The sequence below is a fragment of the Anolis carolinensis genome, chromosome 1 (genome assembly GCF_035594765.1).
Source record: "Anolis carolinensis isolate JA03-04 chromosome 1, rAnoCar3.1.pri, whole genome shotgun sequence".
NCBI classification, from domain to species: Eukaryota; Metazoa; Chordata; class Lepidosauria; order Squamata; family Dactyloidae; genus Anolis; species Anolis carolinensis.
The window spans coordinates 166,789,840-167,042,364 of NC_085841.1; the positions used below are offsets into that span (position 1 = coordinate 166,789,840).

General features: G+C 39.3%; 8 protein-coding genes and 1 long non-coding RNA gene across 28 annotated transcripts; 6 read left to right on the forward strand and 3 right to left on the reverse strand.

Annotated features, from left to right (window-relative positions):
• The first annotated feature begins 418 nt into the window (after window positions 1–418).
• Window positions 419–25,042, forward strand: LOC100552373 (fibrinogen-like protein 1). 6 transcript variants are annotated; one of them, XM_062958325.1, is made up of 9 exons: window positions 419–515; window positions 1,018–1,116; window positions 5,390–5,473; window positions 16,407–16,617; window positions 19,209–19,368; window positions 20,277–20,395; window positions 20,829–20,917; window positions 21,306–21,496; window positions 23,205–25,042. In XM_062958325.1, the coding sequence occupies exons 2-9, from the start codon at window positions 1,093–1,095 to the stop codon at window positions 23,383–23,385; spliced, it is 1,059 nt and encodes a 352-aa protein (XP_062814395.1). In that variant the 5' UTR covers window positions 419–515; window positions 1,018–1,092; the 3' UTR covers window positions 23,386–25,042. The 6 variants fall into 6 exon arrangements, with proteins under 6 accessions (XP_062814395.1, XP_062814398.1, XP_008113826.2 ...); XM_008115619.3 differs by having other exon boundaries at window positions 423–515; window positions 20,298–20,395; XM_062958328.1 differs by lacking the exon at window positions 5,390–5,473.
• Window positions 25,043–25,820: 778 nt separating this feature from the next.
• Window positions 25,821–44,354, reverse strand: thsd1 (thrombospondin type 1 domain containing 1). 2 transcript variants are annotated; one of them, XM_003215294.4, is made up of 5 exons: window positions 44,109–44,354; window positions 36,601–36,739; window positions 31,529–32,491; window positions 30,381–30,542; window positions 25,821–28,962 (listed from the first exon to the last, which is right to left on the reverse strand). In XM_003215294.4, the coding sequence occupies exons 2-5, from the start codon at window positions 36,656–36,658 to the stop codon at window positions 27,596–27,598; spliced, it is 2,550 nt and encodes an 849-aa protein (XP_003215342.2). In that variant the 5' UTR covers window positions 36,659–36,739; window positions 44,109–44,354; the 3' UTR covers window positions 25,821–27,595. The 2 variants fall into 2 exon arrangements, with proteins under 2 accessions (XP_003215342.2, XP_062814342.1); XM_062958272.1 differs by lacking the exon at window positions 44,109–44,354 and adding an exon at window positions 41,074–41,262.
• A 10,403-nt stretch (window positions 44,355–54,757) lies between these two features.
• On the reverse strand, window positions 54,758–79,830 carry vps36 (vacuolar protein sorting 36 homolog). 2 transcript variants are annotated; one of them, XM_062958322.1, is made up of 14 exons: window positions 79,566–79,830; window positions 77,575–77,643; window positions 69,901–69,971; window positions 68,635–68,749; window positions 67,940–68,029; window positions 67,563–67,649; window positions 64,923–64,955; window positions 64,585–64,662; window positions 63,622–63,756; window positions 61,234–61,299; window positions 58,914–58,978; window positions 58,095–58,179; window positions 55,708–55,784; window positions 54,758–55,624 (listed from the first exon to the last, which is right to left on the reverse strand). In XM_062958322.1, the coding sequence occupies exons 1-14, from the start codon at window positions 79,659–79,661 to the stop codon at window positions 55,531–55,533; spliced, it is 1,161 nt and encodes a 386-aa protein (XP_062814392.1). In that variant the 5' UTR covers window positions 79,662–79,830; the 3' UTR covers window positions 54,758–55,530. The 2 variants fall into 2 exon arrangements, with proteins under 2 accessions (XP_062814392.1, XP_062814393.1); XM_062958323.1 differs by lacking the exons at window positions 77,575–77,643; window positions 79,566–79,830 and adding an exon at window positions 76,241–76,401.
• Window positions 79,831–83,661: 3,831 nt separating this feature from the next.
• On the forward strand, window positions 83,662–105,787 carry ckap2 (cytoskeleton associated protein 2). Its single transcript, XM_008115653.3, has 8 exons — window positions 83,662–83,804; window positions 85,472–85,523; window positions 87,946–88,712; window positions 90,544–90,757; window positions 91,496–91,660; window positions 94,211–94,280; window positions 103,045–103,363; window positions 103,783–105,787. The coding sequence occupies exons 2-8, from the start codon at window positions 85,521–85,523 to the stop codon at window positions 104,036–104,038; spliced, it is 1,794 nt and encodes a 597-aa protein (XP_008113860.1). The 5' UTR covers window positions 83,662–83,804; window positions 85,472–85,520; the 3' UTR covers window positions 104,039–105,787.
• nek3 (NIMA related kinase 3) lies at window positions 105,730–129,085 on the forward strand. 5 transcript variants are annotated; one of them, XR_009999922.1, is made up of 15 exons: window positions 109,441–109,579; window positions 112,299–112,493; window positions 114,266–114,359; window positions 114,504–114,601; window positions 115,679–115,762; window positions 117,586–117,653; window positions 117,777–117,863; window positions 118,907–118,961; window positions 120,518–120,718; window positions 121,452–121,536; window positions 121,875–122,003; window positions 124,671–124,805; window positions 126,590–126,710; window positions 127,838–128,559; window positions 128,687–129,085. XR_009999922.1 is itself a non-coding variant. In XM_062958320.1 (14 exons), the coding sequence occupies exons 2-14, from the start codon at window positions 112,377–112,379 to the stop codon at window positions 127,902–127,904; spliced, it is 1,341 nt and encodes a 446-aa protein (XP_062814390.1). In that variant the 5' UTR covers window positions 105,730–105,868; window positions 112,299–112,376; the 3' UTR covers window positions 127,905–129,085. The 5 variants fall into 5 exon arrangements, 3 of the variants coding, with proteins under 3 accessions (XP_062814390.1, XP_016851467.2, XP_062814391.1); XR_009999924.1 differs by having other exon boundaries at window positions 127,838–128,540; XM_062958320.1 differs by lacking the exon at window positions 109,441–109,579 and adding an exon at window positions 105,730–105,868 and having other exon boundaries at window positions 127,838–129,085.
• A 2,222-nt stretch (window positions 129,086–131,307) lies between these two features.
• On the forward strand, window positions 131,308–157,147 carry nek5 (NIMA related kinase 5). 4 transcript variants are annotated; one of them, XM_008115671.3, is made up of 23 exons: window positions 131,308–131,463; window positions 133,928–134,067; window positions 135,210–135,306; window positions 135,688–135,785; window positions 136,433–136,516; window positions 136,602–136,672; window positions 138,386–138,472; window positions 140,769–140,823; window positions 141,504–141,704; window positions 142,226–142,292; window positions 143,773–143,906; window positions 145,232–145,428; window positions 145,924–145,990; window positions 146,540–146,659; window positions 147,631–147,714; window positions 148,756–148,860; window positions 150,471–150,551; window positions 151,379–151,450; window positions 152,518–152,641; window positions 153,020–153,142; window positions 153,467–153,604; window positions 155,137–155,248; window positions 156,266–157,147. In XM_008115671.3, the coding sequence occupies exons 2-23, from the start codon at window positions 133,951–133,953 to the stop codon at window positions 156,486–156,488; spliced, it is 2,457 nt and encodes an 818-aa protein (XP_008113878.2). In that variant the 5' UTR covers window positions 131,308–131,463; window positions 133,928–133,950; the 3' UTR covers window positions 156,489–157,147. The 4 variants fall into 4 exon arrangements, 3 of the variants coding, with proteins under 3 accessions (XP_008113878.2, XP_008113885.2, XP_062814400.1); XM_062958330.1 differs by lacking the exon at window positions 131,308–131,463 and adding an exon at window positions 131,552–131,679; XR_009999980.1 differs by lacking the exon at window positions 156,266–157,147 and having other exon boundaries at window positions 153,020–153,120.
• A 923-nt stretch (window positions 157,148–158,070) lies between these two features.
• Window positions 158,071–166,191, reverse strand: alg11 (ALG11 alpha-1,2-mannosyltransferase). The gene is made up of 4 exons (XM_003215270.3): window positions 166,083–166,191; window positions 161,477–161,710; window positions 159,783–160,708; window positions 158,071–158,450 (listed from the first exon to the last, which is right to left on the reverse strand). Exons 1-4 carry the CDS (start codon window positions 166,184–166,186, stop codon window positions 158,179–158,181), a joined length of 1,536 nt encoding a protein of 511 aa, XP_003215318.2. The 5' UTR covers window positions 166,187–166,191; the 3' UTR covers window positions 158,071–158,178.
• A 74-nt stretch (window positions 166,192–166,265) lies between these two features.
• Window positions 166,266–209,786, forward strand: atp7b (ATPase copper transporting beta). Of its 6 annotated transcripts, XM_008115716.2 has the most exons (22): window positions 166,266–166,524; window positions 167,248–167,416; window positions 184,321–185,503; window positions 187,848–188,099; window positions 188,691–188,854; window positions 189,807–189,968; window positions 191,697–191,773; window positions 192,511–192,685; window positions 192,779–193,012; window positions 193,313–193,404; window positions 194,272–194,399; window positions 196,746–196,900; window positions 198,981–199,115; window positions 199,653–199,847; window positions 201,403–201,588; window positions 203,434–203,590; window positions 204,557–204,703; window positions 205,194–205,336; window positions 206,395–206,598; window positions 206,719–206,836; window positions 208,112–208,214; window positions 209,363–209,786. In XM_008115716.2, exons 3-22 carry the CDS (start codon window positions 184,339–184,341, stop codon window positions 209,628–209,630), a joined length of 4,260 nt encoding a protein of 1,419 aa, XP_008113923.2. In that variant the 5' UTR covers window positions 166,266–166,524; window positions 167,248–167,416; window positions 184,321–184,338; the 3' UTR covers window positions 209,631–209,786. The 6 variants fall into 6 exon arrangements, with proteins under 6 accessions (XP_008113923.2, XP_008113931.2, XP_008113917.2 ...); XM_008115724.2 differs by lacking the exon at window positions 167,248–167,416; XM_008115710.3 differs by lacking the exons at window positions 166,266–166,524; window positions 167,248–167,416 and adding an exon at window positions 171,661–171,853.
• Window positions 209,787–213,499: 3,713 nt separating this feature from the next.
• On the forward strand, window positions 213,500–224,351 carry LOC134292868 (uncharacterized). Its single transcript, XR_009999983.1, has 3 exons — window positions 213,500–213,735; window positions 222,806–222,908; window positions 223,969–224,351. It is a non-coding gene; the product is annotated as an uncharacterized LOC134292868 (long non-coding RNA).
• The last annotated feature ends 28,174 nt before the right edge of the window (window positions 224,352–252,525 follow it).

Here is a 252,525-nt window from a genome sequence, read left to right on the forward strand (position 1 = left end):
ATTAGTTAAGAACTTAAAGAAACAAACCTTTTCTTTGGTTTTTTTTTTTAAATCATGTCAGAAGTGACTTGAGAACATACTGCAAGTTGCTTCTGGTGTGAGAGAATTGGCCGTTTACAGAGACGTTAAGGGATGCCCGGATGTGTTACCATCCTGCTGGAAGGCTTCTCTCATGTTTCTGCAAGCTAGAGCTGACAGACAAGATCTCACCCCGTCTTGCGGATTTGCACCAACAACTTTCAGGTCAGCAAACCAACCTTTAGGTCAGCAGTTCAGCTGGCTCAAGGGTTTAGCTCATTGCGCCACCGTGGCTCCTTCTCTGGGTTAGAATAATAGGAAAAGGGCTGAAACACCAGCTTCTGAGAAGCACTTAGTAATAAACATAACCTATTGTCAGACTTCACTTTGCATTTAAATTTAGCAGAGCCCTGCAGACAGAAGCAGCTGCAGACCTACTTCAGAAACTAAAATCATCTATATTTTAATCCTTGGAGAGAAACTGCATTATTCTATGGGTAAGTCAACCAGTTGCTTGTTTTTGGAAGAATTAGACTGAACTGTATGTAGCTCAGGAAATTCTGTCCACCATAATAATTATTCAACTGCTCCTATATGGTGTTGGATCAAAGATGTATCAGGCTGCAAGCCAGATGTCATATTTTCCAATTACAGCGGCAAGTGATCAAATCGGGGCAAATATCCTGCTGATATTTATCTTGGGCAGTTAGTTTCATGGTGAAGGCATATCTTCAGCTTTCTCCCTTTATCTCCGTATCTCCCATGTTCCATTTCAGAAGGAAAAATAACAAAAAGCAATTTCTGCAAGTCTTCAAAATATTTAAAACACTTTTTCCCATCACGTAAGAAAACACATTTCTAATTTTTCCCTACTCTTCTCCAAAGAGTTTCTTTTACATTACAATCACTAGAGGGAGCCCAAGGTATGCCTAATTTGGTCTTTTAGCCATTGAAAGTTTTGGTACAAATACTGTATATCTATGTTTATATTTTTTTTAGAACCACAGTCTATTCTCCACTAAGACTTAGGAAGGAAAACTCTTATGATGTGGATTCAGGGTCTCCACTGTTCACATGCACCAGGTGACAACACATGTGGTAAGTATTTATATATATTTTTTCTTTTAAATTTCTGTATTATATTTTGTAGAAGCTTTATAAACACAGCAAATTGACTCTAGTGTTTGTTAGACACTCATCTAAGGAAGTTCTGTCATTGCGTTTGAGTTATCAGACATTATTTTCCATTGGTGGGAAAAAGTCCAATTTAACAATGCATGGTGAAGGGAGAAAGAATCCCATACTTTAAGGAATACACACAAAACACATATACTGCAGTTGTTACTATTATGAAATAACATGTGCCATTGCTTCTGGTTACCCTAATCACTGATGCATGATAAACTGTACGTTCAACAATGACAAAGATCTGGAAATCTACTGAACGGGACATTATCCAGGAGTAGGCAAGAGACAGGTGTGTCCTACTTTACTCTTCTCTCACCTGCCATTTACCTTTTGGTAAATCACCTTTCCTCCCTTCACTTCTACCCCCAACAGTGTTCCTGTCCTTTTCTTTTAAGAGTTGTCTAAACCTATTTATTCAGTATTTCAATACTTTCTCCTACAACGTTTCTCAGTTGGTTGGAAAACATCGTTCTTGGAGAAATTTCCCAGAATTTGAGAAATTACATTTTAAGAATAACAAATAGGCAGTGCTAAGTAATTTGTATAAATTGTTAAAGAATTTGGGGGAGGTTTTTTTAAAAAAAACAACAGTCAAGCTAAGCAGGCAACACTTTAGTAAGATGAGTCTTTTGCCTATTTGAGATGGCTTTGGAAACATATGTCCTTGATTAGATTGTGATAGAATTTAAAACTTTTGTAAAATAACAGCGTAAATAATAGCTAACTTTGAGTGGATTGAATATGATTTACTCAAGTGTTATTGATGATCATTGGGGTTTGAGGGTAGCAAATTAATCACATATGGGCAATCCCTGAGTTACAAACATCTGACTTACAAATGACTTATAGTTAAGAATGGTGGAGAGACAACAGTGAGAGAAATCTACCTCTCAAAGGGCAAATCCACTCCTGAAAGAATTATCACAGGGTGTGGTGGGTATGTTTTCAATATTTGGATTGTTGTGGAAATAAGGATAAATTCTGGTTGTAAATAAAGCACTATCAGGCCTGTCTGATAAGAATTGGCTTTTGATGTCAGCAGACAATGCCAAGGTAGACTGAAAGTATTTAAGGCACTATGGATTATACGTATCTTCTCTTCTCAGCACAATACAAGACTCAGCTTGGCAGGAGCTCAGTAGAATCAATGCTGTGTTGCCATGGGTGTGACTCCACTTTCATTGCGCTAAGGCTTATAGAAGGGGTTAAGTCTTGAGAGATTTGCTCCAGGTCTGTAAGACAAATCTGAGGTTCCACAGTGGGGTTTCCTTACATTTTTGCATTATGTTGTAAGTTAATTATTACATGGGAATTAAAAAAGAAAGAAATAACATTGTAGTAGCATCGGAGGCAAAGTTGTAGAACCTAATAATTGGAAGTTCTGACCCCATGAGCCCATCTTTCCTTCTTCTCAATGATCTTGTCCAAGCTTTAAGTTTAAGTCAGGATAGTTTTCCAGATGATGCTGGATCATAGCTCCTATCATTCCTTATCATTGGCTATGCTGGCTAGAGCTGATGACAATTACGAATAATATCTAGATCAGGCATGGGCAAACTTTCGGCCCTTAAGTGGCTGAGGGTGAAAAGGAAAGAGCCTGAGGCTGTTAGGAATTATGGGAGTTGAAGTCCAAAACACCTGGAGGGCGGAAGTTTGTCCATGCCTGATCTAGAGAGAACCACTTCCTCATAACTGACTGAGAATATTTTTCCAAATGTTTACCTATCTTTGTATAACTTAAACATAATTTGCTTGGGGTTTTTTTCAAAAAAATTGAATGTTTTTTTCTAACCACATAACATGCAATCTTTTCTTATTATTATTCTTAATCTCCTCCAGTTCAGTTTTCAGACAAAACATAGAACTAGAATCCATTTTCTTTGCACCCAGATCCTATTGAGAAAACTGAAATATCTCTTTTCAGAAGCCTTTTAAAAACTTTATTAAGAATTTACTTTGACAAGATTGTTGTGTGCGTTGTGTAGAATTTTTTTATTTTAAAAATATGATCACATTTATGTAATTCTAATTGTTGCCAGAAGATTTAGTGTATAAAGTGTGAATGCAATAGTAGCAAATGATTTGCTATTGTAAAATATTTGGAAAGGAACAAACAATACATGGAGATTTGCCTATTCCGGGAAGAGGGAGGAATTTTGGCAAACTTTGGCTCTTTCAGAGGGTTCCAGAATCTCAAAGGGGCTATCTTTGCAGAGAACAAAATGTTCTGAGTTTGTTATGATGACTGCGTCTTTTTGGAGAGAGCTTATAACTGTTATCCACTTTTTTTGCTACACCGATAAGATTATTAGAGTTCACACTTATTAAAGTGAATAAGCCAAATGTGGATCTGCAAAAAAAAAAAGAGTCCTGAAACACAGGGAACCATAGATTATATTATATACTACAGTATTCAATTATGACAAAGTAGCATTCCACATTAACAGCTGTGCTTGGATCTTATGGCATCCTAATATTTGGACAATGGTCACGAGGGACGGCAACTGTTTGGCTGTGAATTTTAAACTCCTTCCTCTGAACTGCAAATCCCATTATTCTGTTGTTGGCATGGCAGTTAAAGTGGAATCATGGTGCTATACCTGTATCGTGATATAAGCTGCATAATTAGCTGTATCTCTCTATGATGCATATTGCTGCCCTACTCAACCAGATATGCCTTTGTACAATATTATTTGTAGTCTCTGTATTTATTTCATGGTTTAGAAAACATAGGTGTATTTATTAGGTAGCTGGGAAGCTTCCTTTCGTAGCACCATGAATTTTTAGGGTTTCTTAGACAACAGATATTCAGAGGGTTCCTGTGAGTTTTCCGGGCTGTATCATTCTTTTCTGACATTTCGCCCACATCTATGGCAGGCCTCAGAGGTTGTGAGATCTGTTGGAAACTAGGCATTTGGGGTTTATATATCTGTGAAAAGTCCAGGGTGGGAGAAACAACCCTTGTCTGTTGGAGGCAAGGGTGAAAGTTTCAACTGGCCAGCTTGATTAGCATTGAATAGCCTTTAAGCTTCAAGGTCTGGCTGCTTACTGCCTGGGGGAATCCTTTGTTGGGAGGTGTTTAGCTGGCCCAGATTGATTCATGTCTGGAATTCCTCTGTTTTCTGAGTGGTGTTCTTTTTTTACTGTCCTGATCTTAGAGTTTTTAAAATATTGGTAGCCAGATTTTGTTCATTTTCATGGTTTTCTCTTTTCTGATGAAATTGTCTGCATGCTTGTGGATTTCAGTGGCTTCTCTGTGTAGCCTGACATGGTGGTTGTTAGATGGCCCAACATTTCTGTGTTCTCAAATAATACACTGTATCCAGGTTAGTTTATCAAGTGCCCTGCTATAGCTGACTTTTCTGTGATTGAGATTATTTGATGAAATAATCTTGCCTGTAGCAGGTTCACTCGTGTGTGTCAACCGATGATCCCATCAATGGAAGCCAGGAAGTTAATGGAAGGGAGTTGTGGTTTACATAAACACAATAGATATCCCATCAGACTTGGGCACCTCCAGGCTTTTATACATTAGCAGGCTTAGCCCTTTTCCTGTCCAAAGACAAGGTATTAACCAAGGCAATTTTATACATTTGGAGTTCTAATTACACTTTAAGGGTTTATTTCATTTGATATAATTTATACAATTTCATAAACGTGGATGTCACATACAAGAGGAAATATATCTGGCCAGACTTTTTCATAGTTGAGGAGGAGTGTTATTTTGATATTGCAAAATTGGTAGAAAATAAATAAAATAAAATAAAATAATGTTTAATTAATTTCTGTCCATTTGTGTTCAATTATGAGGGAGTCCGTTTCTCAATAATAATTCTTCCAGTGCAGATTCTGCCAAAAAAAACCAAACTTTCCAGATAGACAGAGGACAAGGAAGAATTGTAGGACTGGGAGGGCAGAAAAGGACTTGCTAAAAAAGATCTTCTTCAATAGAGGCTTTCTTAACTTATATATAATATGTACTTGTACAGTCCATATCAATATTAGGAAATGGAGAGAAAATTGCTGATCCTTATAACTTTGTGTAATATTACAATAATATACTGTGTTAATATAGTAAACGTTTTGGGGATAGCTATTGTCTTGAAAGGTGACTAAGAAATTAATTCAATGCAGTACAAATATATATGTGTATCTAAAATGATATATTATTCTCCCCACATAGTTCAATAAAATGAACATCATAATGAGCCAGCTGTTAATTCTGCTGTTCTTTGGACCGTTTTGTTTGTCTGCACCTCGACTTTCGGTATGTAAAAGATGCACAAGACAAGCTACTAAGAATCCCTTTATAATTGGTTTTATTTACTATTATAGAGGTTAAATCTGTAGAACTGTAACTACTGAATATATAGTAATATTGTTAAGGAGTGCCACATTTCACACCTATGGGTACAGATGCATCTTGACTCCAAGTTTGTTTGTTTTTTTATTATGGCCCACAGTAGTTTCCTTTTTAAAAATTACAAAAGTAGGTTAATCACTCAACAGCCTCTGTTTAAAAGCCTCCAAGGAAGGAGCTTCCACCACACTCCAAGGCAGAGAGTTCCACTGCTGAATAGCTCTCAGATGCATTAAAAATGTTCCAGGTTCTCCCTTCTCCTCCCATGTTCCTCCTTGGTTCCTCACATTCCTTCAATGGCCATAAACTAGAGTCCAAAATGCAAGAGTAGCTTGCATTTAATCACCTTAGTAGAAGAGGAGTGTAGGGGAAGAAGCAGAATCTGGCCCTTGCCGGTTTGTTGTAATTCAAGTCATTTTTGGCTTGTAGCATCCCTATAATGCCCACTGCATACATCTCCCAAAAATCCCAGCCAGTTTAGCAGCTCTTGGGATTTCTGGGAGTTGAAGGCCAAAACATCTGGGGACCCACAGGTTGAGAACCACTGCTATAATGGGATTTTCATGACAAGACTTGCTCAGAGCGGGTTTGCCATTGCCTTCCTCTGAGGTTGAGAGAAAGACTGACTTGCCCAAGTTCACCAGGGGGTATCCATTGCTGAACAGGAATTCAAACCCTAGTTTCCAGAGTTATATAGCCCAATGCTCAGACCACTGTACTGTGCTGATCCTTCCTTGTAGGCTCAGGTAAAAGAAAATTCTGTAGCATCTCCCATCAGGACCTTTAGGGCTTGCCTACACAATCACTTGTAGGAATTAAAATGTAAATTATTGATAAAATAAACTTATATTTATTATTGGTACCCCCAACCAAATTGGTGCTTGCTTTCTCTCTCTTCTCTGCAGCTTGTTTCCTCTTATATGCTCCACTGAAAACATTGTTTCATTTCTGTTCTAAGGTTTATTTACAAATTTCACTAACACATGATAAGTCTAGAGTTTCTTTTAGTTGGGTTTCATCCCTGGACTGCAGAAGTGTTTATGTCATCAAGTTTCTAGTTCTCAGTGAGTAGCTAGACTACAGGACAGGGCTAAGCTGAGGGATTTTCTTTGGGGATTTGCCATTTGTCATTACTGCTAGCCACTGTCTCCTCCTTCTTTGATGGCATAATAATGAAATTTCTGTGAGGGAACTTCCTCTTAAATTTAAAACTGCCCCAGGTCGACCATGCAATCTCTACCATTTTAGGGTCTCTTCCTTTCTCCTTGTGATATGCATTGTGCCTCTCTGTAGGCAAAATGTAGCTGCATGGATATTTTTACCTTCTACTTTCCTTAGAAGATGAGGTTTAGTAAGCTCCAAGACCTTTTCTGTCGATAATGTGTTTCTTTTATCTCAATAAATATTTTTGAAACAAAGTTCTGACTCTACAATCCTGAGCCATCCTGAGGAATAGAAGCTTATTCTTTTGCCCCACACATAAGTTTCTGATGGTTATAGACTTTACTTCTGGTACTCTGCTATATTTTGGTGGAAATGCCCCAACTGAGAGTCAGATTCCCCAACATTTTTTCCTCACTTCACTTTCTTACACTTTCCTGGCCCTCACCACACAAACGGAATTCTTGGAACACAAGCAGCAGAGGCTCTGCGCCTGATAACGGAAATGCACACTGCCATCAGTTGTTGTCCCCAGTCATTAATTGCAGCCCATGAATCTGTTACACTATTCTGCTTCCAAAACACTGCAAGCAATAACAATGATGATTTTTTTTTTTGTGAATGCAGACATGACATCTCTCCACTACAAGTGGTAATTTTTCTCCTTCAATTGAATTAACAAGATATTTGGTTGTTAGGTGGGTGATTGGTTAAATTCTGGCCTGTGCATAGATTAGCATGAGGCCCCTATGTTTCCAGGGGCTCCGGGCAACTGCTCAGCATGCCCATGCATTAAGGTGGCACTGTCTCCCAGCTTGTGTGTTTTTCTTCATTAATTGTTTTAGCCATCTCGACTCCATTCTGATGTTGCTTGGTCACTCATATCCCAGATTTTGTCTATGAAATGTTGGAGGGGGTGTTACCAATGCAGAAGAAAGATTCAGCTGCCACTTCTGTCAGCATCTGTACATGGAATGGAAAGGGGTGCCATATTGGCATCAGGAAGCAAGCTGTCTTTTCCTTGTCCTATATGGCACTGTTCTGCCTCCATGCTTAATTAAATGAACTGGAAGGACTCATAGCACGAAGGACAGATTGGAGACTGTAGTTGTGAAACAAAATATTTTATTAATAGACAAAATTGATCTCTTTTCCTCTTGATGCCACTATGAAGTCTCTTGTGAGGAAAGAAATCTTTGAGTCTATGCAGTTCTGGATAGATATTGCCACAGAGTATAAAGTCTTGTTATGACTGGATTCTTTGTATCTTTGAGATGACTTCAATGCAGTGTTGTTGACATGGCTTTCTCTATTGCTGTAGTCTATGGCTTTTTAATCTAATCTGGGTACAGTTCCAACGTGACGTGAATTTCTGTGATCCTTTTACTTCCTACACTTCCTTCCAGTGCCTCACCAACTGACAAATTCTAACTGACAAAAATAACTGCCATTTCAGGCTGGCAGGAGCCAAGGCTAAGCTCCGCCCCTTTGGAACCTTAAAGAGACAGGGCAGCAGGTAATGTTTTGCCTCCTCGTGGCAGGACACTCCCCACCTAAAACTTATCAATAAGTTTTACCCCCTTATTAATAACAAATAACTAACACAAAATATCAACTATTAACTAATCTAATGCAGATTATGGTCACACTAGCTTATGGGTTCATTCCTGTGAAACATTAATACAAGGTCTGTGATCGGCCTCTCTAATATTCTGGATCCTGTTGTCTTTGTAGTCTTCACTCTTACCTTACGTACCTGATGGTCTCCACCTGGAATTACCTGGGTTATTACTGCCAATGGCCACTTTCTTCTAGGCGTGTCCTTTTCCTTCATCAAAACTATATCGCCTATGCGAAGGTTCTCTTGGACTTGCTCCCACTTGGATCTTCTTTGAAGTAGAGGCAGATATTCTCTTTTCCATCGTTTCCAAAATGTATTGGCTAATGATTGCACTTGCTGCCATTGTTTACGATGGATGTTCTTCAGCTCTGCTGCAATAGTAATGTCTTTCCATTCTGGTGTCTTGAAGGTCAACAAGGTCGCTGGTGTCAACACATTTGGATCCTCTGGATCTGTTGATATTGGTGTTAGAGGACGGCTGTTAATTATAGACATCACTTCTGCCATAAGGGTGATGAGAATCTCGTGAGTAAGAATGGTAACATTTAACAACATGGCATCAAGAATTCTTCTGACGATACCTATCATCCTTTCCCATGCTCCCCCCATGTGAGATGCATGTGGAGGATTGAATAGCCATTTGCAACCTTCTTGCTTGAGGAATACTTGAACATCTGGATCTAACACAGACCTCTCTGGACATTCTAGATCTTTACATGCGCCTTTAAAATTCGTACCACAGTCCGATCTCAGAAGTTTCACTGGACCTCTAATTGCGAAAAAACGTTGTAGAGCATAGATGAATGATGTTGAATCCATGGATTCTACAAGTTCGATATGAACAGCTCGTAAGGATAGACAAGTAAACATTACTGCCCACCTTTTGTTGTTTACTACTCCTCCTCTTGTTCTTCTAGTTACTATTTCCCATGGACCAAAAATGTCGACACCAACATTAGTGAATGGTGGTTGTATAGTGACACGGTCCCTTGGTAAGTCAGCCATGATTTGATGGGGATGTTCAGCCCTAAGTCTTTTACAAATAACACAGTCATTAACAACTTTAGTGACCAACCTTTTCATTCCCACTATCCAAATTCCAGCACTTCTCACTGCTCCTTCTGTAAAGTGTCTGCCTTGGTGATATATTTTAGCATGATAATGTCTTATGAGGAGTAGTGAGATATGATGTTTAGCCGGCAGTATGTAAGGATGTTTCTCTCCCAACTTAAGTTTGGCCTGGGCTAAGCGACCCCCAACCTTTATTAGACCGGAACTGTCCAAGAAGGGATTGAGATACCTTAAGGTACTTGACTTTGGTATAAGCCGGTGATGTCTAAGGCACTGTAGTTCACTTTTGTACACTTCTGACTGCACAATCTGGATAATCTTTGATTCTGCTTCTTTTCTATCCTCTACAGAAGTAGGTTCGTTGTTTTTATAGTTGACGAAGTGTAAGATCTTAGCTATACTTATAACTAGTCGTTTCCAGGATGAGAATTTAATGAATCTTCTTGAGAACAGATCTTCCTGAGACTTTGATATGTTGGTGCTAAGTGTTCTTATCTCTTTATCTTCTTCTGGGTTACAGAGTTTGAATACTTGGTCCTTTGGAGGCACATATTTTGGATCCTTTAAAAAGTCAGGACCTTTCAACCAATGCGAATTCATAAGCTCGTGAGCATAAATCTCTCTTGTGGCTTGGTCTGCTGGATTTGATTCTGAAGATATGTAGCACCACTGATTAGGTTTAGTTATCTGGAGTATTTGGTCTACTCTATTGCTAACGTATACATGGAATCTTCGTTGGGTATTATATATATAACCCAAAACAATTTTACTATCTGTATATAGTGTGATATCACTGAAAGATAAGTCTATTTCTCTTTTAATTATTTCTACAAGTTGTGTAGCTAACACTGCTGCACACAGTTCTAATCGTGGCATTGTATGACCATGTAATGGTGTCAACTTGGCTTTTCCCATTACAAACCCTAAATAGGGCTGGTCTCCTTGCAACACTCTAAGATAAGCTACAGCGGCAATTGCTTTGTTGGAAGCATCCGAAAATACATGAAGCTGTAACTGTTTTAAGTTGCCTGAGACAGGCACATATTTCCTAAAGACTCCAACTTGTTCTAAAGCTATAAGAGAAGACGTCCACTTTTCCCATATAGACCTCTCTTTTTCTGAAAGAGGTTGATCCCAATGTTTCACTGCATGGGTTAATTCTCTCATCAGGCATTTTCCTTTAATAACGACTGGTGCAGCAAAACCAAGTGGATCATAGATACTGTTTATAACAGATAATATACCTCTGCGTGTAAAGCTCTTTTGGGTGTTTGGTACTCGAAAGATGAATTTATCTTCCAGGATGTGCCAACATAAGCCTAGACTTCTTTGAACCGGCATAAACTCTTGTCCCAGTTCTAGTGTTTCCATCCCCTTTGCTCTATCTTCTTTGGGAAAGGCTAATAAAACTTCGAGGCAATTCGAAACTATTTTATGTAATTTTATGTTGGCTGTGGCTAACATTTGTTTGGCTTTCTTAAGAAGGTAGATTGCTTCTTGAGGAGTAGATGTTGACTTTAAAGCATCATCTACATAGAAATCTCTGCAAACAAACTCACATACTTCTGATCCATATTCATGTTCTAAGAGTTGTGCTGTTCTTTTTAGCGCATAGTTTGCTATGGCTGGTGATGGACTATTACCAAAGACATGAACACACATCCGGTATTCCTGTATTTCAGACATTTGCTGGGGGTCCTTGAACCACAGGAAACGAAGAAAGTCTCTATGGTCATTTCTGACCCAAAAGGAATAGAACATTTGTTGGATGTCTGCCATAATTGCAACTGCTTCTTTCCTAAAACGTAGAAGTACGCCAAGAAGATTGTTGATTAAATCCGGGCCTGTCAATAGAACTTTATTTAGAGATGTTCCTTTAAATAGGGCACTAGAGTCAAACACTACTCTGACTTGTTGGGGCTTTTGTGGATGGTACACCCCAAAGAACGGTAGGTACCAACATTCTTGCTGCTCTTTGAGGTTAGGAGCCCTCTCTGCATGACCTCTATCTATCATAGTGTTAATGAATGCAATAACATCTTTCTTTAATTGAGGTTTTTTCTCCATGTTCCTCTGGAGAGCATTGAGGCGTTGCATCGCCATGATGCGATTATTAGGCAGTCTGTTTCTATCCTCTTTGAAGGGTAAGGGTGCAACCCAGTTACCTTTTTTATCTTGAACACATTCTTTCTCCATTATGTCTAGGAAACGCCGGTTTTCTTTGGACAAAGCTATTAGGTTGTCATGAACTGTAGTCCTAAATACTGAAGATTCTGAATTCTCGGTGTTTTGGAAACGTATTTGGATGTGATTCGGACAATCTAACATCTGTGTAGGACGTCCATTTGGCATGAAGCCTGTGCAAAAGGTTCGAGCATGAGAAGGCAACCTTTTGCGGTTTAAACATACTGGACCTAGGATAGTCCAGCCTATCTCTAGTTCTTGAGCTATTGGTGCTCCTGGTCGACCTTTTATTTGCTTTTTAACTGAAAACAAGTCTGGACAGTCTATACCAATAAGCAAAAGAATCTTTGCGCCAGGGTCGAATCTTGGTAACTTATGTGCCATGGATCTTAGGTGTGCATGACTCATAGCTATTTCTCTTGTAGGGATTTGTCTTTCATCTTTAGGTATATTTTGGCATTCTATGAACGTTGGTAACCTAAATTGTTTCATGCCATCAATAGTCCGGAGGATGAATCCAGATGCTACTCTCCCCACCATGACCTGATCTCCACCACAAGTAGTCATAACGTATTCTACCTCTTTTGATTGAATTTGAAAGATGTTAAAGAATTCAGGTGTTGCTAGGGAGGTGTCACTTTGAGAATCTAAGGCAACGTACATGCGTTTAACTTGATCTGGAGAGTTTTCAGGGTAGACATCTACCAAGCAAATAGGATGACATGTTCGTTCTTTTCCTGCTTCTCCACACAAAGCTGTGCAAGTTGATGTTGCTATCTTAATCTCCTTAGGTTGTGGTGTTTCCACAAGAATACATTCTGACTTTTCAGAGTTCTTTCCTTTCTGATGAGGTGTTGTTTCGCGGTGTAGTGCAGAGCAATGTTTTTCACTAAAGCATTCTTGACATTTCACTTTTCTCCTGCACTCCTTGGCTATGTGGTTTCTGAAAGTACCACATTTAAAACAAAGTCTTTGATCTCTGGCAAAGGTTAAACGCTCTTCATAAGGTTTGCTCCTGAATTCTTTGCAGTTATTCAGATCATGTGCTATTTGGTGTACTGGACATATTACTCCTGCTGATGTCTTTGTGTGATGTTCAACTGATTTGACCTTGGTTTCAGTTTTTCTAACTGTGACTTGTGGTTTGCTTTTGGTTTCTATGAAATGTTTCCTATCCTTTTTATTACTTTGATATAAAAGAGGGAACCCCGTTTGCAAATCATTCTTCTCTCTAGCTGATCTTAAGAGAAACTTCACTAAATGTGTAAATGGTGGGTATTTCCGTTGATGAGTTTCTTTATAAGAGAAAACTTCCCGGCCCCATACCTCCTTCAGTGAGAAAGGCAGTTTATCAATAATCTCTTGTTGTGTTAAATATTGATCTAAACATGCAAGCCCTGGTAAATCTGGATTTCCCTTAGCTGCCTCCAATTCTTCAAGCAAATCTGCATAATCCCATAATTTCTCATATTCCCCTTTTGTAAATGCAGGAAACGATTTAAGCTTTTGCAGAAGCAACGTTTCTATCTGTGCAGATGATCCATAACGTTCATTGAGACGGTCCCACACTCGATTTAAGGCTGCATGTGGGTTATTTATGTTTGCTGCATAAATTCTCTTCACCTGTATGGAAGAAGCAGGTCCCAACCAAGCGATCAATAAATTTAACTCTTCCTCTACAGGCAATTTTAGTTGCTTGAGAGCTGACTGAAATGTATTCTTCCACAACATATAATCCTCTGGCTTATCAGAGAATTTCTGAATGCCTCTGTCTGCTAAGTCCCTTCTTGGGTTTCTGTAGGAGGTGTAATTTAAAATATCAAGTGGGACTGAGGACTGTTGCAAAGTTGGTTCAGAGTTAGTTTGGATCTGGGGGTTTTCTGGAACCCAACTAGCTGCTTTGGGATTGAGACTGAATGCAGTTGTTGGCATTGTGTAGTTTGACTGTATTGAGTCCTGTGTGTCTACTGGAAAACTGTGCTCTAACTTGGTTTGAGATATATCATGCAATGGAACTGCTGCTTGACTTGCTACTTCTGCATACGGCAAATAATGTTCTTTGGGTGCAGAAACCTCTATAATTTCTGGTTGTGATACAAAAGAATTATTTGCTACTGCACTTTCTCTTGTTAGCACAGGAGGGGCTGCAATATTGATAATTTGGGTATTTAAATAAGAATCCACTTTTGTGACAGGATCTTCTGTTGTAACATCTGGAGGGAATGTATTTCCTAAGAGACCTTGCTCTAGGACTGAGGCCTTTACTTGTAACACCTCAGCCTTTGCAACCTGTGCTAACGTTGCTAGAGCAGCTTCAGTTTTAACTTGACGGGCCTTATTTTCTGCATCCATACCTGCTTGCTTGGCGGCAGCTGCGGCATCCAGTTCTGCCTTCTCTGCAACAATTTGCTGTCTTTTCTTAAGAAACTCTATTTGTTTTACTGCGGCAGCTGCCTCGGCCCTAGCCTTTATGACCAGACTAAGGGATTGGCCAGAAGAACCACTATGAACAGAAGTCCCTCTTGTTCTTTCTGTTCTATGGGATGTGTGAGATGATCTTGATTTGCCTGCTAATGTACACACAGACCTGTTTGACTTTGTATCTGTGTCTTTACTAAATATGTGTTGCACTTGTTCTTCATCAACAGTTTCCATAAGGGAGGCAGGATCTTCTTCTGCCTGACCTTCTGATATTTTGTTAGATAAATCATTCATGATAGTATCAAATTCTAGTTCCCTTCTCTCTCTCTCTGACAACATTTCTTCCTTATTTATTAAAGATTCTGAAGTTTTCATATGCTCAAGCAAAGAGATTATATTATCTGAATATGTTATCCATTCACAGTATTGATGTTGTAATCTTTCCTTACAATCTAATATTTCTTTCTGCTGCCTGAAGCGATGGCTTGCTTGACTCATATCTAAAATTCTCTGCCATGACTTCTGATATTTAGGTTTCAAGGAATCTAGTTTATCTTGCCAGAAGGACAACATTTTTGAGGTAGGTTTAGATATCCTGCTCTTTTGTGAGGAAGAAGCAGACATCTTTAAGTCTTCTGAAGTTTGTGTCACTTTATATTAGACTGAATTGCTTTTGGACAGAAAGGACTGAATAGCCTATTCTCCGTTACTTTGGAATGTAGGTCTTTTATTCTCCTGTTGCTGTCCGTTACTAATAGTCCCTTAAATAAAGTGATCACTAACTTTTAAGATTCTCAGTCCTTTTACTGAGACTTAAAGCTTTTTAGACTTAAAAATAACTATTGTGGTCCTGAAAGCCACATTTTCCTCCGAAAGGGCTTCCCTCAGGTTCCTTCAAAATGGCGCTGCCCTCTATGACTGCACTCTCTCTACAGTCAAAATGGCTGCTTAACTCCTTCTTCTTCTGAGGTAGTTTTCACTTCTCCTCAGGAAGGTCAAAAGAAAGAAATCAACTGCTACTTGGGAAGCTTAAAGAAAATACACTTTTACTGGGGAAGCTCAAAGGAAAATAAATTCACTTTTATTCAGGAAGCTTGAAGGAAAGAAATTCACTTTTACTTGGGAAGGTCAAAGGAAAGAAATTCACTTTTACTTGGGAAGGTCAAAGGAAAGAAATTCACTTTTACTTGGGAAGGTCAAAGGAAAGAAATTCACTGTTCTGCCTCCATGCTTAATTAAATGAACTGGAAGGACTCATAGCACGAAGGACAGATTGGAGACTGTAGTTGTGAAACAAAATATTTTATTAATAGACAAAATTGATCTCTTTTCCTCTTGATGCCACTATGAAGTCTCTTGTGAGGAAAGAAATCTTTGAGTCTATGCAGTTCTGGATAGATATTGCCACAGAGTATAAAGTCTTGTTATGACTGGATTCTTTGTATCTTTGAGATGACTTCAATGCAGTGTTGTTGACATGGCTTTCTCTATTGCTGTAGTCTATGGCTTTTTAATCTAATCTGGGTACAGTTCCAACGTGACGTGAATTTCTGTGATCCTTTTACTTCCTACACTTCCTTCCAGTGCCTCACCAACTGACAAATTCTAACTGACAAAAATAACTGCCATTTCAGGCTGGCAGGAGCCAAGGCTAAGCTCCGCCCCTTTGGAACCTTAAAGAGACAGGGCAGCAGGTAATGTTTTGCCTCCTCGTGGCAGGACAGGCACTTAGTAATGTGTTTTTATTTCAGGCAAGATGCTGGCCAGTGAGCATGTGTTCCTCTAGACTTTATGGGACTGTCACTCCAAGTAATCCTAGCCAGCAGTCAGTGTCAAAGAACTATGGGAGGGAAATGTCCTCCCATACTCCAGCTACATCTGGTTGATGGTATGGCCCTCACCTGTGCTCTATATGACATATAAGAATACCTATCTGTGTGTGCACATAGACACATCAGGATCCAGTACGGTAGGCCCCCCACTTCTATGGGGTTTAGATGCACAGGAAGCCCAGTGAAAATGGAAGAGTCATGAATAGAAAAAAACATTATTTCCAGGCCCTGTTGTTTATAGGCAGGTGATTACAGAATTGTGCTGAAGGACCTAGAGATTTCTAGAGAACCGTTCTCTCTAGGAATCTCTAGGGCAAGCATCTCCAATGTGTGGCCCTTCAGCTGTTTGGGCCCCCAATTCCCGATGCCCTAGCCAGCTTATTCAATGGTCAGGAATTCTGGGAGTTGGAGGCCAAACAGCTGGAGGGCTGCAGTTTGGGCACAGCTCTATGGTCAACATCCAGCAGATGGTGTCCTGCCCAGTTATCTGCAAACATCCAGAGATGGGTCTATGCTTCCTGTGAATAAACATTTTCCTTTCCACTTGCAGGAAAGGGATGACTGTCTGTTGGAAAACAGCAGACTGCGAGAGACATTGAAAACACTCCAAGATTTATCCCAGCTCTATGAATTCCAGCTGAATGATCTCCTGGGGAACAATTACCACAGACAAATAAGCAACGTTTTCTCTGCCAGGGTGCCATCTCCACAAAACACATCTTTGCCCACAACCGGTGGGAGCCTCTTAGTCTATGATCAAGGTAGATTATCCCTGCAAGTGGGGCTTATTCATCAAAGAGCAGTATCTTGCTTTAATTTTACTTTTGTGAAATACGTTACTTTATTTTGGACTGCACTCATTAAACAGATGCTTGCCCTGTCCCTCTTGTAGCTTTGCAATGTGATAATTTTGCTACCAGTGTCATGGTTTTATGTTGACAGATTCTGGAAATCTGTCTTAATGCTTTTAAAAAATCAAATGTTGATGTAAAGAAAATGTATTGCAAAAATATTGAAGAACATTTTTTTCAATATACCATTTTTGCTACCCTAATATATTGCCCAGAAGGTTAGACAGGAATAGGTAATTGTGGTCCTGCAGATATTTTTTTGCTCATATTTCCCATCCGCTGTAGCAAGCAAAGCCAATGGTAGGGCACTATGGGAGATATAGTTTTAAAATATCTGGAGTGATACAGTTGTCAACTCCTGAGTTTGGGCATAGTAGACTTTGAAACTAATGTCCACCATGCCAAATTTTCTCATTTCCTCTGAGCAAATGTGATGTATCAAAGCTTCTCAAGGCAAATGTGGGTTACTGTACTTACCATGTTGCTTTAAATCAGATTCATAGTCATTTTATGTCTACAGCGAAATGGCTATCGCAAATGACGCATCTCAAAGAGCAGGACCTGCTGGCTTCTGCGACATGAAAAGAATAAGGCACTGAGAGCAGTTTATTCCTGTTTGTTTATAATTATTAGAAGGAGCCCCAGTGGCGCATTGAGTTAAACCCTTGTGCCGGCAGGACTGCTGACTGGAATGTCGGCGGTTTGAATCTGGGGAGCGGGGTGAGCTCCCGCCTGTCAGTTTCAGCTCCCCATGTGGTACATGAGAGAAACCTTCCACAGAATGGTAAAACATCAAAAATCTGGGCATCCCCTGGGCAACATCTTTGCAGACGGCCAGTTCACTCACACCAGAAGCAACATGCAGTTTCTCAAGTTACTCCTGACATGGAAAAAATTATTAGAAAGCCTTCCCTTGTTTCTGCTGAGAGTATCTTCTCCTGAGACAAACTCATCAACTCCAGTAATAGATGAGTGCAAGAGTTGTGTGGTGTAATTGTTTGAATGTCGGACTATGACTTAAGAGAACATGTGTAACAGTTCACCAATGTTAATATACTGCAAAATGTATAAAAGCTAACAGCATAATCATATAATGAAAGGGAGATATGAAATCATTTATAGAATGGGGCCATTTCATCAACCTGAGTTATTGCACAGATTCAGTTTCCCTGGTACATCACCCTTTGTTGGAATCACAGACACCTTAAAGGGCCAGACTTAAAAGTGTCTTCAAAACAGAGTTTATTGAAACAAAAGGAAAAGGATGCAGGGATACTTAAATGCAGTTCCACTGGTCAAAAACTCAAAAACCCAAATCAAACCTGGTCCAAAAGGTAAACAGAAATGTAATCCAGATCAACTGGATGCAAAAAGCAACAAGTCAAAAAAGTGCTCTAAGGCAAAACAAAAAAGCACAGTACACAAATGGTTAACAGAGGGAGTTGCAAGAAGAGAAGCGTAGTCAGCCAAAGTCCAAGGCTGAAGCAGGAGGAATCCAAAGCAGCGTTGCTCCAGTGTCTGCAGAAGCAGTGTCTCCAGCCAAACTGGTTCAGGTCCAAACTGTAGATCCAAGTTCAACACCGAACATGAAACAGGCAGCAGCAAGACTACAAGAAACTTTCCCAATACACAGCACCCAGCACACGAACGCACATCAACACCTTGCCTTCTGCAAAGACCCCTGAACCCACTTCTATCTACAAACCATCACCAGAAGATGAACTGACTACCACCCCATCACCATCCCCCACAGCTGCTCCCAGCTCTTCATGTGAATTCCCTTGACTCTCCTTCCAATTCCTCCATCTCTTATCAAGACTTATTTTATTTATTTATTTATTTATTTATTTCCAATATTTCTACCTTGTCCTTCTCCCCGAGGGGACTCAGGGCAGCTTACACAACTGGTAGGATCACTACCAGTACATCATAATACAATAAAATAAGAATAAAACAGTTAAAATAATTAAATAACATAGTAAAATACAATATATAAAAATTTAACACAAATGCAACACCAAATATATATACCAATCATCCATCAGACCTTGTGCAAAAGCCTAAATCCAACCCATGTCAGTGCTAACTGAGTTCATTCATTAAACGCTTGTGCGCATAGCCAGGGGGATTCTTAGATCCCCCTAAGAATCAGTTGGATCCCCTGATTGCCAGTCTTCACTCCCAGAGAACCCCATAAGAGATATCACTAGTTGTTGGTGCCTCACAAATAGCTTGCACTTCTCTTATCTTAGTCCAATCCATGGTGTCTCCTTCTTCTCCTTCACTCATTGACCCATCATCCCCAGAGAATCCCTCAAACGACTCTTCATCTGTAGGTGCTGTAAGTATGTCCCGAATCCTCTTTCTCTGCTGCTCATCATCAGATTCCTGCTCCCGAGTAGCCCTTTTCCCCCTTCTGACACCCATACTACTGTTTGTAACGTTACTCACAAGCTCTACTACAACACCCTTCTTTCTACTTTTAATATTGTTTTGTTTAGATTGTGCAATGGTGTTCAACCGTGGAAAAACTGAAAATGGATACTACCGAATTAGACCCAGAATGGATAAGGAACCCTTCCTTGTGTACTGTGATATGTCAGATGGTGGAGGATGGACAGTGATCCAACGGCGGAGCAATGGCAAGGAGAATTTCTTCAGGTATGCAGTTAATAGCTTATTTGGAATGGATATCTTATTGTTCTTTAGAGGGAGCATTTGTGTATTACCAGAAATGAATCAATGCATCAACATCCCACCCATCCCAAAATACAGGATGTTTTAAAAAGAACTCCCCAGCTTTAATGTATTTATACTTAAAACTAGGGAGTTCTTTTTCAAACACCCCATATATTTGAATAAAATGTGCATATGCTGAAGTCCACCTATAAGTAAAACATTCTAATATTTGAATAGAAATAACAAAGAAGTTCATTACTATATATCCTATGTGCTTGCTTGTTGTACTGTTGATGGACAACTTCAGGGCTTTATTTTCCTATGGTGCATCTATACCAGTGTTCCCAACTTTTGGGCCTCCAGGTGTTTTGGACTTCAGTTCCCAGTTCCCAACAGCTGGTAAGCTGGCTGGGATTTCTGGGAATTGAAGTCCAAAACATCTGGAGGCCCAAAGGTTGAAAACCACTGATCTATACTGTAGAATTACTGTAGTTTGATACTTTAACTGTCATGGCTGAATACTATAGAATCATAGGAATTGAAGTTTTATAAGGACTTTAGCCTTCTTTGCCAAAAAGTGTTGATACTTTATCAAAAGGCAACTCTCATAATTCCATAGCATTGAGCTTTGGTAGTTAAATTAATGTCAAATTGTATTCATTCTACAGTGTAGAAATGCCCCTAGCCTGGGCTGCACAGCCCTTCTGACATTGCTATATGATACGTTTTTAGAGGATGTCTGATACAGCACATTGCTGATGCCAAGGAGGCTAGGGTCTGGTTGGCTGAGAGCACTAGTTTAAGTTCTTTAATGGAAGGAGTTTGGCATGTAATATGAAAACAAGAAATCCTGCATTTTGTATCTGACCTTGGAGCATTGACACTGATAGGTGTGAGTTGCCTCATTGCAGACTGTGGGAAGAATACAAAGAAGGGTTTGGAGAATTCCAGAGCAAAGGCGATGAGTACTGGTTGGGTAATGATAAAATCTATGACCTGCTACTTCGAGGTAGGTAAATCTCTCTGATGTAATTAAAACAGACTAACTTCCATGTCAGTTCATGAGCATGTCAAGGCTTTCTTTTCCCAGTCACTTCTAATTCCAAATGAGCACATTTGCAGGCTAAGCCACATAGAATGGAGAAGAGCCCTGAAGAACTTTCTTGGTGTTGTTTTTTTCATTTGGTGCAACTGTATTGAGGACTCCAATATGATCAGAGCCATAGTCTAATCAGGGATTGGGGAGAGCATGACCCTTCTCTCTTACGCCCTTTTCCTGACCGTGGTGCAATATGCAGTCTGTTTATCCTCTGCATGCACCTTGGTTATGGCATGCTACAGACTTGCACTATCTTTCTATACTTTGAAATCTCTGCAGTGTACTTACATTTACATCTCCTTTTATATAAGAGCGTTTGGCATTATCCCATTTTATATTTTAGGAGAAAACTCGCTGAAAATAGACCTGATGGACTGGCATGGGGAAAAACGATACGCAATTTATGAAGACTTCCAGCTCAAGAATGAGACGGTGTGCGACCTATCTTATAAACCCATTAGCCTGGCAGAATAGCAGGCGGAGGAGGATTGATGGTGCTCTATCAGTATCCCATAGCATTATAATGGAGACAATAACACGTTTTTTTAAAAGTTAAGGCTCCCTGAGTACAGAAGTCTAAAGACTCTAAGCAGTTAATTAATTTTGGCTAAATAAAAAAGGAGTTTATAAACTGGCAAAGCAGTGAACTGTTGGAATAACCACTTGAGACTAGGAAATCTAACAAGTCCTCTTTTTAAAGGAGGACTGCCAGGCTGCCCTGATATTCTGAGGAGGCAAGGTGAAAGCTTCTCCTTACCTGATTTAATGAGTTCAGTTATATACCTGACTTTTAAGAAATGTTTCTGTCATTTTCCTTCAGGACCACTACAGAATATCCTTTGGTACCTTCTCTGGGACTGCTGGGGATGCTTTGTCTGGAGGGAGTAACTTTGATCAACAGTGGTCTGCATCACTCAATGGGATGCCTTTCTCGACTTCTGACAGGGACAATGACAGGTTCCTAGCTGGCAGCTGTGCACAGGAGAGCAGGAGTGGCTGGTGGTTCAATAGGTGAGTTGATGGGTAAGGCAACCTTTTGAAAATAACATCAAGAGCTGCTCAATAAATCAGCACCTGTGCCGTCATATTTGTGAATACAAGATTCTTCTTAAGACTGTCAGAGTCAAATGCAGGCTGTATTGCTGATTCTGGAGAGCCAGTATGATATAAAAAGTTAAGTTTTCTGCTAGGATGTAGAGCTTGGAGATGTGTTTGTTTAATGCAGTGCCTCTTACTAAATATTAATTAGTGCAGAGCAACAGAAATGAGCTACCAGACAGTTCTGGATTAGATTTTTTTTGTTCTAGTCTTTGTTGCCAGTTTGAATCCAGAGCTTCCTCTTCAGGTAACCTGGAAAATAAGTAGTAGATCAACATAACATTTTATTATGGTCCAAAGACTCTTATTGCTCCGTAAGTGTACAAAGTATGCAAAGTTAATAATATTAACAACAGCTGACTGATTTAACACACAATTGGATGAAATTAGCAACAGATAAAACTGATTAAAATATGATAGTTGATAGACACGGCTTCTATTTACAGAAGAGTAGTAAATAGGAAGAGCAAATATTATCTCTCTTCTTTAAAAAAAGGCATAACAAAAAACCCAGAAAACTGAAGACCAGTCAGTCTGACCTCAATCCCAGGAAAAATATTAGAACAGATTATACAAGAGTCTGTCTGCAAGTAGCTTGACAACAATATGGTGATTAGTAGGAGCCAGCTTGGGTTTATAAGGAATAAATTCTTTCCAATTAATCTTTTTTTCCAATCAGGTCACTAGTTAATAGATGGTAAGAATGTTGTGAGTCGTCTTTATCTAGATTTCAGCAGAACATTTGATAAGTTTTCTCATTATATTTTGAGTAGCAAACAAATCAAATCTGGAATTGCTGGGAACACTATCAGATGGATTCAAAGTTGGCTGGAAAACCAGGGTCATTATCAATAGCTCTGTTTCAAACTATAAAGAGCTCTCAAGTGGAGTCGCTCAGGATTTAGTTACTCATATTCATGATAGTGGAAGAAATCCTTAGCAAGTTTGCAGAAGTCACAAAACTGGGAGTGGTGGCTAACACGTTAGAAGAACAGAATGCTGAAGGACATGAGTAAACTAGAAAATTGTGCATAAATCAATAAAAGGAAATTTACTAGAAGCAAATGCAAATTGAGATCCTTTTTCGTACTCCTGACCATTGGGCTCCTGAACCTCGCCTGATAGAGTTTCAATCTACTGTGATTTATATATTTTTTATCTTTAATGTGTTTTATCGGTTTTTGTCTTATTTAATGTTTTGTTTTATTTCTATGTCTTTTTTATCTTTTAGTTTTTATTTTAATTGTCATCATTTTGTTTTATTAAATTACAATGTTTTGTGAGGACATGGGAGAAGGCCTTTTAATGGGTGCACTCGAGCTGGTTTCCCCACCGCCTCTCCTTTCACTAGCAAGCAATGTCCTCCTTATATAACCAAGCAATTGATTACTGAATAGTTGCAAGGAGTCTTTCTAGGATACATGTGAGCTGTACTTTTATCAATGTTATTTTTAACTTTGGTGTAAGTCACTTTGAGTCTTGTGTCAGGAGAAGGGAGGGATATAAATAAAGAAAAAAAATCCCCAAAAAACCCCAGATCTATGTGTTTAAGCTATTCCTTTCCTGTTGATTAATGTTTGCTTTCCATTTTTATTTATTTTTCCTCTCTCACTTCTACAAGATGCCATGCAGCAAATCTCAATGGATTATATTATAAGAAAGGGAAATACACTGCTTCCTCTGACAACGGAGTGGTTTGGTCGACGTGGCGAGGGCTGTGGTATTCCCTGAAATACACAGCCATGAAAATAAGGATCCCTTCTTTTGTGGATGGAGAGAGTGGAGATGGTGAAGCCAACTGAGACAGTTCATCCACTCATCTTTGAAAAAAGACAAGTGCCATGCCAAGAAAGAGAGAGCGAGAGCATTTGTCAGTCAGAATCAACTTAGTTATATGTTGCAGTACGCAAACTGCGGCAGTTGCTTCAAAATGCATGCAGTAAATAAAGTATGCACTAAGGTGCATATCCCATGTTATCTTTTCCTTTACATTTCCCATTACCATTTTATCCCTGTGCCTGACAATGGAAATTGGCTTCCCTGTTCTGCGCACATAACTGCCAAGGAGACATTTCTTCCTCGGGATGGGTTTTTTTGTTTTTTTTGGTTGTGTCAGGAGTGACTTGCGAAACTGCAAGTTGCTTCTGTTGTGAGAGAATTGGCCATATGCAAGGACATTGCCCAGGGGACGCATTTAAGTTTGATGTTTTACCATCTTGTGGAAGACTTCTATCATGTCCCCGCATGGGGAGACAGAGCTGAGAGATGGGAGCTCACCCTGCTCCCCGAATTCGAACTACTGACTTTTGGTTCAGCAGTCCTACCAGCACAAGGGTTTAACCCATTGCGCCACTGGGAGCTCTGGGATGGTAGTGAGGCAGAGCCACTGATCAGCCTCGCCTTGGAAGGCAGGCTTCACTCTCAACCAGGGATGAGCAGTTGTGACATTCCAGATGTTTTGTCTGATAACTCCTGTATCAGCTCTACCCGGCACTGCTAATAGTGACAGATTAAAACATCTGGAAAGCTATAATTGCTGTAGGCACAGGGCACAGTGCCAGCTTGTGGGTATCCTTTTCTGTAAACAACAAAACCAACAGGCTCATGATAACTCCAGTTAGGAAATAGACAGGTCAATATTATTCCCCTCATTTAGAATTTCTACAGTATTCCCAACACTAATTTGCTTTGCTAAAAAGAAAAATATGTTGAAAATGTTTTAAGGGAAGGATGAATTCTAGGCGTAACATCTGTAAATTTAACAAACCAGGTCTTGTTCAGGACCTCGCTAGGCCATTTCCAGCAAAAAAAGGGGGGGGGGGATAGTTTTTCAAAATGACGAAGTTGTCATGTCCCAAGGAAAAACCTTCTCAATACTCCCAGCAACCTGCTTCGGATATAATAAGCATGAGAACTGTGTGGCTCTCCAGATGTTGGACTGTGATTCCAGGCAACCCTAGCCAACATTGCTAATGAAGAGAGATGCTGGGAGATGTAGTCCAGCTTCATCCGCATGGCTGCATGAGCCCTACCCAGAACATGTGCTGATTCTATATTTGAGTCCTTCTCTTCATGCGCCTTTAAGTTTTTGTTGTATCTTCTCAAACTGAGAAAGAAAGAAAAACTGGGATGTCTTCAATGGATGCCTAATGAAACAGAAGCTATGCATTTTTGCAGAAAATTTCAAAAATTTGTATTCTATGTAAATAAGGTTATTTGTTTATATTTGAAACCACAATACTTAAAAAAATACCAAAAGCCTATGAGTCCAGTATGGGTGGAATAAATGCTGGATGTTTTCTTAGCCTTCTACCAAAAAATGAACAGTGATACTGATTTTGAATTCATGTAAAAATGATCAAGTGCCTCATCATAATCCACGCTGAATGAAATAGCATAAAGATGTTATCACAGGAAAATCATGATTACATATAATAAATACAAAACAGTGTGAAGTTATTTTATTTTCCATAAGTATCTACAATTTGTATATTAGAAAGTACAAGTAGAGTCTCACTTATCCAAGCTAAACGGGCTGGCAGAAGCTTGGATAAGCGAATATCTTGGATAATAAGGAGGGATTAAGAAAAAGCCTATTAAACATCAAATTAGATTATGATTTTACAAATTAAGCACCAAAACATCATGTTATACAACAAATTTGACAGAAAAAGTAGTTCAATACGCAGTAATGTTATGTTGTAATTACTGTATTTATGAATTTAGCACCAAAATATCTCGATATATTGAAAACATTGACTACAAAAATGGCTTGGATAATCCAGAGGCTTGGATAAGCGAGGCTTGGATAAGTGAGACTCTACTGTACTATTTTTTGTTTAGAGTATACCTTCATTCAGAGTTTCAGAAGTGGAAAATACCTAACACTATCTAGCCATTAATTAAGGGCTCGAAGGGTTAAGCCACAAAAAGGGAATGTTGTACTGCTACTGGACTATTATTAGTGAGCCAGAAGAAAGCAATGATCTGAGTATTGGACTAGGAGTTTGGGAAACCAGGGTTCAAATTCCCACTCAGCCATGGGAATTTAAATGTATAACTAATAACGGGGGCCATGTAACACATTCAGCCTAAAGGGAAGGCAAGGCAAACATTCTTAGGACAAATCTTGCCAAGCAAACTCTGTAAGAGGGTTTCCACAGAGTCAACTTGAAAGCATATAACTATTGCACCCCAAGCCTGGAAACCCCTATGACTACAGCACCATACAAGTATCCAGAGTATAAGCAAATGGTTTATTGTAAAAACACAGAATATAGGAGAAATCAGGAATAAGGGTATAAGATGTATAATCCAGGAAAGGGTCAGGAATAGGTGATAACCAGGCAGTAATCCAAATGTCTCATGAATTCCATGATAATATAGTCCAGAAATAGCCAGAAAGTCACAGGTCCACAAGCAAAGGTGTATGTAGTAAAACTTTAGCAAGAATACAAAACAAGAACATAGAAAACTTCCAGGATACTTCAATGTAAAAACAAGGCTTGACTTGAAACAAGAACCAGAGAACTCAGGCCTAGCTTCTCCCTTGAACACTACGTTGCCTAAACTAACTCTTTGGGAAACAACTTGCCAATTAACCCATGAAGTCATTTCGTTTCCCATGAAATCTCAATTTTCTCACGCAGACACTCTGACCGGAGCTGCATATTTTCTGCTCTAATCTGTAAATGAATACGTTTGTTGACCTTCATACCTCCAGTTGTCTTTCCCTACAACACCTGAAAGAACACATGTTCCCCAGCCTTAGTGAAGGTGAAACTTTCATCATTATGAGCAAGGGAAGCTCTGGACTACAGTTCATGCTAGCCCCTCCCAGGACCAGGTGAGCTAAAGGGTTGCCCAGAACATCTGGAAGCCACCTATTCTCTACCCATATTTTTCATGGTGAATATGTTTCTAGTCTATAACGCACTATGGGGAATTTTAAGATGGGCTAGATGTGGAAGGCTATAAAGTTGGTTGAGTTGCTGGTTTAGATTAATGCTCGATCCATTGGTTAGCAGTTGGGATGGAGTAATCCAGCTGCATTCCTTCCAACAGCTACATTAATGTTATGCTAAAATTCTAATACACAAACACTGTGCTCCCAGCTGCTCCAACAACCCTCAGATGCTGCCTGCTGGTGTTAGAAACAGGCCAGAAGTGGGTGACCGTGGCCCTGCAGATGGCGCTGGAACCATCATCATCATCATCATCATCATCATCATCATCATCATCGCATTTACCAGAAGTTGTAGTCCAACATTATCTGAGGAGCACAGCACTCTTGTCCATCCCTATCACAGACCCTTATCAGTCACTTGTAAAAAGAACTGGAGATAAGACAGGAAAAAAACACAATACCAGCTTCAACAATGAGCAACACTTCCATGATAAAAAGAGTTGGGTCAGACTACTGCTAGGATTCTGAAAACTGAATCCTATAAATTGCTATCCCACGGCAAAACTGAAGGATTAATTTCTAATACTTTGACTTTTCAGAAAGCTCAGAATCAAGTTCCTAAAATGAAATCCAATCTATGAATGGATTGTGGAAATTTCTGATATACTATATTAATTTGTTGTGTGTCTTCAAGTCATTTCCAACCTATAGCAACTCTGTCACAGGGTTTTCTTGGTAAAATTAGTTCAGTAGAGGTTTGCTATTACCCTCCTCTGAGGTTGAGAAAGTGTGACTTGCCTAAGGTCACCCACTGTGCTACCATGGCTGAAGAAGGATTCAAACCCTGGTCTCCAGAGCCTCAGTCCAGTGCTTAAACTGCTACACTACACTGTCTCATTTAGTGACAGTTTATTTCCATATAATCTGATTACTCCTCCCTAACAAAGTAGTTGGCATTGAAATGTGATATTCGGCACTACTTGGGCCACCTGCCCCTTTAAGATGGTGAAAATTGACTCCTTTTTTTAAAAGGAGAAATCCAAAGATCACATTTGCCATGTTTTAATTCAGTCCACAGGATCAGTCACAATGAGATCATAAGACCCTCAGATCACAAGATTCTCAATACTTAAAGTACTTATTTCACCTTCTTCACTTGAGCCAAAGTATCCAGGCATGTCCATCTTTGGCTGTCCTGATTCCATCAGCCCAAAAGTAGTGTTGTCGTAGAAGCTGTACTTGGGACCAGATGGGAAACTTTGGCACTTGCTCCTTCTGCAATGGGTGGGGCTCAGAACACCTCCTCTCAGGTGGCAATCCTTAGGCGCCAGCCTGGCAGGTTCTCTCTCCCACGTGTTGCTGTGGCTCAGAAAAGGGCTGCTCTTGTTTCTCTTCCACTCTGGTCTATCAGCTCCATGTTGCACCTGGCGGTTGCTGACAGGACCTGGCTTCTCCCCTGGAGCTTCCCACTTGGGGGGTTTCCGTGCCCCGCGCATCATCTCTTCAGATATTACATGGGTACCACCATACAACTCAAGTTCGATGGTGCTCTGCTTGACACCTCTGGATTTAGGCTTATGCTGTTCTTCAGGAACACACTCCCACATTCGAGTTCTGTAGTGGTAAAGTGGAGTCTGAGTTGGCGTAAGGGCGGACATGCTCCTTTTTCGGAATGGCTTGGCCTTTCTAGTTTCGTGAAAACTAGCTGTTCTTCTGAACTGTGCATTTCTTGGGTAGCTTCTCTCCCATGGCTCCCCTTGACTGTCCAGATATTTGGGGGCACCTCTTCTAATTAGGGACTGGCAGGGGCTCCAGGTCGGTTCCGTCGCTGATAGTTTAAAATCCACATTAGAGTAGGGTCTATTGGTGGATAATTTAGGACAACTGTGTGGTTGCTCCAAAAAAGGAGACTTGATCCTAAACTTGTTTGCAGCTGCAGCCTCTTGGTTTTCTGAGCTCACAGTTTCCGTCAAAGGATTCTGAGAAACGTGGTAGACTTTTGTTGTTTCTGTGAGGCCCTTCTTCTTCATTTCCTTTAGCTGCTGTTGTGCAAGGCGGTAGCTGAAAATGGGAGGAATAATTTTATGAGCATTGGGCTGAAAACTCTCACTCACAGAAGATCCGCTTCCTCCATCTTGAGCAACATGAAGGCTTCTCCTGAAATTCAAGGGTACATCAGGAGCCCCTCCAAGGGATGAAGAAGGGCCATCTGCCTCAGAAAAGCTGTCTCGCAGCTGTCTCTCCTGGCAGATATTCTCTTCATCTGAGTACTTCCAAAAGCCGGGGGAGTTAGAAGAGTCGCAGTGCATGGGAGTGCTGCACTTCTGGGTTCTGCAAAGCTTCCTCCATAACGTGATTAGGATGGTTGCAAAGATGATGGATAAACACAAGGATATGCCAGTGACCATGACCAAATTGTTGGCAGTTCTCTGGTCTTTAGGATGCCATGGTGTGATGGGAGCAGACAGGGTGGCTGAAACAAAGAGTGAATGTTTTGGTCAGCTGTTATGATGTACAAACTGTTTCTAAAAGAAATAACAACAGTGATTTTAACTTAGGTCGTCAAATGGAACATCAAACAGACCAATATTTCTGGAAGTTGTTCAGTAGACTATGCAGAAGATATGTCCAAAACTATCACTGGGATACATGATGTGTTCTTGCTGGACTCAAACAGTGGAGCATCCTGCTCAATGGGCATTATCAAGCACAGGGACATCCACTTGCAGCCTATGATGGCTAGTTATGCATGATCAAAATAGAGGAACGTGTTACCAAAAGGGAATATGCCACTGTGTAATGTTTATATGTGTCAATTTAGACCTGTTTTTGCAGACTCAGAAAGAATTACCACAGTTTAAATAGAAATGTAGTACCTCTCCCCATATGGAGACAGAATGTAAACAGATGACTCCTTATGCCTGCTTGATCTAATATTATGAAGGCAACACAACAGTCCTAGCTTGTTCTCCTTTCTGTGTCTTCAACTGGACATCCAAATTATTTACATTATTATTTACAGTATTTATACCCCGTCCTTCTCACCCCAAAGGGGACTCAGAGCGGCTTGCAGAACACACATATAGCAAACATTCAATGCCATTATACTATCAACAAGGACAGGCAACACAAACAGACGTAAAGGCATTTTCCCATCTTATTTCTGGCATCTTGGAGGCTGTGCTCAACTCTGGCCATAGGGGATGGCGCCCCTCCATCTTCCATGCTGAGGAGCTTTCCTCCCTATCAATGTCCTTAAGAGCGCCCTATTACCTCCCCGCTAAAAGCAGTACCTATTTATCTACTCGAATTTCTGCTTTCAACCTAGGCAGGTGAGCTGGGGCTGATGCCGGGTGCTCACCCTGACTCGGGTTCAAACTGCCGACCTTTCAATTGGTAGGAATTTTATGCAGCACAGTGGTTTAGCCTGCTGTGCTAAGCCTGACCCCTCCCAAAGCATCTGAAGAATTAAAAAATGGGGTGGGGGGAGATGTGAACTGATGCCCATTTTTGGTTTGGTGGGTTGTGCATGTCTTACAAAGCATAATCACAGTTCCTTGAGGGGGGGGGGGGGCACTTTTCTGCCGCGATGATTTGGGAAGCAAGGCAATCAGAAGGGCAGAGTGGGCCTTGGGGGACTTCATATAGCCCACTGGCCACATTCTGTCCATCCCTGATCACTTGAAGAGAGAAATACAATTGCAATTATACTGCTTAAGTGCACAACAGACATTTGATGCCCAAAACGTTATTGTATTTTGGTTCTCTTTCTTCATATTTGTCTGCCCAGATGTTCCTGCAGCAAGGCAGAATTCACAGAGTAGCACACGAAAAAGAAAGGGACAAAATCCAAGCAAATGCAAATGACTTCTTAACATCAAGCTTACATACTAGAGCACTCTTCCAATGAGCATGGAGACATTTCCCGCTGTTTCCCCACACAGGCAGGTTTCTTCGTTGCAAACGATGCTAAACACTCTCGGGTGCGCTCACGGATGCCAGCCCCACAAGTCACACTACATGGGCTCCAGCCCTGCCAAAGACTCCAGGACACTGTGGGTACATTATTAAAAAGTTACCATTACTGGTGAAGACATTCTATTAAAGGGAGAGGGAGGAAATGCTAGCCATGGAAAGAGATAGTAAAGGTTATGGTTTTCCCCTGACATTAAGTCTAGTCGTGTCCGACTCTGGGGGTTGGTGCTCATCTCCATTTCTAAGCCGAAGAGCCAGTGTTGTATATAGATACCTCCAAGGTCATGTGACCGGCATGACTACATGGAGCGCCGTTACTTTCCCGCCGGAGTGGTACCTATTGGTCTGCTCACATTTGCATGTTTTCAAACTGCTAAGTTGGCAGAAGCTGGGGCTAAGAGCAGGAGCTCTCCCTGCTCCCCGGATTTGAACCACCAATCTTTCAGTCAGCAAGTTCAGCAGCTCAACAGTTTAACCCACTGTGCTACCAGCACCCCATGGAAAAGGATACATGGAAAGGGATACAGCTGTTTAAATCAGACAACTGGTTTATTTTAGCATTTCTATAAACTTCTTATAATCATGCAATAATTTAATAAAACTGAGATGAAACAAGGTAAGAAAAAATAAAGTAGCAGAAAGGCAGGAGAAAGGGTTTGGGAAAGATGACTATTTAAAAAATAATAATAAAGCCAAGATTTTAATAACTGAGCTTCTCTCTCAGCACAATATTGACTATAAGTTCCCCATAATAGATTAGAGATCCATTTCCCCTCTTCGTCATATGTTGCTCCTTGGCTGACCATGATGATTGTCCAGCTAAGGACAGTAAAAGAGCTCCAGATAATGATGGACCTCCAAATAATATTGGACTACATCATCTATAATGCTTTACCACTGGCTCTGCTGACTAAGGCTGGCATGATCTGCAGTTCAACATGTTTCCCATCTCCATCTCATAGGGAAGCTACCACAGTGCAGACATATGTACAATACAAAATTGAGTAGACATAAAAAAATTATCAAGAATTTCAGATGAAGCATTTTTGAAAGGTAATACAAACCAACACTCCTATGGATTAGCCTGCATTCTTTTGCTCTTGGTTGGGAATCAACTTGGTTCAATTGCCAGAATTCAAAGCAGTATTTGTGTGTGCCTTTGTCGAACAGTGTGCAGTTGAAGTCTACCTGGTTGTCCTTTGGGTTCATGATGCTTTCATGCAGCTTTAGTGCCTTTTGACCAAAAGGCCCAAGGTGATATTTGAACACAGTAACGCGCCCACTGGAAGAAATGCATGGAGGAGGGATCACAGAAACAGTGACTGAAGTCTCACATATTTCTTCTGCTGTTGCCACAACCAACTTGTAGCCAAATTTGTGCAAAAGATCTATGGGTTCTGCTGAAGCAATGACTGAATTGGTCGCAGGCAATTTCAGTAAAATTGCAACGTATGCTTCTTGGGCAACCGAAAGGCAGTCAAATTTTACCCACTGGGATCTAAACAAAGAAAGTTTTTTGCGAGTTCTCAATCCTACTGTCTCATTCAAGATCAGTGTCCCTAATTTTTGTAAGCTGCTAGTCAGTATGATATCTAGCGACAGCACAGTATTATTCAAAGGACATAAATATTCGTTGGTAAATAGCTGGAGCTGAAGGGAACTCCTACGTCCTTCTGAAGTCCTCCTCAAATCAAAGTGAAATTCAGGCCACGTCACACTCAGCGAGATAGTCTTTCTGTTCCATTGAGAATCAGTGCCATTGATGATTTCAGATGCCATTTTGAGCCAATACTTCCCAGCACTCTGGAAATGGAAACACTCAAAGATAACAATATCTTGATACTGGCTATGAGGAAGATGTTTTTCTGCAACAGTTTGGTTGGTGCTTGCATCTATGAGCAGGATGGAGGTATTTCTCAGCGTTACATTCCCACTGTCGTGACTCTGGAAGCCAACTGACACGGTGCCATTGCTCAAAGCAACGTGAGTGGGTTGCTCCAAAAGAAGATATTCCACAGCTCCGAGGACTGAAAATGAGTTTGAAAAAACCATTAGTGAGCAGATATATATGGGCAAGGGAGGAGAAGAGAAAAGGAGCAAAGAGATAGAGATTTTTCAGGGGGGAAACAGATATCATTCTGATGTGTAGCTACAAAGGCAGAGGGGAGATTTATGGTATCTTCCTCCCAAATTTCTAACACTGAATATAGTTAGGTACAGAAAGCCATTCACAACTAGAACTTTTATATTTGTTATCCCCTTGATAATTTTGGCTCATTTTTATGAATGCCTACCATATATACTTGTGCAAAAGCTGACCTCGATTTTCCTTTGACCTGTGGATAAGTCAAGGGGAAACCTTTGGGGCATGTATCAAATAAATCTCTGTCCTCTTCCTTCCAGCCAATTTTAATCATGAATTTTAAATTCACTCTACAGTATTTTCATCTTTGTTCTGCGTATTTTAATATATGAATTTTGTAGAAATAGGTTTTAATATGTGTATTTTATATAGTGACTAGCTTTGGTACCCGGCATTGCCCAGGTTGTTTGAAAAAGTCAAATTTTAATTGTACAAAATGCATAAGGTTGTGGATTAAGAACAACTGACATCATGCCAGGTTGACTCCGAGATACACCATCAGTACTTCAAGTTTGCCAAGTTGGGCAAGTTTGCTCTGGATGCATCATGGGTGGGGTTCAGTGTGCTCTCTGGCTGCAGGGTAAACTACAACTCCCACTATGGTGAGTCAGTCCCCTCAAACCCCTCCAGTAGGTTGAGTGAGTCATGGGGGTTCTGTGTGCCAAGTTTGGTCCAGGTCCATCATGGGTGGAGGTCACAGTTTCTCAAGTTGTGGGTGAACTACAACTTCCAGAAAAGAAGGTCAGTTCCCCCAAAACCCCTCCAGTAACCAAATTCCAGTATATCAGGTATGTGTGCCAAGTTTGGTCAAGATCCATCCGTGTTTGGGTTCACAGTGCTCTGTGGATGTAAATGAATTACAGCTCCTCCATATGAAGATGAATTTTCCCCAAAGACCTCCAGTATTTTTTGCTGGTCATGGGGGCTCTGTGTGGTCCAATTCCATCTTGGGTGGAGTTCAGAGGGCTCAGTGATTTCAGGTGAACTATATGGCAAATATGGCAAGCCTAGGGGCTAATTCTGGGGCCACACAGACTGTTTTTGATCATGAACACACACAAGAATGCCCCTTAGCAATTACGAAGCCTATCAAAGACAAGGCTACTGAGAAAGATGAAAAGGCTTGTGACAGGGAATCCTGCTGGATAACCTTCTGTAATAATGCTCCCAATGTCTGTGTATGACGCATTGCCTCCTTCTGAAAAGATTCGGCAGCAAAGACAGCGCCAGCAGTAAGGGGCTACTAGAAAGCCCAAGAAACTATTGTGGGGTTGGCCTCACTTCATAAATCAGTCTTCAGTGTGACCCACTAATGCTTCATTTATACTGAATATTCGTTAAGAGGAAATGTAAAGAAAAGTGGGCAGGGTGGGCGGGTGGGTAGGAGAGTTTGCTACTGTTTGAAGTAGATGTCTATAAAAATATCACCCAAGTTGAGCAAACAAGATAAACATACCATGATGCTCTTTGATGGCTCCATTCATGGCAGGTCTTATGAATATTTCATTGAACATGTCTATCATAGAAAGGCAGAGGGAAGGGGAAAACGAAGGGGGATAAAGCAGACAACAGCTGGAACATAAAGATTCAGCTTCCAAACCCCCTTCTCGTTGCTGGCCCCTCCACACAAAAGAAAAGGACTCTCCAAAGATATCCCCTGCAGTGTCCCACTAAGATTTGTTCTCCCCTCTATGATTCAAGCTTTTGTAGTTGACTGGGAATAGGTATTTGTTTCCCCTAAGCCACATATTCTTTTGTTTGTGAGGTGAATGGGAACAAAGGAAGAGGAACAGATACTAGTTTATACACTGATGCTGTCTGGATGTTTACATGTTCTCCCATGCTCATGTATGTATCTATGGGATCTGCAACAAATTATCACAGTCAGAAGTGATTCTCGTTAGAGCTCTAACCATTCAGCCCTCTTCCAGGATATTCTGTCTTGGCTTTCCTTCCTCTGCACCTCCTGGTCTACCACCACTCCATGAACACTGTTCTCACTCAGGGTCCTTCCACACACCCATATAACCCAAAATATCAAGGCAGAAAATCCCACAATATCTGCTTTGGACAAGGTTATCTTGAGTCCAAGATAACCCGGGGGCTCAGTCTTCAATGGCCACGTTGAAGAAGTCATCTTCCCCTTAAACCAGACTATTTTTTCTCAAGATTGTTGTACTTCTTCAAACCTTGGAGATTCCCCCCCCCCCCTTACACAGCCAATGCTCTCAGGGTGCAATTTTGGCTTCATAAGGATTTCTACCTTGAGAATGAGTTCTGTTGTGAGTGTGTATGTAGTAGTAAATTTATTGATTAGCCCTTAGGCCATATCACGGTACCAAACCAAACAAAAAGGCTTGATAAAACATGATTACACTCTATATACAGTATAGTCTCACTTATCCAACATAAACGGGCCGACAGAACGTTGGATAAGCGAATATGTTGGATAATAAGGAGGGATTAAGGAAAGGCCTATTAAACATCAAATTAGGTTACGATTTTACAAATTAAGCACCAAAACATCATGTTATACAACAAATTTGACAGAAAAAGTAGTTCAATACACAGTAATGCTATGTAGTAATTACTGTATTTACAAATTTAGCACCAAAATATCATGATATATTGAAAACATTGACTACAAAAATGCGCTGGATAATCCAGAACGTTGGATAAGCGAGGCTTGGATAAGTGAGACTCTACTGTATATGTTATTTTTGAGTCTTGGCCACACATAAAATATGTTGCCCTGATGTGAGATTCCCAATAAATTGTCCGTTTGAGATATGAATCAAGGTACAAGTCTCTCACCTTCTGGTACAATTCACAATCAAATAATATGTGTGCTATATCCTCAATTTCAGGTGCTCTACAGATACAAATCATTATAAGGGATGCTGTTAAATCTCCCGTATCTGACCATTGTATCAAGCTGATCAAATCTAGCTCGAGTGAATACCTCCCTAAAATGTTTTGGCATTTGAATTTTTAGATAGTTGGCAAATTGAAAAGTATGTGCACATGCATTCTCTTCATGAAGAAAACCAGCTCTGTAATGCCTAAAAACTTATCACTTTGGAAAACGGGGAATCAGAAAAACCATATGTAAGGGAAAGGTGGGCTGTTGTCATTGTAGATCTCTACTGTTGCCATTGTACATTTCCACTTCTCTACAGAAGTCGCTGGTTGTTTTTAAAGTTTAATTGTTATTTTTAGCTGTTCAATAAGTACACCTTGATATTGTTTATTTTATTGTTCATTATTTGATCTGTTTGTTATGTTATGTCATGTTGGCATTGAATGTTTGCCAATTTTTTTGCTGTAAATCGTGGGATAAAAATAAGGGTTTATTATTATTATTTATTTGGTTTGAAAATAGGAGGAGTTTCTGTGAAAGCACCCCAAATTAAACATTAAAATACATGAAGTTCTTTGGAGGCTTTTAAACAGAGGCTGGATGACCATCTGTCGGGGTGCTTTGAATGCGATTTCCTGCTTCTTGGCAGGGGGTTGGACTGGATGGCCCATGAGGTCTCTTCCAACTCTAGGATTCTATGATTCTAAGTTTGAGTCACAGGCCTTTGCAGTATGTTCTCAAGTCGCTTCTAACACGATTAAAAAATTAGATAACAATACTATAATCTCAAGCACGCAACAAAAGCTGAATGGCTCGTTTCCTTAATGTTCCAAGAACTTCACATACATCATTTTAGTAACATGGGCAATGCTTTTCTAATTTAGAGAAGTCCTTTATTTGTGATTATACATATGCAGCTGGGAGATATGATTTCCAAGTACTAACAATGAGCTCACTGCCAACTGTCTTAATGGTCTAGTTTCATTAAACTAGATCATTAAACAGAGACTTGGTCATCTTGGTTATCAGTTTTTGGTTCACGCTCCCTTCAGGCACACATCAAGTCCTCAGCTAATATCTAATTTCAAAACAGTCTCATGAAATAACTCCATCTACTTCTACCACATACTCACCATAATCACAGAGTACAACTAGCAAGAGATTTGAAAAATCTCTCAATGTTTGTTTCATTCTGATCAGAAGGGCTCCCAATTCCTTCTATTCCTCATTTCCCATTCCAAGTCCAAAGGCGCTCTATTACTTCAAGAAATCCTAGAAATTAAGAGAAACAAGACATCTTTGAACTCTTTTTTTTAAAACCTATCTCACAATCAGGAAGCACAAATGTTAACAAATATTTTTCTCTCCTTTGCTGGACATTCATTATTTACGTGTGCCTTCAAGGAACAAAAACTTTTCTTGACAAAAAGTATTCAAGAGGGGATGTGTATTACCTTCCTATAATGCTGAGAGAGTGGGTTTCCAAGGCTGAGCAGGGATTTGGCTTTCCTGGATCCAGTCCAACCAAGTCCATAGCCAAGGGGGCAGTTTAGGGGTTCAAACAACCCCTGAAAAAAACCTGGTTTACCCATGAATTTTAACTGGTTACCCAAATCCCCATGCCAAGTCTATGAGGAACAAACATTAGAGTCCCCTCAGAACTGCAAGCACAATCTCAACTAATTTTTGATTATTCACATTATCATTACCTACCTTTCTACCAATTTACATTGCAATAGCAGCAATAGCTGACATAGTGGGAGCAACCAAGTTGGCAAAGCCTAAGGCGCAGGGCAGTGGCGGGGGGGGGGGGGGGGGGTTGATGTGGATTGCAGGTGGAAACTGAGGAAACCGTGGAAACTGAGGTGTCTACCACTGATTCATCTAATCCAAGTTCTGCCAAATAAACCATGAAACAGGAGCAAAGACAAGGAGCCCTGTCATTGTTAGATCAAGTGAAATTTTAAATAATGCAAAATCCACAGACACAGTTGCCAGAATGTGTATTTTCTGTGGATAAGAAGAGGCATCTAAGTTTTCAACTCAAATGGTTCAGCAGATTTCCCAAGTTAACTACTCGTGTCACGTATAAGGTACACTACTGTGTGGTGTTTGGAGGAGAAGTTGAGGGTAAAGGTGGTCAAGCTTGGTGCATTGCCAATTCACAGTGGAAAATGTCTTGATGTAACCCGTCGTCACGATGAAGGAAATAAGAAAAAAGCAGAAGAAAACAGAAAGAAACTTCTGCCAATTGTGGAAACAATTGTCTTTTGTGGCCGACAAGAAATGAGCAATGATTCAGGACCTATTACCTGTGAAGAACCTTTGCACAATGATGCTAATATCAGGGCCTTGTTGAGATTTCGTGTGAGATCAGGAGACACTGACCTGAAAAGTCATCTTAGAAAAAAAGTTTCAATCCCTCCCGATTATTATTTTTTTTCTAGCTACGGGCCTGAGTCCAACACTCAAACCAATACATCATGTTAGCACTTTTAAAACATATATATAGAAACAACTGTTAACACCTTTGATTTCATCACATTTTGAAAGTAGCTAGTTTCACATGATTTTATGGAAAATGTGTTTCTGTGAATGTGCATTTTGCAATCCTGCAATCTTGCTTCCTCACTTGTGCAAAACCATTATTTTATACTGTTTTAATTCTTTTGCTATAAGTTTATTGTTATTATTGTATATTACTTATGTATTAATATAAAGTTTTATATATATTATATGTTATATTACAAACAGGGATTCTGTTACAAATTACTAATTTCTATTTACATCACTGCTGGGAACCTCATAAGGAAGTATCTACTAAGCAACAGGTTAATTGTCAATTATTCAATCTATCTTACAAACATAGGAAGCTGCCTTCTACTGATCAGACCACTGGTCCATTTAGCTCAGTACTGGACACTCTTGACTGCCAGTAACTCTTCACAGTTTCAGGCAAGATTCTTGCATAAAGACCTCCAGGACTCCTTGGCTCCTTGGACTCCCACACAAAGACTAACAAAGCTTGATCCTACCTAACTGCAGGTCAAGATTGTTCTGAGTGGTATATAATGAAGATGTAAAAGATGTGAACTCTGTCCTGGAGTGATTGCTATCAGAGCAAGTAAAGCACTGACAGTTCAGGGTTGCAAATGCACTAATTAAATTATTTATTTATTTTTTACAGTATTTATATTCCATCCTTCTCACCCTGAAGGGGACTCAGGGCGGATTACAATGTACATATACATGGCAAACATTCAATGCCATACGACATACAAACAGAGACAAAGACACAGAGGCAATTTAACATTTTCCAGCTTCCGGTTTCATGCTCGATTCCAGCCACAGGGGAGCTGCAGCTTCATCATCCACTGTGACACCAATTTATTTATTTATTTATTTACATCACTTTTACCCTGCCTTTCACTCCGAGGAGACTCAAAGCGGCTTACAGTAAATAGGCAAAAATTCAATGCCTAAAAACAATTTAAAAACAACAATTCATATAAAACAATCTACAAAACAACAGTTCACATAAAACAGATACCATTACAAAATAAAGTCACATTATATAAAATTTTAAGACTGTCCAAGATTAAAATCCTTTCATCCAGAATCCTCAAGTCTTCGTACAGGTCCATGTTCTCATTCATTAAAAGCTTGCGTGCACAACCATGTCTTTAAGGCTTTCCTGAAGCCTAGGAGAGTTGGTATCTGCCTTATGTTGCTGGGGAGGGTGTTCCATAGTCGAGGAGCCACCACCGAGAAGGCCCTGTCCCTCGTTCCCACCAGCCTTGCCTGCGAGGCTGGTGGGACCGAGAGCAGGGCCTCCCCCGATGATCTAAGAGTTCTAGAAGGCTCATAGGGGGAGATACATTCGGACAGGTAAGATGGGCCAGAACCATTTAGGGCTTTGTAGGTCAAAACGAGCACCAAGCCCTTGATGGAGTACTTCCTCATTCTTCTGCATGCTGCTGGATGATTTTTATGGTGTCATAAATTACTTAAATTAGCCTCCCCACATAAGCGGTACCTAAATTTCCTACTTGATAGATGCAACTATCTTTTGGGTTGCTTAGATCAACAACGAGCTAGGCTATTTGAGGAAATAGGGTGATATATAAATAAATAAATAAATATTATTATTGTTATTATTATTATTATTATTAGCTGGTCTGAACTGATTTAGAATGAGTTCAAGAGTGTGTGACTCTGCAGGACATGTGCACGACAACAGCGCACGGTTATTTAGTTTATGAAAAAGAATAAAATGCCATGTACGAGTACATGGAAATGAGTGCCTCACTGATTGGCTATGGAAACTACTGGTGGAAAGATTCACCCTCCTGACTGCATTTCTCCAAATCTGCTCCTGAAGGTTGGGAACCCTCCAAAGATCTGTAAGTGGGGAGGGGGGGGGAAGAGTGACAATAAGTGTCACCCACCAATCGGATGCATTGGGTCTTGCTTATAAGCAAGTAAGCATCATACTGCCATATCGCTCACTGCTTCCTAACTGCTAATAGGAGTGTAATGTTGCACCATGAATTTAATACTGCATTGGGTGATGCAGGGCTGATGTTAAACTTGTGGCACACTGTGTTCTGGAACAGGAAGCTTTTGTTCAAGATATGAGAAATCTACACAGAGACAACCCTTTGCTGCTGTAAACACTCTCCTTGTATTGAACCGTATGTGTGAAAATAATTTTGTTACAGAACATTATCTGTGAGGTTTACAGGAAAGTGCTAGAGAAATGTGACAGTTGTATTTTTAGTATACTTTCAGGAATGCAGAGGCAATCATTTCAGCAGGGAACAAAGAAACAATGCACTGATCTTGGAGTAACTAAATAGGCCACAATCCTAAGTAAAAGGATTTTTTTCTTGCTATGTTACTAGAATAAACTTCCAGAAGTCAACAGAGACTTCCAGAGGAAGTGTGGCCTATTCATTGTCTCAAAAGGGAAGTACGCAACAGAGAAGAAAGGAAAATAAGTCACAAACTGCCTGCCTCTCTAATTGTGTTGGGGAAAATAAAATCTGGACCCATATAGGATGACATTATTCAGAAAATCAGAGCCATCCATAAGAGTACTGCCAAGTTTACAACACTTTCCATACAATGTGTTGTCGAAGGCTTTCATGGTCAAAATCACTGGGTTGCTGTAAGTTTTCTGGGCTATATGGCCATGTTCCAGAAGAGAACACAGAAATGCTGGACCACTCTGACAACCACCATGTCAGATTACACAGAGAAGCCATTGAAATCTACAAATATGTGGCCAATTTCAACAGAAAGGAGGAAACCATGAAAATGAACAAAATCTGGCTACCAGGATTAAAAAACTCCAAAATCAGGACAGTAAATAAAAAACGATACTCAGAAGACAGAATTCCAAACAATTGGGGCCAGTTAAAACCTCCCAACAAAGGATTCCCCCAGGCAGGAAGCAGCCAGGCTTTGAAGCTGCAAGCCTACTCAATACTAATAAAGCTGGCCAATTGCAACATTCACACTTGCTTCCAACAGACAAGAGTTCTTTCTCCCACCCTGGACCTTCCACAAATATATCAACCCCACTTGCTTAGTTTCCAACATACCTCACAACCTCTGACGATGCCTGCCATAGATGTGGGTGAAATGTCAGAAGAGAATGCTTCTGGAACATGGCCATACAGCCTGGAAAACTCACAGAAATCCATTGCACATACAGATCACCAGAGGGATACTAGCATGTACAAAGCATTGTACTGAATATGCAACCCAGCCCACAACAGTGTGTTCAAGGATATCAGTCTCAGCAACTGGCTCAGTGCTGTTGTGTATGACCTTGCAGGCCTTGGGCTGATAAAGGAGAGACTGAGTTTGGCTTTGGATCACAGAACTCATTTAATACTTAGTGGCTTTGTATATTTTGTCATTTTGTTTTCAGGGATGCTTCTATGTGGTGCAATGTTGTCAAACAACTTTTGGACAGAACGGTATTTTACCACACCTTAGAAAGGACAATCACACTGCAGCATGGATTTGGAACAGTCCAAAGCTGATTTTGTGGAGCAGTTCTAAACGAAACTTTCTCAGACTAAACCTGCATCTTTTGCTCAAATAAGGAACTGGAAATAAGTGAGTGGCAGCTATCTTGTTTCCCCTAAAATAAGACATCCCCAAAAAATAAGACCTAGTAGAGGTTTTGCTGAATTGCTAAATATAAGGCCTCCCCTGAAAGTAAGACCTAGCAAAGTTTTTGTTTGGAAGCATGCCCGCCAAACAAAACACCAGAGCATGCAGGATCGGCAAATGTATGTACCATAAAGTGTTGTACATGGAAATAATGGCAGTAACAAGAAATTCTTGATAGGATTCACAGTTTATCTGGTTATGCTGGTTTGTGATGGCAACTACTGTACAGTATATAATAAATGTTCATTTTTTGTTCAACAATAAATGTGAATTCTTCTTCATGGAAAAAGAGGTCAATGGAAAGTCATCTAAATTTTTTAATTACTTATTCATTTTTATGTTTATTACTTATTTTTCTTTTCTCTTTTTGTTTTATTTTCCTGCTCTTTATTTTTGTTTCTCTACTTTCACCCCACTTTCTCTACACTATTGTTTTCCTCGCTTTCACTGTAATTATAGATAAAAGCACAATAAAAACTATTAAAAAAAGAAATAAATGTGAATTCTTCTTCATGGAAAAATAAGACATCCTCTGAAAATAAGACCTAGCACATCTTTTGGAGCAAAAAATTAATATAAGACACTGTCTTATTTTCGAGGAAACACGGTAGGAACCAAGCTCCCCTTCACTTGCCGGGAAGAAAACAAAATACTAAAAATAGGTTGGATTGGCTTTCTTCCTGGCTCAGTATTTGATTCTGATGCGTCCTTAACAAATAATTCAGAAGGTCAACAGCAGCTACTGTAGTTGCCCGGAAGTCACATGGGGTGACAGATCTGCTGTGGGATTCAGTCTCAAACTTCAAAGAATATCTCTAAGGTGCTGAACCCTATTGACAAAGAAGTTCAGCCTCTTAGGTAATCTCCTTTGAAGTTCAGATTAAAACTCAGAGTTGCTTTACCGTCCCATAGACATAGCTAACCCCAGCCACCACTGTAAAAGGTAGAAGTGAATACTCCCATTCCATTCAAGCACAGAAGAAAACTACTGTATTGTAAATTGATACACTTCTAGTAGTCCTCAAGGAAGTCGAGATGAGTTTTCCGAATACTTGGGAAAGACCTGTAAATGAAATTCTTAACAGGCAGGAAAAGCTCTTAGAATTGTAGATGCATCATCATCATCATCATCATCATCATCATCATCATGAAACATGTTTTATTATGTGTATTTTGAGGAGTGTTTTTAAATGATTATGTGTTTTCATTATGTGTTTTAGCAATGTTGTAACCCGTCTTGAGCTGTGAGGAGAGGCAGATAAGAAATAAAACTATTACTATTATTATTATTACGGAGCCTGCCGTGGCGCAGTGGGGTAAAGATGGTGAACAGTGGTTAGAAACCATACAAACTACAAATTATAACCTAAAATAGAACTAAACCTAGAACTATCTAAAAATGAGTAAGAGATTCTGGCCCCTTCCACACAGCTGTCTAAAATCCACATTGAACTGGATTATATGGCAATGTGGATTCAAGATACTCCAGTTCAAAGCAGATATTGTGGAAGATCTGATTTATATGGCTGTGTGGAAGCCACTGAGTCAACAATCTTGATTTCATAGCTGGAATCACTGGGTTGCTGTGAGTTTTCCAGGTTGTATGGCCATGTTCCAGAAGGATTCTCTCCCGACGTTTCACCTGCATCTATGGCAGGTATCATCAGAAGTTATGAGGTCTGTTAGAATCTAGGCAAGAGGGGTTTATATATCTCTGCAATGTTCAGGGTGGGAGAAAGAACTATTGTCTGCTTGAGGCAAGTGTGAATGTTGCTATTGGCCACCCTGATTAGCATTGAATGGCCTTGCAGCTTCAATGCCTGGCTGATTCTTGACTGGGGGGGTTCCTTTGTTGGGAGTTGTTAGCTGGCCCTGATTGAGTCATGTCTGGAATTCCTGTTTTCTGACTGTACTGCTCTAAAAATCACCATGTCAGACTACACTGAGAAGCCATTGAAATCCACAAGCATGTGGACAATTTCAACAGAAAGGAGAAAAACATGAAAATGAACAAAATCTGACTACCAGTATTACAAAAACTCTCAAATCAGGACAGTAAATGAGGAACAACATTCTGAAAACAGGAGCAAGCAACAATCAGGGCCAACTAATACCTCCCCAAGAAAGGATTCCCTCAGGCAGGAAGCAGCCAGGTTTTGAAGCTGCACGGCCATTCAATGCTAATCAAGCTGGCTAATTGCAACATTTACACTTGTCTCAGACAGACAAGAGTTCTTTCTCCCACCCTGGACCTTCCACAGATATATAAACCCCACTTGCCTCGTTTCCAACAGACCTCACAACCTCTGAGGATGCCTGGCGAAACGTCGGGAAACAATGCTTCTGGATCATGGCCATACAGCCCGGAAAACTCACAGCAAACACTTTCACCAGAGCGGATACCGAGGTACAACTGGAACTGGGACTCATCCCTCCCAAGGCAGGCTGTACTTACTTAGTTCCAAACGATCTGGCCTCCCTTCGAGAGAACGCAGCGGGGAAGAGGAGCAGGAGGCTGAGCAGCTCTTCTCTCTCTCTCAAGACACTTTGTGCCGGGAAAGACCTCGAGGAAGAGGAGAGCGCCTCTCTTTCCAGCCGCCTTCCGAGGCGAGCGCCAAAAGCCAAGGAGAGGAGCAAGAGCCGGCCCTGATGCGCCTCTGGGGCGCATGTCTGGAGGGGCAGCCACACGGGAGCCCACTCTCTCCCGCAGTCAGACCCGCGACAAAGCATGCGACGCCTGTTTCCTGAGAGAGGCGGAGGAGAGGGCGCTCAGGCTCCGCCTGGAAGTGAGGCTGGGGAATGGAGGCAGTTTGACACCGCTTGGACTTGGTCCCTGGCGCATTGGTATGGGAGTTGTGGTTTTAGAAGGTCTTCAGCCTTCTCTTCCAAAGAGGAGAGCTAAATGTACACACCCCAAGATTCAATGGCCTTGAATCTGCATTGATTCTATAGCAAGGCATGGGAAAGTTTGGGCCCGCCAGGTGTTTTGGCTTTGAATCATAGAATCATAGAATAGTAGAGTTGGAAGAGACCTCATGGGCCATCCAGTCCAACCCCCTGCCAAGAAGCAGGAAATCGCATTCAAAGCACCCCTGACAGATGGCCATCCAGCCTCTGCTTAAAAGCCTCCAAGGAAGGAGCCTCCACCACAGTCCGGGGGAGAGAGTTCCACTGTCGAACAGCCCTCACAGTGAGGAAGTTCTTCCTGATGTTCAGGTGGAATCTCCTTTCCTGTAGTTTGAAGCCATTGTTCTGTGTCCTAGTCTGCAGGGCAGCAGAAAACAAGCTTGCTCCCTCCTCCCTATGACTTCCCTTCACGTATTTGTACATGGCTATCATGTCTCCTCTCAGCCTTCTCTTCTGCAGGCTAAACATGCCTAGTTCTTTAAGCCGCTCCTCATAGGGCTTGTTCTCCAGACCTTTGATCATTTTAGTCGCCCTCCTCTGGACGCTTTCCAGCTTGTCAACATCTCCCTTCAACTGTGGTGCCCAGAATTGGACACAGTATTCTAGGTCTGGTCTGACCAAGGCAGAATAGCCTAACAACCTGACCCAATGCCTAACAGCCTCAGGCCCCTTCCTTTCCCCCCTCAGCCGCTTAAGCGTTTTGGCCTACAACTCCCAAAAAACCCAGACACTTTACCAGTTAAGATTTATGGAAGTTGAAGGCCAAAACATCTGGGGACCCACAGGTTGAGAACCACTGGCCTAGGCTTTGTGGTAGTTGTTTTCTGTTCAGAGGTACTCCCTGGGATTTTCAAGAGTTGTTCCTGAATCATAGAGTTGGAAGAGTTCCCATGGGCCATCCAGTCCCTGGCAAGAAGCAAGAAATCACATTCAAAGCACCCCCGACAGATGGCCATCCAGCCTCTGCTTAAAAGCCTCCAAAGAATGTCTGAGTTGGCCAATATCTTCTCCTTTTCTTCCTACTGGGAGATATTACTTCCTCTGTTGAGTCTCTTTCTGGTGTTAATAAACCCTTTCCATGTTTTTATGATAGAACCAATTAGGAAATGACATTTATAACCCAGGAACAAAAATCGTGTCACATAGTGTAATTTCTCTCCCAAATGTAGGACCCATCTCACCCACTGACTGATACCTCTTCTCGCCATAGCTTTTTATTGGGCATATTTGACTTTAATTTTTTTTTTGAAATGTGTCATGAAATTATTATACTACGTAACATGATTTTTGTTCCTGGGTTATAAATGTCATTTCCTAATTGGTTCTATCATGAAAACATGGAAAAGGGTTTTTTTTCCCATAAGTAGTTATAATTTGATTGAATTATATTGTTTACATTTTTGGGAATAATCAAATTCACAATTGGCATAATCGGAACTGGGATATGTCAAAAAAAATTAAGATAGTCAAAATCATGGTTCTCCACAAATTTTTATTCTTGTTCCAAGTTCTTCTATATAGTCCTTCCCCAGCAAAATAATTAAGAAATGAGACAATTCAATAAAAACTTGGATAGCAAGAGGAAATAAAAATACACTTGCCAATTCAGTATTTTACTCCCCAAAACAAAACGGAGGATGGGGGGCACCTAATCTACAAGACTATTTTGAAGCCTGCCAATTAACAATATTGTTAGAATTAGATTTTGATGATTCACAAAGATGGGTCAGAATTGAAAAAACAATAAACAGATGGCATAATTGCCTGAGTTTAAAAGGATGGGTGGACAATAAAACTCTAAAAGAAATCAAAGGGGGACCAATGATCCCATCCATGAGGTCCTGGAAAAATGGCAAGGTAAATTGCCAATAAATAAAGTAGATATACTCCCAATAGGGTTTTTAGACAATAAAAAGGCACAGATATTCTGTAAAGTGATAACAAATTTAAAACCAAATGGAATGAAATTGATAAGAGATCTCCTAAATCCAGATGGGACAATTAAGGATTGGGAAATGATAAAAGACAATTGTGGTCAATGTAACTGGCTTCTTTGGAATGGACTGAAACAGAGGATTATGAATTGGAGGGGAAAGGAATGTCCAGAAACAGATTTTGACCCAATTTTATAGTGAAAATTAGAAAAGGAGAAAGGCCTGATGGGTTTTATATACAAGAAATTAGTTGAAAAACGATATAAATTGAAACAAACATTGACTGAGATATGGAAAGAGGACTTGAATATCAATGAGTCAGACACTGAATACTGGAACAATTCAATAAAAAAAATCAAGCACATAAGGATTAGAGAAACACAAAGGAAAATGCTGACTAAATGGTATAGAATCCCAATTCAATTAGCTCATATAACTAAATCAATCACAAAATTGTGTTGGCACTGATGTGGAAAAATTGGCTCATATATGCATATGTGGTGGGAATATGACAAAGTACAAAAATTGTATAACAAGGTAAAGAAGGAAATGGAAGATTTAATAGGACACAAATTAGTATTGAAAAATAAAGAATTCTTCACCTGGAAAGTAGACAAGAACGAAAACATCAAGGATTTGGGGGAAATTATAAAATACATGATAGTTGTCGCTCAAGCAACTGTTGCCTTGGGTTGGAAAGAGCAAAGAAAGTGGGAAGTTTAAAAATGGTATGAATACCTAGCTGACTTTATGCTCCAGGATTATATCCTTGAAAGGAGAGCCAAGTATACATCAGGCCGAAGAAAAAAGAACTGGGGTCTGAAATGGGGGGATTGATAGATAAAGTCAAAGGAAAAGGAAAATAGAAAGAATAGAACCATTATCTTTTTATGATTGATCAATCAAAATAATATCTGAATGAAGGAAAGTACTGTTTCCAGAGGGTGGGGTGTGTGTGTGTGTGAAATACCGACACACAAGTGGGAGATAAAGGTGGAATCAACAAGGTTAAGATTACTGTACTAAGAAAATAAGATTTGATATGTATATTGAAATGGTGATGGACTTTGATATTATTCTGTGTTTACAATAAAAACATTTAAAAAACATGGAAAAAGGTTTATTAAACTACAAAAACTTTGTTTTTGCAGCACATTTTCACAGTCTCAATCAATTCAACATAGTTTGTGACAGCCACAAAAATGAAGATTCTGGAGTATAACTACAGTACTTCCAAGTAAGTACCGCACAATTAAACAAGAAGTAACACTTTCAAACCAGGAATAGAGCATTGTTCAAATGTTGTTAGCTTTGTTATTATATTTATACCACACTTTTTCTTTCAACAAGGAGTTTTGAAGCAGCTTAGATTAAAACCATTTCAATGCAATCTACAAATATACAAACATTAAAACATACTTAAATATCAATGGTATAAAAAAATTAAGCTAAAATCCGTAAAAACATATTCAAAGCTAAAAACCACAACACTCCCTGACTTGATCTTTTTAAAAAACTTATTCTTCTTTAAAAGCCTGCTTAAATAAAAAGATTATAGCCTGAAAGGATTGTAATTGTTTTCAGACTGTAGAAGTTTTTAATTTTACTTTTTGTGGAAACTACCTTGGGTCGCACTCCAGGAGAAAGGCAGCATATAAATGTAACGGGGGGAGAAAAAAAACCAGGAGGTACATTCAAACACACAGGGGCAGTCTCGGGGGTAGTAGAGGGGTGAGGTTTTGGTGGCTATCTTCTAGCCAAGGTGTGCAGCAGCAGTAGAGGCTCTTGTTGTGTTTGCGAGTCTTCAAGTTGCTTGCGAACCATGCATTTCATAGCATTTTCTTAAGGAATATTCAGAGGTAGGTTTACCAATTCCTTCCTTTGTAGCCCTCCAGCACTTGATAGCCTTTGGCGGTATCTTGTCCAAGTACTAATAGGGCTGATCTTGCTTAGCTTCCAAGAACAGACTAGATCTGGTACCTTTTGAGTACATCGGTCTATGGTGGAGTCTGCTGCTCTGCAGGTTTTTAAGCAGAGGCTGGATGACCATCTGTTGGTAGTGCTTTGTGCATTCCTGGATGGCAGAATGGTCTTGGACTGGATGGCCCTTGGGAGGTCTCTTCCAACTCTATCAGTAAACATTGCGCTGTGGCTTCAAGGCTGGGCAATGGCTCTGGAGACCAAGGTCTGAATCCCATCTTGGCCATGAAAACCCACTGGGTGGCCTTAGTTTGGCAAGTCACACACTCAGCCTCAGAAAACCCTATGAAAGCATTGCATTGGGGCCACCATACGTCCGAAATGGCTTGGAGGAACACAACAAGCCAAACTGAACATACCAGAACCAGCATTTTCTTATCTGTGAGCAGAATTGTGTCAAGGCTAATAACTCCTTTTCCATTATAACAAATCCCACCCTTGCATTCCCTCACCAGTATGCCCAGAAAAAACAAAGCTGGGATCAATTACAAGTTCACATACCTTTACCCAATCCGCAAGGGAAGCTAAAAGTAGCCAACGTTTTGCTGTCCCACTTGCACTTCTATTCATATGCCAAGTTTTTTATTCACAAATTCTGTTTGAAATTCTATCTCTAGTTTTAAAATGATTGAAAATATCAGATTCCGCCGATATATGGAGAAAATCAAAATAATTCCTAAACTGTTTTAGGAGCTACTCCAGATAGTAAATTATAAAAGTAGCCAAACCTTAGTTAAAATGCAAACCGACAGATTTTTACAAATTGGGTGACTCGGAAAGCAAGGGTTACGAGTTGTTTATAAATTAACTGAACTTACAGTACAGATAGACATCACAATACATCCTCCACATTAATGTTTAAATACAAGTTCTGTCAGGATTCTAGAGCTCTCCCTATAGATCTTTTTGTATCTTCAAACTCAGAACTGCTATTTTCTTGAAGGAAACATTGACGCATACACACCCTTCACAAATATGTAAGAAAACTTCCAGGTTTGACAAGGAGTAAGGCGTGTGTGTTTCTAATGTGCCAAAACCTTCTTCCTTTTTGGAAAAGGGAAGCCTGTTTTCCCTTTGCAGTGAAGTTCATGGATTGTGCAGAGACTAGTAATGGGAATCTGGGAGGGCTGTCAAAAGATTCTAGCATAACCAAGCAACGGTTAGGGTGTGATATAATTTGCCTGTCATAAACAAGCAAAAAGGACAGAAGCAAGAAGGGACATCCAAGGGCTACAAATGAACTGAAGTCTTTGTAAATTTAACCTGACAGAAATAACAGCCTTAACCTAACAAAGTCTTCCAAAAGCTTCTCTAGGACCAGGGAGATTTGATCCAATAGACACAAGCTCACCTGATGTTGTCTCTTCTTTCCACCCTGTTAGTCATGTTCTCGATAGCTGGGAGTGAATGGTCCTCAAGCATCAGAGGGATACATATTTGTGCTCATTAACTTAGCATAACATTTAGTATTTTTATAGCTGCTGTTGTTTTTGTATTACGATTTGTTGATCAGTATTGTTTTGGTTGCTATTATACTATGCATATTGAATTTTTGGTTACATCACATTTAGACTACTGCAACGGGCTGTACATGGGGCTGCCCCTGAAGAGTGTCCGGAAACGTCAACTAGTTCAGAGATCTGCACCCAGGTTATTAAAGGTGCTGGACCCAGGGAGCATATCACCCCCCCCCCCCACACACACACACACACACACTAAAGCACCTGCACTGGCTGCCAATTCCTTTCCGGGCTCGATTCAAGGTGCTGGTTTGGACCTTTAAAGCCCTAAATGGTTCAGGTCCTACTTACCTATCTGGCAGCATCTCCTCATATCAACCTGCCCAAACATTATGAACTTCTAGCGAGGCCCTCCTCTTGTTGCCACCCTCATTGCAAATGCGGTTGGCGGTGACAAGAGAGAGGGCTTTCTTGGTGACCACTTCCAACTCTTTAGAACTCCCATCTTTGAGAAGTTAAAACAGTCCCCTCCCTGACATCTTTTTAAAAGCAGCTAAAGACCTTCCTGTCTGTGGAAGCTTTTGATGAAGACACTTAGCTGTAATGATAGGAAGGCTAACTTTTATTGAGCCACATTAGCCTTGCCATCTGTCTCGTTGAGTAGCTTGCAATAACTGTATTAATGTTTTAAAATAATGTATACTGATCTTGGGGCCTCCAGTAGTGCAGTGTGTTAAAGCGCTGAGCTGCTGAACTTGCGGACCAAAAGGTTGCAGGTTCGAATCCAGAGAGCGGAATGAGCGCCCGCTGTTAGCCCCAGCTTCTGCCAACCTAGTAGTTCGAAAACATGTAAATGTGAGTAGATCAATAGGTACATCTCCAGCGGGAAGGTAACGGTGCTCCATGCAGTCATGCCGGCCACATGACCTTGGAGGTGTCTATGGACAATGCCGGCTCTCGGCTTAGAAATGGAGATGAGCACCAACCCCCAGAGTCAGACATGACTGGACTTAACGTCAGGGGAAACCTTTACCTTTACCATATACTTATCTTATTGTAAAATTGTTTTATAGGTTGTGTTTTATATATGTACATTGTTTTATATTGTCTTTTACACAATGTTGTGAGCCGCTTTGGGTCCCGTTTTAGGGAGAAAAGCGGGATACAAATAAAGATTTATTGTTGTTGTTGTTGAAAGCTGCCCCAAGTCCCTTTTGGTAGAGGGGGCAGAATACATATAAAGTTGATTATGATTATAGCACAGACTAGAGATGCCGGAGCACGGTTACTTTAAAAAAACAATTTCTTATGCAAGAGACCCTATCCCTACCCCAGGAATTTATTGCTGAATCAATTTACCTTTTGTTGAAAAAAGTTTATAATTGCAAAAGAATGACACAAAATTTGAAAAATTATATTCAAATGTACAACAGACTTAGATATTTAATTAAGTCGCATTACTTAATTAAGTCGCATTACTTTCCTCTCAAAAACCAAAATATAACTTTTAAAGTAACTATCAGTAATAGTAATTAAGCGTATTGATTTTACATACACAATTGTTTCCATTGATAATGCTACTTATGAAATGTGACTTAGTTCTTAACAGAAAAAGGAACAGGTTAGAAATTACTGCTACTTGTACATTAAAGGCAAAGATGAAGTACTTCAGCCACATAATAAGATAGGAAAGCTTGGAGAAGAGAATGATGCTGGAGAAAATGGAAGGAAAAAGGAAGAGGGGCCAACCAAGGGCAAGATGGATGGATGGTATCCTTGAAGGGACTGGCTTGACCTTGAAGGAGCTGCAGGTGGCCACGACCGACAGGGAGCTCTGGTGTGGGCTGGTCCATGAGGTCACAGAGTCAGAAGCGACTGAATGAATAAACAAGCAGCACATAAAATATTACTACCGTGTTCCCCCGAAACTAAGACACTATCTTATATTTATTTTTCCGCAAGAAGACACCATGGCTTATTTTCAGGGAATATCTTATTTTTATTAAGTGTGGTACAACAATCTGCATTTATGGGATGATCTCTCTGGGCTCAGTAGCAGACTGCTTGCTGAATCATTTCTCCTATCTCCTGGTATTTGTGTGGGGCAAGAGAGACTCACTTTCTATGTCTCCCTCCATGTTTCAGCTTGAAGCACGCACAGAATGACGTGGATCTGACAGGAGGAGCCGACCTTGTACGCTGCATAGCCACGCCTTCACTATGTCTTATTTTCGGGGTATGGCTTATATTGCGCAAATGCTTAGAAATCCTCCTATGGCTCATTTTATGGGTATGTCTTATTTTCGAGGAAACAGGGTATGTAACTTGTTGCTTGTAATTTTTTACTTCCCATCCCGAGATGCACCAGAAGAAAAGATACTGCAATCTGTGGCCTACTGCTGTGACAGCTGTGTTTAGCTTCTTTCACATCTGTCCAACTGATTTTTTTCTTAAAAGAAAAATATAGCAGCAAGAGCACGAAAAGATTTGCTTGTGCAATTGGGCAAAGTCTCACAATATGTATTTTAACAGATCATTTATATAATTTCAATTAATAGTGATCGTCTTTAATTTATCTCCATAAATGGGGACTGCCACATTCCATATGAGCAAGAATATGTTCAGAACAAACTGTACACCAACATGCCACCTATAATAGAGCCAATTACTCCAAACATGTTTATACAGGTTCACAGGAATATTCTGAAGTAGTTTGAATAGCCAGAAAAGCGTATTCTGAATTCTTTGCTTAAGAATATGTCCAAGGGATACAAACACTTTAGAATGAAAAACTATGGAAACTTTAGGAAGGATGTTTAGCTGATGAATACAAACTGGAGCTACAATTGTGCCATGCAGTAGAAGACATACAATTAGTATTAGTATTATTAGTATTAGTATTACTAATAATACATTAGTATTATTTCCAAAGGAAGTAACCACTACTACCTTAATCTTCAAGGCTATATTATTCAATGCATTGAAAAATCTATTGTACTGGGTTGCTGAGTTTGCCGAGTTGTATGGCCATGTTCCAGAAGCATTCTCTCCTGACATTTGGCCCACATCTATGGGCCAAATGTCCCATATAAACAGTGGGGTTTATATATCTGTGGAATGCCCAGGGTGAGAGAATGAACTCTTGTCTGTTTTGAGGTAAGTGTGAATGTTGCAATTGACCACTGTGATTAGCATTCAATGGCTTTGCAGCTTCAAAGTCTGGCTGCTTCCTGCCTGAGGGAATCCTTTGTTGGGAGGTGTTAGCTGGCCCTTCTTTCTCCCACCCTGGGCATTCCAGATATATAAACCCCACTTGCCTAGTTTCCAACAGACCTCACAACCTTTGAGAATGCCTGCCACAGATGTGGGCGAAACGTCAGGAGAAAATGCTTCTGGAACATGGCGATACAGCCTGGAAAACTCAGAGCAATCCAGTGATTCCAGTCATGAAAGCCTTCAGCAGTCTACTGTACATTCAAATGTTTCATACAATGAACAAACACTGTGTTTGGATTTGATTTCGTTACATAAAACTTCTAAATTCTTAGAAGGGCTTTACACTGCTTGATTGTGCCATGTTTAACTTATTTTTAAATGTTATTTTAAGAACCAATTACTTACTCGGGGAGATTTATTTTAATACGATGAGGTTACAGAAAGATATATATACTTAATTTCTCTTTTTAATCAGGACAGGAAAAAAGTGTAAAAGTTATTTCGTTATAACTGAGATAGTTGACATGCTATGAGTACTCTTGTGTTGAAAATGTTGAGATTTTGAGTATTTAAATGTATTTAAAATGTTCAATCTCTGGGTTGCTGTGAGTTTTCCAGGCTGTATGGCCATGTTCCAGAAGCATTCTCTCCTGATGTTTTGCACACATCTATGGCAGGCATCCTCAGAGATTGTGAGGTCCATTAGAAACTAGGCAAGTGGGGTTTATATATCTGCGGAAGGCCCAGGGTGGAAGAATGAACTCTTCTGTTTGAGGAAAATGTGAATGTTGCAATTGGCTAGCTTGCTTAGCATTTAATGGTCTTGCAGCTTCAAAGCCTGGCTGCTTCCTGCCTGGGTGAATCCTTTCTCGGGAGGTTTTAGCTGGCCCCTGACTGCTTCCTGTCTGAAATTCCCCTGTTTTCTGAGTGTTATTTTTTTTATTTACTGTCCTGATTTTAGAGTTTTTTAATACTGGTAGCCAGATTTAGTTCATTTTCATGGTTTCCTCCTTTCTATTGAAATTGTCCACATGCTTGTGGATTTATTTCAATGGCTTCTCTGTGTAGTCTGACATGGTGGTTGTTAGAGCAGTCCAGCATTTCTGTGATCCCAGGTAATATGCTCAAACTTGCCCGGAAAACTCACAGCAACCCAGTACTACTGACTTCCCCCCTTTATTCCTATTACTATTCGTAATCTGGGGGGAGCATGGATCACACACAATACTCATCTTAAGTGTGTGCTATTTGTCATATTTTGAAACCCCCTCATCTTTTTATGGCCAAAATGCCTTTAAGTGTAGGGAACTCGTTGAAAATGTTTTTGTTCAATGGCCCCTCCTCCTTCTTAAATGGCAGGCTACAAGTCAAAAACAAAACCAGAGTTGACTTCTCATTGCTTCCTGTCTGACAGAATACACGCAAGATCTTCACTCGCAACTGCAGTGATTCCCTGATTCCCCCCCCCCCCCCCATGCAGTTAGTTGCCCCCTCTTATTTTGGAACACGGGGCGAACACATAATGCCACTCTGGTGCAATTGCTCATATCTGATAGTAGCTAGTTTTTGTTTCATATTTAAATATAGAAATCAGCACAGTAGTAAGGTTTACTTAAAACATGGTCAGATGAATGACTACTTTAATAGCATGATGAAAACAAGGCCATTGTACTATTTAATAGAGCAGATGGCAGAATGCCCTTCTTTATAGCTATGCAAAAGGGAAGACAAAAATAGCAACTACATGAGGCTCAGAATGAAAGAATGGAAGGAAGGAAATCTGAGTTCACAATCCTTCTTGTCTTAACATTCAGCACAAAGTCAATATATTTTTCATTATCCAGATTAATCCTCCCCTTTAAAGATGGTTTACAAGCAAATTGTGTACACTTTAATTTTGTTTCTGTAATACAGGCCTTTTCTGAAGGAATCATAACATGGGTAACTGGAAACAGCAGGCACAGTCTACATTTATTTTGAATTACATTGATACCAATGATTTGGTAAATCACTTATTTGGAGTTGCAAGTACAAAATCCATACTTAGAAAAAAGTGTTGAAAAAATATAGTGAGCAAATAGCATTGTACTCTATCTTTGCAATGGGTCATATTAACACCCTCACCTTTTATGGATCATTTCCCTTCCTACATAAGGAAAACAGGATTCAAGCAGCACATCATACAATGTTTCTAGATCCACTTCCCGTAACGTCTGACCATGATTTCCAGGTTAGGACACTTCCCACCACTGGGAATATTTCTGCATCATTATGGCTGACAAATGCCATTACATCCACTATGTAAGAGATGCATTACTGACATCCTTTCACCCAGGCTATACATGGCAAATATATTTGGAATGAAGGAACAAGTGTGCCATTAACTTTGTGTAAGAAATAGATTTGGATAGAATCGCAAGCCTTCTACAGAATCATCTCTGCATAGCTGGCCCATCTTTTCAGCTAGAAGAAGCCTAGAGAAAAAGGAAAACATACTTTTATTATTTTAGTCATGATCAGGGAATTAAGAATAGGAGCTGAATTTATTATTCCTTACCGTTCTTTGGCTAAAAGTACAGACATTCCTACAAGTTTTGCAAACTCTTCTGCTGTAAGGGATCCTTTCTCAGACACCTGGAAGACAAAGCAGTTTAGAAAATATCCTGCACAGCAACTCAATGCTGCTTTGTTAGTTCCTCACCCCCACATTAAATAAATAAATTAAATAAATAAACTTTATTTATATCCCGCCCCCCTCCAAACAGGACTTGGGGCATCTTACATGAAGTAAAACCACAATGCAAAACAATTTACAAAATTCCACCATGATACATAAACAATAAAACCTAAAAAATAAACCAAAACACAAAAAAGCAAAGATAAAACATAATACCTAATGACACTATAACAAACTTGACAGACTGACATAACAATAACACAATAAAATAACACAAATTTAAAATTTTGCTGGGTTTAAATATGTTATCCACTGAACATTAACAAATGTTCAGTTTCCTTACATCATTCTCAACATCAGCCATTAAGAGGGTCTTTTTAAATAAGATATTTAGTAATCAAAGAAATACAATTCATAATCTGTGTGAGCTTTCTACAGTATTTTTATTGCACTAACAATTTATCTGATGTAAAGTAAAAGAAGTCCTAAAACTAAATGTGGATAGCACACTGACCATATCTAGGCAGAAATTCTGTATATAGTTGCCTGAGCTCAATCCCTATTGAATAAAACAGGACTTATTTCTAGTGGAGCTATTCAGGCATGCATGTTACCTACAGAAACAAGTTTTCCCCTAAACCAGTGGTTTTCAACCTGGGGTCCCAGAATTCCCAGAAATCCCAGACAGTCTATCAGCTGTTAGGATTTCTGGGAGTTGAAGACCAAAAACATCTGGGGACCCCAGGTTGAGAACCACTGTCCTAAACAGTAATATTTCAGTTACATAATCCTTAGATTCAATATCAAAGAAGTACCTTTAGTTCATTAGTGGTACCAATGTAAATCCTTGTACATTTCTCCTTGTAAAATGCTTAATCAAGCTGAACAAACTTGTATATGTCTGCATCACATGCTTAGGTTTCTAACTTAGGCTCTGCTAGATAAATGAACAGCTGATTCATATACAGAAGTAATTTCCACTCAGTGCAATAGGATCTACTCCAGGTATATGATTCCAGGGACAGTTACTCTTCCTACATGTTTTTGTGTGTAGATGGGCCGTCATGTCACCTGTCACCTTTTGGTGTCCCCATGAATTTTGTGGGGTTTTATTTCACAAGGAATACTCAGATTCTGAGATGGTTTTGACAGTTCTTGCCTAGTATTCACCGGGACTCTCCCACCCAAGTACTAAGACAAGTTGATAAATATGGTTCTTAAAAACCTATAAAGGCAAGTACGGTTCTTATGTATTGTAAGTAACAATATAGACGGTTTTAAAATGTAGGATGTGGATCTGATAAAAGGACAGAAGGAATAGAATGCTGGGAATAGAATTAAAGAAGCCAATATTAAATGCTGGGAATTGAAGTAAAGAAGCCAATCCATGCTAGATCCTTCATAGCTCTCAGAATGACACTTTTGGTTTCTATCAACTTTATTTATTTTCTAGGTGTGTAGCAAGGTGAAAAAAATGGGATAATGTCACACACAACTTGAGCTCTTGGGAAAAAGACACTAATAGGATAATAAAGTAATCAGCCTTCATTACATGAGAAGAAGCTGCCACTTTTTTCAAATATACTTCCCATGAGTTTAGCTCCCCGCCTCCAAGTCCAGTAACAGGAAACCCTTTGAAGCAAGGCCCATGGCCCTAAGCTTTGGGTCACATACCAGGCTTTTCCTGCTTTGCAAGCATTTAATGAAAATTTGAGAAACAAGAACCATTCTAAAAACATTGTGCCTTTCAAAACAAAGAACAAAAAAACCTAATGTATAAGAACTGCTTAAGCATTTTTGAAATCAAGTTAAGAGGTTTTGGAAAGATGTCAAAAGCCCCCCCCCCCCCCCAAATCAATTGTCTAGATGGGGACAAGGAGCAAAAGTCCTAGCGAAATTACCACTCTTAGTTGTTCAAAAAGTTTCAATGTCATAAATGAAAATATTATGCTGGAAATCTCTATTGCTTGTAGCAGGATACACTGAGCACATAACTGGCAGATATTTATTCTTCTAGCACAGGGGTTCTGGGCCTCTTGCTGTATAGAACGACTTCAACTTCTAGAGTCTCTGACCACAGGCCATTCAGGCTGGGGTTTCTACTGTAATGACCCAAATTCAAAAGGTTTCTAGAGAAGCAAAATTTAAGAACCAGTGCTCTAGCCAGTTCAAATATCTGAGCCGCAAGGATCACACTATACTTCCAAGTCCACCAACAACCAAAAGCACTTTTTTTTCAGCTACTGCAGAAGAAAACAAAGGCTTACTGTCTCTAAAGCAGAAGCAACCATTTCCTCTTCATTGTGGGACTGGAGCTCCATCACCATAACTCCACTGTCAAATATACGCAGCCTTAACCCAAGAAAGGAAGGAAAAATACAATTCAGAATTAGAATGTTGCATTCAGAAAACTGTTTCGTTAAGTCAACCATAGAATTTCACACTATTTCTTTTTAAAGGAATCAGCCTAGGCCTGCTTTTCCTTTGCTCTTCCTTTTCTTCCTATCTCTACCATGCAGTTTATTCAGGTTCCTCTTTTTAGGGACTATCTACTCTGTAATACTTATTTTATTTATGTCTATTAGTCTGACTGCTAAAACCATAGCAACAGGACTAATAAACAATTTGTAACTTTAGCCTGATTTTGGTTTTTACTGCCTACAAGCACACAAGGGAGCAGTGTGGTGGTTTCTTCTTGCAGTGTCCTTCACAATCTTATTTAAGGGGAATCAAGTCCCCACTTTATGATGCTTGAGTAAGTGGTGGCCATATGATGCAAGAAGAAGAATGTGAAGTCATAACTTTCAGAAATGCAGGAATATTTGAAAGGAATTATATCTTCAGTATCGTTTTGAGAAAGCAGTTTTACAGACAGGGAACAGAAGAAATCCTTAGAGATTTACTACTGAACAGCATAAATACAATTGTGTCTGGTTGCTCTCTGTTATTTTCCAGCTCTAAATTCTTTTTTATAGATTTGATTCCCCAGATCTTAACAAAGCCCACCAGGTTGTTGAGTGTTTGAATTAAACCCACTGCTCATTTTGAGTTGTATTTTCAAGACTTAACGTTTGACGGATTCTCACCTTAGAGGTAACTTGAGTGCTTCCAACATCTTACAGGCATTTACGAGATCTTCAGGTGAGAGCAACTAATAGGAAAAAACACAGATTTACTTAATCACATTGCAAATATTATTCTCAAAGCTAGTGGACCTTTTTGTATCTGAATATGATGGTGTACAAAATATATGATTTCAAATATGCATGATGCTTATATGTGCTACAATTTCCAGTCCTCTTTAATTCAATTCAATAATAAAAATCCAGGAAACAGGCATATGTATTACCTGTGTGTTTTGCACATGGACATGGAATACAAAGAAATCCTTAAGGAACTATGTGTTGTTGAAGGCTTTCATGGCTGGAATCACTGGGTTGCTGTGAGTTTTCCGGGCTGTATGGCCATGTTCCAGAAGTATTCTTTCCTGACATTTTGCCTATGGCAGACACCCTCAGAAGTCCATGTTGGAAACTAATCAAGTGAGGCTTATGTATCTATGGAATATTCAGGGTGGGAGAAAGAACTCTTGTCTGAGGCAGGTGTAAATGTTTCAATCAGCCACCTTGATTAGCATTGACTAGTCTTTCAGCTTCAAGGTCTGGCTGCTTAATGAGAACCCTTTTTTTGGGAGGTGTTAGCTGGCCATGATTGATTCCTCTGTTTTCTGAGTGGTGATCTTTATTTATTGTCCTGATTTTAGAGTTTTTAAATATAGTACCCAGATTTTGTTCATTTTCATGTTTTTTTGCTTTCTGTTGAAAATTGTAGATTTCAATGGCTTCTCTGTGTAGTCTGACATGGTGGTTGTTAGAATTGTCCAGCATTTCTGTGTTCTCAAATAATATACTGTGTCCATATTGGTTCATCAAGTGCTCTTCTATGGCTGACTTCTCTGGTTGAGTTAATCTGCAATACCTTTCATGTTCCTTGATTCATGTCTTGTAAATGCAGAGTTTGGTGGCCCCTATGTAAACTTGTCCACAGCTGCATGGTATACGGTAGACTCCTGCAGAGGTTAGAGGATCCCTCTTGTCAAGAAAGAATGTTTCTGGAACATGGCCATATTGCCCGGAAAACTCACAGCAACCCTCAAGGAACTGACTCACAGTCAAAATATAATTAGGTACCATGAAGGGGATACAGCGGACACAAACGAAAGAAGCACATCTCTTTAAGTAGCAGGGGACAACCTGACCCTCTGCCCATTTGTGTAGCCCTGCTCTCTCCCCTCAGCATTTTTTGCCAAAGAAAGAAGAGAGAACTACCACTCCTGGAAGCTTACAAGAGTTGCTCCTGGCCCTTAAAACAAGGCACAGTTGTTCATTTTGTAGACAGAGCTTTTGGTGCATGGTTTTTTCTGTAGATATCATGGGAACATCATTTTTGGCTGTGAATAGCACATCTACACCGACCGCAGAAGTCAGTTTCAAACTGGTATTGAAGGAAGCGTTTTGCTATGCATTTGATTACATAAGAAATCCTGGAACCAGATTGAAGCCCAGATGACGATTACACAAACCACAGAACACTAATGCACATTAAGGGATTTCTTTCAGGCACTTTTGTGGGCGTTTGTTGATTAACTACAGAAGTGTAGATGAGGCCCAAAACAGACTAGCAATTCTGTTTGGGGCTCATGGTCTATATCTTACCCAACCTGGCCTAAACATCAACTATTCTGTTTAGAGTATATAATATCAAGGAAAAACAGATGAATAATTTGTTATGAAAAGTAAAGTATTGCTGAATAGACGAAAGAAAACAGTGCATGTCTTCTGTATCAAGTATGCGGTGGTTTTAAAGGCTTCAGTTTAAACTGCACAATAATTGGAAGCAACTGCTCTCTCTGGAGCATCTGACTGTTCCATACCAAAATTCTGGCAAGGTAATGTGCACATCTGTGCAATTCAAAATATATCACTTATGACACTTGTTGGCTTAGTTGCTGCGAAGTGACTAACAATTGTTTTTGCTTTGTTCATGAGAGAAGCAACAGGCCTATCTCATGAAGGGAGCACAATTTTTAAATCTGCTCTCAACAAGTTTCAATACTTGTAATATGTATACTCCTGTGTTCTCAGTGCAGAATTCTGTCATATACTTCAAGTGTGTATATTTGTTAAGCTAATCACTTGAAAACACTTTTACCCAACTCATTCTGAGATCTATCAATGCAGTCCTACTTTTATACCACCGATTTTAAAGGGAGAAGAAAACCTATGAAAAAACAAGGGGAAAAGATTTTTCATCTGTTTGCATTTCATCAAACAGAAAACAATTTGATGAAATGCAAATTTATAATGTGAGTCTCATCAGAGGTTCATCAAGACAATTAGTCCTCACCTCCAGGCCTCGAGCTCGATTCACCAAGCAATACACCTCTGTCAGAGACATTATTCCCCCACGTTCCTGTTGATAACAAGAATTAGGGAAACAGAACCAGATTAGAACATATAGCACACCACTTTGACAACATTTCCAGGCACAAATCTATACACACAATAAAAGTGAAAATATGTACGTATGTGTGTGGCTGGGGTGTCCACTTACATAGACAGGCTCCCACTTCCACAAATAGCTATAGCTTCTACTGCTCAGAAGAACCAATGGCCCTCCCTCCAAAGACATTGCAGGTTATAGCGAGAACCATGAACATGTCCAAGAACCCTGCCAATGTCCTCTACAAACACCATCCAGCCCACCACCAAAGTGAAGGCTTTCAAACGGAGACAATTGCTTCCTACATTTTCTGTTTTTCCTCCACCACAGACATCCTAGTGTTTCTGACTCTTTCCATTGGTGTGGAATTTGCATTATCCTGCCCCACTGCCTCTCTCATAATTAATTAGCAACTGAACATACTAGAGAGGTTTGGGGAGAATTCATGATGTATAGGAGTTGGGACTGGGATGTAGTTCACCTGCCATCTAAGAGCACTCTGAACTCCACCAAAGATGGAATTGGACCACACTTGGCACACAGAGACCCCTTGACCAGCAAAAAATATAGGAGGTCTTTGGGGAAAATTCATCTTCATATGGAGGAGCTGTAGTTCACCCACATCCAGAGAGCACTGTGAACCCAAACACTGATGGATCTGGGCCAAATTTGGCACACATACCTGATATGCCGAAATTTAATTACTGGAGGGGTTTGGGGGGAACTGACCTTTCTTTCTTGGAGTTGTAGTTCATCCACAACCAGAGAAACTGTGGCCTCCGTCAATGATGCACCTGGACCAAACTTGGCACAGAGAACCTACTGGAGGGGTTTGAGGGGACTGACTCACCACAGAGGGAGTAGTAATTTACCCTGCAGCCAGAGAGCACACTGAACCCCACCAATGATGCATCCAGAGTAACCTTGCCCAAACTTTAAGTACTGATGGAGTTTCTCGGGCATGATGTCAGTTGTAGTTCATCCACAACCGGATGCATTTTGTACAATTAAAAATTAACTTTTTCAAATTACCTGGGCAACGCCGGGTAACCAAGCTAGTCCTAAATAATAATGACACCAAATCTGAAATAATCAAGGATTTAACCAGTTCTGTACATTTGTTAGTGTCCTCTGAACTGCCATATTGGTCCATTCATGCACTTAAAGTATTATCAAAGCAAGAATGCAGTCTGGATCTTTGCAGGAAAGACATAAGCAAGGAGTAAATCTAACTTCTCAGCAGTTTCTTTTTTCTTCTTCTTCCTGTGCCTTTTATACATATACTTTTGTTATCTATCAATGTTACTTGGAGTCTTCTGACCATGAAGAAATTTAAAATTGTTTAAATAATTCTATACATTTTCCTCTCAAATTCTCATTCAACTTGTCTCACTGTCAATTTGCAATATTTTGGGAAGGGCTATATTCTTGTTTATTATCTCTTTTGGGGTGTCACTTCTATCTATTCAAAGGAACTTTCATTAACTTTTCACCTTCATGATACTTGTGGCAGAGCCAACTAATGCTAAGGAATCATGGAAGTTGCAGTTTTATGAGGTCTTCAGTCTCCTCTGCCAAAGAGTGCTGGTGCTTCACCAAACTATAGTTCCCAGGATTCCACAATTCAAGTGGTGTCAAACTGAATACATTCTACAGTGTTGGTGCGCCCTCAGAGCTCAGAATTCCTGCCCAGAATGCAGTCCCCATCTCTGATGCCTCTTCTGCCATGGCATTAGAAGGCCATAGCTTTTCATTGGACATGTTTGATTTCTCTTTTTAACTTTTGGCTTTTTAAATGTACTATGAAACAATGTAATTTTATGGCACATGTTTTTAATTTACTCCCATGATTCCATCACACTGAGCCATGTAACTTAAAGTGGTGTCAAACTGCATTAATACTTCAGTGTAGATATATTCTCTACTTCTCAAAACCCCCCCCCCCCACACACACACACACACTTTGTGCTTTCTTCTGTCTCCTCCTTCTCACTCTGTCATCTCTTTTCTCTTTCTTGCTTTTCTCCTTTGGGGCTGTGGAGAGGGTCAGCTCATACTGCCAGAACAGGGCACTGTCTCACTTCCTTCATATCCAGTGGTTTGATTTCTCTTGGCTCAGAGGCTCTTTTTTCAGTGGACATACCGGATGTCCAAGAGAGTAGGCAATGCAGGGAAAGAGCAATCCCCTTCATGCACTGCCAGCTTCCTACAGTTCTTCTCTGTGAACTGAAATAATGCATACACTTGCATTGCATAGAATTTTCTAAAAAGAGTGAATTGTGAATACTTTACCTCAAGAGGTGCTTGTAAAATTCCAGCTAATTGCTTTGCCAGTTGCATATGATAATGTGTACCAGATCCATGGGTTTCCCTGGTAACTGGGTTAGCTATACCCATGCTCAACAGATAGGATTTAAATCTGATCGTCTGGAAAAAAATAAGAGTATAAAAAGGACACAGGTAGTTATATGGTCCTTAACTAATAATGCAGAATAGATCATAATGTGTTCTAGGAAGAAACTAAAGTATTACTATACACAGTAAATTCAATCCCAGATCCTCATCTCGATTTCTAAGTTCCCAGATAAATAAAAATAAAATGTATAATAAAAACGATTAAAAGAGGGTTAAATGAGATGTCAATGATAAGAAGGGTCCCACAGTTTTGTCAGACTGATGACCAGGGCAAAAGTACAAACTTCCTTCATCAAGCTTACTGTTAAAACTCTCTCCCAAAAGATGCATATATGAACTAATAAAGAGCCAGTTCTATTTTTAGGATGTGGAGTGAGGAAAGAATGCATGTGAAAAAGAAGCCAGATTCAACACATAGAAGTAAAGGCACCAGCATCCCCCATCAACGGAACAAGATGTAGCAGGCTTTCCAAACAATTCTTTTTCTCTGCCAAGAGCTAGGATTGTTGTCTTGTAAGAAGCATTGTAAGGAAGCCACTTCATTCACTCACCCACACTGTACAGATTTTAAAGAAGGAAGTCTCTTTTGGGGGAAGCTGCCTATTGCTGCAGAGTGCACAGCAATGTATGCACATGAAAAAGTTGGCAAAAGCTTCCGAGAGCACGTTGCACATACAGATATGGCCAAAAGGTTGAAATGTAATTTTACAGGTTGACAGTTCTTATACCATATCATTAATCTAATGTTTAGCAGCATTACGGGGATTTCTCCACCCTATTAAGTTCATGCAACTTTTTTTGCAGGATTTTTAAATCAAGCATGTTGAAATATTAACCAACCTCATCTTCAGTGATGTCGCCTTGTTTATCTTTGATCTTGTTAGCGATTGATCTGGACAGTTCCACCATTTCTTTAGCCTGTTGAGAGGTAACAAAGCTCTTAAAGACATTATACAAAACCATCATAAGAACAGGCTTTAAGAGGGTGATGGTGGTTATGGGTAAAACAAACCAAAGTCCAGGGCCACCATACTGCCACTTTCTACTCACTTGAAAGTGGACCCTCAAGCCCCTCAAAACATGCAGTTTTTATGTTACCTCCATGATTCTCTAGGTTGGGGGGGGGAGGGGAGCTGATGTGAATTCAGAAAACAGAAGTCATGGAGGAATTACGTTACCTTGTCCATGAGTTTGCTGAGATCTTCAAAAGCCTGGAATAATAAAATAAAAGTTGTTTAACACACATCTACCTACAGAAGGCTAGTATAACTGAATCACTGCACAAATTCTTTACCAATTACTTTCCTCCTAATACCAAACATTTGAAATTACAATTTCCAGTGTTCTAAAACCATCTGTAATTATATGTGATCCCTCTGTTTGAGAAGTTAAACAGACTCTGCAGCTTCATAGAGTACATTTTTGCATGCTGAGAGGAGATATTTTCATCTCTTAGGCAGGAGGACAAATAATACTCATTCATGGGTTGGCAGGCAACTGAGCTGCTTCCCTAACTTACCTGAATAGTGTGATTTAAAAACTTTATACTTGATAATTCCACATTTCCTAAACTACAAACCTCCCTGACACAATCAGATATTAACTTGTTTCTTGCCTAAGCATGAAGTGTTGGTTGATGTATTTTAAAGCTCTACGTGTTTTGGGTTGTGGTTACCTAGGGGATCCTCCCCCTAGCTCCATATAATCTGCTCCATACCCTCGGGTCCTCTGGAAATCACATACTTCAGTCAGCCAAGACTAGACTCACATCTATTACTCTGAGGACATTTTCTTCACCTGCCCCCAAATTGTGGATGACCTGCCAGAGGAGCTTTGTCAGCTGGGCACACTGTCTGCATTTAAAACAGAAATAAATACCTGGTGCCCCCAGTGGCACAACAGGTTAAACCCTTGTACTGGCAGGACTGCTGACTGAAAGGTTGGCGGTTGGAATCCAGAGAGTGGGATGAGCTCTCTTCTGTTAGCTCTAGATCCCCCTGTGGGGACATGAGAGAAGCCTTCCACAAGATGGTAAAACATCTGGGCGTCCCCTGGGCAACATCTTTGCAGGCGGCCAATTCTCTTACACCAGAAACTACTTGCAGTTTCTCAAGTCGCTTCTGACATCAAAAAAAGCAATAAATATCAGTTTCTTCCAACAGGCCTATGCAAGAGTATTTTTTAAGTTGTGAATTTTAAGCATTTACTGACTGCATTTATCAGATATACTTTCTTTAATCTGTTGTTGTTCACCACATCTATCCATAAGGGAAAGGCAGATCTATCTATGTATCAGTCAAAATCTGGGATTATTTAACACAGCTTTATGGCATTCTTTTATTTCTGTTTATTTATTTGTTGGATTCATTATGTTAGCAATGATTAGATATTTGGCATCTTACACAGTGTTATCAATAACATGCACAAAAGCTCTCTATCCAAATGAGAAAAACAGAACGAGACAAATGGAGACCCTCTGGTAAACAATACTTCCTCTCTAATTGATTCAGGCTTGAGTACAAAGGAGAATGCAACACACCTAACAGGAACTTCCTCAGAAAAATAAAGACCAAAAGAATCAGTTTTTATCAGCAGCAACCAGCAGGTGCAGGAAGCCCATTCTGGAATTCAGGGCAACAGCTCTGAAAGCAATTGATTTATAATGAGCAGGGCTTCCATGTTTCCTCTGTCCAACATTCACAATGTGGTGTGTTTTATCCTCTGATAAAGAGAGTGGGAGCAACGCAGGGCGGAATTACACAAACTGATGGCTGTTGGAAAGAGCAGCCCACATACTTCCTCCTCTCCACGATGCTGTGTTCTTGTACTCTGAGCTTCCACTGTAGTTCAAAAGGATGCTTACTGTTCCACTTGTATAAAAACATGAAGAAAGGCTGGACATAGGCAGAACACAATTACTGAACAGGCTCTACTTTTATCTATACATTATTTGGGGGCTGGGGGATAACGACAACAAGATCAAGAAACATTGGACTTCTGTCATGGAGACCTGACTGTACAAGAAAAAAATGTTTTTTTCCAATCTTATGCAACATTTTGCAATATTTGACTGACTACGCAATGTGATAGCTTGCACAAAATTCTAGGCCACAATTTAACATTGGAGAAGAAATCAAGGAATCCACAGGCTGCTTGTGTCCCAAAAGTGACTTCTGTAGGTCCTAGGGGCCTCCCTCAGCCCTTCAAAAATCAAACCAAAGGAGAGAACTGTTGCTTCTGGAAACTTCCTGTCTCTCTCCATAAACTACTGTGGAGAGAGAAGGTAGGAAAGCTTGGTTAAAGCTCAGGAAATGCCGTGAAGGGAACAATAAGAACTGTTGGTCAATATAATCGAGAAGGGTTCTGCAAACCTGCTATAAAGAAGAAAACCTATTTAAATGTCACAAAATAAAGGGAATGGAGAATATACTCATTACTTATTTCTTGTTGGAGGAAGGAGCTTACTCTCCAAACAACCTCTTCCATTCCAGGATGTTAAAAAAAGAGTTAAAGGGGTGTTTCTACTGCTGGGGACCTCTAGGAATGACTTTTTAAATATATAAACAGGTGAAAGGGGGAATGCAACCTCCCTCCCAATTAAAATCAGAAATGAATGCATGTCTTGTGCTAACATGGAAAACATTAGAGCAGGCACATATCATACAATACTTCTGCTGCTAGAAGACACATCTTTTTCTGAAAACATGAGTACAAAATGTACAATTATATTATGTTCAAAGTTTAGTAGCTTTAGTAGGAACTGTAGCTATAGCTAGAGGAAAAAATCAAGAGGGCCTTCTGAAATGTCAATATCTTACTTCAGAAATGTTTTTATCCATCTCTTTTCTTCTTTCTTCTAATTTTCGCTCAATACCTACAATCCCCGCAGCTCGTATTCTTCCTGTCTAAAAGAAAGAGAGTGCTTCAGCATTCTTCTACCATTATTGCTATACAATAATAATAATCATAATTATACTTTATTTGTATTTATATATAGATCTTGTGAATTACTTCATTCCTGTATTGTTTTTGTTATTACGTGCAAGTTTATTTTTTGTAATTTAAAACATAGCATGACTGTACTTTTTATGTAGCTGCCAATGGCACAGTCTGCTCCTCCTCTTCCATATGGAATGCCAGATAAAGTCCATTTTGTTCAAAATAGAGATCTAATAATGAAAAATGTCACAAGTACCTGTGAACTTCTGTTAACTTCTATGGTTTGAGAAACAGGCATGCTCTCCCATCTTCGTTGTGTCATTTCTTCTGATAGTCTCCTGTAGAACTTTATGATGATTTCAAAAAGAAGACAATAATAAACATCAAATTTAATTTGTATTTAGTCTTTTTGTAAACATAAACAACTATTTGCATTCATATAGATATGTGTGTGTGTGTATATGTATGTATGTGTATGTATATGTGTGTTTTGATAATTAAAAATAAAATACACTACATGTCAGCCTGTGATACAGAAATAATTGCTAACATATAAAGTGGAAGAAAAAAATACTAAATTATTCAGAAACGGAAAAAAGGCACAAGATCCACTTTTAAAATTCATGTATATGTTTGCAGTTTAGACTTACATGTAAAATTAGAGATCCAGATTGTGTAGTTAACATATAACTGTTATTTATGTATGTCTCTGTATGTATGCATAAGTATTGTTGTTTTTCTTTGTGTTTTTTCCATTAAATTTTAATTTAGATATAGGATATAAATATAAATATTTCAATAAATAAAATAAAACCAGTGATAAGTTCAGTTTTGCCCATTCAAATTGCTAATGTATAATTATAGCAAAACCTCTCCAAACTGTACTTTTCAGGAAATTCAGAGAACATGCTTCAACATCATCTCACTGATCAGAATAACATACATACATACCTCGATCTGGCCATGTTCTTTGAAGGAAAGTTTGATATAGGAGTATTTACTACTCTGGAAAGGGCCAGGTTCCTTGCTGGAAGGTGCTGGGTGAAGATGAACCACTATTTTGGCGCTGAAGATATTGGAAAAGGAGGGAAAGGAAACGATATGTATCTAAAAAATCTGGATTTAAAATCAACGAACACATGTACCAGTATTTCATTTTCTATATAGGCCAAAATTAACCAAGGGAATGGGAGAACATGTTCAATAACTTTTTTAATATGTTTGTTTGGAAAGTATTTTTAAACAATAATAAATATTTCTCAGAATATTTTGTGTCAAAATACCTAGTGGGAAATATATGAAAGACAGGAGGAAATACTCCACTAGTGCATAGTTAGAACTATGAAATCTGCCGTTATAAGATCTGATTATGACTCCCATCTTTAAAAGATGAGACAAATTCACAAAGCTGTTAATGGCTACAAAAATCATGGCAGTTGTTCTCAACCTGTGGGTCCCCAGGCATTTTGGCCTACAACTCCCAGAAATCCCAGCTAGTTTACCAGCTGTTACAATTTCTGGGAGTTGAAGGCCAAAACATCTGGGAACCCACAGGTTGAGAACCACTGGATCGGAGGAAAGATTGGAGGCAGTGTACTACTCTAATACCACCTGCTGAGAAAAAGCATTAGGGTGTATAGGTTGAACATAAAGGCTTGCTTTAGAAGGTTCCTAACAAAATGTAAGAAAACTCAATAAAATAACAAGAAATTTGGCACTTCTCATTCCTCTCCATGGGTTATGCTGGCTAGAGCTGATAGAGATTTCAATCCATTGATATCTGGAAGGTCTTATGCGTCCCACTTTTGCTCTATGCACACTGCTTAACTTTGAAAATTGTATACACATGTGTTGAATGCATCTTAAACAGTTGTCTGGGAGCTTATGGGTAACTATTGATGGGAAGCAGTAAACAAGTAAACCACTCTCTAACCCTCAAAAAGAATTATGAATCAGTTTGTTCATTTGTTGGTTTGTGCCAGCTAACTGGAGTAGAACCAAGCCAAAGATGGTGTGGTGTGGTCCCGGGCTGAGCAGCTAGATGTGCAAGACAATACAGAAGGGAACTGCAATAACTGATTCAGAAATATAAGGGTGACTTTCACCATTTTGTAAGCCAAGAGGCCTAAGACAGGTAAGTAGGGTTGCAATGTGCATTCGATGCTTGTGAAGTATTGGATATCCCCAACTTAAAGGATTTTGCCATAGAATTGCTACCTTTTTCCTATTCCAGCTGCCTGTTCTTCAATGAAAATGATTTGAGAAAGAGGAATAGCCATACAACATTCCTAGAGGGGGAAAAACAGAGAACAAAATAAAGATTATTTTGATAACTCCTTATTTTTTAATAGATTGTAAAATATTTATGTCATCTTGGCAACAAATTCTGCCACGAAGCACTTCATATGCAAAATCCTTGAGTTTGATGTACAAATTATGCTTAAAGAAAAAGCATCGCAGCAGGGGGGATTCTTTGCATCTACAGTTTGTATCCTAACATAAAACTTTTTAATTGGTTCAGATCATGATCGTGAAATCTTTTAGCTGGACAAATAAATATATTTATTTGCATTTTTAGTGATTTTAACTAAACCCTTAGGCTCCATGTACACTTAGATTTCAATCTCACTTTATAGAGAATGATGTTAATGGGATTTATTTTTAAGTGGACATATATCCCCTTACTCTGGTATTCCTTGCCTAAGAAAACCCTGAAAAATTCTAGGGCACTTTAATTCCATTGGAACTCTGGCTAACTTATTTGTATTCCATTGTTGCTATGGTACATAAGAAAGAACAACCATGATAGTCATTTTTATGTATTTTACTAGTTTTCTCGGGGTTTATGTCTTAATTATTAATTATGTTATTTAGTATAATTATGCTTATTTGACTATTCATATTTTGTTTTTTTATTTTGATGTTAATCTCTTTTTTGCCATAAGTTTATGATTATTATTTTGTATAATTTTGTTTAATTTTTGAGTTGTTGTATTTGCACAAAGCATTGAATGTTTGTCTTTTTTATGTGTGTAAACTGCCCTGAGTCCCCTCTGGAAGAGAGGGCAGTCTATAAATAAAGTTGTTGTTGTTGTTGTTGTTATTAAATTCACTGACCGTCAACTTAAAGGCACATGCACATATGCGCTGACTATAAAGATCTGGCTATGAGACATATCATGAGTTCCACAGTTCTGATCCACACATATATAGACACACACACACACACAAACACCCCGTTATATTTAACTTGCATAAACATAGTATCCCCTGAAAGGCAAAAGGCTATTGACCTTCAGTTCACTAATCCACCTACTTAACATATAATAATTCACTGAAAGCAGCAGAGGGCAATGACACATTTATGCATTTTATGCTTAACAAATGGTTACAGAAGAATGAATGAGTGGGAGCAAGAAGACCACCTACAATGCTTCAGATAAACAGATGCATGCATAGAGCAATTACTCATTGTACAAAATATGTCTCAACAGTAAAGGCAGCAGAAGCTTGAAAATAATAATTATGTCTCACACCTGATGCTGATGTTTGGTGGTAGAAATTTGAATACAATTTCTCACTGATTATGTCCTCACCCTAAATTAATATCTTCACAGCCAAGTATGGCCCTCACAAATATAGTCCAACAATATTTGATCCCTCACTTAAGGCTATGAAGTCATTATTTGAAGCACAGTAGTCAGTTAAGAGATGTGGACACAGAACATTTTGCAATCCCATACTTTCCTATATGACTGGAGATGTGGATTTTAGTAATGACTTGTCTAAACTTTATAACTACAGTAACTTATAATGTAATTCCACGTCTACTGCTCTCACTATTGTTCTACAGAGGCTGGATGGCCATCTGTCGGGGGTGCTTTGAATGCGATTTCCTGCTTCTTAGCAGGGGGTTGGACTAGATGGCCCATGTGGTCTCTTCCAACTCTACTATTCTATGATTCTATACTCACAATTTCACAAACCCATCTACTCAGAAAGATTATATGTTCAAATTAAACAATGGAGACAACAAAAGGACAATAAATATCATCCAAGATAAAACAGCATTCCAACATGTATTTCCTACTGTCAGTTATGTCAAGAGTCAGACGCCAATTAGCGAACAAAAATAGAGTTTATTCAGCAGATAAGCCAAAAAGTAATGTAAACACAGAAAAAACCTTGAAACACTTCACTATCAGTGCTTCAAGAGCAGTTCAAACAAAAATATAATTCAGCAACACAAGCAGGTAAAAACAAAGCTAAACAAACTTAGTGCAAACTGCACTTTCTGAGTCCAAGCCCTGCCAGCCGGCTCTGTAGTTTTCAAAGGAACAGTTCCCAAAAGAAAACACCAAATTGGTCAGGAAACAAATAAACAAACTAAGAATGCAGTAGACTGCTTCCACAATGTGGATAAAGCCAAAGGCTCCAAAAGGATGGTGAAAAGACGTCGTCCGGGATTCCAAGGTCAGGTCAGGAGATAACAAAGAGCAAGCCAGGAGTCAAAAGCCGATAGTAGTCATCAATCACAGGGCGAAGGCAGTAGCAAGGACAAATTCCGATCCAAGGTCTGAAGAGGGTGCAGTCATCCAAAACAGGTCCACGATAAGACACAGCGAGAGCCAAGCTAGGTGATAACAGCAGATTCAAATCATAGTCCAAGTCCAGTCTTCATGGAAACACAGAGATCCCAATGGCGCCTCAGCAACACCTTGCCACACGCAAAGTGCAGTGGCCAAACATTCCCATTTTATTCCCCTTCCTCCTGGGTGACCAAACACTCACACCCAAACACCAGGTGTCCCAAATCTACTCAGAGTCTGAGCTCCACACAGCTAGAGCTCGTGGATCTGGAGTACCTAGCAATTCGTCAGAGTCCCAATCATCCTGCCCACACTTAGCCCCATGAACACTTAAAGAACCATCCTCCCTTCTCCAAGCATCCCAATTGGGATCAGCTCCTGCAGAAACCCCAGGTTCAGAAGTATCCATAGACCCCAAATCCCCAGACATCTCCGGTGGCTGTGCCCATTCAGTGCCCGCTTCCCCAGCCACCACCTGTTCCTCAGCATCCATCTCCCCATCTGAATCTTCCTCAGAAGATCCCCCATATAGCTCTCTAAGTCGCTTCCTGCGCAACTCCTCCAGTGAACCCTCATCACGAGGGTTTTTTCTTCCTCTTTGAATTCCATCCCCATCAACCATAATCCCCGAAGGCGCAGTCACAACAAGTTATGAGTGATTGCTTTTGCAATCAGTGTATGCCCAATTAGGAAATGTACTAATGCTTTGGAAGACAAGGATATATACCGTGTTTCCCCAAAAATAAGACAGTGTCTTATATTAATTTTTGCTCCCAAAGATGCGCTAGGTTTTATTTTCAGGGGATGTCTTATTTTTCCATGAAGAAGAATTCACTTTTATTGTTGAACAAAAAAATATGAACATTTATTATATACTGTACAGTAGTTGTCATCACAAACCAGCATAACCAGTCAAACTGTGAATCCTATCAAGAATTTCTTGTTACTACCATTATTTCCATGTACAACACTCTATGGTATGTACATTTACCAATCCTGTGTGCTGTGATGTTCTGTTCAGCAGGCATGCTTCCAAACAAAAACTTTGCTAGGTCTTACTTTTGGAGGAGGCCTTATATTTAGCAATTCAGCAAAACCTCTACTAGGTCTTATTTTCTGGGGGTGTCTTATTTTAGGGGAAACAGGGTATTATATTGTAACAATATGGTATGTAACCTGTTTAACTGCTATTTATCAATGTCAGTTTTTAATATAAAAGATAAAGGGCAAAATCCAGCTGTTACTGTCAAGTAGATCCACTGAATTAATGGGATGTACATAAGTTTGGACTTAACTCCCATATATTTAATTATTTTACAGCAGTTGGAAAAGAAATATGATTTAGTTCAGAAAGTTTAATATATTTCTTATGTTGACACAGTGAAACACAAACTTTGCAAACTAGACATACTACTGAAAAAATGTTAAAAAGTTAATGAAAGAGATCCAGTTAATTTTGATTTTTATACAGAGCCTCACTACAATTTGGGATCTGTACTCTTCTCCAGCCCATGGCTCAGCTAAAGTTTGTGGAATCACAAATCAACTTAGGACCCATTCAGGCCCCTTCTACACTGCCATATAAAATCCAATTATCTACTTTGAAATGGATTATATAGCAGTATAGACACATATAATCCAGTTAAAGCAGATAATCTGGATTATCAGCTTTGATAATCTGGATTATACGGCAGTGTAGAAGGGGGACTCAGTGTTCATCACTCAGCAATCAATGCTTTTTTACACAGCCCTGAGAAAGGCAGTCAAAGAACTGAGCTGAGCACTGGAATATGAAAGTCAGATCAGTACTTAGAACAGGGGTCCTCAAACATTTTAAGTGGAGGGCCGATTCATGCTCCCTCAGATTGTTGAGGGGCAGAATTATCATTTGAAAAAAAAATGAACAAATTCCTATGCTCACTGCACACGTGTTATTTGTAGTGCAAAAAACAAAACAAAACCCAGCAACAATTATTTATTTATTTACTACATTTATACCCCATATAGCATATTGTGCTATGCTAATAATATATTGTACATACAATAGATTATATTATTAGCATAGCAAAACATTAGCATTATATATTACTATATTGTACTATACAATTATACCGTAATATTATTAGTAATATTACATTTAATATGTAATATATAATTAATATTATATTTTCCAATATTATTATATTGTATGATTATTATTAGCCGCCCTGAGTCTCCTGTTGGGTGAGAAGGGCGGGGTAGAAATACTGTAATAAATAAATATATTGTATTACATTATAATATTATTATTAATATTATATGTATACACAATATATTATATTATTACCATATCATTCATTTCCAATATTTCATTTACAATATTGGTAAATGAAAGAACAATACAATATTTAAAAAATAAAAATAATTTTAACCAACATACTGTAAACGTATCAAGATTTCAGTGGGAAGTGTGGGCCTGATTCTGGCCAATGAGATAATCAAGTAGGATTGTTGTTATTGTGTGCCTTTGAGTCATTTCAGACTTTGGGCGAGCCTAAGTCTAAAACTGAGAGCGGGGGCCAGGTCAATGGCCTTGGAGGGCCGCATCCGGCCCCCGGGCCTTAGTTTGGGGACCCCTGACTTAGAAGTTTTTCTTTTGGAGGCTATAACATGACTGGCCATGCTGGCTGGGGAATTCTGGCATTTACTGTCCCAAAAATACCTTTCCTAAGCTTAGGTTGGGAAGCACTGAGTAATATAGACCTCAGCAAACAGACAAGTTCACCACTTTGGCAACGTCCAAAACTACAAGGAACAGCCAGAATAGGAAAAAGGGAAAACATTAATCCTGTTCCCTGTCAAATTGCATTTAACAAAGCAACTAGAGCTGCACTTCAATGCCCCCTTCAGCACACATTTGGTATCAACTATTAGAAGCGCTCTAATAGGCATTATTTGCTTATACAGTAGAGTCTCACTTATCCAAGTTTCTGGATTATCCAAGCCATTTTTGTAGTCAATGTTTTCAATATATCGTGATATTTTGGTGCTAAATTCGTAAATACAGTAATTACAACATAACATTACTGCGTATTGAACTGGTTTTTTCTGTCAAATTTGTTGTAAAACATAATGTTTTGGTGCTTCATTTGTAAAATCATAACCTAATTTGATGTTTAATAGGCTTTTCCTTAATCCCTCCTTATTATCCAAGATATTTGCTTATCCAAGCTTCTGCCAGCCCGTTTAACTTGGATAAGTGAGACTACTGTAACACACATTTCCAGTTGGCTTACGGTGCCCAATGATAGGAAGGTTGGTTTCAGGGTTGTATTTATGGAAGGATTTCAATTGATTTCTTTTTATATTTATTTAGTTTTCTAACAACGTATCACTACATTTGTTGGATTTCATAGCAATTTGCACAGTAGTTTGATTCTATTCTATAAGAAGAAAAGAGAAGCACTAAGATCTTTATCTTCTAACCCAGATTTCTTTAACACCTCCCACTTTTGATTTAATTATATATTCAGGCAGTCCCCAAGTTACAAACAAGGTTTTGTACTTTTGTTCTTAAGATGAATTTGTATGTAAGTTGGAACAGGTACGTTTTTAAACGTACCCCCAGCCAAATACATATATCTACTAGCTTGGGTACCCGGTATTGCCCAGATTATTTGAAAAAGGCAATGTTTAAATTGTACAAAACACATAAGGTTGTGGGTGAACTACACCTGACAGTGTCAGGTTAGCCCAGAGAAACCACATCAGTACTTAAGGTTTGTTATGTTGGGCAAGTTTACTCTAGATGCATCATGGGTGGGGTTCAGTGTGCTCTCTGGCTGCAGGGTAAACTACAACTCCTACTATGGTGAGTCAGTCCCCTCAAACCCCTCCAGTAGGTTGAGTTAGTCATGGGGGTTCATGGCAAGGAGCCTCCGGTGGCCTAGGGGATAAAAGCCTCGTGACTTGAAGGTTGGGTTGCTGACCTGAAAGCTGCCAGGTTCGAATCCCACCCGGGGAGAGTGCGGATGACCTCCCTCTATCAGCTCCAGCTCCATGCGGGGACATGAGAGAAGCCTCCCACAAGGATGGTAAAACATCAAAACATCCGGGCGTCCCCTGGGCAACATCCTTGCAGACGGCCAATTCTCTCACTCCAGAAGCAACTCCGATTGCTCCTGACACAAAAAAAAATGGCAAGGTTGTTGTATTTAGCTATTACATATTTTCAGTGTTAAACATCTTCAGTCTCTGTTAGAAAAATGTGTCTACGAAAACCAATAAATTTCAGCAACCAGGCACACAATCTTACTGAGAGGAAGAAGATGCAATCGATAGGAGCTCTTGGTTTGCTACACAGAGCTGACTAAACGTGACTCCCAATGCTTCTGTGGCTAAAAGGGAACTGACTACAGGGTTTCTTTTGTTTTGATAAAGTGGGATGTACACTTTACTAATACATAATGCAGTTTTATAATGCAATTTTAACTGCATTCTATGAATCCACACTGCCATTAAACCTCATTACCATGTAAGGGTCCACACTACCATATACCGCAGTTCAGTTTGTTGAAACTGCATTATAAAATTGCATTATATGGCAATGTAGATGAGGCGCAAGCCTCCTACAGTTGCTAGTCTTTAGGATGGTGGCTGATTTCCCCTATACAGTAGAGTTTCACTTATCCAACATAAACGGGCCGGCAGAACGCTGGATAAGTGAATATGTTGGATAATAAGGAGAGATTGAGAAAAAGCCTATTAAACATCAAAATAGGTTATGATTTTACAAATTAAGCACCAAAACATGTTATACAACAAATTTGACAGAAAAAGTAGTTCATTACACATTAATGCTATGTAGTAATTACTGTATTTACAAATTTAGCACCAAAATATCACAATGCATTGAAAATATTGACTACAAAAATGCATTGGATAATCCAGAACATTGGATAAGTGAGTGTTGGATAAGTGAGACTCTACTGTATTGGTAAAGGAATTAGTTTCAATATCTTTGAAGCCTTTAGATACTGAAGCTAGACACTGATTTCAGATTGTCCTTCGCAACTAGCAACTAACAACTACCTTGTGAATCGATAACAACACCTAAATGAAATGAAAAAGAAAGAATAAATTCTCCCAACTTATTTTGCAAATGCACTTGGGAGTTTAGTAAACTGAAAAGTGCTATAAAAGTGTGTATAGCGGCTGATTTTGCTTACACTGCAACCACAGACAAACTACCTGTACTATTCTATCACATAATGATAGAATATATTATATGGAAATATATGGACACAATAGAAATAGCACTTACGTGATTCTTCTGATCTCTCCAGATTAACCTGTGTGTACTCAGGAGCAATATCCCTGTATCAAACTTCAGCTAGAGAGATAAAGACATATTTTTAAGAGAATAGCTTCCCACGTATACAATATATAATGCACCTGAATTTCCACATATTATGCTGTATTTATAACCAAGCATTACACGGCTTATTTGGACACTTTTTATTTAGTTAGCAGAATTGTCAGAACAACCAAAAGTAAGACAACTCATTCCTCAACCCACCCCCAAAAGTTTTGTGAATGAGGCATGATAAAAGTTAATCTGGAAAAATCCTTAGTCAGTGAATGAGTGCATCTCCACTGCCAAATTAATGCATTTTGACACCTCTTTAACTGTCCTGGCTCAATGCTATGAAATCATGGGATGTGTCGTTTTTAAGGTCTTCATCCTTCTTGGCCAAATAGTGCTGGTGCCTCACCAAACTACAAACTCCATTATTCCATAGGATGGAGACATGGTAGTTAAAGTGGCATCAAACTGCATTAATTTGAAAGTGTAGGTGTACTCTAAGATGTCTTTAATACGGTAACACTAATTTTGGAAAGGAGTAGGAAAGCAAGCCTCAGGCACATCTGCTACTAACAGCCCCATTTCATTGTTGTGGTGGTAGTTGTTCTTTAATACACCATATTTTAATAGTTTTATGCATGCAGCAAAGGACCTTATAACACTAGGTAATACTCCATTTCTGAGACTGTTTGAGAATGATTTTGAATGGGTCCCATCACATGACATTTGCTTCATCTCAACAGGAATCTGTCTGCAAAGTGTTGCAAGAAACAGATTATTTGCAGACAGAATTCTAATCATATTTTTGAAATACTATGGATTCTTCAGTTGCTGAAGCTGTTTTTATGTGTGTGTTAGGAAAATCTGTATGCATCCCATCAGCAACAACACTTTTCAAAAGATCATAGAGTGATGAAGGGGGTGTTTTGAATGGATTGGGAGGAGCCAGGCTTCCATGGTGTGATGAATCAAAGTGCAGTATTTTCAAATTGTAAGAATTGTAATAATCAGGTGTGATCAGGAGAGTTTGCATCCGGTCTCAATACAGTATGCATCCAGTCCTAAAAAAAAATGGGATGCATACTGATATAAGCAGATTATATCCCAATGTGATAAGATCCTAAGTTTGTGTTCACTGAACCATTACAGAGCACAGGCACGGTGATTTCAGCCACCGAAGTAGACAATATTTTGAACTACTTCAGCTTCTGGAATGTTGGCTAAAATATGCTCACTCCATCACAGGGATAAAACACTAAAACACCCAAAAGTCAGGACCTACTGAATGATTCTGAAACACGGCCATACAGCCCGGAAAACTCACAGCAACCAGCCATAAAGGTCTTAGAAAACACAAAGTTTATTATTATTATTATTATTATTATTGTCGAAGACCTTACTGAAATCAAGATCTGCTCCATCCACAGCGTTCCCTGCATCTACAGTAGAGTCTCACATATCCAACATAAACGGGCCAGCAGAACGCTGGATAAGCGAATACATTGGATAACAAGGAGAGATTCAGGAGAAGCCTATTAAACATCAAATTAGGTTATGATTTTACAAATTAAGTACCAAAACATCATGTTATACAACAAATTTAGCAGAAAAAGTAGTTCAATATGCAGTAATGCTACGTAGTAATTACTGTATCACAATGTACTGAAAACATTGACTAGAAAAATGTGTTGAATAATCCAATGTTGGATAAGTGAGACTCTACTGTACTAAGCTTGTAACTATATCGAAAAAAGAGATCAGATTAGTCTGGCATGACGAAGGCCTTGTCAGACTACAACTCCCAGGACTCCCTTGCACTGAGCCATGGAAGTGAAAGTGATGTCACACGGCGGTCATTCCCTAACAGAGCACATCCACTGAGGAGCGGCACTGAGAACTAGATAGGCCTCTTTGGGCCACCCTCGCTCCCTCCCTCTGCCTCCGCTGACCTTCTCCTCGCCGTCGTAGAGGCGGACCCCACGCTGTTGCGTGACTAGGTTCTCGTGGATCTCCAGGAGGCCCGAGGCCCACGCGAAGCGGTCCATGGCTGCAGCAGCCCCGGGACTGTGCCCTCCCACACCTTCCCTTCCGGTCAGGGAACCCGAGAGACAGAGAGAGACCCGCCTCCGACGCCAGCGCCGCCTTCCTTTCAGCCCAACTCATCAGGGCGCCGCCATTTTGGAATCCTTGGTCTCGTGACTGGCATAAAGCCACGCACATCCAGAGCCCTCAGTGCGACGTCCGCCAATTACGGCCCTCCACTTTGGGCCTCCAACTCCCATAATTCCTGCCCGTTCAACAAGCTGGCAAAGGGTTCTGGGAATTGGAGGCCTAAACAGGGGAGGGTACCTACCGCCGACCCATGGTGACGTTCGGCGCTGATTGAGAGGAAAGAGATAAGAATGAAAAGCATGGAGTACAGTAGAGTCTCACTTATCCAACATAAACGGGCCGGCAGAATGTTGGATAAGTGAATATGTTGGATAATAAGGAGAGATTAAGAAAAAGCCTTAATATAGGTTATGATTTTACAAATTAAACACCCAAACATCATGTTATACAGCAAATTTGACAGAAAAAGTAGTTCATTACACATTAATGCTATGTAGTAATTACTGTAGTTACGAATTTAGCACCAAAATATGATCTATTGAAAACATTGACTACAAAAATGCCTTGGATAATCCAGAACGTTGGATAAGTGAGACTCTACTGTAAATCAAAATAAAGAGCAAAACAAGTTACAACAAACAATAAAATGGAGTAGCCAAACAAAATAAACGATAAAATGAAATAAATAAAAATAATATAGTAATGGAATGGGATAAATAGTAACAAATAATAAAATAAAATAAACAATAAAGCCAAATAAATAATTATGATACTAAATTTTCAAAAAATAACGCATTAAAAATATAACCAATACATCATTATAGAATAAATAAAAAGGTAAATGAATCAAGTAAAATAAATAATGAAATTCAACTTACTTAAGTGATCCTTCATTGTCGGAGTATGATGGCCCTCCAAGTGTAGTGCCTTGGCAATTTGCTGAGAATAAGTAGCTTACCATCTGAAATTAATAATGAAATTAATAATATTACATAGATTGTGGATTACAATTAAATGATTTAAAATTAATAATACTATTTTTTTAAATGACACAAAATAAAAAATCATAGAGTAAATAAAAAGGTAAATAAATAAATAATAGGGAGAAATAAATAATGCTAAAATTTAAAAAATGATGACACAAAATAAAAATAATAAATAAATCATGATAAAGTTGAAGAAATAAAAAGGTAAATGAATAAGTACAATGAATAATGAAGTAAATGATAATAGATAAATAGTAAACTACAATAAAATAAATAATAAGGTAATATAAATAATACTATTTTTAAACAACACCAAATTAAAAAAAATCATAAGTAAAATAAATAATGACATAGATAATACACAAATAGTCAATTAAAATAAAATAAATGATAAAGTGAAACAAATTTTACCAGTAATACATTTTAATGACTGCTGCTGCTGCTGCTGCTCAGTCGTTTAGTGGTCTCCGACTCTTCGTGACCTCATGGACCAGTCCACGCCAGAGCTCCCTGTCAGCCTTCGCCGCCCCCAGTTTCTTCAAGGTCAAATCAGTCACTTCAAGGATACCGTCCATCCATCTTGCCCTTGGTCGGCCTCTCTTCCTTTTTCCTTCCATTTTCTCCAGCATCATGATCTTCTCCAAGCTTTCCTGTCTCCTCATGATGTGGCCAAAATACTTCAACTTTGCCTCTAATATCCTTCCCTCCAGTGAGCAACCAGGCATTATTTCCTGGAGGATGGACTGGTTGGATCTTCTTGCGGTCCAAGGCACTCTCAGGATTTTCCTCCAGCACCAGAGTTCAAAAGCGTCTATCTTCCTTTGCTCAGCCTTCCTTATGGTCCAGCTCTCGCATCCATAGGTTACTATGGGGAATACCATTGCTTTGACTATGCGGACCTTCGTTGCCAGTGTGATGTCTCTGCTCTTCACTATTTTGTCAAGGTTGGCCATTGCTCTCCTCCCAAGAAGTAAACTTCTTCTGATTTCCTGGCTGCAGTCTGCATCTGCTGTGATCTTCGCACCTAGAAATATAAAGTCTGTCACTGCCTCCACGTTTTCTCCTATTTACCAGTTATCAATAGGTGTAGTTGCCATGATCTTGGTTTTAATGACACAAAATAAAAATAATAAATTAGAATAAAAGTAAAATAAAAAGGGAAATAAATAAATTAAAATAAATAATGAAATAATATCACATAAATAGTATTTATTTGGGACCCCCACCTCCCAATCTATATGCCTTTCACACTTCATAATTCTGGGTTTATGTGTGTGTGCAAAATAAATCAACCCAGCTTTATAAGATGTCAACAGTGTTTGGTGTGTGTGTACAATAAATAACCCCTGAATTGCTAGGTGCTAAAATAATGTACTGGGTATTCATTGAGGGTTTTTCCTTTTGCAGCCCACTCAGTGTATACATTCTTTGAGGGCCCTTCCCCACAGATATATAACCCAGTCTATCAAGACAGATAATCTACAGCAGGGGTCTCCAAACTTTTTTAACAGGGGGCCAGTTCACAATCCTTTGGACCATTGGAGGGCTGGACTATAGATGGCCACCGAGCAATAAATAATAATAATAATAATAATAATAATAATAATAATAATAATAATAATAAAGAGGGTTGGAAGAGACCCCTTGGACCATTGAGTCCAATCCCCTTCTGCCTTTGTGCACCGAAAGCACAAGCAAAGCACCTCTGACAGATGGCCTCCCAGTCTCAATGTCAATAATAATAATAATAATAATAATAATAATAATAATAGAGGGTTGGAAGAGACCCTTTGGGCCATTTAGTCCAATCCCCTTCTGCCTCTGTGCACCAAAAGCACAAGCAAAGCACCCCTGACAGATGGCCACCCAGCCTCAATGATGAAGATAATAATAATAATAATAATAATAATAATAATAATAATAATAATAAATTACGATCTGCCAACTGCAAAAGGCCACCCTACTGGGATCTGCACGCATCATCCGAAAATACATCACACAGTCCTAGACACTTGGGAAGTGTTCGACTTGTGATTTTGTGATATGAAATCCAGCATGTCTATCTTGTTTGCTGTGTCATACAATAAAATAATAATAATAATAATAATAATAATAATAATAATAATAATAATAATAAGGGTTGTAAGAGAAGAAGAGACCCCTTGGGTCATTTAGCCCAACCCCCTTCTGCCCTTGTGCCGTGAGGGCCGGATAAATTGCTTCGATGGGCCGCATCCGGCCCCCGGGCCTTAGTTTGGGGACCCCTGATCTACAGTATCTGTTTTGAACTGGGTTATCTGAGTCCACACTGCCATATATTCCAGTTCAAAGCAGATAATCTGGGATTGTGTGGACGGGGCCTGTGTGAGCAATGAATACATTGCTGAGTAGGGACTATTTGAACCCCTGGAATAAAATGGTTATCCAATATTAGAATTTGTAACCCTAAAGCCCCTTCCACACAGCTGTTTAAAATCCACATTGAACTGGGTTATATGGCAGTGTGGACCCAGATACCCCAGTTCAAAGCGGATATTATGGATTATATACATATATTCTTCGCTATAATTGTATGTTCTTAGCCTTCGAAAATCACCACAGGAGGGGTGCACCTTGGGCACTTCCATACAGCCCTATATCAAGGCAGAAAATCCCACAACATCTACTTTGAACTGGGTTATCTGAGTCCACACTGTCATATATCCCAGTTCAAAGCAGATAATGTGGGATTTTATTCAGTTGTGTGGAAGGAGCCCCTGTTACTTAAGGCTTGCGATGAGCAAGTGGGAGAAACCCCCCAGCCCCGCATGAGAACCGGAGGTCAATAGAGGAATCACTGTGGTTATCCTCTATGGTGCTTTTTCTCTCCCGCCTCTCCCGTCGGTTACAGTGATGCCTCTATTGACTCCGCTCTGATTGGTTGATTTCAAGCCTTGAGGCCTCGCCCCTTCCAGCCAATGGGATGTGTCCGGGCGGAGAGATTCAATTCAAACGGAGCGAGCGGCGAAGTGAGCTGGTGTCGGTTGGACAGTGTCTTTAGTGTGAGAACTGAGGCATCGAGAGTGGAGAAAGAAGGAGGAGGAGGAGGAGGTAATATTTATTTTGTAAATGTATACTTATAGATGTGTATGCATTAATATAGCGAGAGCGGCGAGGGGGACTACAGAAGGGCCCTTCCACACAGCCACATGACCCGGAATATCAAGGCAGATCATGCACAAGATGTGCTTTGAACTGAGTTATCTGAGGCAACTTCCACACAGCTGAATGAAATCCCACATTTTCTGTTTTGAATTGGAATACATGGCAGTATGGACTCAGATAACTCAGTTCAAAGCAGATATTGTGGGATTTTCTGCCTTGATATTCTGAGATATAGGGCTGTATGGAAGTGCCCAGGGTGCCCCTTGAAATCCTGGGTTAGATGGTTGTGTGGAAGGACCCGAGTCAACACTACCATATAATCCAGTTTAATGTGGATTTTATACAGCTGTGTGGAAGGGGCTGAAGTGAAGAGAAGGCTATAGATATCCTTGATACTAACAGTTGCCACTCAATGCCCTTCCACCCAGTCCTATATCCCAGAATATCAAGGCAGAAAATCCTACAATATCTGCTTTGAACTGGGTTATCTGAGTCCACACTCAGATAATGTGGGATTTTCTGTCTTGATATTCTGGGATCTAGGGCTGTGTGGAAGGGCTCCCAAACAGCCATATAAACCAGAAAATCAAAGCAGAAAATCCCACAATATCTACTATGAATTGGATTATCTGAGTCCACACTACCATATATTCCAGTTCAAAGCAGATAATGTGGGATTTTATTCAGCTGTGTGAAAGGGTCTTAGTATAGTTTAATTGCAACAGCTCAACGCAAATGGCATCATGAGAATTGCAGCTCAACAAGCCTTTGCAGCCAACAACAAATCCCAGAATTCCATAGCCTTGAACTAGGGCAGTTAAAGTGGTGTTGAATTGTATTAATTCCACAGTATTTCTATAGCCCTGAAACAGATGTATGGTCCTTTTGGATTTATTTTAATAACAATAATAATAATTTTATTTTTTTACTCTCCTCTCCACTTGGCTCAAGGCAAGTCATAACACAGTTGAAAACACAAATACCATAAAAATTCTACTAGCACAATGTGTTGTTGAAGGCTTTCATGGCCGGAATCACTGGGTTGCTGTGAGTTTGGCCATGTACCAGAAGCATTCTCTGCTGACTTTCCCCCCCGCATCTATAGCAGGCATCCTCAGGTTGTGAGGTCTGTTGAAAACTAGGCAAATGGGGTTTATGTATCTGTGAAATGTCCAGGGAGAGAGAAAGAACTCTGAGGCAAGTGTGAATGCTGCAATTGGCCACCTTGACTGGCATTTAATAGCTTTGCAGTTTCAAAGCCTGGCCGTTTCCTGCCTAGGGGAATCCTCTACAAGCACACACTAAAGTTCAGTTCCAAAGAAGATGCAAATCAATGCACTTCTGTAAAATACACGTTAATTGCACAGGATGGAGACCAAAATACCTGGCATGAGTTTAAAATTCAAGCTTAAAGACTGGCTGAAGCAAGTGCGAATGTTGCTGTTGCAAGTAATCTTGCAGCAGCACAGCTTGTCTGTTCTCTTTCATTTTTTATTCAGAATTGCTTCAAAAGTATTTTGCAAAAATGAGATGCATAATTACATAAAATACAGTGATGTGCAAATATACCCAAAACTGAGCTCTCTCTTCTGTATTTTTCATTTTCTCAACAGCGAGCCAGAATAAACTTTGCATCAAATAAGATTTATTTGTAAAGCAAAAATGGTAAGTAATAACATGTGTATTGTTTGCTATTCATCCACTTGCATTTTGAGATCAAAATTGATTAGATATCCCATCCTGATTATTCCCTAAAGGCAAAGTATCTTGTTTCCAGTTAAAAAGCCTGACGTTAAGTCCAGTCAGTCCGCAAGTTCAGCAGCTCAGCGCTTTAACACACTGTGCCACCAAGAGTATTATGGAAATTTTAATATGTAATCTTTCTCTCCAGAAAAATATGCAAGGTTCTATGGAAAATAGCAGGTGAAAAGATGCAAATATTGTTTTTAAGTACTCTTTAAAGGTTCAAAGTTGTTTTGTAAATTTAGAAGTATAAAGAATTTCATGCATAACTCAGATTTTTCACAATATTATAATGGATGTGCACCTTACTGTTTAAAAATCTATGCTGACTATGTCTTTTAGCAGTTAACTTTAGTTTCAACTAGCTTGTGTACCTGGCGTTGCCTGGGTTATTTGAAAAAGTCAAATTTTAATTGTACAAAATGCATAAGGTTGTGGATTAAGAACAACTGACATCATGCCAGGTTGATCCCGAGATACACCATCAGTACTTAAAGTTTGTTGTGTTGGGCAAGTTTGCTCTAGATGCATAATTACTAGGGTTCAGTGTGCTCTCTGGCTGTAGGGTAAACTACAACTCCCACTATAGTGAGTCAGTCCCCTCAAACCCATCCAGTGGGTTGAGTTAGTCACTGGGGTTCTGTGTGCCAAGTTTTGACTAGGAGCCCCGGTGGTGAAGTGTGTTAAAGCACTGAGCTGCTGAACTTGCAGACTGAAAGGTCACAGGTTCAAATCCCGGGAGCGAAGTGAGCACCCGCTGTTAGCTCTAGCTTCTGCCAACCTAGCAGTTCGAAAACATGCCAATGTGAGTAGATCAATAGGTACCGCTCCAGCAGGAAGGTAACGGCGCTCCATGCAGTCATGCCGGCCACATGACCTTGGAGGTGTCTACGGACAATGCCAGCTCTTCAGCTTAGAAATGGAGATGAGCACCAACCTGCAGTCAGACATGACTGGACTTAACGTCAGAGGAAACCTTTACCTTTTATCGGTGAAGACCACAGTTTCTCTGGTTGTGGGTGAACTATAACTCCCGAAAAGGAAGGTCAGTTCCGCCCAGTCAAACTTCGGCATATCGGGTATGTGTGCCAAGTTTGGTCCAGATCTGTCGGTGTTTGGGTTCACAGTGCTCTCTGGATGTAGGTGAATTACAACTCCCCCAAATTAAGGTCAATTTCCCCCAAAGGCCTCTAATTTTTTCTAGCCAAGGGGGCTCTGTGTGCCAAGTTTGGTCCAATTCCATCTTTGGTGGAGTTCAGCGTGCTCATTGATTGCTGGTGAATTATAAATCCCAGTAGCTACAACTCCAAAATGTCCTGGCCAATTCCCCTCAAAACCCACGAGTATTTAAATTTGGGTATATCAAGTATGCATGTCAAGTTTGGTCCAGATCCATCATTGTTTGGGTTCATAGTGCGCTTTGGATGTAGGTAAACTACAACTCCTATCAATCCCTCTAAAGACCTCCAGTACATTTTGTTGGTCAAGGGGGTTCTGGGTGCCAAGTTTGGACTAGGTCAATCATTGGTGGAGTTCAGAGTGCTTTTAGATTGCAGGTGAACTATACATCCCAGTACATACAACACTTATAAATCATGGTGAATTCTCTCCAAATTCTCTCCTCTCTAGCATGTTAAGTTGCTGATTAATTCCTCTGTTTGCTGTGTGACATAGAAAGAATAGGAAAGGGTTAAGGAAAAGCAATGGGTGGGGTAATGCAAATTCTACTCCGACTGAGAGAGTAAGAAACACTGGGATGTTTGGTGGAGGGAAAACAAAATTTAGAAGGAAATTGTATGAAAGCTTTCAGTTGGGTGGCGGGCAGTGTGGCATTTGTGGAGGACATTAGCAGGGCTTTTGGGCATGTTCATGGCGCTTTCTATAACCTGCAATGTCATTGGAGGGAAGGCCATTGGTATCTCCTGAGTATTGGGAGCTTGTCTGTGGAAGTGGATACCCCAGCCACATACACACATATTTTCTCTTTTATTATTTGTATAAATAGGTGTTTTCAATTTTTGTTGCAAATGGAATTTCAAAGTGCTGAACTCTTGGTATACCAGCTGAGAAGGAAATGCAGGAGAATAGATATGATGTGAATCAATTCTCACATCTTATTTTGCCTAGTTATCTAGCTTTTTTAGTTTCTTGCCATTTATATCCAGTATTTATAATATAGTAATCTTCAATTAATGTTTTAAAATATACGGAAATGATGGGATAATGCACGATACTCTTTGTGTATATGATATTTGAGAAATGTTTATAGCAATAATGTATATATGACATTGTGTTGGAAAACCTGTGAGTAAAATGTTATCTTGTGTTTTATTTAATTTTTCAGGAAGATAAAGAAAATGCTCCTGGAATATGTATTCTGGGGGAAAATACAGCTTCTCCAAAGGGCTTAAGGTCTCCCAATGCCCTGAAGCAAATTGATACAGCTTCTTCTAATTCTGTATTTGACTTTGCTGAAAATAAAATCAAGGGTGTCTCACTCAGTCAGGCATTTTTACACAAAAGAAATACAAAGGATACACAGCTAAAAACAACTACACCCAACCCTGGTGCATGCCTCTCTGAGAAGCGTGTGCCTGGCTCATATCGGGGTAAGATAGTGTCGTCTAAGATCAACTCCTTCAGAAATGTTCCAAGGAATGTGGGGAGCAGGAATTCCCTGGCTGCCCCCCCTAAGTCAGTGGTGAGAACAGGATCCACAGGCAATAGTAAATGTACTAAGGACACCCAAATCACCAGTACAGTAGGTGCTTCTAAGGCTGAGGCTGTAACCTCAGTTCAGACCAGGCCTCCTGTGAAAGTGTCTGTTAGCCAGCCCAAGGCCATTCTGAATCCTGAGAATCAATCTGCCAGAAGTACATCAGCACATAAAGGAGGAGCCCAAATAAACTTTGTCAGAAACTGGAAGCCAGTGTTAAAGTCTATTCCAGCCAGTGCTAATAGTTCTGTGCATGCAACAAAAAAACCTCCTGTACCTAAAACTGTAACAGGAAACTTAGCAGGACCTGCTTCTCAGGCTCGTAGGACTGTGTCAACTTCAAAATCGTTTGTCAGAAGGGAAACACTTCCGGCAACATCTTCACAAATGAGAAGGTAACGAAAATATTAAAAATATGCATGACACATATTTTGTCGTGTGTCTGGTATGCATGTGAACTCAAATGTTCCATAATGAAATTAACTGTTTGATTGTAGTCAGAAGACTCCTTGCAATGAGCACATTTTAGCTCTTTAGAGGTTAAAAACTTAGACAGCAAGAAGATTGAAAGCTAGTAAATAAAATAGCAAGTTGCGTTAAGAGCAGTTTGATGGGCTTTGCTTACTAAGACTGTATGACAAAGCAAAACCACTTTGCTTCAAAAAGATGTCAATTGGCCCAGTGTTGATCAGACATATGAAATTATAGCCCAGATGCCACATGCAGCTCCCCCCTCTTCTTGTCTGTACTGCCTTGAATTAAATAAGCAACTTTTGAATTGTTTAATCTAAAATCTTAGCATTATAAGGTAATTTGCTCAGGGTGTTTGCTCAGGGTGAGACTAATGAGAGTTTGAGCAGCTGCTATTCATATAAAACCAATGGTTATTTATTTTATTTGCATTTATTGAGGCAGTTTTCCGAGCTGTTCCCTTTTGCGCCTGTTCTCTTAATTCCAGAGTCATTTTTATTGAATCCACTATTCTCGTCACACTGGCCTAGTACAAACATAGTGTTATCCACAGAACTGTGGCTCAGAGATTATGAATGCACTGCAGTCTCATGCACACCCTAGCTCCATATCTAACCTGTGGAGCAATAATAAGAAATATTTATATCCCACATTTTTCCCTCATGGGACACAAAGTGGCTGACAACATATTAAAATCATGTAAACAATCCAATCCAAATACATCAGTAATAAGGATAAAACATAATAAAATAAACAGTTAAAATCAATAATACACATTCACATTCTTGAGGCATCATGATTCATTATGTCTGCAGTGGTATTTTTGCCAACCATCATTGTACATATAAGCAGTCCCCCGGTTACAGGCAGGATATGTTATCTTGGTTTGGGCTTAAGTTGAACTTGAGTGTAAGTGCCAAAACAAGTACATTGTCTATGAGTAAGTCCAGCCAATTTTTTGTTTTATTTTTGGAAAGCATAGGGGGGGGGGAGTGTTAACACCTCTGTAACATTTGTTTAGCTGTCTGTTTAGAAGATTTTACCTCACTTTTGGTCCCTGTGACAATTGGATTTTGAAAAAGATGGCTTATTGTAGAAACAAGGGTTGGTGATGAACCTTCAGTGGAGACATCTTTTCCAGGAGTGAATTTCCCTTCCTAGAGGTAGATTTTCTTTCCCTTTCTGTTGCCTCACCCCTTTTTGTAACTAGAAGTCACATGTAAGTTGGATGCCTGTAACTCAGGGACAGTCCATATTTTGAAATGAATTCCCTCACTTTATTTTTATTTCTAATTCTTAATGGAGGAGAGAAACACCATAGTTATTTCTGCTGTTGAAACAAGCACCTTAATGACAGGATTGGTGCAATATCTAAAATGTCTAATATGTTTTATGTCCATGTTTGATGTGTTTTTGTTTAGTTTTAAATGGTTTTAATTCATAATTATATTTATTGATTTAAATATGTTATGTATTGCTTTTAGGTATATGTTTGGCATTGAATTTTTGCCATTTATTATGTTGTACACCGCTTTGAGTCCCCCCAGGGGTGAGAAAAACAGTATCGAAATGCAATAAATAATAAATTAATTAAAAGAGGAGACAAAGTGTTTTTGAGTGCCTGCTTGCTCTTAACCCATGGCTGTGCATTTATTCACTGTTGGTGTGTGTCTGTCTGTGGTCTCTGTTACGTACTATCTTGTTATTGAGGAGCAATGAAAAGTGTTGATAACTATATTCATATGATCCTTCCAGAACTCAGCTGGCTGAGTGGCGGATGCTGAAAGGGATCAAGAAACCATCTGCTTCAATATCTGCAGATACTCAGCCTGAAACAGAAACAGCTGAGCAAATGGTAAAAGAGCCAACTAAGTCCTTTTGGGCTGCCATAGCCGAAGAAGATGAGCAAGGACTCATCACTGACAAAGCCAATAAGACACTTGCAGAATGTTTGTCCTTAATTGAGATGGTGAGTGGCTGGTTAAAACAGAGTTATTATTAATTTTATCTCTGTCTTAGGTGGCTAGCAGCCCACATGTCTCTGAGGGTAAAGAGGACTTAAGGAAAAATTTCCTGCCCATTAGAGAGGGGGATTTAAAAGATTTAAACAGGCACAAATACTAAAGAAAGCATGTTTCCCTTATTGGCGGATTAATAAGAGGACATCAACGTTTGTTAACTATAGATCAATACATTAGCTTTTGGAAGGATTGTGCAATCTATAGTATGAAAGTGATTCTCCCATACAGAAGGAGAGTTTGAGTAAGTCTCAGTCATAGTGGATTGTGCCTTGATGCCATCCTGAGAGTGAGAGAAGCAATTCATGCCCTCCTTGGGAAGAACAACTAAAACAATATAAGGACTAAGTGAAAAGTGTTCTGAGAATTTATCTGAGTTTATTTTAATTTAGGTGGTTAAGGCTTAATAATAAAGCTATTGTAGGAAAGGAGCTTAACATCTCAACTAAAAAAGAACATTACTTCTAGTTTGGGTGACATGCAGAGGCTAATATTAATTGTAGTGGATTGCTTCTCCTGCCATCCCAGGAGTAAGTCCAATTTCTTATGGTAAGTCCAATTTTTCATTCAACACAAAAATTGTGTTCACTGTGGTAGACTAGCATGTATGTCAAGAATTCATGTCAAATATAAACTTTGCAAAGTTGGGCATTTTGTTAATGTTGTATTTCTTTTGTATATCTTCTCAGGGTTCTCCTGGAACAGTGCATCACACTTTGGAAACACTCATACTGACTATTCCAGATGCAAAAAAGCTTGCAAAGTATTGGGTGTGTCAGATGCGTCTTGAACAATTTCACTCTACTGAAAAGGTCCTTTGCATTTATGAAAATGCAGTTCTGGCAGGAGCACAGGTAGGGACTTCTAAATGTATTTTGCTTTGACGAGAATACGAAGAGTTCATATTAAATTGTAAGTTTACAAGACATGGAATTTAACTAATGGTCAAGATGGTTGAATCCTGCAAGTGTAAAGTTGGTGGTTCCTGTGTTCAATGGTCAGAAGATTTCAGGAACATGAATTTTTTCAGACAAGCTTCAAGAAAATGTGTTTTGTTGTAAATAGGGCAATATATTAATGAGCTTATGCTCGTATCTTGCATACTTCTTTTTCTCCTTTCTTTGCTTCTAAAAACATTTTTTTTAAAAAAAATCACAAGGTTTATTAAGTAGACTATCTGTGAAGGAGGTGTTAGGTGGATCTGGCATCAGGGGAAGATAATACAGTAGAAGCTCGCTTATTCAACATAAACTGGCCGGCAGAACGTTGGATAAGTGAAAATGTTGGATAATAAGGAGGGATTAAGGAAAAGCCTATTAAATCAAATGACATGATTTTACAAATTAAGGATCAAAAATCAAGTTTTTACAACCGATAGACAGAAAAAGCAGTTCAATACACTAACGTTATGTAGTAATTACTGTATTTCTGAATTTACCACCAAAACATCACAATGTATTGAAAACATTGACTACTAAAATGCAGACTGCATTGGATAATACCAAACGCTGGATAAATGAAGGTTGTATGAGCGAAACTCGACTGTATATTGAAAGGTAGAGATTTGCCTCTATGAAATCCAGACAGAGATTTAAACTGGCACTGACAGGGTAAAGTTCAAACAGACAGGGCTTTTTGCTGACAGACAGGGATTGACGCAGAAGTCAAAAGGGTTTTGGGTCTGAGAAAGAGGGGAGATCCACACGTTTTGGGGTGCTTAAAGAATAGGTTGTTAAAGGCTATTACCATATTTATTCTAGTCTAATGTGCCATTGAATCTATTGTACATCTCAATTTTCAAAACCCTGAAACAGCAGCAAAAAGTGCAGTGTTTTTAATTTGGCCATTACAGTTGGTGTGTATGTTTACAATTCATTCTTCAAAAACAAACATGTTAGAATACCAAAGCTTTCAGCAATGGAAAAGAAAACCTTGGGATGCATCAATACTGTAGAATGAATCCACTTTAATTTCCTTGGTTCAATGTTGTGTGGGCTTTAGTTTTATAAGGTCCTGAGCTTTCTCTTTCAAAGAATGCTGATGCCTCATCAAACTATGAATCCCAACATTGCATAGCATTAAGTTGTGGCAATTTAATTAGAGATTCGGTCCTTCAGATAAGAATTCCAGCTGTGAAGCAGCTTTCCCTTTTGCTTTGACTTGGCACTAAGATTACCAAATCTGATGTACACCCTAATTTTTGCAAAGTAATTTAGTCAAAAAAGGTGAGCATTAGATTTGAAGAAATATATTATTTTGAACTGTGCTTAATAAACCTATCTGACTCTCTCACGTCTGAATGGGAGTCAGGCCATGGGTATTAAAATTAAAGAATACACACAACCACCAGTCCATATTTAAGGGATCACCCAGTAAGGTGAAGCCCAGTAACACATTCTAACAAGGGGATGATTTGGGGAACAAAGGCAGATTCCTGAAGCTGGAGTTATGAGGCCAGCCTCTGTAAAGGAATCTGTCGCGTCCCATAATGTTTTTTAAGAAACCAAAAGCTTGGAACTATTCTTATTATCTTTTACTCAAGCAGCTCAAGGCAATATATACATAATTTGTTTCCCCAACTCTAATCCTTGCAATAACCTTGTGGGATGGTGACTGTCTCAGAGTGAGCTTCATCGGTCCTAATCCAGTGCTCTGATCAATACACTGGCTAATTACAGTTAACCTTCCACGTTTACTGGAGCTTGGGGCACAAGACCCCTGCAAAAACAGGAAAAAATATGGTTTTCTCTAAGAATCTCTTGTCCAGTGGTTCCCAACCTTTGTGCCTCCAGGTGTTTTGGACTTCAGCTCTCACACTTCCTAACAGCTGGTAAGCTGGCTGGGATTTTTAGGAGTTGAAGTCCAAAACACCTGGAGGCCCAAAGGTTGAGAACAACTGCTCTAGGTTCTCTATTGCACTGCTTCTTAAACTATGGGTCCTGACCCCAAATGAGGCCCTCTAAGCTCAATGTGAGATCACAAAAACTTTGGCAACAGCAAAAGATTTGGGAATATCACCCATTTCCACAAATCTGTTAACATGCAATGGAGCCTGCAGAAAATGCTTTAGCTGTACTTCATAAAGAAGAAATTCAACCTATTTAGGAAGCCTTGCAAACGATTTATCAGTATAAATGTTTGATTTTTATACCTATTTTATATACTTGTCTGTCTGGAGTCATATACAGATTTCTCAGGTGGAAAGGATTCACGAGTGGAAATGATTATGAAGCTCTCCTCTAGTGCAACTTTGTGGTGGAAATTCACCATGGAATCATGTTGGAGAATCTAGAGATTACTATAGATAATATATTAACATAGTAATCAAATAAGCAGAAGTAAATCCCGCATATGCCAAGTACAGCTAATCTAATTGAATACTAACAAAAATATATTTTTTCCAGCCAACCGAAGAGCTACGTCATGTGTTAGTCGAAGTAATGAAGAGTACAGCTAATCTAAGGAAATCTGATGGTAAGAATTTAAAAAATCTACCTTAAATTAGATTCACCAAATAAGTCGGCAAGTGCTTCCTGCAAAACTTTTACTGTTGGACTTCCGGTGTGGGAATATGGCGATGAGACGGATCCTCTGAAGCTCTGCTAGAGGATCAGCCTTCCCGTTGGTTGGGTAGAGCGGACGCTCCCTCTCCCCTGGCGGACTGAAGCGGGGAGACTGCGCAACCCACGGGGAACCCGATGGCCCATAAAGGAACCCCTCCATCAAGGGGGGGATCCTAAAAGGGTCCGGGACAACCCCCATAGGGTACGGCGAACCTCCGGAGGAAGCAAACCGACTGCCGGACAGGCAGACGGAACACTCATTGCCACCACATCACCACAAGAAGAGAAATTTTTAAAAAAGGAAGAGGTATAAAAGGAAGAAAGAAAGAAGGTCACTTCGGTAGGAGGGTAAGAGTACTTCATTCATTCATACTACTATCAATTGAACTAATTGAATGATATAAGTATTCAGACGGAGAGAGACAACAGGGGACCTAATGACCTGGAAAAATAAAATAAAATAAAAGGAATAAAACACTTGCTTGCCAAAGAACCCAGGCGCAAGAGAACTGATGTAACATATAATTAGAGCAAAATCTGTTTTAATAGAATTGTACTAAAGTTGCATTGGATTCTTAAGACTGAAGATGGCGACTATAAAGGACTGACCTTGGAAATGCTGGCGATATTAAGGCAATAGTGAATCGGCAGGATCGAACAGAGGGAGAGGCGTGGACGAGCTCCAGAGGAGGAGAGACCTTGGAGGGGGAGAGGAAGAACTCTCGCGAGAGAGGGCACTGACGCGCCAACACGCAGACAAGGGGAAAAAAAAAAACCAAACAGAGAGGAGAAGAGGAAGGGGGGGAAAGCAACGTGAGAGGACACAGGAAGAAAAAAGAAGGAAGGCAACACACGAGAAGAGAAGGGAAGCCGGAAAACATCTCCATATAGGTGAGCTCCGGAAATTGGAGGGGAAAACAAAAAAAAAATAAAAAAAGAGAAAAAGTAAAGACAAAAGAAGGAAGAAGTGAAACTGTAAATAGTATATAAAAACTGCAAATAGTTCATTTATTCTGCAAACCTGGAACAGAATGTCCCTTAGCTCTGCTGCTATAATTCGAGTAGATTGCAGCATATTATAATCTCTTCAATTGTTCACCAGCATTTATTGCTTAAGTAAATAGTTTATAAAGTAGAATCTGTGAGACTTCATACAGAGGTATATTATATTATATAGATATACGGGGGGAAAATAAAAATAAAATCCCGTATCCGGGGAAATACCACAACGTTATAATATACCAAATATCAAATATTAGTCACCTTACACTGTTTCCTTACGCCTTAGATACGCGCAGACCTTAGTGGAACTAAAATAATTCTAAGAGTACACATTGTGGATATTATAAGGAAAATGGCTTATAAATTAAGAAGCGAGAAGGAAATAAAGGACCTGAGGGTCACGCAGAAAAGAGCATCATTCTCGGAAGAATCGCAAGTTAAAGAGATGACTGAGATGATTCTCAAAGAACTTCATAGGATGCAAGAGAAGCAAGATGCCTACCAAAAACTGGCTCAAGAGCAGATGTTAGACTTTAAGAAAGAAATCAAAAATGAATTGAAAGGAATGAAACAAGAAATAGGAAGTATAAGTCAAGAACTAAAAGAATTAAAAAGCGATAAAGCAGAACTCAGAAAATCACACGAAAAACTGCAAAGAGAGGTACAAATATTAGAAGGAAAAACTAATAAAATCGAAACAAAACAAGAACTGATGGAAATGAAAGAAATGGAATACCAACTGAGACTACGAAACATCTACGAAGAATCAAGGGAAAATATAAGAAGTGTGGTAGTAGAGATTATGACCAACCTTACCCAATGCCCAATAGAGGAGATAGAAAACAGAATAGACAAAGTTTACAGAATCAACACAAACTACGCAAAAAGAAACAAGACACCATGAGATGTAATAGTGAATTTCACAAAGAAAATCTATAGAGATGAAATATTGAAACTGAATAATGAAAATTACGTCAAATTTAAAGAGAAAAGGGTGGTAATACTGAGAGAATTCCCCCTGGACACCATAAACAGAAGAAGAAAATACTTCTTCCTAGTAGAGGAATTGAAAAGACATAATATTAGATTTCGGTGGGAAAAAACAGAGGGTTTGATGACTACATACAAAGGAGAGAAATATTGGATTACAACAGAGGAGAAGGCACAACATTTTTACAAACGGATTAAAAAGGAGATGGAGGAAGAGGAGGAGACAGATCAGGATGACAGAACGATGAGAGGAAAACCCGGACGGAAAAATTACAACAAAAAAAGACAGGAAATAGACGGGAAAAAACAACTAAGAAACGAACAGCCAATAGGAGAAGACAAATCAGAAGAAGAGGGAGAGGTAGAAGAAGTTACTGACGAGAACTCAATCAACCCCTCAGAGGAGGAAGGGAAGGATCTAAATGAAAAAGAAGAAGAATGAGTATGAGTAGAAAGTTAAAATTGTATAGCAACAACGTAAACGGACTGAACGCACCCCAGAAGCGGAATAAAATATTTAGTAGGCTCAATAAATTGGATTATAATATAATCTCTTTACAAGAAGTACATATAAAACAATCCCATGCTAAATTTTTATTACAACAAAAATTAGGACAAGAATTCTACTCCCTGGATGCGCAGAAAAAAAGAGGGGTGGTCACATACATTAAATCTAAAATTCCCGCTGAATTAAGTTTTAAGGATAACGAGGGTAGAATATTAGGGGTCGCAATAAAGTTAGAAAATTTAAAAATATTAGTGTGTAATATTTACGCACCAAATGAGTCAAAAACAACATTTGTGAAAAAACTTAAAGAATTATTAACAGATAAGGAATTCGATGGGATAATACTAATGGGAGACTTCAACGGAGTCTTAAATAATGAAATAGACAAAAACCCAGGAACAGACAAGGAAAAAAGGAAAAATAAGGGAACATTATCTAAAGAATTTAAGAAATTTAAGGAGGAATATAATCTGGTAGATATATGGAGGTTACAACACGAAAAGGAGAGGGATTATACTTTTTTCTCAGCAAGACATAAAAGTTGGTCCCAAATCGACATGTTTTGGATATCAAGATCACTAAGCCCTAAAGTAACGAAAACAAAGATTTTACCTATGATAGATACAGACCACAGCCCGATAGAATTGATATTAAACCAAAAAAGGGGGAAATGGAAATGGAGATTAGACGGAAATCTCCTAAAAAAGAAAGAGGATATTGAGCAAAATAAGAAGTTAATAGCAGAATATTTTACGATTAATAACAATCAGGAAACATCACCAATGATAGTATGGGAAGCGAGTAAGGCCACTATGAGGGGTTATTTTATACAACAAAGTGCCCAAAAAAAGAGAAAAAAACAGGAACAATTAAAACAGATATTGGAAGAAATAACGGAAATTGAGAACAAATTAAAAAAGAACCCTAAGAATAATAAACTTCTTCAAGAATTAATAATAAGACAAAAAAAATAGAGAACACTTAGAATTAGAACAGAGAGCAAAACAACTAAAGTATATAAAACAGGATTTCTTTGAAAATGCAAATAAGCCAGGCCGGTGGCTTTCAAGGAAACTGAGGAAAAAAAGGGAATCAACATATATAAATAGAATAAAAATTGGAGAGAAGTATTATTTTACAGAGAAAGAAATTGCAAATCAATTCTTTAAATTCTATAGTAAATTATACGAGAAGGATAAGATCCCAGAAGAAAACATTACAAGCTACTTGGGGAAACTAAAACTAGAAAGAATAACAACCGAGGAAAGGGAAGTATTAAATAAAGAAATTTCAAGAAAAGAAATAAAAGATGCGATTAAAAAATTAGATGGATCCAAAGCCCCAGGACCGGATGGACTATCTGCAATATACTATAAGACATTTGAAAATGAATTAATACCACATCTCCAAAACATAATGAATATAATAAGAAATGAAAGAAAAATGCCAGATTCTTGGAAGGAAGCCTCAATTACGGTAATACACAAAGAAAATACGGACCCAGAAGAGATTAAGAATTATAGGCCCATTTCCTTGCTAAACATAGATTATAAAATTTTCTCTAATATATTGGCTGAGAGATTAAAAAATTTCCTAGTTAACTGGATAAAAGAGGATCAAGTAGGATTTCTTCCTAACAGACACATCAAGGACAACATCCGCATAGTTTTAGACTTAATAGAATATTACGAAACAAATAGCCAAAGAGAAGTATTATTTTTAGCTATAGACGCTGAGACGGCATTCGATAGGGTGAATTGGAATTTTTTCAAATTTCTAGCTCAAGAATTAGACATGGGGTATTATTTTCAAAATTTATTAGAAGCAATTTATCAAAATCAGACAGCAAAAATTATAGTAAATGGAATAGAAACAGAACCAATCAAAATTCAAAAAGGGACAAGACAGGGCTGCCCGTTATCACCATTAATATTTATAATGTCATTAGAAATATTACTTAATAAAATTAGAGAAAATAAAGAATTACAGGGTGCAGAGATACAAGGTGTCAATTATAAAATAAGAGCCTATGCAGATGATCTGATTTGTTTTATAGAGGAACCGTTAAAGAAAGGAGGGAAATGGATTGAGACCATTAAAGAATATGGGGAAGTGGCTGGCTTCAAAATGAACATAAACAAAACTAAAGCTTTAGCGAAAAATATACAAAAGAAAAAACAAGACAGCATAATAGAGCAATTAGGTATACAGATAACTTCTAAAATCAAATACCTGGGGATAGACATCACACCAAAAAATATCCAACTACTGAAAAATAATTATGAGAAAATATGGAAGGGGATAAAAAAAATTAGAAACTTGGAGAAACCTAAAAATTTCACTATTGGGAAGAATTTCAACTGTCAAAATGAATATACTTCCAAAGATGTTATTCTTGTTTCAGTGTCTCCCAATCTTAAGGAATCAGAAAATTTTATCAATTGGAACAGAGACATAACTAAATTTATATGGAATGGGAAGAAGCCCCGCATTAAAATAAAAAATTTGACAGATGAGAAGAGTAGAGGAGGTCTTGCACTACCCAACCTGAAACTCTATTATGAAGCAACCAACCTGTTATGGATTAGAGATTGGATACAAATAAAAAATAGAAAAATATTGAATCTAGAAGGTTTTGACTTGAGGATTGGGTGGCATGCATACCTATGGTATGACAGAACCAAATTAGAGAAAAAAATTTGTAATCATATAATTAGATCAGCATTAATAAAAACCTGTCAAAATACAAAACCAGAATGTATAATAAAACCCCAGGATGGTTATCACCCTTAGAAGCATCACAAAGGAGGCTATTGGGATGGTCAAGTTGGCCAAAATATGAGGAACTAATAAAGAAACAGGATTCAGAGCATATATTAAAAACACAACAAGAGATAAAAATAAAGTATCCAAACATATCATGGCTACAGTATGGCCAACTTAAGGAACTCTTTAAAAAAGACAAAACTATGGGTTTTATGGAAAATAATAATAGATGGGATAGAATCTTTAATACAGAAAGAAAAACAATATCGAAAATATATAAAATACTACTGAAATGGGACACGGAAACTGAAATAATTAAAGATTGCATGATTAAATGGGCGAGAAATATTGGGAGATCGATACAATTGGAAGAATGGGAGGCATGCTGGGGTAGGAAATTAAAACTTACATATTCATATGACTTAAAGGAAAACTGGACGAAGATGTTCTACAGATGGCATATAACACCCAAAAGATTAGGACTAATAAACAAAAGTATGAGCTCAAAATGCTGGAAATGTAGAGAGGAAGAGGGTTCATACTTCCACATTTGGTGGACATGTAAAAGAGCAAAAGAATTCTGGACAAAAATCCATGAGAGTACACAAATCATTTTGGATAAAAAGTTTAACAAAACACCTGAAATATACCTATTAGGCATTTCAAACTTCCCCCCAGGTTCAAATGAAGAAAAGATAATAACATATTTAACAACGGCAGCTAGAATTATATATGGGAGATTTTGGAGACAAAAAGAAATTCCTAATAAAACAGATTGGCTAACTAAAATTTTAGAAATAAAAAATATGGACAGATTAACCTTTTTAATGTCTAAACAACAGGGAAAACCAAGAAAAGAAACAAATTGGCAACAAGTGGAGAACTACATAAATAAGGAGAAAGGAAAAACGAATAAAAAAGAGGTCATACATTTAGATATACACACACACAAAAGGAAAAAGATTGGATGAAGAAGGAGAAAGTATGAGCAGAAGACCAACCCCACCGGATGACCTGGAAGTCCTATTTTAATTAATTTTTTGTTTCTTTTTTATCTTTTATTTTTGTTTCTTCTTTTTCTTTTCCTCCATCCCTGTCTTCCCTCTATCTGCCCCCTCACTTTTACCCCTATTTTTCTCTTTTTATTCTTTATTTTCCCCAATGCTATTTTATCATATATATGGAAACTTCTAATAAAGATTTATATTTTTTTTAAAAAACTTTTACTGTTGTCCTTTGTCATCAAGACTTAGGATATGTTAATTATTATATATCACACCTTCGGTGTATGTCTATATACATTGTGTGTTAGTGCAAGCAGGCACAAGTACTATTTTAAAAGCATGTGTATATCTGTGGCTAAAGATATATCTATCCTGGGCCCGATCTACACTGACAGTGTAATGCATTATTGAAAAAAGTACAGATAATTACATACGAAATTCTGGAGCCAGTTTGAGGCCTGGTGGTGATGACATAAACTGATGCACTGGTACACATTTCATGCGCTTTTGTGGAGATTTATTTGGCTGCCACAGTTTGAAACTAGCTTCGATCTGCTCTTTGTCCTGTGTTAAAAAGGCATTGAATGTTTGCCTAATATGTGTAATGTGATCCGCCCTGAGTCCCCTTCGGGGTGAGAAGGGCGGAATATAAATGATGCAAATAAATAAATAAATAAATAATCTTTATTTGTATCCCGCCCCCTCTCCACAAAGGGACTTAGGGTGGCTTACAAGAACAAACTAATATAATAAATAAAATAACACAGACAATAATCACATATCACTTAATACAACAGAATAACACAATAGTATAAACATTCGTAAACAAGTTTAAAAACTATTTTGCCCTCTAAAAACAGTTGAAATACAAGTGTCATTTAAAACCAGCCAATTTCTATGATCAGGATATCCAGTATTGTGGGTTAAATGGTTAGTGTAGATGGGGCCCTAGTGACACATTAGTAACAGAGCAGAAAAATCCAAATCTTGGTATATTATAAGCATTGCATTGTAAGTTCTATTTCTCTTTAACCTGGGTTGCTTTATGTATCCTCTTCTCATAACTTTCCACTCTATTCTGTATCTTTCTGAGGCACAAGCAGGTAAGGAGGCTTGCAAAGGAGGAACAACTCAAAGTCATTCGCTTTTTTAAAAAAGCTTTTAAAAAAGAAATAGGGCAGTTTGTTTCTCTACTAATTCAATATGTTTTTGGTATTGCCTGCAAAGAAGCTCATAAGAATTGAGTATGTTGGGGAGACACAATGCTCTAATCCTCCTTTGCCATCCTGTTCAGTTTGCATACTGGCTGTTGTAGAAGTGAAGACAACAAAGAAATACACCAGGTTGGTGAAGCTGCCTCCTTCATCAGACTACTCTATTTTTGGTCACCATTTGGTGCATTTTTGTGTTGTCTTTTCTACTTCTAACAGTCAAAAAGAATGTTGCAAACCACGAGTTTTGGAAAGCTTGGTGTTTAACAAATAGCCACTAGAAAATATTTGGAAAATACCTTTACAATCTATTGCATGTACAGTATTGTCAGTTCATTGGCTATTATTCTCATAGTCTTTCCTGAGAAGACTAGAGTCCTCCTTATTGAACAAGGCATCTAATTTTGATTATTTCGCAGTCTCTATAGTTTGGAAATATAGATCATGCCCATTTATGGCCGGGTTGGAAAAGTATAGCCTTTAGAAGCTTCACAGATGTCAACTCAAAGCCCCCCAGTTTAAAAAAAATCCTGACTGTTTTTCAGGAATTTGTTTTGTCTGCAAATGTTGTGGTTTCATTTCCCTCCCCTAGCCCCCTCCTGAAAGAAAAAAAAAAAGCCAAAAATGACAAACATACATGACCTCCATGTCATTTCTAATGTGCTCAGAATGGCACCCACACAATTGCCCATCCTGGTTTATTCTGTACTTTTTTCAAAGTAAATAGCAACATTTGTTACTGAAAAACAATTCTACAATCAACACCAAATATTCTGCTTGTTCTTTGATTGTAATATAGCTATCAGGAAAGATGTGGAGCCTCCGGTGGAGTAGTGGATTAAAGCCTTGTGACTTGAAGGTTGGGTTGCTGATCTGCAAGCTGCCAGGTTTGAATCCCGCCCGGAGAGAGCGCAGATGAGCTCCCTCTATCAGCTCCAGCTCCATACGGGGACATGAGAGAAGCCTCCCACAAGGATGATAAAAACATCAAAACATCTGGGCGTCCCCTGGGCAACGTCCTTGCAGACAGCCAATTCTCTCACACCAGAAGCGACTTGCAGTTTCTGAAGTCGCTCCTGACACGGGGAAAAAAAATCAGGAAAGATGGTCTACAAAGTGTAATGTTACCCTTGAATATTATTTTTATTGGAAAAATGTCTTCTCATATAACTCCAATATTCCTTTTTTCCCCAGAGGAACTTGTGAGGGAACAAATCACTCAAAACGATGAGGCCAAAGAAGGAAATTTAGATAAAAATACATCAGAAAATATTTCCAAAGATGATCCTGCAAATGAAAATGAGGAATCTAGTAGTGAAGAAGATTCCCAAAAAGCAACAGATGCTTGTTTAAAGTCTGAACAAGAAAAAAATGAACAGAGCAGTAAGCCTCTATTACAGGAAAAAGATCAGAGTGAAAGCCACACAGATGAAATTTTGGAGTCAAAATCTGATGACAAAGTGGGCTCCTACTTAATTAAATATAATTTGTCAACTACTCCTTTTTTGGAAAGGTGAGCACTGATTTCTTTACAGTATACTTTCGCAGAGTATACTTACTTACAGAAACTATATAGTATACAGGGGTGACTAGTATATAGAATAAGTCCTATACTGAACCCAGTGGGACTTAACTTGGGTAGCCAGGTATAGATTCACATTATTAGAATATGTGCTTGCTATTTACCCCTACGAAAACCTACCAAAAATCTTCTCAGGATTTTCTTTTTTACAGCAATAGTTGTGCCAGAGACAACTATATCAACATTTTCTTGATAAATTGGATTTCATGTTTCCTGAGGTTATTTAACATATCTAATATAGTTATCTATTGGGAGGAGGATTTATCAGCAGTTATTTAAAGTTATAATTAATACAAAATTGATTCAGTATCTACTTTATGTAAATGGCCTTTTCTTTTTCTGTCCCCAAGCGCAAAGAAAAAGCTACAGTGTGAATCCAATGATTCTGCTATTAAGGACCTGAAATTTCTAACTCCTGTAAGACGCTCTCGCCGCATACATCAGAAGTTATCCAAGTTGCCAGACGGGTTGAAAGAGCAGAGCCCTTGTGTGTCTTCGCTTGAACAGCTTGAACAATGGGGAGATGCTAGCACTGGTTTCATCTACAGGCCAAACAGCGCCCTGAAAAAAGTTTCTATCAACCTACAAGAGCAGTACAAAGAATGAGTTTTAAATGTTTGAAGATTTTATTTGTGTACAGCTCCTGTAAATGAAAAGCCCTCTTTAACTTTGGTTAATAATAATAACAACAACAACTTTAATTAATTTTTCACTGTTGTAGTGCATTGTACAATTTTTATAAATGTGTTTTATTGTAAGCCGCCCTGAGTCCCCTGTTGGGTGAGAAGGGCAGGATATAAATATTGCAATAAATAATAAATAAACTTTATTTTTATACCCCGCCACCATCTCCCCAAAGGGACTCAAGGCGGCGGCTTAAATATGGGACAGAAAATCCAACAAACAAAAGAAAACAATCCATTAAAACAAAACCATTACTAAAATAAAATAAAAATATAGGTATATATTATCTGTCCCTTAGGGGAGATGATGGCGGGGTATAAATAAAGTTTATTATTATTATTATTGGTACTAAAATATCCAATAAGCCACAGGGGTGATGCATTCCCAGCTCTTGTGGCCTTGGCAATGGCTCATTGAGATGGGCTTTCACTAACCTATTTTTATTTTAACCATAAAACGGCTTTAACAGATGTGAGCTTTTAACTGTGTTTGTCTGTCGCCTATCTTCAGGCATGTAAAATATGTGGCTAGGATCCAACTGAGACCTTGAACTGATAGAGGGAGCTTTTCTGCCAACCTTGGTGCAGGGATTTTCTTCCTTTGCCTTACTTAAAACTTCCCAATCCATTAAAGCAGAAGTTGAAAGGTCCATACAGGTTGAATGGGAAAAACAGTACTCTTAACAAAATTTCTTGATAAAGAGTTCTTCCTTAGCCAGGACTCGCTTGGGCTTTGTCTAAAATTTCTTGTCTGTCTTAACTATATTTCTGAAACGTTTGTGCTTTAAGAAGAATAGTTGAAATAAATCTTATTGTTAGCAAAATACCATATTCTTTATTTGAGCAGATTAATAGCTTAAAGGATAAGAAGTAAACTTCTCAGTATTACATAGTGGTGCTAAGTGTCAGGAACTGCTCAGCTTTGCAGCCTAATGCACTACTGCCACCAGGTAGTAGTGCATTAGGCTGAGCTGTGGGCAGCTGGCTTCTACAGTGGCACTAACACTGCCATGCATTGTGGAGCTATAAGAAAAACAAACTCCATGTTGGCCATAATTCTAAATGGAATTGGAGATTGGGAAGTACCTATACCATACCGCCCATAGTATAACCATGTCTATAATACTGTAGATTTCTGGTCACTGCACTTACATAGTAGATCTAGGGAAAATATAAAAAAATCACCACGGCACTAGAGCCAGTTACCTGAGTGAAATGGTTTCCACATTCAGTGCTGTGAAACGGAAGTAACGTTTATAAAATAGCACTATCAGAAGAAGTGGAATGATGACCCTCAAGGCAGATACAGGGAAGTATGTCACGCAGTGCATTACTATAGCGTTTGGGGCATACAATGTAGTCAATTTGGACAGCATTAAAAAGGGAATTTGATAATTTGTGGGGTTTAGGGGATATGAAAGTATAATTGTGCCTTTGTTTGATGCCATGTTTTTGCCTTCCTGCTTGTTAGACTCATAGAGAGCCAGTAGAATCTGTATTAGCCAGCTTAGACCAATGAAATGATTTGATCTTTGTATACCAATGAGAACATGCTTTCAATTTTCTGTGAAAGTGAAAAAGCCTTGCCAACCCCATTTCAAGTTGCAACATAACAGTGGTCACTGCTGCCACCTTATTGGTAGGCCCGCAATAAATAGCCTTTGTAGAAGAATCCCACTTGTGGCCTCTTCCTTTCACCTCTACTCAGGCCTTTAAGGGACTCCTGAGCTCACACAGTTCATCTGGAGTGCTGGTGAGTCATAGCCCCTAGCAGCCCATTTTGGTATAGTTTTTCAATGAATATCAGATGGAGTCTCAACCAATTCAGCCTAGTTTGTGGCAGCCACAAAAACAAAGTTTCTGGAGTATAGATGAAATATCAAACTCCCTGTATTTCCTTGCTCGGCAACAGTTAAGAAATCTAGTATATTTAAGTCCAAATCGAAGACTGAGATCCAGGAGAAATCATAGATAGGATTTATTTGAGTCCCCTTCGGGGTGAGAAGGGCGGAATATAAATACTGTAAATAAATAAATAAATATTTAATCAAATAACCTGCGGGTAGCAGGCTCGCAAGGAAAGTGCCATATTGAGTGAGGGTCCCTTAATCTTTTTACAGACATATTCAGATTGCATGTCACACTCTTCTCTCCCAGGTAACTGAGCATGCGCTGAGGGGTATTGCTCTCTGCAGCTGGCTGTTATCTGTGTAAAGACATTTTCACCCTCTTTTCTTTCTCAACGCATTAGGCCTTTTCCACACTGCTGAACAAAATTCACATTGAACTGGTTGAACTGGCAGTGTGGACTCAGGTAATCCAGTTCAAAGCAGCTATTGTGGATTATCTGCCTTGATATTCTGGGTTATATGGCTGGGTGGAAGGGCCCTTAGAGGCAGTATCCCAACTCCCTTTTGTTCCCGGGGCCCTTGTAGAACATTCCCCCTTGTAATTTACAGCGTCTGTCTGTCCATGGGTCTCTTGACTTCTCTGAAGCCTCTTGACACTGTCATGTACTCCAGATTATCAAAGAAGAGAATTTACATTATCTGCTTTGAACTGGATTATCTGTGTCTACACTGCTATATATTCCAGTTCAAAGCAGATAATCTGGATTTTATAGGGCAATGTAGAAGGAGCCTGTGCCTCCCTTTGTCGTAACTTTTGGCTCTAAGAGAGTTGGCTCAAATTGCCAATTTCTCTCTGCCCCTCTGAAAGCTATTGCACTGCCAATGCAGTGGTTAACTTTGGCAAGGCAAATCAATACAGATTTCATTTTCTAGCAATCATCATCAAGCAATTATACATTTCAATTATTCTAACCTATGTCTGTTCATAACTTCTTTCAAAGTAAGGACTGCATAATTAAATGGGAATTAACACTTTCAAACCAGGAACAGATTATTTTTCAATTTTTGTTACATAGGGCCCTACTACAGCCATATAACCCATAATATCAAGGTAGATAATCCACAATATCTGCTTTGAACTGGATTATCTGAGTCCACACTGCCATATAATCCAATTCAATGTGGATTGAATTGGATTATACTGGGTGGAGGGGAGCCTAGTGTTATCCAACACCAACATTTACCCCCTAAACCTAGATCTTGACTCCTGGCAGTTCTATTATTATTATTATTATTATTATTATTATTTTGAAAATTCTTTTAGCAAATCATCTCAGAGGAGAAAACATGCTGCCCTATATCCCAGGATCTGCTCCTAGATTATTTTATCTCAGATTATCTCAAGGCTCATATAATCCAGTTTAAATCAGATAATCTGGGATCAGATCCTGGGATATAGGGCAGTGTAGAAGAGGCCTGAGGGTCCTTCTAAACAGTCATATACTCTAGAATATCAAGGCAGAAAATCCCACAATATAATAATAATAATACAGTAGAGTCTCACGTATCCAAGTTAAACGGGCCGGCAGAACCTTGGATAAGGGAATATCTTGAATAATAAGGAGGGATTAAGGAAAAGCCTATTGAACATCAAATTAGGTTATGATTTTACAAATTAAGCACCAAAACATCATGTTATACAACAAATTTGACAGAAAAAGTAGTTCAATATGCAGTAATGTTATATTGTAATTACTGTATTTACGAATTTAGCACCAAAATATCGCGATACATTGAAAACATTGACTACAAAAATGCATTGGATAATCCAGAACCTTGGATAAGCGAGTCTTGGATAAGTGGGACTCTACTGTAATAATAACTTTATTTTTGTATCCTGCTTCCATCTCCCCGAAGGGACTCGGGGCGGCTCACATGGGGACGAGCCCAGTATCAACGTAAGTTAAAAACACAATCCATAAATTAAAGAGTATAACAATATAAAATAAAGAAGATAAAGACATAAAACAACATAAAACATATCAGATACTTTAAAACCTGGGCATAAGTACAATATGTGTGGAGTGAGCTTATACAGGCTCAAGAATAGTATGGGGGCGATCAGGGGAAAGGCAGAAAATCTCATTAAAAACAGTTAACAAACCTACAAGTCTGAGGGGCAAAGATTAAGTGCAGTAATTATAAATAAGTTAACTGGCTTGACTTTTCACTCAAAAGCTCATCAGAACAGCCACGTTTTGAGGGCCAGCAAAGGTGCCAATCTGATCTCCCTGGGGAGGGAGTTCCAGAGCCGAGGGGCCACCACCGAGAAGACCCTCTCCCTCGTCCCCACCAACCGCGTTTGGGACGGAGGTGGGAGTGAGTGAAGGACCTCCCTGGAATATCTCAAGGCCGGCATGGGTTCATAGGGGAGGAGGCGATTGCAGAGATAAGCAGGACATGAACCATTTAGGGCTTTGTAATAACCTGCACCTTGAATTGGGCCCGGAGATTTATCGGTAGTCAGTGGAGCTGCTTAAACAGGAGGGTTGATTGCTCTCTGTAGCCTGATCTTGTCGCTGATCTTTGTACCAGCTGTAATTTCCGAGCCGTCTTCAAGGGAAGCCCCACGTAGAGCGCATTGCAGTAAAGGTAAAGGTTTCCCATGACGTTAAGTCCAGTCATGTCTGACTCTGCGGGTTGGTGAACTCATCTCTTGTTTTAACATTTTATTTTGTATGTTGACCTTTTATGACTGTTTTTATCAATGGTGATGTTTTATTGTTGAGTAATTTGTTTTATTGTTTTGCTTTTGCTTTTATATTGTTGTGTCTGGGCAAGGCCCCATGTAAGCCGCCCCGAGTCCCCTTTGGGGAGATGGGGCGGGGTATAAGAATAAAGTTGTTATTATTATTATTATTGGTGCTCATCTCCATTTCTAAGCCAAAGAGCCGGAGTTGTCCGTAGACACCTCCAATGTCATGTGGCCGGCATCACTACATGGAGCGCCGTTACCTTCCCGCCGGAGCGGTACCTATTGATCTACTCACATTGGCATGTTTTCAAACTGCTAGGTTGGCAGGAGCTGGAGCAACAGCGGGCGCTCACTCCGCTCCCGGGATTTGAACCTGCGACCTTTCGGTCTGCAAGTTCAGCAGCTCAGTGCTTTAACACACTTCGCCACCGGGGTTCCATTGTAGTAATGCAGTCTATATCTGCTTTGAGCTGGGTTATTTGAGTCCACACTGCCATATATTCCAGTTCAAAGCAGATACTGTGGGATTGTATTGGGCCTGAGTCCCAACCCACTGTAGTTGGCCAATTTTAGAGATGATCTGAGTATTGGGAGGATGGGTGCAACTTGACACCACTTTCACTGCCACGGTTCAATAGTCTGGAGTTTGTAGTTTGGTGGGGAGGCCCTTTCCCTCTTTGGCAAGGAAGGCGGAAGCCTTTGCAAGACGACAACTCCCAGGATCCCATGGCATTGAGGCAGCCATGCGGGCAGCCCCTCCTCCGGCCTTCCTCCTTCCCTCCTCCGCCGGCGCAGCTGCCAAGGAAGGCGGGGAAAGGGTTGCGGAAGAGCCCCGGGAGCTGAATGCGCGGCCATCCCGGCAAGTATCCTTCCTTACTGCTGTTTACACGCGAGCGAGAAGCGGAATAGGAAGAGAAGAGCGCCCTCGCCTCTTCTCCGCGGGAGCGAATGGGAGGCGCCCGCTGTGCGTGCTTTTGCCGGAGCCTTTGTTTGTCTCTTTGATCCCCCTCAACTCTTTGCCTTGGTGCTGGTTAGGATAGCCAATGAAAAGCGTCTCCTGATTCAAACTCAGTGTGCCATATTTCTTTGGCTCCTTCCACACAGTTGAATAAAGTCCCATATTTCCTGCCCAGTTCAATGCAGCTATTGTGGGATCTTTTGCCTTGAATCTTCTGGGTTATATGGCTGTGTGGAAGGGCCCTAAGTAACAACATTTGAAAAGTTCTGTTCTTCGTTTGAAAGTGTTATTCCTTGTGTTGTCGAAGGCGTTCATGGCCGGAATCACTGGATTGCTGTGAGTTTTCCAGGCTGTATGGGCATGTTCCAGAAGCATTCTCTCCTGACGTTTTGTCCACATCAGTCGCAGGCAAGTGGTGAAATACAGCAATGTAAATGAACTTGCGGACTGAAAGGTCCCAGGTTCAAATCCCGGCAGTGGAATTAGCGCCCGCTGTTAGCCCCAGCTCCTGCCAACCTAGCAGTTCCAAAACATGCCAATGTGAGTAGATCAATAGGTACCGCTCCAGCGGGAAGGTAACGACGCTCCATGCAGTCATGCCAGCCACATGACCTTGGAGGTGTCAATGGACAACGCCGGCTCTTTGGCTTAGAAATGGAGATGAGCACCAACCCACAGAGTCGGTCACGACTGGACTTAACGTCAGGGGAAAATCTTTACCTTTACTAAATGGCCATGGATAGTGAGATACTGGAACCTGAGCTACAGATACCAAACCTGTTAGGTGGCAAATGGCACCAGTGCCCAGCTGGCATGAGTTGTGCGCTTGGCGAGCAAAGAAGCCAAAGTTTCGAAATAAATCTTACCAAGTGGAAGATGAAATCACCAAGGTAGTTTATTCAATCAGCTGAAAGTGTTGTCAGCAAAGCGGTAATCTACAAAAGATAAGGTGAGATACATTACCAGGCTGTGGCGCAGGCTGGTGAGCAGCCAGCTGTAATAAATCACTTTGACCAAGAGGTCATGAGTTCAAGGCCAGCCCGTGGTGGGGGTGAGCACCCAACAATTAAAAATAAAAAATAGCCCCTGCTCGTTGCTGACCTAGCAACCGGAAAGATAGTTGCATCTTTCAAGTAGGAAATTAAGGTACCACTTATAAAGTGGGGAGGCTAATTTAGCGAATTTACGACTCCATAATAATCATCCAGCTGCTATTGGAATGAGGAAGTGCCATCGCAGTGGATGATGAAGCAGCTGCTCCCCCTGTGGCCGGAATCAAACATCCCCTCAGGAGAAGGTTAAATTGCCTCTGCATCTGTCTCTGTCTTTGTTCTATGTGGCTCGGGCTGTGGCGCAGACTGGAGAGCAGCTGCAATGAATCACTGCAATGTCATGAGTTCGAGGCCCGCTTGGAGCCTATGTTTGTTTGTCTTTGTTCTATGTTAAAAAGGCATTGAATGTTTGCCTATATGTGTAATGTGATCCGCCCTGAGTCCCCTTCGGGGTGAGAAGGGCGGAATATAAATGCTGTAAATAAATAAATAAATAAATATGGCATTGAATGTTTGCCTTATATGTATACAATATGATCCGCCCAGAGTCCCCTTTGAGGTGAGAAGGGCGGAATAGAAATACTGTAAATAAATAAATAAATTTACATCGAAAAAGAGGCATTTTTATACAGAGCACTTTCAAATTTCCTGCTCCTGCCCAGGTGTAATTGGCTGAGTCCAGTTGACATCAGAGGAGATTCCCGGTGAAGGCGGGAGCTCGGTCCCTGCCAGCCAGTGGTAGAGCGCGCCTTGCTCTTGATGCAGATTTTTCTCTGCCCAATGACAGGAGAGGGGGCCAGCAGTCCAGGAAACAAAGGTGCTGCAATGATCCTATGAATGGATTATGAGGGTCCCAGACTGGGATAACAAAAGACCTTAGAAGGCCTCAAAAATCCTGAGGAGATAGGGAGGTATATAAATAAAGTTTTATTATTATTATTGATATGGATATGTAGGTGATTGCTTTTCAATGCCTCCTGCGTTGTTTCCTGGTTTGTCCATGGCAGAGAAATATTGTCAATCTTGGAAGGATATGAATGAGTGTATGGCTGGGGACACGTTGAAGGGGAATGGTATTGTCTTTGGAAGTGGGACATAACTAACTGTTTGGAGGAACGGTGATTAGCTGGCCCTGATTGTTTCTTGTCTGGAATTCCCCTGTTTTTGAGTGTTCTTTATTTACTGTCCTGATTTTAGAGTTTTTTAATCCAACAAAGGATTCCCCCAGGCAGGAAGCAACCAAGATTCGCATCTGCAAGGCTATTCAATGCTAATCAAGGTGGTCAAATGCAACATTCACACTTGCCTCAAACAGACAAAAGTTCTTTCTCCCACCCTAGACCTTCCACAGATATATAAACCCGCACGTACCTAGTTTCCCACAGACCTCACAACTTCTGAGGTTGCCTGCTATAGATGTGGGTGAAACGTCAGGAGAGAATGCTTCTGGAACATGGCCATACAGCCCGGAAAACTCACAGCAACCCACTATGAGGGTTGTTTCAGAAGTTGACCAGTGTCGTGAGAATTGAGGCTAATGTTATTGCTCTTGTGCTACTTTGCATTAGGAAATTCTGAGAAGGGAGAAAGCCCAGCTTATCACGTTTTGGAGAGATCCCTGCAAGCATTAAAGCAGTTTGATAACCATGGAGCAATACAATGTGCTGAAGATACTTGGGGAAGGATCATACGGGAGAGTTCTTCTGGTTCAACATAGAAACAAAAACCAGAAATACGCAATGAAAGAAATAAGACTTCCAAAGGTAACTGTGAGTCATGCATATTTTGACAGCCTGAAACTCTAGTGCCATGTGCACAATGGAAAGCAGCTTCTTTGAAAATAAATAATACAATTCCATTGTTGTGTATGGCATGGCACAGCCTTATAACTCCACATGCTGAGCTATGTTGCAGGTGTCCACTCGATACTTCCCAGACTCATTGTTGAGCTATTGCAGTCTACATTTTTGTTGTGTAATGTTAATATCTGGGTGATTGAAAGCAATCAAGAGCAGTTCTCCTAAGTTTTTCTGGATCCAAGAGGGATGCAGTTGATCATAAAATATCTATATATCGCTCTTGATATATATATTTCTCATTTGCTGCCATAGCTCAATGCTATAGAATGCTGGAATTTAGGGCTCACATAAAATACTTTTTTCTAAATGGGACATGTCATAAATAGTATTTCTCAGTTATAATCATTCAATTGCCTACCAGATCAAGGTTTCTTGTTTGTGGCTTTATGCTTCACACATTTTTGAGATAATTTATTTAATTTTCCTCCCCATTATTTCATGGTTAAAGAACTCTCCATCTACCACCATGGCATGAAACAGTCTTTCTGGGGGCCCTTCTATATTGCTCTATAAAATCCAGATTATCTGCTTTGAACTGGATTATATGGCAGTGTAGACTCATATAACCCAGTTCAAAGCATATAATGTGGATTAACTGCTTAGATCAGTGGTTCCCAACCTTTTTTTGACCAGGGACAACTTGGCCGGGGTCCACTTTGACCAGGGACAACTTGGCCAGGAGCCACTCTCCAAAATTAGTACCAAAAGGGTTACACATTGGTTTTTGGTCAACTTTAGATTCGGTTTGGTTATTGGGTGCTGATTCAGAAAATTGCATTGGATAGACAACATCAGCTGTAGTTTCTGATACAGAACATATGCCATCCAGTAGTCGCCATCTGCTCACCCACAAAAAACCATATTTAATAATCTATAGCCCCTGGCACCAATTTTCCCTGCATGAGACCTTATTTAAGGTCTCGTGGCCCACAGGTTAGGCACCACTGACTTAGATAATCTGAATAATGTGGCAGCATAGAAGGGGTCTGAATTGTCTTTGCAGAATGTAATACTGCTAAAATAGTCAAATCAAGTCAACTTTATTTATACGCTGTCCTATTTCCCCTTGGGGAGTCTGAGTGGCTTACAACAGAAAGGGCAGCCATTCGATGCCATACAGTACACAGTAAAAACTCAAATACATAATAAATTAAATGTGAATAATTAAAACAGCAATTTATCGTAGCTAAACATGAAGACAAATCAATAAAACACACATGACAACAGCTATTAAAAGGAGATTAAAAACCCCTTTATTGGCTATATAAAGTACACTTTATTGGCTTGTAGTGATTTATTTCTCAACAAGAGATGCGTTTGTTCAGGTGTGCATTTAATAGTCCAGTGTCTAGGGTCATTTATTTAGAAACAAATCCCACTAATTTCAGTAGTTATTTATAAATTGAAATGTCTTAGGTTTGTCAGATTTATTCTTTCTAGGAACCCTTCCACACAGCCATATAACCAAGAATATCAAGACAGAAAAGAATATATGGCAGTGTGTACTCAGATATCCCAGCTCAAAACAGATATTGTGAAATTCTCTTCCTTGATATTCTGGGTTATATGGCTGTGTGAAAGGGGCCTAAAAGCTTGAAAAAAACAATTTTGTCTAATAAACCTGTATTATACTTCTGTTACAGTAATTTTTAAAATTATTAATAATATATTTCCAGTCTGTCCTTGATAAAGAGAAGTCCTGGAATGAATCCATTCTTTTGGCTAAGATGAAACACCCAAACATTGTCACTTTTTCAGAATCGTTTGAAGGTAAATATGAACTTTTTTTAAAAAAAAGCCTCCTTTATTTACATTATTGTTTATAGAATTCATTCGTTAAAAATTGTGCTGATGCCTACATTTTGCATAATAGTAATACTTCTAAGGAAATGTTCTTAAATTCTCTGAATATAGCTGATGGAAATCTGTATATTGTGATGGAATACTGTGATGATGGAGATCTGATGCAAAAGATTAAACTTCAGAAGGAGAAGTTGTTTCCGGAAAATACGGTAAGGACATAATGCCTAATGATTTTGTGAGGTTATTTTTGGTGGGGGGTGGGTGGGGGTGGGTATTTATTTGTAAGCCATTGATCAGCACATGATCTGTGTGGTATTTCCTGGATTCACCAGGGCTGATAGAGAGCCGTGGTGGTGCAGTGGGCCAAACCCTTGTGCTGGCTGGACTGTTGACCTGAAGGTTGGGTTACTGACCTAAAGGTTGCCGATTAAAATCTATGGGACGAGGTGAGCTCCTGTCTGTTAGCTCTAGCTTGTGGGGACATTAGATAAACCTTACAGGAGGATGGTAACACATCCGGGCGTCCCCTGGGCAATGTCTCTGTAGATGGCCAATTCTCTCACACCAGAAGCAACTTACAGTATGTTCTCAAGTTGCTTCTGACATGATTAAAAAAACCAAGGCTGATGCCTTCTGTGAATCCCCTTCCATCCCACCTACATCTACAGTTTCCCTGGTATTGCTTCTGCAACTGTTGCCCCAGTAGTTTACAGTTTTATTTCATCCTGTATAGACCAGGGTTCAAATCTCCACTCTGTCATGGAACCCACTGGGTGCCCTTGGACAAATCACACTCTCTCAGCCTCAGAGGAAGGCAAAGGCAAACTCCTTATGAATTGATCTTCCCAAGAAAACCCTGTGATAGGTTGGCCTTAGTATTGACATAAGATAGCAATGACTTGAGGGCACACAACTACAATTCAACCCACCTACTTCCCTTCTTGTCCTGCTATCGTTCCCAGCCCTACAAAATTTGTCCAATAGCGTCTTTTTACCATCCTACCCCACATTCACCCTCCAGTCATCCAGGCCAGCACAATTTGCTTTGCTGCTCTTCTTAGTCTCTTCCTCCACTAACACCTTACCAGACCTCTCAGGATTATTACACAGACTATTGCCCATCTTTCTTAGGCAATAGCATCAGGAATAGCCCGCTCCTCCATTTTTAGAAGCTTTGGCAGGCAGCTAGGCTTATCCAAAAGCAACAGTCTTTAGTTTGTGACTGCCTACTCTTTCAAAAATATAATTCCACGTGCCACATCTTTTTTTTTTCTTCTTCGCCCCAGATTCTAGATTGGTTTACACAGATCTGCCTGGGTGTCAAATACATTCACGACAAACGTGTGATGCATAGAGATATCAAATCAAAGGTGAGTGAAATAGGTATTTTCAGACATTATAGTCAGACCTCCACATTTGCTGGGGTTAGGTGTACAGGACGCCCATGAAAGTGAAAATATATTGCTTTTTAACCTGAGAGAACATATTTCTAGGAATCTCTATGGCCCCTTCTACACTGCCATATAAAATCCAGATTATCTGCTTTGAACTGGATTATCTGGCAGTATAGATTCAGGGCCCTTCCACACAGCCATATAATTCACAATATCTGTTTTGAACTGGGTTGTCTTTTGTCCACACTGCTAATAATCCAGTTCAGTGTGGATTTTATACAGCTGTTTAGAAGAGGCCTCATATAATATAGTTCAAAGCAGATAATCTGGATTATCTGCTTTGAAAATCTGGTTTATATCGCAGTGTGATTATATCGCCTATGTCATCCAGCAAAACTTTATGGCCAGTTTGTACCTGAGACTGAACATAGTCACACTGGAGGACCTAGGGCCCTTCTACACTGCCAGATAATCCAGAATGTCAAGGCAGATAATCCAAATTATTTGCTTTGAACTGGATTATCTGAGTCTACTCTGCCCGATAATCCACTTCAAAGCAGATAATCTGAATTTTATACAGATGTATAGAAAGGCCTTACAGATTCCTAGACAAAAGATATTAATAAATCTGTGAAAAATCAGATCTGCAACAATAAAACCACTACCACCCCAACAGTGGAGGGTTAACTGTGAAATCTTTATTCTTTGTATTTTAATATGTATTTTATAGATATATATTAAAGTGTATATTTTATAGAAATATATATATATTTATAGGATTTTTACAGTGTTTATGTGTTTTAATTATACTGTAACCTACCTCAAGCCACGAGGAGAGGCAGATGAGAAATAAAATTATTATTATTATTATTATTATTATTATTATTATTATTATTATTATTACAAGAGAGCTACTGATCCTTTCTTACTGAAAAATATCATGAAAACTTTAAGGGTACTTCTTTTGTAAAATTCTGCAGTTTTGTATTTTCTTTACATATCTCTTTGAACTGTTTATTGTTGTTGTTCTTTTTAAAAACAGGCATATATGATGGGTTTCCTTGAGTCTAAGGTTCTCTGATGATATTAGTTCCACTCTAGTGTCATTGTTTTATTTAAAATAGAGCATATCCCTGATTAACTGCAGTGATTTCTTGTTAGAGCAAAGGTGGGCAATCCACAACATGTATGTGGTATGCCAAGACTGTCTATGTAGCTTGCCATGGGCCCTTTGCCCCACTTCAGGTTCCACTTTTCACACTGCTGCCATTGACACCACACCAGAGAACTGGCAAATACTATTAAGCCTGTGTGTCCACGTTTCTCATGAGAATGGGCCCCAAACATCAGAAATAGAATTGCTGGGGATACAGGGAAAGGTTTTTAATCTCATCCATACCTCAGTAGTCTGGATCAAGATTGCTATAAAGGAAGAGGGGGCAAAGAACTTCCTCCTCCCAACAATCTGGAATCAGGATATGGATGGGGAACAAAGCATGTGGTTGTATGTCTATGTTGCCCTTGCTACCCAATCAAATATCATCTCAACTGGAAAATTTCCAGTGATGAGCATTGAGACATAATCTTTTTTGTGTAAGATTTAAAAAATAATAACTATATTAGAAAGCCTGCTACTTAGCAGCAATTGAATTCTGAGGACTAAAGTAGACTTAACATTGCAGACAATGTAGTAGCCGTCACCTTTAGTGGGACATAGAATGCTGCCTATACTGATTAAATGCAAAGACTAATATAAGGATTTAACTCCCTCCCTCCCTTTCTATTGCTACATAATCCAGAACGTATTTCTCACACAACATGGGAAAGTAAAGCTGGGAGACTTTGGATCAGCACTTCTTCTCACTAGGCAAGTAATTACCATTTGAGGTACTACATGCTCTTTATTGTTACATTTTAATGAACTTCATATCTACTTTAGATATTTTAAGTCTGTTGTTTCTAATGACACCTTTATTTGTTTTTGAGCAAGTCCAATGGCATATGCTTGTTCCTATGTGGGAACTCCATATTACGTGCCTCCAGAAATATGGGAGAACATGCCCTACAACAATAAAAGGTAAGGGACTTGAAAGAGCATTTGCTTTAGCCTTATGTAGCATGAGATTCTTCTTCTTTCTAAGCTGTTTTCCCAATGGAGGGGTTAGCACTGTGACTGTCATTTTCATAGGGTTGTTTTGGACATCCTCAGGTCTCGGGTTGGAAGCATGCATGTCTTTGTTGATAGTGTCCACCCATCTTGTCTTTGGCTGTCCATGTGGTCGTCATCTTGCAGTCTCCAAATATAGTGCTGTTTGTGCTACTGATGTTGGTTCTCTTCTCATGACATGGCTGTACCACCATAGTCTTACTTCCTGCATTTTCTTGCTGATCGCTTTTATTCCTAGTCTTTGACGAATGTCATCATTTGGCACATGGTCAAGAAGTGTCCAGTCAAGTGTCCATCTCAGCATTTTCATTTCCATTGTGTTAAGGGCTTGTACATGTTTCTTTGTTGCTGGCCAGCACTCTGCCCCATAGAGGGCTACTGGGCGAACAGTTGTAGTGTAGATCTTAGCCTTGAGTTGTTCAGGCATTTTTGAGTCACACAGAATGCCAGTAGTTTCAGTTCACTTCTATATGGGATTCATTGTACAAAGCAAACAGTTATCTAAATCTGCCTCCTATTGTTTTTCTGCCCTGACACCCACTTTCTCCAACTGGCTAGTTAAGACTTTAATGCAGGGATGGCAATTATATGATCCTTCAGATGTTGTTCAATTGCAGTTTCCACCATTTTCCACTATTGGATATTCTGGTTCCAGCTGCTAGGAGCCAAGCAGTGTCTGTACAACTTCACAGTTCCCACCCTGGTGTAGTGTATGGAAGGAGTATATACTTGGAGTAGCTCCCTTCCATTTTCCTAATGCATTTTAATATAATCAAATCCTTGTTTGTGATTCTTGTCATCAAACTCTGTAACCACACAATTCAGATCAGTAATAATGATTGGCCTTTAATATTGTCTGTATTTTCCAAATCAAAAAGTTTATTTATTTGTGACAAAAGGAAACAGTGTGTTTTTGTCTTAATCTAACTCACTTTTCAAACTTGTTGTTTCAGTGATATATGGTCTCTGGGTTGCATTTTATATGAGCTGTGTACTCTTAAGCATCCAGTAAGTACATTTAGTCCTTTTTTTAACTTCCAAAAATTTATTTAGGGGCAGTTTATTTATTTATTTATTTATTTTATATACCGCTCTTCTCCCCCAGGGGGGACCCAGAGTTTCTATACCCAGAGCTAATGCTTGGTATCCTGATATATTTGTCCATATGTAGTAGGGTGGAATACATTGGTCACAGTTGATGCAGCATATGCATCCATGTATGGCAGTGTTAAAATGCTTCTTTATTGCACATCTTCCTCTTCAAAATAGTGTACTGCTACCCCAAAAGTACAATATTATATGCACTCCTTCTACTCGCAGTACAGGTTGAGCATCCTTTATCCAGAATGCTGAAATCCAAAATACTCCATAGTGACACCTTTGCTTTCTGATGTACATAAACTTTGCACAAAATTATTAAAAATAATGTGCATAACATTAACTTCAGGCTGTATATACAGTGTATAGGAAACATCATTGAATTTCTTGTTTGGAATTGGGATCCATCTCCAAGATATTTCATTAGGTATATGCAAGTACTGTATTCCAAAAATCTAAAAAAATCCAAAATATGGAACTCTTCTGTTTCGAGGATTTTAAATAAGGGATACTCAACCTGTATTGCATTTTTGACCATTTCTAGATTGTTTAATTCATGCAGAACAGAGATGGGATGAATTCATACCAAAATTGCAACAGCAGGGTTTTTAAAATCTTCAATTAGATCGTATAAATCTTTTGCCTTAAACCCTTGTTCCAACTGAATTGCTGACCTGAAGGTTGGCGGTTTGAATCTGTGAGACGGCATGAGCTCCTGTCTGTCAGCCCTAGATTTTTTTAAAAACATTTTTATTAAAGGTTTTCACAAAGGTAAATAAAAAGGTATAAGGGGGGGGGGGGAGAAAGGGTAAGAGTAAAAATAAGGAGCTATCAGGATACACAGGAATGGAATGAATATTTTTTAAAAAGGGGAAGGAAAAGGGAAGGGAGGGGAAATTGTTACTTCTATTCTTCTACTTTGCATTTCACTTAATTCTTGTACTAGTTGTTTAATGGCTTAGTCTCTTCCCCCTTTCTTGTCTCACATTCAGGATCTTTCATTCTTTAGTTTCTAATCGTGGTTTGTTGAAATTGTCTCTTGCTGCTTTATTTTCAAGTATTCCTTAAAGGGTTGCCAGTCCGTAGGTGTAGATGGTCAGCCCTAGCTTACGGAGACATGAGAGACGCCTCCCAGCAGGATGGTAACAACATGCAGGCATCCCCTGGGCAATATCTTTGTAGACAGCCGATTCTCTCATACTAGAAGCAACTTGCAGTATGTTTGCTTCTGACACAATAAAATATTATTTTATATTATTATTATTATTATTATTATTATTATTATTATTATTATTATTATATAAATTAACAACAGGCTTTACTGATGAGAGGTGTCCTACATGCATTGGTATAAAGAAAAAATTAATTATTCTTTGTACACTATTGAGGTATTTTTGAAATTTTAAAAGTGATAAATATCTCTGCTAATAGAACATCTGCTTTCATTTTGTTTTTGTTCAACTTAGTTTCAGGCAAATAGCTGGAAACATCTTATACTGAAGATATGTAAAGGATACTACAATCCACTTCCATCACATTATACTTATGAATTTCACTATTTGATAAAGCAAATGTTCAAGAAGAATCCCAAGAACCGCCCATCAGCCAGCACAATTCTTACAAGAAGCTGTCTGGCAAAGCGTATAAGAAATACTTCTTCAGAGAAGGTATTTGTCTACTTCTGATCATTCCTTCACATTCTTGTCACAAAATTAAGTGGCTTAAAAATGGTGGGAAACCAGCATGTTTTACAGTAATTTGCACAATGAGAACACTATTTGTTCAAATGTTGAATTGCTATTAAATATTTGGAATATATTTTGACTAAACCACAACAAAATCAGTATAGATATAAATAGACAAGATTCTGAAATGTAACGGTATATAATTGGTTCATGCAATTGCATTATCCATTTCTATGTATGGTTGTGAAACCTGGACAGTGAAAAAGTGGATGAGAACTCATTTGAGATGTGATGTTGGAAAACAGTCCTGCAGATTCCCTAGACTGCCAAAAAGATGAATAAGTGGATTCTAGAACAACTCAATCTTGAACACTCTGGAAGCTAGTAAACTGAGACTGGATCTGCATTGCTGTATAATCCAGTTTCAGAATGCAGATTATCTGCATTGAACTGGGTTATATGACTCTACACTGTCATATAATCCAGTTCAATGTAGTTAATCTGCATTCTGAAACAGGATTATATAGCAGTGTAGGTCCCGCCCGAGGCTGTCATACTTTGGCTATATCATGAGAAGACATGACTCACTAGAAAAGATTACCGGATAGTTGTAACTTGGATATTTTTCAAAATAATTTGCTCCCTGATTAAAACAAAATCAGCTAGACTTTGTATTTTTTGTTCCATTACATTTCTGTTTCTAAACATTTTAAAGGAAGAAGGAAAATATACCAGCAACAAGAATTCAGAAGCTAGTTTCTGTGAAATGCAACGGGAGAAAAAAATTGTGGATAAAAAAGGTAAAATATATTTACAATTATGAAGTAATTTATTAATCGAGGCCACTTCTAATGAAGTCATTTTGGGACTTCCTTGAGTACAGGTGATCTTTGAGTTGATTCTCTAAAACTGCAATCCTATGCATACTGGGGAGAAGCCCTGTTAAACTCGGGTACCATCTACACTATCATATAAAATCTTGATTATCTGCTTTGAACTGGATTACATGGCAGTGTAGACTCATAATCCAGTTCAAAGCAGTTTTTTTTTTTACTTCCAAGTACATATCCATGGGATTGGGCTGTCTGATGGAGTACAGAAAGGCACAAGTCAATTTTTATAAAACATTTCTTTATAGTCTCCCCAGAAGCTGATTTACGAAACCCACAAAGACGACAGTGGGAAAAAGGAAGGTCCAGTACAGTGATGAATGTCCTAGAAAATGCATCTTTATTGTCTTCTAGTATTCCAATCCAGGAAGAAACAAGTAAGTTTATTTAAATTTGTATATGCATGTATGTTTAACACATATTTATGTACACATAAACACGGATTATTCATCATTAGAGTTACAGTCCTATTTAAAGTTGGTGGGTGATCTCTGTCTAGATTAGATGTAGAGGAATGCAAACTTTATTTGGTCTTCCTGCCATGAGAGGTGAAGCAGGTGGCTAAAGGAGAAGATTTTTAAATTTTGGAGAGCCTTCATTAGAGAGGCATACCTGGCCCCTATATTATCTTTTCACCATTAGGTGAAGCCAAGCATTTAAAGAACTTCACAACCTCTAAGGATGCCTGCCACAGATGTAGGCACAACATCAGAAGAGAATGCTTCTGGAACATAGCCATACAGAGCAGAAAACTCACAGCAACCAATTTAAAGAACAGGTTATTGCTTTTACAGTTTTGCAGTTTTGTCCCACAGCAGCTTCTTTTAATTTGATTGTATAATAGGCCAAATGTTTGGTTGCTGATTTTGCCTTTGTTTCGGTTTCTTTTTTTTTAATTTTTGACTTCATTAAATGGTGTCATTAAGTAAATAAATAGAAGTGTGATCCCGGGAAAACCCATCAGAAATATCAAGTGAAAACACAAAAGGACTGAAATAGGCACCTGAGAAAGTAGCCTAAAAAGCTCATGCTACAAACTCAAGAGTTTCTCTCAGATATGGTGTCCTGCAATACTCAGTTTAGTTGATATGATCTTTTTTCTGTTCCTCTTGTTGGTTTTCCTCTGTCATCTCTCTGCAAAGTAATTTTGTGAAAGGTCCAGGGAAAGGGAAACCAGTGGGCGAGAAAGGCTGCAGGCAGGGTATAGATGGTACCTGAATGACATTGGGTTTTTTTCCAGGTTCTTGAAAAACTGGGCTCATGCTGGATTGTGATGATTTGATTTTGCCCATTTGTAATAATTTTACTATATAGACATAGTAGAAGTAGTGCAGGCAATCCAGTGGGAGAAAGTTTCAGTATCTCATTAAACTTAGCACATGACTGCTTTGTTCAGGCACAGAATGAATGGAGTGTGAAGCTGGGGCCCCATCTACATTGCCATGTAAAATTCAGATTATCTGCTTTGAATTGGATTATATGGCAGTGTAGACTCATATAATCCAGTTCAAAGCAAATAATCTGGTTTTTATGTGGCAGTGTAGATGGGGCCTGGATCTACCCTGCCATATAATCCAGATTATTAAATCAAATAATCTAGATTGTCTGTTTTGAACTGGATTATAATCTCAGACAGGCCCCTACATTGGCAGTCTTCAGAAAGAACTTGAAGACCTGGCTGTTCCAATGTGCCTTCCCAGATTAATAGGAAATCTCCAACACCAAGTCCCATAAGCACTTTATTAGAACTAAGATCGTATATCGCACTCTGCACTTGCCCTATAAGCCTTATATATCACCTGTCACATCAGCACTTTTAATCTTGTACCCATTACTCTGGCCCGGCCCAGTTTTATTGTGTTTTAGCATATTGTTTATTGCTTGTTGTTTATACTGTTTTAATTGTTTTTAATTTGCCTTTTGTTTTGTATTGTTATATTGTGTGTTGAGGCCTTGGCCTTTGTAAGACGCATTGAGTCCTTCGGGAGATGCTAGCGGGGTACAAATAAAGTTTAATAATAATAATAATAATAATAATAATAATATGAGTCTACGCTGCCATATAATCCAATTCAGAGCAGATAATCTGGATTTTATATGACAGTGTAGATCCAGCCTCAGATTGCTGAGCTCTAGTACTTTGCGAGATTTGTCACAATTTCATTGGGTCTTAACAAAGGTTTAGGTTGACTATCTAACAAAGAACGAAACAGCAGACATCTTACAAATAGTTAGAAACCCGGAAAGGATGGATATCCATTAACATCAATAGATTTGTCAAATTGTGATTTAAAGACAATACAGATTAAATCGATGCTCAGTTTAATGAAATCTCTGTTTTTATACAGAAATGAATTGGCTTATTTTATTTTCATTGCCTTATGGGTTCAAAGCAGTTTGGGATGGCATACATAATCTCTACCCTTGTTATTCTCACAGTATCTGCATAAATCTAGGTGGAGTTTTAGCTGCTAAGAGGTAGTAACTGACCCACAACAGATCACTGAGCTTTATGGGTGAGCTGAGATGTGAACCTAGGTTTTTCCAGCTTATGTTCAACCTTTACGTACTGGTTCCATTTGGGAACTACTTCACCAAAAAGTCCTTAATTCCTCATGGCTCTATTATATTTGACATCTTAAATAATTGTAAACCGCAATTGCTGAATTAAAAGTGTGGTTTGTCCCAGCAGGTAAATACATTGTTTGCTTAGAGCTTAGTAGGCATTTACATAATTAAATGTTCCCAAGACACTGTGGCTGCAATTTCATACAGTGTGAACTGAGACTCTGATTATGCTTAACTCTTTAAAAATGTGGCCAATGCGTTCAGTACCTTAAAAACTTGTTATGACCCAAACACTCTTGGGAAGAAGTCTTATTTGCACATAATGAGCTGAGAAAATATTCCCCTTTTGCCTCGATCGCAATGTGTTTTGTCTGATCCCAGACACAATCTAGATATTTGTCGAAATCAGTTTTTTAATTATGCATTTGCATTGGTGCCTGCACTAGCCATTTAATGCTTGTTGTTTGTGTGCCTAGGTGGCTTCGTGAGAAAATACGATGAAAATATTGTGCGTAAGCAGTGGTCTAAGGAACCTCCTGAAACCTTGATGAATATTCTCCACAATGCTGATATTAGCTTAGCTTTTAAAACATACACAATCTACAAAGCAGGTAAATTACAATATATCAGCAATCCAACACTAAATATGCCTCAACACATAGGTCTTGGAATACTGTGATGGGAGCTTTCTGAAAGCTTGTTGCAAGAATCTGCCGGCATTCATTAACTGATGTGCTTTGTATTGGGGCAGCAGAAGTCACCATCTATTTGGCAAAAATAGATGACTGGGCAGTTGCCTAATCACACATTTGTTATTGTCTTTTGGACTACATCGTCAGAGTTCAGCTACTTCTGAAATTGAATTGAATTGATTTTATTAATAAGTTGTCTAACTTGGGATACTGGGACAGTGTAGTAGATCCTCCAAGAGCAACAAAGGCCCCTTCCACACCGTTGAATAATATCCCGCATTTTCTGCTTTGAACTGGAATATATGGCAGTGTGGACTCAGATAACCCAGTTCAAAGCAGATATTGTGGGATTTTCTGACATAATTTTCTGGGCTATATAGCTGTGTGGAAGGGGTCATAGACAGTTTATGCAACTTGGATAGTTGGACTACTTTGTCTAAATGCAGGCATTGAACAGGGAAGTGTAAAATGATTTTACAAAGTGAAAGCTATTAAATTAGATTCAGGCCCCTTCTACACTGCCATATAATTCAGATTATCAAAATTGATAATCCACATTATCTGCTTTAAACTGGATTATATGAGCCTACACTGTCATATAATCCAGTTCAAAGCAGATAATCTGGATTTTATATGGCACTGTAGAAGGGACCATATTCAGTGCACTCTTGGGTCACTTTCACACAGCTGAATAAAATCCCACATTTTCTGCTTTGAACTGGAATGCATGGCAGTGTGGACTCAGATAGCCCAGTTCAAAGCAAATATTGTGGGATTTTCTGCCTTGATATTCTGGGTTATATGGTTCTTTGGTTTCATTTCAGATTATTCATGAACATGTGCTGTGTTCAGGCATTTTCCACACATATTCACTTTGCTGTTGTACTTGTGGATATTTGTTTTATTGATTTCTATGAAAACTGAATTTGTATTGTTTGCAGACACATTCTAATTCAAGAAGCTTAAGTCAGAGATTGCTCTCCCCACTCCCCAACCTTGAAAATGCATTTTCCATAGTCTGCTATTGGACCCAGATGTGGCTCAAACAGCTATTGGCTGTTTTGGGGCATGCCAAGATGCCAGTGGTAGTTTGCTACACTTTGGACATAATGGCAGACTATAATGATAGCAAAAAGATAGAAGGTATAGAATAAACTGATGAAAAAACAGAGGTGAAAAGGAAGTCCATAAGCATGTGTCCTAGGGCCCTTCCACACAGTCATAGAACCCAGGATATCAAGGTGGAAAATCCCACCATATCTGCTTTGAATTGGGTTATCTGAGTCCACACTGCCATATATTCCAGTTCAAAGCAGAAAATGTGGGATTTTATTCAGCTGTGTAGAAGAGGCCCCAATCTCCAGTACCTAGAACCAGTTCTGGTTCAATGAGTTTTCGAAAATGTTGAACACCATAATAAACTGTATGCCCATTTAAATTAGCTAGCTAGTAATAAATGTTGATGGATATGATAGAACAAATTCAAAAGAGAAGATGGAAGTTATGTATATTCTAAGACTAAGAAAGTTCAGAGCCAGAGATTTCTAAATCAGTGACTGACATTGGATGAAGACCTTTACATGAGAAAATAGGAAGTGAGGAATGTGCAGTACTTTTTCCTTACCCTGAATTTTACACCAAATCTTAGTATACTTATCTTGGGAACAAGTAACCTGTTTTATTGCATTTTCTTAATATTAAAGGTTCAGATGACCCACTGAAAGGACCACTTACTGAAGACACAGAAGCATCTGACGAACCAGATGGGGATATAATTATGGAAGATACAGGGAGACTTGAACCTAGATCAGATGAGGAAGATACGTATGTTGGCGTCTAGTCTATTATTGGGGAATAATAATAATAATAATAATAATAATAATAATAATAATAATAATAATAGCAACAACTTTATTTTTATATCCCGCCTCCATCTCCCCGCAGGGACTCGGGGCGGCTAACATGGGGCGAAGCCCAAATATCAACAGTAAACAAAATAAAATACATTTATTAAACTAACATAATAAACAGATAACATTACATAGATTAAAGCAGTATTTTAACCAGGATTTATTTTGTTTATGTCTTTATATCAAACTTGACTAATAATGGTATTGTATTTCTAACAGAATCATTTATAAAGCTGCCGTAATATTTAAGGAGGGGCCTGTAGAAGAGTTAGTGCACATGGATTTTCAGATAGGCCTGAAACTTGGGAATAATAGGTTATTTAATAATTGCTTAAATTGATGCATAATATTAGAACAGCACCATGACCTGCATTTGAAAGTATATGGGCCGTGAAACACTAGTCAAATGCCTGGGGCTCAGTCAGTTGTGGAACTAGTGGAGAAAAGTATGAGCGATTTGTAGATTGTGCCCTGTGACCATAAACATCTATTACATTGATTAAGAAGGTTGTAATAAACATGATGTATAAGAGAATTTATATGAGAAGTCACTCACTTTTCATGAGAGCACAAGGATATTCCTTTCAGCTAACTATGGCCCCTTCTACAATGCCATACAAAATCCAGATTACCTGCTTTGAACTGAATTATATGGCAGTGTAGACTCATGCAATCCAGTTTAAAGCATTTAATGTGGATTATCTGATTTGATAATCTGGATTATATGGCAGTGTAGAAGGGCCTAAAACACTTCTCCCCAAAGGAAAATCATCCTTTACTTTCTCCAAATGCTTACTAACTTAACTGAGACAAGATGTATTGTATAGACAGTGAATTGAAAGAGATGTAGGCAGGCTATCTAGAAAGTCACTTTGATTTTCCAGAATGACTATAGAATCTATAGGACTGCTGGATACTGTAGGCAGTGCATGTTCATTGTGAGAAAATAGAAGCCCTTCTTGTTCTGTGGTTCTAGTTTTCTTCTTTCCTCTCTCTGAAATTATTATAATGAGATCTGACACTTTCACTATCTTTTTGCAGGGATTTTGAAGCAGAAGATGATCCAGACTGGGTTTCTGAACTGAAGAGTATGACCAAAATGAAATGATTTAATAACTTAATGATGGAACTTTAAAAAAATACTGATGGTTGATGCAAAAAAGAAGAAGAAGAAGAATGATGTACGGAATGATTGGAAATAATTTGTAATTTACAACAGAAATTCCAGACAAATTTGTCAAACAGCAAATACGTACTAATTAAGCTGATTTCAAGTGCTTCTTTGGTAAGAAAAAACAGCATTTCGGGAATAATTGTGAACTTTTCCCTTAAATGTTTTTTTCCTAAAAGTACCCCAAAGCATTATTCTTACAAGAAAGAAATACAGTATACATTAGTATACTGGAGGCAGAATAGCCAGGTATGGTTGGCACTGAAATAAATTAAACCCCTTCAGTTAGATACACATGGTACTATTGGAAATACAGAACTGCATTCCTTCAGACTCGGTAATGCTGCAGTCTCAGGCTGGATCTACACTGCCCTATATCCCAGGATCTGATCCCAGATTATCTTCTTTGAACTGGATTATATGAGTCTACACTGCCAGATAATTTGGAATAAGAAGGTAATCTGGGATCAGATCCTGGGATATAGGTGTAGATCCAGCCACTGTTGTCCTTTGCTTCTGCTGTCTCTGAAATACTTCATTTTGAACCAAAATCAATTGGTTTTCTATATCAAGGTTGGGAAAAGTGCAACCTGTAGGGTAGTGGTTCCCAACCTTTGGGCCTCCAGGTGTTTTGGACTTCAACTCCAAGAAATCCCAGCCAATTTACCAGCTGTTAGGAATTGTGGGAGCTGAAGTCCAAAACACCTAGAGGCCCAAAGGTTGGGAACCGAACCACTGCTGTAGGGTATGTAGAGGACATTTCGATCAAATGTGAGGTCCCATGGGCCACCTCTGCTCTATATGACTGTTCCTATATGTTTATTCTGAATTATTGTAATTCTTCTGCATAATGGTAATGTTGTTAATCTGCACTGAGCACATCAGTGGAAAAAATGGGATATAAATCTGGTATGAGAATCTTTTCAGCTCTTCTCTGTCATAATAAAAAACAAATAAGCCCCTTCAGTCACCATCCTTGCCTAATTTTGCAATTGTTTTTTTCTGATACTGTTCAGTCATAGCAGTGTTTTATGGATAACATACTGTCAGTTTTATACACTGTTTTATATTGTATGTTGTGCTTTTAATAAACCAGTTCTTGAGTATTCTTAAATACATATTCACAGCCAATCTCTTTATTGGTGTTAAAAGGAAGAGCAATTAGATTTGGAAGAGATCCCTAGCCAGATCTTCTGTTTTGGTGGGTGTCAAAAAATGTGAAATATCTTACGCGCCCTGCTTATCAATTTAAAGCCACTTCTTCCCAGATGGAGAGTTGTAGTTTGGGGATGCCTCATCTAGGGCACATACACTGTAAGGTTAATGCAGTTTAACACCACTTTAGCTGCTATGGCTCAATGCTATGGAGTCTTGGAGGTTGTAGTTTGGTAAGGCACAAGCACTCTAACAGAGAAGGCAAGAAAGAAATGGCTGACCATTTCATCTATACTACATCTATGCTGTAGAATTAATGCAGTTTGACACTACTTTTAACTGCCAGGGCGCAGTGCTATGGCATCATTGTTCTAGATGTACAAGGTCTTCAGCATTCTCTGCCAAAGAGTATTGGTACCTCACCAAACTACATATCCCAGAATGTCCATTTGACAATTGTATTCTTGGCAGCACAACAAAGAGTCTGGTGTTTTCTTTGAAGTGCCACATGTTTTCCTTGACACTTTTATTTGGCATAAAGAGGGACAGAGTGTTAGCTTTCAAACATCGTGGCCCACTTTTTTACCAAATATAATAAAAGTGAATGTTTGTGGGTATGAATGCGTGTATGTATGTGGGCGGCAATGTGGCCGATTTCCTATGGGCTCCCACATCCAGAAACGACTGCGCCCCCAACTGATGATGGATTTGGACCAAATTTGACACACAGAACCCGCATGACTAACATAATATACTGGAGGTGTTTGCGGGTAATTGCCTTTGGTTATGGGGAATTGTAGTCAACCTACATCCAGAGAGCTCTGTGAACCCAAATGATGACTGATTTGAACCAAAGTTGGCACACAGACCCAACTTGGCTAATTTTGCATACACGCAGGGTTTGGGAGTAATTGATCTTGACATTCATTGAGTTCTTGAGTTGTAGTTGGTGGGATTTATAGTTCACCTAAAATCAAAGAGCATACTGAACCACAATGATAGAATTGAACCAAACTTGGCACACAGAACTCCCATGACCAACAGAAAATACTGGATGGGTTTGGTGGGAATTGATCTTGATTTAGGGGAGTTGTGGCTCAATTACATCCAGAGAGCACTGTGAATTCAAAACAATGATGGATCTGGACCAAACATGGCATGCATGCCTGATACACCCAAATTTGAATACTGGTGGATTTTAGGGAAAATTGACCTTGACATTTGGGAATTGTAGTTGCTAGGATTTATAGTTCACCTAAAATCCAAGACTATTCTAAACCCCACTAAGGATGGGATTGGATCAAACTTGGCACATAGAACCCCCATGACCAAGAGAACATACTGGGTAAGTATGGTGGGAAATGACCTTGATTTATGGGAGTTGTAGTTCACTTATATCCAGGGAGCACTGTGAACCCAAACAATGACGGATCTAGACCAAACTTGGCATGCAGGCCTGTCATGGTCAACTTTGAATACTGACAGGCTGGGGTGGGGGGGGGGGGTGGTCCTGGAATCTGGGAATTGTAGTTCACCTGCATCCAGAAAGCACTGAACCCAGCCGACAATGGATCCGAAACAAATTTGGCGCACAGATCCACCATGGACAACTTTGAATACTGGCAGGGTTTGAGTTGACTGACCCACAATATTGGGAGTTGTTGTTCACTTATATCCAGAGAACACTGTGAACCCAAATGACGATGGATCTGCACCAAACTTGGCATACAGACCCAACATGATCAACTTTGTTGGGAGCTATAGTTCACCCACATCTTTATGCATTTTCTAATAGGAGTTTTCATAAAAAACAAACAAAAGAAAATACTTTTCCCTAATAAGTAGCGTTACAAATGACCTGAGAGCCCTTCCACACAGCCATATAACCCAGGATATCAAGGCAGATAATCCACAATATCTGCTTTGAACTGGGTTTCGTGAGTCCACACTGCCATATAATCCAGTTCAATGTGGATTTTATTCAGCTGTGTGGAAGGGTCCTGATATGACCGAACATCTGAAAACAAACAATGCCCTTTTCAAATAACCCGGGCATCGCTAGTACCAAATAATAAAACCTCAGACCAATGTCAGGTGCCTTGATTTTCAATGGATGGCGATGCTGGGTGTGGGACAGGGGCTCTGACGGGACTCAGTCAACGTAGCCTTGGCTCTATGGGGCGGAGCCTGAAGAAGGCCCAGCCCTGGTAGTGTCGATGGGAGAGGCTGCTGTCCCGGTGGCCTTTCCTTTGGGTGGGCCAGGCCTTTTCCCTTCCGGCCATTGCTCTTTAATGCCTCTTCGACCGCCTCCTGCAGAGACCCAGGGACCATCTAATGTGCTGTGAGTGAACGACGGAAGAGGGGAAGGGGAGGGAATATGAGTGTGTGCGCGCGCTCGCGTCTCCCGTTGCCATGGCAACGCCTCATGGCAAGGAAAGTTCAACAGAGTGCAGGTTTCTCTGTGTTAAAGCCAGCCTTGGAAGTAAGGCCAGGCAAGGCCATGAGAAAGTCCCCAACCCGCATACAACAAGGCCAGAAGCAGAGCCCTTCTGTAGGGGTAGGCAAACGTATCAAAGGCATCTCAGTAAGGCCAGAAGCCTCAGTCAGCTCAGGCCCCTTCCACACAGCTGAGTAAAATTCCACATTGAACTGGGTTAGATGGCAGTGTGGACTCAGATAACCCAGCTCAAAGCAGATATTGTGGGATTTTTTGCCTTGATATTCTGGGATATAGGGTTATGTGGCAGGGACCACAGTGTGCATCTGAGTGCAGTTTTGACTGCTGTAGGATCATAGGAGTTGCAGTTTCACATGTTCTTCAGCCTCCTCTTCTGCCAAAGAGTGCTAATGCTTCACCAAACCGAGGCCTTTTCCACACAGCTAGATAAAATCCCACATTTCCTGCTTTGAACTGGAATGTGGATTTAGGGCCCTTGCACACAGCCCTATACCCCAAAATATCAAGGCAGAAAATCCCACAATATTTGCTTTGAACTGGGTTATCTGAGTCCATGCTGCCATATATTCCAGTTCAAAGCAGATATTTTGCCTTGATATTCTGGATTATATATATGGCCGTGTGGAAAGATCCCAGCATGCCATAGCAATGAGCCCAGTGGTGTCAAACCATTCCTTCCACAGCAGATAGATCTTTAACCAACTGGCCGGAGTTATAGGAACTGGAGTCCAAAAACATGAGCCTGGAGGATCAAGGGTTGGGAACCACTTGTTTCAATGCATGTTTGCCAATCAATTTAAGACCCTTCTACACTGCCATATAATTCAGATTATCAAAGCAGATAATCCACATTACTTGCTTTGAAGTAAATTATATGAGTCTACACTGCCATACAATCCAGTTCAAAGAGGTTAATCTGGATTTTATATGGCAGTGTAGAAAGGCCCTGGTTTCATTTCTGAAGCCCCTTCTACACAGCTGTATAAAATTCAGATTATCTGCTCTGAACTGGATTATCTGGCAGTGTAGACTAGATAATCCAGGCCTCTTCCACATGGCTGAATGAAATCCCACATCATCTGCTTTGAACTGAAATATATGGCGGTGTGGACTCAGATATCCCAGTTCAAAGCAGGTACTATGGGATTTTCTGTCCTGATATTCGGGGTTATATGACTGTCTAGAAGGGCCATAGTAACTCAAAACGCAGATGTCTATAATCTACAGTGAAAAGTAAAAAGGAAAGTATGGTATATAATGTGTGAGTACTACGTTGGTAATGTAATATTATCTTCTATATAAGCAACTTTTAGTGGCACTTGTTATACAAACTGCAAAAGAAGGGGGTTATGGTGTCGTATTAACAACAATCTAAACTGTATGCATAGATGTTGGACAAGGCCGTGTGTGTCAAGGGGTCTTTCTCACACACACCGTTGGGATCTCAAAGCCAAGATCAAGACAATTCATTGGAAAAAATGGCAATTCATATTATCTCCAGTCATAACAATTGCTTCCAGGGCCCTTCCAGACAGGCCCTATATCCCAGGATCTGATCCCAGGTTTTCTGCGTTAAACTGGATTATGTGAGGTCACACTGCCAGATAATCTGGAATAAACAGAAAACTTGGGATCAGATCCTGGGATATAGGGCCTGTCTGGAAAAACCCATAGTGCTCTTCTACTTCTGAGTACATTTGGTAAATGCTCAGGGTGGTTACACAATGATGTTCTTCATTCTTTGTGGGATAGACTTCCATTAAATGTTACATTGGTTTATATGGCAGTGTAAGGATGGATCTACACTTCCATGTAATCCAGATGATCAAAACAGACAATCCAAATTATCTGCTTTGACCTGGATTATGTGAGTCTACACTGCCATATAAACCAGATAATCTGGATAATCTGATTATATATCACAATGTAGATGGGGCCATAGTTTTCTAAAATGAAGTCTGAAGAATGTACAGTATGTTTATACACAAATACTGTACAAAGATGTCACAGAGCCCTTCCACACAGCCATATAACTCAGAATATCAAGGCAAAATACCCCACTATATCTGCTTTGGAATATCTGAGGCCCCTTCCACACAGTTAAATAAAATCCCACATTTTCTACTTTGAACTGGAATGCATGGCAGTGTGGACTCGGATAACTCAGTTCAAAGCAGATATTGTGGGATTTTCTGCCTTGATATTCTGGGTTATATGGCTGTGTGGAAGGGCCCTGAGTCCACATTGCCATATAATTCAGTTCAATGTGGATTTTATACAGCTGTGTGGAAGGATCCATAGCTTTCTGTGTTAGTAATCAATGCTGTATAACCTTCTTAACTTTCAGACATTTTTCTCAACTAAAGTACCATGGACCAGTATGAGATAATTAAAATGATTGGCGAGGGATCCTTTGGCAAAGTTTTCTTAGCCCGTGGAAAGGGGGATATTCGACAATGTGTTATCAAGGAAATCTGTTTAATAAAGGTAAATTGACTTTTTTAAATCCAAATTTGCTTTTGTGTTGAGTGTTTGTTTGTCTAGCACCTATACTAGTGGCCTGTGGCTGGGTCTACACTGCAATATAATCCATATAATCAAAGCAGTTAAACCACATTATCTGCTTTGAACTGGATTATATGAGTCTACACTGCCAGATAATCCAGTTCAAAGCAATTAATCTGGATTTCATATGGCAGTATAGAAGGAGCCTAAGGGTCCTTTCACACAACCATATAACCCAAAATATCAAGGCAGATAATCCACAATATCTGCTTTGAACTGAATTATCTGAGTTCATACTGCCATATAATCCAGTTCAAAGTAGTTAATCTGGATTTTATATGGAAGTGTAGATGGGGCCTTAGTCTGCTTCACTCCCTCAGGTGTCATGTTGCTTTTTTAATTGTACAGCATGGCTCTTTCATTTTATTATATATATAACACACCCTCTTTATACCAAGTTTCTCAGGCAATGTATGTGTGTATGTGTGTGTATATATGTGTATGTATGTATATATATATATATACAGAGAGAGAGAGACATTACCTGAGAAACTTGGTATAAAGAGGGTGTGATTTATACATTTAATAAGTCAATAAATAGGATACTAAGAGCTGCATACAAAATACTCTAAAACTAGAGCAGGAAACTTTTGGCCTTTCAGATGTTGCTATACATCATCGCTGATGTCTAACAAGAGTAGTAGTGTGGCATCTGATGGTCAGATCACACATTTCTCTCTCTCCCTGTTAAATGTTTTACTATATTAGATAGATAGATAGATAGATAGATAGATAGATAGATAGATAGATATTTGTTGTCTTCAGGTAGTTTCCAACTTTTGGAGACTAGGCCCCAGGGTTTTCTGGAGCTGAGATTGTGCAATTCGGTCAAGGTCACCCCATGGACTTTTATAGCTGAGTAGGAGTTTGAACCCTGGACTCCAGAATTATAGTCCAACACTCACACCATTGTGCCACACAGTGAAATATTTGCATGAGTATGTGTATGGTCGTATATGTATAAATGAGATATTTTAAGTGATAGGGTCTTTTCATTCCTGCTGTGATATTCAGTAATGGAATCACTTGTTAAAAAAATAACGTTTCCTTCTAAATTGATATAGATGCCAAGGAAAGAGAAAGAATCGCCTCAGAAAGAGGTCACCCTCCTCGCCCGATTGAAGCATCCTAATATAGTTGCCTTCTTCGCCTCTCATCAAGGTCAAATTCTGTCTTTTAACTACAGGCAGTCCCTGAGTTATAAAAATCCAACTTACAAATGAAATGAAATGAAAGCATTGCAAATGCCGGTTTATTATCAGTAAATGTTTGGTTTTTATACCTGTTCTATATCCATATACTTGGGGTCATGTAAAAATTTCTCAGGTAGAAAGGGATCATGAGTGGAAAAATTTTGAAGAAGCCCTGTACTAAATGGCTGAGCACTTTAAATAGCAAGTTAGGCAATATGTTTTAAGAATCAGCCATTTATCCGATTATGGTTTTTGGTTACGTGTACTATTGCTGTACAAGCTAATGTCAATGCAATTAATTGTTGTATATATAAAATATTTATTTAAAACCAGATGTACTTTATTGTAGAGAAAAATAAGTTATACATTATTATGGAATATTGCGATGGAGGTGACCTAATGAAGAGGATTAATATGCAACATGGAGTGCTGTTTGAAGAGGACAAAGTAAGTTTGTGCTGTAAAGAATTTGCTTATTTTACTCATATCCATTCAATAATATATCACAGCAAGAAGACACTCAGGCCCCTTCTACACTGGCATATAAAATCCAGATTATCTGCTTTGGACTGGATTATATGGCAGTGTAGACTCATATAATCAAGTTCAAAGTAAATAATGTGGATTATCTGCTTTGATAACCTGGATTATATGTCAATGTAGAAGGGGCCTAGGATGGTGAGCTACATGCTGGCTTCCATTTTCTTTTATTAATTATTCTTGTTGCACTCTGTGATGTAAGTTTTAATAAACAAAATGATGACCATATATACATATATAATAATCCTTCTGCCATCTCCAACATGGTGTTACTTAATGCTTTAAAAGCTATTTAATATGGTGAATCTCTAGTTTCTTTTTTTCAAGGACTGGAACCATATTATTATATTTCCATAACATTTTGGAATCTTGCCACAGACCAGCAATCCATAGTTTGCATTGTAGCACTAGTCCCTGGACAACTACTTGGAGTAGCACTATGTTCAACTACTCTTACAATCTGCTGTTAGCAGCTGAAATAATAGTTGCTATGTAGCACTTAGCCATTCCTAAGTGTTTGTGTTTTACATGCTATTGATATTTTATCTTTGTAGATCTTGGGATGGTTTGTGCAAATCTCCTTAGGACTGAAACATATACATGACAGGAAGATTCTGCACAGAGATGTCAAAACACAGGTAGTACTTGGAGATGGGTTTTCACTGCTGAGTCTTAAAGCTTGCCTCCTTTGAAACATGGCATATGTGTTTTGTTTGATTGCAGAACATTTTTCTCAGCAATAATGGAATGACAGCAAAACTTGGTGACTTTGGGATTGCAAGGATGTTGAGCAAGTAAGCATGGTTTCTCTATATTAATCTCTTTAGTGCTAGGTCTACAGGGGAAAAGCCCCTTGTTCCAGATAATTTAGATATTGAAAGAAACAGAACATGGATAGATCTGATTAAGACATTAATGATAATTAAAGGCTTATTATCATGAGAATATGCAACAGCAAGAGATGGGCTTGTGTGCTTCCTTTTTTCTGTAAGGAAAGGATATACAGTATAATGTTTCCTTGTGAAGTTCTGAAATGTTTTCACTTGATGTTGTTGTTGTTTATTCATTCAGTTGCTTCCAACTTTTCATGACCTCATGGACCAGCCCACACCAGAGCTCCTTGTCGGCCGTTGCCACCCCCAGCTCCTTCAAGGTCAAGCCAGTCACTTCAAGGATACCATCCATCCATCTTATCCGTGGTCGGCCCCACTTCCTTTTTCCTTCCATTTCCACCAGCATCATTCTCTTCTCTAAGCTTTCCTGTCTTCTCATGATGTGGCCAAAGTACTTCATCTTTGCCTCTAATATCCTTCCCTTCAGTGAGCAGCCAGGCATTATTTTCTGGAGTATGGACTGGTTTAATTAGCCCTACCGTACTCCTTTCCCAATCTTGAACCAGTCTGTTGTTCTGTGGTCTGTTCTTACTGTGGCTACTTGATCATTATACAGATTCCTCAGGAGACAGACAAGGTGCCTTGGTATCCCCATACCACCAAGAACATGCCACAGTTTATTATGATCCACATAGTCAAAGGCTTTAGAATAGTCAATAAAACAGGAATAGATGTTTTTCTGAAACTCACTACCTTCCTCCATTATCCAGCGGATATTGGCAATTTGGTCTCTCATTCTTTTGCCTCTTTCACTTGATAGTTTCCCTTTAAGATTAAACTTCAGAGGGGTTGATTAGTTAACAAACTAGAATCTGAAATCAAGATTTGATCCTCATTGAACTGAACTTTATTACTTGAACATGGTGATCGAAACCAAGTTTGGAATAAAGGCAAAGATAAAGGTTTTCCCCTGACATTAAGTCTGGTCGGGTTCGACTCTGGGGGTTGGTGCTCATCTCCATTTCTAAGCCAAAGAGCCGGCGTTGTCCATTGACACCTCCAAGGTCATGTGGCCGGCATGACTTCATGGAGCGCCATTACCTTCCTGCTGAAACGGTACCTATTGATCTACTCACATTTGCATGTTTTCGAACTGCTAGGTTGGCAGAAGCTGGGGCCACCAGTGGGTACTCACTTTGCTCCCCGGATTCAAACCTGTGACCTTTCGGTCCGCAAGTTCAGCTGCTCAGCACTTTAACCCACTGCGCCACTGGGGGCTCCCAAGTTTGGAATAGACACCTCTTATTCAAGTTTAGGGGATGTATGTGTTTTAAGAGTTAATGGAATAAGTGCTGTTTTTCTCTATTAATATTTGAAGGCAACTAGGGGACCCAAAGGTCACAGCAATGTAAGTATTTTCCATCAAATACTAGAGTCCACAAGGAATAGTTTTATTTCAATGCAACAGGTTTGTGGTGGCAGGGCATTTCTATACCTCGATACATGTGGAGGGCACTATTTTAAGCAAGACTGCTTAATTTTGTTTCTGTGGTCTCTAATGAACTGAGCCATAAGAACGGATATTTTTCTTCTTATATAGTTCCTTCCTTCCCCCAGCCCAAATTCTTAATGAGATAAACGTATTGTTCCATTTTTTTTCCATGTTTTCTTTAGCACCATGGAATTGGCATGTACTTGTGTAGGAACCCCTTATTATTTATCGCCTGAGATCTGTGAGAACAAGCCATATAACAATAAAACGTAAGTGTTAGAATCTGGCTGATTTGTTTAGATCATATAGTAAAAAGGCACAGATAAATATCTAAGAACCTTATGACTTAATGTGTAACTTTAAATACAGTAGAGTCTCACTTATCCAACATAAATGGGCCGGCAGAACATTGGATAAGCAAATATGTTGGATAATAAGGAGGTTATAAGAAAAAGCCTATTAAACATCAAATTAGGTTATGATTTTATAAATTAAGCACCGAAACATCTTGTTTAACAACAAATTTGACAGAAAAATAGTTCAATACGCAGTAATGCTACGCAATAATTACTGTATTTACGAATTTAGTACCAAAACATCACAGTGTATTGAAAACACTGACTACAAAAACATTGACTACTAAAAGGCAGACTGCATTGAATAATCCAGAACTTTGGATAAGCGAATGTTGGATAAGTGAGACTCTACTGTATTATAGCACCTTCCTTATATGACATTTTCCTCTTTAAAAATATCTAGGCAATATTCTTATGTTTGTGCTTTGCTGTTGTCATAATAAAAAGGTCATAACCATAAGAGGAGTTTTTAAAAAGTCAGCTTTGTCAAATCTACATTAACACACACATTTTAGCAATAAAGGCAGAATGCTGGAGAAATTAACTACCTGCAATCTCTTTTATAATTAAATGTCTTTGTTACTTTATAACACGTTGGGTGACATACAGTTCTCCAGCTGTTTTGGCCTAAAATTCCCAGTGTTCCTCACTATTGGCTATACTGGCTATATTGACTCATGAGAACTTAATTCCAACAATATCTAGAGACCACACTTTGTATGTCTCCACTCTGTATAGTTCAGATAATTCTTACATCTTCAGAACCATAATTAATCACAATTTTTTTGATTTAGGTCTGCACTACATGTCCACCTCCCCATTTTACTGAGACCCAAATTATGTAAACAGATTGCTGTTTATATACATGTATAAGTAGCAGTTTTAGTAAAAAAAATGATCCTAAAAACCTATGTCAATCTATGCACGGATCAATGTAAATATTGTAGATAAAGGTAAATGTTTCCCCTTGACATTAAGTCTAGTCGAGTCCAACTCTGGGGGTTGATGCTCATCTCCATTTCTAAGCAGAAGAGCTGGCGATGTCGGTAGAAACCTCCTAGGTCATATAGCCAGCATGAATGCATGGAGCGCCGTTACCTTCCTGCCGAAGCGGTACCTCTTGATCTACTCACATTTGCATGTTTTCAAACTGCTAGGATAGCAGAAGCTGGAGCTAGCAACGGGAGCTCACACATCCCTCGGATTTGAACCACTGACCTTCCTGTCAGCACGTTCTGCAGTTTAGCCAATATTGTACCCTAACATATATCAGAAAAGGAGCCATCTCTAAGTCGGCAAGAGCTTAGCCTGTCCCAGGAGTATCAATGGCCCATTTTACATTGCCATATACAGTAGAATCTCATTTATCCAACATAAACGGGCCGGCAGAACGTTGGATAAGCGCATATGTTGGATAATAAGGAGGGATTAAGGAAAAGCCTATTAAACATCAAATTACATTATGATTTTACAAATTAAGCACCAAAACATCTTGTTATACAACAAATTGGACAGAAAAAGTAGTTCAATATGCAGTAATGCTATGTAGTAATTACTGTATTTACGAATTTAGCACCAAAATATCACAATGTATTGAAAACATTGACTACAAAAATGTGTTGGATAATCCAGAACGTTGGATAAGCGAGTGTTGGATAAGTGAGATTCTACTGTAATCCAAATTATCTGCTTTGAACTGAATGATATGAATCTATAGCCCCTTGTACACTGCCATATAAAATCCACATCTGCTTTGAACTGGGTTATATAATAGTGTAGACTAAGATTCAAATCAGATAATGTGGATTTTCTGCTTTGATAACCAGATTATCTCGCAGAGTAGAAGGGCCCTCTACTGCCATATAATCCAGTTCAAAGCAGATAGTGTGGATTTTTTATGGAAGCATAGACAGGACCTAAAAGAAGCACTGATCTCTAGTCTCCCTGCTCCAGTGCCTTTCTGAATGCAACTGACTCCCTTCTTTGAAGAATGACTTTCAGTTTATCCACAGATCACATAAAAACACATAATTTTATCCCCCAAATCTGCCTTCATCTTATCCATGAGGTTGATTTATGCACAAGAAATATACAGTATATTCCATTGTTCCGTTTAATGAATTTGGACAAAATATTATCCTGAATTGAGATAAACGCTTTTTTTTTCTTTGCTAATTTCTGTCTACTGTTATTCTGCTTTCTTTTACAGAGATATATGGTCTCTTGGCTGTGTGCTATATGAGCTCTGTACTTTAAAGCACCCCGTAAGTATGTTGTCAGCCTGGGTAGTCTTTCATCATTAAATAAAATATTTAGCAAGAATACAGATTTACTGACCATAGTAGAAAGATCTGAGATCTTTAGTATATTAGCTTGGTTGGGACACAAACCAGAGATTTTTCTGCAGCAGTACCTCAGTATGGAGCTCCTTATTAAGGTCAATCTCATTCCATCCGTATTGTGTTTCAAAACTTTGTCAGGTGTTCAATTGACCCTGACAGGCATTTGGTTAGCCCTGACAGACAAAACAAACAAAAATAGTTTTAATTCATAACATACATCAATACAATTGTGTTTTCAGTATTAGTTTTGCAGATTTGTGACTATTTTATAGCTATATGATATTCAGATATGGTGGACATTTATACCCTCTTTATATATAGAATGTGGGATTAGCGAATGAGAGGGCATCTCACAGGTGAGCACACCTGAAGATCAAAAGTTAAATCCAGTTGTTTGTCCCAAATAGAGTGGAGTGACTGAATGAATATTGACAACTCCCTATCAAATCCCATTCATTCCGTGGGTTTACACTACTCTAGGATTCCAATTGGATGTAGCCCCAGGACTATAACTACCTAGTTCATCTTTCATTTTCTCTTAGCATTTTAAAATGTATCTACTTATGTTGGCTCTTCTCCATTTTTGGTTTTATTTCTGACAGTTTGAAGGCAGCAGTTTACCCCAACTTGTGCTAAAGATCTGTAGAGGCTATTTTATACCAGTATCTACAAAGTATTCATTTGAGCTAAGAAGTTTAATATCTCAGTTGTTTAAAATATCTCCAAGAGATCGCCCTTCTATCAACTCCATTTTAAAGAAGCCATTTTTGGAGAAGCAAATAAGGAAATATTTACCTCCTGAGGTGAGTGGCACCTATGGCTGAGCGAAGTACGATTATGCAGAGATTTAACCCAAAGAAGACAAGCCATTCCACTTCCCGTGGAAACAACACTTTTCTCCACTTCCTCATAAGAAAGTAATGAGAGCCACATTGGATCAGACCAAAAGGCTATTGACTTTAGTATTATGTTCACACAATGGTTAGCCACATGCCCCAAAGGACAGGAGTTCAGCTGAACCTTCCATCTCATCTTCCCCAACAACTGATATACAGAGGAATACTGCCATTGATAGTGGAGGAGAGATATAGACATCTTGACTAGTAGCTGTTGGTGGCCTTAGTATCCCTGAATTTATTTAATCCCCAATCTTAGACTATCCAGGTTCCAGCATGTCAACATCCTTCTTGAATTGTAATATCCCGAACTAGACACAGTATTCCAGATGAGGTCTGACCAAAGCAGAACAGAGAGCATTACTTATTACTTCCCTTCATCTAGACGCTAGACTCCTATGGATGTGACCTGTCTCATTTCTTTCTAGATCATGGAGGAAGAATTCAGCCATACTATTCTCCACAGAAAAAGACCACCAACTTCACAGTCCTCAGGCATGCTGTTACACAATAAGGCTTTTATTTTTTTTTAAAGAGAGCATAATAGTCTGTTTATGTATGTGTGCACTTGTGAAATCTGTTTTAGAACAAAACATGTGAGATAATTTGATCTGTTTCAAAAGATCCTGCCTCAGGAGACATATCCTAAATTCTAACTCAGAATGAACTATCATATATTTCGCCTCACCTTTCCTGCAGGACTCACCTTCCTCCCTTCCTCCTGCAAAACCCTCACGTCTTCTGTGGCCATTAGTGGCCAATGGAGAGCAGGGGTTGCCAGAGAAGCATTTGGCTATGTCCCCCCAGCCAGACACGCATCTTCTAGGGCACCCACAGGAGGTCTAAAGCCCCTTCTGCACCTCCACATAATCCAGTTCAAAGCAGATAATCTGGATTTTATTTGGCAGTGTAGAAGGGGCCTGGGGCCCTTTCTACACTGCCATATAATCCAGATTTTCAAAGCAGATAATCCACATTACTTGCTTTGAACTGGGTTATCTGAGGACCCATCCAAACAGACCTTTAAACTGAGACCTTTACCAAAGGCATTCAGTAAAGCCAAATTAATTAGATATCAGGTAAGACCTGGATTTTAGGTAAAATCCGAGCCTTAACAGGTGTGTGTCCTGTGTGAATTGAGCCCTGGGATCGTGTCACACGATCCCTGGGCCTAATCCACACATCCACCCCTTCCTCCAAAACAACCCTTAAAACTAAAACAATTTATCTCTCCCCACCCCCAGTCTCCTAGTGTGTCATTTACTTGTGCTACGAGGATCCAAAGAGGACCATAAGGGTAGCTGGCTAAATTTTTACAGTTTTCAGGGTTGTTTTGGGGGGCTTGTGTTTTTTTTATTGTGTCAGAAGCAACTTGAGAATATACTGCAAGTCATTTCTGGTGTGAGAGAATGGGCTGTCTACAGAGATGTTGCTCAGAGTACGCCAAGATTCATTACTGGAAAGCTTCTCTCATGTCCCTGCAAGCTAGAGCTGGCAGATGGAAGCTTACCCCGGCTCGCGGATTCAGACTGGCAACCTTTAGGTCAGCATCCCACCCTTCAGGTCAGCAGTTTATAAGGGTTTAACCCATTGCACCATTGCAGCTTCGGAGTTGCTGCATGCTATCCCGATTAGTTTCAGGATGGCATGTAGCCACCCCCACCCCCCAGGAAAGCCTGGGCTTTTTGGGTAGGAGTGGGGACAGAAATGCGCACCAAGGCAGGTTTTTAAAAACCCGCTTTGGCGCGTATTTTTCTGCTATCTGGAAGTGCCCTGAGTCTATACTGCCATATTATCCAGTTCAAAGCAGATAATCTGGATTTTATATGGCAGTGTAGAAGGTGCCTGAGAGTGCCTCTGGAGCAGATTGAAAAGTAGTGAAGGGATGTGGAAGAAGATAGCTAGAACATTAGATAACAAATGTTGGCTCAAACTCATAATGTTAGTAATAATTATCATTGTATTATTAAATAAGCTTCTAAAGTCCAGAAACAAAGAATCTATGATCATCATTCTCCAAAAATCAAGATGGAAATGCTTCCCAGAAAAGAACTATTGCATCAAAATGAATGGAAATTTCCCTCAGAGATCCAGGATCCCATTAGCCAGGTAATGGGAGAAAAACACTCAGCATTTATTGGTGATTCTATTATTTACAAAACAAGAGGTAAAATGATATATGGTAATTCAAAATTTAAGATGCCTACAGTTGAAATCCTCCTCCTCTTCATCCTTCTCCGCATGGTCTCTCTCGCTTTCTCTTTAAAGTGGGAACACACATTGGATTAAATTTGTCTGTACAGTAGTTGTTTTATTTTTTAAAAACAGAGGAGAATCCCAAGGAAGGATATATAATCTAATAGTAAAAAATAAGGGAAACAAATACAACTTTATTCTGTTATACTACTATGGATCCAGTCCCCTCTACAAACATGCAAACCTGTATTCAGTGTGTTGTCGAAGGCTTTCATGGCCGGAATCACTGGGCTGTATGGCCATGTTCCAAAAGCATTCTCTCCTGACAATTTGCCTGCATCTATGGCAGGCATCCTCAGAGGTTGTGAGGTCTTTTGGAAACTAGGCAAGTTGGATTTATATATTTGTGGTAGGTCCAAGGTGGGAGAAAGAACTCTTGCCTGTTGGAGACAAGTGTAAATGTTGCAATTGGCCAGCTTGATTAGCCTTGCACCTTCAAGGTCTGGCTGTTTATTGTCTGGGGGAATCCTTTGTTGCAAGGTGTTAGCGGACCCTGATTGTTTCCTGTCTGGAATTTCCCTGTTTTCAGAGTGTTGTTCTTTATTTACTGTTCTGATTTTAGAGTTTATTAATACTGGTTTCCAGATTTTGTTCATTTTCATGGTTTCCTTTCTGTTGAAATTGTCTACATGCTTGTGGATTTATTTCAATGGCTTCTCTGTGTAATTTGTATTTATTTACTTAAAAATTATTCTTTTTGGAAGTCTACTTAAGAAAAAGAAATAAGTATATGTTAAGAATGACCCAGATGGATATGGTTTCAAAAGTTGTAGTGCGCAGTGTTTCTCCTTTTGTAAGTCAAGAGGCTGAAGGGCTTCTGTGGGATGAGAGAAAACAAATGGAATTTGTGGAAACATGACTATCTGAATGTTCAGCAAAACACTGAACACACTATATGCTTTAGTTGCAGCAGAAACTAACTCAATATGCGTATTCGATCACTTTTTTCCTTAGAAAGGTCAAAATCTCATCTTTTGTGGGGCTCTCTGTGTCCTCTGATACCGACATGATTCAAAGTCATGCTTCCTTTGTTTCTACAGTGGTGTTATCCTGGATGACTATCATTAGGCCACGAAGGGAGAGATGCTTATAATATGATTAATGAGGTGTGTACCAATTTAGGCTTAGTGAACTAGATTGATTGTTTCATAATTTTCATAAATACTGTATGTTTCCAGCCCTGTGATCCTAAGTTAAAGAGGTGCAAAAAACCAGAAGACGCCAGAGTGTGTGAACGTTATGAACATTATTACGTGAAACTGGAAAACTTGCAGAGGAGACCCTTGGTGCACGATAATGGTCCTCGCATTGCCCAAAGAATGGACGAGTTTTATAAGCAGAAAGGACAAGAGCCGCCGCCACCCCCACCTCATTGGTAGCAATGCTTGACTTGACTTTGAATTGATAATCTCTTTACTTTGATATAGAAGTTCCTGACTTTATGTGATTGCATTAGATTCATTGAACTCCAGAGCCTCAGTTCTTGGCTTTTTGTACAATTCCCTGCAGTCTTACATGTTCAAGCGTCAGTTCATTCAGGTTTTCTTCAGTTCGAGCGTGTAGTGTAATTGAGTGTATCAAAATGAAATTGCAACATAGATTGCAAAATGTGAGGTAGGATCTTGAAAATATACTGTTCATATAGCGACAGCATAAGTAATTAAAAAGTTATATTTCTAGTTTAATATTGTGCAGGGGAAATAGATTATGACCATCAGTGGGACCTGCTCCGAGCAATTCATTTTAGGATACAAGCCTTGATATAGTGTTTATTTTAGGGAAAGTTTACTGTGGGAAATCAGCAGTGAAACTTAAAATGCCACACCCATCCTATGTACGTTCTCACTGAATTTTATGTTTTATATCTTAGGCCTGCAGAATATCTTCAAAGACGATACAATGCCCAGCAGTACAAGTTAAAAGTACAAAAACAACTTGTAAGCATTTTTTGTAGAAATGAAATTTCAATTGTTAGTTGTCTGAAAATTGCAAATGAGCTTAGTTAAAAAAATTATTACAGTAGAGTCTCACTTATCCAACATTCGCTTATCCAATGTTCTGGATTATCCAATGCAGTCGACCTTTTAGTAGTCAATGTTTTTGTAGTTAATCTTTTCAATACATTGGTGCTGAATTTGTAAGTACAGTAATTACAACATAACATTGCTGTGTATTGAACTGCTTTTTCTGTCAAATTTGTTGTAAAACATGATGTTTTGGTGCTTAATTTGTAAAATCATAATGTAATTTGATGTTTAATAGGCTTTTCCCTAATCCCTCCTTATTATCCAACATATTTGCTTATCCAATGTTCTGCCGGCCCGTTTATGTTGGATAAGTGAGACTCTACTGTATTATGAAAAAAAGCATTCCAAGTCTAACCTATGCATTTTATTTCTCTGTTTCATAAGGTGGTCTTACAAAGAAATTAACATTTTATTTCAATTGCCACACATGTATTTTTCTGTTGTTTCACATATCAACAGGGGTTGCGCCCATCTTCTGCTGATGCCCATTATGATCAGATGCAGAAGCAGGAGATGAAAGACAAGCAGCTCAAAGACTGTCAAAAAGCTCTTGCTCAAAAAAATAAACTGAAAGAACAGGTAAGAAAGGATAACATTGCGAGAAAGATCATGTGAGCGTTGCAGTTGAATATGAGTTGAAGAAACCATTCATGAAGTAATTGCTACATAGATGAAGCTTGTAGTAAAATCACTACCCAACCAGCTACTTAGAAACTTCTTCATAGAGGCCTTCTACACTGCCATATAATCTAGATTATCAAAGCAGATGATCCACATTATCTGCTTTGAACTGGATTATATGAGTCGACACTGTCATATAATCCAGTTCAAAGTTAATAATCTGGGTTTTATGTGGCAGTATATAAGGGACCTTTGGGCTCTTTTACACAGCCCTAAAACTCAGGCAAAAATGGATTAGCCTGAGGCATTCAGATGACGTTTCAGGCTAATCCCTTTCAAACTTGAGTATACTGAATTTACTCGGTTTAATCTAGGTTTTAAAAACAACTGTAAAGATCCAAAGCTTAAACTAAGGTCCAAATCTTTAAGTTGAGGGCCCTGGATTTTTTTATGGCAGTGTTGAAAGGTCCTCAGTGGCTAGGTACGTTGTATTTTATGTAATTTAATAGGTTTTTAATGGTTTTAACCATGTATTTTTAATGCCATGTTTAAGTCTATGTTAATGTTTGTGTGCTTTGGCTTTTTATTTACATATTATATGATTTTTAGTGTTAGCTGCTTTCAGCCTACTTTGGGAGAAGAAGCAGGAAATAAATAGACTACCATTACTACTACTACTAATAAGTTTAGGCTGGATCTAAACTGCCCTATAATCCAGTTTCTGAATCCAGTTTATCTGCTTTGAACTAGATTATATGGGTCTACACTACCATATGGTCCAGTTCAAAACAGATAATCTGGATTCAGAAACTGGATTATAAGGCAATGTAAATGAGGCTTTAGGAACATGCTGTTACTGTACATGTTACCAGTGCAGCATGTGTTGTTTATAGAAATGTCTCTGTTTAAAATCCAATAATATTTAACAGGAATACTTACAACAGCTGCAAAAAATTCGTCAGCAGTATCACAGCGAAATGAATGAAATTAAACTTAAAGCAGAAGCACTAGAGGTAAATGTCCATGCATCTCACATGTACCACAGTTTTCCACATTTCTCTTTTTTGTTGCTTTTTAAATAGTTAATTTTATATCATTCAATTATAATTTTAATTATAACTTTTTGTATGAATGTATCTATATGTGTATTTATCTCTACAGTATAACCCCCTTAATGCTATTTGAATGGTCCAGCACCTTTATGAACATAAAAGGGCATTTCCAAAAATATAGAAATCAAATATGGAAATATTCTAAGTTTGGGGAAAAAAGAGCATGAATGTTATTCTAGGGTATTCAGAAATTTGAGAAATTATGGGAGATGGCTTCAAGTCCCCTGCAATATCCCTCCTTTGATTTTTATGGAATAGATTTTGGGTTACATTAGCTTATTAAAAAAATTAGCCCATGATTATCATTGCACACAAAAGAATGTATCATTAGTTTTTTAATGTGTCTGAAAAGAATAAGTTTGTACTTGAAGTGGAACCAAATTTGGAAAGTAACACATCAGATGAAAGCTGCTTTGATTCTTCTTGTGGAGTGAAAAAGCAGGTTATAAATAAACATAATAAAAATCATAATCATCATCATCGTCTATCAGAATTAGACTCATATTTTGTTCCTTATGAGTAATTTTCTCATTACATATGAAATATGTATTCATGTTGAGTCAGAATGTCTTGGCGAAAATAATTCGAATGTGGGATGGCCGTGTTGACCTACGTCCTACGTCCATCTTGTGGTAATATCTTTACTAGGCCAGCTAAAAAGGCATGCAATTCTTTAAACACACATTAAAAATGTGGTCTGAAAGCTTGCTCTGAGAATTTTCTGCTCTTCTGATGGGCCTAATAATAGTCTTACCACAATATGGATTGACTGCATGCCATTTTAATTATTTCAGTAATGTTCTTTAATTTTAAAATGTTGACTCCTGTAGACTTCATTAATATGAAAGATGCAGAGGGAAATGAATTCAAAAAAATACTGATGAATTAATCTGCTAAAACTAGAATATATCTCACCTTTCTTGTTGTTGCTGTCTTCAAAAGCATAAAAATGTAAAGGACAAAACCTATCTTGTGAAACAGAGAAACTCTGAGGACCTTCCTGCTTACAAAGAAGATATCCCTGAAGGAAAAGATAAAGCATTCCAGGTATTGCAGGAAAAGATAAAGCATTCCACATGCATACGTCACAAATGATTGGTATAAATGATAACTGAATTGTTCACTTATATTCAAGTATAAGCCCAGTTTTTCAGCCCTTTTTAAGGGTGAAAAAGCCCCTCTTAACTTATACTCGGGTATATAAAAATAATAAAAAACACTCTAGACAAGGGTCTTTCCCACTTTTCCAGTCCCCCCTTCACACCTTAGTCATTCCCCCTTCCCCACTGGCCTTCTTCCCACCCCAGTCTGTCCGACTTTTCCACCTACCCCCTTTCCACCTCATTTTCCTACTTTTCAACCACCCCTTCCTTTTCCATTTTTTCCCCATTTCCAGTCCTTCTTTCTCACCCCTTCCCAAGCCAGTCTTTCTCACTTTTCCTTATTCATATACACACAGCATTTCCCCCAAAATGTATATCGTAGTTAAAATAAACTATGGTGATTATTGCATTATTATTGTTGTTGTTATTACATTTATTATTTGAGTCTATTATTGTTATTACATTTATTATTTTACTCTATTATTATTGGAAGGATACGTAAGCACATTTACATTGAGGAAGGTTAGAAAAATGGTTTAATCAGAGTTGGACAGTCTTATCTTAAATTATAAATTTATGTAAATATTCAGAAACATTTAACCTACTGATGCCTCAGTGTAATTTTATTGGTATCTATTTTTATTTTTGTAATTTACCAGTAGCTTCTGCATTTCCCGCTCTCGGTGTATACTCGAGTCAGTACATTTTCCCAGTTTTTTGTGGTAAAATTCGGTGCCTTGTCTTATATTCAGGTTGGCTTGTACATAAGTATATATGGTACATAATTTCAACTTAGAAAGAACAAAGCTGTGGTACTTTACATTAGCAGATAAGGGATTTGCAGTTGTTTCCATCTGTGAGCAAAATTGACACCATTTGTAGAACAGATCTCTCCCCACATACATCCCCAAATTGGTTCTGAAAGATTGGGGAAGTGTCCAGGACAGGTTTGGAGGGAGAATTGAAGGTGTCAGGAAAAATGGTAGAATAAATCCCTGTTCACAATTGGAAAGTTACTTGGTGCTGGTTGACTGAAATCCAGCTCCCTATAAAATGTACAATGGGATTAGTTTAACCTAAATTTTGTAAAAGCCCTTTCTTTGTCTGGAGTCAACTATAAGGTTGAGGTCTTGATTGCCTATCCTTGTACACAAAAATCAAATATGAGTCTGCTATACAGATTTGGATGTACAGTAGAGTCTCACTTATCCAAGCTAAACGGGCCGACAGAAGCTTGGATAAGCGAACATCTTGGATAATAAGCAGGGATTAAGGAAAAGCCTATTAAACATCAAATTAGGTTATGATTTTACAAATTAAGCACCAAAACATCATGTTATACAACAAATTTGACAGAAAAAGTAGTTCAATACGCAGTAATGTTATGTTGTAACATGTTATGTTGTTACTGTATTTACGAATTTAGCGCCAAAATATCACGATATATTGAAAACATTGATTACAAAAATGCCTTGGATAATCCAGAAGCTTGGATAAGCGAGACTCTACTGTATATGCAAATATGTAACAACAATGTCCTTTCTTCTCATCCAGGATATTGAGCAACATTTGAAACAGATTGGATTGCAAAAATGCCAGGAGGGAAACATACTGGAAGTGAAGCACAAAGCAAAGGTTTATGATCAATATATTTTATTGGCATTCTTTTTCTATTTATTTCATTTTAAGTGCCGACCCCCTTTTAAAAAAATACTGATGGTTCCAAAAATGGGGTTCCAGGCAGTTCTTTGATAGACAGCATTTGACAGAAGTGTGATTGTTGAAGGCATTTCTTTTTATCCTCTACTTCATGAATTCCCTGTAATTTCATTCACCCTTTTCCTTCAAGGTTCCAAGCTCAAGAAAAGGGATATGGGAACACTGTTGGGAATTGTTGATACTCACCATTCAGGCAGAGGAAGGATGGTCAAGCCATTGAATATCCATCTGGATACATTGATATACATTCCACACAGCCATATAATCCAGAAAATCAAGGCAGAAAATCTCACAATATTTGCTTTGAACTGGGTTATCTGAGCCCACATTGCCATATATCCCAGTTCAAAGCAGGAAACGTGGGATTTTATTCAGCTGTGTGGAAGAGGCCCCAGAGACATTAAAAAAATCCACCTGGAATTGTTACAATCTATCGTGTCATCTTATAATTTATTAAAGCATCCAGGTTTGAATCTAGTTACACTCTTTGTCTGACAGAAATCTCTTTCACCCTTGGAGACTTCCACTGGCAGAAATGAGGGGCAGTTTTGCACACTCCTCATTTCTCCTGCAGCTTCATGCTGCCTCTCAGCATTCATTTTTAGTTGAGATTTGGCAGAAAGAGTTGGAGGCTGCAGAGGCAAAAGGAGGAGAAATCAAAATCATTTTCTCCTCATGGAAAACTTTTCCTGGATCAAAGAGCTTTTCAACACAATATAGTACATATGTAATTTTTTTTCCAGGGAGGTGTGAAGTTTCAGATTGATCTAAAATCTGATGTCCCAAATGTCAGCAACATCCAGGAAGAGAAAAAGGTATAACATTTTGGGGTGTAAAGATCTCTTGAGAGTGGATGGGCATTGCATTCCTTTGCCTGCAAAAGCACTTCTGGTCTTTCAGGGAAGGAAGCCAATTTAGGCCCATTCTACATTACCATATAAAATCCAGATTATCTGCTTTGAACTAGATTATATGGCAGTGTAGACTCATATAATCAAGTTCAAAGCAGATAATCTGGATTATCTGCTTTGATAATATGGATTATATAGCAGTGTAGATCCAGCCCTAGATGTGTCCTTCATTTGGGAAAATGGGGTAGCCTTTATATCCAGACAGTGGGTTGCTGTGAGTTTTCTGGGCTGTATGGCCATGTTCCAGAAGCATTCTCTCCTGACGTTTCCCTCACATCTATGGCAGGCATCCTCAAAGGTTGTGAGGTCTGTTGGCAATTAGACAAGTGGGGTTTGTATATCTGTGGAATGTCCAGGGTAGGAGAAAGAACTCTTGTCTGTTTGAGGCAAGTGTGAATGTTGCAATTGGCCACCAGACAAGAGTTTTTTTAAAAAAATTCCACAGATATAGAAACCTCTCTTCCAACAGACCTCACAACCTCTGAGGATGCTTGCCATAGATGTGGGTGAAATGTCAGGAAAGAATGCTTCTGAAACATGTCCATATAGCGTGGTTAAATCACAGCAACCCAGTGAATTCCGGCCATGAAAGCCTTCGACAACACATATCCAGACAGTGTTTGTGTTTATTGGTACATGTGAGTCCCTGAACTAGAATGGAAGGTTCTGGCTTCTAATATTCTTAAATTACTTTTCGAAATAATTGCTATGAACTAGTAAGGGCCATTCTCTGTGTGAGATTTTCTTTCTTCTGAAATAAAATTTAGAAAGGATTGAGAGTGGATAAAGAAAGTTCAAGCCCTGTTCAGTTTCTGGTGAAGGGCATATCTGTGATACAGTCCCAAACTAAAGATTAGATTGTCATGTTCGTGCAGAACTTTTACTCTGCTTATTTTCCCTTATTGAAACAACTTGATTAAACAATCTGAAACAACAAAGTTTTAACTGTGAAGCCTTCTGTTTGATTTCAGTACCACGATAAACTTAATGACACTTTGACTTTTGAAGCTGGAGAAAACCTTAAGAAAAATCTGTCAAACAGCTATGGTAATAACATAGATAAAGCATTGGAAGAATTGTGCTATTGGGAAATAGGTATGCTTCTTGAAATCCCTATTATTATTAATTAATATTGATTACCAATTGCATTTCTAGTCTGAAGCTTGTATTATATAAACCTGTATTGCTGAGAGTTTATTTATATTACTGTGTTGGTTTTCGTTTTTGACCAAAATATGCTTTGTAGTATTAGAAAAGTCCATATGTAGTTTCTATAGATGAATTGCATAATATTATTATGAGAGGAGGAAATAGCAATGCCAGTTCCAATAAAAATGAGATAATGTGGCTTCTTTTCAAAGGATATTTACGCTGAATTTCATCTTGAGATATCTTCCAAAATTCATGCACTGACCATATATGCAAACTAATGAGTATCACAATCACAACCATATGCTTTTTTAAAAAATTTAGATGGTGACCATGAAGATGATGCCCCAGTAAACAGAAAACACTGGAAAGCTTTAGCTCCACAGACTCTTTTGAATCTTCTCAAAAATGCAGATATAACCTCAGTATGTCCTACTATGGAAGAAGGTGATGATTGTGAAAATATTGCTGTGCTTATATTGACTAAATAGAGTTTGTGGCCTCACTGTGTGTATGTTGATGTACTTTGAGATGTACAGTGCAAAGGACATTTCAGAATGGTAGTTTCCTAAAATGTGAAGTAGGCATTTTAAAAAGGTTATGGGCGTGTGCTAAGCAAGAGCATATATAGATGTTTTTCCTGGTCATGTGACTTGCGTCTTGCTCAACTCAGGTTTCTTAAGGGCTAACATAATTTACAAATAGCATGTTCTAGAAAATGTACACTAATATTGTGCCAACTAACAGCGAGTTCATCTTATGTCTTCTCAGTTGGTCAGGGGGTAATTCTGCCTTTGGACCTCCCTGAAAATAGGAGAAAATGGAGCCAAGAATCTCCTGGGACACTAATGAATATGTTGGCAGAAGCAGAATGTTCCAGTGACAGTTTGTTCCCAGCTGAAGATCCAAGTAAGTGATTGGATGCACACTTACTGCTTGATAGTCACTTTTGAGACTTAATTTGTATTTACAGCCAGCCCTCTACATTTACTGGGGTAAGGGGCACAGGGCCCCCATGAAAGTGAAAATCCAGGAATTAAAAAATGCTTAAACAAAAGAACTCTATCTAAGAATGTCTTGGTCTTCCAGCGCTTTCACTGGAAGCTGACCATAGAATCACATTGCAGGGCTTAGAGATTCCAGGAAGCCTATTCCCTCTAGAAATCTCTAGGTCTTCCAGTATGACTGGAGGAAGTTGACCATAGCAGTCACACTGAAGGACTTAGAAATTCCTACAAATAACATTTTTAAGCATGTTCGTGAACAATCACAACTGGAAAAGTCAAAATCACAAATGTGGAGGGACTGCATTGCAGTTGCACAACAAATACAATAATAAGGGAGTTGTTTGAGTAGCTCTAATCCAAACAGTGTTGAGATCCCATTACACTATGTAATATAACTTTTGTTCCTGGGTTATAAATGTCATTTCCTAATTAGTTCTATCATAAAAACACTGGGAAGCTTTATTAAACTGCAAAATCTTGGTTTTTCCAGTCTGCACAAAAGGTTAAAAATGGCATATGAAAGGTTAAAAATGACACATTGAAAGGTTAAAAATGGCAGCCACAAAAACAAAGCTTTTGGAGTTCAACAACTACTTTCAAAGTAGGTAGTTGCACTATTAAATAGGAAATTAGTTTACACTTTCAAACCAGGGACAGAAAATATTTCAGATTTTTTACATAGTGTTATTAGTCCCATTCAAATCACATTTATTTTATTTACTGTGTTTATATGCTGCTTTTCTCACTCCTGGGAGAACTCAAAGCGGTTTACAACATATTAATGGAAAAATTCAATGCCAAACATACATGTGAAAACCAAATCATAATATCAAACAAATAAATATAACTATAAGTTAAATTCACTGACATTCATTCAGTGGGTTAATGCTAGTTGAGATTAAGTACTGGATTTTGTCTAGAATAGAAGGAAGGGAGGAGGTATTGGGCTTCCCTCGATATTGATGGATGGAAACTCTCACTTTTTCTTACATTGATTTAGTTGCCTCAGGTTTATGTAAGGTGCGGCCGAACAGCATTTGGGGGCAATTACTAGCTTTTGGATAATAATGCAGTGCAATAATAGATGTGCAATATGGCCAGTGACCATGGAACGGCTCAAGACTACGATTTTTGGATGGCGTGATTTTAATTAAATGTATGTTTTTAATTATCTATCTGTATTAATTTTTAATTTGAAAATATTTTAAGCAGGGTGGGTCACTTCTTAACCTTTGTATTCTAAAAGGTCATCACAGGCCACCTGTGAATGGGCACAGCAGCAGGTAAACTAGATAGCCACACACTTTCTATCCTTGGACAGGATTTTATTTGTGAAATTTTAACCTTGTCCACTCTTCTCTACTCTTCCTTATGTTCACCGTGCTTAGTGTAAAAAACAATAAAATCAACTAGGTAAAATGTTTTCCTTTTCAGCTAAGACAACAAACCCTCAGAATCCCCCAAAAGATGAAGCTGATTTGGGCACGACTTCTGATGCTGAAGTAGATGAAGGCAGACTTGATCCAAGATCTGATGATGATGACACGTAAGTCTATACATCCATTTTCTGTTTGATCTTTTGATTTGCCACAGTATTTTTGGTCGAAACCCTAAGTCTTATTACAATTTCAGACGCCCAGGATGGGCATAATCAGCAAATGCACCTATTAAACAGTGGAGAAAAACAGTGCAAATGAATGCAGCTGGAAGGCAATTTAGTTGCATGGAGTAAAAAGGTCATGCCACAGCTTCAGCATCTGTCCATATGATAAAGGGGTTTGCTGATGATACGGTTAACATACCTTGAATAGCAAGTTGGATGAAGCAACAGTATTACAGCATGCTAAATGTTGCAATGATTCTAGTGGAAGGATGGGATATGAATTTTAAAAAAACATATTCTCAATAGCAACAAATGTGATAGTATGAACTGGCATTTAAAAATGAACAACGGAATAGCCATCACTTTTGCAGTTCTTAGCCATTTCAAATACAAAGTGAACCTCCTTTCCTCCAGACACTACATGCAGATTAGATTTATGGATTGTTTGAAATTGTGTAGAGGTGCTTTGTATGAATACCGGGAGTGCTTTATGTCTTTCTGCTTGGCAGGGGGTTGGACCAGATGACCTTTGCGGTTTCTTCCAACTCTAGGTTTCTATGTGCCTCCACATAGATAATTATAGTTTTTCCATTATGGCAGTTGGTAAAGAATGTATGCCACCATTATTGCAAGAATTGGAACACACATTGGCTTTATACAGTTTCTAAAGAGGTATCCTGTAAGACTTCAAAGGCTGCCAGTTTGATTATAGCTCATACTGTAGACCACAGTCCAGTGTAATAAATGTGTAGGTTTGTAAGTTGCTCAGCACTCCCAAGTGATAGAAGTGGTAGGGATTCTTCAGCTTTGCAAGGAAACTGTGTAAAGTCCATCATAAATAGATCAACCAACCCTGAAATTTTCAGAATAATTTTGAAGAACATCTTCCCCAGTTTGAGAATTGAAAAAAATTGATATACTGTACTGAAGAAAACCCATTTTCTCTCATTAATTGTATAGAAACTTTGAAGAATCTGAAGACGAACTGAGGGATGAACTGGTAGAATCCCTGGAAAAAATGGTAACTTCTCTAGAAGAAGAGATCTCTAAAGCTTCTGTTGAATCAGCAGAGGAAAATGAAGTGAAAAAGGAAAACGAGACTCCAAGTGAACCTAGAAATCCTGGTGTCAGTTTGGATGAAAACAATGTCACTAGAGAGAAACAGGAAGGAGCAATCAGTTAACACTGTTTTTGTTCATTCTTTAAGAACGAAAAGCGAACAATGGCATCCATGGTAAAGGTTCAACATTTAGGAATCAAGTGCCCCTTGTAGAAATGCAATTCATTATTTAGCAGTTAATCAAATATAAATGGTCACTAGCTGAGAATAGTAGTTACCTTACTACTTAGTTATTTTGAGCTCAGTATTGAAATGCATAGCTGGGACCGGTCTCTTTCTGGCAAAACTCAAAGTATATTCCCTAAAGCTTGCCATATTTCTATTTATTCAGTGGGGTCACCCTAGCTGGGACTGACAACTGGATTTAGATCACTGCAGTAGACATTACTCTTTTTAACCCCACAATGTCAGGATGCCCGTAACAGCCTTGAGAAGTGGCTGCTCCATTCACCCTGCCATGTTGACGAAGAGGGGAGGTTGGGAAGATGGGGAATGTAAAATAGGTAAGAGCATCTGGCGGTGTTTTGGGAATCGAAACTGTAGTTTGTGTTTTGGGAATTGAAAGTAGAAACTGTGAGAATGTCTTCTGACCAGAAGGGGTGGGGGTGGGGGTGGGGTGGGATAGTGTCTTGACATATACTAAGGAGTGGGAGGGGAAAGTTAGAACTGATTTTCTTTTGAGTCTGGCAAGAAATGAAAATAAAGGCTTTGTTTCCAGTGACCATCATTGTGAACTTGTCTTAATTCCAAACACCTTCCAGGTTCTGACACACAATGCATTTATATAGAAAATTTGTGTTCCTCACTTTTCTATTTAACAGTGGCTTTGTGTTATTTTTCACTCCAACTATTGTTTAAGTTCTGGAAAGACAATCAGTGTTAGATTTTTTGGAAATGGGACTAGACCAGTGAGTTTCTTCAGTGTGAAGATGTATACACTCATTCTATGCTACAAGTATTACTCAGCAAGCAGTGATCTGGCAGCAGAGCCATGATGTTCCCTAAAGCTGGAGCTCATTTCTACCTGAGTTATTTGTTTCAACTTCATACCCTTATGGATCTTCTGACAAATGGGCAATGGAGATGAATAACTTTTCAGTGATATCCCCAGAGTGCAGCAGATACAAGATTGTCCCAGATTCCTGGTTGTTATGTCTATGGTCATAAAAGTATACCATCACAGCAATTGTTTTTTGGATGGTGATGCCCTTAAGTTTTTCTCATTATCAAACATAGGTCCTGCTTACTTTAGACTGAAGGTGGGGCTTAAATTGCTGAATGATTTTCCACATTTCCCCTGCACACATAGAAGTTAAAGCTACGAGATGTGGCTTCAAGCTCTTTAAACTTCACTAAGCTTGCTCTAACTCAGGCATGGGCAAACTTTGGCCCTCCAGGTGTTTTGGACTTCAACTTCCACAATTTCCAACAGCCAGTAAGCTGGCTGAGATTTCTGGGAGTTGAAATCCAAAACACCTGGAAGGCCAAAGTTTGCCCATGGCTGAAAACTTAATATAAGAGCAAACAAATCTTTTGAGTGCAATCAGGTATTTATTAATGGGAACGTCTGCTGAGTCTGTTTTTCTTGTTTGATTTTTGTAAAATAAAAATATGAATTTGGTAGGAAATTCCATGTACAAGTATATCTCAGAATTGGAACTCTTTATTGTACAGAACAAATAAATTAGAAAAATATACAAGCATATTACCAAATTAACTCAAGTATGTCCAGATATCATGTATATAAAAGGCATTATTTGAATAATTGTTCCACAGATAATAGGAATGTTTCCTCAAATTCCTGATCAGCAAATCTCTTTACGGACTGGCGAGCATTTTGTCTGATCTCTAGCCTTTTTGCAGGAGACAACGAAAATATATGAATCATGGTGTCGGCATAATCATCTTCGTTTTCTGCTAGAAATCCAGTTATACTTCCTTCATAGGGCACCACAATGTCCAGCTTGGGGCCTCCAGAATTGTGAGCAAGGATAACTGTCCCAGCTGCCATACATTCAACAATTCCTGTAAGAAATATAAAACAAACTGTAAAACACGAGTAAATGTGTTTTATGGACCACCCTCTATTAATGAGGAGACGAATACAAACATCACTCTTACATTTATGGAAATTAGGAGGCATGCCGAGATCCAGTTGACAACTTCTGAAATATGTATTCCATTTTATCCCCGCTTTAGCTTGCTCTCTCATATACTGTGAAGAGGATTAAAGATACATCTGCTTCTCCCTCAGTACTTGTTCTAAACTTTTCTTGCTTTATTAAATTATTCAAATTACACCCAAATATAATTCAGGCAAAAGAGAAGCAGTATGTGACAGTACAGTCAAAAGGCTTGAAAGATGTCATCAGTAGGGGCTTTTTATTCTCTGGGATTGATATTTTGATACAGTTTAAGGGAAATTTAATCAGAGCCTGCACACCACAGCCAATTGAAGTCATCTGCAATTCCCTTTAGCTCAAGATGGGCAAAGTGCAATCCTGGAGCTGCATGTGACTCTCAAGGTTTGATTGCCTAGAGCTCCAAACTGTCCTTTTCTACTTAAAACACAGAAGGTGAAGGGCTTATCCAAGAAGCTTTCAGGAGTAGTAGGTGAGGTTTTAAATAGGTTGTATTCCCTCCAAACCACTTAACAGGAAATACACTTTTCAAAACCAGAAGTAGCAATTTGTAGGTGAACCTTGGAGGATTATGAGGCAAATATTATTCTCCCGACTTGCAAAAGTTGTCCACTCCACAATCCCTTGGGTGAAAGGAATCCAAGGGCAGTGACAAGCAGATGGACAAGCACCTACACCACAAGTGATAACATGTGCATTTTGCTTACCCCTTCACCCTTACAGCAAACCAGCACTAATTGTGAAAATTCAGCAATGGATTAGATAAATACAATACAGCATTAACTAATCACTCTAGCAGTTCGGTAGGAGCCCCCGGTGGCACAATGGGTTAAACACTTGTGCCGTCAGACTGCTGACTTGAAGATTGCCAGTTCAAATCCAACCCAGGCACAGAGGAGCACCCTCTGTCAGCTGCAGCTCCATGCGGGGACATGAGAGAAGCCTCCCACAAGGATGGTAAAACATTAAACATCCAGGCATCCCCTGGGCAACGTCCTTGCAGACGGCCAATTTTCTCACACCAGAAGCGACTTGCAGTTTCTCAAGTTGCTCCTGACATGAAAAAAAAAAAGTTCAATGGCATTTTGGGAACTGCACATGCAGAATGGATCTCCACTGCTATCCCTCAATTTTAAAATTAGAATAAATGAAACAAAAACCAAACATCAACCTCCACAGAGCACATAGCCACAAAGTTACATGCAACAATATTTACCAATCCCAAAGTGTTCATTCCACATGGTGTGAAGCCCAATGGTAGCTTCTGCCAGATTCTTCTTTAGTTCTTCAAATGAAATGTTTACTTTGAATTCCACTCTATTTTCAATGCCTAGCTCTTGACAGAGTTTTTTAAGTCCATTTACACGTTGGTCATCTTCGTAGTTACGGCAGCCCCCAATCAGAATGAGTTTTGGCTGTGGCTGCTGACCTGCAGTCTTTGCCAGAAAGTTAGCAAAAGCTCTGATTTGTAGAGGATGGTCTTTCTCTGGCCTAAACTGACTTACAGAAACAATGGTTTGCTCTAAAGTGTTATTTTCTTCACGTAAAGGAATATCCAGGAATGTCTGAACATCACAAGGAGGATACACAATGCTTGTGCGATCGCTGCACCGCCAAAGGGACAGGATGTGATTGAGGGTCCATGAAGAATTAACCATGACAACATCACTGCAGGATCCCACAAACCCATATATGGAAGCAAAAATGTAGTAATATGCAAGTTTCAGCCTACTTAGTAGAGGGTTTCTTGTAATGATGGCTGCATTGTTAAAGCGAGCATTTTGATTCCTGACCACAGAAAGCATGTCTGTACTGATTGTGGGATAGTGAACGTAACAGCCTACCCGGCAACCTCCTAAATATTTAAAAAGAGGAACTGTAAAGGCATAGCCCATGGAATCAATATAAACATCAGGGATACACTTCATAAGAGCTTCCCAGCCAAGAAACAACGATCCTAAACTCTGACCCAACAGAGTAAAATGGGGGTAAAGAGACGCTTCCACCAAGTAGCGTCTTCTCAAGAATACAAACTTCACGGGTTGATTTAATCTGATGTTGAATCGTCTTTGTGCTCCTTCAAGGATACTGTCCGCTGTGGCAGTGTCGCCAGTATAGACAACATAGGAAACATCTTTGTACCTGGAAAATAAAATACAATTTTACTCTTCAGACCTTATCCTGGGGGGAAAAAAAACAAACCATGTGTAACTACTATATTTGCCTTTCAGTCCTTATGCTCATTTTTTAAATGGCTCTGTGAAATTCGGTTGTTATCATAATAATGTGGAAGATTGGATTAGTTAATTCCAATCTCCGCAAAAAGGAGATTGGAATTAAATGTGCCACGAAAAATACCTAAAGGTGGTTAAGGTATTTCCTAATGATCATGTTTTAAATATAAAGATTGACTTTGTCAAAACCTTTGTGACCTCTATTCAAGAATTTTAGATCCGTGTTTTTGATGTGTAATGCAACATATAAGTAATTAGCAAAAGGGAAAAAACTGTTCTCACACACCTAGCAATGACAACTTTAACAGTTTCTCCCAAAGATATTCTGAGATTTCTCTACTAAACCTGGAGAAGTCTTTTAGACTGACTATTTAACCCACTTCTTAAATAGTTAACTGACTCCATAGTAATCCCCTCTGCAAGAAGTCAGGCATTTGTGTAATAGGGACCTAAGAGCAGTCAATCTTCTCCTGTTACTGCTGCCACAACCTTTATTCCCACTATTTGTACTATAATAATAAAGATAATGAATTTCAGCTAATGGTTTTAGTTGTGGCGCGTCCTCTTTAGCCCAATTTGTCATTTCACTAAGACCTTCCCAGAGAGTGAAAATGTTAAGGTAAACATACATACAAATATACATGCATTACTATGCGAAAGTAAAATGTTTACTTACTTTTTCTGCAGGGCCCTTAGAGCACACCATAACACTCGCTCCCCTCCGCCACCTGCATTGCAATATGGATGAAAAAACGCAACCACAAGTGGCCTTTTCCCATCTTTCCCAGGTGGATTTAATTGCTTTTTTCTTTGTTGAAACCACTGCTGTAGACCACACAACATCATGAATAGACAGAAACAAAGCACCCCACTTAGGATTAATGCGGGGATCAGCAGTGAGTACAGCAATCTGAAATAAGAAGGACAAAGTTTGAGTACAGCAACAAATCTAAAAGCAAGAAACACAATAATGTTTTTAGGGGCCTTTGCCTGCAAATGGAGTGAAATAGAAATGACTGGGCAGCATGAATTACTATGCTGTTGAATCCTGGTAGTAGTAGTAGTAGTAGTAATAATAATAATAATAATAATAATAATAATAATAATAATAATAATAATAATCTTTATTTATACCCCACCACCATCTCCCCACGGGGACTCAGGGCAGCTCACATGGGGCAAGGCCCGACTAGCACAATTTACAAAAACAACAGCATAAATACATTGAACAATATACAATAGAAATAAAAATAAAACACAGTAAGACAATAAAACAAGAGTTAATACAACAATAATAATATCAATCAACCACCAAGTGCAGTTCAGTAAACCAGGGTTCCCCTTTTTTGCAAATTAGTCCATAGAATCATCGACATATTTTTGTCACCATGAGTAGTGGCAAACACACTCAAGTGGTATAAGGAACATATTAACTCCTAAGCCCATCTAAACAACATTAGTCGATTCAATCAATGTAACATGAATGCAGAATGAGTTTCAAATTAGTAGCCAATATCTGAAATGACAAAAATTCCACTTTATAGTCATACTTTCCTATTCTGCTCACCAAACCTCTTAGAACTCAAAATAAATCAACTCTGTTTCTTCAGACATAGTTGTAAACAATACCCATATTTCCCACATAGTGGTTAGAAAAATACACAACAGGTTGCCTTTGGTTTCTAGATGTTTTGATCGGGTCAGGGCAAGTTACTCTTATCTGACTTAAGGCTGACCTTGGGATATACACTATTTCCTAATGCCCTGTGCAGGCTTTGTGTAACTGCAGAGTTAAACTGAAAAGCAAAAGTCTGGAATTTGTCTCTTGATACCATACCAGGCTTTGCAATCACTGATGAATAATCTTCCTGCAATAAAATATTAGCACATTCAAAGATTAGACACCCCAACCCCTCACAAGAAGGAATAGAAGCAACCTGGGTTACAGGTTAACTAGAAGGGTTTGATGGGGACAATATAAGGTCATCCAAATGACATTTCCCTGGACTCCCCAAATTTCTAGTAGCAGAGAGCAAGACAGTAAAAAATGTTCATACCTAGAGGACTTCTATCTGCTGTATTACATTCCCTTAGTTGCTTTACTTAATCACTTCATTTGGATGCCCAAATGCTCAGTTTTATATTATAGCAATTGTAGAAATTTGGAACTAAAAAAAAATAGGGGAGACAGGAGTCTAATTTTGATAGCCTTCATTTTGCCCTCTATTCAGAGCTATATTTCTGAGAATCAGTCCTGGTGACAACTACATATTGCAGTTGGCTATCAAGACTAACCAAAATGTATAAATCTCCACACATTTATACATATAGGAAATTAGAGGCTTCCAATATGCAAGAAATATGTTCCATGTGCACATGGAAAAGCTCATATCTCAGTGGCTAGGTAAAGTATTATAACTGTTATTTATATACTTTTTTTTCCTGAGCATAGGAAATTACATTTAATTAATTTTTAAACAAATATAATAAAATTTCCCAAGATACACAAGTTAAAAACCAATTAAGCTACCATAAAGTTAAAATCGGTTAAAAACATAACACCAATAAATAGGAACAACAAATAAAAGTCCAGCACATTATACAAGGTCTGTTTCTCTTATTTTTGAAGGCTAGAAAACACTCCTATATGAAACTCTGGCATACTGCCACCAGCTGAAGACAGCAACGCTAAAGCACAAAGGAAAGCATTCTGGTTTGTTATTAGGCACATTTCTCGGTTAATCTAGGACAGTGTGAAGAAATTAACTTTTATGAAAATCTAAACACTCAATAAATAAGAGTGCCTGAGTCTGAAACCACACACACACATTTGCAGGTCAAAGTATCAGGCAATATATAAATACTATAAATAGAGTAACCACAGCCAAGTTGACTGACCAGACTGGGACACTAGTCCATTATTAGGATGTGATCTAAGGCCATTGCTTCCAATGAGCAGGAGCATTCTGTCAATTCAGTTGTATAGAGTTCAACCAGACAAAGAAATCTTGCCTAGCAGAGACAGAGGAAAGAAAAATAAGAAAAAAGATGATACAAAGGATAGCTTTGATACACCTTAAATCCACTATGTGGTTATACATGGCTCCATGGATTATCCCACTCCCATTAACTTTTAGGAAAGAAAGGAAACAACCTCAAATTTGCTTGCCCCCCCCTTTTTTTTACATGAATGATTTTTTTAATCAGATGGGCAAGTTAATTGGAGAAACAGCCAACATTCCACATTGCCCTGATGTAAAAAGAAATCAGGACATGGTTGTCCAGATGCCCAAGTTTGGTCCCTTCTACACTGCCATATAATCCAGATTATCAAAGCAGACAATCCACATTATCTGATTTGAACAAGATTATCTGAGTCTACACTGCCATAGAACCCAGTTCAAATCAGATAATCTGAGTTTTATATGACACTGTAGAAGGGGCCTGATACACAGGACAAGAAGCTACTACTGGGCCAGAATAAGCAGGAATTGAATGGTTTCCAATTGGCAAGGGGATCAGGATTTCTTCTAAGCAAAATGCATTTTATCATCTCATCTGTTTAGCTTGTATACTAAAAATATCAAAGATGAAGCAGGGTTAGATTTGGAAGGAAGTGTGAAAATTGAGGAAGGAACACCAACAATTTCAGATATGCATATGAGAAAACAGGGCTTACTAGAAAGGATAACAGTGCTTGGTAAAATAGAGAGCAATAGGAAAAGAGGAAGACCATACTGAAGATGGATGGACTCAAATCAAGGAAACCACAGCCCTAAGTTTGCAAGACTTCTCATTGATTTATGGGGTAAATCTAACCACTTCATCACATTCATTAAATTCTACTGAGCCACCCACTTAAGAAATGGCAACCTACTGTGTTCATCACATGACATAGGCTTCAAGTGTAAGGTAGAGGTATCTTGTTATTTGCTGCATAATATTTTAATAATTATTTTTAATGAATGTTACTGTTATTTATATAATTTATATCTAATGTCTGCTATGTTGGATTGTTTTTTGGGGAGATGGTTGTTTGTTTTGATTCTAATTTATAAATTGGATTTGGAATTGAATGTTTGTCATCTTTTGTTGTGAATCCACCTGAATCCCCTCAGAGAGAGAGGATGGAATATAAATAAAGTTATTATTATTGTCATTTCGAAAGCGTTGCAAAAGGTAACTCTAATGTGATGGCAAATCAACTGAGAACTCCTAAATAAAACGGATAGTTTGCTAGTGATTTTGTGTGTGTCATGAGTTTAATGAACTTTTCCCATGTGTTTATGATCAAACCAATTAGGAAATGACATTTATAACCCTGGACAACAATCATAGCCCAGGAGAGGATGTGTTTGTTTTCACACAAAAAACAGGGGAGAGAGCAGTGGCCAGGAACAACTCTCTAATGTGAAGGCAAATCAACTGAGAACTCCTGAGTAAAACGGATAGTTAGCTCCTGGACTATAATATTTGTTCCTGGGTTATGTCATTTCCTAATTGGTTCGATCATAAATACATGGGAAAGAGTTCATTAAACTCCTGACGCACACAAAAAAAATCACACACTAGCAAATTATCCGTTTTATTAAGGAGTTCTCAGTTGATTTGTCATCACATTAAGAGAGTTACCTTTTGCAATGCTTTCTAAATGACAACAATAAATATTTTTTGTATGTGTCAGGAATGACTTGAGAAACTGCAAGTCGCTTCTGGTGTGAAAGAATTGGCCATCTGCAAGGACGTTGTCCAGGGGACGACTAGATTTTTTTGGATGTTTTTACCATCCTTGAGGGAGGCTTCTCTCATGTCCCCACATGAAGCTGGAGTTGATAGAGGGAACTCATCCGCGCTCTCCTCGAATTGGATTCGAACCAGCAACCTTCAGGTCAGCAACCCAACCTTCAGGTCAGCAGTCCCGCCTGCACAAAGGGTTTAAACCACTGCGCCATCGGGGGCTCCTGCTAGTGTGGGAGGAGGTAGGGAAATCACCCATTTAATTTCAAAATGGGATATGCCAGAGGTGTATGGTAATTTACTTTTCCAAACACTTGATATGATCCGTGGGATGAAGTCTTAAATCGACTTGATGGGAGGTAAACCAGGGCAAAATCCTGGCCAAACACGGGAGTGCAGGGATGGGAGAGGGGAACAAAAGGTAGCTCCAGAAAGCAAACCAATAACTGCAGCCAAAAGGAAGCGCAAAGTTGTTGGAAGGAACTCCAGGACGCGGAAGGCAATGCCAGGCGGAGGGAGGGAGAGAGGCAGGGGAACCGACGCACCTGAGTAGCGCCGCCACCGAAAAGGCCGCCATCTTCCCGCACCGGAAGTCATCTGCACCGGAAGTTGTTATTCCCACACTGCCTCCCCTCCCCCCCTCACACATAAACACGGACGGAATACGCCTTCTCCGTGTTCTTAGAGTTATTTTCTTGCAGCGCTAAAGGACCCAGCCACAGCCTGGCAGCAAATAGAGCTCACATCATGGAGCTGGGGAGCACATTAATAGAGAAGTCTATTAACAGTGGCTTTCAAGAGCTTCTAACATGATGTTCGAGGGCCCCTCTAACCTTTCCTAGTTCTAGGGTTACACCCTCTACGTCACTCCAGCAAGCGTTGTATCTGTATGGCTTCTGGGCGGATCATAGAGTGGTTCCAGCCGTCGCAGGAGCGTCCGGAGGAAGGCCAGCCAATGGGTGGCCAGCGTTGATAGCCATTAAGCCAGTAAGTGACAGGAGCTAAGGTTCAAAGTCTAGAGGAGGAGGGGAAGTGGCAGTGACAAGAAATGGGCCACTTTTAAGAGCCAAAGGCCCGTTTTAGGGCCTTTCCACACAGCCATCTAACCCAGAATATCAAGGCAGGTTATCCACAATATCTGCTTTGAACTGGGTTATCGGAGTCCACACTGCCATATAATCCAGTTAATATGGGGATTTTATACAACTGAATGAAAGGGGCCAAAGTTAATTAGGGGCCCTTCCAGACAGGCCCTGTATCCCAGGATCTGATCCCAGGTTTTCTGCTTTAAACTGGATATAAGTCTGCACTGTTAGATAATCTGGGATAAACAGAAAAACTGGGATAAGATCCTGGGATATAGGGCCTGTCTGGGGGCTCTTCCACACAGCCATATAACCCAGAATATCAAAGCAGAAAATCTCACAAGATCTGCTTTGAGCTGAGTATCTCTTTACTCAGAATCCCAAATCCTCCAAAATTGTTTGTGTGGATGGCTGAGATAGTGACACCTTTGCTGCCTGATGGCTTAGGGCCCTTCCACACAGCCATATAACCCAGGATATCAAGGCAGATCACCCACAATATCTGCTTTGAACTGGGTTATCTGAGTCCACACTGCCATATAACCCAGTTCAATGTGGATTTTATACAGCTGTGTGGAAGGGACCTTAGTGGAGTGTTTTGAAAGTTAACAGTCTGCTTTTTCAGGTGCTGTTGAGTGGGCCCAGGCTGTTTCTAAGGTATGGACAAGCCTCTCCTAGGATTTCCTTGGCAAGATTAAGCCGGTCTTCCTCTGAGGCTGAGAGAGTGTGACTTGCCCAAGGCCAGCCAACGGGTTCCCACAACCCACTTGCTTCATCTTGAACTACTAAAGAAGGTAAAAGCCCAAACCTTCAGCTCAGGTTATATTTTTCAGTTGTGTTTGTACATAGATACCAGACATATATTTACATAGAGGCACACACTTATGTAAAAGCTAGTGCGATCTAGTGGTTAGAGCAGGCATGGGAAAACTTTGGCCCTCCAAGTGTTTTGGACTTCAACGCCCACAATTCCTAACAGCCAGTTGGAGGGCTGAAGTTTGCCCATGCTTTGGTTAGAGCACTGGACTGACCCTGAAGACTTAGGACCCTTCCACACAGTCATATAACTTCAGAAGAACTCTTCACAATATCCTTTAAAGTAAATATTGTTTGTGTTGTATACGTTTAAGCTAATTTATTGGACATAAAATACTTTGTAGTTTTTAACACATTTGTATTGACTGTGTCTATATAAGCTTGGTATATTTTAAAATAGTCTGTCCTAGGTTAATTTCTTAATGATAACTGAAAGAAAAAATTAATAAAAAGATTGGTGTTTCCTATGTCTGAATACTTTAATATTTTGCTTTAATATCCTTTTTTATTTATATGCAGTATTTCAATATAAACTGTACATTATGGGTGGTGTGATTGTTTAGTAAATACAGTAATTCATATGCTATTTATTTATCTATCATATACAATGATCAACTTTGAAAGGTCTTTTCCTAAAACAATGGGAAAAGGAAGGCATAGATGAAAGCAGAATTAAATAAGGGGAAAATATTAGACTTATTTAATTTCACATACTGTAGCATACTTGCAGTAGAATAAGAATTGTTGTAAAGATCTCTTGAGAAAGATTAATTTTGAGGAGTGACTTGACATAAGGAGCAGCCAGAAATGACAGAAAGATTGTACAAATAAGTACAAGCAAGAGGCAAATCTATAGAGAATTTTGAAGGGATTCCTACAGTCCTGAGAGGCTGAACAGTAGCTCTACTTTGCCAGAATTTCCTCATCTGCTGTTTTGTGGTGTCAGTGGGAAAGGACACACTCATACTTGTAGAGGGGAAATGAAAAAAAAATAGCAAAATAAATCCTTGTTTAGCTATTCTAAAGGCCCCTTCTACACAGCCATATAAAATCCAGATTATTTGCTTTGAACTGGATTATATGGCAGTGTAGACTCATATAATTATCAAAGCAGATAATCCAGTGTAGAAGGGGCCTAATTTAAAGCCTTTTCTCTATTTGATATTTCCTTCAGTGGTTGAGCTACAAGTTTAATCTCATTTCACCACAGTACTGTGTAGGAACAAAAATATATCTTGTTATCGAAGTGTGACATCCAAAGTCACTCAAACAATAGGGCTTCCCCTTCCCATCCCATATTTCAGATCAGATTTCAGGACGAACACAGAACAAATTCATTTTGTCACAGTATCCATTCCATTGGTAGATGGACATAGTTGACAAACCATTTCTCTTAAGTATATTTCTGTACAAATATATTGTTTTCAGTTTTTCATTGTTGTAAAGGTTCTTTGCATGGGAGCCCCCGGTGGTGCAGCGAATTAATCTGCTGAGCTGCTAAACCTACTGACTGAAAGGTCATTAGTTTGAATGTGGGGAGCGGAGTGAACTCCTGCTGTTAGCTCCAACTTCTGCCAACCTAGCAGTTTGAAAACATGCAAATGTGAGTAGATCAATAGGTACCATTCCGGTGGGAAGGTAACGGCATTCCATGCAGTCATGCTGGCCACATGGCCTTGGAGGTGTCTACGGACAATGCTGGCTCTTCGGCTTAGAAATGGAGATGAGCACCAACCCCCAGCGTCAGACACGTTTTAGGGGAAAACCTTTACCTAAGATTCTTTGCATTTTGTATTTTTACAGTAATTGTGATTTCAAATTTGCTGGCTGGTTTAACATATTATGTGATCCTCTTTCGCTGTAAAAGTTGAGAGTTCAGTTTTCTTCCTGTTTCAGTGTAACTATTTTTGGAGTAAAATGTTTTACTGTAATTCTTCTTGTATTTTTAAAAGTTGCAATAAAAACAAACATTGACTAAAAGCAATTATTGTCAAAGCATGCTACATTCAGATTTGAGTAATGATGGCAAATATGACAAACATGGGGTGTGGAAGTGAAATGATGACTGCTGCGTCATGGTAATGCTTTATTTGAAAACGGATGTCTTATGTTGACTTAACTACCTGTCAGGTGCCAGATGATGTGCAGCAGAACTATACAAAACTATAGCATAGTACAAATGGAAAGAGGAAAACCTTGGTGGAGTTGGTCTGGCAGCAACACCATATGGACACTGCCAGTTATGAAAATTATGTGGACTTCTGCTTGCTGTTGGAAAGCGGCTACCATCAGTCCTAGCAAACACAATCAATGATGAAGGATGCTGGGACCAGTAATCCAACAACTGTTTTTCATCCTTCCTAGTTATTTTTCTGAGAGCTCAAAGAATAACAAAACTCTTTATGCCCTAGATTTGGCATACAGTTTTCAGGATGGAGTTGTACTTAATAGGCAGCACCTTAGGATTGGCTTTTAGATAAGTAAAGTGTTTGGGATAAGTGGTGTTCCCTTAAGCTTTGCAAAGCTCTGTGTGGAAATTAAACTGATTATTACCCTACCCCAACATACCCTTCTGCTTTTCTCCACTTTCTGTAGGATTTATCTGTTTGACTTGCCATCACACAGTATAAACTTGTTTCCCCCACTGTCTCTCCCCCATTTTTAAAATACTCTTTGTAATCTCAGGAGTTCAATTTACAGCCTGAAAAATGCACAACAACATATATAGAGCGATTATTCTTACATTGCAAAATTGAGAACAGGAGGGAGGGAGCAATGAAGCTTTAGCTTTCTTATATGTTTCTCTCTGCTAGCCTTTTGATAGGCAAAACAAAAGCCTGACAACACAGCAGGAGTTAGAGAGACAATTGAGAAAATAGTAGGTAAGAGATTAAAAGGACTTTTACAAGAAGAGAGATAACACAGGAAGAGGCAGGGGATGTTGAAAGAGGGAGCTCAGAGACAAGTGCAGGATTTGCATGTTTTGCTATGTTTTTCTCCTGAATGTTTTGAATATCTTTGAATGTTTGCTATACCTCCTCAGCCCCAAAATGGTAATGGCGGAAGAAAGGAATCAATATTTCCCATCTCGGCTCCTCCCTCCATAGTTACATCATCATTATGTAACTTATTTACAAACGGGTGAAGGGGAATTTCCATAATATGTTAAATTGGGCATTTTTACACGTCTCTATGCAGAGAATTGAGGAAGAAGCTGCATGCCAACCAGCTTAGGAATCATCAGGAAAACCCACACTTTAGAAGCGACAAGATATCTCTACTACACATTTGAAGCTTGCGTTGTGTGAAGGGCACCGTCGGTTGCAGTTTCTTAAGTGTGTAAAATGCTGGTTTTATTACATGTGATGAAGTCCCTAAGTTGGTTTAGCAATTACATAAGCAGGGAAGAGCAAACCATGAGTCAATAGGTTGTCTGATCCAGTATGCAGCATTCTCACAATAAGCCAGAATTCTCTAGAGCAATGCTTTACTGTTCTGTGTGAATGTGGCTACAGATTTTGAGGATTCTGAAATCATAGAGACATGAGCTTCTCTGGGTGGATAAAAGAACATGTAAAATGGCAGACAACTGCCGGAGAGCCTGAGGATCAGTGAAATCTGTGGGAGGCAATAGCAGGGTATGCCTACACATCAGTATAGTGCTCAGCATGCAGCTAAATTTGCTGCATGTTGCTTTTTGCTTTTTGAACTCCCCTCGCCTTCAAATATTTTGTGGGTTCAAACTGTGGGTGGGGGATCTGTGGATACAGAGGACTGACTGCACTATTTTGCCAGATTTTCACCCTTTGTTTTGCTTTAAAAACTTTAGAAAGGGAATAAAATATTTTACACGTCCACTGACTTGTTTACACATGCTTATTGGTTCTTAGTTGACTGGTTTTAATGGCTATTGGTGCTAGTACTTCTTCCAACTGGAGTTAGTCCAGGAGGAAAAGAACTTACTCTCACATTAGTTCTAAAGCAAAAGAAAGTACAGCAAATGTATTTGTTTGAAACATCAGGAATCTAATGTTTCTCTTCATATGTTCAATGTGTTGGTTGGTCAAAGGACAGATGTAGGGAAACAAACTGGGAACTTGAGTGAGGCTGCTTATGTAGAGCAAAGAAAACATGCCGTTTAGTCTCTCGTGCTTCCTGGACAAAATGTATGCAGCCAATTTCATGCAATAAAGCTTTTCATAAGCAGAAATTAGATTAATTGGGCACAAGTACATTCCTATGACTGTCATGTGGCCTTTAATTCCTGGTTGCGTGGTCATTGCCTTTTGGCTTTTGGTCATGGTATGCACAAAGCACTTCTGGCAACGCTGGAACTATAGGAGGATGAAAACTTAGCTCCCAGAATGCATAGAATTGTACTGGACAAAAGAAGCTTCAGATTATTAACGTACACAGTAAGTGTAAATATTTATAGACTGCAATGGGTAGATATCTTCTAAAGTACACAGAGGATATATTTCCTGGTATATTGAATAAGATGTGTTTACAATCCTGTGTGTGTGTTTTACAGTCTCTTAAAAAGCTAGTGGGATTTATTTCTTAGTAAATAAGCAAAAGGTTTGGATTGTAAATTTTGGTTAAGAAGATAATGGAGGTATGGCACTAGTGTTGAAAAATGGTCAGTGTATTGAGGTTTATGGCTACAGATACAACATTTAAAAACCAAGGGAACAGATATTTCCTTATGTAGAAAATGTCATGAAATATATCTTTTAAATAGGTTCCTTATTAGACTGGGCAAAGAGAACAGAAAGAAAATGTGACCAATTTGCATTGTTTACTCAGTTGTATTCTGCCTTTGAGAGTCATCCTTGTATAGTAGTTTGAGCACTGGACTATAAGTCTAGAGACTAGGAGCATTATATTATAAATTTGGATCCCTGCTTCGCCATGAACACCCACTGGATGATTGATCTTGGGTGAGTCACACATTCTCAGCCCCAGAAAACCCCAGAATAGATTTGGCACACAATATAAAGAACAATGACAACTTCCATCTTTCCTCCAAAAGCTGCCGTCAGTACTGATGGAATTTTACAACTTGTCCATTCTTGCAATGACCTTGTGAAGCAGTTTAGGTTGCAACACATAGTATTACCCACTCAAAGTAAATTCCTAAACTTCATGGCTAAATAAGATATGAACCCAGGTCTCCTTAATGACACATTATTGCCGAGTGTGTAAATACCTCACTGATATCTCTTAAATGTGTTCTTGTACAATAAAGTGGTTGTGACATTGGATATTAAGAAGGGGCAGAGTGCGGTTCTCCTCTGCAAGCATAGATACATGAATGATTGCAGATGGAATTTGCTAGGATGAGGCATGATGGCCAAGACGGTGGCAAATGTTCTGGTCCAGGGCATTTTTTCTGGTCTTGGTCATTTCTGCATGTGTTTTCCTATAAATACATTCTGTCCTCTTTCTACAAATTTGTGAGTTGAAGATTTGCATGACTTTTTTTTGTCTGTCAAAAGCCAAGGTTCTGTCAATGCCAGCAGAGCATAAGGCTCCAATGGCCTGCTTTTGCAAGTGATGTACTGTCAGTGTGATGTACTATCTTGAGTGTTGGACTGCTACTCTGGTGAATCAACTCTCTGCTGGGTCATGGACCCCCCCCCCCCGTTTACGTATCACTCCAAGTGCTGTACTGTAAAGGAAGAACTTTTGATCCAGCCTGTTTCAGAAGACGTTATATTGTGCATACAAACACATTTGGAGATCATGAGCAAAGGCCATTCGTTTGCTGAAGTAAAATGTTGATTTATGGAGTAAACAAAGAGGAAACAGTTTACATAATCCTCTAATTCAAGAACAAAGGCATACAATTTTGCTGTGAAGCAGCTTCAATTACTTGAATACTATGGCATTGTACGTTGGTGCATGCAGTGTTCTTCCTATTAGGGGTTATTGTGTGTTTTCCGGGCAGTATGGCCATGTTCCAGAAGTATTCTCTCCTGACGTTTCTCCCACATCTATGGCAGGCATCCTCAGAGGTTGTGAGGTATATGGAGAAACTAAGCAAGGAAGGTTTATATATCTGTGGAAGATCCTGGGTGGGGAGAAAGAACTCTTTATTGGAGGCCAGTGTGAATATTGTAATTAATCACCTCAATTAGCATTAAATGGCCTTCCCAGCTTCTTTCTATTATTTTTCTCTGTTTAGAAGCATTTAAATAAATTCCTTAAACTAAGTTCTCACACACGCTATCCATATATTCAGTTCCACCATGCATTATCCTGAACTGATTCGGATCTCCTTAGCATCACACTTAACCATGATAATCTGCACAGCCACACCATCTCCACCCCAGAACCCATCTTGGGACAAAAGAGAGTGTCTTACCATGGATCAGTCTTACCATGAGAGAATGACTGACAGGGCAGGAGGAACATGCACAGACTTCGCTTTCCCATATTAAACCCACAAAGTTTTCTTAGGTAGGGAATAATTTGATGTGCCAGCAGTACCTGTTCAAATACTAATCAGGGCTGACCCTCCTTTGCTTCCAGTATTAAACATGATCCTCTGCTTTCCGGGTATTTCTGACAACCCTCCTAATTCAAACATGCCATGTTGTCAACCATAGAAATGCATGAAAAAATGTATGTGTACACACAGTCCTTTATCTGCTGCAGCAACTTTGGTCTTTGAGTTAAAATGAAGAAGCGGCTATCTAAGTCCAGAACAGGGGACAGATGGGGGTTGTGGCAGAGAGATAAGGCAGCTGAAAAGTGGAGTAGAGGTGACCAGAGGCAGCAAAGCGGAGTCATGAGTGGAGCAAACTGGCTGTGTAGTTCTCAGGAAAAACAGTCTGCTGAGTTGTGGGTGAGTGAGACAATAGCACATGTCTCTGGCTGGAGTCTTGTATGTGCCCTTATCTTGGAGAAAGTCATATCAAGCTCTGTGTTGCTGAGGCTGAGGGACGCTCTATCATTTGGAGCTTGGGAGCAAGACTGACTGCTCCTTCACTAGTATTGAGAGGGAATAGTGCTTGCCAGGGTTTCATGTACTAACTTGTCTTCCCCTTAATCTCTCTCTCAGATACATACTGATTCCAACCCAACTCTTATAGACATATTTATTTTAAAAAGCAAGATTTTCCTAAAACTGCACTGATTTTTTGAAAATTGCATTAAAACATGAAAGAAGCACTTTCACTGTGAAAATGGTTATACATTGTGTGTTCCAATGGCTTCAGATTCAAGGTGGGTGTGATTTTATTTGCTCGTATGGGTCTGACCTAAGAGTGTGGCTCTTCAACGATTGGACTGAAAATCCTGATATGTGTCACTATTAGCTGTGCTGTTTGAGGAATTGAATGCAAACAACAACTAAAAGTCTACAGTTTGTCTACTCTTTTCTTTAAGTAGAGTTCCCATACTGTACTTGGCAAAGTTTGCTGTTGAATTATGATCCCAGTCTAAACTTCCTGCCAGGAGAGTGTCTACGCACCCAGTGGGAAAGTTTGTTTGCTGGTAGGAGTTTCAACATGTGTACATAGAATGAACTCTATTCTACAGGGGAAAAATCTGTCCTAGAGTAACTTGAATTTGTACTGAGTAACACAGACTCGGTGTTGCTGTCTCCTAAACCTTAGACCAGGATGCCAACTAAAGTGCAATTTACTTACACATTCTTGAAAGCGAAGATGTTAATTCCATCGTAATTGTCCTCCCAGTACAGAAGTTCCAAGTTTCAAGATCACACACAAATAGCATTTGCCCATGGTCACCAAGATCTATGGGAGTATATTGCAGAACATTTTGAACAATCTGTTTGCATATGCACATGTATCCAAGTGCCTTCAAATCATCTGTTGATTTATGGTGACCACATGAATTTTATAGGGTTTTCTTAGGCAAGGAATATTCAGAGGTGGTTTTGTCATTTCATTTCCCTAAAATATAGCGTACAGCACCTGGTATTCATGGATGATCTCTCATCCAAATACCCACCAGGACTGACTCTGTTTACCTTCCAAATTCAGATGGGAACAGGTGCCTACAAGGTATTTAAGTTTCTTATAAAAGTCTATTTTATATACTGACCCACAGAATTTATTTGATTTAACTCCCTTATTGCTTAGGTTTAGCCATAGTCCTGGGAGGATTTAAGAGTCATCCATTGTTCGCTTATTCGGCCTTCATTTTCTAAAGTGGGGGAAGTGGATGTTGGTTCTTCCTCCAGATGTTTTGGATTCATTTCCCAAAACTCCCATCCAATGTGGTCAAAGATAAGGGATTATTGAATTTTTGGTCCCAAAGCACCAAGCAGTGCAAAATTTTCACGCAGCTGTAAAAAACTGCTGTGTTTTTGTTGGTTGCTTTTTGACCTGAAATGTCATTTTGTGATCCACTAAACCACAGGTGCAGATGTGTAAGCCTTTATAGACATGCTTACCCTGCAACTCCCATTTCCCCTTTTGCAAACGACGGAATTGCAGTCTAGGAACATTGTAGTCCAAGAACACCCAGAGATTCCCAATCAATCAATGGTAAAATGGCAAGAGCTAAATGAATATCACAACTGTAAAACTAGAATATGGACTAATATTCTCTCTCTCTCTCTCTCTCTTTCTCATTCTCTCTCTCTCTCTCGCACACACACACATAACACAGAGCACACTTCTCCCCTAGACTTGGATTTTGTTCCTTACATTTTCTTGTATATGGCATTCATTGATCTTGCAAAGGCATTTGATACAGTGAATCACAGTGCTCTCTGGCCCCTCCTCCAAAAAATTGGATGCCCTGACAAAATCCTGTGGGTCCTCCACGATGAGATGATGGCAACAGTCTTGGAAAGCAGTGGCTCCTAAAGAGACCAATTTAAGGTGGAATCAGGTGTCAAATAGAGATGTGTTATTGCCCCTACCTTATTATCCATCTTCATTGCTATGATACTTCATCTTATTGATGGGAAGCTTCCCACCGGAGTGGAAATAATCTGTTGGACAGATGGCAAGCTATTTACACCCAGCAGACTGAAAGCCAAAACCAAGGTCACAACAACATCTGTTACAGAACTCCAATATGCCAATGATAACATAATCTGTGTGTATTCAGAAGAAGACCTACAAGCAACTCTAAACACCTTTGCAGAAGCATACGAGAAGCTCGGTCTCTCACTGAACATCAAGAAAACCAAAGTGCTCTTCCAGCAGTCAGCTAATCCCTCTGCAATGCCAGAAATACAGCTTAATGGTATAATGTTAGAAAATGTTGACCAGTTCTGCTACCTTGGCAGCCGTCTCTCCACAAAAGTCAACATTGACATTGAAATACAACACCACCTGAGCTCTGTGAGTGCAGCATTTTTCCGAATGAAGCAGAGAGTGTTTGAGGATTGGGACATCTACAGGGATACAATGGTGCTTGTTTATAAAGCTATTGTCTTGCCAATCCTGTTATGTGCCTGCGAAACGTGGACTGCCTACAGACGTCACACTCAACTCCTGGAACAATTCATTCAGCGTTGCCTCTGAAAAATCCTGCAAATCTCTTGGGAAGACAGGCAGACAAATGTCAGTGTGCTGGAAGAAGTAAAGACCACCAGCATTGAAGTGATGCTCCTACTCCACTGGACTGGCCATGTTGTCTCCCGTCTCCCAAAGCAGTTACTGTGCTCCCAACTCAAGAACGGAAAACAGAATGTTGATGGACAGAAAAAGAAATTTAAAGATGGGCTTAAAGCTATCTTAAAAACTGTGGCATAGACACCAAGAACTTGGAAGACCTGGCCCTTGAGCACTTTAGCTGGAGGTCAGTTGTAACCAGCAGTGTAGTTGAATTCGAAGAGACACAAATGGAGGGTGAAAGGAAGAAACGTGCCAAGGGGAAGGCGCATCAAGCCAACCCTGACCAGGACTACCTTCCACCTGGAAACTGATATCCTCACTGTGGAATAACATGCAGGTAAAGAATAGGGTTCCACAGTCACCTACGTATCCATTGCTCTTGGTAGGCCATCATACTCAGACAACGAGGGATCGCCTAAGGAAAGGATTCAAGGCAGATTATGATAGCAATAACAATCATAATTAATAATTAGCATTAATGGCCCTAACACCTCCCAACAAAGGATTCCCACAGGCAGGAAGAAGCCAGGCCTTGAAGCTGGCAAGGCCATTAATGCTAATCAAGGTGATTAATTACAACATTCAGACTGGCCTCAAACAGACAGGAGTTCCTTCTCCTACCCTGGACCTTCCACAGATATATAAACCTCCCTTGTTTAGTTTCCAATATACCTCACAACCTCTGAGGATGACTGCCATAGATGCGGGCAAAATGTCAGGATAGAATGCTTCTGGAACATGGCCATACAGCCTGGAAAACTCACAACAACCCAGTGATTCCAGCCATGAAAGCCTTCGACAACACATTGTCATTTTTGTTAAGAGATAATCCTTGTTGGGGTTTGTAAAAGACACCATGATGTGATGAGTTAACTGGAAAAGTATGTGGCAGCAGCTGATTGGCTGAGCCTGTGAAGAGCTAGCAATCTGATTGACTACTTTCTATGCTATGCTGCTGAAGGAACCAGTTTGTGCAGCTTTTACCTCAGAGTGAGCGAAAGAAACAGTCAGGAGAGAAGATGGCTGCTGACTCTCTAAAGCAGGGGTCTCCAAACTTTTAAAGCAGAGGGCCGGTCCACAATCCTTCAGACTGTGGAGGGGCCAAATTATCATTTGGGGAAAAAAACCAACAAATTCCTATGCACACTGCACATGTCTTTTTTGTAGCGAGCCTAAGTCTAAAATTATTTATTTATTCATTTACTACATTTATTTATTACATTTATATCCTGCCCTTCTCACCCCAAAGGGGACTCAGAGCAGCTGTATGCACATACAATATATTATATTATTAGCATAGCACCATATTAGCATTATATATTACTATATTGAACTATACCACTATACTGTAATATTATATGTAATATATATCATATAATTAATATCATTACATGGTATTATTAGTATATTGTATAACATATTATTATAATATTATATGTATATACAATATATTATATTATTTAAAATGTTATAAAAATATTATATTATAAAACTGAGGGCGGGGGCCAGGTAAATGACCTTGGAGGGCCGCATCCGGCCCCCGGGCCTTAGTTTGGGGCCCCTGCTCTAAAGCCTTGTCATTTCTAAGGCATTGAGACATATTTAAGGACTATTTAAAAAGACTATTTATTCCCTCTATTTTCTGTGAGCAATCAGACAGACTGTTGTATATATTAATGCTTTGTTTGGTCTGTTGAAGTTAAGTAAAGTTCCCGTTACTTCTTTCACAAATCTGAGTGGCCCATTATTACACTGCAGGGTGACTTTAGGTTCAGAAGCAGACGTAAAGCTTCCATATAATACCATCTACAATTTGCAACATTCCTTTATGGAAAAAAGCATGACCTAGCTGCAATTTTCATATATACTCCCTGATTTCCTTTTAAATGCCTATATTGCATTAGCAGTTATACTGGCTGGCGGATTCTTGGAAATTTAGGACATGCTGTATTCTAGAAGCTGGAATTAAAAATGGTAACTTTTCTTTACTTTGCAATAACGTTATCCCTTAATAAAAGATCAAAAGGTGTTGTATTTGTGCTACAATTCTCTTCCCACCCCAAATCTGCTATGATGTAAACAGAAACTGAGCATATATTCACCAGGTAACTGACACAAACGTAAGTACATTGATCTGGATACAATTTTTCTTTTCTTTTTGGTGTTCTTGTTATCTGCCATTGGGTTAGGATCAGGAGGACACACCTTGTCAGCTTTGATATAGCTGATATGGAATTAGGGGTTTTCGGAAACGCAACTATATTTGTAGTTGACATGACACCATTTAGTATGATGATATCTGAAGCTCGGGGAAATACTCCAAACTGGATGAATGAATAAGAATAATGGCAGATGAGGTTTGATGTAATCAAATATACAGTTCTGAGTTGCGGGTGGGGGTAATAAACCTGCTAGACAGGTCTAGCGTAGGTACTTCCTTTGTTAGGAGAAATAGCCAAGTACAGGTGATATATTACTGTGGAAAATATTCAGCTGTGTTGTCATCATGTTTAGTCTGTATTTTTGTAAATAAACACAAATCCAGTAATCTTTCACAGGAAGCCAATGTGGATAAGCACTGCCTGCCAGGGAATGCCTTACATCTTGATGAATTGGGATGTAAGACATTAACTGGAGAATGGGGACAAGCATAGCAATGCAGTGATCACCTTGAAAATGGCTAGAACCATACAAAAAAGAGACCACAAGGGAATAATCTGTTCTAAAGTAGGAATGAAGGGTCATTGAATTGATGACACAGTGAAAAGGGCCACTTCGACAATCTGAGTGACTGCTGGCAGTGATCCCATTAGTGAAATACATATTCAAGAGTTTAGTGAAGACCAGCCAAATCACTTTGGATGGGCAGCAAGACTGTGCCAGCTTGGCAAAGTAAATTAACATATATTAAGCAGAAATACCATTCTATGGTAAGTGGGATAAATGGCCTTAATTCAGGATTTGGGGTCCTAGGGTTGCCAGATCAAAAGTTGGCTTTTGTACCTGTAACAATTGTATAGAAGAGGGAAATTTCAGCTGACATTGCTTATCATGCAGCCAGGCAACAAAACGCGTCTACTGGAATATACACAAGTATATTAAAAAGTATAGATAAAGGTAAAGGTTTCCCCTGACGTTAAGTCCAGTCATGTCTGACTCTGGGGGTTGGTGCTCATCTCCATTTCTAAGCCGAAAAGCTGGCGTTGTCCATAGACACCTCCAAGATCATGTGGCTGGCATGACTGCATGGAGCACCGTTATCTTCCCGCCGGAGCGGTACCTATTGATCTACTAACATTGGCATGTTTTCGAACGGCTAGGTTGGCAGAAGCTGGAGCTAACAGCAGGCGCTCACTCCGCTCCCGGGATTTGAACCTGCGACCTTTTGGTCTGCAAGTTCAGCGGCTCAGTGCTTTAACACACTTCGCCACTAGGGCTCCATTAAAAAGTATAGGCATCCTGATTTTCCATCTGACGATCCACTTTGGGTTCAGATGACTCCTGAAGTAGGAATGGCTAATGCAAAGGAAGACAAAGGAAAACATGCTTAAAATAGTTGAGCTGGACAGGTAATTGTGTTTATAAAGTGACTTCACCTGATGAGCTAATACTGCAGCCAATTCCCTCTGGCTTTTAGTGTCTGTCCTTCTCAGTTTCTGCAGCCTGTTAGACCTTAAAAGAGCTACACAGCATGCATAATGCCCTCCGCATGCTTAAGTAATGTGTGCTTCTAAACAAGTATAATTAAATTACAATTTGTAAATCAGATCCTTCTGCTTTGAGCATGCATGCGATTGAAGCAGGGTGAAAGCTTGCCTGCTGAAGTTAATTATACACTGAGGTTGCTTCATGCAGGCCATATTTGACAAGTTTGTGAAAGGCAGCCGTGACTGAGGACACCGAAGAGCTGTGTGCAAAGATTAAAGGAGTTAGATGGGGTTTCTCATTGAGTACAAGGCTAACAATTGGTGGGAAATACCTAAACCTGTTTGCAAACATAGCCAACTGCTAGAGGAGGAGGTAGGGAGGAGTCTGTTCAACTATACGAACCATACAGCTTTCTCTAGGCTGGAGTAGAAATCGTCGCAGGCTGTGCCAACTCAGGAGCCCCCTTTTTAAAGAAACTGGCACCATAAGGATGGAAAATAAAAAAGAGAGGCCTGCAAGAAAAAGCCAGTCCTTACTGGCAACATCTCAACATAAAAATATTACTCTGGTGCATTTCTCTGAAGAATTGCCTTCTAGAAAGCTATTCAGGTTGGAAGATGGTGAATATGATAGCCTGAGAACAAATGGTTTATTTCAGAAAGAGAAGGAAATTTCTGATAATGTCTTGCCAGAAGGACCGGACATCAGCGTCGGACAGGTCAGTTTAAATGGGATAGAGGAATACACGTTAAACGTTTTGACACATTCATCCTCTGCTCTTCGTTTGGGTCTTGGTGAGTGGGAGGATTGGAGCCTATATGTTTTTACTTGGAAATGGGCCCCATTGAACTCAATGGTATTTCCTTCTGAGATGGTGCATGGAAAAAATACAGCAGTGTCTCTGGAAACAGAGAAAATGGAAATACTCGTTACCAGTTTGTGAGATTCCTTATACTGTGAAGATCTATAACATCTTGTTCCTGTCCTAGAAAATAAAACACCAGTTTCCATTTTTAAACATCAAAAGCGTCAATATAGTCTAAGTGACTTGCTTTGATAGCTAATATCTGGTATCGATTTATGAGCAGTGTGAAAATGGTGACTTATGACAATCCCATGAATTTCATAACATTTTCTTGTCAGTGAATGAATACGCAGAAGAGGTTTTGCTAGTTCAGTAGGAGAGTGGGAAATCAGTTATTGCTTGGAAAGCCAAACAATCATAGGTAAACCTGTTAGTGGAAATTGATAGTTACTAATAGTTCTTAATAATACAACAGGTTGCACAGTTGCTTCTTGTCTGTAGGTTTATGGATAAATTAAACATATTTGGGGGTTCATATACTGTAGAAGAGTTCTTTCATAAGTTTCTTTTTGTTTATCAAATAAATATAGATATTTTCTGTATAAATTGGCTTAAAGAAACTTGAAACTCGTTTTAGCTTTAATGACAGAATCTGAATAAGATAATTTAGCAAAATACTGCTACCACCACATCCAATCTGGAAGACTCTGAAACTCTACTTTTAATTTTGAAAAACAGGGTTTTAATTATGTTAATTAGTACAGGAGAACCCTGAAAGTTGTCTTATAAATTATTTCCTGATTTTCAAGGGTTTGGAAAGCACTGAGGGGAGGGGAGGTCATGGCTTGCAAAACAGTCTTATGGGCACATGTGGCTGCAAAATCATATTTTCCCACACTTTTTGCTTTTTGCTAAGATACATCTAGTTGCTGAAATTCTGAAAAGCATATTGTTATTTTGTCTTGTAGCACAACAGTTCCTGCCCATTTCTTTTTTAAACATTTAAACCCAACATCAAAACCTCTTAAAATGAGAAAAAAAGCGGGTTGGAGAATTCATTTAGAAACAAGGTGGAGAAGGCAATAACATTTTTTTCAAAGGCCTATTAAGGTATATGTTAATAAAATAATGAGCATAGTTGATCCTTTTGGACCACTAAAGAACTGTGTACCATCTTGTAAGATACATAATTGGTATCTTCCAGTATAATGCCTTTTTATGAACACGAAAATACTCTGAATACTTTTGTTGTTAACAGCCATCAAGATGACTTTGACTTGTGGCTCTCAATGACTGAGAGATCGCCAAATCCTTGGTTGAATCTATCCACCTGGAATGCAGTGTTCCTCTTTTCCTATTGCCTTTTGTTTTATTAAGCATCATTGTCTTTTCTCGTGAATCATGTCTTTTCATAGTATGCCCAAAGTACATCAGCCTCATCAGATGAGCAGAGGTAAAGCGGAGGACATCGTGGGCAGTGAATGGAATTGTCAGGCTGTGTTCCCTCCTGTCAGGATCCGTCCTCTGCCTTCTCATGATGTTTCCCTATCTGTCCCCGCTTCCTCTTTAGACTCCTCTTCCCTTCAATGAGTAGCCTGCTACCTCAATGCTGTCAGCAAGGAGCCCCACAGAGCCCCACTGGAAGTAGCCCTGCATCATGTGATGGACTAGGGAACCCCTGGGTAACGCAATGGATTAAACTCTATGTGCTGGCAGGACTGATGACTTGAAGGTTGGGTTGCTGACCTGAAGGTTGCCGGTTCAAATCCAACCCGGGGATGAATTCCCTCTATCAGCTCCAGCACCATGCGGAGACATGAGAAAAGCCTCCCACAAGGATGGTAAAAACATCAAAACATCTTGTCGTTCCCTGGGCAACATCCTTGCAGACAGCCAATTCTCTCACACCAGAAGCGACTTGCAGTTTCTCAATTCGCTCCTGACACGAAAAAAATGTGATGGGCTCCTAGGGACTCCATGCCTGAGCGTAGAGAAGTGGGGAGAAGACGCTTCTCTCGCTGCATCTGATGAGGTCCAGGCCATCTTAGATTCTTGGGACTGCTTAGGATTGATTTGCTCTGGGAGTCATTTATTTGGGTTTTTTTCCTGGCAATTCAGGTATCTGTACATCTCTCCTCAGGCACCACATTTAAAATAGCTGGATTCGCAATTTTTGTATCTAGAGATGAGTGTACAAAGGGTGAGGCACAAATATGGGAAGGGAAAAGGAACATATTTTTTGGAACCTCATGAATTTCCCAAATACTAGAACAGTTAATCTTACAGTACATAGTGTGTGTATATTGTGTTTGTCCAACCAGTAGGTCAAAGGCTGAATTAGGGCTTTTGTTCAAGTACACATCCTTTCTTTGCCAATGCACATGCGTTTAACAAGTTTGCGTTTAAGGAGAATTAACATTCATTTTCACAAACGTGTTTACTCTTCCCCTCCAGTATTGCACAAAGGAAAACCAGGACAAGGAAGCACAGATCCAAGTAAATCAAAGGGAGGACTTGCCAAGAAAAGTCAATTTTTACTGCCAAGACTCGTCCTTCGTCTACTCTTTACAAGTGTTGATTCATTTTAGTTACCCCAATAAGTCATTTGGAGTTACAAAGCACAGGAAATTCTATTCAAAAGTTAAGAGTTTTTTTGGAGAGAAACGATCAAACGCATTGTCCCGGTTTGGTAGATCAGGTATACTAGTGTACAGTGTATTTGTGTTACAGTGCAAAGGATGTACAGATACCTTTGCATTATTTCTTGCTCTGCACAATTCTATGATATCCTTTCAAAACAGGCACATTATTTTTCTTTTCTTTTCAGGCTGTATCGTCATCAGCAATGAAGCACAAGTTTGCCTTTGACAATGTTAGCTTTGAGGATGACTTGGAGCATTCATCTGTTCTTCTTCCCCGAGCGAACACTGTTACTGTTGATATCTTGGGTATCACTTGCCAAGCCTGTGTACAATCGATAGAGGGGAAAATTTCCAAGGTGAAAGGAATTGTTGATATCAAGGTATCTCTTGAGCAAAGGAATGCTGTCATAAAATACTTGGGACTGGAAATAAGTCCCCATCAGATCTGCCAGGAAATCAACGATATGGGATTTGATGCCAGTATTGTAGACACAACACAGTCTTCAGGACAAACGGCTGAGGAAACTTTGGTTAAGATGAAAATAGAAGGTATGACCTGTGAATCTTGTGTTAACGCCATTGAAGAAAAGATTGGGAAACTCCATGGTGTGAAGAAAATCAAAGTGTCTCTCAGCAGCCAGGAAGCCACAATCACTTATACTCCACTTGTGATTAGCCTTGAGGAACTAAAGGATAATATCAATAACTTGGGATATAAAAGCACTGTCAAGCATAAGCAACCCTCACTCAATCTTGGCCTGATTGATGTAGAATGCTTACAACAGACAGATGTAAGGACACCTGCTGGGCTTGATGGTAGAAGCGCTACATCAGAAGACACTGCCACCCCAGCTTGTGTTGCAGTGCTGGGTGTGGAAGGGATGCACTGCAAATCCTGTGTCAACATAATTGAAAGTTCAGTCTCAGACATGCCTGGAGTACAACGTATTAAAGTATCCTTGGAACACAAAAATGCCACAGTGTGGTTTGACCAGAACATGGTCACTCTATCCTGGTTGCAGCAAGCCATTCAATCTCTTCCCCCTGGTAACTTCAAAGTATCCTTTTCTAGTGCAATAGAGGGCCACAATGGACCACTTACCTCAAAGGCAGCGTCCTCTTTGCCTTGCGTCTCTAGAAGTCCTCAGGATGAATCCAGTGCAGCTATGATTAAGATTGATGGCATGACTTGCAATTCTTGCGTAAAATCCATTGAAGGCTCCATATCCCAAAGGAAAGGGGTCCTCCATATCTCCGTGTCTCTAACTGAAGGGACTGCAACTGTCTCCTACAATCCGGCCATGACCAATTCTGAAGAGCTGAGAGCTGCTATAGAAGACATGGGATTTGATGCCTCTGTCCTCTCAGGTATGATGTCACTTTTCTTCTATTATGGCGTCTTGTGACTGAGAAGGATCTCTTCACCTCCATCAATAGTACTAGAAATGGATCAGAAAACTATACAGCTTACTTGCTCACTTGTTCATATCAGCTATACCTTTGTGTTTGTACTTTTTGCTGTGATCACATTATCCTAGCATAAAAACAAAATAGGGAGGCCAAAGCTGGAAAAAGCCCTGGAATGATTCAAGCATGGCTTGGAATGAAGGGGTCCCCTTGTACACCAAGAATGAACAAAGAATGGCCCAGGGCTATAAGCAGCCCCAAAGCTGGTTTCCCCCGTTCGGTGGAGGAGAGGAGGGGGTGAACTTCCAGCAAAGGCAATTATGGCTTCCCTTGCCAAAATACTTTTTTTCAAACCACAAATTCCAGTCTCTCCCAGACACTTCTGGGTTTTTCTTGTTTGTTTTGGGATGTGGGGATGTGCAGAGATTTTGACAGCCTGTGTGGCCTTCTGAGGTTCCCAAGCTTAGAAATTTGGCTCCTGGACATACCACCTGGATTTACCTCCTACTGGAAACCTTCCAATATGTTGTTCTGGGCTGGAGAATTTGATGTTGTTTGGTGTAAAACCACCATCATGCATCACCATTGGCCAGGCTTGCTTAGGATGAAGGAATCAGGAGACCAAAAACATTTGGTAGACAATATGTTGTCCAATCCTATAATAATGTAGTCTAAGATCTTAGGCTTGGTCTATCATCTCTGAGTGATCATAGAATCATAGAGCTGGAAGAGACCACATGGGCCATCTAGTCCAACCCCCTGACATGCAGGAAAGCATGATCAACGTAACCCGACAATCTTTGAAAGAAGTTAAAAGTATTAGCCCATGCTCCAGTTTTCACCTTTTGTAATTTAAGATGTTTATCAGACAATGCAGTTATATTATTATAGTAGTGATGCCACCTTTGTCTCAGCCTTGTCACATGAAGTCATGGTTCTTCTAATACAGTAGAGTCTCACTTATCCAATGTTCTGGATTATCCAACGCATTTTTGTAGTCAATGTTTTCAATACATCGTGATATTTTGGTGCTAAATTCATAAATACAGTAATTACTACATAGCATTACTGTGTATTGAACTACTTTTTCTGTCAAATTTGTAGTATAACATGATGTTTTGGTGCTTAATTTGTAAAATCATAACCTAATTTGATGTTTAAAAGGCTTTTCCTTAATCCCTCCTTATTGTCCAACATATTCGCTTATCCAACGTTCTGCCGGCCCGTTTATGTTGGATAAGTGTTGTAGCACAATCTTTGTGAATTTGATTTTTTTATGCTGCTGAAAATAATTTGGCAATCGCACCCTTTCCTGATATGGTTCAGTAACTAGTCTGATTGTGAATATCATATTCTGTGTTACTGTGAGTATGATTGAATTGCAGTTGTGCAATTTCTTTTAATATTCCCAAGGAACTTTCCCATAAGGGAACCTTGGACTACTTCTGGTGCTTAGCTGGAGAGGACAAGACTTCCCAAGCAAAATAGCTGTGTTTCCCAGTCTGTTCTCAGTACTCTATACTCTCCTTTTAGATTTTTTTGTAATTTGTTTTATATTTACTATTAATTTGTAATAACTGTGCAAACCGTGAACCTTGGGAAATCATTATCCAGATATATTTTACTGCTTGGGGATTTTTTTCTTCTCTGGTTTCCTCTCATATCACCTCACAACATTACTTGTTTAGTTTTTATTTTATATTATTTTAAATATTTTTAAGGTAGTATCATAAGAGCCTTGGAACTTCATACAGTATTTTAAAAATATTAAAGGGAAAACATTAATGATGCATGAAGCAGGGTGGTGTGAATTGCACTTTTGATTTTTAGGAATTTATAGTGGTGAAAAGAAAGCAATGGAAGTTACTCTATGAAAGTACAAATGTGATAAGGCTGCCATATACAGCATGGGCATTCAGCTATTTTCATGAATATGGGTGAAACAGTTATCAAATGAGACAGCCCCAAACACCTGACTAGTGTGATAAACAACTAAATATCCAGTTGTTTCTTCTGTTATTGTTATTATTAGTAATAGTATTAGTGTTTATATCCTGCTTCTTGTCTCCCAAAGGAGACTCAAAGCAGCGAACACAAAAAATCAAACAACATGTAAATTAATTTGTCTTCTAAATATATTTCCTTGTCGCTTCTTTAGTTGTCCTCGGGTATTAAAGAAATACCTTTCCAATATGATGGCAACTTTCCCAAAGGAATTATAAAATTTCCTTTTGGATAACTGTTAGGGAGCGATTTCGGATACTGTGCTGTGTACGTATATTAATTCAGTTTGTCCGTATTCAAGATGCTATCACCTCCACTGGGAAGTCTCCTGATGAAGGTCAAGGGTCCGGTGGGATGGCCTCTGCGTCTTTGAGTAAGGAAGTTACTCCAGGTTTATCACACAAAGATGTTTGGTCACAGAAAAAGAACCCGCCTCTTCACTCTCCAAAACCATCCGATTCTGGAATGACTGAAAGATGTTTTCTCCTGGTGACAGGCATGACATGTGCATCGTGTGTATCAAGCATTGAGAAGAACTTACAAAAAGAAGATGGTAAAATAACTAATATCCCCAACATGTAGTTTCGTTCTGTCCTTTGGATGCTTTGAACTTTCTCTCTGAGGAGCCTGCTTTAATAGCAGGCTGCACCTGCTACTTGATGAGATGATCTAATTTCTCTGGAATCAATATAGTTTTATTTGTATGATACATGCAATGACATGAATAGCTCTGTTTTAAATGCTATATTTATGGAAGTTCTGCATACTTGTATTTGTTGGCATACTTACAAAAGACTATTTTTATAAGAGTATTATATAAATGAGGCTATATTTATCGAAACACTGCATAAACAAAGCTATATTTATTACAGTATTACAGCATGAATTAGGTTATGCGTGCTTCAATATTACAATATTAGAGGATGGATAACCTAATTTATGTAATACTTAGTGGTATGGATATAGTTGTGACTAAGAAGCTGGGCACCTTGGAAATAAGTGGCACAGATTTCAGAATGGTCTGCTTCTACCTACATAATAAAAACATCTTAACAGTAAGGGATGGGCTTTATCTTGCTCTTACAGACAGATTTTTGCATGATTCATGAGTAGTTTGGTATCTGATCTAGCTCCCTTATTACAGGAATAGTTTCTGTGCTTGTTGCCTTGATGGCAGGGAAAGTTGAAGTAAAATATAAACCAGATAGAATTCAGCCTCTTGAAATAACCCAGTTGATTGAGAACTTGGGTTTTGGAGCTTCGATCATAGAAGATTACCTTGCAACAGATGGCGATATAGATCTGACAGTGAGTATCATGGAGACTATACACAGCAAGTACTTCTACCAACATTTGTTTGATGTAATCATTCTTTCTCATGAAAAATGTGATCTCCAAATTTTTATCATTGCAGTTACTGAAAACTTCACACTCTTAGCTGCAAAAGTTTTTCGTTTTCTCACTGTCAGCAGTGCCACTAAATTTACTGAAGGAAAATTACTTTGGAGGGACAATGACCTCATCTTACCCATCTTCCCATAGCCACACTGGTGCATCAGCTACATTCCTTCTTTTCTTTCCATCCCTACCCAACCCTAGCCCCAATGTAAGCTATTGGTTCACCCTTCAAACAACAAACAACTGTTTTACTTTAATTACACAAGCCAACAAAATCAAACATTTGTCGTCATCAGAAATGAGAATAGCACAGTTTAATCAATTTTATGCTGATTTTAAATATGCCTTTATTTATTTTCCGCTACGTCAACTTTTAAAAATATGACGAATGGTACATTACAATGGAGTACTATAAAGCCTGCACATTTCACATCATATTTGTGTAACACAAGCCAACAAGTATTTTCATCAGATATAATTTTAGGTGATTCTTATAGGGTTTTTTGCGCTGAATTCAGATCTGTGTTTATTTTTTTCTCTATCACATGTAGTTTTTGCAATTAGGCTAATCAAATAATTAATGCATTTATGCACTGATATCAATAGAATCTAATTTATATCAGTGTGTAAATGCATTAATTATTCGATTAGCCCCATCGCAAAAACTACACATGATAGAGAAAAAATAAAAATAGATCTGAATTCAGTGCAAAAAAACTCTATAAGAATGACCTACAATTGTATCTGATGAAAAATACTTGTTGGCTTGTGTTATTTACTTACCTTCTCTGCAATTGTCTGCTTTTACAATTTAAGATACTGTAGTTTCTCATGTTGACTCTTAACATGTTGCTTTGTTTAGATCCTCGGAATGACTTGTGCTTCATGTGTTCATAACATTGAATCCAAGCTTGCCCATACACCTGGCATTCTGCAGGCATCTGTGGTTCTGGCTACTTCCAAAGCTCATGTCTGCTTTGATCCTGAAGTGGTTGGTCCGCGAGACATTATAAAAATTATTGAGGTGAGCTATTAGATCAACTGTTCCTTTAAAAGCCATTGAGTTTGGAATGCAGGCTCAGTATCAGGAAGATGTATACAATACTCTGCAATGCATGGCAACTGGGCAGATAGTGTTTAGTGAGCTAACAAAATTCATCAGAAGGGCAGCTCGTCACATGGTACTCATTAGATCGGTGGTTCCCAAACCTTGTTTTTTTGGCCAGGGACCACTTTCCAACATTAGTACCAAAAGGGTTATGAATCAGTTTTTGGTCAACTTTAGATTCAGTTTGGTTATTTGGGGTGCTGATTCAGAAAATTGCATTGAATAGACAACATCAGCTTTAGTTTCTGATACAGAACATATGACATCCAGTAGTTGCCATCTGCTTGCCCACAGAAAACCATATTTAATAATCTAGAGCTGATATGGTTAATCCAATGCAATTTTCTGAATCAGCACCCCAAATAACCCCAGGAACAGGCTTCAAAACGAAGACACCAAGGTGCCCCCGTTTTTAGGTGCCACATGGAATGGTTCCACTCAAGGGAGGAGGAGAAGAAGCAGCTTGTTTTCGCGCCTTTTGTAGGTAGTCAGCCTCTCTCCTTCCAACATCCCTTTTGCTTTGGTCCTATAAGAGGGTTTTGCAAGACCCGTCGCTCTCGTTGCAACGGTGTAACAACGGTGAGGCCATGGACCATATTTTAGTTCTTGGGGACCACAGGTTACAACTGCTTCAAGTTGTAAAATTAAATGGGAAAAGAACAGCTCATGTGGCCCAAAGCTATAGGAGGTTTTTTTGGCCTCCATTCTCATTGGATTTTTAAATTCAGAATGTCTCTCCAACCCCTAAAGTGGGAGTGAGAGCAATTGTTCCATACTCATCTTAGCTATTTTTAGATCTAGAAGAAGCCACCCTCCCTGAAAAAAATCTCAAGTGACTTCTAGTTTACTTTCAAGATTTAAAGCTCTATTGCCCACACCCCCAAAACTGCCTTATTTCCAAGTGGGGAAAGACAATTGCTTTAAAAAATGTAATTGGGGAGATTCCATAATGGGACGCAACCCTTTGAGGTCCATTTAGGGGCCACTAGAGTTCTGTATGGAAAGTAGTAAGGAGCCAGACAAACATTAAAATAATTTCAGCCATGGTTAAGATCAACCTAATAGCAAAGTTCTACTGAACGTTTTAGGAAAGTGTTTGAATCCCTAAATATTTTCCTGCAACACATTTGTGATTTATTTTAATAGCCAAGGGCATTTTGAAAAGCAAGCATGAATAGAAAAATGTGAACTATTGAAATGATGTCTTAGCAGCAAGTCTGAAATTTAAGACATCACAATCATTACGGCTGTTGTTAAACTGAGGTGGGAAAAGACAAAGAACAGAACTAAGCAATAAATGAAGTAACCAAGAGAGTAATTTTTAATGTGTTTAGATTTGTTTTGTTATTCCAGTTCCTATTGATAAAGACAGCTACAAAGTCACATAGTAAAATATTGAATTTACAGCACTATGAATATATGGCACTTGAAGCTATTTTGTCAGAAAAATGTAGGCTATGAAAATAAAAGGTATGCTTTTTATACATAAATTATGACGCATAATTCTGAGCAACTTTGGGGATTTGGATTTTAAAAAGAGCCACATTTGAATGGCTGCATAATCACCTATACCTGATTTTACTTATTTGATTTTCTTGTACTTAGATTTATAGATGTCTTATCTCCCTCTTTTCTATTATAAAGGGAATTGGTTTTCAGGCATCTTTGGCAAAAAGAGATCCAAAAGATCATAACTTGGATCACAAACAGGAGATCCAACAGTAAGTATGGCTGCAAATGGCAACATGGACAGGATTATCTCCTGTCCATGTGAGTAGAGAAATTAGGCACTGCTTAAGGGGGGAGGTATTTTTATGGCACCACAAAAAGGAAATATCAGAAAATGGCAGCGATCAAAGAATAGGAGGAAAAGTTTGGGGTCAAAGGTTCGTCATCATAGAGGATGGAACGACAGCACCCCCTGTGGCCAGAATTGAGCCTCCAGGAGGCCAAAGTTGGAAAATTCCGACATCTACCTCTATCCGTTGTCTATCCTGTATATCTAATGGCACTGAATGTTTGCTAAGTATATGTTCTGTGATCTGCCGTGAGTCCCCTTCGGGTTGAGAAAGGCGGGATATAAATGCTGTAAATAAATAAATAGAAGTAAAAATCCATATTCAGGATTCAGTACCTAGTTAGTCAATACAAATATCTGCAGAAGCTGGGAATGTGGAATATTTACCCCAGGCCATAGCCAGATGGTTGGGGGGGGGGTGTTAAGGGTTCAACCCTCCTCTTGAAATGTTTAAGGCTAAAAAATTTCTGGTTTACTCATGAATTGATCTAGTTAACCAATTCATGAGTAAACCAGGTTTTTTAAACCTGAAACCTGAAAAACTTCTGGGGGTCGGGAGCAAATTGAACCCTTAACCCCCTCTTCTGGCTACAGACTTGCACCTGTTTCATTGCCAGGGAAGATTTACCTTCTAATACTGTGGATTCCCTTCCTTTTCAGATGGAGGAAATCATTCTTGTGCAGCCTGGTATTTGGTATCCCTGTTTTGATCTTAATGGTTTACATGTTAATACCTGCTGCCGACCATCATGATTCAATGGTGCTGAATAAAAATCTGATTCCTGGATTATCTATTCTAAACCTACTCTTCTTTATCCTTTGCACTTTGGTTCAGGTACCATTCTAGAATATTTTCTTTCCATTGCATAATTGGCTACAAAAATCTTGTTTGAATCCAATTTGAGAGAATGTTGCTTTCTTTGGACAGTTCTTTGGCGGATGGTACTTCTACGTCCAAGCCTATAAGTCTTTGAAACACAGGATGGCTAATATGGATGTCCTCATTGTGCTGGCCACGTCCATAGCTTACCTCTACTCATGCGCCATTTTGCTGGTCGCCATAGTTGAAAAGGCTGAGCAAAGTCCCATCACCTTTTTTGACACTCCTCCAATGCTCTTTGTGTTCATAGCTCTTGGACGGTGGCTGGAGCACATAGCCAAGGTTAGTGTATCTTGAGCATGAGAGACAAAGGCCATTTCATGTAATTCTAATGTAAGGGAAAGAGGAAGACATTTCAGGTTTTTGGACTAGGGTGGGAAACTGGGGCCCTGCAAGCACGTGTTTGTACTGCAACGCCCATCATCCCTCCCTATTGCCTACACTGGCTGTGGTGATGATAAGTATAGACCAACCACATCTGTACGTCTACTGTGTCTTAAGCTATGTGTGATTCAATAAGACTGAATAAGAAGCTGAGCAAATGTTTCATAACAATCAATGTGTTGTCTCTCTGTTTCATAGAGTAAAACATCAGAGGCGCTTGCCAAATTAATCTCTCTTCAAGCTACAGAAGCTGTTGTAGTGACACTTGGACCTGACAACTGCATCATTGGGTATGTCTTTCTATTGTGTAAAAATATTATGGTTTTTTGCAATATTTTTGAAATGTACTTTAAATGGTCTGTCATGGATGCAACTCACATATGAGGATGAACATTGCAGTTTTTATTTAAATTCAAGATCTGTTTCAAGGTGATCCCTTTGTAGGCAAACTCTTTAGAGGTCACCATAAATGCAGGAGCATTCAAGCAAGTTGGGCTCAAAGGACTAGGAGATGCAAACTTGTTGCCCTTATGAATGCTGTGTGATCAGAGTTTTAACATGAAGCAGGAAAGGAAGTGAGTTTCAGACGTTCACATTTGGATTTTACCAGGGTTCAAGTTGTTTTTTAGGGGTTCCAAGGATTGCTGGGAACAAGACAGAAACATTGGTGGAAATCTTCTTTCTGAAAATGTGAAATATATCGTTACGACTTGGAATTATCTGCATGTTTAGTCAAAACACATTTTGTTTTCTAAAACTGAGCTGGAGAAAAAGCATGAAGTTCTTTTATTAGTGTATGCAGTTCTAAAAAAATCTAGATTGGGTAGTTATGTGTTTAGTAGGTGGAGTAAATAATCCCTTAGAAAACAGTGTGATAATATTCTGTCAATGTAGGGTCTCACACTTAAAATCTATATGTTAATTTAAATCTGAGAGCACAAATTCCATTCCATAATGAGAAACAGTACATATATATAAAAGACAATCTGACAGAATTTAGTTTTGCTTGGAGACCTGCTTCCCTCCCTCCCCCAAATGAAAACATATAGTCCTTCTTAATGCATGTTTTTAAACTGCTGGGTATCCACCCCAATTTAAAGACCCCAGTGCTTTCGTCTATGTAGTGTGGCTCACTTACATTGAGCTTTCTCTTACAGGGAAGAACAAGTGCCTGTTGAACTGGTTCAGCGAGGCGATATTGTAAAGGTAGTACCTGGTGGGAAATTCCCAGTTGATGGAAAAGTTGTTGAAGGCAGTTCTATGGCTGATGAATCCCTCATTACTGGTAACTTCCACATTGTTAAGCAACTGAGCAATAGATCTTCCTACACATGTTTCTTTACTGTGTTTTGTCAATAAAATATTTGAGACTTGAGTCTGTGGGATCAGTTGCCATAATCTTTCCTCTGTCAAATCTTTATCCACTGTGATCAAACACCAACTCTCTGTACTCAGTAACCTACTTCTGATGGCAGAGACATAGGACTGTCATCACCATGAGAGACAAGAGGAATGACATATTTTTCATTATAAGAATTATTTAGAAATGGGAATCTAATCTATTTCGTTATCACTTTGAGATTTCCTAAATGTGTTTGAACACCTTTAGTTATAGTACCTACAAAGTAGTCTTCCCCACCCAAGGAAACTCTGTGTAGTCTTTCTTTCTGACTAGACTTCTCCAGATTCCTCCCCATCCAGTATCAGGAATCATGGACAAACCTCACTCTGCCTCCATGTTTTCAAGTTGCCTCTGGCTTCTAGGATGCTTCGATTGCTTGCTGAATCTCTCTCTGATCAACAATATGTCTGAAGCCTATCCGTACTGAATTCAGTTGCTTACTGAAAGCATCATCACAGTCACACTATCCAGCTTCTTGCTTTACCAGCCCTAATACTCAGAGCTTCCACCTAAGCTTTTCAGACTGGCCTTTCTCCTGCTCTGCACACTCTCTTTTATTTATTTATTACATCACTTCTACCCCGCCCTTCTCACCCATCAGGGGACTCAGGGCGGCTTACAGTATAACCATACACATTAAAAACAGTTTTCATCAAATTTAAAAATCCATCAAGATTAAAAATTACAATAAAATTAAGAATAGCCATTAAAATATACATAATTATACATTTAAATATACATTTAAGGCGCTTTCCATGTTCATGTGGGGTCTGTCAGTAGGTCATATATTCTTATCTCATTTTTGCTGCTACTCATGCTCAACAATGAAGAACTCTTCTTAATTGTCTTTCATAGAATTCTAGTTATCCTTTCTCCAGGAAGCTAGAAACTTTGGCTAATTGCTCCTTATGTAACTTCCAGTCACGCATCAACTTTTCTGACTCTTCCACTAGACCACTCTACCTAAAAAGGATTCCTTTTGCTTCTCTCCTTAGCCTAGTCATCTTCAGACTCAGTTTTGCACCCTCAATTCATAGCAACTGTAGCTAAGGCAGCTAAAGCTACTTTATATATGTAGTTAAGAAGGGCAAAATGGGATTCCAGAAACCTTCTAGATTTTGATATACTGCAAATCTCAGCAACCTAAGACAGCTGGGTGAAAAAAGCTGGGAGCTGCAGTCTAGCTTCAGGATTGCTGTAGGGCTCTCACCCTGCAGTGCATTATCCCTCAGGGACTACACAGAGAATCTAAGTACCATATATACTTGAGTGAGGGTCCTGGCTGGCTTATATTCGGGGTTGGCTTATACTTGAGTATATAGGTAATTAGAGTTGGACAGTTTTATCTTAAATTACTGTTTTATGTAAATATTCAAAAACATTTAACCTACTGATGCCTCAGTTGTAATTTTATTAGTATCTATTTTTATTTTTGAAATTTTCCACTAGCTGCTGCATTTCCCACCCTAGTCTTATATTCGAGTCAGTAAGTTTTCCCAGTTCTTTGTGGTAAAATTAAGTGCCTCGGCTTATGTTCGGGTGTGTTTAAACTCAAGTATAGTGTCTGTTTGTTATCATAAACTGCCCTTAAGTAAAGTTCAATCTACAACAGCCTCATGACTGAGAGACCTCCAAGGCTGTATCCACACTGCAAAATTATAGGAGTTTGACACCACATTAACTGCCATGGCTTATGTGATTCTAGGGTTTGTAGTTTTGTGCAATATTTCAGACTCCTACAAAATCCAGAACCTCATAGTGTGAAGCCATGGGGGGAGATGGTTGGGGAGATGGTGGCGGGGTATAAATAAAGTTTTATTATTATTATTATTAAATGCTATAATTCTGCAGTATAGATGGTCTCCAGGTGATCTTAGTATCTAAGGCACAGCAAAGGCCATCTAGTCCAACCCTTGCTAACTTATTTACGACCCCAAGAGGCTTAGCCTATTTAATTTTGGCCCCTTACTACTGACAAGTTGTGCAGGCTTGCTCTGGGGACCCCAGGTTGAGAACCGCTGCTCTAAAGGAAGGTGTGCAGGAAGCATACACTAGGGTTTTTGGGGGGAACAGAGGTTGTTAGTTCTCCATCAAATTCAGCAACAGGAACACAGCAATGGCTGCAGATAGCCCCTGCTGTAATCCAAGTGTTGCCCAAATCCACCCTTGTTATGAAATTAGAGAAATATTGTTTAAAATGTATTGGTTTCACTTATTTTGTTTTTGTAGGGGAGGCCATGCCTGTTGTTAAGAAACCTGGCAGTACTGTAATTGCAGGCTCTCTCAATGCACACGGCTCTGTGCTTGTAAGTGCAACTCATGTTGGCTCTGATACCACCCTAGCTCAAATTGTGAAACTGGTAGAAGAAGCTCAAATGTCAAAGGTAAAATATATCTATTTACTGGCTATGGGGTTTTCAGTTAGAGTGTCTGTTTTGGCTATGAACATATGCACTTTATACAGAAAAGTTAAAAAAAAGTATTTAAGCGTTCAAATTTAGGGTAGGCTGAGAAGTGATGCCTGCTATGTCCCATATTTTGCCACTTAATGTCTTGTCAATTCTCCCCAACTTTACTGAAAGCCTAGTCCATGCTGTCTCTCTGCTTGCTTGCTTTCTGAAGCCCCATTAGCTGCCCAGCTCCCCAAATGCCTCCAAACAAGGAAACTTTCACACTCACAGTTGTAACATTTGGATGTCTGTTTAATTACTGAAGGGGACAAGGGACACCTAATTTAATTTGATTAATAAATAAATAGCAATAGTATGAAGAATAGTTTGATTAAATAAATTGCTTTAGCCTAGGAAATCAATTGAAAATGGACTCCTCCGTGTTAGAAAGAATTAATTGAGGAAGTCTGCTGTGAGAAAACACAGAGCCCAACTATTAAGCCCATCGGCCCCTTAGCTATGCAAGGGAAAACTACTGAAGGGAAAAGCCAGGATCATAAAGGAAGGATCAGCAGTCTTAAGTCTTAAGATGTAAGACAGTTCAAAGAAAGATGGTATTTTGATTTTGACCAAATGGGTGCTTCAAAGGAAGAGAGAAGGTTCAAATTGTGATCGATATATTGAATAATTGTAATCAGGAAATTGTGGGGAAATTGCTTTCCTGAGCTGTTTTGATGAGCAACTGATCCAAGTGTCATGTGTAGGATGAAAAGAGAAAGAGATAAATTGAAAGACAAGAAGGGGCATGAGACTGAGAACCAGGATGTTTAAAGGTGTGAAATGTACTTGTAAAAACCTATAAGAACCTTATGAGATACTTCATTCATGTGGCGCTTTCCTTTCTGAGCAGTCACCTGCAGCTCTATTTGCAAATAAATCTGTGTATTCCATCTCCTCACCTCTGAGCCCCATTGGGAAGCCAGCCTCAGAGGTTATAGGGTTGCCATTGAAAGAGGCCTTTCAGCCTAGCCTCTTTATTACCTTGACTCCATTACTACGGAATTTAGATTTCTGTAAATAATTTGGATTATTTTTGCCAGAGAGCTCTAGTGATTTACAAAACGACAGATTCTGGGATACTAGAGAATGTAACCATGATAATAAATGTGAGGTCAAAATGCTGTAACAATGTAGTGTGAAGGAGATCTTTGCAAAGCAACAAGGTTGAACCAAATGTATGTAAGATACCCTGCATGTCATGAATCGCATCTTCATCTTGAAAAGAAATCTGAAGAGCATATCATGCCATCTTGGGATTGTAAATTATTGTCATGTAATGAGTTGTAAATGAGAGGCCATCTGGCTGCTCAAGGCTGGGAACCAGATAGATAGCGGATAATTGTTATTCAGATAGATGGCAGTGTCTTGGGAATATGTAAACACTTAAAGACTTGAAAGACAACAAGGGGAGAAGGTGGGGAGGCTAAGACTGTAGGTTCGACTTTCTAACTTGTTGTATGACTTGGAAATAGAGAAGTGTATTAAGATTTATCTGTTAATGGTTATTTGTTCCTGAGTGCCTACGGTTACTGACACTGCAACTTTGTGATTTTGTGAATGCAGGACAGGGGATATATGAATACAGTTATGGTGAGTTTGGGTGGCCAATAGTCAGAGACAACATGTGCCACTTAGGGTAGAAAGTGCAAAAGCTAGTCCTTTGAGAGACAGGGGCCTTGGTGGTCATATGGCCAAAGATCCATGTGAAAATTTCTGATTAGAGGACCGGTATTAGTCTCTGGTCCTCCTTCTTGCACCCTTTGCTTGTCTAGCCATAAGACTGTTGTCTGAACCACCCGCTCATACAGCAAGAAGGGGCAACCATAGTCCACCAAAGAGTAAGAGGGAGGGAGGATATATTTGAATGACAATTGCCACTATTGACTATGCTGGCTAAGACTGATGGGAAGTTTAGGCCAAACATATACTTGCCATTTGGCATGATGAACAGAGGTCATGTATCCTTCCTTGCACTGCACATAAATGTAAAATAAACTACTTTCTGAATTTACAGGCACCCATCCAGCAGCTGGCTGACAAATTTAGTGGATATTTTGTCCCATTTATAGTAATCATTTCAACCGTAACTCTAGTAACCTGGATTATAATTGGATTTGTAAACTTTGATATTGTACAGAAGTACTTTCATGTAAGTATTGTTTATTCATTGTACATATGTTCACATGCAGGAACACAAACATACCTAGTATTTTGCATGTAGACTCAGAAACATATAGCTAAGGTTTTCTCCTTAGATGCAAACAGGAAATAAACAGATCTGAATACAGGGAATAAGTATAGCTTTCTATTAAAAACTAGACATAACATGAATAAAGATTGCTAGGAATACATTGTGATTTTTTAAAATCTAGGCCAGGCTCCCTTGTTTCTACTAAAGAATAGAAAGAAAACATTTTCAAGTATTAATGTGGTTGTTTAGCTCCAAAACTAAAGTAGGGATGACAATTAAGTATATGTGTTAGTTTTAAAAATATTTTTAATGTTTAGTATTTCTAATGCTTGTGTGTGTATATGTTCAAGTTGCCTGTTTACTTATGTCAGTCCCATGAATTTCACAGGGTTTTCTTAAATAAGGAATTCTCAGGTGGTTTTGCTGTTTTCTTCCTCAGAAATATAACTGCACGAGATTTCCTTGTGAGCAAATATTTCTTGTGTTCTCTTTTAGCATCCCAGTAAAAGCATCCCAAAAGCAGAGGTTATCCTCCGATTTGCTTTCCAGACCTCTATCACAGTCCTGTGCATCGCATGCCCTTGTTCCTTGGGTCTGGCCACTCCAACAGCTGTTATGGTGGGCACCGGAGTTGCTGCACAGAATGGCATTCTCATCAAAGGTGGAAAACCTCTGGAAATGGCACATAAGGTTAAGATTTATTGCTAATTCATGCTGATTGTGATTTGGCCCCAAGGTGGGAATTGATAGCCATAACTTTTTGCTACTTCACCATCAGGTATCATTACCATCATTATTTGATGTTTTTGTATGTATACTCTTTTGCATTTGTAAGCCACCCTGAGTCCCTGCGGGGAGATAGAGGCGGGGTACAAGAATAAAATTATTATTATTATTATTATTATTATTATTATTATTATTATTATTATTATTATTAAACAAATCTTACTACAGACTTGCAGTGCAATTCTCTTTAGGTCTTCTTTGAAGTAAGCCTTTAAGAATTCACAGGGGTTTGCTTTTGTGAAAAATATATAGGATTGAAGTCTTAGAATTATAGAATAGTCTTAAATTTTAGCATAAAGGTGCTTAGGGTATAACTTTTTTTGGAGCCCCTAGTGGCACAGCGGGTTAAACCGCTGAGCTGTTGAACTTGCTGATCAAAAGGTTGGCAGTTCGAATCCAGGGAGTGGGGTGATCTCCCGCAGTTAGCCCCAGCTTCTGCCAACCTAGCAGTTCGAAAACATGTAAATGTGAGTAGATCAATAATTACCGCTCCATGCAGTCATGCCGGCCTCATTACCTTGGAGGTGTCTACAGACAACGCTGGCTCTTTGGCTTAGAAATGCAGATGAGCAACAACCACCAGGGTTGGACATAACTAGACTTAATGTCATGGGAAAATCTTTACTTTTACCTTAGAGTGTAACTTTGTGTAACTTTGTGGTCTTCACAGAGATGGCTCCCCTACACAGGGGAAATGTGTTGGAAATTGCTAAAGGATGGTAATTTATGGTGACCCATGAATTTCCTAGTACTTTCTTAGGCATTGAATACTTAGAGGTGGTTTTGCCAGTTCCTTCTTCTGAAATGTGGCCTGATGTCTCCCATCCAAGTACCTAGTCTATTTTCTAGGAATTCCTGGCATTCCTATTCTCATCTGAGTTTCTTTTTAATTCTGAGATAGATTGGTACAAAAAAAAATCTTATTCTTTATCTTATTTTAATTGTTTTAATTAAAAACCCAGAGAACAGCTATTAATAGACTTTGGGATAAAATAATTAACACTGCAAGCTGCAAATAGAGAGAAAAAATGAACAAAGTCTGTGGTAGCTATTTGTGTGGCAGAGGCAGGGCCCCAGCCAGAAAAAAATTTTGGGGGGGGGTTTTGAAAATTTCGGGGGGGGGGGGTTTAACCCCTAGCACACACCCCTCCCCGCTACAAACCTGTCAATATCTGCTTGAGATAATGCCTGGAGGGACTCTTAATGTTTTGTGTCTCATAGACTTAGCATGGGGATTTGGTTAACAAGTTAAAATTCATGAGTAAACCAGGTTTTTTTTATAACCTGAAAAATTTCGTGGGGGGGGGGTTGAACCCCTAAAACTGCCCCCTCGCTACAGGCCTGGGCAGAGGCGTCATTTGGTTAAGTATCCTGTCCTCTGTAGAACTTGAGAGGACAACTCTTGATTTGTTTCAGGTTAGGGCAAAAGCCTATAATCTGCCTGATTTGTTTCTTGCAGATAAAGACCGTGATGTTTGATAAAACCGGGACTATCACCTATGGCGTTCCAAAGGTCATGCGAGTCCTCTTGCTTGGAAATGCAGGGACCTCTCTCTCTCTGAAGAAAGTACTTGCAGTTATTGGCACAGCAGAAGCCAGCAGTGAGCATCCTCTAGGAATGGCTGTCACCAAATACTGCAAAGAGGTAGGCCCTTTTGGTGAACATTTAATATCAGTTTAACAGGAAAGTTCTGTCATTTGTACCCAACACTGAAATTGTTAGTGCCTGTCAAAGGCCATTTGAAGCATCTTATCTGAACATCAGGGAGAAGAACACCTTTAACACTTGGCATGGACAAGGGCTGGAGGAGCTGCATTTTCTCCTCTCACCAGCCTGCTTAGGGATCCTGCCTGAGGAAAGGCAATGCCAGGGAAATGATGCTTTCTGATGCCACAGATAATTAAAAATTTGGAGAGATGATAAAGTCATGAGGTCCTCACCACTGTCCCATTCCCTGATCTTCAGACATAAATAACTCTAATCCAAAGCTGTTGCCATTCAGCTTGCTGGTACCAACCTCTTGAGATATTTTGCTGGAATCATCTCTAGCACCTGAGAAAATACCTGAGGATCAGCATATGCTAGCAGGAGGTTTCCTTCCTGCTATTCCCCTTATCAACCATGTTATGCCTGAAGCAACCTCTCAAAATCCAGTCATGATGGTTTTGCATAACCTGGACTCAAGAAATATCCCTCCAAGCATAGTCTGGGATAAAAATTTGTGCTATTATAGACGGTTGTGCAGTGAAGCAGTGGATATGCTTTCTTCTAGAGCTCACTTACACTTTTCTCAGAAGAGTGTTTTAAGCCAAGGTTGGCTAGGATGGAGCCCCCTAGTGACACAGCGGGTTAACCGCTGAGCTGCTGAACTTGCTGTACGAAAGATTGGCAGTTCGAATCCAGGGAGTGGGATGAACTCCCTGTTAGCCTCAGCTTCTACCAACCTAACAGCTCAAAAACATGCAAATGTGAGTAGATCAATAGGTACCACTCCAGTAGGAAGGAAACAGCACTCCATGCTAACCTCATGACCTTGGAGATGTCTACTGACAATGCTGGCTCTTTGGCTTAGAGATGAGCACCAATGCCCAGAGTTGGACACTACTAGACTTAATGTCAGGGGAAAACCTTTACCTTGCTAGGATACTGCATTTCCAAAAGGCACTGTGCAGTACCTAGAGATAGAAAGATTATTTTATTGCTTGAGTGGGAAATTGAAAAAGGTGCTTTTCTAGTGCCTGGAAACCCAATATGGAGCCGAGAAAGGATCCTGAAAGGCTGCAGACTTCAGGTCCCGCACAATATTGCACATGGTGGGGGAGGATGGAAGCCAACAGAGGATTTGTATTACCTGAATTTGTAATCTAAACCAACTGTCCAATCTCTTGGATTATGATGCTGGTCATTCAGTGTGTATGCAGACTTGTGCAAGTGAATGCACACATACACACTCTGGTGAATATTTCACCGAATTCAAGAAAGGAATGCCTTCTTCCTTTTGCAATAAATAACCTTGTGTTGTATGTGTCAAAGCATTATTTTCCTCCAATAGCTCCAGGGTATCTGCCTAGAGAAAATGCTGCCTAGCAAACTGTAGCCCCTAAAAGTATGTTTTTCAGGCACTATTTCAACCCAGACTCCTTCACCATCTCAGGGGGGCTACCTGTTGCCTTAAAAATAAAGTGGAACCCAAGATAAATGTTGATTTTCCTACATATTAATTTGATGCCATTCTTGCTTTTAAATCCACTGTTATCTTCAGGGAAATAGGGAAAAAAATCATCTGGCATATCGTGAGAATGAAGCCTGGCCTCACACTATCTATGTTTTATAGGCTGCACAGATCTTTCCCTTGTCTTAAGAACCCCATTTAGGGCTGTTATTTTAGCGGTAGCGTCAGCACTTTGTTGTAGATGATCTTAATGTAGCTTCCATTTGTGCTGCACACTTGAAGAAGCAAAGGTTTATTTAAAACCTTAATTGTTGCAGGAGCTTGGCACAGAGATCCTAGGGTACTGCAAAGATTTCCAAGCAGTTCCTGGATGTGGAATAAGCTGTAATGTCAGCAGCATTGAAGCCGTGGTGGGTGAGGCTGACAGAATTGAGACACAACAGAGTTTACAGCTGCTCATCTCAGACTTGAGTGGTAAGTAATACATTAAGGGGGGACTGCTAAATTAGTAGTTCCTGAATCATCAGGTCGTACATTCATCTGAACCAATTCCTTAGTTGTCGAATCTTAAGTTGTTTCATGTCATCCAAATCCAGGTCAGGTATTAGGTGGTATCCCATCTCACTGTCCCCTCCTCACTCTGTAGTAGAGTTTAGTTGTTACACATAATAAATGTACATCCTTGTACCACTAGTACCACTACTAAGAGAGGGAGTATGTAATGAAAATAAGGTCTTTTATAAGACTCTTGTAATTACATTCTCCACTACAGAACTTTGGACACTGGTGTGTGTTTTACATACCATGCTAGGTAAATGTAAAGGTTTTCCCCTGACTTTAAATCTAGTTGTGTCCAACTCTGGGAGTTGGTGCTCATCTCCATTTCTAAGCTGAAGAGCCAGCATTGTTCGTAGACGCCTCCGAGGTCATGTGGCCAGCATGACTGCATGGAGTGCCATTACCTTCTCGTTTGCATGTTTTTGAACTGCTAGGTTGGCAGAAGCTGGGGCTAACAGTGGGAGCTCACCCTGCTCCCCAGATTCAAACCGCCAATCTTTTGGTCAGCAAGTTCAGCAGCTCAGCAGTTTAACCCGTTTCGTCACTGAGGGCTCACTATACACCATGATGCTTAGAATATTTGTGTCTATGTGCTTTAGATACTGTCAAACTATGAAAAGCTGCCTGCTTCTAAGTAATTTCCAAAATGTTTTTAGTATTAGCTAGCTAAGGGAGGATGGACCTAACACTAAAAAAAACCAAAACAAAATTTAAAAAACCTTGGTTTTTGGTATTTCATAAGAGAGCAGCAATTGCTGTGTTACTTCAGCAATAGGAACAACATTCCCATATTCTATAAAACAACTGTGTCCTTCTCTGTAATTTGTGGAAATGATTGAATCATTTTAAGTTTTCATGCAGCTATATTTTTGTATCGGACAGATGCAGTCATCCCTCAGACTTACGCAGTGTTGATAGGAAATCGGGAATGGATGAGACGTAATGGCTTGCACATCTCCAACGACGTCCATGAAGCAATGATGAGCCATGAAATGAAAGGACACACAGCTGTATTGGTGGCTATAGATGGTACTCTAGAGATATTTAAATACACTTTGTGTCCTTTGTAACCAGCGGGAGCCCACCTTTGCCAGATGATGGGGTAGAGTAGACCAAGAGGGGGCAAATTCACAATGTCAGTGGGATAATTTTTGATGTTGAGGCAGCTTAAGATCTATACCAGGCTGAATATTTTTTAAAGCCAAAGGAAAAGAAACTGGAAGTATTTTCAGAGTGTTATGTGAAGAGTGCAAGAATGGGAAATGGCTTTTGAACAAGATTTCTTTGGGGTGGGGGCGGTGGGAGTGGCAGAGGGAGCCTATAGCCCATAAAAAAGACTAGTGGGGCTACAGAACTAAGAATATAAAGACAGGGTGGGAAAGGAAAGCTCACAGTATTTTTGTATGGAACCATTTGCTTTTGAATGCTTTTGAATGCTAAATCCACAAGAAGGTGTCTTCTTAACTGACTCAGATTTGATATCAATATAAATAAATATTTGTGTCTTCTTCTTCTTCAGGTGTGCTTTGTGGCATGATTGCAATAGCAGACACAGTCAAACCAGAGGCAGCTCTAGCTGTGCACATACTGCAAAACATGGGAGTGGATGTGGTGCTTATTACAGGAGACAACAGAAAAACAGCCAAAGCCATTGCAACTCAGGTATGCTGTCTGGTCTGACTGGAGCATGAGAGAGTGATTGATCTTTTGATTAACCAATTAGAATTGTATGTAAATGTATGTAAAAATAACCTGTATCTCAGAGTTGAATGCCTACATGGCAGAGTGTTCCCATGTATCCAAACCTGAATCCTTCTAACGAATAGGCTGGTTAAACTAACATGCTTCAACTGAATGAAAATCATTTTTGTGAAGCATGCCAACATTAATGATGATGTTTTATTCCAGCCTTCTTTGTGAGGGGGAAGGAAGAAATCCAGTGCATTCTTTTAAACTATGACAATAACAATATGTAACAATTTTTTTCTATTCCTGGATTGAAAGTATTATTTCCTGTTTAATTGTGCAGTTCTTACTTTGAAAGTAGTTCTTATACCCCAGAAACCTCATTTTTGTGGCTGCCACAAACTACGTTGAATTGGTTGAGACTGAGATATTCAGTGAAAAACTATAGCAAAATGTGCTACAAATTTTTGTAGTTAAATAATTTTTTCATATTTTTATACTGGAACAATTTAGGAAAATGACATTTATAACTCAAGTACAAAAATCGTGTTACATATTGTAATCAAGTAAGGGAAATTAGTGGAAGAGATCATGACATAGTCACACAGTAAACTACTGGTATGTTATTGCTACTTACTTACGTAAGTTAGTTAAACTTAATTTTTAATTTTAGTTGTTGAATCATAATTTGTTTTTATATGTTGGGTTTTCAATTTTTGTTATTATGGGTGTATGGTTGTGTTTGGCCATTGAATGTTTGCTTTTTATGTTTGGAATCTGCCCTGAGTCCCTTTGGGGAGATAGGACAGAATATAAATAAATAAGTAAATAAATAAATAAATAAATAAATAAATAAATAATTATTATAATTATAATAATAATTATTATTATCCAGCAGCACTCTGTTGATACAGTTTCTCATCCCCAATTTTCAAGGTTTCCCTTTCTCCATTTTTCAAGGTTTCTGAAGTCGTTCACCCTGTCATTACTCTCTGGTCCAATTGTCCTAATACAAGGTATCCTTCTGCACTTAGGTTGGGATCAGAAAAGTCTTTGCTGAGGTCCTTCCATCTCACAAAGTAGCCAAGGTCCAGGAACTGCAGGCAGCCGGGAAGAAAGTTGCCATGGTTGGAGATGGGATCAACGACTCACCAGCCCTGGCCAGGGCTGACGTTGGCATTGCTATTGGCACAGGCACAGATGTTGCCATAGAAGCAGCAGATGTTGTTCTTATTCGTGTGAGTCCATAATATATAAAGTGGGACCGGGGGGTGGGGGAGATGTTTTCAGATGTTCTTGAATTAATAGAACTTTTAAAAATTACAAATTAACCTGATTTTTCTCCCTTCTTGTTGTAGAATGATTTACTAGATGTGGTTGCAAGTATCCATCTCTCCAAAAGGACTGTAAAAAGAATACGAATAAATCTCATCTTGGCCTTAATATACAATCTACTTGGCATACCCATAGCAGCAGGTAAGTGATGATTAGGAGCATTTGGCTTGAATGTTGAAGAAGTGGGAGATTGATTGGCTGTTATGTAATATCTCTAGTAATTATACTATGTTGCCTATAGTTAAGGCCTTTTTAAGGGGAATGTGGTGGTGCATGTACTGATACAGCAGGCCTCACATAGAGTTGCTCCCATCTGGAGAGGACCACATGATTATTGGGATTGCTGCATTGTTGCCAACCTATGTCTCACAGAAGCCCACAAACATGACTTTAGCACCTTTATGTAATAGCCAAAGAGAACATGAGCTGAAGTCTTATATTGAACTTCTTCTCTACCCCTCTTTAAAAGGCTTTGCTGTGACTAATAATTGACATGACCATTTCATAATAATTTGACATTCCCCATGAATTATCCTTTTAGGGAAGAGGGAGGAGAAAGAAGGGAGGAAGTGAAAGGACTGACATTTTAATACCTCGTTCTCTTTGGTTTGGGATGGCATGTGAGTCTCTGTGGTTGAGGCAATGCTAGATTCTGCCTTTTCTTCAAGAAACAGGATTCGAGATGCCATAGGTAAAGGTAAAGGTTTCCCCTGACGTTAAGTCCAGTTGTGTCCGACTCTGGGGGTTGGTGCTCATCTCCATTTCTAAGCCAAAGAGCCGGTCATGTGGCCAGCATGACTGCATGGAGTGCCATTACCTTCCCACTGGAGCGGTACCTATTGCTCTACTCACATTTGCACGTTTTTGAACTGCTAGGTTGGCAGAAGCTGGGGCTAACAGCAGGGCTCATTCCGCTCCCCGGATTCAAACCTGCAACCTTTTGGTCTGCAAGTTCAGCAGCTCAGTGCTTTAACACACTGCAGCACCAGGGGCCCTCGAGATGCCATACAACAGTGAAAAAAGGTCCAGATAAAAGATTATTATTGAAATGTAGTTAAACCCTATATAGATAGACTTTTTAAAAAATCAGTTCAAAATATCGGGAAAAAATCCTGTTTATTTAGTAATCTAATTCTGTCAGGCTCTTTCATTACTGCTATAACCCAACTTTCTAATTCTTTGGGCTTTGACCTTACTTGCTTTGGAGCTTGACAAATGAAAAGGTTTTTGAGAAAGTGCATTTGACTAATAGCCTCCTCCATTAAAACAGAATTCGGCAGGAGATAGGGAAAGTGAACTTGGTCTAGGGAGGGATACTTTATAATGAATCAGCTCATCTTTCCATTTTGTATAGAGATTCTTGCTTAAACACATTTTGAATTGTTACTGTGTATTTTTTGTGTTGCCTTATGTCAGGAGTATTTATGCCTGTTAAAATTGTGTTGCAACCATGGATGGGGTCAGCAGCCATGGCAGCATCTTCAGTGTCAGTTTTGCTTTCTTCCCTGCAGCTCAAATGGTAAGTCTTGAAGTGTTTTTTTGGAATCATAGCCATGTGCATAACATCAGCTAATTTTATGTAGAATTTCCCTGAAGGGCAATAGTACCAAGTCTGGTGGACAGAGCTGAAGGCCGGTAAGATGAGTTTGGGAAAAGTAAGGTGGGCTTCCTCAAGTAAGATTACAAGAGGTGGAAACAGAAAATTAGCACTGAGAGGAGAGTCAACATTGAGGTTGTAGTTTCATCTATCTTCATTTTCCAGAATCTGTCACTAGCATAGTGTTCCTTCAGAGTGGTTCCCTGATGAACTGGGAATAATGTAAAGCAGTGTTTCTCAAACTCTGCTCCTCCAGATATTTTGGACTTCAGCTCCCACAGTTCTTAACAGCTGGTAAACTGACTTGGATTTCTGGGAGCTGAAGTCCAAAATACCTGGAGGAGCTCATTTTTTTCTGGCTATGATACTGTGTCTATCTACAATCTAATCTAAAAGACGTGGAGCTGGATTTAAAAGTGTGACTGCTGTTCTCTGAGCATTTTTCAATGCAGCCTCCCATGTGTGTTCCTTTGCATCTTTTAGTGGGCTTCTCCTAATTTGGTTGTGGAACAAGATCTAATAGCTGTTTCTCTTTCCTTCCCCTTTCTGTTTTGATAAGGGATATGTCCTAGCATTGAGGGAAGTCTAAAAATCACAGCAGTCTGCTTTAAAAAAGAATACACACAGTTCACTAGAGCTGATGGTTTTCTATTCAAATGTTTAATTGATCAAATTTTAATGCTTTATGCACCAAAACCACAATTTAAATTTTTTTAACCTACCAGACTGTTAAACCCTATATTTCAAGCAGAAGTTACCAGTCATATTTTTCCCTTAAGGGCAGCTTTCATTTTATTGTATCTATTCCTTATTACAGTCATATTAAAGAAGACAGAAAAACTTCTAACATAAGTGGGTCAGGGAACATTAATAACATTACTGCTGTTATTGATAGGTCCACTGATTATGCCAGTTATTGTATATGCCAAATGCTTTCTGCCATTCAGAAGGCCCATATTGAGAGCCATAAGCCCATTACTTACAAGGAGTCATTGCAGTCGCCTATTATTTACAGATCAATTTTTTGAACCTTTAACATTTCATGATGTGTGTCTATCTACTTTCTGCAGCTACACAAAACCAGATTTGGAGACATATGAAGCACAAGCTCATGGGCGCATGAAGCCACTGACTCCTTCCCAGATTAGTGTTCATGTTGGAATGGATGACAGGAGGCGAGACCATCCAAAGGCAGGGGCGTGGGATGATATCAGTCAAGTCTCCCTTTGCTCATTGACTTCAGGCCGAGCATCAAGACACATGGAGGATTCCCTACGAAATGAAGCAGACCAATGGTCACTGCTCACAGACAGTCAAGATGAAGATCAGTATATTTAAGAATGCCATGTTCTGCAGCCGATCTACAATGTTCAAGGACATGGCTCTCTTTTTTGTGGCTATTGCTCCACAACAGTCTTGTGGGGTTTTATATTCAGCTACCATATTGTGAGTATATGTGAACTGACACCAATAAAGGAATCTATCTTGAAGTAATCCAAGTCCTTGAGCTCTGGATAACAACACGTCCTATAGACATCACAAACTATGGCCTGGGCCTCAAAGTTTTCCCACACATTGCATCTGTGTACTAGATGCTTTCCAAGAATATTTAATACGAATTTAAGAGATGAAACCTTGTGAAAACAAGGTGCTGGCTGGCTTACTGAGAGAAGTCAGTTGTTTGCCAATTTGCATTATAAAAAGTGAATTTCATATAGGCACAGGGACGAGGGGTATGTCTGGAATGACTAGTCAGAACATTTCATAACACAAATAGATGAAGCAGGAATGGGTGGTTGTATGAATGAGACTGTGTCAGCTTCTCTGAGAATGTGACTTTCAAGGGTTCCATGTTTTTTCCCTTCAAAACATAGAAAAAAATCATTGTAACCACTTAAATTTGTAGTATTTATTTTTTACAAAGGCAAATAAAGATGGAAATGCAAACCTCTTGCTCATTCACATTATACCTGCTGGCTATCATATTGGAACATGTTACTTGATTCACCAAGATCTATTTATTCTGGTTATGTTAAATCATAATCTCTGTATTTAACCCAGAGTCTAAGACATGGAGAAGACTAACGTGCTCAGGGAGCTGATTTTGATTTGCATTAAAGTGAGACACAATTGGACATGAAGTAGGGGTTCCACCCTATTATCCCACTACATTTCCTCCCAGATGTAGAATTCTACCTTAAACTTTTGCTGCTATGAGACACGGGGGTCTACCACCAACCTCCCTGCAATGACCAAAAGTAAGGGCTTTCCCTTATCTCGACATATCTCTTTTATTTTATTTTTCCCAATGGAAAACCCTCCTGCCCCACCTGTCTCCCCACTGACTGTGGGGATCTCCTAGATGCCCTCAAGGTTCCAGGACATGCCTCAGGTGAGGAGCAAACCCCTGGCGGTGCCATTCAGCTCCAAAGGCTGGCTGTTTTCCCTGAGGCTCAGACCACCGTGGTGCTAAGTACCATAGATAAAAATAACAATTTAAACCACATAGATTGAAACACATTAAAATAATTCGTATGAATAAAATGTACATATAAATTCATAGGTGAAAATTGACACGGCAGGCCATCTGGAATAGAAAAGTCTTTAACGGTGCTTGAAATTCTGACAGTTCATTCAGCTGTTGAATCTTGTCCAGCTGGTTACTCCACAGTCCAGGAGCGGAAACAAAGGTCCTCTGAGTAATGATGTTTAGTCACATTCTGGCTTGGTTTTTTAAGGCTTTTTTTTAAACTAAAAAGGTTTATTGCTAATTTCAAAACATTTCACATAATACAGTTATCTTGTGACATCATCTGTTCCCAAATCTCTCATCCCTCCACCTATCATTCAGATAGTGATATACGTATACAATACAGCTCTGTCAGTTCTATGCTAGTACTACTTAGAGTTTCAGCCATCACATAGAATTGTTAAAATATATTCTTATTGTTCAGCCACAGTCTCTCTTGATCATTTGTTGGTTTGAATTCATGGTTAGTTTTATACATAACTTCAAATCTAGAATATTTTGTTTTTAATTTACTATCTACAGTAGAATCTCGCTAATCCAACATAAACGGGCCGGCAGAACGTTGAATAAGTGAAAATGTTGCATAATAAGGAGGGATGAAGAAAAACCTATTAAATGTCAAATTATGTTATGACTTTACAAATTAAACACCAAAACATCATGTTTTACAGCAAATCGACAGAAAACGCAGTTCAATACACAATAACATTATGTAGTAATTATTGTATTTACGAATTTAGCACCAAAACATCGCAATGTACTGAAAACATTCACCATAAAAACACTGACTACTAAAAGGCAGACTGCATTGATAATACAGTTCAGAAACTGCCAATGAGTAGAAGGGAAAATGGAGAAATGCAGCACTAGAAGAAATGGATTGTCTTCACAAGAATGACACTTGAACAGTTGTCAGCAGTCTCTCCTTGCCACCAAACTCCCTGCCACCTGGGTCTGAAATGGGGATCTGGCAGCAGAAGCAGCCTCAAGTCCAGGCAAGGAATGAAGTATTAAAGACTGTCATTACTGCATGTTCCCTTTGTCTGAGGTGGGATCCTTAATTCCTTGAAGGCCCAGATGGCAGGGGGGTGAATTGCAAGTTTTGGGGCTGCAAGTAGAGCTCTGACCACAGCCTCCTGAAGAGCGGCTAAGTAAGAAAGAGTCCAATGCTGGGCAAATGTTGTGTTGAAAAGTGTTGAAACCCTCATTCCTTGCCTGCTTTTGAGGCAAGGAAGGAAGCACCCTTTCCAGCATGGATTGCAAGGAGGAGGAGGAGGCAGCCAAAGCCAGCAGACCGGTGAAGGTGGGGGCTGAGGGTAGGTCTGTCATCACTGGCTCTTTGTGAGGAAGCAAGGGAAGGGAGGGGAGCCTGTGGGCGCTCTCTTTTCTCTCTCTTTGGCGGGGCCAGTGGGAGAGGAGCGCTCAAGCTCATTCTCCACTGCTGGTTGCTAAACCCCGGTTACGAGCAGGAGCCTGTACTCCGATTTGGAGCCTGCTGATGGAGAAAGGCAGGGAGTGGCCCAAGAAAGGCCAGGGATTCAAGCCAGGCCTGGTTTCTCCCGGTTGCTCCAGGTTTCTCCAGTCCTCGAGTCTAATGCGCACTCTATTTTGGCTGACGAAAGTCAGCCAATAAATTTGTTCGTTGGACTCGAGTAAATAGAGTATGATCATATAGTATTACTAAAATAAGCCTATCTAACCTAAATAGCTACTTTACATGATATACATTGTAACAGAAAAAAGAAGGGCGAGAAAGAAGGAAGAAAAGGAAAGTATAGAAAAATGCCTTAAAACCCTTTGTTTATCACAAGTAATAAATTCCTCATTAATTTCTAAACATTGCTGTCTTGATAATTGATTGATGGAGTCACATTTCTTCAAGATGGAGCCTTGTCTTCTTTTTCGTGGCCTTGTCCATTAGCAATTTTTCCTCCAACCTGCAAGAACAGCAGCAACCTCCTGTGCCTTCTTTTTCCCTTAAGCAGGGATTTTCATTACTATTTGGGCACCAATGCAGCAAATTCTTGTCCCGTTGTTGCATCCCACAGTCTTCAAGGGAAAGCTCCACCTGTATCCAGATCCTGCTTCTCCAAGTACCTTTGTCCTTGGCTTCCACTCCATTTTCTTCTTCAACGGGTCAGCCACCAAGTCCTGGTACATCTCAGACACTTCCCCCTGTGAGTCAGGTTTTGATTTTTAGCCAGAGTTCATCAGATTTGTATTTTCTTTGATGATCTTGCAAATCTGACAATTCAGTCTTTTACAGAGCTCTTGGGAGATGAGGCTTTGCAGCTCCTCCTTTTGTCCCAATGTCGTCTTTTGATATTGAGACATGCGGACGTATTTTGCTGCACCAGGCCACAAGGGCTTCTCTGGGGTTGTTCTGGCTATTCCTCTTCTACCCCAAAGCTGTGAACATCAATACTAGCTGGTCTTCAAGCCTGTATTTTCATTGTGGAATGGCTTCCTGCATATTATTGGGCTTTTCCTCATGTCTTGGCCTTCTTTCCAAAGCTGCTCCTGCTGTGTCAGTGTGTGAGACGGTGGCAGTCCTGGATGGTCCTTCAAGCGCAAAGGCAAGGCAGCCATCCCCTTGAATGTCGTTTCACAGACATTGCCATTCAGTTAGGACAGGAGGCACAGGCGATATGGCCCTGCAGACCTCTGCTGTCTCCCTGCCTTCGTTCACTGCCCCCTTCCTCTGTATCCCTGCTCTGTCATGGCGGTTGCACTTGACCAACTGTCGACCACCAACTGACTTCTCCTTCCTTCGATGGGCTGTCAATCACGCTCCCAGCATTCTATTCTCTCCCCACCTGGCCTCCTGACCACGCAATCTCATGCATGAAAGAGTACACGTTCTCATCTAGAGCCCATGACTTCACACACAGCAAGAAGAGAAATCAACAATAAGTGAGTTACATATTGATTCTGCCCTTATAATCACTGGAGTGAAATCGCTACCTATTCTTTTTTATCAGTCTATATAAAATAAAATGTTTTCTCATTTCTGAATCAGCACCCAAATAACACCAAGAACAGGCATAAAAACAAAGACATTAAGACATTTTTTTTTGGTTGGGATGTGTTATTATCCGTAGTAGTAACAATGAGGCTGTGGACCATATTTTAGTTCTATACCAGTGGTTGGGAACCACTCGTATAGAATTATCTAGTTGTAATCTTATGCATTTACATTGTAGAATTAATGCAGTTTAACACCATTTTAATTGCCATTGCTCAATGCTATGGTGTCCTGGGAGAAGCAGTTTTACACTATTTTATTTAGCCTTCTCTACTAAATAGTACTAGTTCTTCACCAAACTACAAATGCCATGTTTCCATAGCATTGACTCATGACTGTTAAAGTTAAAATATTGGACATGTGGTAATAAGGGATACCTGGCAGTTTTCAAAAAAGGTATTTTTTGATGAAAACTGAACTAACACTTTAAAAAACCATCCAAAACTCTAAAACCACTTATTACACAGAGGTTCCTGAGGAGACATACTTTCTCTCCTCTTTAGGAACTGTTAGATCTCTCAGTTTCATCAAATCTATGAAGAAGCAAAAAATGTACAGCGTTTAGATTTCCAAATAGGAAACGTAGAAAGTGGTTTAATGCTGTATTTGTTGTCCCTCAGCACCATTCTCCTTTCATTTCACAAATTCAGTCTGCGATATAGTTACAGTGTTACATGGAGAAAAAACTGAAACAGCTTTAACATTAAAAAGCAAATTCTGAATAAAGTTTCTCTTACAAAATATCAGGCTTGCCCTATTTTTTCAATCTTTGCACATTCGATGTAATTTTCCAAATTGCCACCAGAGGCTGATATTGAACAAATGAATGTTTTGAGTTCCTTTCATAGTTGGTGGGCAATCTATTCAGCCTAGGAGAGCTTTTTATTCAAAAGGAAATGAGCAGACCGAGTTTCCCTCAAGTCTCAAAACTCCATCATATCCTCTTTAAAGATCAGGTTCTGAGAAAGCCATTCAGGAGTTTCAGAAATATCAGATAAGCGGTGTGCCTCAATTACATCTGTATTATGTTAATTTTTTTCTGTGTAGTTGTGTATATTTACATAAGTCTCTTCTTTGTCTCTGGGACTGATGGCTCCGCAACCCTCTGCAGAGCCATCTGTAAATTCCCATAATGCCATCATGAACTCTTTACATTGCCTCAAACGATATGACTATGTCCAAGCCTGGGCGGTGCTCCAAACTGCTCCAGCTTCAAAAGAGCCTTCTATTCTTCCCGCCATGAAGGAAACTCACCTCTGATATCAGGAGGAGTTCCCAGACAACGAAAGGCTGGATCCTAGATTGAAGGTTTCTGAGCTAAACAGGACAGGGTCTTTTGAATGGCTGTCAAAAAAGATAAAATACTCTGCACTGTACTGTATTGTTATGTCTGATTCCATTTTGATTGGAGACACTATATCAGACATCCTTTCAGATCTGAAAGCCCATTAAATTTATGTTGTTACCTTCAAATCTGGTTTTCATTTTCCTGGCTTTCAAAGTAGCACAGCATGCTGGGCGATGGATCCACCCCACTCCTTAAGCAGTTAGCTGATTTCAGCATCAAATTTTGGTGACCTCCCAGATAGGATGGCTCCGAAAGCCTTGCCTGGTCCAGAGTGAACAACAGGTCTTGCCTGGGACGGACCTAGCCAGAGCACTCACCTAGCACCTTTACTGCCAACTTGCTGGGTCCTTCATGGTGAGGCAAAGCTGCTAGGCTCCAGCTCAAAGATGCACCACTATTGAAAGCAGGAACAGATATCCCAAGGGACCAACAGACTTGGGACATGGAGAAGACCTCCCGATAAGTAGCTGAAACTGCTGGCTGGCGGATCATGCTCCAACTTTTGGGAGTTTTTAAAAACTTGTTTTCTCCCATCCCACCACTGTTTCTCTCCAAAATAAATTTCAAAAATTTTAAATTAAAAAACCCAGTTTTTCCCAACCCCAGTGGTTTTTCAAAAAATTAATTTATACCAAAAATAATCCTTTCTTTTCCCAAATCACATTTTTTTCAAAAACCCCATGTTTTTTTTTAAAAAAAAACAATTTTTCCAACCCCCAGGTAAGTTTGATATTGATGATCCGATATCAATTCCAAATTCCATATCTTGCCAAAAGGGTGAGTTTTGGGTCATCTTATTGAAAGCAGCTTTTTACATCACTTTCAATTGCTTTTTGGGCAGTATAAAAGGGCCCATAGTCACACTTTCTAGTCAATTCCTGATTTCTTGACCTCTACCTCCATTTTGATTTATGATTGAGCCAATATATAGAAAATCTTGAATAATTTTGTTGACCTCATCACACTAGAGCTTGGATACACTTTAAATCCACTTACTTTAGGGAGGGGTTTTTAAAGAGCTCAGCCAGACAGTCCTGGGCCTCACCAAACTACAAACCCCAGAATTCTGCAGGAGGCAGAAGTCAGATTTAAAGTGGATTCATGCTTTAGTGTGATGAGACATTAAGAACTGAAGGGGACTGCGAGGACAACTTTGTACAGTCCCTTGCCATGAAAATCATCTGTGCTTAATGTTGTTTTCTTAGCATTCAGTTCTACGAAAACTGCATTTTCTTTCTTGACTTTCTTCAACAGCAATTCAAGCTATTTTTATTAGCATGGTGTCATCTCCAACTCTTAAACTGTTGCGGTTCCTTCCTGCAATTTCCATACCTTCCTCCTCTGATTTAAGTCAACTTTCTGAATGTTCGGCCTACAAACTAAACTGAGTGATAAAACGTAGTCTTGTTAAACCATTTTGTTCTTCTGCCCTGACAGTGGCCTCCCTTATCACTGTTTTTGTAGAGAATGGAGTTTCTCCTTCTTCTCTGTTTCCTTGAATTTTGGAGTATCATTAGATATAGCACTGTTTATACTTGTCCTCTGCTCTTTGCCAGGAGCTGGTTGAATACTTTGTGACTTGGACATCACAAATAGCTCTAACTTTATCAACAGCCCTTTACCGCTATTCTATTTTCTCTGTATCAAGCTATTTGTGCAGAGAGATAAGGCAGAACCATATTCCCAGATGCTGTGCTTCTATGCTGGCGTAATGGCATACTCCTATGATGCACAGTGTCCTGCAGATGGTTCAACTGATGCTGGTGGGATCTCCCACATCTGTCAGACAGGCTCTTGCTGAGAAACCAGATTAAATGTGCCAAACAGCTACTGCAATCTGTTTGGAATTGCCCTTCATTCTGGTTATTTATGCTCCACCAAAGCGCTACTAGAGAGAAAGGCATTTCTTCTGTATGGTGTCATGAATAAATATTAACGATTCTCAAATATCTCACAGAAATCAGCCTCTAAATATCTCACTACAAAAATGAAAAATGGACCAGTCTTGATACCAGAGAGTCTTCTAAAACTCATGTTGCTCTAGAAGTGTTTTATAGAAAGAAATGGACACAAGGTTAGCAAACCAATGATTGAAAACATGAAATATGTAGGACTTTTCTGAAACTGGACATGTCTTCGTTGTGATAGAAATATACAGAAAACAGTATACAGTAGAGTCTCACTTATCCAACATAAACGGGCCGGCAGAATGTTGGATAAGCGAATATGTTGGATAATAAGGAGGCATTAAGGAAAAGCCTCTCAAACATCAAATTAGGTTATGATTTTACAAATGAAGCACCAAAACATCATGTTAGACAACAAATTTGGCAGAAAAAGTAGTTCAATACGCAGTAATGCTATGTAGTAATTACTGTATTTATGAATTTAGCACCAAAATATCACGATATATTGAAAACATTGACTACAAAAATGTGTTGGATAATCCAGAATGTTGGATAAGCGAGTGTTGGATAAGTGAGACTCTACTATAATTAAATAGTAGCCACATGAAAAATGAGAGCCAAAGGAAAATAAAGTAATACTTTTGCTGCCATTATTTTTTTTTCTAAATGATTGTGCTGAAAACAAAAACCCCAAACCTTGTTTCTATTAACGTAGTCTTTTTTCCTTTGACACATATCATTACTGCTCTTCTGCCCCTTTACTCCCTCTTGAAGTGTGGCATCCTTTATAAATGGCCCACTGTGCCTGTAGCACCAGACAGCTGTAACTTTCCCTTTTTATGGGCCTTTGGACACATCATTTTATTCATATGCTATTTGAATGTCATCTGAAAAGATGGTGCTCTGGGGTTGCTGTTTGTGCTATTTAATACATAGCAATTGCAATCTCAAAAGGATGAATACAGTGGTATTGTGTAGTTACTACCAAGCTACTTCCAAATCTTCTGTATTCATTGATGTCTGATGTATTAACCTTCCCATGTTGCAGTCTCAGAAGCACAAATTATTTCTAACAGCCCCTTTCTATTAATCTTTTAAACTGTCTCAAGGCAATTTGACAAGGTGAAAAACAAATTATGTATCTTCTACTCTATTTTTCCCTATAGAGGAAGACAAATGTAATGTAAATAGATTTTCTATTTTTTCTCAACTGTATAATTCTGTAGACCCAGAATCTCTCTGTGGTGGTTTCATATTGGTTTCTTGAGAACATCATTGTGAAACACAGTGGGCGTGCTTCTTCAGTTTCCAGGAAATTTGAGAGCGCTTTTTCCAAGAATAAATTACATTAATAAGTGGTAGAAATGTTTTCTTCCTTGGTGTTGTTTTTGAATGGTTTTACTATTTTGGGAATTACAACTGAATTGAGTTGTTAGTCTTACCAGATAGCAAAGACTTTGCTTCTTAACAGCTCATCCTTTATTAGGCTCATTGAATCATGGAGTTATTGTTGTTGTCATCATCATCATTATCATCATCATATTTATATTTATATCCCACTTTATATCTCCCAGAAGAGACTCAAAGCAACTTAGCATAAAAGCATTTGCATACAATTTAAAATATACAAACATTAAAACAGAATTAAATATAAACGGTATTAAAATTCCACAGTTAAAAACCATTAAAATATATTCAGAGTTTGAATATGTTGGAAGAGACATGGCCTATCCTGTGCAACCCCGTCATACAGAAACACACAAAGCATCCTTAACAGATGGCCATCCAGCCTCTGTTTCAAAACCTCCAGAGAAAGAGACTCCATCACACTCCAAGGAAGCATATTCCCAACAGTTCATCCTAATGTTTGGTGGAATCTCTTTTCCTGAAATTTGAATCCATTTCTCCATATCTCTAGAGAAGCAGAAAGCAAGCTTTCCCCTTCCTCAATGTGACACCCTTTTAGTATTTAAGCTTGACTGTCATGTCTCTTCTCAGCCTTCTTTTCTTCATATCCAGCTTCCGAAGCCGCTCTTCATAGGGCATAATTTTCAAACCTCTGATAATTTTAGTTGTCCTCCTCTGGACACCTTCCAGCTTGTCAATGTCTCTCTTAAACTATGGTGCTCAGAATAGGACATAGTATTCCAGGTGAGGTCTGGCCAAAGCAGAATAGAGGGGCACCATGAATTGCCTTGATCTAGACCAGGCCTCCTCCAATCGTGTCCCTCCAGCTGTTTGCACCTCCAACTCCCAAAACCCCTGACTACTGCAAAAGGTGGCTAGGGATTCTGGGAGTTTGAGGTTGTGAGGGTGCCTGCCATAGATGTGGGCAAAATGTCAGTAGAGAATGCTTCTGGAACATGGCCATACAGCCTGGAAAACTCACAGTAACCCAACAACAGCACCTGCCTACTAAAAAAATAAAGCCAATTGAGTGTAATAGAACTTACTCTCATTTCGGACGGTATAGGCCTGCAGTCTTTAGGTGCGATTCTAAATACAATTACAGTAGAGTCTCACTTATCCAAGCCTCGCTTATCCAAGCTTCTGGATTATCCAAGCCATTTTTGTAGTCAGTGTTTTCAATATATCGTGATATTTTGGTGCTAAATTCGTAAATACAGTAATTAGAACATAATATTACTGCATATTGAAATTTTTTTCTGTCAAATTTGTTGTATAACATGATGTTTTGGTGCTTAATTTGTAAAATCATAACCTAATTCGATGTTTAATAGGCTTTTCCGTAATCCCTCCTTATTATCCAAGATATTCGCTTATCCAAGCTTCTGCTGGCCCGTTTAGCTTGGATAAGAGACTCTACTGTACAATTACTTGGTTATAAGTCCCTCCTGAATAGCCAGCAGATTGTGCTAATAGGCCATATTTTTGAATATACATACAGTACATATAGAATTTTATGTTGTTAAAATATTATAATATAGATTCCCTGATGAGTATATTTGGCTACCGCATTCTTGCCCCATTTTAATTTGTATTATTCTTTATATTTGTATTATTCTTTATATTTAGAACATTAATGTATCTGTACAAGTGTTTCTGGGATTTTATTTAGCATGCAAGTTGTAAAAATGATCTCACATCATCTATCTGTTAAAATTTAGAAATATGGAAAATTTCACAAGGCTTCCAACTTACACTGCAAATGTTTTTAAAATGTTTGAGGAAGTCACTTCTTTAAATACAATATTAGAAACAGATTCCGTTTTATTTTTGTGTGGGTTACTATTTATGTACTATACACCTCGATTCCACATTTACATTTAAAGGATCTAAGAACAAATGAGGTCACAGGTTTATCCTAAATAATTTCCTTGTTGCTAGAATTTTTCTTGCTAATGTTTTGCTCAGAATAACCCCAGCAGGCACTGTTTTCTCCTCTGCCTCCTCAGGGCTTGGCAACCACCAGTTTGAGTGAAGATTGACTTCCAGCAGCAATTCTGCTACCAGATGCTGAGTATGTTTCATAAATGTCAGTGACAGGTGTACATCTCAGCAAGAATGCAATTTCACAGCATGAAAACAGTAGGGAGAACCCAGTTCTTCACTAAGTTTTACAAAAGATATTCAATTAAGAACCTTAGTGTTTGTTCTTTCTGCTATCACTGAGGGTTTATTGTTGTTAATTTCATCTCTCCAGCCTATTGCTGACATGTTTATAAAAATTACAGAGTTTGTACCATGTCATTTAACAACTTTATGCATCCCAGAGATGGTTTTGGTTGTCCCTGTTGCATAAAATGGATGGAATACCTCCAAGAGCACTAGAAAATAATAATAATAACAAACTTTATTTATATCCCGCCCCCTCTCCAAAAGGATTCAGGGTCGCTTACAACAAAATTGGATCATAACACATAACACATACTAGATATTTTTGTTTTTAAATTCATAACCAGCTTTCTACATGGCCTTCCCCTACCATTAAGCAGAGTGACGTAGCCATCGCCGTCAGCAGTTATGAGTGCTATCACAGGACATCAAATTTGGGGTTATTTAATTTATTATTAGGGTTTTATTCTCTATGACAGATGGACACTAAGGAATTCATCAGATTACGCTTAGAAGTGTTCAGAAGAAAAGAGTTCAGTCTAACTCCATTGTGTAATAAAATGGAGTTTTTCCTATCTTTTAATCACACTGTTTAGTGCACTCAGTTGTCTTGCATATTTTTCAATGAAGAGGTTTCCACACTACAGACATTTGGCCCCGCCCACCATCCCTCTCAGTGTTTTTTGGTACTGCAACTCCCACAATTCCCAACAGCAGGGAGGGAGAGAGAGAAAAGGGATGGGAGGGAAACCCATTTGGAAAGGCAACAGCACTAGCCCTCCCAACCCAGGACTCAGAAAAATCATGGAAGGAAGGAATAAAGGTACCTTAAAAGGCTATTTTATTTTATTTTGCAAAGTAGAAGGTAACTTACAACCAAATCTTCCTGCTTGGGGAGCAAAAGGAAATTGCCCCAAAAAGTTTATTTTGACTCCTCCCCCAATTTCTCCTCCCACAAATCAGTTAACCCTAACCCAAGAGCAACAAGTGCTACTTCATTAGAAATTTGGCAAAACATCCGGAGTTTTGAGAAAAATCAATTTCCTCACCTCTTCCTGATACGTTGGGGAAAAATGTTGCCCTCAATGTTTAAAAAACTCAAAAACTGCACTTTAACCAAAACGAATATGGTAAACCCAGTGGAATATCAGATTTTTAGTGTAGAACTCAGTGGAATTTATGTTATGTGATGAAGTGGTATTAGTACCAATAAGTTGGGACCAAAGGGTGACTTCTGACATTATATGGAAAGAGGTTATCTGAAGATAACTTTCTTCTTATGTTGTGCTGCTCAGACAATGATTCCACTACAATATCAAGGGAATAACCAAGAAAAAGCAAAACACCATCAGATATAGTATGGTAGTGAAAAGTCGATCTGTCAGATTCAAGGGTAGAGATGGTCCCACCTTAGATGGGACTGACTCCGGATCCTTCCACACAGCCATATAACCAGAATATCAAGGAAGAAATTCCCACAATATCTGCTTTGAACTGGGTTTCCAGTTCAAAGCTGAAAATGTGGGATTTTATTCAGCTGAGTGGAAGGGGCCTCCAACTCTGTTAAGCAGTACTTTACTGCGAGATAGACTGATGAGCCTGATGCAGGAACTTAGTTCAAAAAAGACATCTTGACAGTGGAATCCATCCAAATGGATTCAGGACAATGAGAGGAAGTCCCCTGAACTGGCACTGAACAATGTATACAAGGAGGCCTGGAACCACCAACCCCTGCATCTCATTTGAGGCATAAAAATCTCTACTACAATCGCAAACAGCAACCCCATGGGTTCCAGCAAAGCAAAGGGGACACTTTGGAGTCCATCCTTTGCAAGAACTTTAGCTTCACAAGGGACACACTTTGTAAAGGAAGCCAGCAAGACAATAGTGACCAGAGAGCAAGCACAACCTAAACTGCCTACACTACTCACTCACAGAACTGTCAATGAGCCAGATAGACAAGCTAAAGAGAGTCTAGACTAGGCCTGCACAACCTGCAGCCCTCCAAGAGTTTGTGCTTGTGCAGAGATTATGTTCTAAATGTTCTAAAGCTTCTCAGCTTAGCTGGAGCACCTTGTTCCTTTCCCCACAAGACATGTCCCAACTCCCATGCTATTGTTTCCTCAGTTTTCAAGCCTGACAAAGACAAGGTACCAGGAACCTGAGAAATGGGAGGTAGGGAAGATTTGTGTGAAGACACAGACAATCCCTTGAAGAGCCACAGTTACAGGTAAGTAACCCATCTTTCCTTACCATGGTCTCTGTGCCCCAGAAAAATTGGTGACTGAGAAGCTTACTGGAAGATGATAGGCAGGTTACAGCATAACTGAAGAAAGGGCACCCTATCCAAAAGTGGCATCTGCTTTGAATCTGCAGTCCAATCTGGATGAAGGTAGATGGCTGAGACCATGCTGCCTTGCAGAGGTCTGACAGAGAAACACCTTGCAGCAGTGTAGCAGAAGTAGACAGATCTCTTGTGGAATGTGCTTTTAAAGTCTCAGTAATAAGTTGATTTGTCAGTATGTCAGCCTGATAGTTAGAATAACCTGCTTTGAAAAACTCTGAGAAGACAACACTTGCAGACCTACTCTAGGCTCACAATAACACATGAAAGTCTATTGGACAGAGAAAATGGTGTAGTATGCACTACAGAATATGAGGTATGCATCTAAGGTATGTAGAGATGGCTCTATCAGGTAGATGGGCATGAAAAATGCCAGGAGAATGATATCCTGAATCAGATGAAACGAATTTAATTTTCAAAAGAAAAGTCACATCTGGGTGGTAAACAACTGTACGTTTATGAAAAACTAGAAATGGTGCATCAGAACATAAAGTGGCCAGTTCACTTGTGCCAAAGTTACAGCTACAAGGTACACCTTTTTCCAAGAAAGCAATCATTCAGCAGCCAATGCCAATGTCTCAAAGACTAGGAGAGTAGCAATGAAAGTGACCATAGTAGTGCTGGTGGTGTCTGAAGAGGATACATATGATATAAACCTTTGAGAAACCTCTTCATTACAGGATAGTTGGGATGATTGCTGCTAAGTAAACTTTAATATAAGGAAACACTAATCCATGTTCTTTCAAATGTAAAAGGAAGTGTAGGACTATAGACACTGAAGGCTGAAAATACTGTTCGTATCATGATGCTGCAAAGGAGCAGAACCAATGCCACTTTTAGTCAAAAAACTTCCTTGCAGTGTCCTTACAAGAGGATAAAATAATCTCTTTGAGTCACAGAGAAGTCATGAGATTATCCTTCTTGCTGATTGCTATGATATGTACAGGTCCAGTTGAAGTATTTGACCTCAAGGGTGAGACAGGATGCTGGAGATATCTAAATCTGCCTGTCACTAGATGATGAAGAAAGACAGGTCACAGTTGCCTCAGCACACAAGGCTGACACAAGGATATGATCAAGGGTTGTTGTATTCCTCAAATGACAGATGTATATTACTCAGTAAGTAATGAATATATCTTTTCTTGTCCAAACTTAACCCTGTCCATAACAAATAATTTGAAACTCATGCTTTTACATTTATATTCACTAAAAAAAGGCCTCAAAATCATTTTCATCTTAGACCAATTTTCAGTTATACAGGTTCTAATAATACTAAACAATTTTTCTATATACAATATCTACAGATCTTCCACAAATTACAACATACACTAGAGTTGGCTCTTCATGTTTGTGGGATACAGCCTCCCCACAAAAGTGAAAACAGTGAATAAAAAATAAGACAGGGGTTCTCAAAATGTTTCAATTGTGGAGTCCCTTTTGAAGCAAAAGTGTCTTGTGGAGCCCTGATAAATGTTTATATCTACCGTATATCTATATCTATATAGTCTCACTTAGCCAAGCTAAACGGGCTGGAGGAAGCTTGGATAATAAGGAGGGATTAAGGAAAAACCTATTAAACATCAAATTAGGTTATGATTTTACAAATTAAGCACCAAAACATCATGTTTTACAACAAATTTGACAGAAAAAGCAGTTCAATACGCAGTATTGTTATGTTGTAATTACTGTATTTATGAATTTAGCAGAAATTTCACGATATATTGAAAACATTGACTACAAAAATGGCTTGGATAATCCAGAAACTTGGATAAGCGAGGCTTGGATAAGTGAGACTCTACTGTATATATCAGGCATGGGCTGCGCCAGTAGCAGATGGATGGAGAATGTTGGTATGAACTAATTCACAGAGTGCAAAAAATTTACAATATTTGAAATGACGAACAATTTTAATCAGCATAAACTTAATAATATTTCAGTGGAAGGCCCCAGGGTCCATCCAGTCCAATCCCCTTCTTCCATGCAGGAAAACACAATCAAAGCACTTCCAAAAGAGGGCCATCCAGCCTTTGTAATAAGAATAAGAATATTAAGAATAGGAATAATAAGAATAGCAGAAACTCCAGAGGAGGCAGAGCCCCTGAGCAACTCTCGCAGAGCCCAAAGGGCTCCCCAGACCACAGTTTGAGAACTGCTGCTCTAGGAATAGCTACTAGTTCCTCTAGCATAACTATATAGTCAACTTCCATCAAAAACTAACCATAGAATCACACTGGAAGAACTACAAATGCCTAGAGAGAACATATTACAGTAGAGTCTCGCTTATCCAACCTTTGCTTATGCAACGTTCTGTATTACCCAACGCAGTTTGCCTTTTAGTAGTCAATGTTTTTGTAGTCAATGTTTTCAATACATTGCGATGTTTTGGTGCTAAATTCGTAAATACAATAATTGCTATATAATGTTACCGTGTACTGAACTGCTTTTTCTGTCGATTTGTTGTAAAACATGATGTTTTGGTGCTTAATTTGTAAAATCATAATGTAATTTGATGTTTAATAGGCTTTTCCTTAATCCCTCCTTATTATCCAACATTTTTGCTTATCCAACATTCTGCCAGCCCATTTATGTTGGATAAGCGAGACTCCACTGTAATCAAATTTGAAAAACTTTAAACTCGCAAATGTAGAAGGATACTATACTTTCTACTAAGAGTTAAGAATGTTCCAGCTGAATAATTTTACTGTCCCAGGTATGCTGAAAGGACCTAATCACCACAGTCATTACAAAGTACATCGTAATCAAACATATTACAACATTAAATTCAGTTTAATTAAAAACAAATTAAAGCACAGCACTTACTTATCAAAAGTTGCTTTCTCAGCAGCCAGTTTCCAAAAGCTCATGTGAACATTGCTTGCCAATGAAAAGCTTCATAGTAGCCACTGAAAAGGCTTGGTGCAGAGTAGTAAGAATACTCCCTGACCTTTGGAAGTCCTGCTCAGAAACCCTACTACCTTCTGAGATAAGCCATGGGCCCGTGGACACATACTGTTAGGCACTTGATCTTTTACTGTGAAATGTTGGTTTGGCACCCAGCACCAATTTCTACATTAATGCTGTGTCATAGTCTACAGTGTTTGGGTGTTTGTTGGTGATCTCCTATCCAAGTATTAACCAAGGCTGACCTTGTTAAATTGCAAGATCAGACAGGTTCGGATGCCTTTAGGATATTTATACCCAGCCTGTGCATATAGAGTAAGCATTTAGTGACAGAGAACATTGACTCATTAATCTGTCCTCTTGCCAAGACTGAATTAGGAATGAATGCACATCGTAATGCATGGTAGCAAGAGCACAGGTGGGAAATCTAAGCAAACTTTTTTAAAAAAAATCTCAGACTCTTTTCTCTTTGGAAAGCTTGCATAATTTTGCTTTCTTTTGCCAAGAAAAAATACAAAAATCGCCGAAGCAGTAAAACATGAGTTTCTGGTAGTACCTTATTTGCATTGTTACTCATTGTTAACTTTGTGCACCTGCTCAAGGTTCCTCTGAAAAATAATTAAGCATCTCATCTTGAAAAATTAAAATATCACTTGTGTTTTGAGAAAATACCTACTGTAATATATGTATTGCATATATTAATTCCCATTTATTTACTGTTCACCTAACAAATAGAGGCATCACTGCATTATGTATGCTTCCTAACAAAACTGCAGTTAACCTCTTGGCAGAATTTGCCACCGCAATAAATCAAAAATACATACTGAAATGAAACCTAACTTCTGCTCATAACAAAGCAAGAAAAAACAAATATTCAAATTTATTTTAAATAGCTGCCAATGAACTATGCTTTTTACATGAATAAGTAGAACTTAGTGGTTTGAATTCCAGCCCTACTACATGAAACTCACATTTGTAATATGTAATGACACTTGGGGCATCATTAGAACAGTTTGTTTATCTTGAGTGTTTTCCTTCCACTTTTATACAACTAGTCTGTGAGTTCAGAAAGGCTTTAGGTTGTCTTTATGAACAGTAATAATAATAATAATAATAATAATAATAATAATAATAATAATAATAATAATAATAAGTGGGACTTCCGAATCCAGACTGACAAAGTTCTGGAACACAACACACCAGATATCACAGTTGTGGAAAAGAAAAAGGTTTGGATCATTGATGTTGCCATCCCAGGTGACAGTCGCATTGACGAAAAACAACAGGAAAAACTCAGCCGCTATCAGGACCTCAAGATTGAACTTCAAAGACTCTGGCAGAAACCAGTGCAGGTGGTCCCAGTGGTGATGGGCACATTGGGTGCCGTGCCAAAAGATCTCAGCCGGCATTTGGAAACAATAGACATTGACAAAATTACGATCTGCCAGCTGCAAAAGATCCCTGCTGGGATCTGCGCGCATAATCCGAAAATACATCACACAGTCCTAGACACTTGGGAAGTATTCGACTTGTGATTTTGTGATACGAAATCCAGCATATCTATCTTGTTTGCTGTGTCATAATAAAATAATAATAATAATAATAATAATAATAATAATAACAACAACAACAACTTTATTTGTATCCCGCTCCCTCTTCCCAGTGGGAGTGGCACACAACAATATAAAACAAACAAAATACATGATAATAGACATATAACAATTAAAAATTAAATAAACAATGGTAGAACACAAAATACATCAAAGGTTAAGCAAAACATGATAATGTAACACAAAAGACACCATCTATAAATACAATAAAATAAAAACTACATAATACTTAAGCAATACTACCATTAAAAAATCCCAACCATTGTTCTAGCGGATCCCATTAAAATTTCCCATTTATATCCATCCATTTGAGGGCAAAATGTTTAGCCATTATCAAAGGCATGTTTCCATAGCCAGGTTCTCAGCTCTTTCCTGAAGATCAATAGCGTCAGAGCTTGTTTAATCTCTCTTGGGAGGGCATTCCAGAGTCGGGAAGGCACTACCGAGAAGGCCCTCTCCCTCATCCCCACCAACCATACTTGTGATGGGGGTGGGACCATGGGAAGGGCCTCCCCGGCCGATGTTAAAGCTCACACAGGTTCATAGGGGGAGATGTGGTCGCTAGAGCTGTAGCCGGGGGGGGGGGAGGGTTTAAAGGTTCAACCCCCCCGAAAGGATTCAACCCCTCCCCTCACAACCTGGTTTACTCATGAATTTTAACTGGTTAACCAATTTATGAGTAAACCAAGTTTTTTTTTAACCCGACACATTTCGGGTGTGTGTGTGTGTTGAACTTTCAACACCCCCTTCTGCCTATGGCCCTGGCGGTTGCGCAAATATGCAGGACCCAAACAGTATAGGGCTTTGTAGGTAATCATCTGCACTTTGATTGGGCCCAGAAGCAGATTGGCAACCAATGAAGCTGCTTTAGAAGGGGGAAGTGTGTTCCCTACAACCTGCCCCAGTCAGCAGTCTGGCTGAGGATCTTTGCACTGATTGCAGCTTCCGAACCATTTTCATAGGCAGCCTCACCTGTGCATTGCAGTAATCCATGTGAGATGTAACCAAGGCGTGGACTACTATGGCCAAGTCAGGCTTTTTGAGGTACGGTTGCAGCTGGCACACAAGTTTTAACTGTGTGAAAGCCTTCCCAACCATTGCTGACACCTGAGCTTTAAGCGTCAGTGCTGAGTCCAAGAGGACCCCCAGACCTATGTCCTCAGGGGGAGTGTAGCCCCCTCAAGCTATACCCCAATCAGCCACACAACTAACTAAGAAAACCTCTGTCTTGTCTGGATTAGACTCAGTTTGTTAGCCCTCATCCAACCCATCACAGTTGCCAGGCACTAGTTCAGGATTTGGGAAGCTTCCTTGGATTGAGATGTAAACGAATAATAGAGTTGTGTATCATCTGCATACAGATGACACCGAACTCCAAAACTCTGGATGACCTCACCTAGTGGTTTCATGTTAATGTTGAAAAGCATGGGGGTTGGAATAGATCCTTGTGGGACATCACAGGCCAATGACCAGGGGTCCGAGCAGGCATCCTCTAGCACTACCATCTGGGTCTGGTCCTCCAGGAACAAGCGGAACTACTGCAGAGCAGTGCCTCCAAGACTCATCCCAGAGAGCCGATCCAGAAGAATACCATGGTCGATGGCATCAAAAGTTGCTAAGAGATTCAAGAGAACAGCAGAGACCTGTTAGGGTTTAGAGTATAGAGTAGCGTAGCGGAACCAGTATTGTCCAGTTAACACCATGTTCAAAGAACTCACACCAGGCAGAGGAATTGAACAAAACAAAGGAAACTTTACTTGTAGAGTTGAAGTCAAATAAAACAGTTCAACAATCTTACAATGTCCTTGTAGTTGCATAAAGTAAATAACTAATAAATCAGCATTCAAAATATATACAGCATAGGATGTTCAAATTAGCCACTTGACCGTAGCTATTCAGAGAGCCAGTCTTCTTGTGTGCTCTCTCTAGCAAGCTCAAATTCCAACTGACAATCTCAGCCACCTGCTCTCAAAACGATACATTGTTTTAGGCGTGGCTTAGCTCTCTGCAAAAAGTCAGCCCCCTTTTTGCAGAGCACTTTCTTTGCAAGAATCTTTCAAGGGATTTCTTTTACACACACACATACACATTAGCAAATTGGCATAATAAGACCCACTCCCCCTGTCTAACTCTCTGCAGAGATCATCCACCAAGACAACCAAAGCTGTCTCCATACCATAGCCACAGTACCACAGTAACTCCTCACAGTTCCGCTATTCTATGCCAAACCAATATATACATGATCAATAGGCATGTTGAAATGCAAAAGTTTCCTCATGCTTAGTTAAAGGAAGGGTTTGGTTCCTCCACTCACTGGTCAGATAAGGAAGGGACACCATGATGTTATGGCCTTTCTGGGGGAAATATTATTACATTTATAAGATAAATTATGTATATGTAATATATAGTAGATGCAATAAGGATTTGTTGGGGTGAAATATGGGATATCAGGAGGGAGTGGTGATTGAGTGGATTGTTAGAGACGATTTCAAAAAGACTGATATATGACAGATGTCCAGAGAGTGTATGGAGTCAAAATTAATAATTTGTGAGTGTGGTATAACAATTTGAGGGGTTATAAGAGTTAGCCAAGATCGGAAATATAGGAGAGTTAGAGCTGGGGTTAATGCAAGTATAAATGTGAGAGATGTGTATGAGAGTTAGTGTCAGTGAGAAATTATTATATGTATTATATCTGTAATTTGTGATGTTATGTTCAATTAAAAAAAAGGTAAAGGTTTTCCCCTGATGATAAGTCCAGTCGTGACCGACTCTGAGGGTTGGTGCTCATCTCAATTTCTAAGCCGAATTTCTAAGCCGTTGTCCATAGATACCTCCAAGGTCATGTGGCCGGCATTACTGCATGGAGCGCCGTTACCTTCCCGCCGGAGCGGTACCTATTGTTCTACTCACATTTGCATGTTTTTGAACTGTTAGGTTGGCAGGAGCTGGAGCTAACAGCGGGTGCTCATTCCGCTCCCAGGATTTGAACCTGGCACCTTTTGGTCCGCAAGTTCAATTACTGTTCAATAAATCACTGTTTTTATATTATATGCTTTGTTTTTTGTAGAAGCTTTTGTCTCATGATATTTTTGAGCCTTTCACAAGTAATATGATATTGCAGTTCCATAAGAGATTATCCACCGAAGAGTAGAAATGAAACTCAGGCTTTCCACAAAGAATACAATGCTGGCACTTAGTTATTGATTTTCCAAGCTCTAAAGGCTGTTATTGTCCCCAGAACTGTCACTCAGAACCCTGAATTTAACTCTTCAGAGAAGGAAATAATATTGGTCTAGGCTAGAAGATAGAAGAATTTTGTAAACATAAAAAACATGAGAAATCAAGACATCTGCTACTATTCATTTATTATCATTTATTAAAGTCTCTTGTTAGTCATGTTTTGAGCACTCAAACCTGGATATATGATATGCTTGAGCTTCCAAGAATGCTACTTATTGGAAAGCTTGAATTCAGACATGGTGTTGGTTAGTGGCAGCAAATTATACAGATGAAGATAAAATGAAGGCATGCATCTAAAAGCTCCCTGGGGATCCTCACATTAGTGGAAGCCTTCAAATTTGATGGCAGTAGTTGGGACAAGATGCTAATCATTTTGTTCCTAAAATAAACAATTATTGGGCTGTATCTGACCCCTCATCTTTAACTCAGCAGACCTCAAAATTAAGAAAATAATTTAGAAACTGTTCTGCCTCCATGCGGATCTAAATGAACTGAAGGAACCATAGCACGAAGGACAGATCGGACACTGTATTTGGTAAAACGAAATATTTTATTAATAGACAAAATTGATCTCTTTTCCTCTTGTTGCCACTATGAAGTCTCTTGTGAGAAAAGAAATCTTTAAGTCTATGTGGTTCTGGATAGATATTGCCACACAGAATGAAGTCTTGTCATGACTGGATTCTTTGTAGCTTTGAGGTGACTAATACAATGTTGTCATGACTTTCTCAATTGCTGTAGTGTATGGCTTTTTAATTTAATCTGGGTACAGTTCTGACGTGATGTGAATTTCTGTTCTCCTTTTTTGCTTCCTACACTTCCTTCCAGTGCTTCACCAAATCACAAAATTTAACTGACAAAAATTACCGCCATTTCAGGCTGGCAGGAGCCAAGACTAAGCTCCGCCCCTTTAGAATCTTAAAGGGACAGGATAGCAGGAGATATTCTGCCTCCCCGTGGCATGACAGAAGCATTGCCATATTCTTAATACTATTAAGGGCTGCACATTACCTCCTATGGTATGTTATCGTAGGACAGCAAATTTAAATGATAAGTTGGTGCATACTCATTTTCGCTCTGTGGGGGGAGAGTACAAATGAGAGCAGTATTCTTTTTAGGTCTCTATTTTTTTAAAATAATTGTGTGGGGACTATTCTCTGGGATCAGGACTTCATGACTTCGATTTCCCTCTATTCAAAGCAATGCACATTTTATCCATACCACTATTGAATGGAGTGGATCCAAATTAGGGAGAAAAAACCTTGAATTTGATGGTGGTTAGATGGTGGTTGGAATCTGAGATCAGGTTTTCTAGAATATTTCTCCCTAGTCTTGGAGAGGCAGGTTTCATCTATCCTATTATTCATGCAATATTGGTCTTAGGATTGAAGTCTAAATGGTTTGTTATGCCATTCAACTTTGCTCAGAGAAATACTTTCTCTAATTAAATAATTCAGTGTAATCTCTCAGCTTCTTTCTCTGCTTTTAACCTCTCTGGTGAAATGTAATTCTACTTGAAATACAATTTAATGGTGGTGAATTCTTTCATACATAGCATAATACAAAATGACACCCACATGTACAAATATACCAGCTAGAGATTAGTATCCTCTTTTGTCTGCAAGCTTTGTTTCCGTGTTATCTGACGGACCTAAAGTAATTTCTCTGACAAGATTAATTAGAATAATAAAGCTGTGGGGAACACATAAATGTTTCTCCACATTTTTCTTGCACTTACCAACACAGACAAAGTGAACTTGAAATTGCCCAAGGCAAGGCAATATACAAAATTTGTATGAACAAACAGAATTATGAAAGCTATCCCATGTCTTCTGTTAACAATATTTAATCTAGCAAATAGTTGTACATTAATCCTAACTGGTCTCAAACTTCAAATTTAGCAAACAAGGTTAAAAGGTAAGGCCTACTATTTTAAAATATTTATAATTATTACAATGCTGATATCGACCATCCAGTTCTTGCATTGAAATGTAGACTTCCCTTTTTTTAAAAGGCAAAGAACACTAATTTTAGGAAACCGAGAATAGACTCTTCATGTTTTAATAATAATCTTAATCAGATATGTATCTATCATCTCTACACAACAAGGCCTCTACAGAGACACAAATGAGTACAAAGTAGTCATCACTTTAGTGACAGCAACTGTAAAGTATTTTCCTAACAATAGAAGTTTAAATAAAGTCATACATGTATCTAAATATTAGTACCAAAATTAGTACTACTGCTGAGGAGCCACCTATCACACTTACCATCTGTGTCATTTGCTCTAATATTGCTATAGCTTTTGGGTGTGTGGACTTTCTTCCCTATACATTTTTTAAAAATCAAGTCAAAAAGGAGGCTCAAGGAACAATACTGTGAAAAAACAATATTTGGATTTCTTTTAATTATGAATTAAACAAATCTGTTGAATCAATAAAGATATAATTTTTCATAACACCTTCCCTCGATTCTCTCTTTCCAACCTTCCAAAAATGCTGATTCTACTACCCAGGTTATATTCATCTGCAAAGGCACATAAACACAACTCATAGAATCATAGAGTTGGAAGAGACTTCACAGGCCATCCAGTCCAACCCCCTGCCAAGAAGCACAAAAACTGTTACATCCATTTGAATAAAATGGGAATTTCTTATAGACAGCACACTAGTGCAGAAAGCAGATGTGTTGTGAGCTCATGGTGTCCTTGGGCTGCTGTTGGGGTCTGAGGAGGTAACTTTCGATAACACTAAACCTCTTCCTGATCATTCTGTTTCAGTTGACACTGAATACTTAATTGTTCACACACATGCCCGATATTTTTCTTTGACTGAAGTATGTTTTTAAAGATTTGAAATGATTATAAAACGGAAAAAATAGAATATTTATGCTAATTATTGCCTTGAACATGTTTTAGAAATCTAGTAACGGAACTTCATGTACTTCCTCCGCTTGTTTACTTTGTGAAAATGGCAGATTTTCTTCTGACAACTCATAATTTTCAAGCCCCCCTTCATTCCTTATAATTTACTTACAAACACAGCCTTCAATACATTAGCGAGGATATATATTCAAATAAAAAAGCAAATGTATTTATTTGTTAGACTAGTGGTAGGCTAGCCTCCAGGTGTTAGAATGTGACTCCCATCATTTTTCACCACTCACAATGCTAGCTAGAGCTGATAGAAGTTATAGGTCAACCCACTGATTTGGAAGATCCCAAACTTCGACCCTTGGTGTAAAACTATGTAATTTAATACAGACAATTAGCCAACTGTTCATCAAAAGCAGCATGGGCTTCTGCTTCTATATTGATTGTGGCAATGATTCTCAAACTTTGATCCTCGGGGTGTTTTAGGCTCCATCTCCTAGAATTTCAGGTCATTGGCCAAATTGGTGAGAGGATGAAGTTTAAACTACTGTATCTTGTAAGTTTGAGAACCACTGGTGTGTAAGATGGAATTTTGACACCTGATGACATTCCCTATTTTGCAAATCTGGCAGAAGTTTAAAAGTCTTGACTTCTTTTGTCTAAAAAACCCTGACCCGTGGGCCTTAGTATGGGAGTTGCAAATTTAGAGGTTGGTGCAGATACCTGTTCTTTTAAATGAGTAGGGAGGCATTTTATCTGCCGCTATGTTGTCATAAATAGCTCTAAGCTGAAAGTGTATCAATTTGATTGTGGAGTTCAATTAAGTGTAAAAAGTTTCTATTATTTTGTTGATGCTTTATTATTGACTCATCTAATGAGCTATGTGATCAGAAATGAATAAAAGAACAGAGAGAACTCTCCAATGCACAAACACATTGACTTAGTCATTAAGGTTTCCTTCCCTAGAAAGTAAGTCCCACAAATGTCAATAGGACTTTTGAGAAGGCATATACAGTACAGGGCTGCTCTGCGATGCAGCAAAATAGGCCTTGTTTCTGAGAACTTGTTTGGGATTTTATAGGATACTAACTGGGGTACCTGGTGATGCCCAGGTTATTTGAAAAGGGTCTTGTTTGTTTTGGGATGTTAATATCAGTTTGGTCACATGTTACGCTTTCTCTTAGAAAATACTCAGTCTTTGCTTTTGCTTTTTATGAATACTCCCACTAGAAAATGCATAAGGATGTGGGTGAACTACAATTCCCCAAAATCTTGGGTCAACCCTCCCAAAACTCCAACAGTATTCACCGTTGGCCATGTTGGGTCTCTATGCCAAATTTGGTCCAGATCCGTCATCTACTGGGTTCAGTATTCTCTGGATAAGGGTGAACTACAACTCCCACATTCCTAGGGCAATCACCCCCAAACCCCACCAGTATGTAAATTTGGCCATGTTGGGTCTGTGTAGCAAGTTTGGTTCAGGTTAATCATTGGTGCACTTCAAAGGGCTCTTAGATTGCAGGTGAGCTACCCTGTTTCCCCGAAAATAAGACAGGGTCTTATATTAATTTTTGCTCCCAAAGATGCACTAGGTCTTATTTTCAGGGGATGTCTTATTTTTCCATGAAGAAGAGCTCACATTTATTGTTGAACAACAAAATGAACATTTATTATATACTGTAAAGTAGTTGTCATCACAAACCAGCATAACAGACAAACTATGAATCCTATCAAGAATTTCTTGTTACTACCATTATTTACATGTACAACAATCTATGGTACCTCTTGCAATTTAGGTTTCACAAGGTTTCCACACTGATTTCTCTCTATTCTAGTTTCAATGTAGTCATGAATGATGAATAATATAATATACTATAATAATAATATGATAATATAATAATATAATAATAATATAATGATATACAATATATTAATGAGATAATATAATATAGGATATAATAATAACAGAAAATGATAATAATATGGTATTAATAGGATAATATAATAATGGGATATAATAACAGAATAGCATAATAATATAATAATAATAATAGGATAATAGAATAGAATAATAGAATGGAATAGAATGATATAAAATATATTAATAGGATAATATAAAATGGAATATAATAATAATAACAGAATATGCTAATAATAATATGATAATATAATAGAATAATAGTATAGAATATAATGATATAAAATATATTAATAGGGTAATATAAAATGGAATTTAATAATAACAGAATAATAATATAATAATATGAAAATATAATAGAATAATAATATAATAATAATATAATGATATAATAATAATAATAGAAAAATATAATATAATGATTTAAAATATATTAATAGGATAATATAATAATGGGATATAATAATAGTAACAGAATATGATGATAATAATATGGCAATAGAATAATAGTATAAAATAATCAGTTTCATGGCATAGGATAGGAAGATGAGAGGAGAATCCCAATGCGTCCTGTACCTTTAAGGAGCGAAGCCTTGGGGAGGAGTGGAAAGCCCTCTTCCTTCCTTCCCTCCCACCCTCCCTTGCCCGGGCTCCAGGAGCCAATCAGAAGCCTCTGGGAAGCAAGGCAGCATGGCCAGGAGGGAGATGGAAGGAAGGAAGAAACGGCAGCAGCCACGGAAGGTTCTTCAAGCCTCGGCTGGGGGGCAGGCAAGGCAGGCAGGGAGGGAGGGAGGCACAGAAAGCAAGCACTTTCCCTCCCTCCCTCCGTTGTATGAATGAGTGCTGCTTCTGCCCTGCAGCCATGCTTCCCAATGGAACTCTGCTGCAGCCTTAGTTGCTAGGTCTTACTTTCAGGGGAGGCCTTATATTTGGCAATCCCCCCAAAACCCTGCTAGGTCTTATTCTTTGGGAAGGTCTTATTTTTGGGGAAACACGGTATACATCCCAGTCACTACAACTCCGATAAATCATGGTAAATTCTCCCCAAACCTCTCCAATATGTTCAGTTGCTGATCAATTCCTGTTAGCTGTGTGCCATAGGAAAGGATATGAAAAGGGTTAAGGGAGAGGCAGTGGGTGGGGTCATGCAAATGTATAGAGAAAGGAACACTGGGATGTGCTCGCTGTAACCTGCAATATCCTGGGAGGGAGTGACTTGGTGGCTCCTCAGCACTGGGAACCCTAGCCTGTTTGTGGGGCCAGGAGGCTGTCTGTGTGAGCGAATACCTGTGCCACATATACACATACAGATTTTCACTTTTATTCTGTGTATAGATATAACAATGCTGAAATTTCATAAGCAAGGATGAGTGAATGACTGATCATAGTAAATTCATTGCAGCAGTCGCTCCTTGCAGATGAGGCCAAAATAGTGGTGGTACAATACTCTCCCCATTCCTGCTTCATTCATAAGGTGCTTTTATTCCTTGGAAGACAGAAGTTAATATACGATACGATGCTTGAAACTTGCATACATTTTAGCATGCTTATCTTAAGCGAACTGGTCTATAATATCTCTATCTCTCTATCTATATATCAAAGCATGTGTGTATGTATATTTGTACCACATAGACTCCTATGTGGTTTGATGGATCTGGACAAAACTTGGCACAAATATCCTTTGCCCAACTTACAGTAATTGTGGGGTTTCAATTACCATTTTTGGTCAAGAGTCCCTCCAAAATAATGTATGTAGTGCTCAGATGCAACCACAAGATAGCAATGTATATATAGAAAGAATTAGGTAATGGCTTATATAGTAGGGCTTTGCACAGATCCATTTTTTCAAAACGGGCTCTGGCTAATTCAGCCAGCTGTAACGGCACAGGCTCCACCGCCATTTTCTCCAGCTGCAACAGACCACGCAGCTACTGACCACGGCTACTTTTGGTTTCATTTAGCTACACATGGAGCGCTGAGAGGTAGCCACACACCTGCATGGGGGGGGAGGCATCCCTGTGAACCTTACAGAGTCAAATAGCAATAAATAAACATTTACTTTCTACACACTTAAACTGCCACCGATGGTGCCCTTCACATGACACAAGCTTCAAACGTGGGGTAGAGGTATCTTGCCATTTCTAAAGCCACCATAAAATGAGGAGGTAATTTATATCTTTTTTAAAGAATGGCTAATGCTCCTTCAGCTGGTGTGGCTCCCATTAAAATAAGTGTTTAAAAAGGGTGCCTTAACTGAAAGGGTGTTGAGGCAAATGATTCCAGAAAGGGTTGTTTCTTATGTCTGATGCCTTAACCAAGGTCTTGTTGAAGGATATAAGGAGAAACAATTCCAGAAGACTGATGCCCTAAAAATGATGGAGAGGGAAGCCTGGAAAGTTCCCTTATTGCCGCCAATGGGCCGGATCTTCCCAGAACAAAACGGATCTTTTGGCCTGCCAGATCGAAAAATGCAATTTTGGAGACTCCCAAAAAAGATCGGGGGGGGGGGTGTCACCAAAATCCAGACACTGAAAATGGCACGGGGTTTAGCCGGCTTGCACATCCCTATTATATAGGTATGTGCATATGCAGCACTCAGATGCAACCACAAGAGGGCAGGATGTCAATAGAGAGGATTACTTATAGACAAAACCGCTGCACTATGAGGCAAAAAACACAGCCCTTAAGGTCACAATCAGAACATCCACTCCATCCCAAAGCAATTTTATGAACATTTCTATTTTGAAAAGGGTTTGTGTGTGTGCATCTTGCGTTGAGGCTAAGAGAAAAGAATGGAACTGATGCCATTTAGGTGATTAAGTCATGAAAAAGCCCAGCGTGAGGCTTAGGATGAGGCAAAAAAAAAAAAAAAAACCCAGTCATGAAGGCCATGGCAGTTCCTCTTCACCAGTCAAGGAAGCAATGGATTAAAACATATTTTAAAAAGGGAAGGTGATGAGAAAACTTCCATTGGGGCTGAGAAAGTATGACGCAAGGTCAAAAGAACGTGACTTGCGCAAGACAACAATTTAACCATTTATTTAAAAGGGGACTGGGTTGCTGTGAGTCTTTTGGGCTGTATGGCCATGTTCCAGAAGCTTTCTCTCCTGACTTTTTGCCCACATCTGTGGCAGGCATCCTCAGAGGTTGTGAGGTTTGTTGGAAACTAGGCAAGTGGGGTTTATATATCTGTGGAAGGTCCACGGTGGGAGAAAGAACTCTTGTCTGTTGGAGGCAGGTGTGGATGTTGTAATTAATCACTTTGATTTGCATTTGATGGCCCTGTGGCCTCAAGGCCTGGCTTCTTCCTGCCTAGGAGAATCCTTTGTTTGGAGGTCAGCAGACACATTATATTAACTACTAGCTGTGCCCGGCCACGCGTTGCTGTGGCAAAGTCTGGTGGTATGGGAAATAAAGTATTGAGGAATTGGTGGTAGTTAAGGTAAAGGGTAAACATTTTCCCCTGACATTAAGTCCAGTCATGTCTGACTCTGGGGGTTTGTGATGACTCATGGGCCATGTAGTCCCGTTCCTAGCGCTGTTGAGACAGATGAAGAGGAAAACTTGGTTTTTCCACCGTTTCAGCCAGAATTGGAATTTTCCCAGCCAGAATTGGAGCCCTTGCACCTGCAGGAGGTTTGCCTTCCAGAAATCTGCCAAACAAGCCCTGAGTCAGAATCTCCCCCATTTTCTCGCCGTAGTTATTATCAACAACAAAAAGGAGTTCAACAGGCTAATCGCAGAAGCCTGAGAATCGCAGCCAGGCATTCAGCTGATTAAGACTGCTTTCATGAGAACCTTTAGGGAGTCATGCATCTGGACACAGAGATTGACTTTCGGTTCTGGTTCCCCAGAGAAGTGTTCTTTGGTGGGAAAACGAGACCCTATTTAGGTTCCTTGCCCCGTAGGAATCTTGCGGAGTCAATTCGTCAGCTACCAGAGTAGGTTGTGTGTGGACAGCGCTACTCCCGTTTCCAAGCCTTCGTTCCTGTTTCCAGCCTTGTTTTGCTTCGCGGACCTTGCCTTGCTACCTAGGACTTAGCCTTGCTTTCCAGGACCTTGCCTTGCTTCCCGGACCTTGCCAAGTGTTTACCACGGATCTTGTCCCTGTTCCTTGTTCCTTGTTGCCTTGAATCAAGCTTTGTGTACCAAGAATCAAGCTATTTCCTTGCCTTGCCTAAGTTTCATGGACTAAAGGACCTTGTCATCTCCCCTCACCTTGCTTGGCAAGTGAGTGTTTCGGTTACTGGATTACAACTTTGGACCTTACTATTTCATATTGGACATTGTTTTCCTGGACTATATTTGACCTTTCCTGAAAGGTCATCTTCTGAACTATATTCTACACTTATTTTTATTGCCTTTACTTATTTCCTTAATAAAGATATTAGATAGATTCTGGCCTCTGTGTATGGTTATTGGTGCTCTGCAGCCTGGGTCGTGACAGGGTTGGTGCTCATCTCCATTTCTAAGCCAAAGAGCCGGCGTTGTCCGTAGACTCCTCCAAGGTCATGTGGGATGACTGCATGGAGCGGTGTTACCTTCCCGCCGAAGCAGTACCTATTGATGCACTCACATTTGCATGTTTTCAAACTTCTGGGTTGGCAGAAGCTGGGGCTAACAGTGAGGCCCCCAATTCAAACCTTTCGGTCCAGAAGTTCAGCAGCTCAGCGCTTTAACACGCTGCGCCATCGGGGATATTATTTCCTAAAGGTTGTGAATATACAATATTTCTGATTGGGTTTTTTTGTCTGTTGGAGGCAAGTATGAATGCTGCAATTAGGGGAAATGATTAGGATGTAATGGCCTTGCAGCTTTAAAACCTGGCTGTTTCCTCCCTGAGTGAATTTTTTGTTGGGAGGTGTTAGCTGGCCCTGATTGTTTCCTGTCTGGAATTCCCTTGTTTCCATAGTGGTGTTCTTTGCGATATTTTATGTGCTTCTACTGTCTATGGCCCTGAGAAAACAGAGGATTTGCCAGACTTTGATGATGGGAATACTTTGTTGGGAGGTGATAGTTGGCCCTGATTGTTTCCTGTGTGGAATTCCCGTTTTCAGAATGTTGTTTTTTATTTAGTGTCCTGATTTTAGAGATTGTATTGTTCTGTTTTATTTTACCACATTAATTTTTATATATTCTGATTTTAGTGTTTTTGAATACTTGGAGCCAGATTGTATTCATTTTCACGGTTGACTGCAACACAACAACAACAACAACAACAACAACAACAGTAATGATAGTAATAATAATGACTTTGGTAATAAACAGTGCTTCACTCCCTTCTCAGCTTCCTTTCTGTTTAATCGGCTTTTCCTGAATCCCTTCTTATTATCCAACATATTCACTTATCCTGCTGGCCTGTTTATGTTGGATAAGTGAGACTCTACTGTATATTGATAATCATATATTATCTGCTTAGAAATGGATTATATGAGGCCCCTTCTTCACAGCAGTATAAAATGCACACTGAAGTGGATTATATGGTAGTGTGGAGTCAAGATAATCCAGTGCAAAGCAGATAATATAAGATTATAAATGGGTTATATAGCTGTGTGGAATGGCCTTGAGGCTGGGCTGAGTTGGTTGCTAGGAGACCAAGTGGGCAGAGATTAGTCCTCTAACTGGCAGCAATTGGATAAAAACAATTATTTCTATCCTCTAATTAGGACTTTTTCTTTTCTTTTTGTTGTATCAACCTAGAGGCGTGGATGATGGGTTGTGTTGTCAAATTTTGAGGTTGGGGGGCCTGTGGTTTTGTTGTTGTGTTGCCATCACTCATTTATATATATAGATATTCTTTTATAAGAATCCTCTCCATTTTACATGTTAAACAGGCTGTTTGTTTACCTTGTTTGGGATGTATGTGATTTAACTTGTGTATTTTTCAGTGAGTTCTTATAAAAATTACCCAGCTCCTTCTCAAATATATATTTGCCATTATCTGAACTTAAATCCTGGTTTCCACAGAAAGGGAGTTTGCAGACAAATAAGCTGATACAGATAAAGACAGGAGGTGGGAAGTTTTGTATTTCTGCATCCATTCTGATTGTTCAGTTTAACCATGGCCGGCCTGGGTCCACAAATGGGCAATAATGATTAATGAGGGGATAAATGGTTATTTCTCATTGTGATGATACAATAGAATGCACTGAAAATTACTAAAACATTAAACATTTTTGTAAACTACTTGAAAAATATTATTTTTCTCCCTCCATGGAGAACCGCAATGAATTGGTATGAAGAGGTTATTTTTCCTTTCGCTACACTTTTTGCAGGTGAAATATAACATAGGACCCTTCCACACAGCAATATAACCCATAATATCAAGGTAGATAATCCACAGTATCTGTTTTGTACTGGGTTATCTGATGCCCCTTCTATACAGCTGAATAAAATCCCACATTATCTGCTTTGAACTGGAATATATGGCAAACTGGATAACCCAGTTCAAAGCAGATATTGTGGGATTTTCTGCCTTGATGTTCTGGGTTATATGGCTGTGTGGATGGGCCCTGGGCCCAGTTCAATATGGATTTTATGCAGATGTGTAGAAGGGGCTATAGATTAAACATTTAAAAATACTATTAGGCCCATTCCTTTTCTCTAGGTTTTTTCTGAAATTTGAGGGATGATGCAAACTTTTCCATCTGCTCCTGTTCACTAGTTTTGTATCTGCCTCACTTTTTATCCAAAGTAAAATGTCTGCTTCTCTAGACATAACACTTCCTACTCTTTCATGGGGTGCACCTACACTATAGCCATGGTTCAATGCTATGGAATCATGAGATTTTAATTCTTTAGCCAAAAGAGTACTGGTCCCTCACAAAAAAATCCAGTGATTGTGGCCTTTTCTACACTGCCATATAGCCAGATTATCAAAGCAGATAATCCAGATTATCTACTCTGAACTGGTTTATACAGTATGTGTCATAAGGAAGGCTGAGCGAAGGAAGATAGACGCTTTTGAACTGTGGTGTTGTAGGAAAATTCTGAGAGTGCCTTGAACCGCGAGAAGATCCAACCAGTCCACACTCCAGGAAATAATGACCGGCTGCTCACTGGAGGGAAGGATATTAGAAGCAAAGATGAAATACTTTGGCTACATAATGAGTAAACAGGAAAACGTGGAGAAGATAATGATGCTGGGGAAAATGGAAGGAAAAAGGAATAGGGGTCGATCAAGGGCAAGATGGATGGATGGTATCCTTGAAGTGACTGGCTTGACCTTGAAGGAACTGGGGGCGGCGACGGCCAACAGGAAGCTCTGGCGTGGCCTGGTCCATGAGGTCACAAAGAGTCGGAAGCGACTGAACGAATAAACAACAACTACATATGTGTCTGTTAGTTCAAAGCAGATAATCTGGATTTTATATAGCAGTGAAGAAGGAGCATGTGTAAAATCCAGTAAAGAAGACTCAGGTGTGTCTCCATTGTAGAATTAATGCAGTTTAAGACCCCTTTAACTGCCCTGTAGTTTGGTGAGACACCAGCACTCTTTAGCAAAGAAAGATAAAGACTTTGGCCCTTTCCATATAGCTTTTAAAATCCTCATTGAACTGATTATCCAGATTATCAAACCAGAAAATTCAAATTATCTGCTTTGAACTGGATTATATGGCAGTGTGGACTCGGATAACTCACTTCAAAGCAGATACTGTGGATTATCTGCCTTGGTATTCTTGGTTATATGGTTGTGTGTCAGGGTCCTTTGTAAAACTACAGCTTCCAAGAAGACTGTAGATACACTTTCAGCTTTACAAGTGAACACATGATTGTTAGTTGTTGTGTTCAAATACATAGCTACCCTGTTTTCCCAAAAATAAGACATCCCCAGAAAATAAGACCTAGTATGGGTTTTGCTGAATTGCTGAATATAAGGCCTCCCCTGAAAGTAAGACCTAACAAAGCTTTTGTTTGGAAGCATGCCCGCCAAACAGAACACCAGAGCATGCAGGATCAGTAAATGTATGTACCATAGATTGTTGTACATGGAAATAATGGTAGTAACACGAAATTCTTGATAGGATTCAGAGTTTGTCTGGTTATGCTTGTTTGTGATGACAACTACTGTACAGTATATAATAAATGTTCATTTTTTGTTCAACAATAAATGTGAATTCTTCTTCATGGAAAAATAAGACATCCCCTGAAAATAAGACCAAGCGCATCTTTGGGAGCAAAAATTAATATAAGACACTATCTTATTTTCAGGGAAACATGGTATGATAATCTGTATCAATATGCAAAGTCATCTTGTAGCATTTTGGGGGAATAACTTCCCAGTTATTCATCATAATCCCTTCTTCTTCTGCTACAAGCATTCTTGTTTCCAGAGGAATAGCTGTGTTTTCATCTCCTCTGGCAAAAAGCAATTAAAAGTAATTAATCGTTGCAGGATACTTAGTAAAACAATTGTATGCATGTTGACTTAAAAATGAACCCCAGTGAGTTCAGCATCTGATTCCCAGATAGATGCATACACAAGTATTGCACTTGCAATTTAAAAGAGATGTGCACCTAACAAATAGTTAAATAGATAAAAGGAGTGTTATTCATGGTGTTATTAGGCCCCAGTATTTGCCTTTGCTATTCACCAACAGGTATTTTTCTTGACCACAGTGAGGAGAGGCATGTTTCTTTATTGCCTTTTCTGCTATAGTCAACTCTGTTTCCCCTCATTTTCTTCACATTTTTGCAGTGCAATCCTATGCTTAAATGACCAGCGTTGTGTAGTTGCGATGCTAGTTAAAAATAATCCTTCAGTGTATATAAACCAGACTTCAAACTCTTCTTTTTTAAACTAGAATTTTGAGATCCATCAGCAAAAGCAACATTTGAAAAGTCACAATGAAACAATTCTGATTTTGTTTTGAGCACTAAAACTGACAAAATCTTACACCCTTCAACACAAAATTGTTGGCCAGCCCAAGTTTTTATTTTGAGCAATAGGAGAAAATAGAAGAACATTTTGCTGCTATTGTTAAAACAACTGAGGCCCCTCCTACACTGCCATATAATTTGGATTATCAAAGCAGATAATCTAAATTAAGAGTTTTAGTTTCCCAGGATCCTTAGGTTGGATCTACACTGCCCTATATCCCAGGATCTGATCCCAGATTATCTGCTTTGAACTGGATTATATGAGTCCCCCGACATATAATCTGGGATAAGTAGATAATCTGGGATCAATTCCTGGGATATAGGGCAGTGTAGAAGGGGCCTTAGGGCTGTTCCACACAGCTATCTAACCCAGAATATCAAGGTAGATAGTCCCACAAAATCTGTTTTGAACTGGGTTATCTGTGTCCACACTGTCATGTATATTCCAGTTCAAAGCAGATAATGTGGGACTTTATTCAGTGGTGTGGAAGGGGACCCAGTTCAAAGCAGATATTATTGGATTTTTGCCTTGATATTTTGGGATATAGGGCTGTGTGGAAGGGACCTGGGTCATCTGAGTCCACACTGCCATCTATTCCAGTTCGGTGTGGATTTTATACAGCTGTGTGGAAGGGAATTTAGGGCTCTTCCAGACAGGCCCTATATCCCAGAATCTGATCCCAGGTTTTCTATTTAGGCCCCTTCTACACAGCTGAATAAAATCCCATATTATCTGCTTTGAACTGGAATGGATGACCCAGGTCCCACACATCCATATGACTCAGAATATCAAGACAGGAAATCCCACAATGTCTGCTTTGAACTGGGTTATCTGAGTCCACACTGCCATATATCCCAGTTCAAAGCAGATAATGTGGGATTTTATTCAGCTATCTGAAAGCTATCTGAAAGGCGCCTCAGACTTCAACTCCCACAATTCCTAACACCCTGACAGGGTCGAGGTTTACCCATGCCTCGTGTAGGGTGGCAGGACCTGAAGGCTCTGGAGGAGGACGCAACAAACCCGCCAACCGCTTGGACTGCTCTGTCTTTTTCCGGGTAGCAGGTCAGCAAGAGCCGGGAAGAATGTGATTGGTTGGCCGTGACAGCGCGCGGTTGCTAGGTAACCGCGTCAGGCCAGAGCCTCGGCGGAACGAGGCGGGGAGGGGCACGTTGGGAGGGAACGGTAGAGGCTCCGCCCCCTCGCGGGCCACGAGACGGAGGGAGGGAGGGAGGGAGGGAGCCTCCTTTGGCGGGAAATCCCAGCCCCACGAAGGCTCCGAGTCCTGCCTTATTCTGTACTCCTCACCAGCTTCACTGCCTTCCCTGAACCTGCTCAAACTGGTCTGTGTCCCTCTTAAATGGCATAAAACTCCCACAAACCAATGCAACAACTAACATCTGAATTAGAGGCATTGAAGCTGAACAATGGGAAAAACCAGTAAGATACATTCAGCTATGGTATGTTTACCAAGAAGGCTTCTCAGACGTTTGGGTGTAGTCCAGCAGAATCATCCGCAAATCGGGCACATACTCATTTTTTTTCTAGGCTCTAGTCAAACAGGTTTTTATTCGTTCAACTAGTTTAAGTACTTGGCATTGCCTGGGTATACATTAAACCCTTGTGCAGGCAGGACTGCTGACTTGAAGGTTGGGTTGTTGACCTGAAGGTTGCCGGTTTGAATCCTACCCCGGGGAGAGCGTGGATGAGCTCCCTCTGTCAGCTCCAGTCCCATATGGGGACATGAGAGAAGCCTCCCACAAGGATGGTAAAAATATCAAAAACATCTGGGTGGCCCCTGGGCAAAGTCATTGCAGACAGAGAGTTTTCTCACACCAGAAGTGACTTGCAGTTTCTCAAGTCGCTCCTGACACACACACACACACACACAAATACACATTGTAAAGGGTCTGTTCATAAAATTGAAAAGCTAACAATGACTACCTATACGCATAATAAAAGTGAAAATCTGTATGTGTGTATGTGGCAGGGGTGTCCGTTCACACAGACAGCCCCACAAACAGGCTAGAGTTCCTAGTGCTGAGGAGCCACCAGGTCACTTCCTCCCAGGACATTGCAGATTACGGAGAGCACATCCCAGCGTTCCTTTCTCTTCCATTGGCATGACCACGCCCACTGTCTCTCCCTTAACCCTTTTCATATCCTTTTCTATGGCACACAGCAAACAGGAATTGATCAGCAACTGAACATACTGGAGAGGTTTGGGGAGAATTCACCATGATTTCTAGTTCACCTGCAATCTAAGAGCACTCTGAACTCCACCAACAATGGACCTGGAACTAATTTGTCACACAGACCCAACATGGCCAAATTTGCATGCTGGTGGGGTTTCGGGGTGATTGACCTTGACATCCAGGAGTTCTAGTTCACCCGTATTCAGAGAACACTGAACCCATCTGATGATGGATCTGGACCAAACTTGGCACACAAATTCAACATGGCCAACTGGGAATACTGGTGGACTTGGGAGATGACTGACCTTTATCTCTGGAAGTTATATTTCACCTATAGTCGGTGAGCCCTCTGAATCCCACCAATGACTGATCTGGGCCAAACTGGATACACAAACCCAACGCTGCCAACTGAGGGTGATTGACCTTGGCATCAGAGAGTTATAGTTCACCCGGATTTAGGAAATGCTGAACCCAGCAAGTGATGAAGGACATTATGTGAGTTGGTGCAACTGAGCACATTGTATATATGTTGTTCTGGGTTTAAGAAGAATAAACGATGTGTTCTTTATTCACCTGCGTGGCACATATCTTCATTCTCTGGCAAAACTGTATGGACTATACATTTTGATTTTTCATTATGTCACAGTGAAAACAAGTCCATCCACAAGATTGCTCTTGATTTGGAAGTGCCTGGCAAAAGACCAAAGGGATGACTGATGCAATGCTGGCTGGACATGTGGCGCAATGACCTGAGGACTGCTGGCATACACCAGCAGGCGCATGACTGGGTGAAATGGTGCCAACAAACCAGGAAAGCAGACCTTGCCGTCAAGTGGGACAAAGACATAATAATAATAATAATAAGAAGAAGAAGAAGAAGAAGAAACTTTTTTGTAACCCTGCCCTATCTCCCCAATGGGACTCAGGGCGGTTTCCATCAAAAGTGGCAAACATTCAATGTCATAATAAAAAAGAGAGACAACAAATCAAAAATAAATAAATAAAGCAACACCAATATAAACTTATAGTACTCTGTTTCCCCGAAAATAAGACAATGTCTTATATTCATTTTTGCTCGCAAAGACATGCTAGGTCTTATTTTCAGGGGATGTCTTATTTTTCCATGAAGAATTCACATTTATTGTTGAACAAGAAAAGAGAACATTTATTATATACTGTACAGTAGTTGTCATCACAAACAAGCATAACCAGACAAACTGAAATCCTATCAAGAATTTCTTGTGACTACCATTATTTCCATGTACAATAATGGTACAATGGTACATACATTTACCGATCCTGCATGTTCTGGTGTTCTGTTCAGAAGGCATGCTTCCAAACAAAAACTGCTAGGTCTTACTTTCGGGGGAGGCCTTATATTTAGCAATCCAGCAAAACCTCTACTAGATCTTATTTTCTGGGGATGTCTTATTTTTGGGGAAACAGGGTAACTAACCAATAATAACCAAATAGTAAGAACTTAAACATAATATGGCACATTAACACATTTACCAACATACTAAAAACTAAGCAGCTAAAATCCATTAACAGTTGCTTAAGTTGCTTATTGCTATTGTAGTGGTATTTGACTCTTTCCCTGGAAACAGCAGACATATGAGATCATTACATGTTGCTTTCGACACACACCAGTTTTAGAAATACTTTGCTGTTTGAGACAAACATGACCAAGGCCCTTGCTCTATTTCTGCTACAAAGAACCTCAAGGGTTTTTAGACTATCTTGTATGTTCTACTCCATATTTCTTTCTGCATCTATAAATATGTCACATGTGGCATAGAACAAAGAAAAATCAGAAGAACCATGCGTGTTTAGAACAAGCAGGTAGGATAGCAAATGTTCATGATTTAGATTCTGACACTACAAAGTTAGGAGAAGGAGGAGATGCATACCGAGGCAACTCCATGTAGGTATTAATAAATGGTTGTCTTGAATGAGTCACATGCTCGGCCTCAGAGAAAGGCCCCTTCCACACAGCTGTATAGAATCCGCATTGATGGGCCCAAAGATGTAAACAGTCCCTTTTTAATGTCGAAGGCTTCCATGGCCAGAACCACAGGGTTGCTGTGAGTCTTTTGGGCTGTATAGTCATGTTCCAGAAGCTTTCTCTGCTGACATTTAGCTCACATCTGTGGCAGGCATCCTCAGAGATGTGAGGTATGTTGGAAATCAGGCAAGAGAGGTTTATATATCTGTGAAGGGTCCAGGGTGGGAGAAAGAACTCTTGTCTGTTGGAAACAGGTGTGGATGTTGTAATTAATCACCTTGATTAGCATTTGATAGCTGTCCCTGATAGTTTCATGTCTAGAATTTCTGTTTTCAGAATGTTGTTCTTTATTTATTGTTCTGATTTTTTTTAATATTGGTAGCCAGATTTTGTTCATTTTCATGTTTTCCTCCTTTCTGTTGAAATTGTTCAGATGCTTGTGGATTTCAGTGGCTTCTCTATGTAGTCTGACATGGTAGTTGTTTGAGTGGTCCAGCATTTCTGTGTTCTCAATATACTGTGTCCAGGTTGGTTCATCAGGTGCTCTTCTATGGCTGACTTCTCTGGCAGAAGTAGTCTGCATGCTGGAATTTTTATAACACATTAAATGATTTCTTACATATCGCAACATTCACCTGAAGGGCATCAGTTCCATCCTTTTCTCTCAGCCTCAAGAAAGATGCAATCAGGGATCGCTAACACCTAGAATCATAGACTCATAGAATAATAGAGTTGGAAGAGACCTCATGGGCCATCCAGGCCAACCCCATGCCAAGAAGCAGGAAATCGCATTCAAAACAATCACATTCAGTGCCAATTTTTGCAATTTATAAACTGATATCATTGCCCTGTTTGCTTTGCTTTGGTTCTTAATGGTAATAATGAGCAAAGCAAGAAGATGTGAGGCAGTTATATAATATTTGGACAGTTCCAAACTATGTATAATGTTCAAAGAATTCAGGAGTTCTCTTTTGGTAACAGTTATCCCCAAGGTCCCAAATTCTGGCTGACACGAATTACTTCTGGATTCATGTAAGACAACGTGAGGTGCTGAGGATAGCTGCTGATTTTGCTTATTAGAAAGCAAGTGATGTAATAAATCTGATAAGAGAGCCAGCAATGATTTGAATGTTGGATGAGGACTCCCAGGCCCCTTCTACATTGCCATATAATCCAGATTATCAAAGCAAATAAATCACATTATCTGTTTTGAACTGGATTACATGAGTCTACACTGAAATATAATCCAGTTCAAAGCAGATAATCTGGATTTTATATGGTAATGTACAAGGGGCCTCAGAGGAAAGCGGGGGCAAACCTTGTTTGAACTAATTCTGCCAAGCAAACCCTGTGCTATAGGATCACCGTAATGACATGAAAGTACACAATATCTAATATATCTCAGCATGTGTAGAGCATATGCTTGGCACCAATGACGTGCCCAATGATACAATACATTTTATAGGAAACTAGCCGTGCCCGGCCACACGTTGCTGTGGCGTTGTCTGGTGGTGTTGGTGAAAACTTGTTGAGGTAGTGGTGGTATTGAATGTCTGTTGTATGGTTGTCTTTATGTTTAGTATGCATTTGGTTGTTTGTGTACTGTGAAAGTGGTGAGGGTAGAGGGGGTCTATGTGCCTGTGTAGTATTGTATAGTATTTATACGTTGTCCATGTGTTGTGAATGCTTGGATTGTGTCCTGCTGCATAGTAGAAAGGGTTGGGCTGGATGGCCCTTAGGGGTCTCTCCAAACTCTTCTGCCTGTCCCCTGGGCTGAGTAGGTTGCTAGGAGACCAAGTGGGTGGAACTTAGCCTTGTAACTGGCAGCAATTGGATAAAAACAATTATTCCTCTCCCTCTAATTAGGACTTTGTTTTTCTTTTCTTTTTGTTGTATCAACCTAGAGCCGTGGATGATGGGTTGTGTTGTTAAATGTCGAGGTTGGGGGGCCTGTAGTTTTGTTGCTTTGTCTGCTGCCCTGATGCCATCACTCTTTTATATATATAGATCTGATTACATTTTACAAAACAGTCCAATTATTCCTCTCCCTCTAATTAGGACTTTATTTTTCTTTTCTTTTTGTTGTCGGCACCTAGGGGCAAGGATTTTGGGTTATGTTGCCAAGTTTTGTGTGTTTGGGTCATGTAGTTGTGTTGTTGTGCATCTTTGCCGTTTTTTTCGGTTTTGTGGATCCGGATTCTGTTTTTGTGGTGTGGTTGTGTTGTAACAACCGTGAGGCAAGGCTTTTGCATTGTGTTGCCAAGTTTTGTATTTCTGGGGCGTTTAGTTGTGTTGTTATAGTCATGGAACAAACAACTTTACCCTTTTATATATATAGATTAGTATTATTACATTATAATATTATTTATATATACAGTAGAGTCTCACTTATCCAAGCTTCGCTTATCCAAGTTTCTGGATTATCCAAGCCATTTTTGTAGTCAATGTTTTCAATATATCGTGATATTTTGGTGCTAAATTCATAAATACAGTAATTACAACATAACATTACTGCGTATTGAACTACTTTTTCTGTCCAATTTGTTGTATAACATGATGTTTTGGTGCTTAATTTGTAAAATCATAACCTAATTTGATGTTTAATAGGCTTTTCCTTAATCCCTCCTTATTATCCAAGGTTCTGCCGGCCCATTTAGCTTGGATAAGTGAGACTCTACTGTATTATTATATTTTATATATTGAGGGGCTCCCGAGTGATGTTGCAGGAGACACGATTGTGGGCCCTTCCACACAGCTGAATAAAGTCCCACATTTTCTGCTTTGAATTGGAATATATATTGCAGTGTGGACTCAAATATCCCAGTTCAAAGCAGATATTGCTTTAATTAACCCCTGAGATGATGAGCAAAACTGCACAGGAAAAGATTTTGAATGAAAAATGGTCAGCTATCTTCCCAATGTAAAAAGTGTGCTTATTAGCATATGGAGAGGAGGAGGATTAATTAATGAGAGACCACTTTCATATTCTGAATGAGAATTATGCTGTATCTGGGTTCTGTTAGTCTATGTCAGCCCATTTACCATGGTAGGCCACATAATCCAACCCACACAACTCTGTTGAACTTCAGTTGGCTTTTGTAAATTACTGTGAACATTTATTTAGATTTTATGTCACTATATAATTCTTGTCTGATTCCATCTGAGTATACTGGTTTAGGGTATGATGTTATACTCAATTAACTGATAATTAGGTTTAATTTGATGTTAGGTTTTTAAAGCTGTTGGGATTTTATGCCAATATTTATCTGTTTTTTGAAGGCATGCCGTTGTTTGTTGGAATCCGCCCTGAGTCCCTTCAGAATAAGGCAGAATAGAAATAAAGTTATTATTATTATTATCATCATTCTGGGATATTAAAAAATGGAGCCCCTGGTGGTGCAGTGGGTTAAACTGCTGCTGAACTTGCTGATCGAACGGTAGGCTGTTCAAATCTGGGGAGTAGAGTGAGCTCTCGCTGTCAGCCCAGCTTCTGCCAACCTAGTAGTTTGAAAACATGCAAGTATGAGTAGATGAATAGGTACCGCTTTGCATTCTTTCCACTCTTATAAATACCCCTACCCCAACTCCCTTCCCTTCCCACCCTTTCCCCCTATATACTTCCCAATCCACTTTTTCCTTTTATCCTATTAAAATAAAATTTTCTTTAATAAAAATTACTTTAAAAATAGGTACTGCTCCGGCAGGAAGGTAACGGCGCTCCATGCAGTCATGTCGACCACATGGCCATGGAGGCGTCTACGGACAACGCCGGCTCTTCGGTTTAAAAATGGAGATGAGCACCAACTCCTAGAGTCGACACGACTAGACTTGATGTCAGGGGAAAACCTTTACCTTTACCTATTCTTGGATATAGGGCT

Bases quoted from the DNA above. Each gene is read 5' to 3' on its own strand.
- LOC100552373 (XM_062958325.1), top strand. From the start codon at position 1,093: ATGCACCAGGTGACAACACATGTG. The intron at 1,117-5,389 runs GTAAGTATTTAT...CTCCCCACATAG, and splicing joins ACCAGGTGACAACACATGTG to TTCAATAAAATGAACATCAT. The intron at 21,497-23,204 runs GTGAGTTGATGG...CACTTCTACAAG, and splicing joins AGTGGCTGGTGGTTCAATAG to ATGCCATGCAGCAAATCTCA.
- thsd1 (XM_003215294.4), bottom strand. From the start codon at position 36,658: ATGAAACAAACATTGAGAGATTTTTCAAATCTCTTGCTAGTTGTACTC. The intron at 30,543-31,528 runs GTTTGTATTACC...ATGTACCCACAG, and splicing joins GCTAATCCATAGGAGTGTTG to TGTCCTGGAGTCTTTGGCAG. The intron at 28,963-30,380 runs GTATGTAAGCTT...TCTTTGTTTCAG, and splicing joins CTCATTGGAAGAGTGCTCTA to CCACCCTGTCTGCTCCCATC.
- vps36 (XM_062958322.1), bottom strand. From the start codon at position 79,661: ATGGACCGCTTCGCGTGGGCCTCGGGCCTCCTGGAGATCCACGAGAAC. The intron at 64,956-67,562 runs GTAAGATATTGA...TTATTATTCCAG, and splicing joins TGGATAAAAACATTTCTGAA to GCTTTTGAAGATCTCAGCAA. The intron at 55,785-58,094 runs GTAAGCCTTTGT...TTTGTCTTCCAG, and splicing joins TTGCTTCTGCTTTAGAGACA to GTGTCTGAGAAAGGATCCCT.
- ckap2 (XM_008115653.3), top strand. The intron at 94,281-103,044 runs GTAAGAATTTAA...TTTTTTCCCCAG, and splicing joins TAATCTAAGGAAATCTGATG to AGGAACTTGTGAGGGAACAA. The intron at 103,364-103,782 runs GTGAGCACTGAT...TCTGTCCCCAAG, and splicing joins ACTACTCCTTTTTTGGAAAG to CGCAAAGAAAAAGCTACAGT.
- nek3 (XM_062958320.1), top strand. From the start codon at position 112,377: ATGGAGCAATACAATGTGCTGAAGATACTTGGGGAAGGATCATACGGG. The intron at 114,602-115,678 runs GTAAGGACATAA...TCTTCGCCCCAG, and splicing joins AGTTGTTTCCGGAAAATACG to ATTCTAGATTGGTTTACACA. The intron at 120,719-121,451 runs GTATTTGTCTAC...AACATTTTAAAG, and splicing joins GAAATACTTCTTCAGAGAAG to GAAGAAGGAAAATATACCAG.
- nek5 (XM_008115671.3), top strand. From the start codon at position 133,951: ATGGACCAGTATGAGATAATTAAAATGATTGGCGAGGGATCCTTTGGC. The intron at 142,293-143,772 runs GCATGCTGTTAC...TTATTAAATAAG, and splicing joins ACCAACTTCACAGTCCTCAG to CTTCTAAAGTCCAGAAACAA. The intron at 152,642-153,019 runs GTATGCTTCTTG...TAAAAAATTTAG, and splicing joins ATTGTGCTATTGGGAAATAG to ATGGTGACCATGAAGATGAT.
- alg11 (XM_003215270.3), bottom strand. From the start codon at position 166,186: ATGTGTGAGGGGGGGAGGGGAGGCAGTGTGGGAATAACAACTTCCGGT. The intron at 161,711-166,082 runs GTGCGTCGGTTC...TTCTTATTTCAG, and splicing joins TCGGTGGCGGCGCTACTCAG to ATTGCTGTACTCACTGCTGA. The intron at 158,451-159,782 runs GTAAATATTGTT...TATTTCTTACAG, and splicing joins GAATGAACACTTTGGGATTG to GAATTGTTGAATGTATGGCA.
- atp7b (XM_008115695.3), top strand. From the start codon at position 181,179: ATGGAAAATAAAAAAGAGAGGCCTGCAAGAAAAAGCCAGTCCTTACTG. The intron at 199,116-199,652 runs GTAAGTATTGTT...GTTCTCTTTTAG, and splicing joins TTGTACAGAAGTACTTTCAT to CATCCCAGTAAAAGCATCCC. The intron at 208,215-209,362 runs GTAAGTCTTGAA...TACTTTCTGCAG, and splicing joins TCTTCCCTGCAGCTCAAATG to CTACACAAAACCAGATTTGG.